Consider the following 288,358-nt stretch of genomic DNA (forward strand, 5'->3'; position numbering starts at 1 on the left):
CAATGTCCATAACCCCACCCCCCTTCTCCCAACCCCCCTCCCCCCAGCAACCCTCAGTTTGTTTTGTGAGATTAAGAGTCACTTATGGTTTGTCTCCCTCCCAGTCCCATCTTGTTTCATTTATTCTTCTCCTACTCCCTTAAACCCCCATGTTGCATCACCACTTCCTCATATCAGGTAGATCATATGGTAGTTGTCTTTCTCCGCTTGACTTATTTCGCTAAGCATGATATGCTCTAGTTCCATCCATGTTGTCGCAAATGGCAAGGTTTCATTTCTTTTGATGGCTGCATAGTATTCCATTGTGTATATATACCACCTCTTCTTTATCCATTCATCTGTTGATGGACATCTAGGTTCTTTCCGTAGTTTGGCTATTGTGGACATTGCTGCTATAAACATTCGGGTGCACGTGCCCCTTTGATCACTACGTTTGTATCTTTAGGGTAAATACCCAGTAGTGCAATTGCTGGGTCATAGGGTAGTTCTATTTTCAACATTTTGAGGAACCTCCATGCTGTTTTCCAGAGTGGTTGCACCAGCTTGCATTTCCACCAACAGTGTAGGAGGGTTCCCCTTTCTCCACATCCTCGCCAGCATCTGTCATTTCCTGACTTGTTGATTTTAGCCATTCTGACTGGTGTGAGGTGATATCTCATTGTGGTTTTGATTTGTATTTCCCTGATGCCGAGTGATATGGAGCACTTTTACATGTGTCTGTTGGCCATCTGGATGTCTTCTTTGCAGAAATGTCTGTTCATATCTTCTGTCCATTTCTTGATTGGATTATTTGTTCTTTGGGTGTTGAGTATGCTAAGTTCTTTATAGATTTTGGACACTAGTCCTTTATCTGATATGTCGTTTGCAAATATCTTCTCCCATTCTGTCAGTTGTCTTTTGGTTTTGTTCACTGTTTCCTTTGCTGTGCAAAAGCTTTTGATCTTGATGAAATCCCAATAGTTCATTTTTGCCCTTGTTTCCCTTGCCTTTGGCGATGTTCCTAGGAAGATACTGCTGCAGCTGAGGTCGAAGAGGTTGCTGCCCGTGTTCTCCTCAAGGATTTTGATGGATTCCTTTCTCACATTGAGGTCCTTCATCCATTTGGAGTCTATCTTTGTGTGTGGTGTAAGGAAATGGTCCAATTTCATTTTTCTGCATGTGGCTGTCCAATTTTCCCAAAACCATTTATTGAAGAGGCTCTCTTTTTTCCATTGGACATTCTTTCCTGCTTTGTCGAAGATTAGTTGACCATAGAGTTGAGGGTCTGTTTCTGGGCTCTCTATTCTGTTCCATTGATCTATGTGTCTGTTTTTGTGCCAGTACCATGCTGTCTTGATGATGACAGCTTTGTAATAGAGCTTGAAGTCCGGAATTGTGATGCCACCAACTTTGGGTTTCTTTTTCAATATTTCTTTGGCTATTCGAGGTCTTTTCTGGTTCCATATAAATTTTAGAATTATTTGTTCCATTTCTTTGAAAAAGATGGATGGTACTTTGATAGGAATTGCATTAAATGTGTAGATTGCTTTAGGTAGCATAGACATTTTCACAATGTTTATTCTTCCAATCCAGGAGCATGGAACATTTTTCCATTTCTTTGTGTCTTCCTCAATTTCTTTCATGAGTACTTTATAGTTTTCTGAGTATAGATTCTTAGCCTCTTTGGTTAGGTTTATTCCTAAGTATCTTATGGTTTGGGGTGCAATTGTAAATTGTAAATTAAGGGATTGACTCCTTAATTTCTCTTTCTTCTGTCTTGTTGTTGGTGTAGAGAAATGCAACTGATTTCTGTGCATTGATTGTATATCCTGACACTTTACTGAATTCCTGTACAAGTTCTAGCAGTTTTGGAGTGGAGTCTTTTGGGTTTTCCGCATATAGTATCATATCATCTGCAAAGAGTGATAGTTTGACTTCTTCTTTGCAGATTTGGATGCCTTTCATTTCCTTTTGTTGTCTGATTGCTGAGGCTAGGACTTCTAGTACTATGTTGAATAACAGTGGTGATAATGGACATCCCTGCCGTGTTCCTGACCTTAGCGGAAAACCTTTCAGTTTTTCTCCATTGAGAATGATATTTGTGGTGGGTTTTTCATAGATGGCTTTGATGATATTGAGGTATGCGCCCTCTATCCATATACTTTGAAGAGTTTTGATCAGGAAGGGATGCTGTACTTTGTCAAATTTTTTTTTAGCATCTATTGAGAGTATCATATGGTTCTTGTTCTTTCTTTTATTGATGTGTTGTATCACATTGACTGATTTGTGGATGATGAACCAACCTTGCAGGCCTGGAATACATCCCACTTGGTTGTGGTGAATAATCCTTTTAATGTACTGTTGAATCCTATTGGCTAGTATTTTGGTGAGATATTTCGCATCTGTGTTCATCAAGGATATTGGTCTATAGCTCTCTTTTTTGATGGGATCCTTGTCTGGTTTTGGGATCAAGGTGATGCTGGCCTCATAAAATGAGTTTGGAAGTTTTCCTTCCATTTCTATTTTTTGGAACAGTTTCAGGAGAATAGGAATTAGTTCTTCTTTAAATGTTTGGTAGAATTCCCCTGGGAAGCCGTCTGGCCCTAGGCTTTTGTTTGTTTGGAGATTTTTAATGACTGTTTCAATCTCCTTACTGGTTATGGGTCTGTTCAGGCTTTCTATTTCTTCCTGGTTCAGTTGTGGTAGTTTATATGTTTCTAGGAATGCATCCATTTCTTCCAGATTCTCAAATTTGTTGGCGTAGAGTTGCTCATAGTATGTTCTTATAATAGTTTGTATTTCTTTGGTGTTAGTTGTGATCTCTCCTCTTTCATTCGTGATTTTATTTATTTGGGTCCTTTCTCTTTTCTTTTTGATAAGTCTGGCCAGGGGTTTATCAATTTTGTTAATTCTTTCAAAGAACCAGCTCCTACTTTCATTGATTTGTCTCTTGTTTTTTTTGGTTTCTATTTCATTGATTATGGCTCTGATCTTTATGATTTCTCTTCTCCTGCTGGGTTTAGTGTTTCTTTCTTGTTCTTTCTCCAGCTCCTTTAGGTGCAGGGTTAGCTTGTGTACCCAAGACCTTTCTTGTTTCTTGAGAAAAGCTTGTACCGCTATATATTTTCCTCTCAGGACTGCCTTTGTTGTGTCCCACAGATTTTGAACCGTTGTATTTTCATTATCATTTGTTTCCATGATTTTTTTCAATTCTTCTTTAATTTCCCGGTTGACCCATTCATTCTTTAGTAGGATGCTGTTTAGTCTCCATGTATTTGGGTTCTTTCCAAACTTCCTCTTGTGGTTGAGTTCTAGCTTTAGAGCTTTGTGGTCTGAAAATATGCAGGGAATGATCCCAATCTTTTGATACCGGTTGAGTCCTGATTTAGGACCGAGGATGTGATCTATTCTGGAGAATGTTCCATGTGCACTAGAGAAGAATGTGTATTCTGTTGCTTTGGGATGAAATGTTCTGAATATATCTGTGATGTCCATCTGGTCCAGTGTGTCGTTTAAGGCCTTTATTTCCTTGCTGATCTTTTGCTTGGATGATCTGTCCATTTCAGTGAGGGGAGTGTTAAAGTCCCCTACTATTATTGTATTATTGTTGATGTGTTTCTTTGATTTTGTTATTAATTGGTTTATATAGTTGGCTGCTCCCATGTTGGGGGCATAGATATTTAAAATTGTTAGATCTTCTTGTTGGACAGACCTTTTGAGTATGATATAGTGTCCTTCCTCATCTCTTATTATAGTCTTTGACTTAAAATCTAATTGATCTGATATAAGGATTGCCATTCCTGCTTTCTTCTGATGTCCATTAGCATGGTAAATTCTTTTCCACCCCCTCACTTTAAATCTGGAGGTGTCTGCAGGCTTAAAATGAGTTTCTTGGAGGCAACATATAGATGGGTTTTGTTTTTTTATCCATTCTGATACCCTGTGTCTTTTGATTGTGGCATTTAGCCCATTAACATTCAGGGTAACTACTGAGAGATATGAATTTAGTGCCATTATATTGCCTGTAAGGTGACTGATACTGTATATTGTCTCTGTTCCTTACTGATCTACCACTTGTAGGCTCTCTCTTTGCTTAGAGGACCCCTTTCAGTATTTCCTGTATTGCTGGTTTGGTGTTTTCAAATTCTTTCAGTTTTTGTTTGTCCTGGAAGCTTTAATCTCTCCTTCTATTTTCAATGATAGCCTAGCTGGATATAGTATTCTTGGTGGCATGTTTTTCTCGTTTAGTGCTCTGAAAATATCATGCCAGTTCTTTCTGGCCTGTCAGGTCTCTGTGGATAAGTCAGCCGCCAATCTAATACTTTTACCATTGTATGTTACAGACTTCTTTTCCCAGGCTGCTTTCAGGATTTTCTCTTTGTCACTAAGGCTTGTAAATTTTACTATTAAGTGAGGGGGTGTGGGCCTATTCTTATTGATTTTGAGGGGCGTTCTCTGCACCTCCTGAATTTTGATGCTCATTCCCTTTGCCATATTGGGGAAATTCTCTCCAATAATTCTCTCCAGTATACCGTCTGCTCCCCTCTCTCTTTCTTCTTCTTCGGAATCCCAATTATTCTAATGTTGTTTCGTCTTATGGTGTCACTTATCTCTCAAATTTCCCTTGTGGTCCAGTAGCTGTTTGCCCCTCTTTTGCTCAGCTTCTTTATTCTCTGTCATTTGGTCTTCTGTATCGCTAATTCTTTCTTCTGCCTCATTTATCCTAGCAGTGAGAGCCTCCATTTTTTATTGCACCTCATTAATAGCTTTTTTTTATTTCAACTTGGTTAGATTTTAGTTCTTTTATTTCTCCAGATAGGGCTTTTATATCTCCAGAGAGGGTTTCTCTAATATCTTCCATGCCTTTTTCAAGCCCGGCTAGAACCTTGAGAATTGTCATTCTGAACTCTAGATCTCACATATTACCAATGTCTGTATTGATTAGGTCCCTAGCCTTCGGTACTGCCTCTTGTTCTTTTTTTTGTGGTGAATTTTTCTGCCTTGTCATTTTGTCCAGATAAGAGTATATGAAGGAGCAAGTAAAATACTAAAAGGGTGGCAACAACCCCAGGAAAATATGCTTTAACCAAATCAGAAGAGATCCCAAATCGTGACGGGGGAGAAAGGGGATAAAAAGAGGTTCAAAAAGAAAGAAAGAAAAAAAAGAAAAAGGAAGAAAAGAAAAGAATTTAAAAAAAGAAAATGAATAAAGAAAAATATAAAAAAGAAAAAATATATATATTAGATAAACTAGTTAAAACACGTTAAAAAAGAAAAGCTTAAATTTTTTTAAAAATTTAGCAGAAGAAGAGAAAAAAATTAAATTAACTGCAAGACTAAAAAAATCACAGGGAGAAAGCCAAGAGTTCCGTGCTTTGCTTTCTCCTCCTCTGGAATTCTGCTGCTCTCCTTGGTATTGAAACCGCACTCCTTTGTAGGTAAACTTGGTCTTGCCTGGATTTCTTGTTGATCTTCTGGGGGAGGGGCCTGGTATAGTGATTCTCAAGTGTCTTTGCCCCAGGCGGAATTGCACCGCCCTTAACAGGGGCCGGGCTGAGTAATCTGCTCAGGTTTGCTTTCAGGAGCTTTTGTTCCCTGAGCGCTTTCTGTAGAGTTCTGGAGGACGGGAATACAAATGGCGGCCTCCTGGTCTCCGGTCCGGAGGAGCCAAGAGCCCGGGGCCCCACTCCTCAGTGCGCTCTCAGAGAAGAGCGCCCGGTAACTCCCGTCTGCCTGACCTCCGTCCACGCTCTGAGCTCACCGAGCCTGCGACCGGTTCAAGGTAACCCCGAGCTGCGAGCTTACTGTTGGCTCTGTCTCTGTAGCTGGCTTTCCTGTGCCAGTATCCGCAAGCACTCACTCAGACACCCACGATCCTTCTGTGACCCTGTGGGACCTGAGGCCATGCTGACCCCGCTTGGGCTTCACCCCGGTTTAGCCTCTGGAGCGATGTCCCTCAGCGGAACAGACTTTTAAAAGTCCTGATTTTGTGCTCCGTTGCTCCGCCACTTGCTGGGAGCAGCCCCTCCCCCCAGGGTCTATCTTCCCCTCGCTTTGGATTCACTTCTCCTTCAGTCCTCCCTTTCAGAAAGTGGTTGTTTTTCTGCTTCCAGAATTGCTGTTCTTCTCTTCGATCTGCCGATGGATTTGCAGGTGTTTGTAATCTTTAGATAAGCTATCTAGCTGATCTCCTGCTAGCTGAAGTAGTCTCAGACTGCTACTTCTCTGCCATCTTGACTCCTCCCCCCTCAATATATTTTAAAAAAAAAAAAGATATTTTCCTTTTACCCTCCAGTTCTTATTCCATACCATACCACTGGCTTTTCTATAGTCAGGAGAAAGCCCTGCTGCTTTGAGACTCATGACACCAACTGCCTGGTCTGGTGCCTCCTTGTCACCTTATTATTCTTTACCCACCACCTGACTACCATCTTTGGTACCTGATATGCTACTCTTCTACTCTTCTTGAGTCCATGTTGTACTCCCAGTCCTCTGGGTGCTGCAGACCTTCTGAGCCATAGTGAGAGCACAGGGAGCCATTTAAGTGTTGGAGATGCATCGACTGTCTGGACAGGCAAAGGTGAGATCTGTGGAGCTTTACTTTCTAAAGCTGCGGCAAATTTCAGCAGGGTATAAACTGGCCCTGGGGTTAACTGACAGGCTTCTGGGAAGCTTGGGAGAGTGGGCCACCATGAAGGTGAGTTGTCATTTCATCAAGGGCTGTCGAGACTTCCAAGCCAAGACCATAAGGAATCACAGCCAGATTTCAGTTGTGCAAGAGGCTGCATTCCTCCCGGAATCAAGATCCTGAGTCCACTCTTTGCATCTGCAAAAGCCAGAGGACCAGCAGTATCCATGTGGACCAGGACTTCCATAGCCCAAGGAGGTTGGAGAGCATGATCTTCCTGCTTGATGCTTCCTTCACTTTCCATCTCACCTCACATCTCTCAGTTCAAACCTGCCAAAGAGGAAAGAGCAAGCTGGCAACAGGGCTTCTTTCCTCTATCTCTTGTTTCTCTCTCACCTAACCTAGAACTGGAAAGTATCAGCGGTCCTGTATCATAGCTTCTGACTTCCATAGAGCACAAGCCTTAGTGTGGGCATCACCTGGAGCGCTTGTTAAAACACAGATTGCTGGTCTACTTTCCCAGAATTTCTAGTTCAGTTGTTCTTAGGTGGGGGGGGGGGCTGAGGTTTTGCATTTTTACCAAGTTCCTAGGTGATGGCATTAATGAGGACCACACTTTGGGCATCTTAATCATAGAGCAGGATCTCAGCCTGTCTCAACACTGTTACTCTTTTGGGCCAGATAAGTCTGTGTGGCAGGGGCTGCCTGAATATTTCAGGATGTTGAACAGCATCTCTGTTCTCTATGCACTACATGCTGGTAGCACAACCCTCTTAGTTACGACAACCAAAATGTGTGCAGATATTAACCAGATTTCCTCTAGAGGCAAAAATCCCTCCAGGAGAGAAACACTCCTATAGAGCATACCAGGTTCTCCTAGTCAGAAGTGATGCTTTCCCTTCCTCACAGGAAAGAGCTAGAAGTTGGGAGCCTTGGGGATTAAACTTTTGTAAATAAAAGGCAACGATGACAGAATCTGGGAAATCTTCCTTCAAGATAATAGTCTATGACTCTGTTTTTCTTCTGCATAATCCTAGTTCTGAATGACAGAAACAGCTTATTCTTTCTTTTTTGTACTACTTTTGAAAGAAATTCTAATATCCTCACAGATTAATGGATTCCTAGTGTAAACTGGGGTTAAAGTCCTAGAGGGGATAAACTGAAAAGAAAAATCACATGACATTTTTACAAATATTATCCCTTTACCTCTATAAATAAGCACAATATGGTGTGTTGCTATAAGAGGCACAGCGCATTACTGGTGTCTGGTCTTCATGATTCCTTAAGATCTCAGGTAATATAGACAACACTTAGGACAGTCAAATATTCTTACCTAGTCTATGCTATCTTACTGGAAGAAGCTTTAACGGTGATTTAATGTTATTTTTCCCCCCAGATAACCAGAAGTTAGTGCCTTGGGTGAAATACCAGGTTAATTGGGGCACCTGGGTGGCTCAGTGGGTTAAAGCCTCTGCCTTCAGCTCAGGTCATGATCCCAGGGTCCTGGGATCGAGCCCCACATCGGACTCTCTGCTTAGCGGGGAGCCTGCTTCCTCTCTCTCTCTCTGCCTGCCTCTCTGCCTACCTGTGATCTCTGTCTGTCAAATAAATAAATAAAATCTTTAAAAAAAAAAAGAAATACCAGGTTAATTAATAGCCTAAATGCAATTTCTCTATCCAAGTGAGTTGCTGTGTGAATATTTGTCCTTCTTTAATTGTTGTATCTTTAGGGTCCATCAGTGTTAAACACGGAGATACTCAAGCAAAATTTAGTGACACTGAATATTTTCATCTAGATTCTGTCAAAAAGCTCAAACAGGAAGACTAAGTGCCTGTTCTGTTCTTCTAGGGGCAGGTTGAAGAGGCTGAGGACTGACGGAGAAGTCTGTCCTCTCCTATATAATACAGATGTCTTTGTATAGTAGGCAATATTTCTGTCCATAAGCTTCCTACACGTCTAGCCTTAGGAACACAAATCTGTCTGGGAAGAAAATGGAGCACCTGAAACCGTTCTGTAATCTGCTAAACACTTAGCTGGTTTCTAGATGTCCTTTCTCTCTCTCTTTCTCTCAGCAACCTAAATTTATGCAGGAATACAAGCTCTGCTCAGTTTTTGACAAATCCGTGGAAGGAGAGAAAGTTAATCAACACGGGGCCTGGAAGGCCTTTATGCTTGTTACCCTCTGTAAACTTGCTGTCCCTCAGGCAATAGTTCTCCATTGCTATGCCAGTGTAACATCATCAAGATCACAGCCATCTGCAGCCAGGCCCAGCCTCTCCCTGACACCTGAAATCTAGCTGATAACAGACTCCCATCCCTGGCTTACTAACATTTGGATGAGCAAAGGTATCATGGGTTTGACAAACCAGGAGAAATCCTGAGTGACAGTCATCCAAATTCTGAAGATACAACAAAACCAACCCAAAAGAGAACTTCGTATTCTGGAGACAGGTGTGGTAGATTCATTTGTCACCTAACCATCAGAGCACCATCCTCTGAGTTCACTTTAGTAGCTCTTGCCCCTAGACTTGGCGACAGACCCTCCATGACTGTGCAGCACAGACTGGAAGGGAGGCTCCTCAGGGAGACAGGACAAGCAGCAGTACCTGCAGGAGCTGGGGTGCATTTCTGCTTGATTACACCACTTGCAGTAAGAGTCCTTTCAGTCAAAGCAGGGCATTTCCTATTGATATTTTGCTTACTGAAACCCATGAAAAGGAAGAGTGAACCCACATCTTCTGGAAAGAAGACATTACGTCAAATAACAGGCCCAGGATCCAAATAGAGTTAAGAAAGGGGCCTAATGCTCTTGACCTGTATGATAGTGGTTCTTCACTCTTGGTGTGTATCAGCTCACCTGGAGAACTAATAAAAAATATAGTGACCCAGGCTTACTGAAGTAGCAAGAAGCCTACAACTTGTAATCTTACCAAGTTCCCCAGGTGATGTTGATAAACACCAAAACTTGAAACATTGCTCTAGGACGCTAGTTCTAAACTTGTCTATACATTGGAATCATCTGGGGAAGTTTATAAAAATAATGTTTAGGTTCCACCTCCAAAGGATTTGATTTGATAAGTATGGAATATAGTGTAGTTATCAAGTTTTTATTTATTTATTAATTCACTTAAAAATAAATTCAATAAACTCATTTTTTATTAAAAAAATTTTAAAGTATACTTTAAAAGTTCAGTGAGAAATATATCATTGTTTTGCATTTTGGCAAATGTCTTTAGGCTAAATAGATGGATTTAGGCTAAATACCTGGATTCTCATATGTGCTTCTAGATTTAATCCACTGCATTATGTTGTTTTTGTTGAAGCATATGAAGAAAATCCAGCTTAACACAGATACGTAACTGGAAAAAGGAGAAGTATTTTAACAGTCTTCACAGGAAATTATTTTGGATAGTCTTTGGTGTTACACCAAAATGTTACAAGAAGCAGTTTCTTAAAGATTAGTAGAGATGTGGAATCTAAAATCTTATAAACGTCTTGAACTCAGTTACATTAAAACCTATTGTCTGACTTGGCATGGATCTTTCACTCAGGCATGATCTGGTAACACATTGAAGTGGTACTTCAATGTAGTTTTTATTTGTACTTCCCTAATGATATGATGATAATGAATGACAATGTGGAGCATTTTTCATGGTTATTGGCCATTTGTTTACATGCTTTGGAGGAATGTCTATTCAAATCTTTTGACATACCCTTAATCTTTTTTAAAATTTGGTTTATTTTTTAATTGACGCATTATGAGTTTGTATATTTTAGATACAAGTCCTTTTTCAGATATATGATTTACAAATATTTACTCTTATTCTGGGGGTTTCTTTCATTTTCTTTTCTTTCTTTCTTCTTCTTCTTTTAAAAAAGATTTTATTTATTTACCTGACAAAGATCACAAGTAGTCAGAGATGCAGGCAGAGAGAGATAGGGGGAAGCAGGTTCCCTGATGAGCAGATAACCCAATGTGGGGCTCGAACCCAGGACCCTGGGATCATGACCTGAGCCAAAGGCAGAGGCTTATCCCACTGAGCCACCCAGGTGCCCCCTTTCTTCTTCTTTAAAAAAGATTTATTTATTTATTTTGGACAGAGAGAGTGTGCATACTTGTGCACCTGGGGAGGGAGGTGGAAGGAAGAGGGAAAGAATCCCAAGGAGACTCAGTGCATAGCATGAGTTCAATGTAGGACTTGATCTCGCGACTCGTAAGATTATGACCTGAGCTGAAACCAAGAGTCAGACATTCAACTGACTGAGCCAACTAGGTGCTCTTTTATTTTCTTGATAGTATCATCTGAAGCACCACATGTTTTAAGTTTAATAGAGCCCAACATATCTATTTTTTCTTTTGTTGTTCATGCTTAATGTCATTTATATCTAAGAAACTACTGCCTGACTCAAGGTTATAAAGAATTTAATTTTATTTTTTCTAAGAGTTTTGTAGTTTGAACTCTTAAATTTAGGTCTCTAATAAATTTTGAATTAATTTTGGGGGTCCAATTTTATTATTTCACACAAGAATATCCATGTGTCTTGGATTTGTTGAAGTGACTCACCATTTGTTGAAATGACTGTTTTTCATCAAATTGTCTTGTAACCTTTGCCAAAAATTAATTGTCCATGAATGTATGAATTTATTGCTGGACTGTCAATTCTATTCCATTCACTTTTGTGTCTATCTTTAGGCCAATACTGCACTATCTTGATCACTGTAGTTTTCTGTTAAGTTTTTAAAATCAGGAAACTTGAGCCTTCTAATTTTGTTATTTTTCCAAACTTGTTTTAGATATTCTGGTGGACACAAGAGTTTTTTAAATGCTTTCTAGATGATTCCATTTTACAGCTAGGTTTGAGAATCATTGTTTCTAGTAGACACAAATTGCCTAGATATCTGTGCCACCTTCCTAAAACTCCTCACTTGTAAGTTTGTCAATTGTTCTTTAAATGTTTTATCTGCAAATTCTGATGGTTTCTGTCTACTTTTTAACATCTTAATCTTATTTTCCTTTTTTTTTTGGTATTATTTATTGGTTTGGCTATAATGACAGCAAAATTATTGTCTATCCAATAGTCTCTTCCTTTTCTTCCTTGCTAACAGAACATGATTTAGTTGGAAGGCAAAGGGCCTCAGGTCATCAGACTTAACTTTCATCAGGTTGACAATCAATGTTATCTATAAATCTTCTACCAAATATCTTATGGAGAAATAGCCACATTAAATTCTGGAGAAATATCGGAGCTCCACTATTACCATTTATCAACATTCTGTTGGCAGTCCTAGCCAACAAGACAACAATGACAAAAATAATACATAGAAAAAAGCACTGAAATATAAAATGCTGAACTGTAACTGATCTTTATATAAAACTCGAGAGACTCCATTGACAAACTCTTAGAAATTAATAAGTTACTAGACTCAAGGTTGAAATATAAGAACTAATCAAGAGCCCATGTTCCAGCAAGCACCAATTATAGCATGTTATTAAAAAAAAAGATACTGTTCATGTAAGGGCTTACTTAGCCAGAGCGATTTCATCTTGGTTAAACAGTGATTTTGTTGTTTACGCGGTAAAACTTAAACTGACCTTGCCCCCCACACCCAAGGGGAGCTTACTTAAAAGCAAGTCTGGAAAACCAGTAAAATATGGTCGGCCAGTCCCTGATAACAGAGTCCAAATACAAGGGTGGGTCAGGTCAGGTGGAGATAATGGGCCGAATGCAAGGATGAGTCGGGCCAGGTGGAGACATCCAATCAGTGGAGTGCGCATATGTCTCCCTAGCTACCAAGAAGCGTGGGCCCTGCCTTTTGGGCGCCTTTTGGGCGCCAATTCTGACCAAGGTGATAGGTTAGTTTGAATAGCTACTATGGGGTGAATTGTAATTCAATTGGCCACCCGTGTGTGACCTAGCATGACTGTGCAGCTTTCTCAATGCGTTACAACCTCACTGGCCACTTGTGTGTGGCCAGGCTCAACCACATGGCCTTTGCTCTATAAAAGTTAGTCTGTGAGGCTGGGGGTGGTTGCCCTCTCTGTAAGAGGTGGCCCCGACCAATCCGTTTGATTCTCGATGCTTGGCGTGAAATAAAGCTTTGCTTGACCTTTGCTTTGTATCAGTCTTGCTCCTTTGATCATGGATCTAACATTCATGATAGCAACAAAAACTATAAACTTTCTGGAAATAACCCTAACATAATGTGCAAGACTATTATAAAGAAAAATACAAACTTCAATTGAAATACATAAAAGAAGACCTTAATGAATAGAAATATATACCATGTTTTTAGATTGGAAGACTTAATATTATTAAAATTTAATTAATGTACACTCTAATGTAATTCCAACTAAAATCTCAAGAATTCATGGCATTTATCAGAGTAATTCTAAAATTCATGTGGTCCAGTAAGAAATCAAGTTTCATTCTGGCACTTATTAAAATACATAGCAATAATTGCAAATGTTTGTACAATGTTCATTAAATGCTAGGTACTGTCCTAAGAGCTTTATACTTAGGACATTCACTAATAGGATCAGTCCCCAGAAATGGACCTATGTTGTAAGCGTGTTAATCCCTAACAGAACTCATGTCCAAAAGCTTTGAATGAGTCCCAGAGCAAGAGAAGGCTGCATGGCACCTGGGAGGTTAACAATCTGCATCAGAAAAATAGTGGCTGACTCAGTGCAACCCTGGAACATCAAGGGACCACCATATTAAACTGCTATTATAAAATGCTACATTTGAAACATTTTCTCCTAAAATTAATTTGTGAAAAACAGCTCCCACTGTTTTCTTAACTCCAGAGTTTCAAAAATGTGGCAATAAGCTGGAGCAGTAAGGGAAAAAGGAATCCCCAGGTAAATGTTCTCCTCTGCCCCACTCACCACTCCATCCTTAAAGGCTGATACTTGCCTTTCTATCACTGATCCACTGTTTCCTTCCACACCAGGCCAGCTAACTTGGTCATTACATCTGCATATTTTTGGGCTGGGCTGGAAGACTTGCTAGTCTAGATCTTACCAGGAAACAGGAGTCAGGAACTGCCATATTTTTCTTTATTTTAATAATTTTTAAAAATAAGATGCACAAAAAGTAGAATTTTTTATTTCAAAGTTTAATGCATATGCAAAAGACATTGCAATTAATGATTCTGTATACATGTGTGAAAAACAAATATTAGGAGAGAGAAGAGTGTGGGGTTGTTGCAATTCCAAAATAAGTACTTAATTGTATTTAGCTCCTTGTAAATATGTAATCAGGGTCTCCTATTTCTGGCCAAGACACAACATAAGAGATTCCCAGGAAGGGGAAGGAACAGAACATCTCACAGACATATTGATGGTGACAAAAGTTATGCTAGAGTTCTAACTTTTATTATGCTAAGGAGAAATTTTGTTTACAAAGAATCCTAGAGAGACAGCAAATACTGAAAAACCCCAAGCCCCACAAACGCAAGAGAGTTCTCACCTGGCATATGCTTCCATTTGGACTAAAGTTTCTGGTGTTCCATTACTTTAAAAAGCTATGTAGGGCGGGCATCAGGAAACCCCTAGCATAATTTAAAATGTAGAAAGTGAAGGGAAAGAGAACCTTCTTTAAGTGGTTCAGATTTTGAGTGAGCTGTTATTTTAGTCTTAAAATGGAAATGCATCCTGGGGCACCTGGGTGGCTCAGTGGGTTAAGCTGCTGCCTTCAGCTCAGGTCATGATCCCAGAGTCCTAGGATTGAGCCCCGCATCAGACTCTCTGCTCAGCAGGGAGCCTGCTTCCTCCTCTCTCTCTGCCTGCCTCTATACCTACTTGTGATCTCTCTTCCTGTGTCAAATAAATAAATAAAATGGAAATGCATCCCTTTTGCTTTAAGAACTCTGAGCACAGAGGCATTCAAGCCTGTCATAGGAGCTTAAAATGTGGAACAAATGCTACCCAAGTATTAAAGATTATGCAAAACTGGTCTGAGCAGGCTCAGGCAGACTTGTTTTCCCATATATCCCACAACCTGTCCCAGTGCACTCTGTGCCTTAAAGCTGCAACATCCTGACCTAATGACTGATGTCCACTGGGTGACATTTCTCAAAACAGATAATCAGAGAGCAAAGAAAAGGAAGCTGCACTGTAGGCGAGTATACGTACAGGCCAGTAAGATAAATGAATGGAGTGTCTTTTGGATTTGCCCATTTGGGGCAGTGGCCATTGAGGGAGTGGGGGAACAAAGATAGGCTTTCTATTTCTGGTCCTTAAGAAAGCATACTTCAGAGGAACCTGGGTGGCTCAGAAGGTTAAGCTTCTGCCTTCAGTTCAGCTCATGATCTCAGGGTCCTAAAATCGAGCCCCGCATCAGGCTCTCTGCTCAGTGGGGAGCCTGTTTCCTTCTCTCTCTCTGCCTGCTTCTCTACCTACTTGTGATCTCTCTCTCTGTGTCAAATAAATAAAATCTTAAAAAAAAAAGAAAGCATTCTTCATTTTCACATTCCACAAACATTACATGGCACCCAAGCACAGCTGATTGAGAAAGAATGGGGATTGAATGAAGACAAAATCCAAGACCCAACTTCTTAAGCAATCATCCTAGGTAAAATCTTTGGGCTGTAGCCTGAAGAAAAATTCTACACCCAATTAAAGATAAAAGATTAGGGACACCTGGGTGGCTCAGCGGGTTAAAGCCTCTGCCTTTGGCCCAGGTCATGATCCCAGGGTCCTGGAATCGAGCCCCGCATTGGGCTCTCTGCTCAGTGCAGAGCCTGCTTCTCTCTCTCTCTCTCTCTCTCTCTGCCTGCCTTTCTGCCTACTTTTGTTCTCTGTCAAATAAATAATTAAAATCTTTAAAAAAAAAGATAAAAGATTAAAGTGGTCCTTTAGCTACTAACTACAGAGGAGAAAGCCTAGCACTTGATTGGTCTCTTTGAAAAATTCTAGACAATACATCTCACATTAGGGAATTTCCTTAATGGAACTATCATCAGTCACTAGACAGATGGCCAAATTTCACTGGGACTCCCTACAGCCAAGAGCCTTTTAAGTAATCTGGGAGAGAGTAATCCAACCCTGCCCCAGATCGCCTATCTCTCCACAGAATTAGTATTTGTGGCCACTTCAGAGCCAATTGGAACATTCGAAATAAGGCTCCACTGGCATCATCAGTCTCTATGCTTTGGGGTTTGAGAACTTCCTCCTTTTTCTAAGAAGCTATGGAAGACAGATTGCCTCATAGAACAGTCATGACTAACTGACCCAGCATTTTCATCTAGAAATTGGTCCTCTCATGGGGCACATGGGTGACTTAATCAGTTAAGCGCCTGCCTTTGTCTCAGGTCACAGTTCCAGTGTCCAGGGATGAAGTCCCAGGTCAGGCTCCCTGCTCAGTTGGGAGTCTGCTTCTCCCTCTGTCTCTGCCCCTCCCCCTACTTGTGTTCTCTTTCTCCCTCTCAAATAGATAAATAAAATCTTTTAAAAAAAGAAAATGGTCCTCTCATCACTAGATTTCCTTTTTTAAAAAATTGAATTCAATTAGCCATCATATAGTACAACATTAGTTTCAGATGTAGTGTTCAATAATCCATCAATTTTATATTTAATCAATATTTATATCAATTTTATATATTTATATCAATTTTATATAATCTCAGTGTTCATCACATCATGTACCCTCTTTAATGCTTATCACCTAGTTGCCCCATCCTACCACCCATCTCCCCTTAAGCAACCCTCAGTTTGTTTCCCAGAGTCAAGATTCTCTCATGGTTTGTCTCCCTCTCTGATTTCTACCCATTCAGTTTTCCTTCCTTTCCCCTATGATCCTCTGCACTATTTCTTATATTCCACACATGAATGAAACCATATGATAACTGTCTTCCTGTGATTGACATATTTTTCTTAGCATAATATCCTCCAGTTCCATCCATGTCGATATCAATGGTAAGTATTATCCTTTCTGCTGGCTAAGTAATATTACATCGTGTATATAAACCGCATCTTCTGTATTCACTCATCTGTTACAGGACATCTCGGCTCCCTCCACAGTTTGGCTATTCCACAAACATTGCTGCTATGAACATTGGAGTGCAGATGCCCCTTCATTTCCCTACATCTGTACCTTTGGGGTAAATACCCAGTAGTCAATTGCTGGATCATAGGGTATCTCTATTTTTAACTTACTGAGGAACCTCTATAGTGTTTTCCAGAGTGGCTGTATCACTGTTGCATTCCCACCAACAGTGTAGGTGGGAATGCAACACTTCCTGCATTTCCTGTATCCTTGCCAACATCTGTTGTTTCCTGTCTTGTTAATTTTAGCCATTCTGACTGGTATGAAGTGGTATCTCATTGAGGTTTTGGTTTGTATTTGATTTGTATTTCCCTGATGACAAGTGATGTGGAGCTTGTTTTTCATGTCTGTTGGTCATTTGTATGTCTCTTTGGAGATATGGCTGTTCATGTCTTCTGCCCATTTCTTCACTGGATTGTTTTGTTTTCTGGGTGTTGAATTTGATAAGTTCTTTATAGATCTTAGATACTAGCCCTTTATCTATTATGTCATTTGCAAATATCTTCTTCCATTGCATAGGTTACCGTTTAATTTTGTTGACTGTTTCCTTTGCTGTGCAGAAGCTTTTTATTGTGATGAAGTCCCAAGAGTTCAGTTTTTATTTTGTTTCCTTTGTCTTTGGAGACATGTCTAGCAAGAAGTTGAAGAGGTCGAAGAGGTTGCTGTCTACGTTCTCTTCTAGGATTTTGATGGATTCCTGTCTCTCATTTCAGACTTTCATACACTTTGAATTTATCTTTGTGTGTGGTGTTAGAAAATGATCCAGTTTCATTCTTCGGCATGTGGCTGCCCAATTTTCCCAAGCACCATTTATTGAAGAGACTGTCATTTATCCATTGGATAGTTATTCCTGCTTTGACAAAGATTAGCTGACCATAAAGTTTAAGGGCCATTTGGGGTTCTCTATTCTGCTTCACTGAGCTATATGTCTGTTTTTGTGCCAGTACCATGCTGTCTTGATGATCATACCTTTATAATGTAGCTTGAAGTCAGGCATTCTGATGCCCCCTAATTTGGTTTTCTTTTTCAACATTCCTCTGCCTATTCAGGGTCTTTTCTGGTTCCAGCCCTGTGAAAAATGTCCATGGTATTTTGATAGGGATTGCATTGAATGTGTAGATTGCTGGGTAACACATACATTTTAACAATACTTATTCTTCCAATCCATGAGCATGGAATGTTTTTCCATCTCTTTGTGTCTTCCTCAATCTCTTTCCTAAGTGATCTGTAGGTTTTAGAGTACAGATTCTTTACTCTTTGGTTAGGTTTATTCCTAGGTATCTTATAATTTTTTTGGTACAATTATAGATGGGATCGATTTCTTAATTTCTCTTTCTTTAGTCACATTGTTGTGTATAGACATGCAAGTGATTTCTGTGCATTGATTTTTATATCCTGCCACTTTGCTGAATTGTTGTATGAGTTCTAACAATTTGGGGGCGCAGTCTTCTGGATTTTCCGCATAAAGTGTCATGTCATCTGCGAAGAGTGAGAGTTTGACTTTTTTGCCAAAATGAATGCATTTTATTTCTTTTTGTTGTTTGATTGTTGAGGCTAGGACTTCTAGTAATATACTGAACAACAGTGGTGAGAATGGGCATCCCTGTCATGTTCCTGACTTTAGGGGAAAAGCTCTCAGTTTTTCACCCCTGAGAATGATATTCACTGTGGGCTTCTCTATATTAAGGTATGCTCCCTACACTTTGAAGAGTTTTAATCAAGGAAGGATGCTGTATTTTGTCAAATGCTTTCTCTGCATCAATTGAGAGATCATACAGTTCTTGTACTTTCTTTTATTAAGGTGATCTATCATGTTGATTGCTTTGTGAATGTTAAACCACCCTTGCAGCCCAGGAATAAATCTCACTTGGTTGTGGTGAATGATCCTTTTAATGTACTGTTGGATCCTATTGCCTAGTATTTTGGTGAGTATTTTGGAATCCATGTTCATCAGGAACATTGGTCTGTAATTCTCCTTTTTAATGGGGTCTTTGTCTGGTTTTGAGATCAAGGTAATGCTGGCCTTACAGAATGGGTTTGGAAGTTTTCTCTACCCTATTTTTTGAAACATCATCAGTAGAATAGGTATTATTTATTCCTTAAATGTTTGGTAGAATTCCCCTGGGAAGCCATCTAGCCCTGGGCTCTTGTGTTTTGAAAATTTTTTGATTACTGCTTCCTCGCTGTATTTATAATTTACTTGATGGTTATTGGTCTGTTCAGATTTTCTATTTCTTCTAGTTTCAGTTTTGGTAGTTCATACTTCTCCAGAATGCATTCATTTCTTCCAGATCGCTTGATTTCTTGGTATATAGTTGTTCATAATATGTTCTTAAAATTGTATTTCCTCGGTGTTGGTCAGGAACTCTCCCCTTTCATTCATGATTTTGTTAATTCAAGACCTTTCTCTTTTTGACAAGTCTGGCTAAAGGTTTATTGATCTTATTAATACTTTCAAAGAACCAGTTTCTAGTTTTGTTGATCTGTTTTACTATTCTTCTGGTTTCTACTTCATTGGTTTCTGCTCTAATCTTTATTATTTCTCTTCTCCTGCTTGGTTTAGGCTTTATTTGCTGTTGTTTCCCTGGATCCCTTAGGTGCAAGGTTAGCTTGTGTTATTTGAGATTTTTCTAATTTTTGGAGAGAGGCTTGTATTGCAATGACTTCCTTACAGCAAAGGCTGTATCCCAAAGGTTTTGAATGGATCTGTTTTCACTTTCATTAGTTTCCATGAATTTTAAAACTCTTTGATTTCCTGGTTGACCCATTTAGTGGGATGTTCTTTAACTTTCAAGTGTTTGCGTTCCTTCCAAATTTCTTCTTGTGATCGAGAAGCACTGTGGTCTAAATATATGCAGGGAATAATCCCAGTCTTTTGGTATCTGTTGATACCTGATTTGTGACCCATTATGTGATCTATCCTGGAGAAAATTTTATGTGCACTCAAGAAGAATTAGTGTTCTGTTGCTTTAGGATGAAATGTTCTGTATCTATCTGTGAAGGCCATCTGGTCTAGTGTGTCATTCAAAACCCTTGTTTCTTTGTTGATTGTTGCTTAGATTATATGTCCATTGTAGTGAGTAGTAGTTCCATACTATTAATGTATTATTATCAATGTGTTTCTTTACTTTGGTTATTAATTGGTTTATATAATTGGCTGCTCCTGTGTTGGGGGCATATATATTTACAATTGTTAGATTTTCTTATTGGATAGACCCTGTAAGTATGATATAGTGTCCCTCTTCATTCTTTTTTTTTTTAAGATTTTATTTATTTGACAAAGAGAGATCACAAGTAGGCTGAGAGGTAAGCAGAGAGAGAGAGAGAGAGAGGAGGAAGCAGGCTCCCCGCTGAGCAGAGAGCCTGATGCGGGACTCTATCCCAGGACCCTGAGATCATGACCTGAGCTGAAGGCAGAGGCCTAACCCACTGAGCCACCCAGGCACCCCCCTCTTCATTCTTATTACAGTGGTTGTTTAAAATCTAATTTGTCTGATAATAAGATTTCTTTTGAGGTCCATTAACATGGTAAATGGTTCTCCACCCCATCACTTTCAGTCTGGAGGTGTCATTAGGTCTAAAATTAGTCTCTTCTAGACAGCATATGCTTTAGCATTCTACCAGCTCAGGCATCTCTGTTAGTTCTGACTCCTGAGGTCCTGAGACCATGCTGACTAACCTAGAGTTCTGTGCATTTCATCTCCTGAGCCTCCTTCACTGAGGCAGATTTCTAAGAGTACTGATTTTGTTCTCCGGGGTTACATCACTTTCTGGTAGCCAGCTTATGGAGGATCTCTCCCACACCCTTCACCTTCTGATACCTCCCCTCATATTCACTTCTTTGCCCTTCCTACCTAGCAAAAAAGCAGTTGCTTTTCTACTTGTAGAGTCTAGATATTTTGTTCTTACATCTCAGGCTGATTTCATGGGTGTTCGGAATGGTTTGATAGTTATCTAGCTAAATTCAAGGGACCAGATGAATTGAGGTTCCCTACTCTTCCACCATCCTACCTCCTCCTCATAACTAAATTTCTATCTGGTAAAAAAAAAAAATTCCAAAAAGTTCCATTGTGATATGAAATTGAAACATCTTATTATGAGCTACACTTGGCCCCAATGACCAGTATCACCTTTATATACAGCTCTTCTCCTCACCCCAAGTTACCCTTGCTAATTATATTACTGGATCAGGGCCTTGTCTATAAGATTTAATACCTGGAAAGACAGCCTGGTTCACAGGTGAAATAGTTTGTCCCTAGGTGGAAATATCCAATATAATTTGCAGCCATCTAACCTAGAGGTGATGAATTGCTAATAGCCTCATTGCACTGAATGCTTTCACAGTAGGCTGAATTTCAAATGGTATTCTTGGCTATAGAGCAAAGACTAAATACCTTTACACAGACTGGTGGATCAATAATAATGCCTTAGGACTAGATTATGAAATACCTCTCTATGGAAACAGATACAATTTACTAGGTACTGGCTTTATGTTACATGTGCATACAACAATGCACATGTGCATGAAGCAACTCCATCTAAAGAAAGGCATCTTGTGATTCAAAGGGGCACATGCACCCCAATGTTTATAGAAGCAATGTCCACAATGGCCGAAACATGTAAAGATTTCCATCAACAGATGAATGGATAAAGGAGATGTGCTGTATGTACACAATGGAATATTACACAGCCATCAAAATAAGGAAGAAATCCTGACATTTGCAACCATGTGGATGAAGCTAGAGGGTATTATGCTAAGGAAAATAAGTCAGAGAAAGACAAATACCATACAACTTCACTCATATGTGGAATTTAAGAAACAAAACAGATGAGCATAGGGGAAGGGAAGTAAAAATAAAATAAGATAAAAATTGAGAGGGTAGAAAACTGTAAGAGACACTGAACTCTAGGAAACAAACTGAGGGTTGCTGGAGGTGAGGTGAGAGTGAGTAAGAGATAATTGGGTAATGGACACTAAAGAGGTCATTTGATGTAATGTGCACTGGGTGTTATATGCAACTGATGGGTCACTAAATTTTACCTTTGAAACTAATAAAAAAAGAAAGAATGTTATCTGGATTGAAAAAAACAATCAAACATGTAAAATCATCATCTCAATGAATGAAACCACTACAGAAGACTGGGATCCCCCAAAACAGGTCTTTTAACATGTATGGGAGCGACCATTCTCTCCAAAGACAGTCTCCATGGAATCAGCTCACGTGGCTCTTATGAGTCATTTATGTGTCCCACACAGCCATATCTTTTTATTCTTGGCTCAGCAACTAGGTACCCAGAACCCATGAGCTGGGGAAATAGGAGAATTTGAGGAGGAACAGAACATTTCTTTCCCTTTTTTTATGGCATAATACCACCTCTTTTTTTTTTTTTTCCTTGTGTCTATTCGGTCTCAACAGACAGATACAGATCACACTGTGCTTTCTTTGAATTCAGTGGATGGTCTCACAGTTCACATTGGTCAGAACTAAGACCAACTTTGAAAAACTTGAACTTGGACATTGACTGCCCCAGGTGCCTCTCACCACCTCCTTTGGCTTCTTTGGTCACTTGTAATAACAGCATGGCAAGAGTGGAACTCATTGCTCTGGGGGGAAAAATTAGCTTATTTTTAAGAGGGGATAGTAAGCTTTAATTGGTTGTGCTTATGTAAATCAGAACTTGAACAGTGGGATGGGACAAAGTGGAGTAGAAATCTCTTTTTCCCTATTACAGAAATGGACTAAGAGCCCCAAGTAGCCTTCATTACTGTTCTAGGCAATAACTCATCATGAGAACACTTCATGTGTTTGTTCATCTGTCCCGGACCATGGGATGTTATTGGCGTCTCATTCTGTTTTTTTTTTTAAGATTTTATTTATTTATTTGAGAGACAGAGACCATAAGTAGGCAGAGAGAGAGGAGGAAGCAGGCTCCCCGCTGAGCAGAGAGCCTGATGCGGGGCTGGGTCCCAGAACCCCAGGATCATGACCTGAGCCGAAGGCAGAGGCTTTAACCCCTGAGCCACCCAGGTGCCCCTGACGTCTCATTCTTAGACAGACTTGTGGAAACCACTATCAATGAGAAATGGTAGTGATAGAGATAGAAACTATATTTAATGAGCCCTCAACGACATGGCAGTGGATTTATAGGTGATAAATCTGAATGGCCCAGGAGTTTCCTGTTCTTCTAATGTGTCATTAGGTTAGCAGAAATCTGGCTTAACAAGTCTGAGTTAGTTCAACAGAAGGCTGATACGAGCTGATATCAGCCAGAGGTTTTTCTTTTTAAGATCACTTCTTCAAGCAGAGAACCTCCATTATTGTGTAAACATGTAGATGTTTCCTGCCCCCTGACCTATATATAAATATGGAGGACATTATAGGTTGGGGCCATGATGCACAGCGGCCACTTGGCTTAAGCACTGGGATGATTGGAGCTGAGGGGAGGGAGAAATTTATGTACTCTACTACTTCACTGCTTGTACGTTTGTCCCCAATAATGCTTCTTGTGCATATGTATCCTGTGGTGGTAATAGTGTGTGTTTGGGATTCCTTTGTACAACATTTCTTTTTTTTTTTTTTTAGATATATATTTTATTAATTTATTTGACTGAGAGAGAGAAATCACAAGCAGGCAGAGAGGCAGGCAGAGAGAGGGGGAAGCAGGCTCCCCGCTGAGCAGAGTGCTTGATGTGGGGCTCCATCCCAGGACCCTGAGATCATGACCTGAGCCGAAGGCAGAGGCTTAACCCACTGAGCCACCCAGGCACCCCTGTACAACATTTCTGAATATCCATTCTTCCTGGTATACAAAACTTAAGCTTTGCTGTGGGATCTATACCTTGGTAAGGATAATCCTAATTGCTGGTAGAGCTCAATTCTAATGATCAAAGCCTGGTAATCCTGTTGCGTTTATCAGTGATTGGTTTGGAGGTGGGCCTATGCTCCTATAATGAATCATGAGACATAAGGGAAGTCTTCTGGAAAACTTCATCACTTTTAAAAGAGATATACAAATAGGGGCACCTGGGTGGCTTAGTTGGTTGATCATCTGCCTTCAGCTCAGGTCATGATCCCAGGGTCCTGGGATCGAGCCTCACATCGGACTCCCTGGTCAGCCTGCTTTTCCCTCTCCTTCTGCCTGCCACTCCCCCTGCTTGTGCTCTTTTTCTGTCAAATAAATGAATAAAATATTAAACAAATAGAAATAAGAAGAGATATACAAATAGATGTCAACACTGATGTGTCTGAGTCTGCATTCGATGCCTGAAGCCATTGCAGTACTGGCCACTATCTGGCCGGCATCTGGGCAGTTTGGGTCTCAAAGGGCAGCAGGAAAGATGAGAAAAGGTGAGATGAGTGTGTCCCTGAAATAACAGACCCTAGAGTCATTCTCATACAGAATTCTTGTTTGGAGAAAAAACAAAATATTATTGTAAGATAGTTGAATAAAAACTTTCTGTACTGATGCAGTACCTTTTATGTAAAAAATTGCCACTCCTAGTTTTCTGAAACTATTATTTTTAATTTTATTTGTGTGTTGAGTGCTTTTCTGCATCCATTGAGATGATTAAATGGCATTTTTCTTTTGCTCTCTTAATTGGTAAGTAACACAGATTTGTTCCCCCATGTTGGAAATGAGCAGTTACTTTGCTCAGATAAACCCAACTTTATTATTATTGTTTTGGCTTGGATTTCCTATATGTACTTAGAATTTTTATATCTATTTTTATTAGTCATTTAATATTATCTCACTTTATTATTATTCATTATTATTTTACTATATTATTTACTATGATTTTCTTTCTTTTCCTACATTCCCCTTGTTTAGCTGGTTTATTGCATAAAATGGACTTAGTAGATTTCTTTTTCTATTATCTGGAGTGACTTGTATATAGTTCATTTATTTTTGTAAACATCTCCTATAATCTTGTTTGGGCTTGTAGTCTTGCTGCCTCTGAGACAAGACACCGGCGGTGTGTTGGGCATTTATCAGGAGTGCTTGGGATCAATGCCTGCCCTCACTCATGCACAGGCAGCAGTGGAAAACTGCAGGACTTCTGTCCTCCCAGAATGCAGAGAAAAGCAGGGAATATTCACTTCCCATGTGTGGTCTGGCTCCATAAAGCTCCAAATGTTGATGTGTAGCACACCCAATTTCATTCAGTTCTACATATTTAAAAATATGTATTCTAATTTCTTTTTTTAATCCATGGATTATTTTACTGTATGATTTTCATTTCCAAATGCATGGTTCTTAAATATTTTTTGGAATACAAATAAAAGTTTATTGTACAAAATTGAGGCTTGTAGTTTACTTAGTTCACTAAGGCTAGCCAAAGACCTGGTGTTTTTTCTTTAATAATTCATAAAAATTTCTTTCTTTCCCCTCCAACTATTAAAATGGCCTGACCAAATGTTATCAAAACAAACATTAAACATGACACCAAGCCCTTTAAAGACACCTATCCCATAGGCTGTATCTTGGCATAGGTGATCTTCATGGCATGGGATGTGTGATTTTAAATTCCTGTAAAGCATCCCTAGCAGTTCCGGCCTTTCCATCATTTTCAAATTCAACGAAAGCAATGTCATGACTTGCAGATACCAAATACTGCACCATATGGCCAAACTGAGAAAACAGGGCATTAGGGATCTCTTCAATTCTTCTTTTTTAACTTTGTCATTTATATTGTTGATATAAACTGTACGATTTTGCCTGACGTCCATGTTTTGGGTTGAACTGTTCAAATAGCCTGAGTCCTACACTGGTCTGGTATGTTATTTGTTTGTTTCTTTGTTTATTTCAAGTTTTTATTTAAATTCAAGTTTGTTAACATCTAGCGTAGTATTGGTTTCAGAATAATTTAGTGACTCATTATTTACATATAATACCCAGTGCTCCATGATGTGATGAGCCCTGGGCGTTATATGCAACTGAAGAATCGTTGAACACTACGTCTGACACTAACGATGTACCATATGTTGGCTAATCAAATTTAAATTAAAAGAAATAAAATGAAACAAGATGGGATCCATAGGGGGGTAAACCATAAGAGACTCTTAATCTCACAAAACAATCTGAGGGTTGCTGGGAGGTGGGGGAGTAGGGAAAGGGTCACGGACATTGGGACAAAGGGTGATGGACATTGGGAAGAGTATGTGCTATGGTGTGTGCTGTAAGTTGTGTGAGCCTGATGATTCACAGACCAGTACCCCTGGGGCAAATAATACATTATATGTTAATAAAAATAATTTTAAAAAATAAATTAATTAAAAGGAATACCCAGTGCTCAATGCAATGAGTGGCTTCCTTATTGCCATCATGAATTAGCCCATACCACCATCTACCTCCCCTCCAACAACCCTCAGTTTGTTTTCAATAGCTAAGAGTCTCTTATGGTTTGCCTCCCTCCCTGTCTTCTATTTTATTACATTTTTCCTTCCTTTCCCCTATGTTCATCTGTTTTATTTCTTAAATTCCACATATGCCTGAAATCATATGGTATTTGTCTTTCTCTGACTGACTTATTTCACTGAGCATTATACACTGTAGTTCCATGCTGTTTGCAGATGGCAAGATTTCATTCTTTTTGATGGCTGAAAATATTCCATTGTATATATACATCTTCTTTATTCATTCATCTGTTGATGGACACGTGGGATCTTTCCATAATTTGCCTTTTGTTGATAGCGTTGCTATAAACATATGGGTGCACATACCCCTTCAAATCAGGATTTTTGTATCCTGTGGATAAACACCTAGGACTGCATTTGCTGGGTTGTAGGGTAGCTCCATTTTTAACTTTTGGGGACCCTCCATACTGTTTTCCAGAGTGGCTGCACCAGTCTGTATTCCCACCAACAGTGTAAGCCCCTTTCTCCACATCCTCACCAACATGTTATTTCCTGAGTTGGTAGTCTGTTTTGTTTTTTTTTTTTAATCTTTTTGATCCTGATTTCCAATTTGGTGTTTATTTATTTTTTTAATGTTTTTGTTTATTTGTTTGTTTTTGTTTTTTAAAGATTTTGTTTATTTGACAGACAGAGATCTCAAGTAGGCAGAGAGAGGGGAAGGGAAGCAGGCTCCCTGCTGAGCAGGGACTCCATTCCAGGGGCTCCATCCCAGGATCCTGGGATCGAGATCTGAGCTGAAGCAGAGGCTTAACCCACTGAGCCACCCAAGTGCCCCCAATTTGGTGTTTATGTATGGAAAATACTTTTCATAAAATGTCAATTACTCAAAATTTTCTGACACATTGTTGGAAACTAATATATAGTCAAATGTGGAAAAAAATTGTATGTGTTTGTTGTACTTATAAGAGACTCTATATACCCCTTGGCTTAAGCTTATTAAAAACATTATTCAATGAATTAATTTTTGTCTGATTGAGCTAAGGGTTTTGTCTGATTGACTTAAGGGTTTTCTGTATGTATGTATGACACATACATACATACACTCAGTATGTATGTATGATAAAGTCCCCTATTTAACATTGAATTTGTCAGTTTCTCTTTGTAATTATGTTACTTTCTACTTTATGTATTTTGAGGTTACATTGTTAAATTTATATGTGATCAGGATTGCTAGGTTTTCTATGCAGATTCCATTTTCCTCACTTAAGTACTATCATTCCTTAATGTTATTAAATCTGTTTGCCTTAAATGCTATTTTGTCATTTATTAAGTGTTACTCTACCCATTATCATCTGCATCTATCTCTTTAAAAATTTTTACCTGAGATCAAATCCTTTTAGTGAATTCTGTCTGTTCTAATTTTATATTTTTGTCCCTCTTAGCCTGGCTTAACACCCTTAGAACCAAATCCCATATGTGATCCCTAGACTCCTGTTGATACCAGCTGATAAATTCCTGACACACTTAAATCTATAGACCATTTTCTCCTGGACCAGGGCTTGTACTCTGCTAGTGGGCCATGGTGGGATGGGGGATGGCTGATTTAAGGGAAGGTTGGAAGGATTTGTTCTCAGCTCCATTTGTGTCTGCTGGTGCCATGACTGAGTCCACTCAGACTGTGCCAAACTCCATCAAAGGCTTTCTTATTTTCTTCCCTTTCCCTGAATTGGAAATTGAGAGCTTTTAAGTTGTCTTTTCTCCACTTTCCTGGGCTGTGCCTACATCCTGTGTACTTCACAGTCTTTGTTGCCATGGGAAGCAGTGCCCAGCCCCTTGATCTCCTAGTGCCCGCTTTCCACCTGCACTCTATCCCATGCCTGTCATAGTGACAATTTGAGTAATCATGCCACCAACCAACACCAAAGACATCTCATTTCCCTCCACCAAGAAAGTTACCTATGGGTTTACTAAACATCTTTGTAACCTCATTTTAAGGGTTTATTATCTGAGGCTACTTCTGCTATCAATTACTCTACCAGTTAGGTTTCCAGCAGGGAAGAAGGGTACATTCAGAAGGGGTATGACTGATGTAAGCTTTGTTAGGGGTGAATTTAAAGAAAACCCCCTTCTTTTGTGGGGACAAGTCCTCATCATTGCCATTCTAAGTGGCTATCCTCTCTTACATAATCCTATTTGCTTTCTGTTTTTATGGGATTCCAGTTTTCTGAAATCCCTTGCTTTCGAATTTAGTTATATTTGCTTATTTGAAAATTTAAGTCTGTCTTCTTGATCATTTCCACCATTTGGTACAAGGGAGGAAGATTGCAGATATGTCCACTTAGCTAACTTGAAACTAGAACTCTATGTACATTGCAATAATAATATTAAAATTTTCAACTTTATAATCCCTTATCCGTAATTCTGTCATTTACAGAATTTTGTGAAACCTTGCAAACCACAAGGGTTGGGATTACACACATACTGATGAAAGGGCAGGGAAAGTTATGATCATTCATGAGGAAAGATGGAACATATGCATTGAACAAACACGTAGGTAACATATTGTGTGTTCACTGTGGGGTGGAGATTTAACACTAAAATTAGACAGATTTGGCCGCTGACATCAGAAGGTCTTCAGGACAAGGAGAGGAGTTGTGTGTGAGCTCAGAGAGCTGATATAAACTGGATCGGGTCTTGGGTTCCCTATCTCTGGTAGGGTATGCAGGGCCTTGCATGTTCACAGGCTGGAATCATATCAGTGACCTTCAGTAGTGTCAGCTCAGGCCTCTGAGCTCAGGAGACAGCTAGTGCATTTGTTGTTGGGCCATTTTTATACATCCTCCTTCAGGAACCATGACATGGGGTGTTAAAAGATAACCTTAGCCATATTAAATTTTTTTTAAGTTTATTGGAGCAAAACTTCGAGTTGGGCAGCATCCAGTCTTGCAGAGAGAAAGAAACTCTGAGGAGCCATACAAAATGAAAGACTTTTAATAGGTTGAAAGGAGGGGGTTTAAGGAAATTATACTGGCATAAGAGTGGGTTGCTTTATGCAAAGTTACTTTCCTTTAGAGGATGGCAGGGGTGTATTATGCAGCTTATCTCACTAGTGCTGATCAGGTAATTGACTGGTTTAAGATTTTACTTCTGGAGGCACCTGGCTGGCTCAGTGGGTTAAAGCCTCTGTCTTTGGCTCAGGTCATGATCTCAGGGTCCAAGGATGAGCTCCTTATTGGGCTCTCTCCTCCGCAGGGAGCCTGCTTCCCCCTCTCTCTCTGCCTGCCTCTCTGTCTACTTGTGATCTCTATCTGCCAAATAAATAAAATCTTAAAAAAAAAAAAAAGATTCTATTTCTGGGAGAGCTGAAAGTATAATTCTCAGTTTAGTGACATGAGGCTTCACTTACGTGACTCCATTTTGGGCCTGTTGTCTTGTTTGATATCTTTTATTTTCAAAGAATATGCAAATTTGCATTTTTCTTTCATTCCCTTGTCGATTTGGGGTTATTTCCAAGAGGATAAGGGGAAACTACAGCCTTTGCTTTACCATTTAAACAATGGAAATTCTCTTTATTCGTTCATCCAATACTTGCAATTGTTCTTTTCTTTTGGCATTTAGATTGACTTACGCATTCGGTAGGTTCTTGGGAAAGACAATGAGAAACCTCTTTCTAAACAATTTCATTCACAAAAATGAGCATCTTTTTAGTGTTACCAGACAGGAGCACTTGGATATCCAAATTCGCTGTTTACTGCCCTAAGTTTTATTTTAAGTGAATTCTTCATTTAAGGAGCACAGATTCTGGAAGGGGAAATGATAAAAGGCAGATTTTGAACATGTTTTCTGCCTTCAAAGGCTTACAATTTAATAGGGAAATTATAAGACGTTCAGCTACAATGTTAATTCATGATTCATCCATGTTAGAGGGAGAAAGCATTTCAGACTAGAAGGATTTGAAAAGAAAGGATTCAAGAGGGGGACATAGAATTCATAGACATAAGTCTCTGAATACGCAGAATGTCTGAAGTGAATGGGCACAGTGGATCCCAGCTGGAACAGGGGTGGGAAGACGGTGGGAGGACAGCTGCAATGTGTATTTGAGGAGGCTGCTTCTTTTTCAGCTTATGGTGGTCTAGGGAGAGTATGGGTAGGAAAGTCCAATAAAATTGGAAAGGTATACTGAGCTTGAATTTAGAGGGTCATACACATCAGGTAAAGAAGTTTGAATTTTACTTGATCAGCAAAATACACAAGATATTTTTAATCAGGAGAAATGTTGAGGGTAATGCCTTTAAAGGAGAGTTTGAAGAATGGCTATGAATGGGGGTGGGTAAAGTGTGAACTAGACTAACCCAATCAGGAGGTGATGGTCATAGTCAAATGTGTAGTAATTGAGTTTCAATATGACTGCAAGTGAGAAAGGGCAGATGTGAGGGACAAGGGGGCTGGTGTTGAAAATGTCTTGCAGTGTGACTACCTTTGGGGGTTCATATGCTGAGAGGTCTTACACAGAACTAAGGGACTCACTAGATGTTATATTTTCTCTTTTATGGATTCTCTCTTCTTTAAGGACATTTGGTGAAATTATAGCATTATTAAATGGACATTTGTCACAATCACTCTCAATTTTGTTTTCTGAGAAAGTTCCCAAATGGGGTCTATACCTGGCAAGGATGCAATGCTTACTGCAGAACACCAGAAAGCTTTGAGCTATTGTCTGGCATTTTTCAGTTAACAGAAACAAAAAAATAAAATGCTCGTCAATAAACCTTTATTGAAGAACATCTTCTGTGTGACTAGAGCCATACTAAGTGCTGGGGGCACACACGAAAGACTAGAAGACAAACCTTACCCTTTGCAGGCTCATTGTTCTAGGAGGGTGGGCAGACACACCTGGAGTGTAACTATAATAACTATCTTAACATCCTTTTCTGCTAGTTCCTTCACTTGTGAATATGTTTCTACTGATTAATTTTTCTCCTGGTTAAGCACCACACTTTCCCTGGTAATTTTTTAAAAGATTTATTTATTTATTTGAGAGAGAGAGCGAGAGAGAGCATGAGCAGAGAGAGGGATAGAGAGAATCCTCAAGCCCACTCCCCACTGAGCACAGAGCCTGTTGCAGGGCTCTATCCCAGGCCCCTGAGATCATGACCTGAGCTGAAATCAAGAGTTGGCCACTCAGCTGACTGAGCCAGCCAGGTGCCCCTAGCTGGTAATTTTTGATTATATGCTGGGCATTTTAAATTTTATGTTGTTTGATGGATTTGCTGTAATTCTTTATGTATTTCAGAACGGGATGTCACTATGTCACTTGAAATTAATTTGATCATTTGAAGGATTATTTATAAACTTTGTTAGAAAAAGAATATATTCCAAATCATTATTAGGACTCTACTGGGTTCTCCACACATTAAGAGATCACCTTCCCACTCTGGGTGGTGAGATGTGAACAATTCCCAACCCTGTGCAAGCCCTGAGGATTTTTTTCTGCTTAATCCTTTTTAGTCATTCCCCCCCACCCCCGCCCACCCTGGCCTTGGTAGTTTTCTCACATGCATGCCAGGTTCAGAACTCAGACAAAGATTCATGGGAACCTCTCTGCAGAGCTCCAGAGCTCCCTGTGCAGATTTCTTTTGGGCACTTTGTTCTACAAAGTAGCTATCTTGATACAATTTAGCTATCTTGGTCCCCCTGCATTTGGATCTCTTATTTGGATTCCTTTGCTGTGCTATACCCTGGAAGCTGCATGCAAGCACTAAGCTCATGCAATCATAGGACTTACCTCGTTGGCATCCCTTATTTCAAGAATCACAGTCCTGTGCTGCCTTCTGTCCATGTCTGGAAAACATTGTTTTAAATATTTCTGTATGGTCTGGTTTTCTAGCTGTTTAAGACAAGAGAGTAAATCTGTTCTGTGTTTAATGTTACATATTACACCTTGGTTGGATCAAGTTCTCTCCCTAGATTTTAGGATTATGGAAACTGCTCTAATTTTCATCTTATTTAAATGCCTACATTTAATGAATGGTAAATGTGAGAAGCTGAGTAATATATGTATACTTTGTTATAGTAGGGATAATTAATAATGAGTGTTGGATTAATTTATAAGAAAGTTTCAGAAATTGGAAAAAATATATAAATATGAAAACCAGGTAAGAACCCTTAAGTTTTTTAGAAAATTAAGTAGTAACTTATAAGTTATATGATCAACATAATCAATAAAACTTATCTAATGTACTATAATATAAGTTCTTAGCTATGATTTTGATATTTCACATAGTAATGTATTTTTACCCACAAAAAAAGATTCCTTATTATATTTAATTTTTTTCCCTTGAGGTATTAGAAGCAAGTGAGAGAACTATGTCCTAGATCAATATATTTATTGTGTTTTAATATCTTTCCACTAATACAAAAGCATTTGGCACATTTTCTATTACAGATTATTTTAATCTGTATTTCTTAAGGTCATTATAGCATTTTCTTCCTTCCATCTAACTTTTACACCTGAATACAATCCAAATAAGCTAAAAATCTCCTTCGTTTTTACAACCAAATACATGAATTTCAATTTTGAGGTATTCCAGATGATATGACCTATTTGAACCATTATGGCTTTAAATATTTTTATTATCCTTGTTCATATCTTAGTGTAAGTACTTTTTAATTTCTATGTGTAGGACAGTTCTTCTAAGCTGAAAGTGTGACAGATTGTGTACACATTTCTTTTAGGCTTAGGTTTCAGTACTAATACTTCAAAAAAATACCAGGTTGTCATTTAGAATATGGACTTCCTTTCCCCAGGCAGTGACATCAAGGCAGGCACAACAGGAAGAGCTTCCAGCAATAGCAGGGGACACTCTGGGGAGTCTCTCTGTCTTTGCAATCCTGAGACACTCCTCTGGTGTCTAAAGACACCAGGGTAGTCAGGGACATAATCACAGCGGGGAATAGAGGGAAAGATCCAAGAACTTGAGAATTATAGGATTCCCAATCTGAACAACAGAGAGCAAATAGGTTAAATCATCACCATCATCATCACCATCATCACCATCGGAAATTCAGGACCTTGTGGGAAAGTAACAAATAATAAAACACATCTAACATTTATATTATTGGAGTCTGATAAGAAGAGGAAAAAGAAAGTTGGGATGAAGTAATTTTTGAAGCAATAATGGTTACCCACCGCAAGGAAGATACCCCACAGGTTAAGGGCTCAATCTCACATGACTGTCTCCTAACCCCATTTGATGCCAGTTGCAGGATGTCACGTGTATTTCTGATTGGCTACAAATCAATTTTTCATAACTCCCTCTGCATGTTTGATATTTGCTAGAACTGCTCACAGAACTTTGGGAACACTTAGGTTTACCAATTGATTATAATATTATAAAGGATGCAATTCAAAGGAGCCAGGTGGGAGAGATGCATAGAGCCAGATATGAGGAAGGAGCATGGAGCTTCCATATCTTCTGGGACTTACCACCCTCCCAGCACCTCATCACATGTCCATCAATGTGGAAGCTCTCTGAACCGCTTCAGTTAGGGTTTTCATGGAGGCTTCATTATATGGGTACAATTGATTAAATCACTGGCCATTGGTAATTAACTTGACCTTTGGCCCCTCTCCTGTCCCCAGAGGTCAGAGTTGGGGAGGGAGGAGCAGATGCTGAAAGTTTCAACTCTCTAATCACATGGTTCAGTCCCCTCGAAACCAGTTCCTCCTCATCCTGAGGGGCTTTCCAAAAGTTACCTCATTAATATAAATTCAGACAAGCTTGAAAAAGGCTTGTTATGAATAACAAAAAATGCTCTTCTGCTCTCTTTCACTCTGGAAATTCAAAATATTTTAGGAGCTGTGTAGCAGGAACTGGGAATGAAGACCAAATATATATTTCTCATTATATCACATAATATTACATACCTGCAAATTCTGTATCTGGCAAAAATATGTTTCAGGAAGAAAATTAGGATAGTAATGCTATAAAAAATGAAGACAGGATCCAAGTATTCGACAAAATTCAACACCATTCATAATAAAAACTCTCAGCAAATTAGGAATAGAGAAAACTACTTCAACTTGATAAACAAGATATACACAAGCCCCACACATAACATCATACTTAATGGTGAAAGACTGAACATTTTTTTATCTAAGTCTAGGAACAAAGTAAGGATGTGAGCTCTTACCACTCTTACTCAACATAGTACCAGAAATTCTAGCTGCCACAATTAGATAACAGAAAGAAATAAAACTGTATTTGTAGATGACATGATTGCCTCTGTAGAAAATCCCAAGGAATTGGATTTTTAATTCCTAAAACAACTGCCTAGAATTAATCAGTGAGTTTACCACGGTCACAGAATCCAACATCAATACAAGAAACCTAATGGCATTTCTAGATGCTAAGACTGAACATACTGAAACCAAACTTAAAGAAAAAGAAAAATCACAAAATTCTGATTTAAAAAAGTGGAAGAAGACCAAAAGAAATAAAAACACATAGCATGTTCATGGATTTGAAGAGTGAACATTGTAAAGATGTCAAGTCTCCACAATTGGATCTGTAGGTCGATTGCAATTCCTATACAAATTTGAGCATGGCTTTCTGTAGAAAGAGACAAGCTTATCCTACATTTTATATGGAAAGGCACCAGCCGTAGAATAGTTTTTAAAATCTTGGCAAAGAAGAATAAAGGTTTGTAGCTGTTAAAACCAAATTTATAAAATGGTATATTCAAAGAAGAAAAATATGCTTCTGTGTAACATGTATAAAGACCCAATAGTCCATTGCTTCCAACCTAAGAATGAGAAAAAAGATGGATAATCTACAGAGTTTCTAATATATATATATATAATACTTCAAAAAAATATATATATATATCTGTATATATAGATATATATATATATATCTGTAATGGTTGAGACCAGAGAAGAAAACTCATCATATTTTCTGAAAACTATAGTCCTAATTTCAACCTGATGCCACAGGCTTTGTTCACTCAAATGGGAGAGAAAAAGCAACGGCTTCAAAGAGAAAAATCAGGAGACTTCTCTTCATTAGAGACTTCAAACCCAGCACATTCCAAGATGGGTTCATCAGTGTTCTGTCTATTCAAACCTCTGTCACTTTCTGTGTTTCTCATCTCAATAAATGTCACCACCATCTACCCCAGTCATTTAGGCTGAAACACAGTGTCGTCCCAGACTCCTCTCTCTGTATTGCCTGCCTCATCCAATCACTTATCAAAAGCTACCAGTTTTACCTCCCCAAATTTTCTTAAATCAACTCTGTCCTCTTGCTTAATATTAAACACCATGAGAACAATTCCAGCCCTTATCCTGGGATCACCAGGTCTATTGGGATGACTTGTCTGTCTCCCATCTAGCCTACACCTTACAGGCTCCTCATCTCCAGAAAATTACTAACTTAGTTTCTGCTTGAAATCTCTGGAAAGAGGCTGAACTAAAGCAGTTCATTGCCTCCACAGCCCTCCCTGGCCTGCCTCCTCCTGATCTGATCTCTCCAGCCCCATCTCTTGCTAGTTTGTAACCAAAGAATTCCAAACTGTACTTCTTGCATATCATATGTGAATACTTTCAAACTGTTTCACTGATAGGAACAGCACTCCCTTCTTTGCTCTGGTAATTCTCTTAATTTACAGACTCGGTTTGGTTAAACTATACTCCTCCAGGGTAGCCTGTGTCCCTCATCTGCACCTCTGTTACGCCTTGTAAAACCTTTATTTTGGCATTTACCCATTTACCCATTCAAAACACTCCGTCCATTGGTTTGAACGCGCTGTCTGCAGCCAGAGGGGCACTCAGCACAGTTGCCGAGCCCGCGGAACACGCTTAGACCAAGTTGCCTTTTTTTACTCCCACTTATCGCAGCTTTTCCCTCCCAGCTGGCTGGTGCCACAACAGTATAGGAACACCAAGGTCATGGCCAATAGCTCAAGACCCTCCCACATTACTCGCCCCAGTTGAAAGTCATCTGCGCATCAGGCAGTTCCGACTGGGTCTGGTGCGGTGCTCTGCCTTTCCCGCCCCCGAAGAGCCCGAGACCTCCTTGGCACTATTTGGCAGGTTCCCCCACTCCGGTGTTCAGCGTCTGGGTCTGCGGAGAGGCGGCGGGAGCAGCGCGGGCGGCGCGTGATGGGCCCCCCTCCGCGCTTCAGGTGACCTTGCCCCCACAGCGCAGCCGGCAGCGAGCCCGCCGTTCCACGCTCCCCGCGACCCTCGCGCCTAGCGCGGCTGCTGGGTAACCTCCCGGCAGAGGGCCTGCTAGACCTCTCTCCCTGTTCTCTTATTCTCTTAGCCATCCGGTTTTCTACACGAGTTTATTGGCTGGGCCCCGGGGCCATTACGTGGAGCAAGGGCCCCTTTGGACTGGGACTGCCCCTGGGTCCTCCTATCTGCGGGAGCCGCTCCTTATTTACTCGCCTTTCGAGCGTTCGCTCCTCCAGCTCTTCTGCCCACACCTTAGATACACCCGAGCTCTGCGGAGAGTCTGTCCATTATCCCCGAGAGAAGATCAGCGTGTAGACGCTGACAAAATGCTTCAGGGACCGGACACTGCAGCCTTTCTGAACCCGGAGGATGGAGTGCTCCCACCTCTCATGGAGCCCCTTATCCCTCCTCTACCTTTCCCCAGGACCCCCTTTTCCCAGCGCCCACGCCTGTCCTGTTCCGTTCCGTTCCTGGCTGGGGGCTTCTAGGGCTGAGTCTATCCTCAGTTTTCTGTCGGGACTGAGGTGGGCTGTGCTGCAGCCACAGGGGACTGTGGTACAGGGGACCTCCGTGGATCCAAGTAAAGCCACAGTCTCTCAGGGCGTTAGGCTAGCCTGGAGGACCTACCTAGATGTGAGCCTCTTATAATGCTGAAGTCGCATTTTAATTCTTACAGTTTGACGAGTCCAGTGCCTTCCCCCCACTGGTCATTGCTTTTTCTTTCTCCTTTCAGCCGGTGTCTCTCCTGGAAAAGAATCCTGTGCATCTTTTCCCTGCCACTTATCTTAGCAAGTTTTGCTCCCCGAGTGAAAGATAAAGAGGGTCTTATATATGCAAATGCACAGCTACACCCAGCCGGGTAAATGTTTGCCTGAGTGGGGGAAGGGGAGGGTTCTCTTGGAGAAGATAATAGCAGCGGGATGCTTAGAGCTTGTCCTGCCGCCAGAACTTCTTTTCTACTAAGGCTATGGCGGCCTGTCCTCTCTCTCTCTCTCTCTCAGCACGTTTAATTGGTCTCACCTGACCCCCCTCACGCTGAAGGACCGATCTGTGGGACTTGAGACTGTGAGCAGAGTCGGAAGGAAGCCATACTTCACCCTGGGGGGTCACAAGTTCCTGATTTTTGGGGGCTCCATCCACTATTTCCGCGTGCCCAGGGAGTACTGGAGGGACCGCTTGCTGAAGCTGAAGGCCTGTGGCTTCAACACCCTTACCACGTGAGTGCTGGCTCTCTACTCCTCTGTGAACTTGCTACCTACAGGGACTCCTAACCCCTGCACCCAGGTGCAGGACCTCTGGATTTGGGATCCCTAATCTTTTCTAGCATGTGCCTGATAAACTTAAGGGTCACACCTCACTCTTAGTTGGCTGTGGTCACAGCCTTGGATAGGTTAATGAGAGAAAGACAGAAGCCCTAAGGGATAGCTGTAGTAATCTCTCTAATGAGCGGGTCATTGGGTCCCTTAGGAGCTCTCAGTTTAATGACAAAGGCTCAAAGTATACTTACAAATAAATAAATACATAAGGCGAGTGTGTGTGTGCGCCCGCACCCATGTGTTTTAAAGATTTTATTAATTTGACAGAGAGACACAGCAAGAGAGGGAACGGAAGCAGGGGGAGTGGGAGAGGGAGAAGCAGGCTTCCTGCCCAGCAGGGATGTGGGGCTAGATCCCAGGACACTGGGATCATGACCTGAGCCAAAGGGAGATGCTTAATGACGGAGCCCCCAGGCACCCCCATAAGGTGTGTGTGTGTGTGTGTGTGTGTGTTTAAGATTTTATTTATTTGACAGAGAGATCACAAGTAGGCAGAGAGGCAGGCAGAGAGAGAAGGGGAAGCAGGCTCCCTGCTGAGCAGAGAGCCTGAGGCGGGGCTTGATCCAGGACTCTGAGATCCTGACCTGAGTTGAAGGCAGAGACTTTAACCCACTGAGCCACCCAGGTGCCCATATAGGTGTAAATAAATGATTTTACTTATTTAAGAGAGAGAGCGTGAGCACGCACAAGCGGGGGGTGGGGGGCGGGGAGGGACAGAGGGAGAAGCAGACTCCCTGCTGAGCAGGGAGCCTAACATGGGGCTCCATCTAATCCCAGGACACTGAATCATGACCTGAGCCAAAGGCAGACACTTAACTATGACACCCAGGCGCCCCAGTACATGGTGTTTTAAAAACAATTATTTGTGTATATGGAGGTGAGCTTGAAAAGGAATAGTAGTGTCAAAAAAATGAACACATCAAAGGAAATACCAGTATCACTGAAGTTAAATTTAATGGCATTAAGGGAATGAATACTGTAGCTTAATGATTAAGAACATAGGGTTGCAGACTCAGACAGACCTGTCTTGGGTCCCAGCTTTGCCTCCAAACATCACATCCCAGGGCCCTGGTGTCCTCATCTATAAATGTGGCAAAATAAAAATTGCTTCATAAGTTTGTATTGATTAAATGAGAAAAAACCTTTGCCTTGTTTATGTGAAAAATGCCCATCCCAATGTATGGACGTATATACACTCAATTATTATTATTATTTTTTAAAGATTTTATTTATTTATTTGACAGATAGAGATCACAAGTAGGCAGAGAGGCAGACAGAGAGAGAGAGAGGGAAGCAGGCTCCCCGCTGAGCAGAGAGCCCGATGCGGGACTCGATCCCAGGACCCCGAGACCATGACCCTAGCCCAAGGCAGCGGCTTAATCCACTGAGCCACCCAGGCGCCCCTATACACTCAATTATGATGGCAAAAAAAGAAATGCAAACCTATTATACTAAATGATAAGAACTTAAATATAAATGTAACATGATTAAATATGCATTTAACATGATAAATTTAGCATGATCTTTAACATGATTAGGTGTATACTGACAAAGGTAATGTGTATTTAGGGTCTACTGATGGCTGTGCATTTTGTAATCATCTTCACAGAATCACTTAATCTTTACAACTAGCTGTCCTGTGAGATGGCTAGTGTAATTCTCACTATGCAGGGGGAAAGTAACAGAAGCATAGAGGGCTTAACTAGCTTGCTCATTTCATCCACCATCTTCTCAGTGTATGACCATGAAGTTGTGAGTGAGGGTGCTGCCAAGGTCACGTACAGGTATGGGCTCCTGTCTGTGCACAGATGACCAGCTGGAAGCAAAAATCACGTTTGAATTAGGAACAGTGGAGATTCCCTCGTAACAAATCAATTTCTAAAAAAGTCCTGAAACTGAAAAAATTGGGAGTTAATAAAAATGGGTTATAGGGTAAGCCTAAAGAAACTATTCCATGGAAGGCAGCACTGTAACAGGTGCACATGAAATGATGTGAAGTTAACTTCATGGGAATGTGTTTTTGGAGCTGGAGAAAAGGCAGGGGAGCCCACCCTTAATATAACAATGCTGCCATTGACAGGACATGGAGATCCCAGTCTACATACATCTACACTGTAAGGTAAGACAACCAGTTTTAGTTATTCAGTTAACATGTCTCTAGCACTTACACTCAGCCAGGCATGTTCTAAACCCTGGAAAATATTAATTCACATTGTCACTATATCAATAGTATGTGGAGAGTAGTGTGATCACTGTCTTTTGTAGGTGAGAAAACTCAGGTGGGGAGAGGTGAAGGCAATTGCTTGAAGTCTATGTAGTATTAGCAGAGCTGTGCTTGAAATTCAGTCAGGCACTTGGTGCAGCTCAACTGCCTTTCAATTGTGGACTTCACTTAGAGATTGAAGATGACATTCAGAGCATTTTGCAACCCCGTTTTTGAAGTCTTGTAAACTTAAGTCCCCTCTGCAGGGCATTTTATCATTTTATGAAGCCCAACTAATTTTTCTGTTTCTTGATGAAATGTTTGTCACCAGCAGTCAGAAGGTCTGACTGCTTCATGGTCAAGCTGTGGGATTTTATTAGTAATATCAGGAAAAGGTAAAGGCAGTTCTGAGCACCTTAAACTTACAATATAGAAGGGGAAGGAGCAGAAAAATGTTAGCAAAACTCACATTTAATGTAATGTTTAACATCTGTAACTATATTAATTATGTTAATTCAAAAAATAGTTGAGTTCCCTTGCCTTTCTGGGGTAATACTACATTGGTTGTTACGGATTATACTTACAATGCTTTCATTATTTAAAAAAACAAAGAACCTCCAGATGTCCTCACCCACTTACACCACAGACAAGACCTAGCAGGACCATAGAAATGCAAAACCCGCATTGGAATCCAAAGTGAAGCCCCTTTCCTCCTGCATGTCTCTCCACTACCCTCTTGTGGCAAGGCTAAGCACGGGACTCACTACAAAGGACAAAATGCTTGTAGGGCTGGCCCCATCCACTCCTGCAGAGCTGATATAAAGGCTACATTTGAAGCTGGGAAGCTGTAAATTGATAATTGGCTCATTTAATATATAAAGAACTTAATCATAAATAACTGTTGAGTTTTAATGAGAGGCTTTTATACATCTATTGAAAAGTTATATAGTTTTTCTTCACTCTATTAAAGTAGTAAATTATATGAACAAATTTTCTGATATTCAACCAATCCACAGCTCTGGATAAATTCTGTTTGATTATGAGACATGCACATGTGAATGCGCGTGTGGGCACGCGCGCACACACACACACACATACACTGCTAGACTTCATTTATTCGTGTTTTATTTCAGATATATATGTTTATGATTATAATTGAAATTGATTTAAAATTGTATTTCTCCTAGTATCTTGTTCAGTTTTGATATGAGTCGTAATAAACTCTTCAAGTGACTATATGTTTTTTCTCTTCTCTCAAACTATCTTGAAAAAGAATTCTCTTTATCCTGAATGTTTCTTAAATTTCACCTGTAAAACCTCTGTGACTAATATCTTTTGTGGTTGTGAGGGAAGATTCAACTTTATTGAAAGGCTACTGCTTTTTCTGCTAGAGTATACACTATTTTTATCCTGTAGATCTTTTTTCCTTTTCTTTCTTCTTTTGGATTCACTAGGACTTTTAAAAATTCTCCTTTCTTCGTAGTTGTACATCATATTGTGTATTTGGGACTTTTTTTTTTCCTTGTCTATTCTTTTCAAGGAACTAGCTTGGCTTTATTAATATGCTCTGTATCTTTTTGTTTTCTAGTTTATAATTTCTGAGTTATGTATAATTTCCTTTCTTCTACCTTATTTGATTTAGTACTTTCCTCCCTCTCCTCTTCTCTTCCCCTACTTTCTGCTCTACCTCCCCTTCCCCATTTCCCACTCCACTTGCTTCTTTACTCTTTGTCTTTTGAGTTGAATATTTAGCTCATTTTCTTTCCAGGATTTTGCATTTTCTAATATATTTATTCAGGGATATGAGTGTACCTCTAATTATTACTTTGGTTACATATCCCATAAATTTTGCTGTGTAATACTTTGAATGTCATTTGGTTTTAAGCATTTCAGCTATTTGGGAATATGCTTTCTGTTTTATTTATTTATTTTACTTTTTATGCTTTTAAAGCATAATTTTCTAATGTAGTTGCCTTTGTCTTGGGATCATGGACTACGTGATGTAAGTTTTTGAGATTTGTTGAGATTTATCTTGTATTTTATGACTGCTGCATGTGTTTTTAAGAATGTATGTGCTCCACCTTTGGGTACCGAGTTCTCTGTGTAGTTCTTAGATCCCCAGTCTTTCATTTGTGTTCTAGTTTTTGCTGTTATTTTCCTTGTTTCTCGAGGAAGTATTTTAAATCTTCCCACTGTGACTGGATTTCTCCCTTTCTTCTCTGGTTTCGTAAATTCCTCCTTTATTTGAAACTATGGTTATAGAGAGCATGTGGTAATGATTACCATATTTTCTTTTTTTTTTTTTAAAGATTTTATTTATTCACTTGACAGAGAGAGATCACAAGTAGGCAGAGAGGCAGGCAGAGAGAGAGAGGAGGAAGCAGGCTCCCTGCTGAGCAGAGAGCCTGATGCGGGACTCGATCCCAGGACCCCGAGATCATGACCTGAGCCGAAGGCAGCGGCTTAACCCACTGAGCCACCCAGGCGCCCTGATTACCATATTTTCTTGATGGATCATTTCCTTTCTTATAATTTGATGCCTTTCAACATCTATTTGTGAGGGATTTTTTTTTTTTTTGGCCTTAAAATTCAGTTTGCCTGCTATTTAAGATTGTTAGAATAATTCTGCCTCATCTATATAATTTTCCATCTTTTTGTTTTCAACTTTTTCCAGCAGTATCCTTTAAAAAGTAAGTCACTTATAAGCATCATTTAGCAAATTTTTTCCCTTTTGTTCTCTTAGTGCATACCTATCAACTTTATCATGCATATTTAAGTCTCTAGCAAACCAACGCTTCATTCCTCCTCACAAGGAAAGATATTAAATACAGTCAGTTCTACCACAATGCAACATATGGATTTTAAAAGTTTACATTGTACAAAATTGTGTAATAAGAACTACAGAGCTGATGAGAAACATGAAGTTAGAGGCACAACACTCAAGAACTTTGTTGGTGACACACACAAAAAAGACAGTCACCTATTAAAAATAGCACCTAATAAAAATTTTACACATATCCTGGCAGCTTTCTTTACTACATTTCCTTTATTCTCCTAGGAATTCCTCCTCCATTCCTATTTTGATTAATTCTTAGCAAAAATTTCTTGGGCATTTGAGGGTTTTATCCTTTTCATTATATGTTTAATGGGTATTACATAGAATGGGGTGGTGAGTGGGATAATTTATATATAAATTCAAGGAATGTAGGGTGCCTGGGTGGTTCAGTGGGTTAAGCCGCTGCCTTCGGCTCAGGTCATGATCTCAGGGTCCTGGGATCAAGGCCCACATCGGGCTCTCTGCTCGGCGGGGAGCCTGCTTCCTCCTCTGTCTCTGCCTGCCTCTCTGCCTGCTTGTGATCTCTGTCTGTCAAATAAATAAAAAAATTCAAAAAAAAATTCAAGGAATGTAGAATCATAGGATTATTGCAGCTTGGACCAAGGCTGGGTAATAAAGAAAGGAACTATTGACAATTATCATTGTTCATGTAATACAGATTTAATTGCCATTGAAACTCTTACTTATTCCAAAATAGAACTATCCCAGGTGTTGGCATGGATTTGGGGATGACCTACAAATTTAGAGGAAAGAAATCAGAAGATGTTTATTGTACTTCTCCCTTCCCTATTACAGCTATGTACCATGGAACCTCCATGAGCCAGAAAGAGGCAAATTTGACTTCTCTGGAAACCTGGACCTGGAGTAAGTGCTGTTGCTGCTTCTATGGCATGGCTTGGGGTGAGGAGGCAGAGAGATGGCTCCTTGGGGTTGATTAGGAACCATGAGGCCATCTTAGTTGGGCACTATGTTCTCAGGACCCACATGCTGTCCATGAACCTGTTACTCCAAGGGGTCTGGGTCTGCTTCCTCTGAGCCCAGACCTCTTCACTGCAGCCCAGAGGTACCAAATCCCCAGTGTCTGCCCTGCTTTGCAGTGTGGTCCAGCCACCTGGGCTGGGACAGGGTTTGCCCCTCTATGGTAGCAAGGCCATTGGTTCACTCTTAGGACTCCCCTATACCCTGTCTAATGCCTTTGATCCTCATGTCCCCAGTGGGGCTATGCAGAAGGTCGTGGGCTGGGAGCAGGTAAGAACCCAGCTCCCAGGGCCTCTGCAGGGTGGGAGAGGGGGGACTGGATAGCTCCACCACCTTGGGATGCTGCTGGTGGAGCTATCCACCACACCCTCCTCTCTGTGTCTTGAGAGTTGCTGACACTGACCTCCCTAGGGCCTTTGTGATGATGGCTGCGGAGACAGGATTGTGGGTGATTCTGCGTCCAGGACCCTATATCTGCAGTGAGATTGACCTTGGGGGCTTGCCCAGGTGAGCAGGGTTATGAGTCCAGAGTTGGGGTTGTAGTAAAGTTGTTGGCTTTACTAAACATAAAACTTCAGTCTAATAATGAATGAGCACATCCTCTGTGTCTTGCACTGTTACTGTTGCTTTATATACATCGTCTCAGGTAATGGTTGCAGTAATATGGTGAGGTGTATGTGTCTTTGTCATCCCCCTTTTATAGATGACACTTCATCCTGGTGCCCTGGGTGTGTGACTAAGTGTGCAGAGGGAAAAGCATCAGGATGATCATAGCCTTCTTTCCCCACTGGAGGGAGCTATGCCCAACTCTGTCCTGTGATGGGAAGAATGGGAAGGGAAGTTTAGACAGTGAAGAATGGGCTAGTTCTGACAATGTCTGATTTTTCTCTTATTTTATCAATGGAAGATCAAATTCTCTGTACTAAGAGCCCTCGGATCCCCTGCCTTCCCTCTCATTTTTCTTTGCCTGTTCTCTCATCTGTGATGATTGTCGTCAATGCAAATAACTAAGGTTCAGGGTGAGAATTCAAGAATGCTCTTCTGTTACTGTCACAAGCTGACAGGACTGGCCGTTTAGTCCATGGCTCTGCTCCAGGTGAGCTTTTACTTCCCTTTGTCAGGTAAAAGCATTGTTTTTCTCCAAGATGAGCACCTTCTCCCATCCCAGCTCAGGAGCAGAAAATGCATGACCTTGAAGGAAGAGGGTACTTCAGAGAAGTAGCAATTCATGGTTAGCTGGAACCCTGTCCAGTACTTTACAGATGATCTGGAGGTGTGCTTCCTGGTTTATGTGCTCCTGCTCTGTGTTGGTTGTCTTAGCTCTTAGAGGAAATGCAACCCTCTGCCTAAGGTGTATACACTGTGCTCAAGAAAAATGTTTTTAATGAATGGAAGAAGAATAGAGGAGAGTATTCAATGAAAGGTTAAACTACCTCTTGTTAAGATGTGGGAGTACAAGTTTTGATAGTAGCTTGTATAGTGTCATGTGGATGGAGTTGGTATCTTTTCTTCTAAATCTGTGAGAATGGTGCAAAAAGTTGACATGGACATATCCCTTCAGGACCCCTGAGTGCTCCAGGACCATGGATATGAGCTCAAAGGTTGTAAAACTGCCAAAGCCCCACTCCACTTACCCTCACCTCTACCTTCCCACCTCAGACACTGAGCTTGTCTCCTTTTGCCCCCAGCTGGCTGCTGCAAGATCCCAATATGATATTGAGAACAACCTACAAGGGCTTTGTTGGAGCAGTTGATAAGTATTTTGACCACCTGATTTCCAGAGTTGTTCCTCTCCAGGTAAAGCAAATTTTCTGTTCCTTTCCTATCTTTGCTTTAGGAAAATTGTTTTTCTGGCATGTTCACAGAATAGACCATGCCCAGTCTCTATGAGAACTGAAGCCGACATTCTTGCAATTTTCAATTCTAGACCCTCGTCTTAAGTACACCCTTTACTCCAAGGTTTCTAGAAAGTCACACATCATACAAGGGACTGACAAAGGGTGTTCATTTGTGGTTGTCATTGTTCTGAATGTAATTGATATTCATTAAGCTCTCTGATCTTCATACTGCTTATTTTTACTCTTAAATTATCTTTGTTGTTTTAAATAGTTAATATAGGCCCTTGGTGACAAAACTCAAGAGTATGAAAGAGTTTTTGGTGAAATAATTCTTCCCTCTTACCTTGAGCCAAAGCCATTCAATTAATTGTCTTTTCAGAAGATAATCAATTTTGCCAGATTTTTTTGTGTCTTTCCAGAGATTCTGTACACATATAGAAGCAAATTATTTATATATAAACACTTATACTTATATATGTGCATTTATGCATACCTTTGCATAAAAAAATACACAATTCCCACTGGACTTTTTTTATTAAAAATATATTTTGAAACTCTTTCTTTTTAGTATCTGCATAGTACCCCACAATTTGAATATATCATAATTTATTTAACTAGTACCTTATCATGGAAATTTGATTTTTCAAGTTTATGCTGTAATGCATAACTTGGTTCAGTCCTTTTGTACCTGTATGAGTATTTTACTCTTGCTTACATTTCAGTTTGTTTTCATTTCATAAATGTACAGAGCACAGACACCATGCATTTTCCTTTCTTCATGGAGTCTCCAGATCTATGCAAGGTAACCATAGCATGCAGACCAGTCTGGGATTAAAAAAAAAAAATTATATCCTGCAGTCTACAAGGCAACAATTATTCGGTTATTATGTTTGATTTTTAAAATACAACTCTCTTCCAAACAAGAGAAGACACATGGTTGTTATTTAAATAAAAATAAATTTTGTTTTGAGAGCATATATCTTGATAAAACTTGAGCAAGGATAAAAACCAGTTATTAGGTAGTAGACCAATAGCTTATTATCTTTTTTGGTGGGGGGGAAATATGATGCAGATCTAACTCTTTGTAACTAATTCTCAATTGTGAATTATGAATTACTCTTAGAATAATTTTAGAGAAAAGAAACTGCAGATTAGGAGTGAAAATAAAGGGAAAGACAGATTAGGAAAAATGTCTCTGCCATACAGCTTTAGGAGAGATGAGCAGTGCTGTGGGGAAGAAGACATCATCATTAGGATTAAACTCTGGGTCTCTTAGGCGGAGTTGAGGTACGTCTTTCACTAGAAGGGCTGAAAACCCTATGTTTCTGGCTGCATTTCTGCCATATAGGTGGTATAAGATGCAGGGGCAAAAATCTCTAAGCCTTAAAACTAGAAAGATTTTGAATGTTTGCCTGGAAGTTTAGGCAAAAGTACAAATGCCACATACCATCAGTACAGATGCAGCAAGCAAAGCGAATTTACAGATTCCCCGCCGGAATCATGAGGTAGGAGATCCTAGGAAATTTTTAAGAAGCAAGAAATTTCAAGTGCAAATGAAATTGATGGGACTTATTATTACTAAATTGTTAGTATCTTAAGGTTTTCTATCTGGTTGTCTTCATTGTTTTAAGTATTATATTTAAATAATTTTTAGAGTATCTTTCCTATTTCACTTGGGATTTTTATTCTTCTAACACTGTTTTATAAGGTCAACTGTGAATTTATGATGCAGTTTTTAGGAATCTCACCCTTCAGGTTGGGGAGAAGATATGGTTCAATAATACAAACAATTTTTCTTAATTCATCAGTGTGGAATACTTTTGTTCACTCAGCAAGGAATTATAGGCAGCTGCTATGTGCCAGGTGCTGTGTAGGAGCTAAGCTTTCAGTGATGAGAAGGACAGACATGGTTCCTGCCCCATGGAGACAAATGGTCACTTCCAATATGAGGAGAAATTGCTGCAGTAGGAGAAGTGCAGGGCACCCCTCATAGGGTAGAAAGAGGAGAGGAAGGGAGGTTCAGGGTATGACTTTCCAGATAAAGTAACTTAAACAGTGACCTGAGGCATGGGCAGGCATTAGCAATGGTCAGGAGTCTCCAGCATGGGTAAAGACCAGAGAGCAAGGAATGGAATGAGGAGTTTGAAGACCTGGAAGAAGTTCAGCTGGTGTGGGGCATAGAAAGTGAGGTAGGAAAGTGGGAAAAGGTGAGGCTGTAGAGGAAATCCCACCACACACCCTCATTCTCTCCTGTCCCATTGTCCAAAAGGGAATACCTCGCTCTGCAATTGGCGGTTACCCTGTAGGCAATAGGGCGGATGAAGGGTGAGGGACGAAGTGGTCAGGCTGTGAAGAGCTCCCCCTGCCTTCAGTATGGAGACACTTCTTTCTGCAGTTGAGTGTGGAAGGACGTTGAAAGATTAAGTTAAACATTAAAAACTTACAATTTCAGTATAATTTCAGCTAGGTTACTGTTGATGACAGGGGGCATAATAGCATGGGAAGAATTAACATGGTGGTTTGGGGGGCAGAGTCAAAGTGAGAAAGCAAAGCAACAAACGAAACCAAACAGAACAATGCATGAATGCAGAGAAAAGTGAGTGTAGATAACCGGTAACTCTTTGAAGACACAGGGCTCTTAAGAAGGAGAGAGCAAGACTCTCTGCCTACTTGTGATCTCTGTCAAATATATTAAAAAAAAAAAAAAAGGAGAGAGCAAGAGAACTTTGGGTGGAGAAACAGTCCTGGGGTGCATGAGCTCTCCCTCTCTGCTATGAGGGTTCCAAATAAGTTTCCATGATACTGGAGGTCAGTTGGTTTGAAAGGAAAGGTTGAAGGTTGAAGGTAGAGGGAACAGGGCAGAGAGCAGGCAGTAGGAGGCAGGGGGACTCCGCTCACAAGTGGTGGCATTATCCTAAGGCAGGGGGACGAAGGGTGTTCCTTCTTTGATTCGTTGGGGAAAGTGAATAGGGTAGGCATGCGAGCAGAGGAGTTTGTAGGTTTGAGATTCATATTTAAGCAGATAATTAGTATGAGAAATAGAGGGAAAACTGTGGGAGTTCCTTATCTCCAAAGACTAGGGAAGGCAGGCCTCTGTGCATAGATGAGTGCCTGGAGGTGACTGACTCCAGGACCCGGGGGTGGAGAGGGAGCACCAAAGGAACACGAGGTAACAACTTGGATCAAAGCTCGCCCACGAGGTGTGTGATCTTAGCAGGAAACTCGGAGACTGCAGGCTTTTTCCACCAGTCACTTCACATTCCCCTTGATCTCCTTGTCTCTCAGTACCATAAGGGAGGTCCCATCATTGCAGTGCAGGTGGAGAATGAATATGGTTCATTTGCCAAGGATAAAGATTACATGCTTTATGTTCGAAAGGTAAGAGACACTTGGTTTGTTCTCATATTTGCTCCTTCCTTCCTCACTCTGTCACCTTTATAGGCATGCATTTTTGAGGCCCTGCTGTATGGGTGACCCTGTAGTAGGTGCTATGGATGATGAGAATATGTGAAATCAAGTTCAGAGTCTCCGTGAGTCGGCAATGTTGTCAGGATGTACTCAAATAACTTTCTTAGGAGATAAAACATGATGTGGAAAGATTATTCCTTTCTGTTCCTATCTCTGTGACCCATAATTCTCCTTAAATCTGGGGGCTGGTAAATTTACATCCATAACAAATAATGCTTCATGAATTTAATGATGATGGCTCTCATCCTGCAGCTTTCTGACCTGTAGTGTTAACATTCTTTCTTCTATTGTCTTTGCTCCTCCATGGGGGGAATGTCTCAGGCCAGGAAATGACTGGAGTCTTGTCTGGTTGCCTTTCTGATGGGTCAGACCCCTTCCTGTCCCTAATTTCCCACAGTGAAGAAGCTGATGAGTTTTGATTGTAACCTGGACCTCCTCCTTAGGTTGCTGAGCAGAATGTGGGGTTGCATGTTAGTTGTGTCCACATAGAGACCCTTGGGTGGGCTGACCTGGAAAGCAGTGGGGAAGAGTGGGGAGGAGCTGCCAGCTGGGCAAGGAAGAGTGAGTAGGTGACAAAAGGGGAAGGAGGGCAGGGCCGGGCTCCCTGGACATCCTGGCTCCTTCCATACAGCTATGGCCTCTAGGGCTGGACAAGATCTATGAGGGATTCCCCCTTCTAACTTTTCTCAGGGGCATCATGTTAGACCCCCATCAACTCAATCTCATTCTGTTAGCATTGTGTTTTCTTGATTTCCAGATTTACTACTTGACTACCTTGCCAGGCCTAAACATGGCTCAGTGAACATGTAAAATGCACAGATAGAGTCCTCCTGCCCTCTGGCCATCTGTCTGCTCCTCAGCCCTTAGTAAATACAATTTGCAAATTAGATTCCCCCTATTCCCTGAAGCCATGACAGACTTCCTTGCTTCCTTTGAGTATCCAGTTAGGATCCAAGTTTTATAAAGTTTATCTGTGGTCCCCACAGCCTTGGCCTCTTCCCTTCATGCACAAAATGCTTCATTTCTCTCTCTTTTGAATTTAGAGCCTCCCTCAAGTGCTTCCTCATAAACATCAACCTTGTGTTTGTTCTCTTGAGGCAATGTCCATGGCTGGCAGAGCCCATAACTCAGCTACCTTTGTGGTCATCCTTGGGAACAACATAGGCTGGGACAGAGACCAAGGTTCCCATAATTTACTGAATTGCAGATGGTCAGACTCAAAATTCAAACCTTTCTTTCTAGCTCACACATTGCCCAAATGAGCCCAAGCTATATTTTTTCCCTAATTTCCTTATGTTTCCTTCTTCTTATGGGAGTAAGGGAAGTAGGTTCATTTTGTCCAGTTTTCTCCACAGGCCCTGCTGAAAAGAGGGATTGTGGAACTGCTCATGACCTCGGATGAAGCAGAAAATCTGCTAAAAGGCCGCATAAAAGGAGGTACAAATTTAGACTTATTTTAAGGAAGAACTGAAGCTCTTCACCAGCCAGCTTGAATCTTGAACCAGGTATATCTCGGATGTCTCTTTTTCCCATGTACATTGAAGAGAACTCCAGAAACTTGATACCGAAGAGGACTCAAGGTCCAAGTGAAGAGCTCACAAAAACCGCATCTCTTTCCCTCATTCATGTTGTCTTTAAACAGAGCTGTAATCAAGATCTTATGGCCGCAGTACCCTTTTCATAATCTTTCCATGGGCCAAGAATCTGGATTAGTGCTGAGCCTGGCTTAGAATCCAGGTCTTCTAAGAGAAAACTCATCCAATGGAGAGCTACATGGAGATTCAGAAGATAACACATGTGTCAGGAAGCTGGCATAGGCCAAGTTCTAGTCCTGGAATCTTATAGCTGGAGGTCACTGTGGTCTCTGAGTGGAGTTCATCCTAGAGAGTGAGGTAACAGAACAGTTCAGACCAGAATCATAAGGTAACAATAGTGAGGAAAACGACCAAGGTATTATCAGCAGTCATTTGAATCCAGGGGCATATCTGTTAGGCAGTCCTTATTTCAGACCTGTTACTTCCATATATATTGCTGTTTTCCCTTTCTCTTTGGTGGCTCTTCCCCCTCGTTATGATGGTATGGTGAGAAGTATGCTGAATTTGGATCAGGAAACTTGTATTCTGTTCCTAGGTCTAATCAAGTTGTATGATCTTGGCCTATTCTACTTCTCTACACAAAATGTGATTAATTTTAACTGCCCTTCTTATCTTGCATTGTCCTTACAAATGTCCAGTGATGTGAGGACATAGATGGCAGCACTTTGTACTTTGCAAAATGGACTATGAGTAGAGTCCCATTATCCTTCCAACTTAGCACATCTTCCTTCTGTGTGCAGGGTGTGGGCCTGCAACCTTCCCCTGCTGGCACTGGCACTGGCACGGTACCTCATGCAGCACCTGTCTCTTCTCTCTATAGTTCTGGCCACCATCAATATGAACAAATTTGAGAAGAGTGCTTTTGAGCAGCTTTCCCACCTGCAGGTAAGGATGTCTTAGAGATGAAGAGTCTTTCCTCCTTTGCCTGCCCAAACCTCCTTAGCCTGTGCAGCTGGTGTTCAATAAGAACAGGCCTGGAAAGGAAACCCCTGCTTCCCTGCAACCCCCAGAGCCTCAGCTGGGTTCCAAAGCAATTTGGGGAATTCATGCCTTTTGTCACGGGGAATGAGGAGCAAGTTCTGCTTCTATCACCATTGTTAGTGAAGCAACTCATGGAGATGACTAGAGTGAAGGTGAGGGATTTATATGGGGTAAATCAAAGGGAGATGATGTTCTTTTTCCCCTGCAAGGACAGAGTTCAGAAATGGGCTATACACATTGCTGAGAGAGGACTCATACCTACTTTTGTTGGAGTCAGCCTATTTTAGCCAGACTGCAAACTATGGGAGCAATAATGGATGTACATGAATTCACTAACAGCCATGGATTGAGTAGCTCCTATTTCCTCTCAGTGGGTTGTCCCTTGTGATAGTTTCAAAGATGGAAAAATCATAGACTATGACTTTGGGGATTATATCTTTTCTTCACAAACAGCTGGATCAAGCTCTTAAAGACCAAATTGATTATGGTTTCCTCTGCTTAACACACTTTCCTGAGTCTCCTTTGTGCCCAGGTTAATATCCAACCTGCTGCCAGGAACAGCCCGCACTGTTCTTCTCCCTTAGGCAGGAAGGCCTTCTTCAGTACTGCAAAGTATGGGGCGAACTGCTCACTTAGCCAGAACATCCCAAGGTGCTTCCTCAAGTGCCTTACACCCGTCTACACAAGTTGTAATTAACGAAGAATTAATCTTATTTCCTCTTCTCACTGATTTCTACACATCTGACCTAATAAATGGAAGGGGCTCTGCCAGGGCTGGATCCATGGCTATCTAGTTCTTAATGGCTGTAATAAGTCTCTTTTTTGTTGTTGTTGGTTCTTTTTCTCTTGTCACTATTTAAAAATTTTTACATTATTATTATCATTACTATTTTATGTAAATTCAGTTGGCCAACATACAGTACATCATTAGTTTTTGATGTAGTGTTCAATGATTCATTAGTTGCATGTAACACACAGTGCTCATCATGTGCCCTCCTTAATGCCCATCTCCTGGTTACCCCATTCCCCCACCCACGTGACCTTTTGCAACCTGAGGAAGTTTGTTTTCTTGAGTCCAGAGTCTCTCATGGTTTGCTCCCTCTCTGTTTTCTTCCCATTCAGTTTTCCCTCCCTTCCCTCATGATTCTCTGCACTGTTTCTTACATTCCACATTTGAGTGAAACCATATGATAATTGTCTTTCTCTGATTGTCACTTTTTTTAAAGCAACTTTGTTGAAATATAATTTATACACCATTATATCTACCTATTTTAAGTATACAATCCAAGATGTAGAGTTTTACAACCACTACCACAATCTAAAGAGTTTCCTCACTTTCATTTGTGCTAAATCCCCTGCTCCCATCTCCAGCCTAAGGCAAATGCTTATCTGCTTTCCATCTCTATAAATTTGTTTTTTTTCTGGACATTTTATATAAATGGAATCATACATGATCTAGTATTTTGTATCTGGTTTCTTTCATGCAGCTTGATTTTTTTTTTTAAAGATTTTATTTATTTATTTGACAGAAAGAGATAACCAGTAGGCAGAGAGGCAGACAGAGAGAGAGGAGAAAGCAGGCTCCCTGCTGAGCAGAGAGCCCGATGCGGGGCTCGATCCCAGGACCCTGGGATCATGACCTGAGCCGAAGGCAGCGGCTTTAACCCACTGAGCCACCCAGGCGCCCCCAGCTTGATGTTTTTGAAGTTCCTCTGTACTATAGCATAAATCAGTACTTCATTCCTTTTGATGGCCAAGAGGATCACGTTCTTATATCCTATGTCTAAGGTCATAAACAAAGTCCTTCTTCTTTCATATACTAATATGGTTAAACATGGGTCTTAAAAATTGATCCAGTCTTGTATTCCTGGGACTAATCCTCCTCGATTGTGATGTATTATATTCCAGTGGATTCAATTTGTGCATGTCTTACTAAGAAGTTTTCTTCCACCTCCATAGGGGCATTGGTCTTTGGTTTCCTTTCCTTGTGATGTCTTTATTTTAGAATCAGGGCAATGCTGGCCTCATAAAGTGAGTTTGGAAATATTCCCTCCTTTTCTATTTTCTGGAAGAGGTTGTATAGAATCCATAGCATTTCTTATTTAATATTTGGTAAAATTCACCAGTGAAACCATCTGGACCTGAAGTTTTCTTTTTAAAAAGACTTTTAACTAGAAATTTAATTTCTCTAATAGATGTAGCATAATTTAGATTATTTCTTCTTGAGAAAATTTGGTAATTTGTGTCTTTTAAGGATTTATTCTGTTCTGTTTCATCTAAGTTTATGACTTCATGGGCACAGAGTTGTCTGTAATATTTTGTTGATATCCTTCTAATCTTAGTTGTCAGTGGTGGTGGCTCTTCTTTCATTCCTGATATTGGTATATTTGTGTCTCCTTTCCTTTTATTTTTTCTTTTTAAAGATTTTATTTATTTGACAGAGAGAGATCACAAGCAGGCAGAGAGGCAGGCAGAGAGAGAGGGAGAGGGAAGCAGGCTCCCTGCGGAGCAGAGAGCCCGATGCGGGGCTCGATCCCAGGACCCTGCGATCATGACCTGAGCCAAAGGCAGAGGCTCAACCCACTGAGCCACCAGGTGCCCTGTCTCCTCTCTTTCTATCTCAGTCATTGTGACTGAAAGTTTATCAGTTTTATTGATCTTTTCAGAGAACTAGCTTTTGGCCTTATTTATTTATTTATTTATTTGCTTTATTTTCTTCCTGTTTTCTATTTCAGTGATTTCTTCTCTGCTCTTTGACATTTTTCTATTTTGCTTCCTTTGGACTGAATCAGATCTCCTTTTTCTAGATTGTTTTTTTTGTTTGTTTGTTTGTTTGTTTGGTGGAAGCTGAGATTACTTACTTGAGAATTTTTTCTTTTCTAATATGAGCATTTATGGCTACAAATTTTCCTGAATGCACTGTTTGATATGTTGTATTTTTATTTTCAAAAATGCTCAAAACATTTTAAAATTTCCCTTGAGACTTCATCTTTATTTATGTGTCAGTAGTATGTTGCTTAATTTTTGAATCCTTGGAGATTTTCCAGGTATTATTCTGTTATTGATTTCTAGTTTAATACTGTTAAAATCCAAGAGCATACTTTGTATGATTTCTGTGCTTTTACATTTGTTAAGGTTTGTTTTATGACTCATAATATCGTCAGTTTAGTAAATGTTCCATGTACACTTGCGAAGATGTTTGTTTTGCATATGTTTATATATTTCCATTAGCTTAAGTTGATTGATGGTACTGTTTAGGCAATCTCTATTCTTACTGATTTTCTATTTACTTACTGTATCAATTATTAAGAGAAGAGTTTTGATATCTTTATATATAACTGTGGATTTATTCATTTGTCCTTTCAGATCTATCCATTTTTGTCTTGTGTATTTTGAAGCTCTGTTTTTAGTTATATATACATTTAGAATTGTTATATTTTCTTGGAAAATTCACCCCTTTCTCATTATGTAATGACCATCTTCCTTGTTTTGAAGTCTACTTTATATAACTACAGCTATTCCAGCTTTCTTTTGGTTAGTGGTTTGCATGATGTATTTTTCTTTATCCTTCTACTTTTTATCTTTTTTTGAAAGATTTCATTTATTTATTTGAGAGACAGAGCACAAATGGGCCAAAGGGGCAGAGGAAGAGGGAGAAGCTGGCTTCTCACTGAGCAGGGAGCCTGACTTGGGGCTTAATCCCAGGACCCTGGGATCCTGACCTGAGCTGTTAACTGACTGAGCCACCAAGGTGCACTACTTTTTACCTTTCTTTAAGTATTTGTATATAAAGTGGATTTTTATGTAGAGTGGATATATATGTAGACAACATATAATTATGTATTAACTTTTAAAAATATTTAATTTGATAGTTTTTGCCTCTTAACTGATATAGTTAGATGATTCACATCTAAAGTGATTATTGATTTAGTTGGATTAAAATCTAGCATCTTGCTAATTCTTTTTCTGTTTTGAAAAGCACTTATTATGTTTCTTTTTTCCCTTTTCTTGAGTTAATTGAGCATTTTTTATGATTACATTTTGTCTCCTCTATGGACTAATTACTTTTCTCAGGTTTTAAAGTTTTAGCTGTTGCCCAAGGATTTAAAATACATGTTAAATTAATCTGAAAGTACTTTCAAATACTGAACTGCTTCATATGTATTATTAATATCTTATAATAATATATTCCTAAATCCTCATTTTAAAATGCCGTTCTATTTTGTTGATTTTCATTTTGCTTTGTCTTGTTTTGGCTTTCATGGTTTCTGATAAGAAGTCTGTAGTAATTCTTATCTATGGCTTTTGTAGGTGATTTTTTTTTCTGACTGCCATTAGAATTTTCTCATTCTCTTTGGTTTTCAGAAGCTTGAGTATAATATACTTAGGTGTGGTTTGTTTCTTAGAGTTTATCCTGCTTGATGTTCTCACAGATTGGATCTGTAGTTCGCTGTCTTTAATTACTTTAGAAAATTCTCAGCTGGGACGCCTGAATGTCTCAGTGGGTTAAGCCTCTGCTTTTGGCTCAGGTCATGATTTCAGGGTCCTGGGATCGAGCCCCAAATCGGGCTCTCTGCTCAGCAGGGAGCCTGCTTCCCCCTCTCTCTCTCTGCCTGCCTCTCTGCCTACTTGTGATCTCTCTCTGTCAAATAAATAAATAAAATCTTAAAATGACAAAAGAACATTTCAGCCATTACTTATTCACGTATTTCCTTTCTTCTCTCTCTCTTCTTCTGCAGGCCCAATTACATGTACATAAGATCATCTGATATTGTCTCACACTGCTTAGGTGCTGGGGTTTTTTTCCTATTCTTTTTCTCTTTATTTTTTAGTTCAGTTTTGGTTAACTTCTATTCTATTCATATCTTCTTTATCCATTCATCCATCGATGGACACTTGGTTTGTCTTTATACATTGGCTATTGTATAATGCTGTAATGAACATGGGAGTGTATAAATCTTTCTGGGTTAATGCTTTAATTTTTTTCAGATAAATACCCAGATTTGGAATTGCTGGATCATACTGTATTTCTGTATTAATGTTTTGAGGAAACTCTGTACTGTTCTCCATAGTGATTCCACAAATTTACATTTACAGAATTTTATGAATTTTACACAAATTTACACAATTTACAACACTGGATTCCTTTTTCTTTAGATCCTCACTAACACTTGTTATTTCTTTCTTTTTTTTTTCTAAGAAGTAATTTATTTTGTTAGAAAAGTATGAAATGAAACTATAGAAATGTAAAGAATCAAGGGGGAAAAGGACTAGAAATACTTGCTGGTTCATACACTGTAAAATAGAAAATAATGCTCCAAAATAATTAAATGAATGCTTTACTTTTTTTTTTCCAAATGAAGTTAAAATAAATATGAATTCAAGATTTGGAGTTATTGCCTATCTTAAGCATTATTGTTAAATGAGTTATATAAAATATCAACTAGTAAAACACATTTTCCCCTTGATTCTTTTTTTTTTAATTTATTTTTTATTTTCAGCATCACAGTATTCATTATTTTTGCACCACACCCAGTGCTCCATGCAATCCGTGCCCTCTAAAATACCCACCACCTGGTACCCCGACCTCCCACCCCCCGCCCCTTCAAAGCCCTCAGATTGTTTTTCAGAGTCCATAGTCTCTCATGGTTCACTACCCCTTCCAAATTCCCTGAACTCCCTTCTCCTCTCTAACTCCCCATGTCCTCCATGCTATTTGTTATGCTCCACAAATAAGGGAAACTATATGATAATTGACTCTCTCTGCTTGACTTATTTCACTCAGCATAATCTCTTCCACTCCCGTCCATGTTGCTACAAAAGTTGGGTATTCGTCCTTTCTGATGGAGGCACAATACTCCATAGTGTATATGTACCACATCTTCCTTATCCATTCGTCCGTTGAAGGGCATCTTGGTTCTTTCCACAGTTTGGCGACTGTGGCCATTGCTGCTATAAACATTGGGGTACATATGGCCCTTCTTTTCACTACATCTGTATCTTTGGGGTAAATACCCAGTAGTGCAATGGCAGGGTCATAGGGAAGTTCTATTTTTAATTTCTTGAGGAATCTCCACACTGTTCTCCAAACAGGCTGCACCAACTTGCATTCCCACCAACAGTGGAAGAGGGTTCCCCTTTCTCCACATCCTCTCCAACACATTTGGTTCCTGTCTTGCTAATTTTGGCCATTCTGAATGGTGTAAGGTGATAGTTTTAATTTGTAGTTTTAGTGTAGTTTTAATTTGAATCTCCCTGATGGCTAGTGATGATGAACCGTTTTTCATGTGTCTGATAGCCATTTGTATGTCTTTAATGGAGAAGTGTCTGTCCATATCTTCTGCCCACTTTTTGATATGATTGTCTGTTTTGTGTGTGTTGAGTTTGAGGAGTTCATTATAGATCCTGGATATCAACCTTTTGTCTGTACTGTCATTTGCAAATATCTTCTCCCATTCCGTGGGTTGCCTCTTTGTTTTCTTGACTGTTTCCTTTGCTGTGCAGAAGCTTTTGATTTTGATGAAGTCCCAAAAGTTCATCTTCGCTTTTGTTTCCTTTGCCTTTGGAGACATATCTTGAAAGAAGTTGCTGTGGCTGATATTGAAGAGATTACTGCCTGTGTTCTCCTCTAGGATTCTGATGGATCCCTGTCTCACATTGAGTTCCTTTATCCATTTTGGGTTTATCTTTGTGTACAGTGTAAGAGAATGGTCGAGTTTCATTCTTCTACATATAGCTGCCCAGTTTTCCCAGCACCATTTACTGAAGAGACTTTTTTCCACTGTATATTTTTTCCTGTTTTGTCAAAGGTTATTTGACCATAGATTGAGGATCCATATCTGGGCTCTCTACTCTGTTCCACTGGTCTGTGTGTCTGTTTTTATGCCAGTACCATGCTGTCTTGGTGATCATAGCTTTGTAGTAAAGCTTGAAATCAGGTAACGTGATGCCCCCAGTTTTATTTTTGTTTTTCAACATTTCCTTAGTGATTCGGGGTCTCTTCTGATTCCATACAAATTTTAGGGTTATTTGCTCCAGCTCTTTGAAGAATACTGGTGGAATTTTGATCGGAATAGCATTAAAAGTATAGATTGCTCTAGGCAGTAGAGACATTTTAACAATGTTTATTCTTCTGATCCAAGAGCATGGAATGGTCTTCCATCTTTTTGTGTCTTCTTCAATTTCTTTCATGAGTGTTCTGTAGTTCCTCGAGTACAGATCCTTTACCTCATTGGTTAGGTTTATTCCCAGGTATCTTATGGTTCTTGGTGCTATAGTAAATGGAATCGATTCTCTAATTTCCCTTTCTGTATTTTCATTATTAGTGTATAAGAAAGCCACTGATTTCTGCACATTGACTTTGTATCCTGCCACGCTGCTGAATTGTTGTATGAGTTCTAGTAGTTTGGGGGTGGAGTCTTTTGGGTTTTCTATTAAAGAATCATGTCATCTGCAAAGAGAGAGAGTTTGACTTCTTCATTACCAATTTGGATACCTTTTATTTCTCTTTGTTGTCTGATTGCTATTGCTAGGACTTCTAATACTATGTTGAACAAGAGTGGTGAGAGTGGGCATCCTTGTTGTGTTCCTGATCTCAACAGGAAGGCTGCAAGCTTTTTCCCATTGAGGCTGATATTTGCTGTGGGTCTTTCATAGATAGATTTGATGAAGTTCAGGAATGTTCCCTCTATCCCTATACTTTGAAGCGTTTTAATCAGGAACAGATGCTGGATTTTGTCAAATGCTTTTTCTGCATCAATTGAGAGGACCATGTGGTTCTTCTCTCTCTTCTTATTAATTTGTTGTATCACATTGATTGATTTGTGAATGTTGAACCATCCTTGTAGCCCAGGGATGAATCCCACCTGGTCATGGTGGATAATCTTTTTAATGTGCTGTTGGATCCTGTTGGCTAGGATCTTGTTGAGAATCTTAGCATCCATATTCATCAGTGATATTGGTCTGAAATTCTCCTTTTTGGTAGGGTCCTTGCCTGGTTTGAGGATCAGGGTAATGCTGGCTTCATAGAAAGTCTGGAAGTTTTCCTTCTGCTTCAATTTTTTAAAACAGCTTCAGGAGAAGCTGAGAAGTAATTTATTTTGTTAGAAAAGTATGAAATGAAACTATAGAAATGTTTGGTAGAATTCCCCAGGGAATCCATCAGGTCCTGGGCTCTTGTTTTTTGGGAGGTTTTTGATCACTGCTTCAATCTCGTTACTAGATATTGTTCTATTCAGGTTGTCAATTTCTTCCTGGTTCGATTTTGGGAGTTTATAGTTTTCCAGGAATGCATCCATTTCATCTAGGTTGCTTAGCTTATTGGCATATAACTGTTGATAATAACTTCTGATGGTTGTTTCTACTTCCATGGTGTTCATTGTGATCTCTCCCTTTTCATTCATAATTTTATGTATTTGAGCTTTCTCTCTTTTCTTTTGGAGTAGTGTTGCCAATGGTTTATCGATCTTATTGATTCTTTCAAAAAACCACGTTCTAGTTTCGTTGATACATTCTACTGTATCTCTGGTTTCTACCTCATCGATCTCAGGTCTAATCTTGATTATTTCCCTTCTTATGTGAGGGGTTGGTTTGATTTGTTGTTGATTCTCCAGTTCTTTAAGGTGTAGAGACAGCTGCTCTGTTCTGGATTTTTAAATTTTTTTGAGGGAGGCTTGGATGGCTATGTATTTCCCCCTTAGGACCGCCTTTGCTGTATCCCATAAGTTTTGGATTGAAGTGTCTTCATTCTCATTGGTTTCCATGAATTGTTTAAGTTCTTCTTTGATTTCCTGGTTGATCCAAGCATTCTTAAACAAGGTGGTCTTTAGCTTCCAGGTGTTTGAGTTTCTTCTGTACTTTTCCTTGTGATTGAGCTCCAGTTTCAAAGCATTGTGATCTGAGAATACGCAGGGAATAATCTCAGTCTTTTGGTATCGGTTGAGTCCTAATTTGTAACCTAGTATGTGGTCTATTCTTGAGAAGGTTACATGTGCACTTGAGAAGAATGAGTATTCTGTTGTTTTAGGGTGGAATGTTCTGTATATATCGATGAGGTCCATCTGATCCAATGTGTCATTCAATACTCTTGTTTCTTTATTGATTTTCTGCTTCGATGATCTGTCTGTTTCTGAGAGAGGCATGTTAAGATCTCCAATGATTAGTGTATTCATATCAATATGACTCTTTATCTTGATTAACAGTTTTCTTATGTAATTGGCTGCTCCCATATTGGGGGCATAGATATTTACAATTGTTAGATCATCTTGGTGGATAGTCCCTTTAAGAATGATGTAGTGTCCTTCTGTATCTCTGACTACAGTCTTTAGTTTAAAATCTAATATTTCTGATATGAGAATTGCTACCCCAGCCTTTCTTTGAGGCCCATTGGCATGAAAGATGCTTCTCCATCCCTTCACTTTCAGTCTGGGTGTATCTGGGTGTTCAAAATGGGTCTCTTGTAGACAACATATGGATGGGTCCTGTCGTTTTATCCAGTCTGCAACCCTGTGCCGTTTTATGGGCGCATTTAGGCCATTCACATTGAGGGTGATTATTGATAGATACGTTTTTATTGACATTGTGTTACCTTTGAAGTATTTCTTTCTGTAGATTGTCTCTATATTTCTGTTCAATGCTATTCTTGGGCTTTTTCCTCCTTTAAAGAAGTCCCCTTAATATTTCCTGCAGTATCGACTTGGTGGTTGCATAGTCTTTTAAGCCTTGCCGGTCTTGGAAACTCTATCTCTCCATCCGTTTTGAATGTCAGTCTTGCTGGATAAAGTATTCTTGGCTGCATGTTCTTCTCATTCAGTGCCCTGAATATATCTTGCTAGCCCTTTCTGGCTTGCCAGGTCTCTGTGGACAGGTCTGACGTTATTCTGATGGGCTTTCCTCTGTACATAAGGATCTTCTTTGTCCTAGCTACTTTCCTCTTGAAAGTACCTCTTGTTCTGCCTACAATTATAATTCTTCATTCTTACTATTAGGTGTCTCAAGGACTTTCGAGAATCTATAATCTTGGGGGGAAACCTTTTGGCCTCTAGATCATGAACACTGGTTCCATTCACGAGATTTGGTAAATTTTAATGAAGAACTTGTTCCACTCTATCTTCTAGACTTCTTTCTTTCTCCTCCCCTTCAGGGATTCCAACAATTCTGACGTCGGAACGTTTTATGGCATCATTTTTTTTCCCTGATTCTGTTTTCGTAGCTTCTAAGCTGTTTGTTCCAGGCTTCCTCCTGATCCTTCCTCTCTATCTGTTTGTCCTCCAGATCACTAATTCTATCTTCTGTCTCAGTTACTCTAGTGTTGAGAGAATTTAGATTAGATTGGAACTCATTGAGAGCATTGTGAAGCTCATCCCTGGTAGCTTTCAGCTCTTCCCTAATATTGAAAACATGATCTCTGGTCATTTTCAGTTCGGCCCTAATCAATTCCGTTTGGTCACCCAGGGCTTTCTCCAACCTAGCTATTGCTTGGATAATTGTTAGACTGAATTCTCTTTCCGACATATTGTCTATGTTGATAGCTGTTAGCTCTGTTGCAGATGGTCCATCCTCTGTATTTTTCTTCTGTTGGGCATTCCTCCTCCTAGTCATTTTGGTGAGAGATGGCTGAATGGGTGTAGCTGGGTTTATCGACTGTGGTGCAGTCAAGGTGCACCCTGGAATGCTTCTGAGCAGTCAGGGTTCCCCACCCAAATGAGAGGAAAAAGAAAAGGAAAAGAAAAAAAGAGAGAGGGAGAGAGACAGGAACGAAAGGTGAGATAAAAGAGAAGGTTTAGCCCAAATGGGCCCCAAGGTAAGATTTATGAAGTATACAAACAGACAAGAGACAAAAAGACTGATAAAAGTATATGACAAGAGAAAAAAAATATATATATATTATTTGCATATATATATATATGCAAATAAAGGAAGAACCTCGTCAAAAAGAACCCCGAGAGTAAGATTTATATACTATGGGGACAAACACAAAAACACAGAAATACTGGTGGAAGAAAAAGACGGGAGAGTGGTTGTAAATTCTCAGTGTGGGCGAGGAAGGTTGTTTTGATTCTTCCTGGATGTATCTTGATATCTTTGTTAAAGGACTCAACTTTCCTAAGATAAGGGGGCATTAGGAATTGGTTTACCTATAGGGATGGCATTGATTGGGGAAAGGGGATTACCTTGAAGTTTAACTCTATATGAATATTAGAAAATAAAAATTAAAAAAAGGAATAAACTAGACTAAACTAAACTAAAATTTAAAAAAAATTTTAAAAATAGAAATGCAAAAGGAAAACAGGTGAATGTATCAAAAAGTTTAGGTTAGAAGGTTATTATGGAATTTGATGTACTGGACAGCTCACTGTGATGGTAAATAGGCTAAAAATTATCTATATAATAATAAAAAATAACTATATAAAAAAATGATCCAGAATAGTGGGATCAAATTAATAATAAAAATTGTCCTATGAAGTAGTGGTGGTTGTTCTCTTGTCATCTTTTTTTTTTTCCTTTCCTGGTTGGTTTTCTGGGGGAGGGGCCTGCCACGTGGGTTTTCAGTCAATGATGTTCTCTCAGTTAAGTCCTCCCGCCCCCCTCAAGGGGGTGGGCTCTGAGGAAACTGTTTTTTTCAGGTTTTTGTTCTCTGGAGGTTTTTATATTTGTTCACTTCTGTTTTTCTCTCTCGCCTTGACCACTTTTGATGGTTTTTGTAGGTTTAGAGGAAAGCAAACTGCACCCTGACCTCCCTCTCAGAGAGAAGCCTCAGTCTGGCTGCAGAGCCCAAATAAATACCCCCTTGGCCGCGGCAGAGCAGGTTCCCAGTCGCAGTCCCTGGGGACTCAGGATTTTTTGCTTGTACCCCAAACCACGGCAGCGGCGGCTGTCTGGCAGTTCCAGACGCCAGAGAAGTTCCAAGCAGCGATTGCACACTGAGATTTTCCCACTGGCCCAGGCTGAGAGTGCCTGGTCTTTACGGTCTGAGAGCACCTGGCTGGAGTTTGTGTGCACCTCTCTCAGGGGAGGGCGCGGGGTACGACTCGGACTCTGATGGCACAGCAGGGCACTCATGTGGGGACTACAAAAAGGCTGTGCTTCTGTTGGCTGGTGAGGCTCCCAGCCCCTCACGGGAGCCGGGCTCCACGCACTCTCAGGCGCGCTGGTGGTTCAGGGACCCAGACCTGGTTTCTCTGCTGCACTCTCTCTGGCTCTGCGCCAGGGGTGGCTGTCCTGGGTCTGGGGACTTAAGCCCGGACCCTAACACCCCGATTCCCGCAATTCCCCCCCACCCTTGATCCTTTGCTCTTTTTGAGTGGTTTCTACCAGACTCCTGAGTTAATGCTGGTCCCCAGGTGCAGGGCACTCTCATATTGGGATATTACTTTCCAACGGGTCGCCTCTGGTGGCTCCCTCCCCCTTTTGTTTATCTTCCGATATCAGTCAGACATTCCCACTCCGATTTACCTGTCCACTGGCATCTTCTGCTCCAGTAGAGATCCAGACGTGTATAATTCTGATCTCAGGCTGATTTCGTGGGTGATCAGAGTTCTTTGGAAGGTAATCAGCTCACTTTAGGGTACAGGTTGAAAGGGCGCCTCCTCCTACTTCTCCACCATCTTGTCTCCAACAATTGTTCTTTCTTTTTTTTTTTTTTTAAGCTGGAGAACTTTACTTTTTATTCTTGCAGTTTTATACTAGGAAGTCAACATTTAATTTAATAATCCATTGTTCACAACTGATTTATAAAAAAATTTAATCCTTAAATTGTACATCAATAACCTTTGACTCCAAATTTTATCACTCTCCTTAAATCTGAAGAAAATGATTAAGTTCCACAGACAGCACAGTCCCACTGACATGACATTTAGTCTAAAGTCCTACACTCATGAGAATTAAGAATAGCCAGTATCAAACTGGCCTGAAACCTGTTTGTGTTCCTGGCTCAGGATACCTGTAGTAAATTTGTAAATCCACACTAAGACACAAAAATAAACTAGAGAAAAGAGATGGCGACTATTCTTAGTAAGATGCCGAAACCAAAACCTCCTCCAAACAGTGAAGGAGAGCAGGGTTCAAATGGAAGTCAGAACTCTAGCTACAGCCAATCTTAAAACATTCCGAAGAATTCCGTAGTGGACCAGTTGGAAATAAACCATTGGACAGATTTCAGTTATGTCTTCAATGGAACACAAATGAAAATGAATAGCTTGTTTCTGTCGAGCATATTGGGAAGTGATTTTATTTTTGCAAATAAGTTTTTCCTTACCTAATTTGATTCTAGCACATAATTGATTAAAATCTCTTGATTATAAAAGCATGAAAGGTTCTAAGGAGACCTACAAACAGACTTACATAGACATTTCAAAATTAATAGCTTTTGATTAGTATAATTTTTCTTAATTTGGATAATAGAAATTGTAGCTTTTTATTAAGCCACGAAACATGAAGCATAATCTGTTTCAAATTCCCTTTGGTCATTGAAGGACCAAAAAAGGACATTAAAAAGCGAAATATTTGAGGGTTTTTTTCCCTCCTTAAGTTAAACTTTAAAACTGTATTTAAGGGGGCGCCTGGGTGGCTCAGTGGGTTAAGACGCTGCCTTCGGCTCAGGTCACGATCTCAGGGTTCTGGGATCGAGTCCCAAATCGGGCTCTCTGCTCAGCAGGGGGCCTGCTTCCCTTCCTCTCCCTCTGTGATCTCTTCCCTTCCTCTCTCCTACTGTGATCTCTCTCTGTCAAATAAATAAATAAAATCTTTAAAAAAAACTGTATTTAAGGAATCAAATCTTAGAAAATCCTGGAAGATTTTGATAATGATGTTGATAATTTCAGGGAAATGAATCAAGTACCTATTGATTTAAAAGTGTGTTTTATTCAATAGTTTTAGTATCTTGCCATGGAAGATACTAGCCCAGCCTAGCAGAAAAGTGCAATATGTATAGTATACTTTGACATTTTAAAAGTTTTATTAATTCCGTAACCATTTTGAAATGCTGGGCAAACTTTTAAAAAAAGAATCCTACATGATGTTAATTGTATTTGATTCACAGTTAATCAGGCATTCTGAAAGCTAATTGGATAAAACATGATAATATGGTTGAAATTTGGTAGCATTTTAAAGTTAATTTTAACTCTACTGTGAAAAGTTTTTATATGACATACACACCGCACACTTGTTATTTCTTATCTTTTTGAAAAGAGTCATTGTTACAGGTGTGAGATGATATATCATTGTGTTTTTGATTCACATTTCTCTGAATTATTAGTGATGTTGAGCATCTTTTCATGTACTTGTTGGGTATCTATAGTTCTTTGATAAATATCTATTCATATCTTCTGCCCATTTTAAAATCAGGTTATTTGGTTTTTTGCTATTGAGTTGTATGGGTTCTTTACGTATTTTGGATATTAACTGGTTATCAGATACATGGTTTGGAAATATTTTCTCACATTCAATAGGTTGCTGTTTCATTTTGTTGATGGTTTCCCGTGCTGAACAAAAGCTTTTTAGTTTGATGTAGTCTCCATTGTATTTTTGCATTTGTTGCCTTTGCTTTTGATGTCAGATCCAAAAATCATTTCCAAGACCAACATCAAGGAGCTTATTGCCTATGTTTTCTTTTAGGGATTCTATGGTTTCAGGTCTTACATTCAAGTATTTAATTTATTTTGAGTTAATCCTTATGTAAGGTATAAGATAGGAGTTCAATTTCATTGTTTCATGTGGCTGTCCCTATTTTCCTAACACCATTTATTGAAGAGACTAAACTTTCCCCATTTTGTATTCTTGGCTTCTTTGTTGTAAATTAATTGACCATATATGTGTGGGTTTATTTCTGGGCTCTCAGTTCTGTTCTTCATTGTTTGATTTGTGGATGTTAAACCATTCTTGCATTGCAGAGATAAATCCCACTTATTCATGGTGAATGATTTTTTTAATGTACTGTTGAACTTAGTTTGCTAATATTTTATTGAAGATTTTTGCATATATGTTCATCAAGTATATTGGCTTCATATTTTCTATTCTTTCAGCGTGCTGGTCTGGTTTTGGTATCAGGGTAATGCTGTCTTTGGAAAATGAGGTTAGAAATACTTCCTCCTTCTATTTTTTGGAAGAGTTTGGAAAAGATTGGCATTAGTTCTACTTTAAATGTTTGACAGAATTCACCAGTTAATCCATCTGGTTTGGGACCTTTGTTTATTAGGATGTTTTTGATTCTCTGTAGTTTCATGATTCAGTCTTGGTAGGTTGTATGTTTCTAGAAATTTATGTATTTCATCTTGGTTGTCCAATATTTTAGCATATTCATTGCATGTTCATTGCAGTCTCTTACCTTCCTTATATATATTTTTTCCAATTTATTTATTTTCAGAAAAACAGTATTCATTATTTTTTCACCACACCCAGTGCTCCATGCAAGCTGTGCCCTCTATAATACCCACCACCTGGTACCCCAACCTCCCACCCCCCTCTTACCTTCCTTATATTAATGTGGTATCAATTATAACATGTCCTCTTTTATTTCTGATTTTATTTATGTGAATCCTCTGTCTTTTTCTTGGTAAGTTTAGCCAATAGTTTGTTTATTTTCTTATCTTTTTTTAAAAAAACAGCACTTAGTTTTATTGATTTTTTTTTAGATTTTATTTATTTATTTGACAGACAGAGATCACAAGCAGGCAGAGAGGCAGCAGAGAGAGAGGGGGAAGCAGGTTACCTGCTGAGCAGAAAGCCCAATGTGGGGCTCAATCCCAGGACCCTGGGGTCATGACCTGAGCCTAAGGCAGAGGCTTAACTCACTGAGCCACCCAGGCGCCCCTTGTTGATATTTTCTATTGTGTTTTTATTCTCTCATTTATTTCTATTGTGTTCTTTATTATTTCCTTTCTTCTATTAGCTTTGGGCTTCATTTGTTCTTTTTTTAGTTCCTTGAGGTGTCAAGTTAGGTTGTTTATTTGAGATCTTGCTTTTTAATGTAGGCATTAACATACAAATTTATCTTTTAGACAGCTTTTGCTGCATCCCTTAAGGTTTTTTTTTTTAATTTTTTATTTTTTATAAACATATATTTTTATCCCCAGGGGTACAGGTCTGTGAATCGCCAGGTTTACACACTTCCCAGCACTCACCAAAGCACATACCCTCCCAAATGTCCATAACCCCACCCCTCTTCTCCCAACCCCCCTCCCCCTAGCAACCCACAGTTTGTTTTGTGAGATTAAGAGTCACTTATGCTTTTTCTCCCTCCCAGTCCCATCTTGTTTCATTTATTCTTCTCCTACCCACTTAAGCCCCCATGTTGCATCACCACTTCCTCATATCAGGGAGATCATATGGTAGTTGTCTTTCTCCGCTTGACTTATTTCGCTCAGCATGATATGCTCTAGTTCCATCCATGTTGTCGCAAATGGCAAGATTTCATTTCTTTTTATGGCTGCATAGTATTCCATTGTGTATATATACCACCTCTTCTTTATCCATTCATCTGTTGATGGACATCTAGGTTCTTTCTGTAGTTTGGCTATTGTGGACATTACTGCTATAAACATTCGGGTGCATGTGCCCCTTCAGATCACTACGTTTGTATCTTTAGGGTAAATACCCAGTAGTGCAATTGCTGGGTCATAGGGTAGTTCTATTTTCAACATTTTGAGGAACCTCCATGCTGTTTTCCAGAGTGGTTGCACCAGCTTGCATTCCCACCAACAGTGTAGGAGGGTTCCCCTTTCTCCACATCCTCGCCAGCATCTGTCATTTCCTGACTTGTTGATTTTAGCCATTCTGACTGGTGTGAGGTGATATCTCATTGTGGTTTTGATTTGTATTTCCCTGATGCCGAGTGATATGGAGCACTTTTACATGTGTCTGTTGGCCATCTGGATGTCTTCTTTGCAGAAATGTCTGTTCATGTCCTCTGCTCATTTCTTGATTGGATTATTTGTTCTTTGGGTGTTGAGTTTGCTAGTTCTTTATAGACTTTGGACACTACTCCTTTATCTGATATGTCGTTTGCAAATATCTTCTCCCATTCAGTCAGTTGTCTTTTGATTTTGTTAACTGTTTTCTTTGCTGTGCAAAAGCTTTTGATCTTGATGAAATCCCAATAGTTCATTTTTGCCCTTGTTTCCATTGACTTTGGCAATGTTCCTAGGAAGATGTTGCTGCGGCTGAGGTCGAAGAGGTTGCTGCCTGTGTTCTCCTCAAGGATTCTGATGGATTCCTTTCTCACATTGAGGTCCTTCATCCATTTTGAGTCTATCTTTGTGTGTGGTGTAAGGAAATGGTCCAATTTCATTTTTCTGCATGTGGCTGTCCAATTTTCCAAACACCATTTATTGAAGAGGCTGTGTTTTTTCCATTGGACATTCTTTCCTGCTTTGTCGAAGATTAGTTGACCATAGAGTTGAGGGTCTATTTCTGGGCTCTCTATTCTGTTCCATTGATCTATGTGTCTGTTTTTGTGCCAGTACCATGCTGTCTTGATGATGACAGCTTTGTAATAGAGCTTTAAGCCGGAATTGTGATGCCACCAACTTTGGCTTTCTTTTTCAATATCCCTTTGGCTATTCGAGGTCTTTTCTGGTTCCATATAAATTTTAGAATTATTTGTTCCATTTCTTTGAAAAAGATGGATGGTACTTTGATAGGAATTGCATTAAATGTGTAGATTGCTTTAGGTAGCATAGACATTTTCACAATATTTATTCTTCCAATCCAGGAGCATGGAACATTTTTCCATTTCTTTGTGTCTTCCTCAATTTCTTTCATGAGTACTTTATAGTTTTCTGAGTATAGATTCTTAGCCTCTTTGGTTAGGTTTATTCCTAGGTATCTTATGGTTTGGGGTGCAATTGTAAATGGGACTGACTCCTTAATTTCTCTTTCTTCTGTCTTGTTGTTGGTGTAGAGAAATGCAACTGATTTCTGTGCATTGATTGTATATCCTGACACTTTACTGAATTCCTGTACAAGTTCTAGCAGTTTTGGAGTGGAGTCTTTTGGGTTTTCACATATAGTATCATATCATCTGTAAAGAGTGATAGTTTGACTTCTTTGCTAATTTGGATGCCTTTCATTTCCTTTTGTTGTTTGATTGCTGAGGCTAGGACTTCAAGTACTATGTTGAATAGCAGTGGTGATAATGGACATCCCTGCCGTGTTCCTGACCTTAGCAGAAAAGCTTTCAGTTTTTCTCCATTGAGAATGATATTTGCGGTGGGATTTTCATAGATGGCTTTGATGATATTGAGGTATGCGCCCTCTATTCCTACACTTTGAAGAGTTTTGATCAGGAAGGGATGCCGTACTTTGTCAAATGCTTTTTCAGCATCTATTGAGAGTATCATATGGTTCTTGTTCTTTCTTTTATTGATGTGTTGTATCACATTGACTGATTTGCGGATGTTGAACCAACCTTGCAGCCCTGGGGTAAATCCCACTTGGTCGTGGTGAATAATCCTTTTAATGTACTGTTGAATCCCATTGGCTAGTATTTTGGTGAGAATTTTCGCATCTGTGTTCATCAAGGATATTGGTCTATAGGTCTCTTTTTTGATGGGATCCTTGTCTGGTTTTGGGATCAAGGTGATGCTGGCCTCATAAAATGAGTTTGGAAGTTTTCCTTCCATTTCTATTTTTTGGAACAGTTTCAGGAGAATAGGAATTAGTTCTTTTTTAAATGTTTGGTAGAATTCCCCTGGGAAGCCGTCTGGCCCTGGGCTTTTGTTTGTTTGGAGATTTTTAATGACTGTTCCAATCTCCTTACTGGTTATGGGTCTGTTCATGCTTTCTATTTCTTCCTGGTTCAGTTGTGGTAGTTTATATGTTTCTAGGAATGCATCCATTTCTTCCAGATTGTCAAATTTGTTGGCGTAGAGTTGCTCATAGTATGTTCTTATAATAGTTTGTATTTCTTTGGTGTTAGTTGTGATCTCTCCTGTTTCATTCATGATTTTATTTATTTGGGTCCTTTCTCTTTTCTTTTTGATAAGTCTGGCCAGGGGATTATCAGTTTTATTAATTCTTTCAAAGAACCAGCTCCTAGTTTCGTTGATTTGCTCTATTGGTTTTTTGGTTTCTATTTCATTGATTTCTGCTTTGATCTTTATGATTTCTCTTCTCCTGCTGGACTTAGGGTTTCTTTCTTGTTCTTTCTCCAGCTCCTTTAGGTGTAGGGTTAGGTTGTGTACCTGAGACCTTTCTTCTTTCTTGAGAAAAGCTTGTACTGCTATATATTTTCCTCTCAGGACTGCCTTTGTTGTGTCCCACAGATTTTGAATTGTTGTATTTTCATTATCATTTGTTTCCATGATTTTTTTCAATTCTTCTTTAATTTCCCGGTTGACCCATTCATTCTTTAGTAGGATGCTGTTTAGTCTCCATGTATTTGGGTTCTTTCCAAACTTCCTCTTGTGGTTGAGTTCTAGCTTTAGAGCTTTGTGGTCTGAAAATATGCAGGGAATGATCCCAATCTTTTGATACCTGTTGAGTCCTGATTTAGGACCGAGGATGTGATCTATTCTGGAGAATGTTCCATGTGCACTAGAGAAGAATGTGTATTCTGTTGCTTTGGGATGAAATGTTCTGAATATATCTGTGATGTCCATCTGGTCCAGTGTGTCGTTTAAGGCCTTTATTTCCTTGCTGATCTTTTGCTTGGATGATCTGTCCATTTCAGTGAGGGGAGTGTTAAAGTCCCCTACTATTATTGTATTATTGTTGATGTGTTTCTTTGATTTTGTTATTAATTGGTTTATATATTTGGCTGCTCCCATGTTGGGGGCATAGATATTTAAAATTGTTAGATCTTCTTGTTGGACAGACCCTTTGAGTATGATATAGTGTCCTTCCTCATCTCTTATTATAGTCTTTGGCTTAAAATCTAATTGATCTGATATAAGGATTGCCACTCCTGCTTTCTTCTGATGTCCATTAGCACGGTAAATTCTTTTCCACCCTCTCACTTTAAATCTGGGGGTGTCTTCGGGCTTAAAATGAGTTTCTTGGAGGCAACATATAGATGGGTTTTGTTTTTTTATCTATTCTGATACCCTGTGTCTTTTGATTGGGGCATTTAGCCCATTAACTTTCAGGGTAACTATTGAGAGATATGAATTTAGTGCCATTGTATTGCCTGTAAGGCGACTGTTACTGTATATTGTCTCTGTTCCTTACTGATCTACCACTTGTAGGCTCTCTCTTTGCTTAGAGGACCCCTTTCAATATTTCCTGTAGAGCTGGTTTGGCGTTCGCAAATTCTGTCAGTTTTTGTTTGTCCTGGAAGCTTTTAATCTCTCCTTCTATTTTCAATGATAGCCTAGCTGGATATAGTATTCTTGGCGGCATGTTTTTCTTGTTTAGTGCTCTGAAAATATCATGCCAGCTCTTTCTGGCCTGCCAGGTCTCTGTGGATAAGTCAGCTGCCAATATAATATTTTTACCATTGTATGTTACAGACTTCTTTTCCCGGGCTGCTTTCAGGATTTTCTCTTTGTCACTAAGACTTGTAAATTTTACTATTAGGTGACGGGGTGTGGGCCTATTCTTATTGATTTTGAGGGGCGTTCTCTGAACCTCCTGAATTTTGATGCTCGTTCCCTTTGCCATATTGGGGAAATTCTCCCCAATAATTCTCTCCAGTATACCTTCTGCTCCCCTCTCTCTCTCTTCTTCTTCTGGAATACCAATTATTATAATGTTGTTTCGTCTTATGGTGTCACTTATCTCTCGAATCTCCCCTCGTGGTCCAGTAGCTGTTTGTCCCTCTTTTGTTCAGCTTCTTTATTCTCTGTCATTTGGTCTTCTATATCGCTAATTCTTTCTTCTGCCTCGTTTATCCTAGCAGTGAGAGCCTCTATTTTTGATTGCACCTCATTAATAGCTTTTTTTATTTCATCTTGGTTAGATTTTAGTTCTTTTATTTCTCCAGATAGGGCTTTTATATCTCCAGAGAGGGTTTCTCTAATATCTTCCATGCCTTTTTCGAGCCCGGCTAGAACCTTGAGAATTTTCATTCTGAATTCTAGATCTGACAATTACCAATGTCCAAATTGATTAGGTCCCTAGCCTTTGGTACTGCCTCTCGTCCTTTTTTTTGTGGTGAATTTTTCCGCCTTGTCATTTTGTCCAACTAAGAGTATATGAAGGAGCAAGTAAAATACTAAAAGGGTGGCAACAAACCCAGGAAAATATGCTTTAACCAAATCAGAAGAGATCCCAAATCATGAGGGGGGAGAAAGGGGATAAAAAGAGGTTCCAAAAGAAAGAAAGAAAAAGAAAAAAAAAGAAAAGAAGAGAATTTAAAAAAAGAAAACGAATAAAGAAAAATATAAAAAAAGAAAAAATATATATATTAGATAAACTAGTTAAAAAACGTTAAAAAAGAAAGGGGTAAAAGTTAAAAAAAATTAGCAGAAGAAGAGAAAAAAATGAATAAGAAAAAAATTCAATTAAGTGCAAAACTAAAGAAATCACAGGGAGAAAGCCATGAGTTCTGTGCTTTGCTTTCTCCTCCTCTGGAATTCTGCTGCTCTCCTTGGTATTGAAACCGCAGTCCTTGGTAGGTGAACTTGGTCTTGCCTGGATTTCTTGTTGATCTTCTGGGGGAGGGGTCTGGTGTAGTGATTCTCAAGTTTCTTTGCCCCAGGCAGAATTGCACCGCCCTTACCAGGAGCTGGGCTGAGTAATCCGCTCTGGTTTGCTTTCAGGAGCTTTTGTTCCCTGAGCGCTGTTGGTAGATTTCCGGAGGACAGGAATACAAATGGCGGCCTCCTGGTCTCCTGCCCGAAGGAGCCGAGAGCCCGGGGCCCCACTCCTCAGTGCGCCCTCAGAGAAGAGCGCCCAGTTACTCCCATCTGCCTGACCCCAGCCGCACTCCAAGCTCACCGAGCCTGCGGCGGGTTCAAGGTAACCCCGAGCTGCGAGCTCACTGTCGGCTCTATCTCTGCAGCCGGCTTTCCCGTTCCAATACCCGCAAGCTCTGCGACACTCAGACACCCCAGATCCTTCTGTGACCCTACGGGACCTGAGGCCATGCTGACCCTGCGTGGGCTTCGCCCGGTTTAGCCTCTGGAGCAGACTTTTAAAAGTCCTGATTTTGTGCTCTGTTGCTCCGCCGCTTGCTGGAAGCCGGCCCCTCCCCCTGGGGTCTGTCTTCCCGTCGCTTTGGATTCACTTCTCCGCCAGTCCTACCTTTCAGAAAGTGGTTGTTTTTCTGTTTCCAGAATTGCTGTTCTTCTTCTCTTCGATCTGCCGATGGATTTGCAGGTGTTTGCAATCCTTAGATAAGCTCTCTAGCTGATCTCCTGCTAGCTGAAGTAGTTTCAGCCTGCTACTTCTCTGCCATCTTGACTCCTGAGCATCCCTTAAGTTTTGATATGTAGTTCTGTTTTCATTTGCCTCAAGATTTCTTGATTTTTTTTTGACCCATTGATTGTTCAGTAGCATGTTTAATCTTTATATACTTTTGAATTTTCCAGTTTTCTTCTTGTAATTTATTTCTAGTTTTATACTATTATGTTTAGAAAAGAGCTTGATAGGATTATCTTATATTTATTAACCTTATTAAGTAAATATTTTCAAATGTTATATCCTCTTATTGGATTGACCTCTTTATATTGCTCCCCTATATAATGACCTTCTTTATCACTTATTACAGTGTTTGTCTTAAAGTTTATTTTGTGTGATATGAGTATAGCTATCCCAGTTTTCTTTTGGTTTCCATTTGTAGGGAGTATCTTTTCCATCTCTTGCTTTCAATATATGTATGTCCTTAAATGTTCAGTAAGTCTTCTGTAGGCAACATATAAATGGGTCTTATTTTTTTTTTTTACTCATTGCACTATTCTATGTCTTTTGATTAGAAAATTTAGTCCATTTACTTTTATTTATTTTATTTATTTTTAATTTTTAAAGATTTTATTTATTTATTTTTCAGAGAGAGAGATAGGGAGAGAGAGAAAGAGAAAGAACAGCACTGGGAGCAGCAGGCAGAGGGAGAGGCAGGCTCCCTGCTGAACAAGGAACCTGATGCAGGACTTGATTCCAGAACCCTGTGATCATGACCTGAGCCAAAGGCAGATGCTTAACTGACTGAGCCACCCTGGCATCCCTATTTTATTTTATTTTTTTAAAGATTTTACCTATTTATTTGAGAGAGAGAGAGAGAGAACAAGAACAGGGGAGAGGGACAGAAGGAGAGGGAGAAGCAGACTCCCCGATGAGCAGAGAGCCCAACACCGGACTTGGTCTCAGGACCCTGGGATCATGGCCTGAGCTGAAGGCAGATGCTTAACCAACCAAGCCACCCAGGTGCTACTCCATTTACATTTAAAGTAACTATTGACAGTTAATGTACTTATTGCCATTTTGTTCATTGTTTGATGGCTGTTTTATAATTCCTTTGTTTCTTCTTTTCTTGCTCCCTTCTTTTGTGATTTGATGATTTTCTCTAAAGGTATGCTCAGATTCCCTTCTCTTTATCCTTCATATATCTACCACACATTTTGCTTTTTGATTACCATGAGGCTTGCATAGAACAACTTAAATTTATATCAGTCTATTTTAAGTTGGTAACAACTTAGTTCAAACACATTCTAAAATTACATTTTTATTACCCTCCCCCATGTTTTGTGTTCTTAATGTCAGAATTTATCCCTGATTATGCAATAATTATTTTATTTCAAGCTTCTGATACCTTGTATTATGCAAAATGTACTCCTTTTACCAGCTTGTGAACCCCATTCTGTAATTACAAATAAGAAATTGTCAATATACTAAAGGTATGCTTTCTACTTGGAAGAAATTTGTGCTGGTACTCTGTGCTGGTACTAAAATCTTCAACAAAAAGCACTTTCTTTCTACATTTGTTCAACACCTGATAGAACTTCAGGGTTTGGCAGTCTTTTTTTTTTTTTTTTTAATATATGCTTTGAAGTTTCAGATGTCCATTGGATTCATAGAAGATGTTGTTTGTGTTTCTATTTCTCATTTTTCATTGTGATTTTGAGGATTTCCAAGAGGAGTATGTCAAGTGCACCAGTAGCACAGTAGCTTTTTAATACCAGAAATCAGTCTCCCCTGTTTAATGCAAATGGTATTTATTTAATAAAAGTTTCTAGTGAAAAATAATAACTACCAAAAAAGAAAAAAATGGAAGCCAGGAAGTATACACTTAATTCAGGAAATAGAATATAACATCAAAAATGCTTATTAATATGTATAAAGATATGAACAAGATTATTTATGTGTGAAAGAAGAATAAGATATTAAGGAAAAGGACCAGAGGACCAAAAAGAATCTTTGACATTAAAATCTAATATTAAAAGTTAAATATGGGGGCACCTGGGTAGCTCAGTGGTTTAAGCCTCTGCCTTTGGCTCAGGTCATGATCTCAGCATCCTGGGATCGAGTCCTGCATTGGGCTCTCTGCTCAGCAGGGAGCCTGCTTCCTCCTCTCTCTCTGCCTGCCTCTCTGCCTACTTGTGATTTCTCTCTCTGTGTGTCAAATAAAGAAAAAAAAATTAAAAAAAAAGTTAAATATGAGTTAGAGGTAAAGTTGAGGAAATTTCCTAGAAATAGTACAAGTCAGTAGGATATAAAATATGAGAGAACGTAAATGTCTCATAAGATCAATTTAGAAGGCCCAACACCTTACTAATAGTAGTTATCAAAAGAGGACAAAGAACACAGAGTAAAGGAAATTACAAGTAACTAATGTAAGAAAACTTCCTTTAACTGAAGGATATGTATCTCTAAATTGAAAATACTCCTCAAATCGTCCACACAATAAATGATTAAAAAAAGACCTATATTGTAAAATTAACATTATTCAGAAAGAATATAGGCTTACTATATACCAAACAATGAGAATCAGGATTTTTAAGTATTGACATTGGATAATGCAAAGCAGTGAAATATACTTTTAAAATTCTGAGGATAAGTGAGTTTCAACTTAGAATTTTATATTCAGTCTAAATATGAAGAAACTGTATTGCAGAATACAGGTATTTAAGGGCTCAGATTACTTATTTCCTATACACCCTTTTTATGTAAATGTTTGGAGGATGGAGAAATAAGGGATTAAGCCACGATAGAAGAATGCATAGAATCCAGAAAACATCGTATTCCAACTCCAGGGATCAGCTTAGAAAAGGCCTTGGAGGACAGGTCTTCAGGCTTACAGTATGATCTTTTTTTAAAATTTTTTCCAATTTTCAGTATGATTATTTTTGATCATGGGAAGATGCTGGAGGACTCCAGGAGTAAAACTGAGAATGCACAATATGAATGCCTGACATATTCCCCAAGAGAAGCCCACCATAATTTTCCATTGTAATGTCCATGGGATATTAACTGCCTCTCCTGCTGTGCAGAGGATGTCAACTTTTTAAAAAAGAACGTGTATATTATTCTGGAGCATTGAAAATGTTGGGCTAGACGTGGAATGCAGGTATCAGACTGAAAGCCTATGGTGTCTGACAGTTTAGGTTACCAGTAACATGAATTTTAAAAGAGATGCCTATGTTTTAAGGTAAGAGTTAGTTTAGAAGTTTTGAGAAGTGGAATTGCTTTGATATATTCTCCTCTACTTTTAGGTAATAAGTCATTTACATTCCAGATGCAATAGGGTGTATTGGTTAGGAGTGTGGAGTCAAGCTAGTCTGGCTGAATTCAATTCCCAGTTCTAGTACTTCCTAGCTGAGTGAACTTGGATGGGTTATCGAACCGTATTTTTTTCATTTGCAAAATAAAGACTCATAATATCTACTTTATAGTTTGTCACACAGAATGAAGTAAGTGAAGTACTTCAAGCAGTACTCAGTAAAATATGATCATTAGTCATTTTAATATGATAATAATTGCTTTATATAAATAAAAAGTATAGTCCATAAAGACATAATAACACTTATGAATTGTTATATATCAAAATATTTATTAGCAAATATATACAAAATAAGAATTTTTAGAAATAAAAAATAATTACAGTGGATCAATACAGATGAGGTAGAATAAAATTTAATTATGGAGAATAAAATTTAAATATGCAGAAAATGAATGAAATACCTCATAGGTAGTATAATTTAGTACCTGATAGTTCAGCTTAGACTTGGATTTGAATTGTAGCTCTGCACTTGCCAGCAATGTGACTTCTGAGACTATTTTTTTTTCTTTTTTCAAATTTTTGTTTAAATTCTAGTTAATGTATAATGTAATATTGGTTTCAGGGGTAGAATTAAATGATTCATCACTTACATACAATACCCAGTGCTCATCATAACAAGTGCCCTCCTTAATACCCATCACCTATTTTGCCCATCCCCCACCCCTTCCCTCCATCAGCCCTTAGTTTGTTCTCTAATATTGAGTCTCTTATGATCTGCTTCCCTCTCTCTCTCTTTTTCCCCCTCCCATATATTCATCTGTTTTGTTTCTTAAATTCCATATATGACTGAAATCATATGTTATTTGTCTTTCTCTGACTGACTTATTTTGCTTAGCATAATATACTTTAGCTCAATCCACATTGTTGCAAACGACAAGGTGCCATTCTTTTCTATGGCTGGGTAGTATTCCATTGTATATATATATATATATACCACACCTTCTTATCCATCAGTCGTTGGAGATTTGGGCTCTTTCCATAATTTGGTATTCTTGACCATTCTGCTAGAAGTAGCAGGGTGCATGTACCCCTTTGAATCTGGATTTTTTTTTTTAATCTTTTGGGTAAATACCTCGTAATGCAATTGCTGGATTATAGGGTAATTCTGTTTTTAACTTTCTGAAGAACCTCCATACTGTTTTCCAGAGTAGCTGTAACAGCTTGCATTCCCAATAACAGTATAAGAGGGTTCCCCTTTCTTTGCATCCTTGCTAACATCGGTCGTCTCCTGACTTGTTAATTTTAGCTATTCTGACAGGTGTGGGGTGATATCTCATTGTGGTTTTGATTTGTATTTCCCTGATGACAAGTGATGTGGAGCATTTTTTCATGTGTCTATTGGCCATCTGCGTGTCTTCTTTGGAAAAATGCCTATTCATTTCTTCTGCCCATTTCTTAATTGGATTATTTGTTTTTGGAGGGGGTGTTGCGTTTGATACGTTCTTTATAGATTTTAGATACTAACCCTTTATCAGATATTTGAAAATATCTTCTCCCATCCTGTAGGCTGCCTTTTAGTTTTGTTGGTTGTTTCCTTTTCTATGCAGAAGCTTTTTATCTTGATGAAGTCCCAATAGTTCATTTTTGCTTTTGTTTCCCTTGCCTCTGGCAACATGTTTAGTAAGAAGTTGCTACAGCCAAGGTCAAAGAGGTTGCTACCTGTATTCTCTAGGATTTTGATGGATTCCTGTCTCACATCTAGGTTGTTCATATATTTTGAATTTATTTTTGTATATGGTGTAAGACAGTGGTCCACTTTCATTCTTCTGCATGTCACTGTCCAGTTTTCCCATCACCATCTATTGAAGAGACTGTCTTTTTTCCATTGGCTCTTCTTTCCAGCTTTGTCAAAGATTAGTTGACCGTAGAGTTGTGGGCTCCATTTCTGGGTTTTCCCTTCTGTTCCATTGATCTATGTGTCTGTTTTTGTGCCAGCACCATACTGCCTTGTTGACTACAGCATTGTAATATAGCTTGAAGTCTGGAATGGTGATGTATCCTGCTTTACTTTTTCAAGACTGCTTTGGCTCTTCAGGGTCATTTGTAGTTCTATACAAATCTTAGGATTGTTTGTTGTAGCTTCGTGAAAAATGCTGGTCGTATTTTGATAGGGATTTCATTGAATTTATAGATTGTTTTGGGTAGTATAGATTTTTTTTAAAATTTTGTTTATTTTTTTAATTTTTAATTTTTTATTAACATATTGAAAGATCCCCCGGGGCTCCAAGCACCCCGGAATGGACCCCTTCTCAGGAGGAGACCCCCGGACCCAAAAACCAAGCCGAGTCCACTGATCAGATGCAAACAGCACGAGGTTTATTGAGTTGACACAGGTACCTGCGGGCGATCAAGTCTTAGGAAGACTCGCACGCCAGCCCTTTGTTCAGGGCCTTTTTATGGGGTTCGGGGAAGCGAGCGCATACGTACAGAAGCAGAAACATAGTTACAAGGTTCTTATTGGCTGGTTTGAATGTAAGGCATACTCGGTGTTTGTAGATTGGCTTTGAAGGACCCCGGCGCACGAAGAGAAAGGTGGGGAGGGGGAGTGAGGAGGGGGAGTTGGACCTTATTACTCAGCAGAGAAACATCCTGCCTACGTGACTAGGCCCACGTACCTAGGCGACCCCCCTTGCCTACATGACTATGCACATAAGGTACCCTGTTTAAACAGGAGACCAGTATCACCCCCTAAAAGCCAAGCGGTTACAGAAAGGCAAGAGAGCGGTTAAACAATTAACTGGGGGAAGGGTCTAACAGGGGAAGGGCGAAGCCAAACGATTACAGAAAAGCCAAGAAGCAGTTAGTTAATCAATGGCTGGGGGGGGTGTCTATATGCGGAGTCTTTCAATGAGAGTAAATATCCCTGTCTTATTCCTGACCATGGAGGAAAATCTCTCTGTTTTTCCCCATTGAGGATAACATTAGCTGTGGGCCTTTGGTATATGTGAGCCTCAATATTTGTATCAGGAATTGCAGTCAGGTCCTTGTTTATCCAAAGCCAATTTTTTTAAAACCAGCCTCACATATGACAAGGTTGGAATCAGAGATGATGCTATCCAGGTACAGCAGTGAGGCATATAAAGTTTATATATTTTAGTAGTATGGGGAATGTTTAGGAGAGGTGGAGAAACCAAAGCTATGGATGATGGGAAAGGGGTGATGGGAAAAAAGGGAGAATGAAGTGCTGAACTTGGAAAAAGTGAAGAGCATGAGTTCCTTAAATTTTTGTGTGTTGTGCTTAGCTTTTCTGATTTTCTTTTTACATTTTCTCAGACTTGGTATTTGATTTGGTTTGTTTCTAGAGCAATAAGCCCATTATGATCATGGAATTCTGGGTTGGCTGGTTTGACACATGGGGAAGTGAACATTCAGTTGCTAATGCTGAGGGTAAGTGTTTTTCAGTGTTTGACCCCAAGTAGAGGTGGTTCTGAGTCATGGATCATTCATACATTTCTTTGCTAATGAATTAGCTCATTCAGCCCAAACTATTCATTCAACACTTAGGTGTACAAGGACTTGGTTACGCTTGAGGGTGAACTGGTGAATAAAAATGACCTGGTCCCTTCCCCCAGGGAGCTTGTTATTTAGTAGCGTTGCCAGATAATTAAGAAGTAAATCAGGGGTTCCACATCTGACAAGAGCTTTGAAGCAAACAGGTGTAGTGATAGAAAAGAGAGGGACAAGCCTGCAGAGGTAAGGCAAGGTGGTCATGGAAGGGGTCTTGGAAAGGCAACATCTCTGAAGAAGGGGATGCATTTGCTAAAAGTCTTAATAATCTCTGGTAAACCGCAGGCCATTGCTGTGTTGATGTCAACTAAGTGGTAGTCATTGTCAGGAAATAACATGCAATGATGGTTGAAAGCATGGGTCCTGCAGCCAAAGAGATCAAGATTTCAGCCTCAGCACTGCTAGTCGGCGTGACTAGCTGCATGATCCAAGGCAGCTTTCCTTGTCTGCTAAACCTCAGTGTCCTCACTGAAAATGGGAATTATCATGTACCCTACCTCATAGGGTTGTTGTGGGGGTTAAGTGCAACAACTCGGAACAGTGCCTGGCTGATGTTGACTTAGTAAAAATATTTTGCTGCTAAAGATATTTTGCTGTCGATGTTATGAAAATAAGCTCATTTATACCAGAAGTAACGTAAACCAATGAAAAATGCCAGGTAACTGAGGAAAGCCTGCTTGGCCTGAAACAAAAGAAGACCCACCCCAACAAACAAGTTTTCTGATTGCTTTCATGTCAGGCACTATGGTGTGTTTCTTACCTGATTCTTTCATCAGTACTATGAGATAGTAGAAATTAGGACTTTCATTTAAAAGATAAAGAAACAGAGGCTCTAAGAGAAATATAAGTTGTCCAAGTTAATACAAGTAGTAAAGAGCACAGCCAGAATTGAATCCCATATCTGACTAACTTTTAACCAATTCCCTATGATGGCCAGTGGAAGGTTGATCATATCTCTTAAAGTCATGATGAAAAAATAAGAGTTTGTGCGGCTAAAGATTGGGAACAGCTACTTGTGGACTACTGCAGTGGTTTTATGTTACTCTAGAAGGGAGTAATGAGATTATACTAATTATTTGTATAATTTCAGAAAATTTAATGAACATTAGATATTTAAGTGACATTAAGTTTTTTGGCTACTATTTAATAGATATAAGATTGAGCTAAATTATGTCTATACTCTGAGGAAAACAATTTTTAAAAAGGCTCTTGGTATTGATAAGACTTGGTTTCCTGGAATAGTTTTGGCCAGTTCCACCTATTTTCTCCTTAGAATCTTAGTGGAGATTGAAACACAAAACAACTAAGTTGATCTGGGGTGGGGTTGAGAATAAGATTTCACCAGACTGCTGCCTTAATTTTTAATTTTCCCTGTGTTCTTGTTTTCCTCCTCTACAGATGTTAAGGAAACTGTGTCCAAATTTATCACATCTGAGATCTCCTTCAATGTATATATGTTCCATGGTGGAACCAACTTTGGTTTCATGAATGGGGCCACATATGTTGGGATACACAAAGCTGTTGTCACTAGCTATGGCAAGTGCTTGCTGGTATGGTCACCTCCCAGCATAAGTGGTACTGGAGTTTTACAGAGAAGGTTCCAAAAGCATCTTCTGAGCATCATTGAATTCTTGACTTATAATCTATGTTGAGCATTCAGGATATTCCTGTTTATTTTCCTTTCTTCTGTGATGTTCATAATGCCCCCTGCAGATTGTCATTGCAGTAGATGGGGTGCCTCAGACCTAGAGCCCTGCTTCACTCATCATATATATTATCCCTTGACTTGAACCTTCTAAGACACACAGAATACAAATGGTGATTGCTGGTACTGACAGACACACCTGGGCAATCCAGATTGAGGGAAGAAAAGGGTATCCATTAGAAAACAGAAGGATGAGTCCAATGTCTTTGCAGTCTCAGATCCCCAGAAAGGGTTGTGGGGAATATTCCCAGAGTGACATAACACGCCCTCGCCCCTGCCCACACACACACATCCCAGCCTGGGATGGACTGGTCCAGGCCATGGGGAAGATGTATCTTCTCTCTCCCTCTGGTAGCCCTGGCCCATCTCATGCCAGCAGTGCTGAAAGAGGGTCTGTTGTGGAAGATTGCCTGGCCAGTGACTCTGATGTCTTGCAGACTATGATGCTGTCCTGACAGAGGCTGGGGATTACACAGAAAAATATTTCAAGCTTCAAGGACTCCTTAGCTCTGTCTTAGGTACTCAGCAATCACTTTTAATTTGAGGGATGGCTTTCCTCATGAAGCCCCATGGGCAAAAGTTTGGAGCCTTAAGGGCAAGGACAACCTTAAGTTCAAATCCTGATTTTCCCGCTTAAAAGATGAGGGGCTTTTCATGAGTGTTTCAAGACCCCGATGCCTGTTTCCTCACTAAAATATGAAAAAGTGATATCCATCTCCTATAATGACTGTGAAGATTAAATAATTTACTAGATAATAATAATTTGTAGATTTCTTGGTATGATGGCATGGTACCCTTACACACGATAGCAAAAATAAATACAGTTAATAATCTTCTATGTCCTAGAAAGTGAGCACTGGCATTGCCAGAAGGTGCAAGGTAGATTTCTTGCTCCCTGAGAGCCCTCTGTCCCTATGACCAACATTACCTTATAGAGGTCTATAGCTATCAGTTACCATGCACATAAAACTCGCTCCAATTTCGTTATTTCCAGTTTCTCATCACTCTTGGAGAAGTATACACATATGCTAGGATAGGACCCATTTCTCCTGTTGGCCCTGGGATATGAGAGTTCATGGGTAGGGATGGGGAAATTGGAGAAAGCAGTAGTTATTTCAGGCCCTTCTTGCCCCATGGCTTATTTTCATTTCAGCAATGCCTCTTCCACCTTTGCCCAAGCTCACCCCCAAGGCTGAGTATCCTTCTGTGAAACCATCCCTTTACTTGCCACTGTGGGATGTTCTACAGTACTTACATGAGGTGAGTACTACCTGGCCGTGGAATGGGGGGTTGGCTACTGGGGACCTGTGGGAGAGAGCTTTAGGCCACAGAGTAGAGATTCTTTCAAGGACTTTATGGGAAGGGTGAAAATAAATCTTTTAGATTTTGTCCAAACTTAGAACTATGGGGTAAGAACCATCAAATTTTTCTCTGGGTAGACTGTAAAGGGGTTTGAACTTGAAGAATGAGTGGGGGTGGGGGAAAGCAGGATATTAGAGGATCCTGTTTCCCAGCTCAGAGGAACCATTTGCTAGATATTCTTAGGTGGGACTGCATGATCCATATAGGAAACATTGAGAGCCAGGAACCCGTAAAACTGAGTTTCTGACTCTTCTTCACCACCCAATAGGCCAAATCACTGAACTTTTATGTGTCCATTCTCTCCCTTTAAAATTAGACTACCTGTCTTATTTTGAAGAAAAGGTGAAAATTGCTTGAAAAATATTAACTCGTGAATTCATATTAGTTTTACTTCTGCTATCGCTGTTTTAGATAAATGCAGTTATTGGCACATAATGTAGATGCTACCTAAATGTTTGCTTTAGTGCATAATTCTTATTCGACTTCAGTTATGTTAAACAGTTTATTCACTTCAAAAATTCTCATGATTACAGCAATTGTTCCCTCTATGATGCTCCTACTATCCCCTGAGTTTCCTGGTCAGTGGAGATGATGAAAATCATCAAATAGCATGGGTTTAATATTTCTTACCCAAAGAACTGTTGGGGACCATTAGGATGTACAACAAAAAATGACAAGGGCCTAAGGAAGAAGGATCCTAACTTTTCATCACCCTGGCCCCTGTTTCTGCTATATCTCTCTCTTAGCCAGTTATATCTCATACACCAGTCAACATGGAGAACCTCCCTATAAACAGTGGGAATGGCCAGTCCTATGGATTCGTGCTTTATGAAACTTCCATTTGCTCTGGAGGTTCTCTCCATGCTAATGTTCATGATACAGCACAGGTAGGTATCAACAGACTGTAAATGGAGGTAAGCAGAACCGGACTCTGTTATTGGGGTGGGTAGTCACTGGTCAGCTTTACTATTAGATGGTATTTTCAAGCATCTATTATTCGTGAGGCATTGGGAATATAGAGTCAAGCCAAAGAGATTTGTTTTTGGCTTTGTCACAACTTAAGCCTGTGAAGTCCTCCTGTTCAGCTTCTAGCCATCTGTGATCACCAATGCTAGTCTTTTCCTTCAAAATGACCTGCTTCCTAAACCAGAGCCTCTCTTCTTTCTTCAGGTGGGCCAGTAAGTCTGATGCTGGCTCTTCTTTTGCAGGTGTTTTTGAATGAGATAAATATAGGACTTCTGGATGATCATACTAAGACGTTGATTATTCCTAAAATCAGGGTATGTGATTCAAGAGTCTTGGTGTTGCCCTAGACATCTGACTCAAAAGCAAGCATAGCCTGGTCCTGAGATAGAATACCACCTTTCTCTGCCACTGCCCTTTGGTATTGCTTCTCACTTAGGGTTCCATCAACAAGTGCTTAGGGCTATAAGCATAACTGCATCTCCCAGGTCTAGGTGTATCAGTGTTGTTACATACATGCAAAGGCTTAAATGGAACTTCCCCGTTAGGCCCTGAGTCAGTCATTAGCTGCTGGTTGGGTCTCTGATCAAAAGCACACAGCTGAGCCTCTCTGCCTTTCTTAAGGCAGATCAGCAGATGAAAGGGAAGATTGAGTTTGGAACAGGAACCCAAAGGGTCCTCATGAGAGAGAAGGACTGCTGTGCTCTGAAGACCCCTTTTCTCCCATTTGCTTGTCTTTCTATTTGGGACTCAGAGAAAAGAATGCATCGGAGAGTAAAAACTCTGCGAGGACATGTAGTCTCTGTAAAATGGTCTATCCCAAGCAGGAATGCCAACTTCCTTCTTATTTTTTCTTTTTCTTTTTAGGAATGTCAACTTCTAAGGATCCTGGTAGAAAATCGAGGACGAGTCAATTTTTCGTGGAAAATTCAAGATCAGCGGAAAGGTGGGAAACAGGCTGTAATCTCTCTTTGTAGTTACTTGGATTCTCAGATTGGAACGATGTTGCTGTTGGGAGGAGAAAATGAGTCCCTTGATCAGTGGGATGACTAGGTCCCTGGACCAAAGGCTCCCTCTCCATTGTCCTGCCTTCTCCAGTTCTCCTGGGTGAAAAGCAGAACAGTTGGATAGGGCCCTGGCCTATTATAGAGCCTGGACCCAGTCTGCCATTGGGAATTTCAGAGAAAGTACTGATACTAAGTGGGAAACTTTCTTTGTAATATGGAGCCATGTAACAGGAAACTTTTGGTAATAGCAGGTTAGACAAATCTTTGCTCTCCTGGCTGATTCTTTGTCATAGGCATATACAGTCTGAATTTCTTTATCCCAGACACTGGAGAATGTCCAATCCCTGTATTTTTTCTTACTCTCACCTACAGGACTAACTGAATCAGTTACCATCAATAAGTTTCCCCTGAATGGTTTTGCTATCTATTCTCTGGAAATGACAATGAACTTCTTTGAAAGGTATGTTCCTCCTTATGCCTAAACCTTTGGAGGGATCAAGGGGCTTATAGACGTCAAACTCTTTGCAGATGAAGAGCTAAAATCCAGACAACTGATTTACCCAGGATTATAGAGTGCTTTAGGGTCAGGACTAGAACCCTAGAACAAGTCTCCCGACTCTTGATTTTAATGCTTCTAGTCTAACACATCTCCTCGTCCCTGGGTGGGGAAATCTAGGGTCAGTGTTTGCACTAGAGTGCAGAAGGGTCTTTTCTCTTCTTCAAGGCTCTGCTCTTCCTCCAGACTCCGCTCTGCCACCTGGAGGCCTGTCCCAAAGAACTATTTCGGCCCTGCCTTCTACCTTGGTACCTTGAAGGTTGACTCTTCACCCAAGGACACCTTCCTGAGTCTACTGGTAGGTGAGCTGCCCTCATCTGTTCTGGTGTCCCAACCACCTCTTCTTGTCAAAAGAGTTTTAAAACAAAGCTGTAGTGTTCCTGGTGGGAATGCCTCCCCATTTTCCTTGTTTTTCTGTTCTTCACTTCTAACAAGATTTCCAACATTTCTCAAACTTCCTAATTATCATTATTTTAAAAATAATAAATCAAAACACAACAGAAAACCTGAAATAATAAGATGGAGAGAGCAAAGGATGGAATTTCTCCTTTCAACCCACCTTCCATTCCAATTACTTTCTACTTTTCAGAACTAAACACTACCTGTGTCACTGGACCAAAGTGGGCTGCTCCTCAGTGAGTTATAGACAGACTACACCAAATGGAGTTGTATCACAAGTCATTTGTTTATGCAAATAAGGAGATTGTGGGGAATAATTTCCAAAGTCCTATCTCCCTGAAGATGGGAAAGCAGACTCTTATTAGGGCTTGGGATGAATATTCAGAAGGGGATTTTAATACCATGAGGCTGAGGTCACGTCTGGCACTTTCTGGTTCATCTGCACAGGTGTGGCCCTCAAATGTTTCTTTTTCTATTCTAGCAGTCTGTTAGTTTCTTTCTAAAAGGTAAAATTGACAGCTCAGCAGAAGCCTCTAGGAATTAGTTCCTAAAAGATAACATTGACAGGCAGAAGCTTCTACTAGAAATTTCCTGAATTCAGGGGTTAGGCTGACAGTTTGTGGTTAGGCTAACAGTTTGTAGAATTTCATATATAACTTAGCCTAAACATATACACAATTACTTTTTACATTAATGGGTTCAATCCCTAAGTTATATTCTGCAACTTGCTTTTTAAAAATACTATACCTCCTATAGCTTTTTATGTATAAATGCACATAATAAATGCACAGTTCAATAAATTATCACAAAGTGAACACCATGTACTTCTTTTGAGATAAAAAAGTAAAATATTGTCAGCACCCTTCCCAATCACTATCTCTCCTTGTCCCTTAAAATGAACCATTATCTAGGGGTGTCTGGGTGTCTTAGTTGTTAAGCAGCTGGCTTCATCTCAGAACATGATCCTGGTGTCCTGGGATTGAGCCCCGTGTTGGGCTTCCTGCTTGGAGGGGAGTTTACTTCTCCCTCTCCAGCTGCCCCCTATTTCTCCCTCTCCAGCCTCCCCACCCCTGCTTGTTTCCTTTCTCACTGTCTTTTTCTGTCAAATAAATAAATAAAATCTTTTAAAAAAAACATACTAGGGGCACATGGGTGGCTCAGTGGGTTAAAGCCTCTGCCTTCAGCTCACGTCATGATCCCAGGTTCCTGGGATCGAGTCCCACATCAGGCTTTCTGCTCTGTGGGGAGCCTGTTTCCCCGGCTCTCTCTCTGCCTGCTTCTCTGCCTACTTGTGATCTGTCAAATAAGTAAATAAAATCTTAAAAAAAAAAAACAGATTAAAAAAAGGTGAACCATTATCTTGATTTCTAACACTCCAATTCAGTGCTTTCCCTTGTACTTTGTGTAAATTGAATTGCATAGCATGCCTTCTTTATTTGTGTGCCTGGTTTTTTGCTAAGATTCAGCATTAAGTGATGTTGTGGTGACTTATTCATTTTCAGTATTGTATGGGGTTCCATTTCATAAAATACCATACTTTATTTAACCATCCTACTGTTGATAGACATTTGTATTATTTCCAGTGTTTGGCTATTATAAATATTAAGACTTCTTTTGCGTTAATGTTTGCTATTGAGACATCTTTGTCATGTCTTGGTACCAAGTTTTAAGACCACCATAAATGATTTGGGAAGTAGAGTCTCTGTAAGCCTGGTATTACTTCTTACATGTTTGGTAGATTTTACTAGTGGAAGCAATTAGGGCCAACATTTTCTTTGTGGGGAAGTTTGTAAGCATGGATTAAATTCCGTCAAGATTGAAGTACTAGTCAGATTTTGCTTCTTTAAAAGTGAGTTTTCATAAAATTTATTTTTCTGGGAATTTTTCCATTTCCTCTGAATTTTCAATGTATTATGTTTAAATTGATTTTTAATATCTTGACCATCTGTAGTAACGTCTCTTTTTGTCTTGGTAAATTTCATCAGAATATTACCAAATTATTAATCTTTCAAAGAATCAATGGTTGGCTGTGACTTTTACCATATTGTATAGTTCTTTTCTGTTTCATTTCTGCTGTTTTCTTTATTATTATTATTATTTTGTTCTTTTGTGAAATCCCGCATTATCTTTGCAAAATTTTTATAGATCTGAAATTATTTTAAAATAAAAATATATTAAACATTTTAGTGTGTTTCAAATATGTATTATTTTAATTGTTAAACTTTTTAAAAAAAGATTTTATTTATTTATTTGAGAGAGAGATAAAGCACGAGTGGGGTGGAGGGGCAGAGGAGATAAAGAAGCAGACTCTACTGATCTGGGAGCCCGACACAGGGCTCAAACCCAGGACCCCGAGATCATGACCTGAGCCAAAGGCAGATGCTAACTGACTGAGCCACCCAGATGCCCCACAACTTTCAAATACTAATTATTTCCCTTATCACCTAGTCCTATTATTTTGCATTTTAAAGTTTTTAATTCAGGTATAATTAATATCCAGTGTTACATTAGTTTCTGGTGTACAATATAGTGATTCAGCAATTGTATTCATTTCTTGGTGCTGATCAAGAAAAGACTACTCATAATCTCCTTTATCTATTTCATCCATTCCTCCACCCATCTCCCCTCTGGCAATCACTGGTTTGTTCTCTGTATGTAAGGGTCTGTTTATTCACTTGTCTCTTTTTTCATTTGTTTCTTAAATTCCACATATGAGTGAAATCATATGGTATTTGTCTTTCTCTGTCTGACTTATTTCACATAGCATTATACCCTCCAGGTCCATCCATATTGTTGCAAATGGCAAGATTTTGTTCTTTTTATTTGTGGCTGAGTAATATTCTATTGTCTACACATACACACACACACACACATATTTATCCATTCATCTTTCTATGGACACTTGGATTCTTCCATATTTGCTAATGTAAATAATACCATAATAAACATAGAGGTACATATATCTTTTTGAATTAATGTTTTTGTTTTCTTTAGTTAAATACCCAATACAGAATTATTGGATCATATGGTGATCCTATTTTAAATTTTTTGAGGAACCTCCGTACTGTTTTCCACAGTGCCTATGCCAGTTTGTGTTCCCACCAACAAGGCATAAGGGTTCCATTTTCTCCACATTCTTGCTAACACTTGCTATATCTTATTTATTCATTTACTTATTTGATACTAGCCATTCTGAAGGTATAAAGTGTTTTGTTCATTCTACTTTTTATCTTAGGAGTTATCTTCTTTCTTTTTATAATTTCTTGAGATGGGTGCTTAGATAACTGACTTTTAGTCTTTATTCTTTTAGGCAATTTTTCATTTAAGTATGAATTCAGTTGTATCCCATAAGCTTAACATTTATTGAGGTGAAATTTACATTAACATAAAATTAATCATTTTAAAGTGAACAATCCAGAGGCATTTGGAACATTTACAATGAATGCAACTCTTCTTCTATCTAGTTCCAAACAGTTTTATAACTCTAACAGGAGAGCTTGTACTCATTAAGCACTTTCTTCCCCTCCCCTTAACCCCTGACAAACAATAATTTTCTCCCTGTGTCTATGGAATTGCCTATTCTGGATATATACTCCATAAGTTTTTATATGTTTTATTTTCATCACCACTCAATTCAAATATATTTTAACTTTCCTCATGATTTTTGCTTTGGCCTCTGCGTTATTTAGAAGTGTACATGTTTCTTGGGCACCTGGGTGGCTCAGTGGGTTAAGGCTCTGTCATCGGCTCAGGTCAGATCTCAGGGTCCTGGGATCAAGCCCTGCATCGGGCTCTCTGCTCAGCAAGGAGCCTGCTTCCCCCTCTTTCTCTGCCTGCCTCTCTGCCTACTTGTGATATCTCTTTTCATCAAATAAATAAACAAAATCTTTTAAAAAAGATGTGTACATGTTTCTTAATTTCCAAATATTTGGATACTTTATAGTAGTTTTTTAATTATCAATTTCTTGTTTAACTGTACCGTGGTCTGAGAATTTTAAAATACAATACTTGTTTAGTCCAATATAGGGTCAAAGTTATAAAGATTATTGTGTATATTTGAAAGAATAGGTATATTCTGCATGTATTAGATCAATGTTCTATATATGTCAATTAGTTCAACTTTGTTAATTACCTTATTTTAAATGTTTTATGTCTTTATTGATTCTTGTTTTCTTTATCTATTAGCTATTGAAACATTGTTTGAAAAATTTCCATTATGGTTATGAATTTTATTTCACCTGTTATTTCATCAGTTTTGCTTAGATATTCTGAATCTATCCTTTTAGCTTTTATATATATCATTATCACTTAGATTAAAAATTTTATTATTGAGAGATGTTACTTTTTATCTCTAGTTGTGCTTCTTGCCTAAATGTCAAATTTTTCTGATACTAGGGGTGCCTGGGTGGTTCAGTCATTAAGCAGCTGTCTTCAGCTCAGGTCATGATCCCAGTGTCCTGTGATAGAGCCCTTCATCAGGCTCCTTGCTCAGCAGGAGGCCTGCTTCTTCCTCTTCTACTCCCCCTGCTTGTGTTCCCTTTCTCGCTGTCAAATAAAAAAAAAATCTTTGAAAAATTTTTTCTGATATTAATGAAGCTATAGTAACTTCTTTTACTTAAGGTTTATCTATTTTATCTTTTTCTGTTATTCTTTTATTTTTATAATTCCTTTATATTTTAGATGGTTTTCTTATGAATATCATATAACTGCTTTATTTAATGTCTAGCAATCTTTCTTTTTACCTGGAGCATTCCAGAGCCTCCAATTTTATAGGTTAGAACCAGTTTGTTATATCTCCTTTTGTCTCTTCCTGTCTTGTATGTTTCTCACTCTTCTTTCCTCTAAGCTTAATTTTGGAAACTTTCTTTCCTATTATTCAGTTTACTGAGTCTATATTTAGCTATATTCTCTATTTAGCTGTATCAAATCTGTTATTCGAAATATCTGTTAAATTCTTGTTTCTAATTATTACATTTTTTAATTTTAGAATTTTCATTCTATAACTTTAGACTTTTTTTAATAGTTTCCACTTCTCTGTCAAAATTCTAGCTTTTATCTTTCATCCCTATGAGCAAACTAATTTAATAAGCATAATTCTTTTATTTATTTATTTTTTAAAAAAAGATTTTATTTATTTATTTGACAGATAGAGATCACAAGTAAGCAGATACGTAGGCAGAGAGAGGGGAGGAAGCAGGCTCCCCTGCTGAGCAGAGAGCCCGATGTGGGGCTCCATCCCAGAACCCTGAGATCATGACCTGAGCCAAAGGCAGAAGCTTAACCCACTGAGCCACCCAGGTGCCTCAGCATAATTCTTTTAAAGCCTGGTACTTATAAATCCATTATCTGCATCACCTGTGCATCTGTTTTTATTGCCTATTGTTCTGTGTGGTATTTTTTATTATATTGTCTTCCCCAACCCCATCTGCTTGATTTTTTTGAGTTCCAGAAATTACATATGAAAACTGCTAGAAATAACTTAAAGCCTAAGATGCTATCAGGAATTTACATCCACCTCTGGAGTTGATTAAGTGCATTAGTAAACACCTTAGTACAATTATGAGGACAGAAATGATTTGAATCAAGGCTTTCATACAATGGCCAGACTATTTCTAGTTCACTCTTCTCCTTGGGTTTAGGCAGGTGCTCAGGATCACAACTCAGAGTGTAAATTATTTAATAAGGTTCCTTGGTATCTAGTTTTTGTTCCCTAAACTTGTGAGGCTATAGAAGTTTCTGCTAAGCTTCTCAGTCACCTCTTCCTGAATAAGCAGATGCTGCTATTGGAAAAACTGTCTCAATGTCTTCTTGTCTCTCAGTTTTCTTTGCCGAGATCTTGGTCCTATCACTCATCATGGTATTGTGAGCAGGTTTTTAAAAATGTATAACTTTTATAACTTCTTAGCTTTAGCATTCATCTTTATTATCTAATACTTATCTCTGGAAACAGAACAACTCCTTTAAAAAAAAAAACAAACCATACCATTATATATCATGGGTCAGGAACAACAGTAGCATTAGCATTAAAGGTTTGATTCATGTTTTTCTCTTTCACCCCTAAATCAGCTACATCTTAGTAGAGTTTCTCGAACATACCATTCTAAACTCACTGCCACTTCCATCGCCACAAAGCATTGAGTCTTGCTCTCACTCCCAAAGTGCCTTAGGTTTTACCTTGCCAGTGTGAATCTGTTCCTATGTCTCAAGACTCCATTCCTTCCAGACCTGGAATTCTGGATTTGCATTCATCAATGGACGTAACCTTGGGCGATATTCAATTATTGGACCTCAGAAAACACTTTACCTTCCTGGTGTTTGGCTTCATCCAGAAGACAATGAGGTGAGTCACCCCTACCCCTGCTTTTATGTTTCATGAATGTTGAGATCTGCCTTCATCCCCAGAATACAGTTCAGTGTCTTTCTCATTCTGTACTGAATAGGCTTACCCTTTCTTACTGTTAGCCTTTCTTTTCTCCCTAGATCATCCTGTTTGAGAAAAGGAAGAGTGGGTCATACATCCAAACTACAAATGAACCCATCCTGTAAGACTGTATTATAATACATTTCTAGGATTGTTAGAATTCACCTACAAGCATTTAAGTAGGAAGATTTATGTCGAGAATATCAGTATTGCCTACAATAGCAAAAATGTAAAAATAAGCTAAAAAATAAAGAAGGAAATTGTTATGAATATTATAGTATATCCATGTGATGCCTATTTTTAGGCTTCAAAAAGTCTTCAAAATCTTTAATGACTGATTTACCTAGTTAAATGCCTAATCCTTAGCATATTCTTATTCTCTAATCAAATGTGCCTTTAGGAAGATATGAATAAAATAATACCAGATTTTATTTCTGACTCATTTGGAAGGAAGAAAAGAGTCTCTGGCTTAAGAGAGAGTAAGGATTAGTGTTCTCTCTATGCCAAAGAAAGTACTGTATATGCTGAATGGCAAATTTCTGGTGTGTGTATGTGAGAGAGAGAGTGTGTGTGTGTGTGTATGTGTGTTGTAGGAAGCGGGGGAATACAAGGTGCCATGCACAACGTCTTCAGGCATTTTCCTACAGCCTGTGTGTCTCCAAGGTGACCTTGTGGGTCATATCCAGTCAGAGAAGATATAACAATTTGGTTGCTTGATTCTGACAGGTATGACAGCAAAGCCTGCCATGGAGCATTCTGTGTCGTCTTATTTCTCAGCTATCTGGGTATAGGCAAGTTTCTTACTGATAGTGGACAAATATTAGTCAAATGGATTTCATCAAATGACACCTTTGGCAATGAATCACATTTTTATAATCAAATTATAGCACTTGACCTAAATTTGAACCATTGCACTACAACAAAATCTTATTACCTAGGCACCTAGATACGGTGCCTAGGAGCTTCAACAAATTTAGCAAATAATCTGGTGTCAAAAGGGAAGAAGGAACCTTCCCGGCTGGGATGAGAACTAAGGAGTCAGATGATCTTTTCTCCCACTAGTCTGAATGTCTGGCTCACTGAAAGAGAATTTCATCATGCATCCACAAAATTTCTACATAAAACTTTATTCTCTGAGGCTATAGACTCAAACCCATAAAATCTAAGGATAATCTATAGACCAAGGGAAAAAAACAAATAATAACCCTGAAAATCATATGTATGTATTATATTTCAGGTAATATATATGTTATTTTTAATCTTAGCAACCATGCAGGTTTTCCACTTTGTAGATGGAGAAACCAAGGTTTAAGAGATGTTTGAATACATGTATCTCTGATTTATACCTCTTCTTCTATTATACCTCAACTCCATACCTATGTCATTTTTTATGAATGCAGATATGAATGCAACAATACTATCCAGAAGATATAATGTTTTCAGTGTGCTTAGAGAAGAGGGCTCACAGCTTAAAACTCTTTACCTAGCAACACGGTCCTTCAAGAAAAACAAAGCAAAAGAAAACAAAATACAGACCTTACAGACAAACAAGGGCCAAAAGATTTTATATCATCAAAAGATCCATGTGCTAAAGGGAACTCTGAGGCAGCCTTTCTTAACTGGGGTTCCATAAGATAACACCTTACAGGAAATATTTTCAGTGATTAGTTCCTTATTGTAATTTATAGAAGCATACCAGGAAAGCTAATTCATTACAGACCATGGATGCTTAGGGCATTACACCTTAAGTCTCTCAGTAAACCTCAGTGGAGAAAACATATCTTTTTTTTTTTTTTTTTTAAGATTTTATTTATTTATTTGTCAGAGACAGAGGGAGAGAGAGTGAGCGAGCACAGGCAGGCAAAGAGGCAGGCAGAGGCAGAGGGAGAAGCAGGCTCCCTGCCGAGCAAGGAGCCCGATGTGGGACTCGATCCCAGGACCCCGGGATCATGACCTGAGCTGAAGGCAGCTGCTTAATCAACTGAGCCACCCAGGCGTCCCGAGAAAACATATCTTAAAGAACATATGTCAACAGAAAGAAAATGACCCCAGTGGTAAGGTCTGAGATTCAAGAAAAAATGTGAAACAAAGGAAGGATGTTGACAAATATGCAAATACAGGTCAACAAACATTAATTCAATAAAAAATATATTAATGTCTAATTTGAGGGCAAAATCTGTATAAAATTCTAAGACTAGGAGAAAATATCTATGGTGGAAGAGCTGTGATTAGCAAAAACAAGGGAGATCTAAGCTTTTCGTAATGCTAAGATATTAACTTTGAATTTGTTGAATATGTATGTTAAATTTAGCTTAACTGTTTAATACTTCTAACTTTCAAAAAAAAAAAACAAAAAAACAAAAAAACAACCTGAAGGGGGCAAATAGAATGAGGAAAAAAAAGGCAACTAAAAAACTTAACCAATAAAAGGTAAAAAGGAGTAGACAATAATGTAAAAAATAAGTACAAGTAGAAAACAAATATTAAGATAGTAGAAATAAATACAAATATATTAGCAACCATAGTAAATTTTGTAAATGTAGTAAACCCTCCAAAGGTAAAAGTTGTCAGACACACAAAAAAGAAATATATAAGTTTTACAAGAAATACACCTTTAACATAGTATACAACATGATAGAAAAGTTAAGATTAAAAAATCATACCACACAGGATGCCAGGGTGGCACAGTCAGTTAAGCATCTGCCTTCGGCTCAGGTCATGATCCCAGGATCTTGGGATCTAGTGTCCTCAGGTTCTCTGCTCAGAGGGAGTCTGCTTCTCCCTCTACCTGCCCAACCCCTCTGCTTCTGCACGCTCTGTCTTAACTTGCTCTTGCTCTTGTTCACTCTCTGGCAAGTAAATAATAAAATCTTTTTTAAAAATACCATGCATGAATTAGCAGAAAGAAAAATTAAAATTATCCCATGAACAACTCTTCAAAAAGAATAAAATACCAAGAATAAATTTAACTAAGGAAGTTAAATACCTATACTTTGAAAATTCTGAGATATTGATGAAAGAAATGGAAGACAACACAAATAAATGGACAAATATACCATGCTCATGAATTGGAAGAACTAATATTATCAAATGTCCATAGTACCCAAAGCAATATACAAATTCAATGTAATCCCTATCAAATACCAATAGCATTTTTCACAGAACTAGAACAAAGAATCCTAAAATTTGTATGGAACCACAAAAGACCCCAACTAGCTGAAAGAAGAACAAAGAGGTATTACAATTCAAGATTTCAAAGCTGTAGTAATCCAGTATGGAACTGTCACAAAAATATACACATAGATCAACAGAACAAAATAGCCCAGAAATGAACTCACACCTCTATGGTCAATTAGTTTACAACTAAGGTAACAAGAATAAAACAGTCTCTTTAATAAATGGTGTTGGAAAAACTGGACAACTACATGGAAAATATTGAAACTGGACCACTTTCTTACACCACATACCAAAGTAAACTTGAAATGGATTAACTACCTAAATGTCAGACCTGAAATCATGAAACACCAAAAAGAAAACATAGATTGTAAACTCTTGAAAATCAGCCTTAGCATTATTTTTCTAGATGTCTCCCCAGGTGGGGGAAATAAAAGAAAACATAAACAACTGGGACTATACCAAATTAAAAACTTTTGCACAACAGAGGAAACCACCAAAAAATGAAAAGGCAACCTACTGAATGGGAAAAGGTATTTGCAAATGATACAGCCGATAAGGAGTTAATTTCCAAAATATAAAAAGGACTCATACAACTTAACACCAAAAAACCAAATAATCTGATTTAAAATAAAACCATGAATAGACGTTTTTCCGAAGAAGACAGACAGATGGCTAACAGACACATGAAAAGATGCTCAGTGTCACTAATCATAAGGGAAATGCAAATCAAAACCACAATGAGATATCACTTTACATCAGTGAGATTGGCTAGTATAAAAAAAGCAAGATAACAAATGTCAGTGGGGATGTGGAGAAAAATGAACCTTTATGCATTATTGGTGGGAAGGTAAATTTCTTGCAGCCACTATGGAAATCAGTATGGAAATTCTTAAAAAATGTAAAATACAGGGGCTCCTGGGTGGCTCAGTGGGTTAAAGCCTCTGCCTTCGGCTCAGGTCATGATCCGAGGGTCCTGGGATCGAGCGCCGCATCAGGCTCTCTGCTCGGCCGGGAGCCTGCTTCTCCCTCTCTCTCTGCCTGCCTCTCTGCCTACTTGTGATCTCTGTCTGTGAAATAAATAAATAAAATCTTTAAAAAATGGAAAATAGAAATATCATATGATCCAGTAGTTTCACTACTTGGTACTTACATGAAGGATCAAAAATACTAATTCAAAAAAAGTACACCTTTGTGCTTATTGTAGCATTACTTAAAATAGCCAAGATATAGAAGCAGTCCAAATATCCATGGATAGATGAATTGATAAAGAAGTTCTGGTATATATATTTCATACATACACACACACATCCATATACATACATATATATATATATATATATATATATACATAGGCATACACATACACACAAGGGAATATTACTCAGCCATGAAAAGATTGAAATCTTGCCATTCATGACAACATGGATAGGCCTAGAGGGTGTTATGCTAAGTGAAATAAGTCAGAGAGAAAGACAAACACCATATGCTTTCACTTATATGTGGAATCTAAAAAACAAATGCACAAACAGAAATAGACTCATAAATACAAAGAACAAACTGGTGGTTGCTAGAGGGGAGGTGGAGTGAGGGTATGGGGTGAAATAGGTAAAGGGGATTAAGAGTTTTAAACTTCCAGTTACAAAATAAATCATAGGGATGAAAAACACAGCATAGGGAATATAGTCAATAATCTTGTAGTAACTTTGTATAGTGACGGATGGTAACTACACTTCTTACAGTGAGCATTTTGTAATGTATATAATTGTTGAATTACTGTGTTGTCTACCTGAAACTAATATAAAATGTGTCAACTATACCTCAATTAAAAATATAAATATACATATACCATGCAAATTCATATTAAAAAATCTGGAGTAACCATATTAATATCAGGCAAGTAGACTGAATGATAATAGTCATTACTAGATATAGAGAATTACTGATAATGGTAAAAGATTGAACTCATGAAAAGATATAATTCTAGAGTTGTAAATTCTAGAGTTCCTAAACATTTAGCCTCAATATATAAAGCAAATATTTCTAGTTCCATACATAGAAAAAGGACAAATAGAAGTACTTTATATTTGAGAGAAGTTTTTGAAATTGAGATATGGTTCATATATGAGAAAACCCATCCTTTTATTTTTTTTAATATTTTATTTATTTAACAGACAGAGATCACAAGTAGGCAGAGAAGCAGGCAGAGAGGTAGGAGGAAGCAGGCTCCCTGCTGAGCGGAGAGCCCGATGTGGGGCTCGATCCCAGGACCCTGAAATCATGACCTGAGCCGAAGGCAGAGGCTTTAACCCACTGAGCCACCCAGGCGCCCCCCCATCCTTTTAAATTTTACAGTTCAGTAGTTTTTACTGTCATATATTCATAAGGTTGTTTTAACCATTGTCTAAATCCAGAACATTTTTATCACTCTGGAAAGAAATCCTGTACCCATTAACAGTCACTCCCCTCTGCCCCTCCCCAGCTCCTAGCAACATTAATCTACTTTCCATCTCCATGTATTCACCTATTCTGAACATTCCATGTACATGGAATCATACAATATGTGGCCCTTTGTGACTGGCTTCTTTCACTTGGCATAATGTTTGTAAGATTCATTTATGAAGCATATATCAGTACTTCATTCCTTTTTAAGGACAAATTAAATTCTGTTATACGGATACAACATTTTGTTTATCCATTCATCAATGAGTGGATATTTGAGTTCTTTCTGCTTTTTGGCTATTGTGAATAATGCTGCTATGAACATTCACACTCAAGTTTATGTGCGAACATATCTTTTCAGTTCTCCTGGGTAAATACCTAGGAGTGGAATTGCTGGGACACGTGTTTAATTTTTTGAGGCAACACCAGATTGTTTTCCTAAGTGGCTATACCACTTCACAATCCCACCAACCATGAACGAGGGTTCTAATTTCTCCACATCTCCTCACTACACTTGCTTTAATCTTTTTTTTTTTTAACCAGTATAGCCATCCTAGTGGGTGTGAAATGCTGCCTTATTGTAGCATTGATTTGCATTCCCCCAAACATATATCCTTTTAAATACTGAATATAAAAATCTAACAATGGAGTCATGTAACTGTACTTCAAGATAACAAAAAATAATCTCAAACTTCATCTGCATTTCAGCTTTCATTTTCACAGAGTACTAGTATTCCTCAGCAAGTGTCATGTTACAATAACTTTTCATCTCAAAGCATATCAATGTGCTGCTTTTTCAGCAGGTTCAAGAAAATAAATCATTTGTTGTTTGTATGGCCTTCTATGTTGCTATTATTTTCTGTAAAGTTAGACTTTGGCTTTGTATGCTTTCTTTTGCTAAAGCTTAAGTTTTTTCTTTATTTCTTTTTATTTCTTTATTTTTTTTCTTAACTTTAATTTTCTTTGCTAAAGCTTAATTTTTTAAAAAAAAAACATGTATTAGCTGCTATTCAATCTTTCTAAACATCTTGCATAAAGTAAAGGGACAAGAGAGTTTCAAAATATCTTGTATGTTATGAAATTTGTTTCTGGTTGAATAATGCTTACTTTATACCACGCTGAAATTACTTTCTAAATAAGGAGCTGAAGGTCATAAATGATATTTGTAATTCCTTTAACCATGTATGTCCTCTGCTAATGACAAATACATAGCATCTGTATTTCCTAATTTTTCATTTTATAAATATTTCTTAGTTTGCTGTGCTAAACTAAGATATCATTGTAACAAAGTAAAGGAGAAGCATAGTTAAACTCATCACTAATTTATTATGATGTCAAACTTTAAGAAAATTTCTCTTTGTTCCTATATATCCAGATACCTGATAGATAAAATATGGATATTTCATATCACTAACTGGTGCATAGCAAAATATAATTTGGGGAAAATGTTTTCAGTGATATGTCTTATAGAAGGAAATTCACACCTGGGAATCATAAGTTGGGCAGATTTTTAAAAATCTTTTGGCGTTTAGAAATGATGGAAAATAGCAAGATAGAGCAATTATTCTGAGACTTTTTATTTAGCCTCCATAGACTCAAATAATAAGAAATTGTCTTCTTAAAATTTTATAAGTCTGTCCTTTTGAAGTTTGGTAGTGAGAGTAAAAGTGTGTTTAATTTTTGGTTAATGTTTTCATCCTTTCTTCACATGTTCATTCTTTGTCCTATCTGGATTGAATGTGATTTATCATAGATGTAGCTGCATATCATGTTGCAGATTTTCCTCCTCATGAAATTTCAAGAAGGCAAGAATTCCCAAAGAATACTTTTTTCCAAGACTCAAGGCTGCAATGAAATTATGTAATAATTAAATTCAGCTTATAAAAATTATGTTATTTATTGTTATGAATGGTAGACATCAAATAGTTCTAAAGTTGTAAAATTGTGATATAACAATACTGATAGCTCTTAATTATTATTTATATTTTTACTTTGTATGCTATGTAAATAGATGTCTATCTTCTTTATTTTCTTTAAGATGTATTTCTTTATTTTAGAGAGAGAGATGAAGAGAGAGTGTATGTAGGGTGAGGGAAAAGGAAGAGGAAGAGAGGGAATGTTAAGCAGACTCTCCACTGAATGTGGAGCCCAATGCAGGGCTTGATCTCATAACCCCGAGATCATGGCCTGAGCTGAAACCAAGAGTCTGATGAGCCACCCAGGTGCCCCATCTTCTTTATTTTCTAAAGACCATTTATTTACATACATTTGTTGGCTCGGAGAAGATAGGATATTCTTCTTTAGAACTTGTAACACTAATGTACTCTCTCAATATTGTTACTGGCTATTAATGTACTTCTCTATGTGCTTAAGTATTTGAAAGTTCTTAATAATTCTGTACATTATGGTAATGTTTCCATAATAATCATTAATTATTACTTTATTTTGCTTAAACTTATCAATAAAATTTCAATGTTTTACTTCATGTCACATCTCAAATGTATACCTACATTTGAAAGTTAATAATCAGATATTAACAACAAATTCAAATGATGAGTCCATTTCTCATTTCCGACAATGTTGTACTGTCTGTATTTGAAATTAACCTAAGTGATCATTCTATCACAGAGAATGCAGTGAAGTTAACCTAAGTGATCATTCTATCATAGAGAATGCAGTGAGACCTTGAACGGTCCTATGTATGCTGATGTATGCTGACTCGGTCACCAGCGCTAGCCACTTCACCTACTCAAGGACATTGCTCCAGAGATTCTGTAAGGGCTCTGCTGCTTCACAGTTTTCATCTCTTTTGGTCACGATCACTATCAGCGTACAAGTATGTGGTAGTTTCTATCCAAAATAGAAATGAAGATAGAATACTACCCCTGACTCCAAGTTGAGAACCACCAGCTACTCTTCAAATTACTGATTCCCCTTTCACTCTTAGATTCTTCATCCTTTCTAAACCTACTCCAGGGATGCCTGGGTGGCTCAGTTGGTTAAGCGGCTACCTTCAGCTCAGGTCATGCTTCTGGGATTGAGTCCCACATCGGGCTCCCTGCTCAGTAGAGAGCCTCCTTCTCTTTCTCCTGCTGCCTGCCGCTCTGCTTACTTGTGCTATCTCTCTGCCAAATGAATAAATAAAATCTTAAAAAATAATAAACCTACTCCAGTCAGCTTCCCTGCCCCTAACCCCCACCTACACCTAAGCTGCCTGCATCCTAGTCACCAAAATCCTCCATGTACTGAATCCATTGATTCATTATCAGTCTTAACTTGACCTGTCAGCATCATGTAATGTAGGCCATTACTGCTTCCTCCTTGGTAACTTCTCTCTCGGCAATCAGGATGCCATCTTTTCTGAGTGTTCTTCCTACATTACTGGCCGCTCCTTTTAGTTCAACTTCACTGGTTTCTCCTGAGTGTCAGGTGCCCCAGGGCTCATCCTTGTCCTCTCTTTCTTTGTCTGCACTTCCTTCATTGGTGAGCTCACTCAAACTCTTGCCTTTAAATACCAACTCTGTGTCAGTGTCTAAATTTATATCTCCATGACAGATCTCTCTTGGGAACTTCAGGCTTGTGCATTCCATAGCTTATGTGATATCTCTGCTAGCACATTCACAGGTATCTCAAACTCAACCAGCCCAATTTGTGCTTCTGATAATGTTGGAGTCATTCTTGAATCCGCCTTATTTCTCTCACCTCACAAATGATCCTAGAGTCACAACAGTCCTCGAGTTTCTGCTTTCAAACTATTTCCAGAAATCCAACACTTCCCACCTCCTCTATTCCTACCACCCTTGTGTGAGCCAGCGTCATCTTTCACTGGGATTGCAGCCTCAAAGCTGGTCTTCTTTCTTCTGCTCTTACCCACTCCTGGTGAGCCAGAGGAGTCTTTCAAAGCATAACTGATGTCCAAAGCCTACAGTGGCTCCCATTTCATTTCAGAGTCCTCTGAAAGACCTTCCATCGTTAGGCCCCTGTACTTTTCTGTCCTCACGGCCTGTAGTTTTCCCCCTCCCTTTCACTTCCCACACGGACCATGCAGTTCCCAGAACACTCTGTTATGCTCCTGCCTGAGAGCCTTTGCACTGTGGGTTCTCTCTGCTTGCCTAGCCCTTCCTCCAGTTATTTGCATGCATGGTAAACTCTCACCTCTTTCAGATCTTTGCTCGGTTAACATGGTTTCAGTAAGGCCTTCTCTGTGCATTCCCTTCCCCCCGCCCCGCCACACACACTCACAATCTCCTTCCTTTATCTACTTTCTTTTTGCCATGCAATTTATTATCTCTGGACATACTCTATAATTTACTTATTAATTTGTTAATTTTTGTTTTCTTTCTTCCTCAGCTAAAATATAAATTTCAAAGGGAAATTTATATTTTATCCTCATCTTTTTTTTCCACTGATGTACTGCAAGCACCTAAACAGTGTTCAGCCCACAGTAGTCATTAAACATTTGCTGCTTACTTCTCAATGAATTCAGTCTTTGGCCTTTCTGCCTTTCAAAGGCTGAGGCTGAAAAGTGATATTTTTGGACTTCAAAGGCCAATGATGAAGTTCAGTGCATCCCTCCCCAGTGCATACATGTCCCTTCCAGTCCCACTGACATATCTCTTGGGGTGAGAGGACTTATTTATCTTAACTTGGGTTTGCTTTCTTTCTCTTTTTCCAAGGCCTAAATCACCTTCTTGGGACTTTCTATTTTCTATCTACGGTTGAAATTGTCCTCATTCATTCCCAGAAATTCCTCCATGTTCTTAATTTATTTGCTCAAGAATCTTCGGCAACTTGGCATCATAACTAGTTTTGTCATGTAACCTGGAGCAAAAGAGCTGGAGTGAGTGGGTGAGGAGGGCTGGTGCAAGTGTCTATCTTTAAGGAGGAGGGTGAAGAAGAGCTGATTGTACCACGGTCCAGGGGCCCAAGGACCTGCTCTATCACAGAAGCCACATTTTGCATCTTGTTCTCATGACTTTAAGAAAGATTTCATCAAATGTTTTTCTAAAATTCAGATACATAACTCTTAAAGCATTAGCACAGTGCACTAAAAAATAAGACACAATTGATCTATAAACCTGTTTGTTACCTGTTAAAAACGACAATAAGGTTAGTTTGATATGATTATTTTTCTTGAGAGCCTCCACTGTACTGATTCTGAATGACCATAGCTTTTATTCCCCTCTGGAGTTCTTTGTATACTATGTGGGATAGGTGACTTCTCAAAGAAGGAGCTGAGCTCTCTGGGTCTGCTGGAGCTCTAACTTAAAGTCGTGGGCTGAGGATGACAACAGGATTTCATTAAAAAAAAAAAAAATTTTTTTTGTATATTTTCTAAACCAATGACGCCAGAAAGGTAGCCTGTGAATAGTGATTCCTGAACATCAGGGATTTGTTTTCATCTCACACACTTTGCCAGAGCACAGTTTTTACATCTCTACCAGGCCTGCTCATTTAACTGTAGCTTCTGTTCCCAGGATTTGAGTATGTCATTGTCTACTTTGGGTTAAATTCATTACATATTTTGGAAAGGAGTATTTTGAAGGAGTATCTTGCTAATGTTTTAAAAACCAAAAGTCTCAACTCCTCAGCAAAACATCTCTCAGACTAGTGCTATCTTTGTAACACTCTCTGTGGTATCATTAAAGCCAGATAAAGTGAAATTGTTCCTAAATTGTGGGTAGCTGTATCTATGGTTCTGAGCTTCCCAAAAAGTTAAGGGCTAATGACTTTTTTTTTTTAAAGATTTTATTTATTTGATGGAGATCACAAGTAGACAGAGAGGCAGGTAGAGAGAGAGAGGAAGGGAAGCAGGCTCCCCGCTGAGCGGAGAGCCCAATACGGGGCTCGATCCCAGGACCCTGAGATCATGACCTGAGCTTTAATCCACTGAGCCACCCAGGCGCCCCTAATGACTTTTTTTTTTAAGATTTTATTTATTAATTTGATAGGCAGAGATCTCAAGTAGACGGACAGAGAGAGAGAGAGGAGGAAGCAGGCTTCCCGCTGAGCAGAGAGCCTGATGCAAGGCTCTATCCCAGGACCCTGAGATCATGACCTGAGCCAGAGGCAGAGGCTTCAACCCACTGAGCCACCCAGGCGCCCCCTAATGACTTTTTTTTTTTTTAAAGAGCTTAGTTATTTTTATTTTCTTTCATAAATAAAAATGAGGGGTACAGGGATGGCCCAAGAATTTCAGAGGTTTTATAGCTCATATTATCAGGTTTTTACTAATATCTGAAGAAAATATGGAGATGCTGATATTATTTTTTTAATAAATGTTTTGTTTTTTTTAATTAACATATAATGTATTATTAGCCCCATGGTATTGATTATTAACTTCAGGATACCCTGATGTGTGATTGATTGTACTACTGCCCAGCAATATCACAAGGAGAGAAGGGTGAATGTTGGGTATGTGCCAGGTCTCCAAAGGTAAAAAGGGGGCTAATCTTTGACACTTTCTCCGTATCTCATGGGCTAGCGTTTCTCTCAGTTATAGCAGAATATTTTCACCATAGTCCTAATAACTATCATGTCTTTAAAAAAATGGAGAAAAGTACTGATTTTATAAAGTGTGAAAGGAGAGCTACTTCTCTAAGTGTCTCCAAGAATGTTTCTGGCCCTGCTATCTCTCCCCCTACCCCTACCCTTGTTTGGTTGTTTTTTCCTCTCCTTGGTTTAACTTTCTCTCTAGTAAATATTTGCCTAATGCTTGTAAAAGGATCCTTCACACCAAACTCTGCAACTTGAACTTGTTCTGAGAAGTAAAATATCATTTTGTCCCTATCAGCTTTACAAGTTCAAAACTATGTACATGTGTAGGAAATGGTTTTGAAACATGGAACAGGGACACCTAGGTGGTCAGTCCGTTAGAGGGCTGCCTGGCTGCCTTCAGCTGGGGTTGTAATCCCAGGGTCCTGGGATCCAGTCCTGGCATTGGGCTCCTTGCTCTGCAGGGAGCCTGCTTCTCCCTCTGCCTGCTGCTCCCCCTGCTTGTGCATACTCTCTCTCTGACAAATGAATTTAAAACAAATCTTTGAAACACACCACAGGGGATATTTTCTAGAACCTCGGGTGCTCTGAAATAACATTAGCCTTCCTAGAAAATGTTTCAGATTTTCTTTCAGTAAAATCTGAATTTTGTTCTTGGGATGAATTGGGTGTGTGATTGTTAGAAAGCATAAATTTGTCCAAATATTACACAATATCCTTTGTGACATAATTCTGTACCCATAAGAATTGTATTTGTCCTTTCATAAAATGTGAAGATTTTAGCTGGACTTTTTTAAGATGAAAAACCGAAATTACTGGAAGTCAGGACCAGAACAAGACTTGTGGAAACTAAAGGCAAAAAATATTTTGGGGAAAATATTTTTCCCTTCCTCTTCACCTCACCACGCCCCACGCTGTTCAAACGTGAACCACACTGTCTAAAACATGTCTAAAGGAAATTTCACAATGTTCTGACTTTTCATATGGTAGTTCACTACTTCAAAATGTTTTTCTTCAAAATCTGAATTGTTCTAAAACATTGTGTCGGCTTTGCAGGCACCGCCTTCAATACATGCTTGCTAATGTAGAGCGCTGGTGGGTGTGCTCTACGATCCACAAGGACTGGGCAACGGGAGCCCAGTATCTTTGCACCTGTTTGCATACCACGTGAAGGAACATAGAAACAACCAGCGCCTCCCTGACACGGGGGGAGGTGACGGAGGAGACCCGGAAAGCCTCCCGGGAACCTTCTCGGAGCTGGAAACTGCTTGGGGAGGCCGCGCGCCCCGCCTTCCTCAGGCTCCGCCCCCGCCTACGCTTAACTTGAAGCGCGGGGGGGCGCGGCCGAAGGGCTCAGCCAATGAGCGCCTTGGGGGCCGGGGGCGGGAGGACGCGGTCCGGTCGCCCGGGCGACCAGAGTGCGGCCCCGCCCCCCCCCCCCACCGGCCCCGAGCCTCCCGCGCGCGGCCGAGCTCTGGCTACAGTGCTAGCTGAGGTCTCTGCGCGCCGCGGGAACGCGCGATGGGCAAGTGGAGCATCGGGCGAAAGCCGGGCCGCGCACTCGGACTCCTGCTGCTGGTGATCGTGGGTTTCCTGGTGCTCCGCAGGTGAGAGAGCCCCGCCCGACACCTGCCGGACTCCGGACATCTCAGCCTTCCACACCCACAGTTTTCGCTTCCCTTCTCACCTGAGGGAGGCAGCCCCAGGAGTCCGCGTCCCGCGAATCGCGAGACCCCACTGGAAAGGCGTATTCGGCCTCTTTTTTGCTGGGTCTCCATCACTAGGCACTCTGCTCTTACCTCGAGATCCAGATTTCCCGGGTGACACGAGGCGTTGTGCTCTCAGTCCCCAGGCTTCTGTGCCCTAGAACTTCCCCACTTTCTCGAAGCTTGTGATGCCCGGGCTCTGCTTTTCTCGTGGATACTCCCAGCTCTCTGGGAAGAGCAGCAGAGCTAGCCTTCAGGACTCTGTCAGATGTCCCCCAATCACTGCTCTTTCTCTAGTCCTCCTTGGGGAGCCCACTTCTGCTGTTCTCCCGGGTCCCCACATTTCCTGCCAAGCCTGCTGGGATTCTTCTCTATTCATCAGAAGCCCGAGCTCCAAGGCTCACAGATGTGGTTGATATCGCCTGCTCAGCGCAGTCATGAGATTGCTGTCCCATGGGTCCTTCAAGGTCCTCAATTCTGGGTTTATTAGCCCCACTTTAAGACTGATATGTCTTCTCTCTCCGCTTTCGTCAGTCATCAGCTCACTTCTTCCCAACCCCCTTTTACAAAGTGTTATTTGTGGCAAGTGGTTGTGTTAATGGCAAAAGAACTTACCAACAGCCAGTGGGTGCCGTGGCCCAGAACTTTCATAAACTGTATCTATTTATAGGATTCTACTGTCCTGACCATGTTTTTCAGGTCGATGGTTGGCACTTTTCATATTCAAAACGTCCAGTGTTTCTGGGAAGGCAGACCAGGAGTATCAAATGCTTTGGCACTGCAAGTTAACTTTGAAGCAGGTGATGGGGCAGACACACCACCCCTTCAGCTTTATCTTTTGTTTCTTCTAACCCCCTTTGTTAGTTTCTCTAAATTTCCTCTGGAAAATAGGGAAGTTTTTGATGGAGATTAATATCTGAATGTTTTTGCTGGCACAGAACACATTCAGTGACTCTTCTTCCACCTTTTTCAGACTTATGTGTCTTTGTTTTACCTCTTCTTGGCTTTGGAATTGATGAGGATGTCATAATATTGTTTGAGAGAAAGAAATGGTGCTCTTCTCACTTGGGGGTCCAGAAAACTTAAAGAGGCATTTTGTTTCCTGAATTGTTCCCAAGACTTTTTTCCATCTTGTCAGTGATCTCTAATCCATTCCCCTTTGAAGACTGCTCCTGGCTCTTGTAGGATGTTCAGCATTCCTCCTGATGCAAGGCTGATGCAAAGCCCAGGAGGATTACTTAATACAGCAGGGTATCAAGAAGCCCACATCCCAGAGAGAAAGACCAGAATTGTACAAGTAGCATGTGGTTTGTCCATTGTTGGAGGTCAAGGATATGGCAGTCTATGCGGGGGCATTGAGGGGCAGCTCTGGGCTTGAGTTGGGCCAGGTAGTGCACCCTAATATTCCACAGGAAAAGGTATAAGAAGGAAGCTGGGTGTTTGCTGGTGTCTGGCAGGAAAGAAGATGAGGTGTCAGGGAACTGACTGGCTGTGAAGCCTGAGATTCTCATAACTGAGTTAACCATGTCCCTGCCTGGGTTAGAGTGGCCGTAACAGGAGTCACTCCGGGTCTATGGAGGTGCCTGGGAACAGCTATAACTCAAGCCTGAGGAAATAGTTTGAGATACTTAGTAAAATTGTTATTCCTGATATCTCTCATTTCTCAGCAGGTAAGATAGAGGCCAGAGAAGCTCTGACCCCTATTCAAGGCCATCTCTTAGGGTCCTTCAGAATATGTGTCTTTTGGGCATCTTTTAAAATTTATCACCTTCATGGTATTGGGCTTTTTGCCTAATTCCTCCTGTTTGCGATGGGCTGGAAACCAAGGATCATCTCTGGAGGGCAGAGAAGAACTCACTCTTTGTTACTTCCTCTTCTTGCCTTGCTCTAGTTTTGACCATCATTAACTGAAAGGGAAGTGGGGACCCCTCCCAACCTTTGCTGGAAATGTGGATATGGCCAGGGGAATATAGGTCACATGGGAATTTGCTACTCAGCGGCAGGTTTGTGGAGCTGAGCTGCCAGGATCAGTCTTTTCCAGAAGGCAGGTATTTGGTTGGGGGAGGGGCCTTCTGGGCTCCATTTTTTTTTTCCCCCATGAACTTTACCTTGGGCTGGTTCACGGTCAATCAAAGCTGTTTGATTATATCTTATCTGAGAAATAGGAAGACCAAGATGACTTTTGAGGATGATTTCAACCTTTGCTATTTTTTAGCTTGAACAGTAGTCTGAAATTACCTTTATTGCAGTATAATTGTCATGCAATAAGCTGTTCATGTTTAGCTTATACAGTTTGATAAGTTTTGGTTTATATATCCATTTGTGACAATACCACCATAATTAAGAGAGTGAAAATATCTATCAGCCCTAGAAATTCTCTTTTGCCCCATGCATCTCTCTCTCCAGCCCTTCTCTGCTCCCCAACTCCTAAGCACACTGATCTGTTGCTTTCACCATATATTATAAGTTTGCATTTTCTAGAGTTTTATAGAAATGTAATCCTAAAGTATGTACTCTGTTTTGATTTGGCTTCTTTTACTCCATATATTATTTGGAGATCTTTGATGCATATCAGTAGGAACCATGTCTAATCTGGTTGCCTTTCCTTGTCTTTCCTCCTCCCACTGCATGGACGCAAGAATGCCTGCTTGATATGATCAAGGCATGGTTGTGATTCTTTTACTTAATATAAACGCATCACTGAGCAATATTTCAATTAACTTTGCATCTCTTATACCTGATATTTTAGCTGGCAAAAGTCAGGAGAGGAAAGTGGCAAGGTAGGCACCCTGCATCATGCCTTCTCAAAGGTAAGTTCATCTGTTTGTCCAGCTCTACCTCACTCAGTGCTCCTATACAAATTCAAATTCAAATGAATATTCAAATATTCATTATTTGAATTCTAGACCCCACACTCTTCCTGAAGGAAAAAAGAGGAGAGCCTATAAACATCTTATCTCTAGAGAAGGTGGACAGCTTAGCAACATGACCTGGTCACCTTTGATCCAAATCATGGCCAGTCCTGCCTTCCAAGATGTGTGGGCAAATTGTGTCTCTCTACCTGTACTTCTGTGAGGTCACTGATTTTATGAGCTTTACCTGTTCTAGGACTCTACCCTGCTTGAGGCCTGAGTCATATTCCCTGGAATGTTCAAACTCTTTGAACACTGTTCCTTTCATCTTCTAGTAGTGAAGTTTTCAGCATCTGGGAAGTGTCTTTCAGCAGGTAGTCATTTCTCTGACAGAACTGGAGAAACATGGCTACCTGGGCAGTGGCTTAGTCAGAGAAAGAGAGAGGTAGGATGTCTGAGCCACCCTGTGCTGGGAAGATAGAGTTGGCATTGGGATTCTTTTCACTGCCATACTAGCCAACCAAAGGGGACCAGAGTGTCTTAGAGCAAGAGCATGGGCATTATTGCTGTATTTCTGATTAAAGGGACTGGGATACCCAGGAGATTCAGGGCAAAAGCTACATAGCCTTGGCAGCAGAAGTATCAGAAGGTTGGCCAAAGAGTTATCTGTACCTTGGGTCAAGGAAGTAGCAAGTGAAATAAAAGCACTTAATCTTTGATGAAATGACTGAGTTCCATTGTATCACCTCGAATGCTCTTCTAATAAAGATTCAGGAGATGCTGGAGTTTAGAGAGGTCTTTTCAGAGCATTTTGCACCTGAAACAGACTCTGGAGGCCAGCCCCCCTCTTCCTCGTCCCTCCCCCATCATCCAGCACAGTTCTGCTGCTGCTTCCTCCCCACTAAGTTTTATTTCTTGCTTAAATCTATTGCTCTGGATATTAAAGGTCATGTTGAAAAAGAGTTCCTGTTGTGTGAGACTTCTCCTGGGAAAGAAGGGCAGGGGTATTTTTAGAGGCTAATGGTAATGAAACAAATAACTCTTCACTGGGATCTACTAAGTAGGGACCCTTAGTTGATGCGATTCACTGCTTTCATACTCCCACAGATAGATAGTGGCATTTTTGCTTTCAAGAACATGCTGTGTTTTCCTGCAAAGTTTATTTTGTGAGTAGGTAATCTATGTAAAGGATTAAATATTCAAATAACATAAGGAGAAAAATAAAACCCCCACTCCTGGCCCTTAGGCACCCTTCTCCACCCGACCAGAGGTGATTACTAATAATGGCTTCTCTCAGGGGTATTCTGTGCATATATAAGAAGGCAGCTATATTTATTACCCCATTGTCCATTAGGGATATAATTTATTCAAACAGTTCCTTATTGATGGGCATCGACTATTTGCAATCTTTTAGCTACTGCAAAGTTGCAATGTATGTTAACTACACTGGAATTGAAACAAAATAACGTAAAGTAAAAACAACAAAAAAAACCCAAAGTTGCAATGAATATCTGTTGGGTATATTTCTGTTCCTAGAATTGCTGACCATATGAGATATTCACTTTAAATCCTGACAGACGTTTAAAATAACTAAGTAAAAATAAGTTAAAATAAGTAAAGTAGCACATTCTATTTTTGTGGATCAATGTGAGGGAGATTCTCAGCTCTGTCATCTGAAGGGGAGATACTGTTTAATCTGCATGTATATGGGTTCTTCGTATCTTTAAGAACTAGTCCATCTCTTCTGTATCTATGTACATAAGTATCATTGGTGGATTTTAAAAAATATTGAACATATTTATGTTTCCCCTGTTTCATGAAATAATTTTATTCTGATACCACAAGCATCTCAAGAGCAGAGTCTTGCTATCAGTAGAGTCCTTTGGGTTATCTAGCAGAATTTTCACCCCTTTCTAGGTTGAGATATAACCCTTTTTTTATTGATGATGCCACAATGGAAATTTTTCCCCAAATGAAAAATTTCTGTCACATAACATCAGGATACTTTTTATTACTAAAATGTGGTTGATTACTATTATTAATTCGTGGTTGGGCAGTTTTGTTGCTTCACCCATGCGTCTCAAGGTTTTGGTCTAATTAGTGTTTATTCACATATAAACTTCCTATAGTATTTAAATGGTCCAGAGCATGTCCCTGTATTATGTAGGCAGCCACTTGGCCTGACTTGCTGGAGCCTGGGTGCTATGCCATTTCCTGGCTTACCAAGAAGCCTTTTCAGAGGGAAGGACAGAGGTATGAAGGTTGCAGTAGTGCCATTGACCTGCAAAATGCTGCAAAATGACCTCACATCTCTGCAAAATGAGTATACTAGCTTTTGGAATGGAAGGTTCAAGCCCTTTGGAAGTATTTCATGCTGTCCCAGCAAAGCAGGAGCCTAAAGCATTGGGCCCCAAGCCAAGGATCACAATTAGGAAGCTGGATCAGCTACAAGGACAGAGTTCTGTTTTGCTGGAGCTGAAGTTTTTGGGGTTCCAGGATTGATCCAAGAGCCATTATTCTGTATTAGAGGCATTAAGAGTACTGGTCTGGGCCAAAGAAGGGACTGCTCCTTCCTTGGGCCCTCAAGTTCCCCTGCTGAGGGAGGAGTGTACAGCTTAAAGACTGTTAAGGCTGAAACATCCCCAAGGGAGCAGTTGAAGGGAATGGAATGCCCAAGAAAATGGGACCTCATGGGAACATGTAACCATATCAGAGTCTTGGACTGATGACTAGAAAATTTGTATTTTAGATCCAAGTGAGGAGATTTCTATGTATGATGATGTCTTTTGGGCAATTTAACATAACTGCCATCTAAATAATAGTCTCTGGCATGACCACCTGGATGAACGAAAATGTTAGTGTTTTTTGATCAGTATCTTTAATATGATGCATTGGACTCAGATGAAGGTGAACCTCTGCATAGGGCGGCCCTAATAGGGTCACAGTGCACCTGGAAATTGGATTTGTAAGTTATCTCTCAATTATACATTATGTATAGTGACAAAAGAACCAATCTTTAGGATCAATGAAGACTTATGCTCTGTAAATTGAAGAACTATATCTGCAGATTCCTACCTCATGTACTGAGCTTGTCCATATCCTTGGCCAGTTTAAAATTGCATGGGCATTGCCTGATCTCTGCTGGAGGGCAGTATGCCTCAGTTAATGATGGTGTCTCTACCACATCTGTTTGAGTGGATACTGGCTTGTCTGAATCTGGTCACATTGTGTGCATGATAGAAAGCTGAAGGAGATGGCTGTGACTCCAAGTGAAGCCTCCCAATCCTACTATGGCCCCCATTACTAAGCAGTATTTGCAGGTACAGGTGACACAGGGATGCCTTCTGGCATGGCAAGGGCCATTTCAGACCCACCTTGATGAGCGCACTCTGTTCAAGGAGATCATTCAAGTAGGTGACTGATCTGGCTCTTCTCCCACCCCACCTGAAAGACTGTCTCTGAGAGCTGAGAATCAGTTCGGGGGCCCATTTCACATGAAAGAAGCTGTAAGCTTGTCACCAGCTTATCTGCCTTTTTCCATTCAAGCAGATTAACCCAGGACTTTTGATCATGTCAGGTGCCATCCGGCCTGTGTGGAACCTGCACTGTGTCCTTTGTCATCATGATCCACGAAAGAGATAAAGCATAGGAAGGATTGGTCCCTCTGCCCCCAACAACCTCCTAGTCACTGCGTAATGTCAATTCCTCACCATGGGGAACTCAGGCCCCAGGTCCTCTGCCTAGTTTCTGCTGTAACCTGTTAAGTTTATAGCTTGCACAACCTTTACCACCTGCCAAAAGGGATGGTAGCAATCAGAATGTGGAGGTCTTGTTACATGGTGTGAGGCCTTGTCAGAAATTGTGACACATGTGGCTTCTTCTAGGAAGAAGTTTATTCTCAGACTGAGAATTTACTTAGCCTACAATGAAGCAAAGATATAAAGGCAACAAAATTTCCAGGAAAAAGTAATATATGCTTCAGCTAGAAAGAAGGCAGATTCCCTGGTTTCATCAAAAAAAGTTTCAACAAGGAGCACCTTGGCTGGCCCAGTTGGTGGAGCATGTGACTCTTGATCTCTGGGTTTTGAGTTCGAGCCTCATATTGGGCAGAGATTACTTAAAAAAAAAACAAACCCAAAAAACAAAAAACAAAACTTCCCATAATCTAAATAAATAAATAAAAGCTTTCTAATAAAAGCTTTCTACAATCCAAAGAAAAAAAGTTTCAACATGAATTACTTGCTCACTGGGAAAAGCAACAGAAATAAGTGTTTCTTAAAGATTTGATTACCTCCTTGGTAACAGGCCTAATTTAGAAGGAAAGTCTCTCTGACCTGATGTAACCAAACAGTTTCCACTTTCTTTATTTTGTTATTACTGAGTTAGTAACTCAGGAAGCATGGGGGTTATTATTAATTTATGATCTCTAGTACTAATGACTGTTATCAGTATTAATAACTATTTGCATGGTGCTTTCTCGTTTATGAAGTTATAATGTGTATTATCTCATTTCCTCACAGTGAATTCCTTGGAGAAACCCCACATTTATCATCCTCATTTTCTTGGTGAATTCATCCTTTTCATTAATATATTAAAAACTCATTTAGTAACCTACCAGAAGATTTTCAGAAAGGAAACAGTTAAATTCTCCAGAATTTGGAATTTGATATGAGCTAGCTTTAGTTGTTTGCAGTGTTAGCTTCATGCCTCTTAAGAAGCACTGAGAGGAAATTTTTTTTTTAAAAAATATCTAGAAAATGATAGCACATAAAGACAGTAGCAAATAGAAACTCTATCCAGGAAGGGATGATAAATACATATATCAAGGACAAGATAAGGATTAGTGCTTCTCAAACTTTACCTTGGGGTCTGGTTGAAATGCAGATTCTGATTCAGGTCTCAGTTAAGGTCTGAGTTTCTGCATATGTAGCAAATTCCAGATGAAGATACTCTGCAGGAGCAGACCACATCTGGAGACAACACCCCCCTGCCCAAAGGAGATTTCCTAATGATTAGCTAGGGGACAGATTAGGAAGAGTGTGTTACTAGCAGAGATTATGTTGGAACAAGGGGTCACAGAGAGCACTTCCAGCCCTGTATATACCTCTGTACTGAGTGGGTAGGGAAAGGGAGGCTCTCACAGCATTTGGGAGACACCTTAAAGATAAGGTCAGTGATATGAGCTTGGTGAGTTGGAGACTGTTCCTTTGAAGTTCTGGCCAGTGAATAAGGAGTGCTGCCCAGTGGAGCGATTGCTAAGTTGTATCTTCACTGTCTTTAAAAATAATGAAATTTTGTGTGTGCATGTGTGTATTTTCACCACTTGGACTGTCAGTATACTCCCTGAGTTTAAGAAGAGAATCTGTCCACCAGTTCTTCCTCATTCTAGCCTGGGGCCAGCCTGGAGGGTGGGGTGCCTGAGGGGATGCCTGGGGCTGTCAGGAGGGGAGAGTACATAAAGCTTAGTGAGTACATGAGGCAAGAAGGCAGAGTGTGTGCTTTGGAGCAGATGTGATGAAAACTAAGGGACACCAAACTCTCCTGTGCGTGTGGTATGAGAAACCTCAGACACAGCCAGAACACCAGGAGCTTGTGGCCAAAGGAAAGAGGGGAGTGGAGGGTGGAGGGGTTGGGAAGAGCCAGAGCAAGGAGGTGGCTAGGAGGTCCAGATTGTGGTCATAGGGGACCTCAAGCCCCATTTGAGTATCCTAGGCCTCATACTTTAGGGTTGGGTTGGCAAAGTTTCCTGTAAATGTGTTCAGCTTTGCACACTGTACAATGTTTTTATCATAGCAACGTCACTGTGGCCCAAAGTAGCCACAGTCAGGACTGGAAAGACTGGGCATGGTGGGGTGTCAGTAAAACTATTTATGGACATTGAAATGTGAAATGTGAAGTTGATATAATTTTTTGTGTCCCCAAATCTTGTTTTTTTTAGTTTCTTTCAAACCACTTAAAAATGTGAAAGACATTCGTAGCTTGCAGGCTGCACAAAGACAGGAAGCAGGGTGGCTTTGGCCCACACCTGGGGTTTGCTGACACTGGTCGGAGGCTGGGTTGGTTTGACAGGGTCCTGGTGGATAGAACTTTTCGTTGTAACATTTTAGAAATTGTAATATGATGGCACAAAATCTTCCATATAAAATGTGATTAGACAGTAAATTAAATGGTTAAGGATGGAAAGATTGGGATTATTCCACATTAAGGACATAAAAAAACCTCACTGAGTCTATTCTCTAATATGCAAAGCATGCAAAAATAAACTTATTTCAAATGGTGACAAACTCTGTTATAACACATTACAGAGTATTCCATTTATATCTGACCTTCACAGCAGTTAGGACAGGCATTCACCCCATTTCACAGAGGAAGAAACTCATTCCCACATGGCTCATGTCACTGACCCAAGAAGGCCGTGCTACAAGGGTAGGGCCAGGATTCGTGTCCAGATCCTCCTCTACAGATATTGTTCTTGTTTTTGTTTCCCCATATAGGTGGTCCCTTGGAAAAACTGTATTATTATTATTATTATTATTTAAGTGGGTGCCATGCCCAGTGTGGAGCCCAACATGGGGCTTGAACTCATGACCCGAGATCTTGATCTCAGGGCCTAATGGACTGAGCCACTCAGGTGTCCCTAGAACTGTATTCTGAAATATCCTTTCTAAGTCACTTGGAAAGTGGAACTTTTCTCTTTAGAGAAAATAGTAACGAGGTCCCCAGGTTACACACAAATGACGTTTGAACTGTAGTATAACACAACGGCAGTCCTGTGGAGCAGTAAGAGCTCTGGGTCCTGGGGGCTGTGGGAAGTAGAAAGGCGGGGGTGAAATTAATTTTCTTTGCCCATGAGTGGCTGTCGACAAAATTTCCAAGTAGTCAGTGATATCTATGGCACTTCCTGTTCTCCCATCTCTGGCCATTGGGGCCCCTGATTTGCCCTAAGCCCTCCTGTAAAACCCTCCAGGGGCTCAGCCTCATGAGGTCTGTGGAGGAGCTTGTAAATACCACCAATCCCTGAGCTCCACCTCCACCGTCATTAATTGGTCAGGGGTGGGGCCTGCACATTCCTTAGTTTTTTTTCTTTTTTAAAATTTCTTTTCAGCATAACAGAATTCATTGTTTATGCACCACACCCAGTGCTCCATGCAATACGTGCCCTCCATAATTCCCACCACCAGGCTCACCCCACCTCCCACCCTCCGCCCCTTCAAAACCCTCAGATTGTTTTTCAGAGTCCGTAGTCTCTCATGGTTCATCTCCCCTTCCAATTTCCATCAACTCCCTTCTCCTCTCCATTTCCCTATGTCCTCCATGTTATTCCTTATGCTCCACAAATAAGTGATATCATAAATATCACAAATATCATAACCATATGATAATTGACTCTCTCTGCTTGACTTATTTCACTCAGCATAATCTCTTCCAGTCCCGTCCATGTTGCTACAAAAGTTGGGTATTCATCCTTTCTGATGGAGGCACAATACTCCATAGTGTATATGGTCCACATCTTCCTTATCCATTTGTCTGATGAAGGGCATCCTGGTTCTTTCCACAGTTTGGTGACTGCAATTGCATTACTGGGTATTTACCCCAAAGATACAGATGTAATGAAAAGAAGGGCCATCTGTACCCCAATGTTTATAGCATTCCTTAGTTTTAAACTTCCCAGGTGATTCAGATATGGGGCCAGCTGTGAAAACAGCTGTGGCTAAACCCGAACCTCCCTTCTTGTCCTACTGGCCAACCTCAGTCAAGTGCTAGGAAGGGTGCTGAGGAAGCGATTTCACACCGTTTTGATCTCATGCGTCCTGCATCCATTTGGTTACTAAGCCTGTTAAACCCAGTGGGTCAATATGTTTGTTCTCTCAGCTCTGATCACAACTGCCCAAAGACAGACTGTTGTTTCTGGTCTCAAGCAGTACTTCTCAATCTCTCTGTGCTGCAGCATCATTTTCCTTTTCTTCTTTAAAAGTCTCCCCTCCCCCCGATGTTACTTTATCGAATACATTGAAAACAGGTACTAGAAAAAGGAAATGAAAAGATTCACAAAGTACATGCCCCAGTCTTTTTTTTTTTTTTTTTTTAAAGATTTTATTTATTTATTTGACAGAGAGAGATCACAAGTAGGCAGAGAGGCAGGCAGAGAGAGAGAGGAGGAAGCAGGCTCCCTGCTGAGCAGAGAGCCCGATGCGGGACTCGATCCCAGGACCCTGAGATCATGACCTGAGCCGAAGGCAGCGGCTTAACACACTGAGTCACCCAGGCGCCCCCATGCCCCAGTCTTTTATGATGAGCTTCAACAGACACAAAAGGACATGTATTGTTCTAAAAGTATGTTTCTTTCTTTCTTTCTTTTTAGACTTCATTTATTTATTTGAGAGAAAATGAGAGAGGGGGAGAGAGAGAGAGGACATGGAGAGAGGGGAGGGCCAGAGAGAGAAGCAGACTCCCCACTGAGAAGGTAGCTGGATGCATGAGGGACTCAATCCTGGGATTCCTGGATCATGACCCGAGGTGAAGGCAGTTGCTTAACCACCTGAGCCACCCAGGCACCCCAATATCTCAGTTTCTGTACCGGTCACAGTCTAGTAGCTGGCGGTTGGGACTGGTGTGTGCTAGGCCAGGCCCGTGTTGCCGAGGGGCCCCAGGCTATCCACATGCTCCTCCTCACCTGTCTGCTTGCTAGTCCTTGAGTAGATATGCTCTCACTTTTTAATGCTTTTGCCCCTAGTTCCCTCTGCTTTCTCATATTGTCTGCCTTCAAACTTGTGATAGTGTCATCTTGGACAAAGCTTTCTCTGACTGTACCTGGATAATTTAGATAATTTCTGCTCTCTCATATTGTCTGTCTTCCAACCTGTGACAGTGTCATCTTCTGGACGAAGCTTTCTCTGTCTCTACCTGGATAATTTAGATAATTTCTTCATTTGACAATTACATATGTGTGTGTGTGTATATATGTATATTTATTTCAGCTACTGTCCTCTGCCCTTGCTAGGCCAGACTACCTAATTTGTAGAGCCTGGTACACAATGAAAATGTAGGGCCTTTGTCTAAAAAACATTGAGAATTTCAGGATGGAGATAGTGTCTGAAACCATGTATACAGTGTGTGCTCTCATACATTTATATATTGTAATGTGATTGCCACTCTAACAATATTTATCACATGACATATTTATAGTACAATATGGTCTATATTCACTATACTGTGCATTAGATCTCTATGGCTTATTTAACTACTTTTTGCAAGAGAGCCTTCTAAGCATAGGGACCTGGAGGATTCCATGGGTCATATGCCCCAGAAGCCAGCCTTGGGCTTATCTCTGTGCTTGCCTTACAACAGCACTCTGACACCAACTTGTAATTATCTGAGTGTGCACTGAGGTGTAGAAAGACTGTGTGTGTCAGAATGCCGTATAGGACCGAGAGGTCTGTGCTTGGAGAAGCTTTGTTAGGATGGGAGCCAGCTTCCTGAGAAGCATGCACACCTGTACTGGATTTTCACTAAATGACATTAACATTTTTTTCCCCCCATCAATCACAGGGCTCTGGCTGTTTTGCAGTGTAGCGTATGCAAGTTTATGTTCAGAGCTGAAGCACTTGGCATTGTAGGCAGAGGAGAAGCTGGCTGGTATGTAGGGAAAGGACGTAGGAAAAGGACAGAGCTGTGGCAGAGATGGAGAGTGGAAGGGATGGCTCATCCCATGATCACACTGGGAGAGTCATCTATGGATATGCAACATGCATGTGCCCTGTGCCCCGTGACCTGCACTGCTGGTCCCCAGAGAGACCAAAGCTCTGTGAAGGAGCTGCCCCTTTGAAGGACACAGAAAATTGTTGAATCCAGAATCAAGATGGAAACTCTCAGCCTAATTTTTGTTCATGCATCTCTGTTTCTTCTAAGAGATGACAGTCTCCAGTCAGTGATTATCAATATTGATTGAGTGGAGCAATTTGGGCCTTAAACAGAGCATGTCTCTCAGTGGCACAGTTGTAGCCAGTGTTACAAAATGAATGGAAAGACAGTTTAGGGAGCTTTTTTAACGCAGAAGAGCCCTGCGGGGGCAATATGCCCTCTAGTGTCAGGAACTGTAATGAAAAGTGGGTGTAGAAAAGGCAGATCCCCGGAAATTTGCCTTCCTCTCAGACTCACACTGGACTTTCCTGTCCTCAAACTCCTCAGTTTCTGGTCTCCCGCAGCATCTCTTGCTGGGTTTCTTCCATGGCCGTAAGAGACTGGGGATAAGAGAGGGAGGGAATTCTAATCATGAGAATTAGTTTGAGGGGACTCCCCTCGGTCAAGACCTGATTTTTTAGGGACTAACACTTTTCAACCGCCCTCCCAGATGGGGCTCTCTGTTGTGCTGGATTATCTCTTGAACTTAATCTTTAGATAATAATTAAGACTTGGAAAGTTGGTCAATGAACAGATGCTGTTTCTAACCTCCTTCTAGGTATTTACACCTCAAGCCGGGCAGCTGTGACCGTGGGGTGGCTCAGAGGTACCATTTGAAGTAGCTGCTGCTTTGATGTTAAGTCGAATGGCCTAGAAGAGCTGGCCATTGTGGGAACCTGCGTGCCACACTTGTCCTGGGTACCCTGTACTCCCCTGCGAATACCCTTTCCATGCTGTGTGCCCCCACCACGTCCTCTCTCCTGTTAGCACATAGTTTCCTTGATGACCTTTGTGTTTGTCTTGTTCCTGACAATGGCCTCAGCTTGCTCTTCCCTTGCAGTGGGGTGCAGATGACTCCTTCTAACGTTTGACTAAATCAAAGGGTAGGGAGCCTTTTCTGAAGGCCTCGGAAGCAGGACCTCTTAGAAACAAGGAGGGCCTGTGGAGGAGGAGAAAAAGCCTCTCTCCTAAGACTCTGTACCCCTGCTCACTGTTGAGAAGGAGCCAAGTCTCAGCTGCTTTTTCTCTTTGCAGGTCGGATTGGTATAATCTGATCCCTGCATGGCTAAGACACCGGCAGTCAGGGCTTCAGGCCAACGGCCAATACTTCATGCTGGAGGACTCCACTTTCTGGATCTTTGGGGGCTCCATGCACTATTTCCGGGTGCCCAAGGAATACTGGAGGGACCGCTTGCTGAAGATGAAAGCCTGTGGCTTGAATACCCTCACCACGTGAGTGCTGCCCCACCCCACCACCAAGCATGGGCATCTGTGGCATCTGTGTCTTGGGCTTCTTTAAGGCAGCCCAGACTGTGGGTCTCCATCTGGCAGGATCAGCCCTGCCAGATCCTGAATGTGAGCTGTCCCTGAAGAGAATCTTTGGGCTGAATTTTGTGAGGAAAAATATAGGAGGAGCCCAGTCCTCTGCACAGGACTGCCAGGTACAATGACTGCCTTCCTTCACCTGCACAGCGCTCCCCGTTTGTGTGGATGAGAAGACAGTTTGGATGTATAAGCTTTAGAGGAATAGAAACAGCAATGGCATACAAAGGTATACAGTGAAGGAGGTGAGTGTAGGTGTAGGAGGTGATTAAATTATTGAATATATATACATCTATATCTATATACATTGATATATCTATATATCTATATCTAGCTACCTAGATAGATAGATATAGATATATTTAGATATATTAGATATATTTAGATATAGATATTTAGCTACCTAGGTAGCTAGATAGATAGATATAGATATATTTAAACAAGCACACCACTCCTCAGTTTATTCAGCAAATGAGTAAGATCTTTTTCAAAATAGCTTCCTTGGGAAAGCATTTTCAGGCAGAAATATGTGATTATAGATTTTCTTGAACAGTTTATGAGGTAGCTTTGTAGACAATTTCTAAAATGAATTACAGGAATGTTCTGGGCCATCACAACATAGCTGCAACAAATGTATATAATTTTACAGAAAGATTACTTAAAAGGATACATTTATTTGCATATGTAAATTCTGGTCCTATGGGTACATTCACGCATCACAGGACTCCTCAATCTTGTGGGAATATGGCAAGCTAAGCATTCTATGTTATTAAAGCTAGGTAATCTGTATTTTCTCAAACACAGAACTCCTGAGTCTGAATTGGAAGCAAGCAAACCTCCTCTCCCTATACCTGAGCACATTCTTTGCAACTGAAGAGGGTTCCATTGGAAGCTGGGATGGGTGGGGATCCAGGAGAGGACCAGCTGTTACTGGTTACTGATGTGTGTTACTGTCATACATCACCCCATATCTCTGCCTCTTGAGTTGGGCCCTTTAAAGAACTTATTTTATTTCCTTATCTTCTAAAGAGAATACAAGGAAAGAATTCTTTGGAATTTTGGTTGCTTCAGTAAAAATAGGACTGACCACTGAGGTTTCCTTTTATTTTACTTTTAACTCTTTTTCTTAATAAATTACTTTTTTTTCCTCTGATGAAGGAAAAATGAGTGAGGTGGGGAGGGAGGAGGAAGTAGGGGGAGTGGAGTGCATGCTCAAGCTGACCAGTGGTCCCATCTTAGGCTTTACCAAAATCTTACTGGCCTTCTCTCGCTTCTCCTAAGGAGATGACATATTAGCCCCTACACCCCATCCAGGGACTGGCCCTGGATTCTCTAAGGTCCCTAGATCTCTTCACTTAGTTCTTGGTTAAAATCCTGACACCATTACAACAATGTACCTAATATATCTTCAGACATTTTAGGGATAAAGGAGGTAATCTAGATGACAAAGTAGAATAAATGAAAAGCTCAATCCTGTAATTACCTTTTATTACAGCTATGTTCCATGGAACCTCCATGAACCAGAAAGAGGCAAATTTGACTTCTCTGGGAACCTGGACCTGGAGTAAGTGCTGTTGCTGCTTCTGTGGCCTGGCCTGGGGTTGGGAGGCAGAGAGGTGACCCCTTGGGGTTGATTAGGAACAATGGGACAATCTCGGTTCTGCTTTGAGAACCAGAGAAAGGCAGGTCAGGAGCCTTATTCTCGGGACCCACATGCTGTCTTGAGACGAACCTGTTACTCCTGGGGATCTGGGTCTGCCTACTCTGAGTCCAAACCTCTTCACTATAGCCCATCAGTGCCTAAACCCCAGTGTCTGTCCTGCTTTGCAGTGTGGTCCAACCACCTGGGCTGGGACAGGGGTTGCCCCTCTATGGTAGCAAGGTGGTTGGGGTCAGGTTCACTGTTAGGACCTCCGTACCCTGTCTAATACCCTTCATCCTTATGCCCCCAGTGGGGCTGTGCAGAAGGTCCTAGTCTGGGACCTTCCCAGGGCCTCTGAAGGCAGGGAGGAGAGGAGCTGGGCAGCTCCACCACCTTGGGATGCTGGGCTTGTCTCCACCCTCCTCCTCTGGGTCTGAGAGTTGCTGACACTGACCTCCCTAGGGCCTTTGTGCTGATGGCTGCGGAGATCGGGTTGTGGGTGATTCTGCGTCCAGGCCCTTATATCTGCAGTGAGATTGACCTCGGGGGCTTGCCCAGGTGAGTGTGTCTATGGGGCTCCAGCTGTGGCTTGAACTGTCCTCTGTGCTTGTGCAAAATAGTGATCACAAATGTAGGTTTAATTTTGCTACAAAAGTATATTTTTCATTTTGTACTGAAATTCTTTTTCAGAATAAGTGGTACCAAAGGAGGCCATTTTAAATGATGTCACTTATTTGATAATGTATAAGAGAAACAAATTAATGTTTTTGTTTTATCTTCAAATTTCAGGCTTCAATGAATTATGTTAGGATGTATAGTCTCCACTAAGGTCAGTAGAGTTCTCTGGGGTTGGAGTAGAAATCTGGACAGTAATCACCTGGTACCACATTCATTCCTTGTCCTCATTATTACTGCCATTAACTTTCAACAAAAAAGACTTTCTTGTTAATAGATATAATCTTTCCCATCTTTAGGGTGTTCCAGATGGTTAGATTCACTTTCTCCCTACCCCATGCTGCCCCAAGAGGGAGGAAGACTGGTCCTGTTTGCCTTGTGGTCTCCTTCGGGAATGGCCTCTCCCCACTGCACAGCCACCAGCCCAGGCCTTGTTTTCTCTTTCGTCTCCAGCGCAACACAGCCCTACCCTAGGGATCCAAGCAGCCTCTATCTCCATTTCCTTTGATCCCTACGATCACCTCCCTGTCTCTGTGCCCTTGACAAGGCTGTGCACACAGCCAGAGTGCCCTCCCCCTGCACCTAGGGATTAGAAATCTCTGTGTCAGCGATGTCCTCAGGTTCAGCCGGAGCTGCCAGGAGGACAGAATTTAAGTGTTAGCTCAGAAGCAATGGGAGTTCCAGCACTTAGCCCTCCTCCTGGGCAGCACTGTCCATTCCTATCCTGGCATATGGACACACCCTAGGGAGGCCCAAATAAGCAGAGACCCAGTGTTGATGAGAAGCTAGACCCTTCTAGGTGAGATGGAGGGTGGAGGTATCCATCTCGAGGAAGCTGCTCTTTCCTCAGGCATTTTTACCTAACCTAAATTGATCATTTTCTGACCTGTTCAGGGCTTCCAATTTAGGAGAACCCTCAGAGCCTTTATAAGAAAATATAAGTGTTTTTTCAGAAATTTCAAGTGAGAAGGAAAACTTTCTGACTCCAGCTCTGGAAGGAATGATATGATCTGGGGAATGCAATCACAATGGACAAGTTGTGGAAAACATTCCCCTTCTTCCTCACCCGCAACTCCCCTGAGCTGAGGTCTGAAGAGCTAAGGAGGCTGATGCTAATGTGCCCCCTCCCCTGCCAGCCAGGACAGCAGTGGGGAGAAGTCGGATTAGCCTCTGATGGCCTCTGTGTCAGGACCAGTTTTCTGGGTGACACTGGAAGGTTGCATCTGGCCCCAGTGATTCCTTAACTCCTTTGGCTTCACTCATTTGTAGTGAGGTTTTAGAGTAAATGCTTCAACGCCGGGCCTTGCGTTCAATGAAAAGCTTTTCTCACACTGCCTGGCAGCCAGACCTATCTATGTAGCCATAAAGCTGGAAATAAAATCTCTAGCTGTGCTGGTTGTCTTTTTGTAGGGAAGCAGTGCAGAGTGCAGGGCTGGAGCTGTGGCAGTTTCTCTCTGGATCTGTTTGTACAATCTGCCTTCCTGGCTGAGTGGGGTGGGAATGGTCTCACTCCCCAGGACTCTGAAGCTGCTTTTCTCCCCCACCATCATCCTATCCAAAATAAACCCACAGACAGTGAAACTAATTCTCCCCCCACCTTTATTCAAGCTGGTTACTCCAAGACTCTGGCATGAGGCTGAGAACAACTTACAAGGGCTTCACGGAAGCAGTGGACCTTTATTTTGATCACCTGATGTCCAGGGTGGTGCCACTCCAGGTAAAAGCAAGGAGCCTCCTCTTTGATTGTCAGCTGTCTCCTACTGGGAGTAAATAGTCCTAGGTGACCTCTCAGACTAGGGGCTCACAGTTCCTTTCAACAGAGGAATGCTTTCTTTTCCACTGCCTGAGATCTGTAATTGGAGGGGTTTGTAAAAGTTGTTTTCTAAAAGATATATTTCAGTGTTGTCTTAGGTGGCAAAGTGCTGAAGGGATAGACAGGCACAAGGACTGACATTTATCCTCCCAGTGTCAGAGCTGCCACATGTGATGTCTTGGTAACTGAAAAACCCACCAATTGGTGTCCCAGTACCAGTACCAGTGGCGTACTTACTGGCTCAGTCCTACATGGAGAGGAGCGTAAATGGATGGGCCCTTACCTGTAAGACAGCAGGACTTTTTGTGGTTATAAAATTACAGTTGATGACTTTTCAAGGTACATCGTTTGGCTACCTACCAAAAAAAGTGCTGTGTGGTACACATTTTATTCAAAACATAGGTGATAAAAAATCAGTGTTGGGGAGAAAGTATCTTATCCTTGCATGTAATATTTGGAGGCAATAAAAAGGCAGGAATGGGAATAATTAATCCAATAGTATATTAAAATTAGAAGAATCATGCTGAGAAATTAGTATATTTATTTAAAAAATTAATACATCTACAAAAGTTGCTGTTGAGTTGGGGCACCTGGGTGGCTCAGTTGGTTAAATGGCTGCCTTCAGCTCAGGGCATGATCCCAGGGTCCTACATCGGGCTCCTTGCTAAGCAGGGAGCCTGCTTCATCTACCTACTGCTCCCCTGGCTGTGCTCTCTCTCACTCTCTGACAAATAAATAAAATCTTTAAAAAACCATGCTTTTGAGTCAATCGTTTGGAATGTTCAGAGCACACATAGACCAAAGGAATTCCTTGACCATTTATAGGGTAGGCAAATAAAACACAAGGTGCTCAGTTAAATTTGAATTTCAGCTAAACAAGGAGTATATTTTTTAATATAAATATGTCCTTAATGTTGCATGGGATGTACCTACATTATAATATTCATAATTTACATAAAATGTATTCATTGTAAATCAAGTTTAGCTGACTATCTTGTACTTTTTAACTTCTTAATTAAACCTAGAAACCCTAATCAGAAAAGAAGTAAGAAGCCAGGAAATTATTAGCCTAGATTTTTGCAAGGAAGATGGGATTACTGAGATGATTCAGCAGGTTGTAGTAGACTGGGTGCTGGAGGTAGAGGCAGGGGTTGTAGGGAAGGTCATCCAGGAATATGGCTCAGAAGCATTCTTAAATATGGAAGTAGTATACCAGAAATTTAAAAAAAATTCTGGGTATAACATAATTATTTTATTTTTTGTTGTGGCAAAATATACATAACAGAAAATTTACTACTCTTACCATTTTAAAGTGTAGAGTTCACATACATTTACATCGTTGTGCAAACAGTACTACCATCCATTTCCTGACCTTTCCCTCTTCCGAAACTGAAACTTTCCATTAAACATTAACGTCCCACCTCCCCTCTCCATAACCTCCGGCAGCCACCATTCTACTTTCTGTTGCTATGAAGTTGACCACTCTAGGTACTTCATATAAGTAAAATCATACAGTGTTTGTCCTGTTATGACTAGCTTCTTTTACTTAGCATGTCTTCAAGGTTCATTCGTGTTGTAGCACATGTAGCAGGTGTCAGAATTTCCTTCCTTTTTAAGACAGAATCATAATTTTTTGTATGTCTGTATCACATTTTATCCATTCATTCATGAATGGACACCTACGTTGCTTCTGCCTATTGTGAATAATGTTGCTATGCTAGTTAGTCTTACTAAAGTTTTATCAATTTTGTTAATCTTTCCAAAGAACCAACTCTTGGTTTTGTTGGTTTTTTTTCTTTTTCTTTTTTTAATTACCTGTTATTGTCACTATTCTAATATTTATTATTTCCTTCTGTCTGCTACCTTTGAGTTTAGTTTGTTTCTTTTTTCTAGTTCCTTAAAGTGAAAAGTTAGATGTTGACCTAGAAAGGAAGACCTTTCTTCCTTTTTAATGTGTTTACTGGTATAAATTTCCCTCTTAGCACCACTTTTGCTGCATCTTGTAAGTTTATGTTGAATTTTTATTTTCATTTGTCTCAAGATATTTCCTAATTTCCTTGAATCATTGGTTGTTTTTAAGAGTGTGTTGTTTTATTCCCACATATTTCTGGGAATTTGAGGTGTGAATTTTTCATTGTTCTTTTTGCTGTTGGTTTCTAGTTTCATTCTGTTGTGATCGGAAAAGATACATTATATGACTTCAGTCTTTTAAAATGATTAAAACTTGTGTTGTGGCCTAACATATGATCTGTCTTGGAGAATGTTCCATTTGTATACATTAGAGAAAAATGTGTATTTTGGATGGACTGTTCTCTATGTATTTGTTAGGTTCATTTGATCTATAGCATGTTTGAGTCGAAATCTAGGTCTTTTCATTAGGGAATTTAATCCATTTACATTTAAAGGAATTATTGCTAAGGAAGAATTTGCTTTGGTCATTTTTAATTTGTTTTCTCTATGTTTTATAGCTTTGCTCTCCTGTATTTCCTCCATTACTAATTTCCTTTGTATTTAGTTGATTTTTTAGAATTACAAGTTTTAATTCCCTTTTCACTTCTTTTGTGTATGTTCTATAGTATTTTCATTGTGGTTACCATGGAGATTACAGATACTGTCCTAAAGTTATGACATTCTATTTTTATATCAGTGCCAACTAAACTTCAGTTACACACAAAAACTACTCCTTTACACCTCTACCTCCCTGTATGGTATTTGTCTTTCTCTGACTGACTTATTTTGTTCAGCATAATACCCTCTAGTTATATGCACATTGTTGCAAATGGCAAGGTTTCATTCTTTTTGACATTCACCTCTGTTGGAGAACTTTGTATTTTCCTGTGGCTTCAAGTCACTGTCTAGCATCTTTTCATTCAACTTGAGGGAGTCTGTGTAGCATTTCTCATAAGTCGATTCTAGTGTTATCAAACTCCCTCAACTTTTATTTGAGAACATCTTAATTTCTCCCTCATTTTTTGAAGGACAGTTATGCTGGATGTAGAATTCTTGGTTGATAGGGTTCCCCCCCACCTTTCCCTTCAGCCCTTTGATTGTGTCATCCTTCTGTCACTGCCCTGCAAGATTTCTGATGAGATATTCACTGATAGTCTTATTGGGGATAATTCATACATGCTTTTCTCTTGCTCCTGTCAAGAATCTCTTTTTGTCTTTGGCTCTGACAGTTTGATTGTAATATGTCTTGGTTTGGTCTTTTTGTTAATGCTACCTGGAGTTAACTGAAGATTCTCGGATTTGTATATCTATGTCTCCTCAAATTTGAGAGGTTTCCAGACATTAATTCTTCAAATAATCTCACTGCCCTGTTTCTTTCTTCTTTTTGGAATTTCTACAATGTGTATATTTATCTGCTTACTGATGTTGTGTATGTCCCTCAGGGTCTGTTCACTTTTCCCCATTCTGTCACTTTTTGCTCTACAGATGAAATAATTTAAAATGACTTGTCTTCAAGTTTTCCTATTCTTCCTGTTTGAATCCATTGTTGAACTTCTATGGTGAATTTTTCTATTCAAATTCTGTATTTTTCAGCTCCAGAAATTTTATTTTTTTAATATATTCTCTTTATTGATATTTTCACCTTGCTGATATAGCTTCTTCCTGATGACTTTGTCTAGGTTTTCTTTGAAAAAAAAATATGTGTGTACATATGTGTGTGTGTTTTAAAATCTTTGTCTAGTAAGTCCAGTGTGTGTTCTTTAAAGACTGTTTCTAGAGATATACTTTATCCTTTTGAATGAGCTATGTTATGCTGTTTCTTTGCCTGTGTTTGTTGTTGTTGTTGTTGAAAATTGGTGGGATCCTAAGCATTAAGATCACAGTGGGGTGATGGCTTTAGATCTTCTCAGATGTTTTCTGGGCATGTGTCTAGTCTGGCCTGTGTGTGTGCCACCTTTTTTTCCTCCTAATTTTCCTTGACTGCTTTTTCGCTTTTTCATGTCTTAATTTCCCGAAGAGTCTCACCTCAGTTTTTCTTTTCTTTCTTTCTTTCTTTTTTTTTTTGTGGCCTTAGGTGTTCTATCATATTCCTCTACCTATAACCCCTTGCACCTGGCATACATGGGCCTTTAGACCCCCCCATGAAATTTTCACATGTTGTGATCTTCATTGCCTTGTATAGCTTCCAACCTGAGGTCCAAGCTATGCCATTTCCTGTATGAGCTCCAAGTCAGATGAGACAGAAACTAGTCTACTGGGAAGCCTATAGACAGTCCAGAATCTTGCAAACAAGTTCCATTTTTCTCCTTCTGTCTTCAGGGAGGGAACTGGGGATTGGGTTGCTTTTTTCTGACTATGCCATGCTATGCCAGTGAGGAGGTGGGGCAAGGGTGAAGAAAAACACCAGGAGATTTCTTATGCTTTTAAACATGCGTTTTTCTTGATTTGCTTAAACATTTAACGGGTTTCCAGAGCTCTTAAAAAGTTATTTTAGTTGGCCTGTAATTGTTTATTTGATGTTCCCATAAAGGGAATGAGGACCCGGAACTCCCTACCTACTCTGTGTCTTACTGACATCATTCTCAATTACTCAATTATATTACCAAATCTTTTGAGACTTTTGCTTTCAAATGCAATATTTTGCTGGTAATTGGTGATAAGTGTGGTGAAATTAGTACAGTTTCCACTACAAACTCAGCTTTTGATTATTTCTCTTTTTCCAGTATAAGCATGGAGGTCCCATCATTGCTGTGCAGGTGGAGAATGAATATGGTTCCTATAACAAAGACCCTGCCTATATGCCTTACATCAAGAAAGTAAGAGTCAGTTTGGTTTATTTCTTCATATTCCTTCCTCTGAAATGTAGTATGGGCTATGATGTGATGTTGGTTTAATTCTTTTCTCATATTAATACTACATTTCCTAGCACCATTTGTTAATTTCCTAGCACCATTTATTAATTAGTGAATCCTTTCACCATACTTTTATTTCAGTGGTGTCATCACTTTTATCACCATTTATCAATTGAGTCTAATTGTGGGTTGTAGTACATATATGGTATCGCAGTGGCTGAAAATAAAGGGATGGGTTTCATTGAGTGTGATGACAAGTGAAGTCTCTCTGCAGAGGCTTCTCTCATTCTAGCATCTAATGCAAGGGTTCCCAGCTTCATGTGAACATTAAACATCACTTTAAACATGTGAACATCACTTTAAAAATCCCCGTGCCCAGGCCATGTACTGTACCGATTAAATAAGAATCTCTGGGTTCTTATTCCAATGTGTGGGTTATTTTGAGAACCACTGATTTAATGTGTGGCAGATGAGGGTAGGGCAGGGCTTAAACTTAAAACACTTAAACAACAGGGATATACTCTGCTCTGGTTTCTATCCATTTGTAGCTAAAGCCTTGAGTAAATGCCTTAATTTTTCTAAACCTCCATTTTCTCTTCTTTGAAGTGGGACTAATGAGAGAATTTGCCTCTCTGAATTGTGCATGTGTGTGAGATCACTTGGCTCAGGACTATTCTAGCCATATAGTAAGTAGTCAGTAAATAAGACTTTGATAGATTATTGGCAGTGGTTTTATAGTACTTAGAAGGACGGGCCATGGTGTGGGTTGAGGAAATGGTAAGTGGTCTTAGGGAATCCACCTAATTAAAGCTGCTTTAGCTTTGGCCCTTGATGTCAGCATCTCTTCTGCTGTCATAGGCAGATTCATTTTCCACGTGGAAATTACTTCAGTCCCTGCACACAGGCTCAAGTGCTCCAGCTTATATGCTCTCATGTAGTCTTGCCCCCTTCTTATTACCTGCAGAAAGCCCTGTCTCTAGGGAGCAAGCCTGTCTCCAGGAAGAGGCATTTCCAAAGCTGGGAAGGGGAGCTCCAGAATTAGCTTCCATTCTGATAGTCAAGCCCAACGGCAGCCTGTTTAGATCACACTTCCAGCTTCCTCTTTGCCTTTGAATTAACTAGAAAGATCTCAGCCAGGCCTCAGGATAGGAGGGCTTCTCCCACTGTAACTCCTTTCCTTGGACTGTCTCTCAAATGCTGGGGTTTCTCCAGAAGGTGTTTACTGAGTCCTGAGCTGTAGAGAAGGAGAGCTCTGCTGATGGGTGGAGAGGAGAGTGCAATCCTTCAGGGGCTTCTCCAGTTCAACTTCCTTGGTGTCTGGGGAAGATATCCACATGTGAGACAGGTGGACAAAGAGAAGCTGCAGCATCTGTCATCCTCCGTCATCCTGAGCTCTTGGGAGGATCCCCTCCTAGAGTTGCCATGCAGCTTTTCCTGGATATTGCAGATATACAGACACCATCAGCATAGGATGACCTTGGGTCAAACACCTGACCTTTTTGAGCCTTAGCTTCATCATGTGCTCAGTGGAGTCAAGAATGCCTTTCTCTAAGGCTGCGCTGGGAATGAAGTGAGATGACAGACACAAGACCCCTAACTCGGTTTGACAGTTCGCTGGTGCTCAGGAAATAGTAATTACCCCTTATGGTATGCAGTCAATAAATTAATGCCTGTGAAAAGTCAAGTGTAAATAGTACAGCTGTAAAAGAAGGTTACACCCTTCCAACCAACACGATGCTGTATGTGTAAAGTAGGAACTGAGGCAAAGCCCGTTATATATTAGCAAATGACTGGGTTGAGAGTTGTGAGATGCTGAGTCCAGATTTTAATAAAAATCTCACCCTACTTAATGAATTGAACTTCTTCAGCTTCTGTTGTTTCTGAGAATTAGGGCCCCCCTCTGCCCTTACTGCCCTTACTGGCCCCCCTCTGCCCTTACTGGTTTTGGACATGAACATTATGTACCTACTGGATTATCTCTGTCTCACCTATTTCCCAAAGAATTTGGTTAAAATAAGCAGTCTTGTCAAAATATCTGCAGGGAAAATTAGAGGACAGTTCCCCTTCTGGGATTTCTGATCCAGAAGAGCCCACAGCCCGAGAGCAGAGCCTTCCAAGGTGAACAGACTTTGGATTCAGGTCCATACTATCTTATTTGCTCTGTATCCCTTAACACTTTGTCCAACCTGAGACTCTTTGTCTGTACAGTTATTGCGAAGAGTGAATAGGACAGTCTATGTAAAGTATTTAGCAGAAGGCCTGCCATGATTGTAAGTGGTTCATAAATGTAGCAGTTACTCTGAGTAGTAAAATGGTTACTGCCTTTCAGCGCAGTGTGTGCTCCTTCTACTTCTTCATTTGATTGACAACTTTCGAGGAGATCTTCCTGTTCTACTGGGCACATGCAGCATGTCTTGGGCATGTGACTGTGTTGAACAGAGCCCACCCTGGTCCGGTGTGGGGGAGGGATGGGCTGCTTCTTTCTGATGTGGGGTAGCTGGAGGGTCAGGAGGTCCTGACCTGCTCATGGACCCCCTGCAAGCTGGCCTCTGTGTAGGCCTGTCTAGGAATAGCACATTAGTCAGAACTGGCCCCTCACCAGATCTGTGGCAGCCAAGGGATGCCACAGTCTGACAGCCCTGCCCCTGCCTCAGCTGGACTTCAGCTGATAGGAGCTTTTTGAACATGTTGAACATAAACAGGATAGGTTTCTGTCTACTTTTTGTGGTGAAGTAAATGCTTTATTTTGAAACTTTCCTTCTTTCCTTTCTAACTGTCCATTCCCAACTCTGAGGAACGACATATTGACTTGTTTTCTTTTCCCCCACAGGCCTTGGAGGACCGAGGTATTGTGGAGTTGCTCTTGACTTCAGACAACAAGGATGGCCTGCAAAAGGGAGTCATGGATGGAGGTGCCTGCCTGGAAGCTGTGCGGTGGGAGGGTGGGAAGCAGCACCCTGGCCTCACTCTGTATTCTTCCCCAAATGGCCTGGGCCACCAGTGGAGTTTCCCTGATGTCTGAGCTTCTCCCATTTGCATGGCATCGGGCCCGAAGCTCTGGGCCTCAGAGGGCTGGAGGATCTGTGGCAGACAGATCTCTGGTCTCCCACTTCTGCTGAGCACTCTCTCAGGACACTAATAGTGCTCTGCAAACTCCAAGACGGGAATGGTGAGTTGGTCATTCTAAAGGAAGGTCTTTTTTAATGTCCGCAGAGAAGGCAGAGCAGATGAATCAGGATGGGGTGTCCTGTTAGGGTGGCTTAGTCAAACCCTGCCAAAATCATGGCGATGGCTGACCACTGTCCAGGGGGTATGTAGCCCCTGTGGTTTTGGCAGCTGGCGGGCAGTAAGTATACAGTAGTACAGGGCATCTGTTCCCCTTACTCTGAGTCTCTTCCTATTACTGTAGAGGCACTGGCCCAGCTTCACCCTTGTGCACTAAGCCCCTTGTCCCTGAGCTACTCAAGGACATTGCTCCAGCAACTCCTGCTTTTGCCCTGGGTCATCAGATTTTCTCTCTCTACTGGGTCATTCCCATCAGCATATAAACATGTTGCTATTTCTCTCTTCTAAAACAACTCTCTTGACTCATTTCCCTATCCAGAGGCTGCTGTGTTTCTCTGCTCTCCTTTCAAGAGATCTCTCCATGCCCATGCGCAATGGCTGCCCCAGTCTGTTTCCTTTCCATCTCTCTTAAACCGTGGGGGTCATGTAACCACCCTTGACATTTCACTGCCACTGTTCTTTTCAGGGTTGCCAGGGACTTCCATGTTTCAAATTTAAATGCTTGTCCTTGTTGCCGCTGACCTCTCTGATTTTCAGCAACCGTCAGTCTCTTTCCCTTGAAGTGTTTTCCTTCCTTGGTGTCTGAGACCCAATTTCTTGGTTTTTCTCTGACCTCACAGGCTGTTCCCACCTGATATCTCCCACCGGTCACTTCTCTGTCCCTGAGTTCTGATATTTAAATTCTTTACCTCTCACTCCTTGGAATGAGTGTTCCTCCTTTCCTTACATTCACCACCTTGGTGATATGATCTAGGTATCTTTAAGTCTGACATGTGTGCTGTTGAGTGTAAGATGCATGTCACCATGAGTGACCTTCCTGAACTCCTGCCTCACATGTACATCTGCCTATTGCATACAGCACCCCAGAAAGTCTGCTGGTATCGTGGAACCTGCTGGGAACTGAACTGTCTCCCTCCCAGGGCCTGCCCCACTTTCAGTCTTTTTCTCAGTAAATTGCAATTCCATTTCCCCCATTTGCCCAGGCCCTAAACTTTGTAGGCACTCTCAGGCCTCTGCTTGTGTATGCGTGACACACAGCTAATCCTTTTTATCTTTAGTTTTATCTTCAAATTTATCCAGATCCAAGTAAGTTTTACCACTTCTGCTATAACCATCATTTTCATGTGCATTGTTGCAACAGCACTGAACTGATCTTCTTGACTGTTGACACCTGCACAACTTTTTCTCAACATGACAGCATTTGCGAATGTCATTTGGATCCCCTCAGGCCTCACCTTAACTGAAGGTTTACCTTGCCTTCCTCAGACTGAAGCACAAGTTATGAGAAAGTCCTCAAAGGCCCTCCTTTGGCCTTTGACCTCTGTGACCTGTCTAGGTGTCTCCTGGTCCACTTCCCCCTGCCATCCTGTTCCACTGTCCTCCTGGCTTCCTATCTGTTTCTGGAACATACTGGACACCCCCAGCCTTCCTGCAGAGCTATTTATGGCTGTTCCCTATCCTCCCACTTTTCTGCCTGGTCACCTCATAGTGAGGCTTCCCCTGAGCACCCATTTGAAATACAGCTGCTTCTGGAGCTCACCCAGCCCCTCGGCCCTGCTTTATTTTTGCCTTCTAATATTCTAGATAGTTTGTTTTATTTACCTGTTTGCGGCTGTAAATTCCGCCAGGGCCGGATTCCCTCTTGTTTGGCTGTGCCCCTGTGCCTGGACATGATTCATGCTCGTAAGGACGGTGGTGGTGGAAGGGCCTCCTATCAGCTGCCTGATGCTTCCTGAGGGCTCCCACCAGCTTACTCCATGGCCCGACGCCGCGCTTCCGGTTCCTTCGGCGTCGCCCTCTCCTCTACTAGACTGAACAGATAGGGCCTTTCATCTCTGCAGCCCTAGGCCAGCGCCGGCCTGCGGGGGGCACTCAGGGTGTGACTTGGATGAACCGGCAAGAGAAGTCAGTCCCTTTCCCCAAACCCACTGGGTTTCTCAAGGACCAGCAGCGATTCCCGCCACTTCCACGCGATGGCACTGTCCCCTTCTGGCCGCTTGCAGAACCTCCGCCGGCCCAGTCCTTCGGGGGACCTGGGAGAGGCTGCGGCCAGGGCCGGCAGGCAAGACCCTTTTGGAGGCTGCTGCACAGGTTTAGCGCGTCAGCATGGTCCGGAGCAAGGCCTCCGCGGCATAAAGGGAGTCAGCGAGGCCGGCCGCGGGACTCCAGGCCCTCCTCCAAGGCCCGCCCTCGCCGTGCCCCACTCCCCGCTCCCGCCCCCCACCCGCTTCCCCACTGCCACACCCCTCTCCCCCCCGCCACGCCTCCCCGCCTCCCCGCCCCTCCGCCTCCGCACCCCTCCCTTCCCGCCCCCCACGCGTCTCCTCGCCCCCTACCGATCTCCTCGCCCTCTACCGGTCTCCACGCACCCATCCATCTCCTCGCCCCCTACCTGTCTCCTCGCCTCCGCGCCTCCCCGCCTCTGTCCTGTCGGTGCCGCCTCCCTCCACCCCTCCACGCCGCGCCTCCGCCCCTGCCTTGCCTGTCTCCCTGCCTCCGCCCTCTCGGTGCGCCTTCCTCCCCGACGCCCCGCCCCGCTCGCCCCTTCATCTCCTCTCCCCCCCGCGTCGGCGCCCCCCTCTTGCCCTTCCCTCCCGGTGCCCTGCATCCCAGTCCTGACCTCCTGAGCTCTGCCTGCTGTCCGCAGAACTTTACTCAATTACTTAAAAATGTAATTCAAGTAAAGTGTAAAGATACCAGAAATGCTGCCGCCGCCGCCGCCTCCTCCCCCTCCCTTCCCCCCCTCTTCTCCCTCCCCCTCCCCCCTCCTCCCCCTCTCCCCTCTCCTCCTCCTACTCCCCCACCCGCCTCGCCGCGACCCTGGCTGGTGCCTTCCGGCTCTTCTGAGCCGGTGCTGCGGTGCGCGCGGTGCGGGCGGTGCGGGCGGTGTTCCGGGCAGTATTTGTGAAGTGACTCGCTTTCGGTGGGGTTAGTTTTCGGTTAACACATGTTAACACAGCTGACACATGTTACATTAATTTTAGGTGTTCCCTACACCTTCTCTTTAAAACAAACCCTTTAGGGTGCCTGGGTGGTTCAGTGGATTAAGCCGCTGCCTTCAGCACAGGTCATGATCTCAGGGTTCTGGGATCAAGTCCCGCATCGGGCTCTCTGCTCAGCAGGAAGCCTGCTTCTCTCTCTCTCTGCCTGCTTGTAATCTCTCTCTAATAAATAAATCTTTTTTTTTAAAAATAAAATAAACCCTTTACCAAAGATTTCCCAAACTCCTGTCACACGTGTTCCAAATACCTGTATATATCGGATTCTGTGTCCAGTCCGGTGGGTCTGAGACCCCACCACCCCCTGACCTGATGGAAGCCCACTACCTGGCTTCACCAGAGGGAGGCTGAGCTCTGGTCTCCTGCCCCATCCCTTCTCTGCACTGTGCCCAGATTTTCTAGCACCCGTAGTCACTGCTGAAGTACAAGGACATTCTGGTTCCTGATCCTTTCATATGTTGTTGTTGTTGTTGTTGTTGTTGTTGGTGGTGGTGGTGGTGGTGGTCGTGGTGGTGTGTGTGTGTGTGTGTGTGTGTGTGTTTCCTTCCCATTCTAGAAAATAACAGGATTTTCTCTTTATCCTCGGTATCCTGGTATTTCACAATGATGCTCTTTGGTATGGGATTTTTTTTTTCTTCTGTGGAACTTTTGTGCGTTATTTGAATTGACACAGTTCTGGTACTTGTCAGTGGGATATTCAGTTAGTGCATTTTTTTGGTATGCTTTCCTTTCTTTTTTCTATCTTTTGATCACTCCTGTTATTTGTAGATTGGACTGTCATATCTATTCTCTAAGTTGCTTATCTTTTTGATGTATCTCTGCCCTTTAGTTCCACTTTTTGGGTGACTTCCTCAAGTTCTTTCATGTAATCCTTCTCTTATTTCCTGGGTCTTGTTTTCTTGAATATATTTCTTTTCTCATGGCATACTTTTTAAATGGACACTATCTTCCTTACTTTGCTTAGAGGATATATAGATATTTATTTATTTATTTATTTATTTACCAGTTCTGCTCAGTCTTCCATGTGAGGGGATTTTCTCAATTGTCTGGCTCTTGATTGAGCAGTTTAAAGAGGAGGCACTAAATGGCCAGTTGGAAGCTGAGTGCCAGAAGGGGCTGGGGAAGGCATGCTTCCCAGTGGGGTGATTGGACTGGGGTGTGCTCTTTCCAGGAGGGAAGGCCAAATGTTGGGGGTTGGAGATACTGTCTTTAGCTCTATTAAGTGTTTGCAGAGACAAATCCTTTGGTCTGTTGCTATAGATATCCTGGGAGCCAGCAGAAGATACGGACAGGAATACTTTGGCTGATATGGCCCTTATTGATCCGCAGCACATCCCTTATTTCACACTTTGCTGTGCCAATCCCAACCTGGAGACACCTGGGCTCAGCTTTCCCAGAGAATGTGGTCCCCTGGGGTAGGGCTCCAGTGGGGAAGAGGTTTGAGGAGTGTGTGAAGCAGGGGAGGGAAGTGTGCTCCTGGCTGCACAGAGCCTGGGATGTGAGACCAGGACCGCAGCTGGAGGTGGGGAGCTGGTTGAAGCTTCTTCCACTCTCCTGGGCCATTCACTGACCCACTGCTCTTTGCAGCCTCCTGAGATTTTCTTGAAACTTCCTCTCTGCTTTGTCTCCTCTCTAGATGTTGTTCTTTATGGCCTTCCACCTTTGGATTCCTTTATTTTTATATTAGTGAGGATTCAGGAAGACTAGGAATAGATGCCATATCATTAGCCATGCTAATCCTGTTCACTTCTGAGATTTCTGCTTGCTTATTTTCAGACAGGCCTCCTGTCTCTGAGGTTCCTCCTTTAGGTGAGGAGGGGTCTGAATGTAGGGTCTTATCCAGTGGCTTGCTGGAGGATGGTGCTATCGCGGGACAATGGGTCAGTGTCCGATGGACCTGGGTTGCAGCCCTACTCTGTTGCTTACCAGTTGTGTGATCTTGAGGCAAGTTATTTAACCTCCTGGAGTCTCAGGTATTGTTTGTTTTTAGTCACTGGTAATCAGTAGCTTATGTCCAATAGGAGAGTATCAGGGTAGCCAGCTTGGCAGGCTTGCTCAGTCTCTTTCATGCATTCCCAGAGTTGCTGGAGCTCAGGCCAAACCCACTTCATGTGAGGGCTGCTGTCCAAGCAGACAACAGGCAGGCAAGGAGCCTCAGAAGCCAAGTTCTACAGCTGGGCCAAACGTAGCATATCCTTCTTGGGCATATCTTTCACTGATGCCATTTAAAATATAACTTTAAACTAAAAAATGGACACATTGTGGGATGGAATAGAAAATTAGCCCTCATTTAAGAAATAAAAGGGGAGTATTCATTTAGGTCATTACTTTGCACTAGATGCTTGAGGTGCAAAACGAAGATCAGACTCTAGGCTCCTATGAAAGAATAATTACCAGAAATGTACCCTCTGCTTGTAAAAATTACATTAGTCAAGAACAGATGCCTAGTGAATGATTGCCCTGTAAGCTCTGTGCTGAGTGGTGGAGTTTCTGAGAGAAACAAGATGAATCTCTTGACATCCGAGGAACTAAACTCTAACTGGAGGTGCAAGGTTAATTTATTTTGCCGGTAAATTGGGAAAGGTCTGGCTTAGTTCAGAAAGTCTCCTTGCCTTTAAGACATGCTTTGTTTCTCTTTCTTCTTCCCATTCACAGTGCTGGCCACCATCAACTTGCAGTCACACCATGAGATGCAATTATTAACCAACTTTCTCTTAAGTGTGCAGGTAAGTCTGGCCCATGGGCAGCTGTTTGCTCTGCTTGGCGTGTGTGTAGAAAGTCCTAGAGCTAAGTGGAGCCACTGTCAGCACTGTACAGTGCTGTGAGGTACCTTCAGCTATACCCAGGGCTCTGGGAGAGAAGGACTCTGGGCTCACTCAGACTTTCACCTCACAGCCAACCTTCTGCACTGTGACGCTCAACCCCTGTGGCCCCTGTGTTGCCATGCCCTCAGGTAGGGAAGCGCTGTAGGAGTGTAAGTGTTTCTCCAAGGTGGTGGTGTATAGACTGACGCATGGATGTGGTTTCTTGCCTCTTGAGAAAGGGGCCCTTTTTGGAGGCCTAGGCTTGGTGTGTTCACAGAGGCTCTGGACTGAGAGCCCCAGATATGCTCATTTTGGGATTGAGGAGAGAAACTTTCCTGACCTATATTGTGTGTGTCTGACCTTAACCCGTAAGACCCCCCCTGGGCCTAGAAAGATCATTGTCATCAGCAAGATGGGAGGCCTGGGCCCTTCCAGGTCACAGGAGAGAGGAATTTCTGAGTATAAGGTTCACATCCTTCAGGTTGATGGGAATTTACAGTTAAATCCTATTCTGATTGATTTCTGTTCTCTTGAGTTCACATGTCTCTCCTTAGGAGGCCAATGGGATCTGGCCATGGTAGTGGCAGCCCATTCACAGAGCTGGGGCCCCATTTCTCACCGTGTCTTACTGAAGGGTGTGAGTGCCCCAAACTGTCACCGCCTATTAGGTGTAGGCATTGATTCCCCGGGCCTACTGTGGAGCTGTTGGAACATGAGAATCCCCCATAAATGCAGAGATGCTGGGGCTGTTCTCCATTCTACCTGTTCATTTCTTGGAGCAGAAGTAGGCCCAAAGGCACATTCATATGAAATTACCAGGGGAGTGTGAAGCTGTGGAGCATGAGGGCCACCTGTGTGTATGATGTGGCTACTACCTGAGTTTAGGAGGATAAGTGGAATGTGCAAGGACGGTGACCAGGAAGAGAAGAGACAGGATGGGACCTGATGCCAGGCAGACTTTGTTAGGCCAGTGAAGGGGGAGACAGTTTCTCCCAGAGGGCCCAGGTCTAGCCACTTTGTCCTTTCTTTCCTTCCTCCAGTGTTGACTGAGTGCCAGCTCTGTGTGTGGAATGTGGCTAGGCCCTGTTACCTTGTGGTGACTAAGATGGCAGGTCTTTGCCCTTATGGGGTTTGTGACTATCTGGGGAGATAAACAAAAAGAAACAATTGCCCAGAAACTAATTAGGATCGTACTTGAGTGCTGTCTAAGGATACTGTGAGCAGTCTCTGCCCACTGGATAGAGAGTGTCACCTCTCTGTGCTTCTCTTTCCTCTTCTGTGAAGTGGGGATGATGATAGTACCTACTCATGGGGTTCAGGATCAAATGAAGTAATATTTGGAAAGCACCCAGGAAAGCAAGGTTTCATGTTTTTTCCTTTATGGTCATCCTTAGATAGGGGCCCCAGGCCCCTATGTACCCAGGCCGGGTCATCCTGCTGACAGACAGGCTTCATTAAATGGCCTTTCTGTCTGCAGTTCAGTGATGTCTGTTTTCGTCAAGGAAGGGGACTTCGATCAGAGTCTGCTTTGGATGATCAAACAGGACAGGCGCAGCTCTGCTAAACTTCAGGATGTCCAACAGCACCCCACTGCGCCCTCCTGTGCATGTCCGGTGATGGAGATAATTAACATGAGTGTTTCTTGAGTACTTTCCAAGTGCTAGGCACCATGTGCTAAAGGGGTTATGTGCATTATTTCATGTAATTCTCCCAGGAACCAGATCAGCTGGTTGTGTAGTTAAGGAGACAGATTTGATAACAAAAAGAGCACCCAGTAAGTGGCACGTGAGGAGGCAGAGCACAGTCTGACTGAGGCAGAACTTCAGCTCTTAACCACAACATGCAAGGCAGTGACCTGGGCCACTGGTGGGAGCCGCAGTACTTGACCCTGGCACCATCAAGTCAGGGAGCCCCCTCCTAGCTGTGGAGACTATTGACATGTGGCACAGAGAATCTACTTCTCCCTTAGGGACTTAAACGTTGTACAGTGTGTCCCCTTCTTGGGAGGTAGACAGCCACCAACCTTGCTAAAAAAATTACTGTGACTACTTTGGCTTTTCCTCTGGCATGGCTGGTATCTCCTACTCAGCAGATAATAAATCTACCCCATGAGTCTGGACCAGATTTTGTTGCTCTGTATGTGTTGCCTTCTAAATGTCAGGCCATCACTAACGGAGAAAGTACTTGATGAATGAGGACAGCTCTCTGGTGTGGAACCTGAAACACCAGTATGTTAGTCCTTATATCTCCCCCCTGATGCTCCGGTGCTCCTGCAAACACAGCACAGTAACAGTACAGTAGAGCATGGTTCTGGAAATTGTTTCTGCATCCCTGGGGCAACCCCGCACCAAAGGCAGTATTCTGAAGTAATATTAAGGACTTAATTGTTATCAAACATCCTAGCCAAGGTATGAAGCCAGATACTGAGGCTGCAGGGCCTGTACTATGACTCACTGTGCTAAATAACTCCCTGATTTTCCTGTCCAGTTTTGTAAACTTGTGTTTAAGCTAGACCTCAGAGAGGGGCCCACTCTACAGCCCTCTGACTATTCCAGCTAAAAGGAAATAGCAGCTGAGGGGTCTGCATCTCTGGGGTGCTTGTCAGAAATGGAATTATCCTGTTAGAACATTCTCTTTCCCTGAGAGAGGATAGGCAAAGTGTGGCTTGACCCCGAAAGCCATGTAGGAAAAGTCTCCCAGAGTACATGCTGCATTCTGATGCAGGTTTACATCCCTGTGTTCTCTTGCCAGCTCCGTATGTAAGCCACATTTAGACCTCAGGGTCTCCTGCACCAGCTTTGGTAGTTCATTCCACTTTCTACGTGCAGTGTGGAGGCCACATGTGGAAGATAAGCTGGTGCAGATGCCTTTGGTCCTCACCTGTGCACTGCTTTTGATGGCTCTTACAGCAAGGAGTATGTCGTCAGGGAAGATTTGGGAGGGTAGAAGGGCTGGGATTTCCCTGAAGGAAGAACTCCCCATTTGCCTCTTTTGGCCAGCTAACTTCTCATTTTGTGGTGCTCAGAGGGTTCAGCCCAAGATGGTGATGGAGTACTGGACAGGGTGGTTTGACTCGTGGGGAGGCCCACACAACATCCTGGATTCTTCTGGTGAGTGCTTTGCGATACCTAAATCCAGCATGTGTATTGACCTATGAAATAAAAATCAGTTCCAAATAACCTACTAATTGATGTAAATGAGCTGTAGGGTACAAGGCTCCTAGATTATCTGCATGTCATAATCAGCTGTTGATATTCCAGAGTCCTGTGTCCTGACATTTGTCGTGAATGGTAGGACCCTTAACACGGCTTTATCATGTTTTTATAATTACATAAGCAGTGCACGCCTACTGCAAACACCCAGCAAATACAGAAAATGTAGGAAGAATAAATAAAAAGCCCAGAGCCCAGAGAAAACACATACAGTTGACTTTTGAACAATGCGGCAGGTATTGCACACTTGAAGTCTGGGTATAACTTTGACTCCTCCCAAACTTAACAACTAATAGCCTATTATTGACCAGAAACCTACTGATAGCATGTAATTGATTAACACACATTCTGTATGTTATCTGTGTCATATACTTATTATTATGATAAAGCCAGCTAGAGAAAAGACAGGGTTATGAAGAAGATCATAAGAAAGAAAAAATACAGCACCGTACTATAAGAAATCATGCATAAGTGGAGCCGTGCAGCTCAAACCCATGTCGTTTGAGGGTCAGCTGTATACTGTGCAGGCAGTTCTGTGTGGCTGTCTGCAGCCCTATATGCACACACAGAGATATGGACACTTGCAGTCCTATCTGCTCTTTGTTACTTGCTTGTACCCTGATGGACACAAATGAACAGCCTTCTATGAGAGATTCCATCACCGTTTTAAAGAACAGAAAGAACCCTATAGTATTGTGATTAAACCACAATTTATTTAGCCATTTTCTTATTGATGAACATTTAGGTTGTTTCCAGTGGTTTTTGTTAATTGAATGCCATTGCAGCGACCATGCTTGAACATCCAGTTTTGCATACCTGGCATATTAGTGCCCTAGGATAACCAATAGAATTCCCTAACCAGTGGAATGCTGCATTAATTCAATTTTGATATATATGTACTAAACTGCTCTTTCAGAAGATTACAGCAATTCTTACTATTATTAAATGAGAATATGTATTTCCCACAGATTTATCAACACTGGTTATTAAAATAATTTTTAATATTTGTCAACCTGATTGCTTGTGTGTGTATGTATGTTAATACCGTATATTTCTCCTTTGATGTTATCTTTCACATCTTTGGTTAATTCTATAATAGAGGCGGGATTGGGGAGGTGGTCAGAAATTACAGCTGCAATTAGGAATCCAGTCTTTTGCACCTTACCAAGTGTGAGTAATTGTTGAGAAGTGTGGAGGTAGAAGGCTGCCATTGTTCAGACCATAGTCATTGGAGACTTGGCCATGGTGGAACAAACAACTAGAAGGCTTCAGCTCGGGGGCTGTGGTGCTTGATGGCCCTTTTCTCTTCATACCCTTCATCTTCTGTGATTGTAGCTCTAGTGGAAGCTGAAGGGAAGAGCTAGGGAGTTGAATTTGATGGGGTTGGGGGGACATCAGGAAAGCTGAGATGTCAACAGGACTTGTGGCTCGTCCTAAACTTTGACTCACTCTGCACATCCCCTTTCTCCCCTCCTCCTGCAGAAGTTCTAAAAACAGTGTCTGCCATCCTCGATGCTGGCTCCTCCATCAACCTCTACATGTTCCATGGAGGTACCAACTTTGGCTTCATAAATGGAGCCATGCACTTTCATGAATATAAATCTGATGTCACCAGCTATGGCAAGTATTCCCCAACACTGGCCCTTCGTGGAACACCCCACATTTGCATGTTTGGAGATTTTTATGCAGACTTCTTTAGGGGCAGTGTCTGGCACCTTTAATGCATTTGGTTCTACAGTGCCTGAGGAAGGGATGTATTTGCTCAGATTATCAGTTTTAAATTTCTAGAGCATTAGGAGGTACTGAAGCCCACTGACATGCCTATGAACCTTTGGAAGTCACTGGAGGAAGTGAGAGGTACAGCCAGGGTGAGGGAAGGTCCTTTGATGAAGGCAGCCTCTTTTCCCTACTCAGGCCCTTGAAATGTGTGACCTCTGAACCCTTTAGGTTGACAGTCCCCTGAAGTCAGGCAAGATGCAGGAAATTGTGGGTCACGCCATGGCCATGGCACTGTTGGTGGTATTTCATAGTGTTTAGTACTTATTGTATTTGGACTGATGGCTCACACCAAAAGTGTTGTGCCTCCCAGATTGCTGGGGTGAGGACCCTGCTGCCGTACCCAGCTTCTCCTTTCTCTTTTCGCTGCTGTGGACACTGATCTGTGACACAGGTGACCAGTGACAGCATTCTGGTGTCTTGCAGACTATGATGCAGTGCTGACAGAGGCTGGGGATTACACAGCCAAGTACTTCAAGCTCCGAGGTTTCTTTGGCTCTCTCTCAGGTACCTGGAAGACAGAAGACTCAAGCACCAACTTGGGCCCTTTTTGCTCTGAGACTCCCTAAAGAGTTACTTCTTCACTACCCTACCTCAACCCCAGTTGACTTGTATGCAAGAATGTCCCTAGACAAGGACAGGCAAATTTGAGAGACTATCTTCTTTATCGTGGTCCGTGTGTCACCAGCTTCACCTTCCAATGGGCGTTAAGACTCCTGAGGATATGAGGAAGTCAAGTTCCCGGCACCCCCCCACCCCTGTGTTGCTTTCCTAAGTCTAAGGCCAAGCAGTCTAAGAATGTTTCCCTCTTGGCTCTAGGATAAAGGAGCACATTGGACTGCGGAGAGGAGCCAAGGCCTGGGGAGGTTGGAGGTGGCAGTGATTTTGGGTCCTCTTGGGATGACCCTATTGTCTGTGTTGCAGGTGTCCCTCTTCCTCCCCAACCTGACCTTCTTCCCAAGACTGCATATGAGCCCTTGAGACCAGATTTATACCTGTCGCTGTGGGACGCCCTGAAGTACATGGAGGAGGTGAGTGCCGTGGGGCAGGGAAGCTGGGACTGTTGCTAGGTGGGCTAGTGGGACTGTGGAGAGAGAAAATGAGTACTTGATAGCTTTAAGGTCCACTTTGACTTTAGAACTCAGAGGAAAGAGAGTAAACTTGTGTTAGAGTATGGAGTGGAAAGGAACCAAAAGAACTTGAAGAAAAACTGGGTAATACAGTAGGTAGTAGTCTCTCTCCAGCCTTGGTGGACAGGGAGGAGGGTAAAGAGGCATGTGAATGGGCTGTATCCCCTCTGAGAAGAGGGTGCACCCCTGGAGCTGACCCAATGGAGTGTAGTGATGCAGAAACGAAGGCAGGTTGAAAGGCTACAGGTCTGGTACATTTCCAGGCTTCATTCTATTTTATCACACATCTGCCATCCCTTTGACCCTGGACAGCGATAGGGCTAATGAGATGAGAAGTCAAAAATCAGAATTTTGGAGCTTGGAGAGCCTATCAACTGGATTGGCTCTCCATGTTTGTATAGTGAGAGGTCAAACTAGAAGAAAAGGTTAGAAGTCCTCTTCCCCCAACCCTCTAGTCCCAGGTGGGGATCTGTCTGCTACCCTGCACTCCCCCAGAAGTCTCAAGGTGAGGTTGCTGTCTCTTTTCTCCTCTGCCTAGCCTTATCTCCCCATATTCTCCTCTATGCAGCCAGTCAATTCTGAAAAACCAGTCAATATGGAAAACCTGCCAGTAAATAATGGAAATGGACAGTCCTTTGGGTACATTCTGTATGAGACCACCATTGCTTCATCGGGCATCCTTAGTGGTCTTGTGCGTGACCGGGGACAGGTAGGGGTGATTTCTCTCTTTTTTTTTTTTTAAATTTAAATTCAAATTAATTAATATACACTGCATTATTAGTTTCAGAGGTAAAATTTAGCGATTCATCAGTTGCATGTAACACCCAATGCTCATATATTCAAGTGCCCTCCTTAATGTCCACCACGCAGTTACCCTATCCTTCTGCCCACCTTCCTCCATCAACCCTCTGTTTGTTTCCTATAGTTCAGAGTGTCTTATGGCTTGTCTCCCTCTCTGTTTTCATTTTACTTTATTTTTCTTTCCTTTCCCTTATGTTCATCTGTTTTGTTTCTTAATTCCACATGAAGGAAATCATATGGTATTTGTCTTTCTCTGACTGACTTATGTTGCTTAGCATAGTACACTCTAGCTCCATCCACATCGATGCAAATGGCAAGATTTCATTCTTTTTGATGGCTGAGTCATACATATATATATATCACATCTTCTTTATCCACTCATCTGTCAGTGGACAACTGGGCTCTTTCCATAGTTTGGCTATTGTGGACATTGCTGCTATAAACATTGGAGTGCATGTGCCCCTTCAAATCATTATGTTTATATCGTTTGGATAAATACTTAGTAGTACAATTGCTGGGTCATAGGGTAGCTCTATTTTTAACTTTTTGAGGATCCTCCATACTGTTTTCCAGAGAGGCTGCAGTTTACATCCTCCCGTTCTCCGCATCCTCACCAACATCTGCTGTTTCCTGACTTGTTAATTTTAGCCATTCTGGCCACTGTAAGGTGGTGTCTCATTGTGGTTATATGTATTTCTCTGATGTTGAACATTTTTTCATGTGTCTGTTGGCCATTTGTGTGTCTTCTTTGGAGAAATGTCTGTTCATGTCTTCTGCCCATTTCTTGACCAGATTTTTTTGTTTATTTGGGTGTTGAATTTTTTTTTAATTTTTATTTATTTTTTAAATTGCTTTTCAGTGTTCCATAACTTTATTGCTTATGCACCACACCCAGTGCTCCATGCAATACGTGCCCTCCATAATACTGACTACCAGGATCACCCAACCTCCCATCCCCCGCCCCTCCACAACCCTCAGAGTTTTGTGCAGAGTCCACAGTTTCTCATGGTTCATCTCTCATGGTTCATCTCCAATTTCCCCCAACTCCCTTCTCCTCTCCATCTCTTGGGTGTTGAATTTGATAACTTCTTTATAGATTTTGGATACTAGCCCTTTATCTGATAAGACATTTGCAAATATCTTCTCCCATTCCATAGTTACCTTTTAGTTTGTTGACTGTTTGCTGTGCAAAAGCTTTTTATCTTGATAAAGTCTCAATAGTTCATTTTTGCTTTTGTTTCTCTTGCTTTTGGAGATGTGTCTAGCAAGAAGTTGCTGTGGCCACGGTCAAGAGATTGTTGCCTGTGTTTTCCTCTAGGATTTTGATGGATTCTTGTCTTATATTAGGTCTTTCATCCATTTTGAATTTATTTTTGTGTATGCTATAAGAAAGTGGTCAGTTTCATTCTGTATCTGGCTGTTGAATTTTCCCAACCCTGCTTACTGAAGAGACTGTCTTTTTTCTGTTGGATATTCTTTTCTGCTTTGTCAAAGATTAGTAGACCATAGAGTTGAGGGTCCAATTCTGGGTTCTCTATTCTGTTCCGTTGATCTATGTGTCTTTTTTTGTGCCAGTACCATACTGTCTTGATGATTATAGCTTTGTAATAAAGCTTGAAGTCTGGAATTGTGATGCCCCAGCTTTGATTTTCTTTTTCAACATTACTTTGGCTATTTGGGATTGTTTCTGATTCCATACAAGTTTTAGGATTGTTTGTTCTAGCTCTGTGAAAAATGTTGATGGTGTTTTGATAGGGATTATATTGCTTTAAGTAGCATGTACATTTTAAGAATATTTGTTCTTCCAAGCCATGAGCATTGAATGTTTTTCCATTTCTTTGTGTCTTCCTCCATTTCTTTCATAAGTGTTCTATAGTTTTAAGAGTATAGATCTTTTATCTTTTTAGTTAGGTTTATTCCTAGATATCTTCTTGGTTTTGGTGCTATTGTAAATGGGATAAATTCCTTAATTTCTCTTTCTTCTGCCTCACTGTTAGTGTACAGAAATGCAACTGAACTCTGTGTATTTATTTTATATCTTGCCACTTTGCTGAATTCCTTTATCAGTTCCAGCAATTTTGGGGTAGAGTCTTTTGTGTTCTCTACATAGAGTATCATGTCATCTGTGAAGAGTGAAAGTTTGACTTCTTTGCTGATTTGGATGCCTTTTATTTCTTTTTGTTCTTTGATTGCTGAGGCTAGAACTTCTAGTACTATGTTGAGGAACAGTAGTGAGAGTGGACATGCCTGTCATGTTCCTTACCTTAGGGGAAGAGCTCTCAGTTTTTCCCCATTGAGAATGATATTCACTATGGGTTTTTCATATATGGCTTTTATGCATGTATGTTCCCTCTATCCCTACAGTGTGGAGAGTTTTAATTAAGAAAGGATGCTGTGGGGCGCCTGGGTGGCTCAGTGGGTTAAAGCCTCTGCCTTCGGCTCAGGTCATGATCCCAGGGTCCTGGGATCGAGCCCCACATCGAGCTCTCTGCTCAGCAGAAAGCCTGCTTCCCCCTCTCTGCCTGCCTCTCTGCCTGCCTCTCTGCCTACTTGTGATCTCTCTGTCAAATAAATAAAATATTTAAAAAAAAAAAAAAGAAAGGATGCTGTGTTTTATCAGATGCTTTTTCTGAATCAGTTGAGAGGATCATATGGTTGTTGTCCTTTCTTTCATTAATATGATGTTTCACATTGATTGATTTGTGGATGTTGAACCATCCTTGAAGCCCAGGAATAAATCCCACTTGGTTGTGGTGAATAATCCTTTGAATGTACTGTTGGATCCTATTAGCTAGTATCTTGGTGAGAATTTTTTTATTCATGTTCATCATTGGTCTGTAATTTTCCTTTTTGGTGGGATCTTTTTTGGTTTTGGAATCAAGGTAAGGCTGACCTCATAGAATGAGTTCAGAAAGTTTCCTTCCATTTCTATTTTTGAAACAGTTTCAGAAGAATAGGTATTAATTGGTATTAATTCTTCTTTAAATATTTGGTAGAATTCCACTGGGAAGCTATCTGGCCGTGGACTCTTGTTTATTGGGAGATATTTGATTACTGATTCAATTTTTTGCTGGTTATGGGTCTGTTTAGGCTTTTTACTTCTTCCTGGTTCACTTCCTAGGTCACTAGGAACGCATCCGTTTCGTCCAGATTGTCTAATTTGTTGGCATATAGTTGCTCATAATATGTTCTTAAATTTGTTTGTATTTCTTTGGTGTTGGTTGTGATAGACCCTCTTTAATTCACAATTTTATTTATTTGGGTCCTTTCTCTTTTATTTTTGATAAATCTCATTAGGGATTGATTGGTCTTACTGATTCTTTCAACAAACCAGCTCCTAGTTTCCTTGGTCTATTCTACTATTTTTTTAAATTTCCATATCATTAAAGTCTCCTCTAATCTTGGGGCATCTTCTCTTATTTCCTGTGACTTTGTAGTCATCAAGCCCTACCAAATGCATCTGACTCGCTCTCCTCAACGCTCACATATCTGCTTGTTACTAGTGTGTAGAAATGGCCCATCACCATCAGCTCTGCCGTCCTTTTCAGCTATAATCATGGGCATTCATTTTTCTTCTGTGCTTGGCTAACCCCTGTTTCCACTGCACACACATAGTGTTACCCCTTTCCTTGCTTATCAGAGATCCCTCATATGCCTCCCTTCTATTGACATATGAATGCTTTCTGTCTGTTCATTTGCAGGTATTTGTGAACACAGTGTCTGTAGGATTCTTGGACTATGAAAGGAAGAAGATTGTTATTCCCTTGATCCAGGTTTGTTATCCTGGGGAGCTGGGTGATGGCTAGCACCAGCTGCTTCCTGAGCAGGTTTGGTGGGAGTCAAAGAGGAAGACTTGGAAGACAGGAGGCTCCTTAACCACAGAGCTGCTGATGGAAAGAGGGGCAAAACATTGCTTTCTGATCAGTGGGTAATCTTTCATCCCCAGAGTTCAGGGAAGAGCTGGGGTTCCACAAAGAAACTCCGAGGTGCAGCTGTGATCTTATGGTTGGGTAATCAGGTGGTCATTATCGACCACTATGTTCCTGGCAGGGTTACACCAGGCTGAGGATCTTGGTGGAGAATCGCGGGCGAGTCAACTACGGGAATAACATTGATGACCAGCGCAAAGGTGGGTCATAGCATGTACTGAGAAAAGAGCTTCTAGTCCTCAGCAATGCCTCAATATCTATTCTTCAAACCAGTGCACCAGCTAATGATGGAGCTGACTGTAGTGAGGTGGAGTCATGGTGGCCCATTGGAGGGAACTGGGTTGTAGAAACCCATTGAGGGGAGGTGGGTCATGGAGACCCACTGGAGGAGATTTGTGGAGGCCCATTGGAGGGGGGCAGATAATGGAAACCCACTGGAGGGGGTGGGTTATGGAGACCCACTGGAGAGAGGTAGGTTGCAGAGGCCCATTGGAGGGAGCTAACTCATTGAAGCTCATCGGATGGAGTTAACTCATGGAAGCCCACTGGAGAGAGGTGGAAGTGGGCCTTCTTAAAAGACCCATGTGCGTTCTGACCTTTTCCTTATGCATGTTGTTCACATGTCCATGGTGAACACACAGGGAGCACTGAAAAAACCTCTCCAGACCTCCCTGGGTTGTAGTCTGCTTTAGCAGAGAACTATCTGCTGGGGCTGGGCTAGAGGTGGTGAAGCTTAAGCAAGGGGATTCCCAGGAAGCCAAAAATGGCATAAGACCCCTGCCTTCTTGGGTCTCCATACTGAGATTTTTTCCTTTTTTTTTTTTTTTTGAGTTTTTATGTATTTATTTTAGAGGGAGAGAGAGAGAAAGAACATTCACACGTGTGAGTGGGAGGAGGGAGGGAAAGGGAGAGAATCTCAAGCAGACTCTGTGCTGAGCATGGAGCCTGACACGGGGCTTTATCTCACAACCCTGAGAATATGACACGAGCTAAAACCAACAGCTGGACGCTTAACTGACTGAGCCACTCAGGTGCCCCAGAATTTCTTTTCTTGACCCACTGTGGAAACCCACTGATGATCTCATTTGTGGTGGGGAGGAGGTGGTAGTACATAGAGTAAACAAAATGCTCTTGATAGAGTGCTCTCCTAGGAATATTCCAACTCATTTTATTTTTCCTGACCTTCTAAACCTTCTCTGCTTAAGTTTGCCTCTTTCTTTTCATCTGTCAAAATGTAGGTGGTTTCATGTAAGTTATAACATAAGAATTCAGACAAATAAATACTACTATGGTAAGAGATGCTGGTGGCCTCCCAGCTCTCTCACAGGTGTTTGCCTTTGTAATGAGGAAACTTGTGCATCCCTTCCTTTCCTGCCTGGGAAGCACTGTGGCCCCAGCCACTGGGGTTTTCTTGGGTCCTGGGGTTTGGCTCTCTCCAGATAGGTTTCATGGTAGCTTCTAACACTGTCCAGGCTTACCCTCCTTTTTCCCTAAACAATCCCCGAGTGTTCCTCTCTGGATCTTCGCTTCTTCTCCTAAGGAGCTCCATCTTCAGGCCTATCTTCACTTCCTTCACTCTTCTGTCTGTGGGAAGGGATTGCCAGCCTCACCCTGCCCTAAGTCTTTGCCTCACCATGTTCCTGAATAAGATATGCTCTGGACTCTCACTGTGGAATACTTATCCCTTGGAACAGTTCAGTGTTTATAAGTTACACACCCCACATCACCCATACCTGTACCTGCAACTTAAGATTCTTCAGGTTCCATGAGACCTGTTTGCACTCCCCAGCCCATTCAAATTACCTCTCAAAAAACTCAACAGCTCATGATTGTGAGTACCATGGGAGATGCTCCAGGACTAATATTGCTGGCCCCTTCCCCAGGCCACTAGCTAATCACTATGCAAGTGTGTGTGTGGATCCTTAGACTCAGATACCCAAGTCATGTTGCTATCTGTTCACAATATAAATATTTAATTTATCTTCAATCCCAGGTCATGTAGAAGATTTTTGGCTGAGTTATTAGGTCTGTTTAATCTGGGACCCTTCTGAATCTGACCTTGAAGCTAAGTTAGAACTGTTGTGACCTCTTGATTATCTGCCCTTTGGGCCTCATTTTATTGTGTTGGAATTCTTATCCCCAAAAGGGAGCTTCCCCTTCAGAGAGAGACTAGAGATTGTTTTCACCCAGCGATGGTCTCTGCTCTCACTACCCTCAGAATTATTCTTCTGTGCAAATCCTTGGGAGGTCCTGGAAAACACTGCTTTTTACTCATTCTTTTCTCCTTTGGGATTCCTAGAGAAGGTTTTATGCCATAAGAAGAGCTCTGTAGGGAGTATATACTTCTGGAGGAATCCTAACTAGAACTTTTCAGAAATTCTCCATGTATGTGCAGGGCCTTAGCTGGGTCAGTTGTGCCCCTGCCTTTGACCTCATTCATGTTTCCTTGCCTCCTTCCCACAGGTTTAATTGGAAATATCTATCTGAATGATTCTCCCCTGAAGAAATTCAGAATCTACAGCCTGGATATGAAAAAGAGCTTCTTTCAGAGGTGAGTCCCCACTCCATGAAGTGTGTGAAGCCATGGATAATGTGCAGTAAGAGCCAGGAAGGCCTGGAGAACTGCTCTGCCCTAGACCCTCCCACTCAAGTATAAACAGATCCAGAGCCCAGAGCAACTTGCCCAAGGTAGGGGCAGTACCAGCGCTAGAGACTAGGAAATTTCTGTGATACCTTAATTAATTAATAGGTTGGGGGTGGGGTTTGGAATGCCTTTATAATTGATTTGGGACAGAGTCCAAATTTGAGAAAGTGTCCTCTTTTCTTTCTTGTCTTCCATTCTATTCATAGGTTCAGCGTTGACAAGTGGAGCCCTATCCCTGAAGTACCTACATTCCCTGCTTTCTTTTTGGGTGCCTTGTCAATTTCCCTTTCCCCTTTTGACACCTTTATGAAGCTGGAGGTTTGTATCTCCTTCCTGCCTGGGTTCTCCAGTCTTTCCTCAGAGAGCTCTGAACCCAAGCCCTCTACCTGTTCTTGCTGGAGCCCTCTATACCACCTGCACCCAGAAATTCTCTGTCTTGGCCTCTCTGAAGGGCCTCTAGGGCCTTCCTTGGGTGGGGGAGTGGACTCAGAGCAGAAGAACCACCGGGTGGTACTTCTCAAGGTCCAGGTGTGCATTTGGGTACCTTGCTGAGGAGGCTCAGAGCTAGTGGATGCAGGAGATAGAATACCCATGTGTTAACCTCATGGATGTTGAAATATTCATTCACACTGATATCTTAGAAGCTGAGAGAAGCGCATGGCATGTGTCCGTCTCTGTCTTCTCATGTGACTTTATATTTGGTGGCTTTTGTGGTCAACTAATCCTTTCCCCATTCTGCTTAAAGGGCTGGGAGAAGGGGGTTGTATTCATCAATGGCCAAAACCTTGGACGCTACTGGAACATTGGACCCCAGGAGACCCTCTACCTCCCAGGTGCCTGGTTGGACCAAGGCAGCAACCAGGTGGGAGCACTTGCAACTTCTTCCCTTGTCTCAGCCCTCCCCAGTACCACAGTGTTTTCCCAGGGAGGCCCAGATCACAGTCTATTTAGGCTTGTTAGGGTGGGAGAGGGGACAGAAGGTTTAGCCAGCCCCTTCTGCATCCCTCCTTGGTGCCAATGAGTTGTGGGTCCCTGTTCCTTCCAGCGTGGTTCTCAGTCCCTTCCCCTAAGGCACTGTCATAGGGCTCCAAGACAAACCTCTGCTGCTGTCATATATCAGCACTTCTCTCCCCTCCAGGTTATTGTTTTCGAGGAGAAGATGGCAGGCCCTGTGATACAGTTCACTGAAACACCCCACCTAGGCAGGAGCCAGTACCTTGAGTGAGCAGCACTGCCCCGCGCCCCCTGGTGGTGGGAAGCAGGAGAGCACCACCATCCTCTCAGCTGACCAGAGAGCCTGGTGCTCTGCTGCCTCACAACCCACCCATGCAGGAGAGTTTCCTGAAGTAGTGTCCTCAGGCAGCCACATGTTCAGCAGGGTCCACTAGCTCAGTTCAAGACCTTAAACTTGGAAGAACTGAAGAAGAAAAGTGGGATAGGAAGGAGGGACCTACTTCTTACCTAAGTGGCTTCTTGACTGGGCTTTGTTGATGGGACGTTCCCTACTTCCCTTCTCTTCTGAGAGAGGACAGAGGGATGCCTCTCTAGAGAGGAATGTCTAATCAGATGTCCACTGATGACACCTGGGGCCCTCTGTTGGACATGACTTCTAGACACAGATTTGCTCCTATGATGTTCTCACCTGTGTTTAGCCACACCCCTCCTGGCCCTTTTCATCTGAAAGAGAAGATTTGTCACCATTTGCAGAGGATAGGGAAGCAGGTGGATGTCTCGCCTGAATCAACTTTGTTCTTCTCAACCCTCCAAGTCTTCTCTGGGATTCTGGAAGAAACTTCGTTTGAGAGACACACACATTTTCTCCTTCTCATTTCTACTCTAATTGCATCTGACAGGATGACAAGCCAAACTTAGGAGAAATAGAAATACTCAGCTACTTACCTTCCTGAAATAGAAGGTCTTTCCAGTTTTACTCAGTGAGAAGAAGCATCACCTGAGGAGGGAATGCAGAGCCTAGTAGGAACCACACCCTGATCTAAAGGCCCAGATCCAGGGGCATGGGCAGGTAGTCTCCCTGGAATGTTGCTGTAGCCACGGGGCCTGCAGGCCTAACCCAGATCTTGCTTCCAGCTCAGTCTCGCTCCCTCTACTTCCTGTAACTTAAGCAGGAGGAGAGGCAGCCTTCCTTTGCAATTGTCTGTCCAAATTTGAGGCACTTGTTCTAGGGATTGAATCCATTGGGTTAGCTCAGGTTCACTGTTCTGAATTGCAATAAAGCAGAATTCAATCAAACCCCTTTTGGTGATACTTTTTTGATCCTGTCTGTGCCCCTGTTCATCACCGGCAAAGGCCTTGTAGGGTCAGGCACCTATTTATCTCAACTGGCACTCAGAGTCTTGACACTGACTTACCCAGTTAGTGGATGATCCAGTCCCTGGTTCCTTACCACCTCCCTTCTGACCTTCATTCTGCCTGAAGTGTCACTGTGGATTGGAAGTGCCATTGGGGAGGAGAAGTCATTGGCCAGAAGCCATTCTGGTGCTGGTGGGCAGGTGGTAAGAATCTGCTGGACAGCCAAGAGCTCTCCATTAGTGGGTGAGTTAACAGTGATTTTCCTCACACATCACATCTGTATTGTCCTGCCACTGGATTATCTTCAATAGTAATCAAAGTTAGAAAGCCAACACCTCCTTGGGATGGTGCCTGTGCCAGGAGCCCATAAAGACCTTTGGAGACTAGGAGGCCATGAGGTTCCCAGCAGCCCCATGGCTCGCATCTTGGGCTTGGCTAAGGAAGGGGACATTTGTGGTGCATAGCCACTGGTAAAGTCCCCAGTCTTGTGCCACAAACTCATCTGCTATTCCTGAATTGCCTTGGAACGGAAAGCACAAAGCGAACACGTGGATAAGACCAGGGCTTGGGCATGGCCAACACTGGGGAGCAGTGTCATTGTGCCTTACCTTACACCTGAGCATGATTTTACAAAGGTGTATGTAAAAGTTGGCTTCTCTTGGAAAATGTTATAGGGAACTGGTATTTAAATGAAACTTACTGTGATCCTCCTTTTGTAAAGTGAAGAATCCCCTTGAATTGCTTTTATCCAAATCTGTGCAGGGCTGCCTTGCTCCTCTTGCACCAGCTTACTGTTCTCGATCTTCTTATCTGTCAGCTAGCCCTGCAACTTCTATCAGAGCCCCTTGGCAGAGCTCATCTTTCAGCATTTATTCATGGTCTGTCCAGGCCTTCCCTACTGGATGGCCTCATCCTAGGGTCTTTAGAAGACTCTTCATAACCCCTACCTCTAAATGCTGAAGGTCTCCAGGCCTGCTCCTTGGGTCTTTACTTCCTTCTGTCCACACTCACTGTGGATGGCCTCACTGACTGGTGGTTTGTAAACAGCCTCAACATTCATGCTCTCTGATGTTTACCTCCAGGCTCACTCAGTGTCCACTCACCTTCTTTCCTGCGTGTGACACCAAACTCCCATGACTCTTCTGGGATTCCTCCTGCACTCTGCCCGGTAGCAGGAATTGGGCAGTTCTATACTCTGTCTCAGATTAGTTTTGGCTCCTCTCTTTCATATGGCACAGGCACACCATCAGCTGCTTCTCCTGGCTGTACCTCAAACAGGTCCAGAACCTGACCACTTCTCAGTGCCGCAAGGTTTGCTCTTCTGACTCACCATCACCTCCTGCCTGGGTCACAGCATTGGCCGCCTCCCCTAGCCTGCCCTGCCCTCTGTGATTTCTTTACAGGTCAGTTAGATCATGTTGGCCCTTTGCTCCAAACCTTCCCATGGCTCCAGTTACCTTTTCACTCGGGAGAGAAGCCAAAAGCTTTGCCCTGGTTCCCAGAGCCAACATCTTCTGCACCCTCCATCAACTGCATCCATCCCACCTCCCATCCTACCCCTTCCCACCTTGCCAGTCAGTTGCAGGCACACTGGCCTTTTTGCTGATCTTCAAACATGCTAAGTACTCTCCTCATGGGAACAAGTTCTATTTTCCAGAAAGCTCTGACCCAGGTAAGTGCCTGTCTGCACACTGCAGCTCTGCTCTGTCCCCTTATCAGGGAGGCTCTTCTGATGGCCCTGGAGAGGAGATCACCTCCTCAGCTACACTCTGACACCCCCATCTGGCCTCATACTTCTCCTTAGACCAGATCACATCTGAAATACTGTCAGTTTGCCTAGTGTCCATCTGTCTTGTTTCCCAAGGAGGGAAGCACCATGAAGACAAGTGCTCTGGTTTTTCACTGCTCTGTACTAAATCCTAGAATAATGCCCGCCAAATAAATAACTTGTTGGATAGTTAAGACAGTTTCTGAGAATAAAGTAAGGCAGGGCTGCAGAAGATTAGGGCTGTTAAAAACCATGTTTGACTTTTAATTTTGGAAACAAATTAAATACAGTTAAATTAAAACAGACCAGATGGTGCAGCTGCATGGGCTCTGCCCTCCCCCACAGGCTCTGTTCTCGGGGCTCTGAGCCCCCAGCCTCACTCCTTTGTGGTGGGGAACAGGAACAGACTGGGTCTGGGAAACAAATTGTTGTAATGGACCCAGCTCTGATTTGGAAAAAACTCATTCCCAACAAAGATGAAAGCTGCAGTCCACCAGGATTATAATTATAAATAAATATACATGCAGCTAAGAGAGAGGCTATTAGGTGGAAACAACAGAAATAGCATCTGCCAAAAAAACAAAAACAAAAACAGAGAGAGGATATCCCATTTTGTTGTTCATTATCAATTTCCTGAAAAATGAGCCCTGGGTTTTTGGCTAAGAAGGTGGCCTAAGACCAGCCAGGCTGACCTGAGCATTCAGGGCTGGTTTTGGTGAGTGAGGCAGTGCCATGCCTGGGCATAAATTCACCCGTTTGGTGGGTGCCCTGTGCACATCTCCTCCCTTCCCTCCCGCACCACCCCACTTGGCTCCGAGGGGTTGATTCCAGAGCCGCCATCGAAAGTGTAAGAGTCTGGGGAACGTCTCGCAAGGTGTCTCAGGGTTCTCACAGACAGGATCCCACTGGACGGTTTCACGAATGCTGTGGGAAGTTAAATCCATTTCAAAATCGGCAGCCAAGGCTATTTTTTGAATGTTAGGTTGCTGGACTGACTCCTACCCACCCACCCAGGAGTGGGTTCTCAGCAGTCCTCAGACTGGTCCTGTGAGTTTAAACGGGGGGTGGGGGGGCTGTTAGCATTAAAAAATAAACACCTCTTCAGTAGGCTCAGGCCTTTCCCTTTCCTCCACTTGGGAGGAAAATTGTGCTTCCAACTTTCAGGAGCATGAGTGAGAGAATCAGAAGAGGCCTGTCCCTGTCAGGGGCCTCTCCTGGTACAGGGGGCAACACATGCACACTGTTCTTTCTCTTGGGGGTGGGTAACTGGGGAGAGAGGAGGACAAGCAGCAGGCTTATTCCTCATGCTCTCAACTTAGGGACAAGGGAGGTTTTCGTTCCCATTATGTGTTTAAAATAGAATGATTTTCCAAAGTAGTGTGTGCTCAGGTTTCCTTTCCCCTCAGGGTCCAGATGATCTCTGCCCCTTTTCCACAAATCCTTCTGTTAACCCAAGGCCCTTACCCCTCCCCCCCACCCCTCCCAACCAGAGGCAGGAAGGAATATGGAACTGCCCCTACCTCCCTCTTCTTTCCACCTTGTCCACCCCTGGCTCACGTTAGCCCCTGAGGTCTGTGGTTCTCAAGAGCTCCAGAAAGAGGGCTCCTCACCTCTCCAGTCCCAGCCCAGGCGAGGGGCCCTGGAGCCCAGCGGACAGTGGGGAGGCAGTGTCTAGACAGGGGCCTGCATGGTCTTAGTCCAGGTCAGTCCATGACCTGTGCTGGCTCAAGGGCCCACCTCCTTCTCTGTACTGGAAGGAGCAGGCTTGGGGATGTGGGGCCAGAGTAAGGGGCTCCACTCCTACCACAGCCTGAGGTATGGGGGAGCCTGACGGCAGGCTCAGGTTCCCCTCATGCAGGGTGGTCACCAGTTGGGATCAAAGACAGACTTATGCTCTGGAAATGAGAACCAGAGGAAAGCCAGAGAGGTATGTCTACTTGAAAGCAGCTCTCTGAGGAGGGGAGGGGGTGTTCCTGATGCCTGGGCAGGGGGCTGCTCTCCAGTCTTCAGAATTCCCTGGCCGGATGGCCTGTGCGGTCATGCTGGGCCCCAGGAGCAGGGAGCCAGGGAAGGCCACACTGCACTTGACAGCCGGGGTCTTTTCACCTCTCTCCCAGCCTGGCCTCACTCCAGGGCTTCAGTGCCCGTTGCGTCTGCTCCCGCAGGCCCCGTCAGTGCAGGAAGCTCTGGGGAGGCATGCTGGGGCACTGGTTCGCTGGCTGGCATGGCTTGGCTAGCAGCTGGGCCCCTGGTCATGCTAGATGGAAGAGAACAACAGGTCTGGGATTTCTGTGCTTTAGGTTCTCCGTCCTTTGTCCTGGCATCAAGCTGGGCTCTCTCTGAAGCTCCCAGAATAGAAAGTAGAATGATGGTGATTCCTTAGGAGTTTGCCCCGGAGGGACCATCAGCCATGGGGAGAGGATGGAAGGCCAGGCACAGGATCTGAGAAGGAGGCTCCTGTGAAGAGGAGAGGAGGAATATGGGTGAGGCACGATGTGGGGAGGCAGGTGAGGGGCAGCCGTTCTGGCCAAACTGCCTAATCCTGAGCCCCCATCAGAGTTCACCCAGGAGCTCTGCAAAGCCCAACCCTCAGGGTCCTTTGTGGATCCCTTATTGAGAGGCAGGTGGGTTCTTCTGGTGACCAGGTGAGGAGGCAGGGAACAGGGCTCTGGACTGATGCATTTTCAGCCACACTGGTCAAGCTGATTTTTTGGTTCAGGGCACAAAGCAGGCAGACTGTCACCCTGTGGTCTCCTGTGGGCAGGGCAGTTGTGAACATGATAGGAAAGCTGAAGCTTAACTCTGGGGCCAGAGGACAGAGGTGTATCCCGCTGTCTGAGCTCTCACCTCTGTAATGACATAGAAAAGCCCACAGAAACTTCGTGATTTGGACAATCAGCTGGCACAATTCACTTCATATAGCTTTTCTGAACACCGTTTCTTATCCTCTAAAATATAGATAGATCCTGCGATCTACTTCCATAGATAGAAAGTTTTAAAGAATCAAATAAAAATAGCAATACCTATATAAGACTCCTTGGGTACGAAAGATTGTTTCTGGTGCTCCCCAAAACCCATTTTACAGATCAGAAAACAGACTGAGAGAAAGTATATGTGCTGCCGAAGCGAGCACAACAGACTGAGAGAAAGTAAGTTAAGTCAAAGGGTGAAAAGTGGTAGGCCTCGAGGCTGAACTAGGCTCTAGGGTCCCTGCTTTCAGCCCAGCACTACACGGTTACTACTAGGAAACACATGGATGTGCTTGATGAGGTGGAGGCAGGGAGCGAGGGGTCCCTGTCACAGAAGCATGGCTGAAGACCACAGGGGAAGACAGAGCCTTGGAGAAAGAGTCTACATAGCACCACCCTGCAATGGGACTGGAGTCGTGGCCAAGATAATAGCAGTAACGACAGGAGGCTGTCATGAGGCCATGTCTAGAAGGTGAGGCCTTCCAAGGAGCTGGTGGCAGATGGACCCAGCCGTGTGACGGAAGTTGGTTCTTGTTAACTTCCAGGTGGCACAGTGGGACGAGGACTTCAGCTATGCCCCTTACGCTCTTGCCCTCTTTTGCCCTGTCCTCCCACAATTAAAAATGAGAGGAAAAGCCTCTGCAGATTTATTCTGCATCCATACTTGATGTGCATCGAGTGTGTGGTTTACCCTCGTCCCTGCCATACCTGTATCCTGGGGCTCAGATCTCCACAGCAGGGTCAGTGAAGCCTTTTTTCCCCTCATTCACCAGCACTGGCTTCTCTGTCCGTGTGTGCCAGACCAGGATCTGTGTGTCCAGAGACATGAAACAACATGGGGCAGGCCCCCCTGACCTCAGCCCACCACCTCTCTGCTCACTCCTACGGTTTGCGAGTACTTTTCCTGCCCCTCCTGTTCTGACCTCGTTCCATCAAGATTTTCTCTATTGTTATTCCCACCTACCTCCCCCACCCCCACATTCTTGCTGTTTGTACATATGATGCATTCAAAATATCTGTTGGAAACAAAAGGTGTATAGCTACAGAAAATAGATCAGTTCCAAAACCTCTTGCTTTTTGTCTTCCCCTGTATTTCTTCATAGGTCTCTCCAGAGAGGGAAGAATTTCTTCAGGAGGCTTCGGATCAAACTAGTGAGAGTTTAGGCCCTAGCTGGAGAATTCCAAACCAGAAGTGGTGTGTGCCTGTCCACATGCATGCATGCGTGTGTGCGCCCATGCATGTGTGTGCATCTACCCAGGCAGGCACGTGTTCGTAAATATGTGCACACACGTCTGGCAGGGCGGTTGCGGAGCTTTGCCGTGTGGAGGTTTGGGGGGAAAGGTAACCCTTGGCCCTGCTCACTGACCCTCTCTATTTCCCTGCTTGACTTTAGTGTGACAGCCTTGGATGGGATAAACTACCTTCCTAGGAGGGTGTTCTAGGAAGGCACGGCTCTAGACTGGTCCTTTGCAGGGCTGTTTTGAGGTCTTTATTTCCTTCCCTCTGATCTAAAGGAGGGTTTGGATGGGCTGGAAAAAGCTTGCATTATAGGTGTCAGTTCTGGGAGGGTTTACCTTGGTGCAGTTGGCTGCCTTGGGCTCCAGGTCATTGAGGGTAACAAGTTCTCGGAGGAGGCTGCTTTCTTGGTAGCCTCCTTTCACACCACGCAGCTTGAAGTAGGCCTGGCTACGCTGTAGAATGAGCCTCAGGTTGACGGCAAATCCAGCCATGTCTATTGCAAATGGTCGGTGTGGGTCGAACACTGTCTTCCAGCCGACCACCTTCCCTGCCCCGTTGACCCGTGGGGCCTCGTACCGAAGGCCACCAACGAAGGCAACGGGCCACACAGACACCCTCCTGGTGCTGCGCATCTACAAGAGGGGATCCAGAGTCAGGGCGGGTGGCACTGCTGATGGGGAATGGAACCTGTCCCCAGAGAAGGGGAACTCGATTAACTCTATGCAGACAGGCCATCTGAAGCCGTCCCAGGGGATCCAGCCCAGCCCTGTCTCCAGATGCATTCTCCATGGGGGCACCTCTAGGGAAACCTGCCTCACTGCGAACAAGGCCTGACCTCTCACCCAGCGGACATGCTTCTTCTCTGCAAGACTTGCAGCCCAGCGTCCTCTCCTGCAAAACCTCCATCTTTCCAATTTAGAGTCTGGAATGACTCCTTCCCCTGCCCCAGACTCATGACTCACAAACACCAAGGACAAGCTGTTCCACATAGAATGACCCCACTCGAGGCCTTGACTGAGACAATGCTTCTAAGGCCAAGACTTTGGTCTAAGAACTTCACCACCACCAACTTTCTTCCCTTTAACTAGTGGTGACAAATGAGACTTGCGAGTTTTCTTCATCCCTTCCCTGGTTACCCGCAGTCTACACGGACCCCAATTGGCACTGGCACCCGCATCCTCCCCCCACCCCCACCCCCACCAAACCCCAAGTTTTCTCTATGTGCCCATTCCAAAGGGCCCCTCAGGAAGAGACCCGGGGCCCCACACCAGAGGCCCTGAGCCGGCATCCTCCCCCGACTTCCCCGCCTTCTGCCCCGTCCCACACCTCCTCAAAGAGCTCCAGACTGTAGGTGTTGTCGTCGTCGGCGAAGTAGACCACGCCCGGCTGGCTGGAGTTGCGCGGGAAAGTCTCACGCAGCCAGCGCAGGGCCAGGTTGCGCTGCATGGTACCCCGCGGGATGCGCGGGTCGCGGGCGTCGCCGCGCAGCTTGTAGTTGCGGGGCGTCTCCACGTGCAGATGCGTGTAGTTGAGGCCGGTGTCGCGCAGCAGGCGTGCGGTGAGCGGCGTCCGGCGCGGCGCGTCCTCCACCACCAGCCAGTGCAGGTTGGGCACGTGCAGCAGCGTGTTGGCCATGCGTGTCAGCTCAGCCTTCTGCACCGGGCGGCTGTAGGTGGGCGTCACCACGTGGATGGTGGGCAGTGTGTCCGACCACGGCGGGGGCCGTGTATACACGTACTCCGTGCGCACTACCTCCACGATGCCACGGTCCGACATGCAGTATTCCCGGGGGTCAGCGCCCGGGGGCGCGTCGCGCCGGGGGTCACTGCCGTCATCTGTGGGGTTGGGAGAACACGGTGTGGGGACGGACCGCGCAGGCCTGGCTCGGGCCTCAGGTACTGGACAGGAGGCCACCCGTTCCGCTAAGACAAACCTCTTCCTCCACTCCTGCAGGATTGTCATCCGAAATCTGCCTGGGACTCTAGCTTTTAAGCTAAGAGAGAAAGCTGCATCCTTGGAATTCTCTCGGGCATTTTCCTAGTTCTGACTCCTGAAAGGGCACAGAAATAACCTCTTCCTCCTTCTCACATTTGACAGCTCTGTAGCTATTTGAGCGTGGCTGGCCAAATTCCAAGACTGCCTTCCCACTTCTGAAATGTTTTGGGTTTTATATGACACAGTGTTGGGATGCTGCCTACTCTAGTGCTTTGCCCTCCCCATCTGGCCAGAGCTGCCTGCGCTTGCCCCCTGCACTGGTGTAGCTGCCACAGAGCCCCAGCCCAGCCTTAGGATTTTTCTAGCCACATCACACTGTGGACTCGACGAGCCTGACTTTGGCTCAGCCCGATTTTTCACAAATTTCTACCTAAGCGGGGCCACCCCCTTCCTGGTCTTATGAAACCTGGTGTAGAATTTCATCCTTAAGTATCACATTTCCTTCCAGGGTTATGCCTGTGGTTGTCAGGATAATTGTGAATACTGAACTCGTTGTTTGTACTTTTAGATATTCTTAAATTTTGGCCTACACCAAAAGACAGAGTGGAAACCTAGGTTTAGGTCTTCTGCTGCTTCCATGTCAATCTCCCGATCTGTACATTCTGGACTCATTCAACCATCTGGGAGATTAGCTGTACCACTGACCCCAGCTGTGCTAACATCCTTCTAGTGTATAAGCGTTACTCCCTGAGACACCACGAGGGACAGTGTGTGGAATCTTGCAGAGCCCTGGCCTCTGGTGAAACACTCACAGCCACGGGGAACCCATTCCTTCTTGAAGGCAGCCTGTTCTGGCTGGGGCAGCTCTAAACCAACATTTTTCTAGATCCTGGACATTTTCCTCATTACTAATGCTAGTAGTTCTATCAAGAGGGGAAATCAGGGCCATTGGTATTCTTGCTTTTAATGAGCCCCTCCTCTACAAGTTACGTCTTTTTGTTTGAACAAGTGTGTGGCCCTCACTGCTCTCCCAGCGTCTCAGCAGGAGGTGGTAAAAGTCAAAGGACATACTTCGGAATCTGAATGCTGGGCTCAGACCCTGTTCAGTTCTATCATTAACTACTGCCTTGGGCAGATTCCTCAGCTTCTGATGCCTCAATGTTAGCAACTGTAGCATGGAGCTAATAACAACATCGTCTTTACTGAGTTACTCTAGGACTAAGTCAATATACGTAAAAGACTCAGAACACTGCTAGGCATGTTCTCTTTCCTCGTGTATAGAGGGAGAACAGTTACCAGCCCTGTGTCTGCATGGCTTCACGCAGCCAGAGAAGGGACGAAAGAAGCATTCTCACCATGGGGTAGAGGTATGGTCCCAGAGAGGATGCTGGGAGTCAGTCATTGTCACCTCTCCTCTTTCCCATCGCTGTCAGCAGATGGGGTGTGTATGGTGCTTGTATGAGGTGTGCCGCTGGGCTCTGGGAGGTGGTACCAGCTCTGGGCTCTTAGGGAGTTCACACAGGTCAACAGTACAATAAGACATACAGTGATGGAACCTGCAACTGGGGCAGGAGACACCATGCCCCCAAGCGTGTGAATGCACACGTCAGGAGGCTGGCTCAGCCTCTGTTGATCAAAGTCGACTTTTTGGAAGGGTTTTGGGGTCAAATTGGAAAAACAACAAAGTTGAGGTAACGAGAGATGGGTGTTGGGGATTCTGATCAAGATATATAAGGGTTTATTTATTCTGCAGTCAGTGAAACTGAGGCCTGGGAAGAAAGATTCAAAGCCATCTTCCCCACTTTTTCTTCCATTTAAGTCCTCCCAAACAGGTGGGTCTGGGCCCTGGGAAAGTTCTCTATGCCTTCTGACCTGGCCACAGTGTGATCTTAGCCCTTTGTGCTGTCTTCAGGGCTTCTGCAATGTCTGAGTCACAAAGACCTCCCAGCCACCCTGACATGATTTCAAAGGCTTTCGTTCAGCCCCTCTTGGTATACTCAGGAGACAGAATGCCAGCTCCACAACCCCAGGCAGCAGCATTGGTGCTTAGCAAAACATTCAGACACCTCTGACCCTAGAGCTCTGCCAAGAATGGAATCCACATGATATTATGTCACTTGCATATGGTAGCTTTCACCTTTCTGGAATGATGTGGTTGTGGGATAACAATTCCAAAATGAAGAGCACCAAAGACAGATGGTGGAGGATAAATGTCAGGAGAGGCTCTAAGTGCTCAGCATTGGGCAGTGAGAATTCCTTGATCTTCAGCCTGGAAAGTCTTCCTCATGGAAGCTTCAGGAACTTCTGGGGCTGAGCAGGACCCACTGCATACCTGTGAAGCAGCCTGGCTTCTGACTAGGATTTTTGACTACTGAAGGCATCCAAATCACTTGGGCTTATGAGCTCCATGTTAGATCTGCAGGCCCTACCCTGGATCCAACGGCTCTTTGGGATGGGCCTGGGTGCTTTTTTATTTTATCCTGTAATGTGATGTACGTTTCAATAGGATAATTGCTGCCTTAGAGGATTGAGGCTGTGTGTGCATGGAGTACACTGGAGGGTAGAAGAGTGTGAGATGAGAGACCAAGGAATGAGGGGGCAGGCTAGATGAAGGGCACATGGAAGGGGCCGGGTACAGGGAGCCCAGTGTGAGAAGGAAAGGCAGCCTGTGGAGGGGAGATCTCTGGACTCAGAGCCAAGAGAACCTCGTTCCAGCCTGTTCATTCACGAGTGCTTTGTGGGACTTTTTCTCTATCCAGGCCTATTTTCACTAGGTAGGACTGACTAGGTCAGGATTGCCTAAGCAGGAAAAAGAACCAAACATTATGCTCTCCCTGAAGAGTTTTAAAACACAGGCCAGAAATCCTGTCCATTCATCCTTCGCTACCCACAGCTGAGAGCATCCAATTCTTACATGTCCTGAGACTGGATGCAGAGTTGTGCGTGGGGTCTCTGCATATGTGTGTCTCTGTACATGTCTCTGTGCATGTGTGTGTGTTTCTGGGCATACATATGTGTGGGGACATTCTTCACATTCCCAAAGGGACCAAGACATCCCTAAAGGTAAGGTCACTGACCTCCCAGCTGCCTAATAAATGAAAACATGAGCTCCATCGTTGTTGGTTGTGGTCATTCTTAAAACAGAAGCCTGGTTGGGACTTGGGGCCAGAGGTTGGGGGGCTCACCCTTGTGCGTGGTGAGCAGAGGCGCGATGGTGCTCTGGTGCCACACGGTGACAAGTAGTGTCCAGGGCAATACGATGAGGACAATCGCAAGGATGTCCCGTCTTTTCGGCATCTCCAAGGCTGGCTGGGCCCACAGCTCCTCGTTACCTGAGCGGTGGCAAGGTCAGGAGAAGGGTGGCCCCAGGGGCGACGGCAGCAGACAGTGGTGAGCACAGGGGAGAAAAGAATAGGAATGGGCCGGACAGGCCAGGCACAGGGAGAGCAGAGAAGCCGAATGTTGGCTAGCAGGTCTTACCAGCACTCACAACCCACCCATTGCGGAAGCAGGTTTGCGGAGTCTGGCCAGACCAGAGACTGAGAAGGGGTGGCTGTCCAAGAGCACGATCAGGAACCCTGTGAAGTGGACACCTGCAAGAGAGAGCAGAACAGGATGGCCAGAGACCTGGGGCCTTGCTGTGGGGCTCACAGCATTGGGGTTTTCCCAGTAGAGCGTGGATTGCCATCTCCCTGAGGACTGCCCCAGTTTGCCTGCCTGAATGAAATGAGCTTCTGTCCCCCACAGGCATGGGGACATGGTGGTGCCCAGTTACATGATTCAGCAGGGCCCAGAAGTTACGGGCATGACCTTGAGACACACGTGCCTTGTTTTAAATCCCAACTCTGCCACCAACAAGTCATATGCTCTTTACCAAGTTATGGGTGCTGTCTGTGCCTCTCTGTTTTCTCATCTGTGAAATGGGGTATGATCACTACCTATTTCACAAGGTTTTGAGAATTAAATTAGTTCATACCCACAAAGGCCACAGAATGGCGTCTGGTACCTTGAGTGAGTAACTCAAGACCTGTTAGCTACTCTGATGTCCACATGTGTCCAGATGGTTTCTTTCATAGCCTAGATAAAGGGGTCAACTTTGGGGTGAGGGCCAACAAAAGATGTTTTTGGGGATAGGCCCCAGAAGGAAATGCAACAAGTGCCTTCCCTTTGTCAACATCTCGTTGGGAATTTTTGTGAATTTCACATGGCTTGGATATCAGCAAGGTGAAGAGGGTCCCTTAGTAAGTGCTGAGGAGACAGCACTTACAATGCAAACAACGGGGTTCCAGGAGAGATTCCCTTTCTGTAAGTAGGATGAGCCCGGTAGCCTCAGTTCTGCAGAGAGAGTGTCTGTCAGCAGCATCCTTCTCTGGGCCTTGTCTTGTGTGACAAGGACAGTAGGCACAGAGCCCTCATGACCACTGTGGAGACTGTCACACCTTATTCTCTGCCTTCCTTTCTCCTTCTGTGCTGAGCCCTGTGCAAGATGCAGGATCCAGGCAGCCCTTGGCTGGTTCTGGCATGCCCACTGCCTCTAGTGCCCAGCCCTGGGCAGTGATATGCCTTGGAAATGGAAGCTGCCCAGTCCAGCCCCGGTAGCACATGTTCTCCCCCTCTGGCAGTGTCAAGAGCCAAGGTCAAGGAGAACCTCTGTCCGACCCCCACCCACCCAGCTTGGGAAACAGTGTGTTTTCCTCTCCTTGTCTGGTCCTCTCTCCAAATAGGTTTGTCACCTTGTGGAAGAAGTATGTTTTCCAGTGAAGAGCACGGCTGTTTCAGCCAGCACGTCCCCGCCAGCCACCTACCTATGAGAGGCCTGCTCTGCCTCCACCATCTCCTTGTAGGCAGGTGGTAAACAGGCGGCCCCACCTTCCTCAGGGAAATGGAAAGTCCCCCAGGCTGAAATGTTACAGGCAGGGACAAACGATGTGGACACAGAGCAGGGAGAATAATTCTAAAACTCCTCTTTCATGGCCCCCATCAGGTGACAGAACACAATGTCCTACCCCAGGAGGCTTATCTGGTTCTTGTGTGCTCAATAGGACGAAGTGGAGTGACCTCTTGCCACCCCCAGCCTGTGCCCCCGACTCCAAGGCCATGGACAAGGCTACAAAGAGCTGAGTCAAGGCCTCAGTTTGGCTGGGTGATCTCAGGCCACATTTGATGGAGGACAGGGGAGCTCCCAGGAGGCCTGGTTGGGAGAGTTCCTTCGGATTCTTAGTGATTAAAAAAGAAGCCTTTCCAAATGTCTTTCATCTTGGGGAGGGTTAAGTCCAGGGTGGAGAAAGCACCAGAGAGGCAAGCTCTGGGCCAATCTACTGAATGCAAATTCAGCCTGCTCAGTGCCTGCACTTGCCTGCTTTTACATTTTCCCCCTCGGGCAGCCCCTTATCCCAAGCCTCCTACCTCTGGCACTTGCTCAACCTCCCCAAGATTGTCTGCTTGGGCTGTCGTTAGTAATAACAAGCTGTTAGGCAGCACTTGGTGATGTTCAGAAATGACGCTCAACACATCACACTCAATCCTCATGGCACCTCTGGCCACAGGTACCGTTGTAACCCCATTTCACGAGGAAGTCATTGAGGCCAGAGAAGATCAGTGCTTGTCCAAGGCTGTAATCAGGTCACGGTAAAGCCAGACCTAAGTGCTGATCCTTTGCCTCCATGCTGTCAGTGGGACTATAGGAAGAGAGGTTCCAGGTCCCAGAGCCTCAAAGCCGGCTCAGTGCAGGGTGAGCACAGGTCTACACAAAGACCCTGGCCTAGAGCTGCTTCAGAGCCAACCTTCTTTGCAAAAGCTGCCTCCACCGTGGGGCCCAAGAATTTCCCTGGAGGTGGGAGCAGGAAGCAGGTTCTGGGGGGAAGGATGTAGGCAAGGGTGTAAGGGGGCTCTGGAGATAATTTTGATCCCATCTAGTCTTTTTGGTCAAAACATTTATGAAAGGAAAGGGAGGAGGGAATGAGGGAGAAAAGCTCTAAAAATAAACTTAGCCATAAACCCAGTTGTGCATTAATTACTCTGGAAGCCATTACGGCTTGAAAACCCCATAACTTTAATGGAGGCTATTATAAGCATAGTAGCAAAATTGTGGAGCTAATTACCAGGCAGTTATTAAGCCGCACAGAGCCCTCAGCCTTGGAGAAAGTTGGCTGGCCAGCAGGGGGCAGGTTTGTGGAAAATGGGACCTGGGGCAGGGGAGGGTCCTGGGAGTTGCACCTACTCCTACCCCAGACCTGGGCTTGGGTGGGACATGGGAGTGCAAGGATGACCACCTCGCCAGCCACAGCCTGCTCCTCTGTTTGTGCCTTGCGAGGAGGGCAGTAGCTTGCCTGTGGTTGCAGGCTCAGACCTCAGAATTCCTTTGGGCCCTCACTGGCTAGGGCAGAAGAATCAATACAAAGATGGAACAGGTGCTTGGCCACACCCAGAGGCCAGCAGAGGGGAGGAGGCAAGGTCAGGAAGAGTGGGTTGCCTGAGGAAGCATCGAGTGGAGGCTGTGAGGGGTGGCTGATGGGAAACTGCAGGGGCCTTGCTGGGGCCGTGACTCTCCATCGGACACTGGTCACCCCTGTCTGTGACCAGCTTCAACCTGAGGTTCAGACCTTTAGGCCTCTGTGACAAAGAAGAAATGCCTTATGTGGGAAAAGTGGGGTCAGGTGGGCATTCAAGGCAGGAAGCCAAACTAACAACTTTGTATGGAACGTAGTCATGATTTAATAGCTATGGAGAGTGTCCATGTCTGGGAAGACCTATTTATAAGAAGTTGTCTCTGGGGTGAAGGGTGTCATGGTCTGTGTATGAGAACCAGGGGGCATCTGGGATCCTGAAGGAAGTGCCCAAGAATGGGACAGAGACAGTCAGGCGGAGCAGGAGATGCTGGGCCTGGGGAGGCAGAGCTGGAGGCCAGGTTGGCTTCAAGGCTGAATGATTCCAAGTGGATAGAAAGGCTTCCTCCTGAGCCTACAGGTGTTCAAACGAAAACCACATCAATGCCCCTAGTCCCTGAAGAGGAGCGTTATTTAATTACATTCAACAAATATTAACTCAGCATCTGTAGTGGGCAGGCACTGCGTCAGGTTCTATCGGCAAAGCAAAGCAGCAGCATGGGAGAGGGAGGTAGGGGCTTCCTTCCAGGATCTCCCAGCCCAGAGAGAGGGAGGTAGGGACTTTACACAGGTGTCTTCGAGGCTCCCTTAACAACACTCAGGGTGACCTGTGATGAGTACTCACGTTGCAGAGTGCATGTGTGCGCACGTGTGTGTGTGTGTGTGTGTGTGTGTGTGCGTGTCTGATGGAGTTTAGTTACAAACAAGCTCAGAAACAATCCAAGCCACTTGTCTCTGGAGGACGTTAAAGCCATGTCACCCAATAAGACTGGGAACAGTAATTGGCTAGTCAAAGGAATCCATTAAAGTGAAGAGTCCTTCAAAATACGCACATATGATGTATGTTTCAACTTAAGTAACTTCTAAAGTGCCAAGAGCTCAATAGTTGATGTTTTCTCAGGACTTCCCTGTATGTGGTCACTTTCCCCAAATCCAAACCACTCAGCACTGGCGAGCTTGTTTTGACACAGGGCCTTAGCCTTTCCTAGAGCCAGGAGACAGCTGGGCTGAGTTCCATGTTGTCTTTCTGACATCCTCCTCACCACCACGCACTGCCTGCGCTCTCTAGTGCTGATGTCTTTGAAGTGGTCCAGGACCTGAAGAATACCTGGTGAGCAATTCAAGTACTGTACCCTCTAAGATTTTTTATGACACACATCTTCACCTAATTTGGAGAACTTTCCCCCTAGAGTCATCTTATGGAGTCTTTTGAGAGCATTCAACTTAGTTTTCATAAGGACAACACATTTTATTTCTTTGCAATATTTGGTTCCTATAATACCCTATGATGGTGACAGCAAGCATGACCATTGTAAACAGGCTGGGAGCAATCATTATGGCCTCTCCGTAAGCATGCGGCTCAGCTGGTACAAGCGGGAGTGGGCTGCCAGAGGGGAGGTCCAGCATCATGCTTCCAAAGGCAGCCACTCCTGTGCTTTACAGATGGGGCGGAGAACATCAGTTATGTGCGCAGTCAGTCGAGGAAAGGCTTGTTAAGAGAGCTTCTGCTGCATGTGTGAGGGGAAAAAGCTGTCCTCTGTCATCTGGGAGCCTGAGACACTGGGGCTGAGAGGCAGATGCTGAGGCCTCCCCACGCAGAAGCACAGCCAGCCTGACTGGTCTGGACCCAGAAGGAGGGGGTGGGTGGGTGGAGAGAGCTAGGGCAGCCAGAGTGACTAGGGAAGGCACCAGGCCTTTGAGCATGGGAGCAGGGCTGTGGCAACAGGAGGCAGAGAGAGGGGAAATTTTAAAAGAAGATAGTGGGAGGGATGCTGGTCAAGACTCTATCTAGCATTACCCTTTAGCCCCAGACAGCGCGCCTCTCAAAGAGAGGCACAGACTTTGTCCCTGAGACCCGCAGGAGCCCCTAATGGGATCAAGGGATTAGTATTGATTCTGCTGCCACTGCTCAGGAAAAGCCCAATGCCAGAGCTAATCAGCGCCTGGCCAGTCAATCCATACTTCATTAACCCAGCCCCAGTCTTCTGCCTCAACACCCGGTCCCGGCTACCCCCACTCTCCATCCCCCAACCTGGCCCTGGCTTCCAGCCACCAGCTCCTGCTGGGGAAGGGGCAGCACACAGGCATTGGACACTCGTCGGGGGAGTTCCAAGGAGCTGCAGTGAGCAGGCTTCCTGCTCCTCTTCTTCCTTTCTTGTCCCCATGACCTCAGAAAAAGTGAAGTGAGGTCCTGTGGGACACCTGGTTGGGACTGTAAGCCTTCCCTGTAACAGCCTAATGCTGGGCCAACAGGATTCATCTTCCTTTGATCTTCCCAACAGCCCTGTGAGGAAGGCAGGAAAACTGTATCCCCATTTTATCTTCAAGGGAACGGAGGCTTACATGGGCTATGGGACTGGCCCAGGGCTGATCGGCTGCTGGCAGAGCTCCCGCTCAGGCCCTGGACTCTGAATCAGCGTGCCCCTCCAGGTCCATGCAGCTCGCCTCACTTCAGACCTGGTGCTTGCCTCCTGCCTTCTCCACCCATCACTTCGGCCCCAGGGACGGCTTCCTGAGCTTGCTGGGGCCCACCACTGGCCTGCCGTCCTGGTGGTCAGGCCCAGGGCCTCAGGGAGGAGCTCCGTCATCCTGCCTTCATGGTGCATCCCTGAGGAGAGGATGATCCAGGCCCTGGGGAGGTCTGTGTCCTGCCTTGGGGCCCAGCCACTGCTGGCTTCCGCTCCTGGGTACTTCTGAAAGGATGGAAGGCATGGCTTCCAGATCTTCCCCCATCTTGTCCCTTTCTAGCTAGGAAAACCAATCCACGCGCTTGGGCAGAAAGAAGAGTTCGTTCATTTCAGGCTTGGCATAAGGCATACTCTTACGCTTTGGTTTTCTTCCAGCCCAGCAGTGTCAGAAAATGCAACTTATGGTTTGTTTCTTTTAGGTAACTCCTTTGTTTTTCTTTTTGGTTTTTCTGAAATAGCCTTTGGATTCAGTAAGAAATAAAAATTGGGGTTTGGTTTCACGTGGTACTTTGCAAGGCCAAGTCCATTCTGGTTCATTGCATAATAAGAGATGGTCCCCAGCGGGTTTCACTGAAGTTCCTTGAATTGTGTAGCTTGTGGGCTTCCGGCAGGGAGGCGTCCACACATCCCAGAGCCTCCTCCAGGCCGGAGGCCCTTAGAGAAAAAAAAAATGCTTTATTTTGTGGGGACATTGGTTGCTACTCTCAGTTGCGGCCTGCAGAGGCTGGGGCCAAGCACACAGATGACCAGCTCGTTCCCTCAAGAGTGGGGACAGCAGGGAGTGCACAGTGGCCTGGGAGACAGCCTGTTGAAGGACACAGGCCTGATGGAGGGTTGTGGAGAGTTGGGCAGTGGCCCAAGGCCCGTGGGGCACCCCCGTTCAGAGCTAGCCTACGGCAGGATGTGAGGGCTAAAAGCGGAGGGCTGGGTGGGCAAGACGGTCAGCAGGGATGCCCTGGTCACCCGCAGGACAGTGGAGAGTCCCAGTCTGGCAAACAGCAGCACCTGGCCGCCCGGCCCTTGCCTGCAGGCTGGGGGAGAGCCGAGAGGGTCATGCCTAGCTCTGGAGTTTGTGGGACAGGGAAGCAGTCCCTGCAAAGTGCCGTGCAGCCCAGTTTCTGGCACGGCATTTGGCTGGGGCCTTGGGGCCAGGAGAGGGCTCTGGGCCTGCAAAGTGCCAACGCCCTCACCTCCTTTGCCCTCCTTGCTTGTTCTCTTTCCATATTCATCCCAGGCCCATTCCGGCAACCATGCCAACTTTTTGAAAGGAAGGTCACTGCTCCTGAGTGCCTTCATTTTCTTCCGCTATCTAACTAGTTATCATACACTCAGCCGCTTAAAGTGACCCTCATCTACTCTCTTCAGTTTCTGTGACTCAGAAGCCCAGGCCGCACAGCCCAGGGGCCCCCAAGCCTGCACTGTGCTGGCTGGGCTGCATTATTCTCTGGAGGGCTCACCTGGGAGGAACCTATTTCCAAGCACAGGCTGTTGGCAGAGTCCTCTACCTTTCAGGCATGGGAACGAGTGTCACTCTTCCTGCTCCTAGAGGCTGCCCTCGGCTCCTAGAGACTGCTCCAAGTTTCTTGCCATACAGGTTTCTCCAATATAGTCACTTGCTCCATTGAACCAGCAAGGGGAGGATCTAGAGCCACTGAACTAACAAGACAGAGTCCTACACACTTATGGGAGGGATAGCCCTCCACTGCTGCCACGTTCTACTGCGAGAGGCTGGTCACAGGTGTCATACACAACAAAAGGGGAGGAGGTTATCCAAAGGCAAGAACAACAGGAGTCAGGAGTCATCGGGGGACACCTCAGAGTCTGTCTATCAAAACAAGGAGGTCAGATCCCCATCTGACCTTCAGCTCCTGTCTGGCCCCCATGGCTGCTGAGGTGACAGCAGGGTCTAACCACAGTCACAGTCTTCTGTTGCCTCCCTTCCATCTTCCTTTGCTCTCCTCTGCTCAGCAAAGTGGCACACAGATGGGTATTGAAGCAGTGGGGAGCCTACGCCCAGACCCCGAGAGCCCTGGGCACAATTCTAGAGGCCTTCCTCCTCCTGTGTGACTTAGACAAGGTGACCTCTCTGGGTCTTGGTTTTTCCAACTATAAAACAGGAATAAAAACAGTATTTCCCTCACTAGGGTTTTTAGGGTGATGAGGCAAAATCTGTATAAACTATCTGACACAGGGTTGGTGCCAATAAGAGAAGCAGTTACAACTGCCAACCTTGTAGCCCTGGAAAGGGCCTGAGATGGGTCTGCTTGGCCTTGCTTCCCTCCAACTCCCTCCAGCTGAACTTCTGGCTGCTGGAAGGCAGGGTGGAAACCACAGGCCCTGAAAGCCCTGTATTATCCCCAAAGGAGGAGACAGTGGGGACAGGTGGCTGGGCTAGGCAGAAGGGACATCTCCCTGTCTCAAGGGCTGACCTTGGTCTTCTATAGTATGGGGCCATTAAGAAGTACCTTTGATTTCTCCAGCCTCAGGTTCCTCATCTCCAGTGTGGAACTGTTGTCTCTTTTATTGTCTGGCATAGTGCACTGTGACCTCAAATACAACATGACTAAGATTCGAGTATCATCTTTCCTCCTAGAGTAGTTCCCCATCCCTTCCTTCTTTCATTCATATTCAGCCAGTCCCAGGAATGCCCTAGATCCTCCCCCTCTTTGCATCAGCTGGGGCTTCTCACCTTTGGCCTGGCCTGCCCCTAGGCCTTGGGGCACATCCCTCTGATGCAGGTCCAGATCATATCTTTGCTCCCCTAGCCACCTACTGTGATCTTTCTTCAGATACCAGCTCACTGCCTGGGCCCTCCCCCCTAACTGACTTGCTCACACTCAAAACTTTTCGTCTTTCCTGCTAACTGCAACTTACTTAGCTTGGCATTCAAGGCTCTTTACCATGTGGCCCAGTCTAACTGAAACAAAAACAGAAACACAAACTCTTCTGTTTCCTATCTATCTCCTACCCAGGGCAGTCTCTGACTTCTACCATCCAGAGCATTCTCCTCTCCCTGCAGCAAACTTGGGAAAGCTCTGGAAGTAGATAAAACTTCTTGGTTCATTTAGATGGTAACTGCTCTTTCCTAACTAGGGCCAGCATCTGGGCCAGCCCCAGGGACAGAGATCTTGATTTAGAGTCAAGATGTCCTGAGAGCAAGCCAGGCCTGGCCCTCACAAACTAGCATCCCTCCTATTTCCTTCCATCTGCAACCATGCTTCTTCACCTTGGCCTCTGACCCTTGTTGTCCCTCTTGCTAGAACCTCTGCCATCATCCCATATGGTAGGAGAGGGTCCTACACAGGTCCTTGCCTTGTGAAAGTCTGAGTACCAGTTCGGTGTTTGGGGCCCTCTTGACTCTTACTCACCACTGTCTCTATGCTACATGACTGGGAAAGGTGACTGAGGCCTCCTGCTCTACATCCTCCTGGCTGTGGAAAATTTGTCATTTCACTAAGGAGAATAGCCAGGCTGAGTCTCCCATTCGAATAAGTCATCAAGGCTGTGCCAGCAAACTCTGAAGCCCCCTTCAGAGTGATTTCACGGGGCAGCAGCTCACTTCACGCACAGGTGCACACAGTTCGGCGCTCACAGCCAGCACCCCATCTGAATGAGTGCACGTGTGTTCATGGGCACACGCGAGCACACCCTCGGCTGGGTTTGGTTGTTGCTTCTGAGCCCTGTTGGAGAATCCCATGATTGGGTCTCTGCTCAACTAAAGGATTACCTCATGTGCCCTTGGTCTCCAATGGCCTCAGATCCCAGAACACAGATATAGACAGGCCAATTCCCTTTCTCTGTGGGGCTGTGGGTAGGGGCAGCCTCCCCTAGAAACTACTGGGAACACAACTCAGTACTGATTTGCAACTTCCCAAATGATTTCACATTGGTCATCTCATTTAATCAATAAATCCTTGTAATTCCAAAGCTTTATTGATGCTTTGCAGATGAAGAAATTGAGGCACAGGGAGTTGAATGTCCAGGCATCCTGGGTCCAGTCTGACAGCAGCCCAGCCTCACCCCTGCCTGAGACCTGCTCCCTGGGCGGCAGTAGCCCTCTTCTCTGCTCTTCTCTCTCCTGGTCCAAGCTCCCTGCAGGCTGCCTCTGGGGGGCACTCTCCCACCTCTGTGCTGGGCTGGGTGGAAACTAGGGCTCATCCTCCTGGTCTTTGAGCCCATGCTGGGCATCTGTGCTTCAGTCCTGCCCCTTGGCCCTGTCCATCAGAATAAGTGGGGCCAAATTTTTTTTTTTCTCAATTTATTTATTTTCAGAAAAGCATTATTCATTATTTTTTCACCACACCCAGTGCTCCATGCAAGCCGTGCCCTCTATAATATATTTTACTACCAAACCCAGACCTTCCAGACTGTGATGATGAGTCAGTGCATCAACAATAGGCACGCTCAGGGACTGGCCTGGGCACACTGGGTAACGGTCCCCTAACTGGAGCCCACTGTCACCCACTGTGTGGCACCCAGTCATGGGAATGAATGCCAGGTGTACAGAGTCCTTCTCCCCTCTGCCTACTCCCCAAATCGGTCTTTACCCCTGCAAAGGATCAACACACTTGGTTTGTGCCGTGAGCAAATCCAGAATGGCTCTTCCGCCCTCTGCATTATAAGCTCTGGGAGCACTGGGGTTCTCACTGCTGCTGGGAACACCTCCCCATATCCTCTGCCTACCCTGGCCTCGCCTCACCCCCTTGGAGACAGGGGAGCAGAACTGGCAATGTGTGTTACCCTAGCACAGGTCAAGGCCACACGAGGATACAGTAGTCATGCCTTGAATCCCACGTTTATAGCAAAATCATCTTCAGCCTTTCAGCTCAGCTGCTGCAACACTTGCTCTGTGAAAGGTATGGGGCAGTTTGGGACACAAGGTGGGGTCTTGCCTCAATGTGGCACATACCCATGGGGTCAAGACACCACAAACACCTGGTTGGCTGAGAGGGAGTGAGGGGAGTAGGAGTGGAGGACTGAGCAGATTCTGATGTAAGACGAACAGCAGGGGCCAGTGGGGGAGGACACGCAAACCGACAGTTGCTAGTGGAACAATGGTATCAAGGGCCATGCAGGCTGCTGTATGACCCTCCTTTTCTTCCAGGCTGCCTGAGCAGTAGGGGGTGGCCTGCTACCTGCTGAGGCTGAGGTTAGGGTACAGTCCAGAACCCAGAAAAACTATAGAATCCTAGCCTGGGGTCTGTTTGCTGGGAGGACACAGCCCTCATCTCATCAGCACTTGACTACAGGAGGCCCAGGGAGGATAAGACAAGCCCAGTGCTGGGATAGGTAGGTGCCAAGCACTGGCTCCATGGAGGGCCCATAGGATGGAGCAGGGACCAGGTCATAATGACTGAATTGGCACCCACCAGACCCTTGCAGACTGGTGGGCAGGGCATGTGACCAGGGCCTGGGAGACTGGAACGAAGCAGGCCAGGTAACCCGGTGGGTCTGGCCCAGGGACTGAGGGTCCATGACAAGGGTGAGCTGGGATAGCCATACAGAGCCTCCTGGACTGTGGGTGAGGGTGGGATTCAGACATCTTGTGGAGAAGGTGTGAGCAGCCAGTGTTAATCTGTCCCCACAGTACTGTCCTTCCTGCCCTCATACTGTCCAGGCTGCTCTCTGCCTCAGTTTCCTTTGGTGCTGATGTTGTGCAGTTCTGGGTGAGGGTGCTGACTAGGTGAGGCCATTCTGAGCCCTATGCCCTCAGCCTGCCTTTTCTGCTTTGAAGCCTTTCCTGGCCATGCTCTTTCCCAGGCCTGAGCACTCCATGTCCATGAAAGCAAGGTCCAGCTCCGGAACCTTCTGTGTGCTTGTTGGTTTTCATGTTTGTCTCCAGCTCCTGGGCCATGGGTTCCTCTGGGGGCACCAAGCCTTACTTACCTCTGGATCCCTTCATAGGGTCCAGGCCCTGACACAAAGCAAAAATTGCACTGATATCCTTGTGACTCAATTTCCTTATCTGTAACTCTTACTGACCTATTTTTTGGATCAAGTGAGGGAACCATGGAAAACATCCAGCTTGAGGCCTACAAACGATGAGTACTAAAAATGTTAGATAATGTAATGTAAAATAGTAATTACAACTTGTTTTAAGATTCAGCTAAATCCAAGTGCCTAAAAGAGAAGGGAAGAGAGAGGGGGCATCTCAGTTCCTTCCTCTCTGGTCAGCACAATCGGCCTCTGGGACAGTGTTTCTAGCAGATTCCTCCCTCTAAGGATGAGGCTGTGCTGAGAATGGCCCCCACAGAAAGCAGGCACATGGGCACACAGCAGGATGATAAAGAGAGGTGCCTGCCTGCTGTGGCCCGGAGGAGGCAGACTGGCCCTGGGAAGAGGCCATGCCTAGGAAACCCAGCACTCGGGCCCTGTTCTGACCCCTCTTGCAGGCTCTTCGTAGTTTACCAAGCTCTTTCATATACAGCTGCCCAGCATCGTCTCTCAGTACAGCTCCCTTGGGAAGGCAGTGCTTTCTTTGTTCCTTTTTTACATATTCAGAAGCCGAGCACAGAATTGAAAGGCTGTGCCAGGAGTAGACAGCCGGGCCTGCCCTGGTGTTGGGACACTTCCCTGTGTTGCCCTCCTCCCCCCACGACGTCAGCCCAGGTTTCTGCCCGACTCTCTGAGACACACGCTCAGGGAAGGACTGGGGATTTCAGGTCAGATGCCCCTTCTTCTCTTCTGTCTCCAGAGATGTCAAGACATGGAGACTCTAGCAGCCTTGGGGCTGAGAGCTGACCATCAGCAAGGGGCTGGTGCTATTGACCCTTGAGGCCTGTCATCACTGCCCTTTCTCCCCTGGAAGCAGGCCAGGTTCCTGGAAAGCTTCATCTCCCCCCTTGGAGGCTGCCCAATTTCCTCTGTTACTTCTGCCATATCCCTTCGATCCCTCCTGGCATTAGCTCACCCTTTTGCCCTGGGTGGAGACTAGTTAAGGGAAGGCACTGAAGGTGGAGGGGGGAGTGTGGCGAGCCCAGCCTCAGCAGGCCTGTGAGTCTAGTGTGGGCAGTGTGTGCCCTCCCCACCATTGGCAGGCTGGCATGAGTGTGATGAATGGAGGATCCCTAAATCTCAGTCCCCCAGACGGTAGATTATGCTGACACTATCTCTGTGTTTTACAGGCTGTGTGTTATACAGCTAGCAGCTGGGGGGCTACAGATCACCAAGAAGGAGCCTGCACAGTGCAAAGGCAGGTGGTAAGGCAGGCTTGCCACATACACAGGGGCTCTCTGGGATCACCAAGGGCTCCTTCCCCCAGGGAAGAGCTCTGGGGAGCACGGGACAGATTTCTTTCTCAGGGTCCTGAGAAGGTGGCAGGTAGGGAGGGGTGTGGGACAGGGTGTTGGCCTTACCTCCCTGGAAGGTACCTCTGCCTGGAATGTTTTTCTCCATACTGTTCCTCAAGGAACAGTTCCCCACTTGACCTTCCAGGACTGGGCCAGGTACATTTCTCCTGGGGAATGCCTCACAGAGGCTGGGCACTGAGGACGCTCCGTCAGCACTGGGCAGTGAAGGGAGCAACCAGAGGTCCAAAAAATACACCCTTCTCTTCAAATAAAATGGGTCTCTCTCCTCTCTGTGCTCCTATTATGCTTGTCATGTAGGTTAAGTCAGAGCACAGAGGTCTCTGCTGGGCCCTTATACCGAGACACCCACTGAATGGGAAGGTCAAGTGGGGAGAACCACCACTATCAAGCACTTCTTGCTCCATGGCCTGGCACCAAAGAACTGGTCAATTGTCTGACCAGATAAACAAAATGCAGTGTACATGTGCAATGGCGTAGTACTCCGCCTGAGAAAGGAAGGGATCCTGAGCGACACTGCAACATGGATGAGCCTAGAGGACACTAGGCTAAATGAAAGACGCCAATCACAGAAGAACAGATACTGTACGACGCCATTTACCTGAGTTATTGGAAGGAGTCAACTCAGAAACAGAAGGTAGAACAGTGCTTACCGGGGCTGAGGGAAGGAGAAGTGGAGAACTGCTGTTTAACAAATATACTTTCCAATTTGCAAGATGAAAAAGTTATGGAGATAGACGGCTGCATGTCAATATGAATGTACTTGATACCGCTGAACACGGAGAAATGGCTCAGCTGGTAATTTTCACGTTATTTTCATGTGTTTCTTGTTTTACTGCTCACACCAAAAAGAACTGGTTGTCCAGAAGGTCTGGTTAGATCTGCCAACAATGACACATCCCTTAGGGCCTGCACACTAGGCAGGGAGAGGGGATGGTGGGTCAGAGGGCTTTCCTGGCAGCAGGGCTGGAGTGGGCCCCCTCCTTTTAGTCCCAAGTGGGGCTGCTAGGTGCACCTGCCTGGTGGCTGTCACGGGGGAGTGCTGCTGTGAGGAAACATGCACAGAGAGCCCTACAGAGGTTCCCGAGGTGCTGCTACGACCGAGTGAGGTGTGGTGGAGGAGTGTGTGCACACATGAAAGCATACACACATGCACACGTGCACGCACTCACACATAGAGCAGCCTGCTGTGTTGCCCAGTCACGGGGCCTGGGGAGGGACAGAGAAGCTGGGACATTTGTTTCCAGAGAGACAGAGAGAGATTTATGAGTGGGAGAAGAAGTTGGTATCGACAAGTGATGGAGTTAGGCTAGGAACATAGTAACACTCCAGCTTAAGTTCAGAAACTTTGATGGAAAAAGAAAATAAGGCGCCCAGAGGCTTTACATTCACTTAAGCAGGCTGGGGTGGGAGAAAGCTGCTGCCCTGGAGTAAGGATTCGGCAGCCCCTGGGGGAGTGCTGGCCAGCCATTGCCATTGCACCTAGGAGGGTCCTTCCTGGTCTGTGTTCTGTGCATGAAGCGGGTAGAGGAGAAGAGAGCATGAAGTAGTGAGTGGGAGAAATAAATATGTGCCCAGGATGGCCACAGAGAAGAGGCGTCTCCTTGAAAAGCCTCATGTGGTCTGCTCCCCCTGGCTGTATAATCCGATTAACTACACCTTCCCGGGGACAGGGTGCTAACATCTCCAGAAGTCAGCACTTGTCTATCTCTAAGGGCATCAGGATGCTGGTGATGGGGAGGTGGGCTGAGAAAGATGCCTGGATATCCTTAGGCTTCAGAATACATCCCATAGGACACCCCCAATCAGCCAATAGGGACCCAGAAGCTTCGGGTCTGGGTTGAGCTGGAGCCAGGTGGCCCCAGAACCTCAGTGTCAAGCCACGGAGGGCCCCTGATGGCTCTCTCAGACTGATGATTTCCAGGCTGAACTTATTCCTTTGGTCAGAGTGTACATGGACATATAGTAGCAGGTTAATGATTCACTGATTTAATTAAAGTTTTCTATGTATTTTTAACACATTGCCAGTGGGCGAAAGGATCTGACCTTCCCTGGGGTCCTGTCAGAGATAGTTTAAGTTCGTCTTCTTGGGCCAGTTGTCAGAGAAGGGGAGAGAAGACTTGTCCCAGATTGGATGAAAGGAGCCCTGGGGTTCAAGTGTCAGCCTCTTACCCCATGCCCCGGGTGAGGCAACTCCTGATTCCCTGTTGTGCATCTCTCTCTTGCCAAAAGGACAGGCAGCCTAACAGAGAGGGAAAAGTAGGGAGGTGGGAGACTGAGGTCACAGTCTAGGAAAAGGCACGATGGTGCTGTGTGATCTGAGATAGGCCTGGAACCTCTCTGGGCATTGGTTTTCTTACCTATAAAAAGAAGGAATCGACAAGTGATGGAGTTAGTTACAGATGGACTCTGTAACCCAGAGTCACAGAATCCAAATTCTGTGTAAAGCCTTATAGCCCAGATAGTCTTCAGTGTTCATCCAATAGCTTGTGTCTACACATGGCAAATTCTTGCTTCTCAGACACATTTCCTTTACCAAGGTAAGTGGTATAATTCAGGTGGGGCAATGTTCACATGGTTCACACTCCTCATATTTTAGATGAGTAATATGAGGCTCTACAAGATTCTGTCACACAGTGAGCTGCTAACAGAGCTGTGGCGAGTCACTGGGTCAGCCAGCTGATTTTTAAATCCTGTCCAGCCAAGGGCCTTGCTCCCTCCTGGCCTCTTTCCACTGTTGAGCCAGCCCAGGGCAGCGGCCTCCTGGCTTTCCTTCCCTCCAGACCAGGGAGGGGGTGAGCCCAGGCAAGAGCCACCCCCCACCCCCACCGCCAGTAGGTTCTTTCCCCACTCAACAAGATGCTGGTTCTTTCCCCACTCAACAAGATGCATTTGCCCCTTTTATTTCGAACTTATGGAGGCTTAGGAAATGCTTTTTTTTTTTTTTTTTTGTGAGAGTGGTTCCAATAAAAAGAGAACTTAAGTTGTATCCACTTCCAGAAATGTTAGCCCTGCTTATCCAGAAGTATCGTGGGCAAAGGAAGACATTACTCATCTCAGTGCATCTCATCGGGGCAGTGGTGAGGGGTTACTATCTGGCACATTCCCATCACAGGTGAGGAAACTGAGGTTCAGGGAACAAGGTCACAGGCTGATGACTGACAGCCCCAGCACCTGGCATCACGCTGGCATAAAGTGTGTAGTTCATTAAGTGTTTGTTAAGTGAATTGTTAAATTAATGAATAATAGAAATTGCTAAGCAAAGCACTTAGTATTGCATTCTCCGAGTGATTATCATGATTAACCGTAATGACTCATTCTCTCCTCATAAACACCCTGGGATTATCCCCATTTTAGAGATGAGAAATCTGAGGCACCAAGAGGATAAGTAATGTCCCAAGACTACACGGTTATTAAGTAGCAAAGCCATATTTGAGTTTAGCCAGTCAGGTTCTAGAACCCCATTCTCTTAGCCACCTTGCTAAACCATCCATATCGAGTCTAGAATGGCACTTTCAGTGGAACTTTTTGTGATGCTCAGAATGTTCTGTATCTGTGCTGTCCAATATGGTTGCCATTGGCTCTCAAAATATGGCTGGTGTGAATAGAAGACTGTCCACCATGGGAGGGAAAGCAGCTCACCCCACATCTAGCGTTGGACTATAAAGGTTTTTGAATGATGGTCAGATGAATAGCCCAGGATCTTGAGTCTAAAGAGACTCATGGCCTCAGAGGCCCAATTGCCTAACTGCCTCATAAGGAAAAAAGCAAGATGGAGAGAAGCAGAAGGAGGGAGAAAGGATGAGCTCAGCCACACCTACCCAGTCAGGGAGGACTGGCTGAACCAGGCTCCCAACCTCAGGTCTGGTCCTATATTTCCACTCCAAATAATCCAGGCCATGCTGTTTTATCTCTGCTCCTTCCAGGCTTCTTCCCGTCATAAAGAGATAAGAACAGCTACAGTTCACACATACAAGAAGAAGCCCTGCCCATGCCTCTAATACTTTGTGAGATATGTAGCCCCGTGGGCAAGGTTTATCCCTAAATCCAGTCAACTCTTGGTGATCCAGACTGAAACTCTCCACTTTTGGGCTTATTGGTGGCAAAGCCCTAATCCCTGCCAGCCACTTGGCTGGGAGGCTGCCTGCCCTGCTGTCAGCTGGTGTGCGCAGGGAGCGCAGACTCATTTTAATATTGGCTGGAGCTGAACCTCATTAGAAAAGTAAATTTGCTGTAGCTGCAAAAAAAAAAAAAAAAAAAAAAATCAACCCACATAACCCTTCCAAAAGCTAAATAAAAACTCCTGATTTTGGATTATTTGATGCCTTATGTTCCCAGCACTGGCCCAGGGCCTAGAACACAGTAGGTGCTCAGTCAACATCTATGGGAAGTGAAAGGAATTTTGAGTGACATCTGTCCACCTTGCCATTTTTCAGCATGGATAATAAGAGGTCACAGAGCTAGAGTTCTTCTAAGTTGCATCAATTGTTTTATGAAATCACTAGCTGATGAACTGGAACAATTACACTGACCACTAATTAGACATGAAAACACTGCAGTTGCTGTTGTTTCAAGAAGACATGAGAGTGTCCAAGCAACAGAGGCACATCCCAGGTGGGCCTGGGGAAGGCCTAGAGTCTGGAGGAGTGGCAAAGCAGATGGGGTGGAGTGGCGTGGGAGATGGAGAGACTATAACCATCCCAGCGTAATTGGTTCCATGGTTGGCCCGAGAATTGCTACTCCAAATTCTGTAGCCATCCAAATCCTGGAAGAATGTGGGGGAGGGTATATAAAATAAGTACATAAATTAACATTTATCTGGCACTTCACCTAAAAACAGCCTGGTGGGATGAGGCTTCCTCAGGTTAGGTTTTTAGGAAACCAGGGCTTAGAGGGCTCAGTTTTTCCCAAAGTCCACTAAACTGGTCAAGGAGGGCCCCCCAGAACTGGCTGAGAGCCTGTGCCCTGCACTGCACTACTTCCATACCCCACCCCTCCAGCCCCCAATGCTCTTCTGCAGGGTCTCCAAATGTCTTGTCTGGAGGCCTGGGGCATCATGAAAGAGGCTTTTCTTTTCCTTCTTCCCAGAGCCAGTCTCTCCAGAGTCCACACCCTTCCCCACTCCATGCATCCCAGTATGAGGAGGGGTAGTGGGGCAGGGGCCAGGAGATGGGGGAAGCCCTCAGCACTGGGTGGTGAGCCTGGGCAAGAAAGTCTTCCTGAAGACACTGATCCAACAGCCAGCCCTCTTCTGCCTTTAAGCATCCCTCTGAACCTTCCCTCGCATTCATCGGAGGCCTGGAAAGGGCCTTCCTCAGGAGACTGCCCGACAGCTCCTCTGAGGACCCCTCCACTCTGCCCTGGTGGATGACTGCTGGTACTGTGGAGCTAGGGAGGGCCCTGGACTGGCCCCAACAGCACCACTGGGCAAGCCACAGCTCTGCCTCTGGGCCCCCACCCCATCGTTCTGTGAGCACGCCTCTGTGTCTTTGTCTGTTGTCTCAGGCTGGCTCCACTGCCTGCCTCAGACTCTCGGATTCCTTCTCTTCCTGAGCCCTGCCTAGCTTCTCTTCCAGTGTCAGCAGACAGGAGCTCTCGGGCATCTCTAGGCCTGCTCATTCCTCTTTTCTAGCCAAATTGAACCAACGATCTCCCCTATCTTTGAGCCCAACTCCCAATCAGCTCATCCTCCTGCACTTCTCACACTTGCAAAGCTCCTGTTCTACCTCCTCACCTTATGCTTCACAACAAGAAGTACAGCTGACTTGTTCCCCTCACCCCTCAAACTACTGTGGGTAAATCCAGGTCTATCCAGATGCCAGAGACAAGGAACTGAGCTACCCCCTCCTCCCCCCATGCTCCTCTGGAGCCCCTGGTCTCTGCTGCAGGCTCCAATCCTGTCATTGGAGCTGTCCCACCTCAGTGATTTACCTGCCCCACGCTTCAGGTGGACCAGTTAGTGCCTGCTCACCCGGAAACCTATATGCATATATTCAATCCAGCAGATACGAACTTCCAACGTGCCTGAAAACAGAGTGATTTCCAAGCATCTAGGATCAGGTAGAGAAAAGGGCACAGCAAACCACATGGTTCCTGGGCTGAATGAGGCACAAATTCATTTACCCTCCCTATTCCATTAACCTTGGCAAGCTTTCTTGTTCCCACCAAAAGGGGCAGAGGGAAATGGCATGCAACTCCAGAACCTTTGGGTGTGCTGGACACAGACTTGGCAGAGTGGACAGTTTCTTTGAGGGTCTCATGGGAAGGGTCTTTATTCCATATAAACGGGGAACTTGTTGTTTGGTCCAGTAATAATGGTCACCAGTTAATCAAGTTCTGGGAGGAAATGTCTCAATCTCTGTGGCGGCTATTGGCAGAGGTAGAGTGACATGGGGCACAGAAGACAAATCTTAGAAAACACTAGAGCATCAGTCCTGTGAAGCCACACACCCCCATAACCCCCAACTTAAGAAGCTGTGTGCTTCCCATTTCCACACAAACACATAATAACTTCACAGTGCTATTACTCACTAGGACATTCACACCCAATCCTTTTACAGTGCAAGCCACAGAACCCAACTGGGTCCCAATGCTTCCTCTATCCAGATAGAGCTGCCCCACCAGCATAGGGCTAGCAACTGTCAGCAGAGGTCCCCTTCAGAGTCCTGTGAATTGGAAATCCCTGGAATCCTTTAGCTCCAGCGTCTACAAGAATTCATCAGAATAGTTCATGGCTGATGGTAGGCCTGGCTGGGTGGAGGTAGGGGAAGGGGAGGCTAGTCAAGATTGTTTATGTATTCATATGTGTGTGGGGGAAGGGGTGTCTCTTGACCTAATCTGCCTGGTACCAGGCTGTCACCTCCTTTCTCTGGCACTGTGAGATCCTATGGCTTTCTCCTTTCTTCTATCCTGCCTCACCTCTCAGCTTCCTTTTCTAAAGTTTAACGCTCTGACTTCAGAGCAATCAGGATGTCAGCTGCACCGGGGTGGATGGTGAACTTGGTCATGCCTCCTTCCTGGCTACACCGATGGGCCCAAGAGCCCTTTGCCACACTTACCACCTTCTAGCCCCTCAGACTCCCTAGTAGAGTGGCAGAGGCTGGGTTCCCCGAAGAGAGTTAACTTGCCAATACCTGCGGCTATAGAGCGACTGGGAATGGCTGCTGGGGAGCAGGGGTGCGGCGGTTGTGCTACCCCTGACTCCTCCGCGAGACAAGGAACCACCTGCTGAGATGGAAAGGGGCGCAAGAGCTCAGAGCCTGGGCCAGTTGTTGGAAGCTGCCGAGAACCAGCTCTCTCTCCCCTTAAGGCCGGCGGGAGGAGGGCAGGCACCAACGGGGTTTTGTTTCGCAGCCCCTCGGCGGCTGCGCCTCCCGGCCCCGGCCGGGTTCCCGGCCCCTTTCCAGCTGCCCCCGCTGCGCGCGCGCGCGCACACACAGACACAGACACACACACACACACACACACACACAGACACAGACACACACACACACACACACACGCGCGCGCACGGGAGGACATGGCGTGGGTACTGATGGGGACGCATAATGGGACTCTTTGCGCTGTGGCAGCGCGCGGGGGGCGCGGGGGCACTGACCTGCGGTGGCGAGTCCGGATCGTCCCCGGCGCGGTCCATGGCGGGCGGCGGCCCCTATGCGCCGGCCCCGGCGCCCCTCGGCTGCTGCCCTGGGCCGCGCGCACCTCCCTCCCCGGGGACTCTCGGGCTCCGGGCCCCTGGGGGCCACTTCATAGCCGCGGGGTCCGCGCGCCCGCCCGCCCGCCGCCCCGGCCCGGCTCCTGGGCTCAGAGAGGCTGCTGCCGGAGCCTGGGAGCGCGCGGGAGGGCTCAGGCTGGGAGACCGGGGGTGGGGGAGTAGGGACGGGGGAGGCACAGGGGACGGGGTGGGGGAAGCAAGGGGGGCAGGCACGGGGGGCGGCGAGGAGGGAGGCGCGGTGCGGCCGGAGCCGAGCCGACCGGGCGGGCGCGGAGTCCCCTCGGCGGCAGCAGATGCGCCGGTGCAGCCGCGGCTCTGACAGCGCCTGCCGCCCCGCCCCCACCCCTCGCTCCCCGCCCCCACTCTCCCCGCCCTCGCCCCCGAGCGCGCACTGGCAGCCGGCGGGACCCGCGCCGCTAATGGGCGGTACCAACCTCGCCAGCCGAGGCGGGGGGCGCGAGGAGGAGGTGTCGCCCCCCCCCGTGATTGGTATCGACCCCCCGTCCTGCACACAAGCCCTCCCCAGACTAGGCGGCTCGGATTTGAGGCGCTAGAGCAGGGGCTGCGAGGGCGGGGTTGTGGGGGGTGGCGAGCCACACCGGGCCTCGACTCTCTAGAGTTAAAGCTCTCCCGGCCCGTTGCCTGCACCCCCATCCCACCCCGCCTCCATCCTGGCTGTTCCTGGCGCCCAGCTTGGCAGCCTTTCTCAAAGGGTGATTGTTTCCGGGCTGGGCAGTTGGGGGGCGGTTCTCTGGGACCGGGTGGCAGAGCTGGGGAGTGGGGAGGGTGCGGCTCCCTGCTCGGCTTCAGGCACCCAGGAGTAGGAGATAGCTAGTGGGGGTGGGTGTTACCTGCCTGGATACAGGGCTGTGTGTGGTAGAGATGGGGGTCCTCAGGCACCAGCCAACAGAATGGCCCCATCTGTCGGCACTGCTGCCTTGTCGAAGAGCATGTCCAGCTGCTGAGGGTTAGCCTCCACTCCCCCTCCCACAGTGCCCTGGACATTCCAAACAGACAGCAGGGAGGCAATGCGTGGGGTAGAGAGGGAGCTGGGAAGGAAGGAGCAGAGATGGAGAGAAGGGGGCTAGTAGGCTATCCAGTAATTTCCCAGGGCTCCCTGGGCAAAGATGCCCCTGCATGTTTCCTGCCTGTGTGTGTTGGGTGGGCTGGGGGTGTGTGTAACCAGGGAGTCCTTGCGTAGGCACATGTGTGTGCATGTATGTATGGGGTACAGATATAGCCATGGCAGGTAGCTAGTTATGGAGATACTTCCAAGTGCTCTTGTGTCAAGTTGCCAGAGACTTAGAAGCTATCCTCATAAATGTTTTAAAGGTTTTGTACACCCAGGCTTGTCGTCTTCCTGGACACTTGTAGTCAGGGCCACCCTGTTTTCTCTTCACAGCCCCAGCAGAGGCCAGTTCCTGTAGCTGGGGTTCTAGTCACAGCAGGGCCAGAGGATGTCAGTGTTTTTTAGGAACTCTAACTCTCCCACAAGGTCTGATGCCTTCTTCCTTCCACCAACCCTAGACCCACTGTCAGGCATTGCTGAGTGAAAGTAGTACCACCGGGCAGTTTTTCTATGTACGCTGGGCTGATTCTGAGAAGCAGAATCCCTTCCCTTTCCCCCACCACCTTCCTGACCCTCGTCACTACCCAGCCAGGCCCTGCTCTGCTCCTTACCTGAGTATGTGTGGTAGGTGGAGGATGGGATAGGGACAAGGGCTTCAGAATTAGCTACTTTGGTTAAGATCTTGAGATGAGGAAGGGGGCCTCATCATCCATACCATCTCACAGATATTTGAAAATGTAATTACTGTCTCTGAGGACAGCTGTCCCACTCTCTTATTCCCTCCTATTCTTTCTTCTTTAACTGTTTAACAGCTCTCCTTGCTGTCAAGGAAGTTCTTCCACATCTAATCTGAGTACCTTCTGCTATAACACAGGATCATTTCTTCATTCTCTTAATGATGTATGAATTACAGCAACCCCTACTCTATTTTCTCTTTCCCCTATTTTAATAACCTTTGCACCTTAGACTCTGCTAAGAGAAACTTTTTAGAGATCAAGTTTTCCTTGTCCTCAAACATTCTACTTCCCCACCGCACCAACTGGAGCAGGAAAGGGAAGACCAAGAGAGTGCAGAGGAGGGACGGGGCCATGAGTTTGCATGGAGTACAAACTGCCCATCTCCCCAGTTAAAGCCGCTGGTCCTGGATATACAATCACCAAATAGTAGGGTAGAAATGCCCTTTTAGAGTTGCTGGTTCTAGCCCCATCATTTTATAAATAAGGGGACTGAAGCCCACAGAAGATACCAGGATCAGCAGTGTGTGGACTGTGTGATGATGACATTTTTGCCATCAATTACCCCAGAACAGGGCACATTTTTGTGATCCATTTTTGATTTTGATCCATTTTTGCCATCAATTCCCCCAGAACAGGGCACAGCTCAGGCAATGAAGAGCTTCAGGTTGACTGTGAAGACACTACCTGGGTGACTGGGTAGTCAGTCCTTCACAGCCATTCTTTTCAGTAATAAAACCAGGTGTTAGAGTAAATGGTCATCAGTCCCGTCTGGTCCTGACGGGCTGTGGCCAGTTGGACACTGTCTGCAGGTGTTCTCGGCTGCTCTCCCTTTCACTAAGGGGAAGCTAACCAGATGGAACAGGATGAGTGGTGAGCTTCATGAACCTCACTATTGTTATAAGAACAATAGTGATAATAAAACCCCTTTCTAGGGACCTGTCTTGCAATTTAGCCCCAGGCTCTGTTTACAGAATTTTTTAATATTAATTTTTAGAGCCAACTTAAAACAATAATGTGGGATTAAAATTAGCATGATAAGCCTCAGTGAAGAGAAAACAGCCTGCCATTAGTTTCAGTGGGAAGTTTTGGCAATACCCCAAGTGCGTGAACACATATAAATACACAAACAGCTATATAGATACAAAATGTTCACAGAGGCAGATACACATGCAGACATACACAACTCTTCTATTCCTGGAGTGCCTTTATGCATGCATGCAGATGGGCATACAGATAGATATATATGTGTGCGCACACACACACACACACACACACACACACTCCAGATTCCACAGGCTGGTTGGGGCTGTAATGATTGTCTTCTACTCTCATCCCTGTTCTCCTGCTTGGCCTCTGCAGATCTGTGGAAACCCTTCCCTTCCACATCTGGATTTAGTGCAACCCATGATTTAAGCCCTTGTTCCAAACATCTGGAGCAGCCCCTGAATCTCCCTGAATGATTGATCTTCCTCTTCCCCCTCTTCCTTGCCAGGAGTAAGTGAGCCCCTCTTCTTAGAGGCCCCCAAAGCCTACCACCAAAATGTTTAGTATGCAGAGTCTGAGTCTGTCCTCTGGGACAAGCTGTTATGTTTTTATTGTGTAGTTAAACAGGATGGGAGCCCTGTCCCTGCTCTGTTCCTGGCCCAGCTCCTGTAATCTGACTCCCAGAAGAATTCCATAAAACCATCATCTGCAATGCAAAACCCCCAAAACATCTGGGAGGGTCTGTAGGCTTTCTCCAAATCACCTGTGCCCTATTTACTATGAATAGCAATTAGTTTACTCTTATCAGTTAATTGTTCCCCTTGTGGGTTCCCTCTGCCTCTGCAGGCCTCTCTTTCAGCAGGAGTTTTGGCCTTCCCCTGGTTTATAATGGTACTTCCTTTTCTGACCACCCTTCCTCCTCAGCTCACCAACCACCCCAGAGAGAGGTAACAGAAAGCAGCTGAGCTGCTCTCTGCCTATCTGGGATCCAGGGCTGGGCTTCGTTGTCTAGTTGTTGAGGCCCCCCTTTTGATGTGGAAGTCCTGGTCCAGGAAGACTCTCCTCACCTGCCACACGCTGCGTGTGCTCACGTGTTATTGCAGCCCCTCCCTCACCAGAGTGGGGCAGTTGAGAGGATAGAGCAGTTGGGGTGAATTCCCCAGGGCCCCAGAACCTCTGACAGGCACACATGACTTGTTCCTGCAATGGCTTTCACTGGATGGGTGTGCGTGTGTTGTTTTGGGTGGTTGAGCTCATGGTCCAGAGAGAGAAAGGAGAGGAAACCTTTAAGCTCTTCTCCTTTATCAGGAGGCCTCTGGTCAGCTTTGGATTTTGAACATTCTCATTTCCCCATAACAAACTGGACAAGGTCCTTTGGTCTCCAGGACTCTTAGCCCTCCCCCTCTCCCTTCTCCCTCCCTTCCTTTCCAGCACAGACATCGTTCTTCTTGAACTACAGTGAAAAGGCTGACCCTGGCCTTCTCAAAACCCTGCATCTATGGGGAAGTTTCAGTTGTATGGCTTTAGACACCTAAAGGGATCTGTTTTTTAAATTCCAGTATAGTTAGCATACAGTTTTGTATTAGTTTCAGGTGTACAATACAGTATTCACCAATTCTGTTCATTACTCAGTGCTCATCATGATAAGTGTACTCTTTTTTTCCCAAAGATTTTATCTATTCATTTGAGACAGAGAGAGAGAGAGAGAGAGACAGAGAAAGAGAGAGAGGGACACAGAGAGAGAATGAGCAGGGGGGGGGAGAGGAAGACTCCCTGAAGAGCCAGGAGCCCATCCCAGGATGTGGGGCTCCATTCCAGGACTTGGTGATCATGACCTGAGCCAAAGGCAGATGCTTAACCATCTGGGGTGCCCAGGAGCCCCTGGATAAGTGTACATTTAGTCCCCTTCTCTTACTTCATCCATACCTGCTCCACTTCCCCTCTGGTAACCATGTTCTGTATAGTTAAGAGTCTGTTTTTTCGTTTATCTCTTTTTTCTTTGTTGGTTTTCTTAAATTCCACATATTAGTGAAATCATATGGTGTTTGTCTCTTTCTGACTTTTTTTAAAAAAGATTATTTATTCATTTATTTGACAGACAGAGATCACAAGTAGGCAGAGAGGCAGGCAGAGAGAGAGGAGGAAGCAGGCTCCCTGCTGAGCAGAGAGCCGGATGCAGGGCTCGATCCCAGGACCCTGGGATCATGACCTGAGCCGAAAGCAGAGGCTTTCACCCACTGAGCCACCCAGGGGCCCCTGACTGACTTTTTTTTTTTTTTTAACTTGTTATTTTACTCTCTAGATTCATCCATGTTGTTGCAAATGGGAAGATTTCTTTTTCTTTTTTCTTTTCTTTCTTTCTTTGTTTTCACAACTGAGTAATATTCCATTGAATATATATACCACATCCTTATCCACTCACCTATCAATGGACACTTGGGCTGCTTCCATAATTTGGCTATTGTAAATAATGCTGCATTAAATTAAGGATGCATATTTCCTTTAGAATTAGTGTTTTTATATTCTTTGGGTAAATATCTAATAGTACAATTACTGGACGATAGGGAAGTTCTATTTTTAACTTTTGGAGGAAAGTTCACACTGTTTTCCACTGCATTAGTTTGCCTTCCCACGAACAGTGCACGAGGGTTCCTTTTTCTCTACATCTTCACCAACATATAGTGATCTCTCCCACTACTCCCTAACTATTCCCCAGAATCCATTCCTCCCAAGTCCTTCTAGAACTCCTTATGACTGGGCCTGGGTCAGTCACAGTGAGACCTAAGGACTCCCTCAGTTCCTCCAAGAGTCTGCTCTGGTCCTGCTGTCCTCATCCTGCAGCTTCTCCTGCCTAAGCCTCCTAAGGAAGTAAGCTGCCTTTCTCTCAGTGCCATCACATCTTTTCCAGGCTTCTGTGGAGGTTCTTATTCATGCATGCATGCTTTCATTTGTTCAGCAGATATTCTGAGTCTATTCTAAGCTCCTCTTATGCCACACTCTGTGCTAGGCACTAGGATAGAGATAAAGGATGTTGCAGTAAATAACAGCAATGAGAAAAGTTAACTTTCACTGGGCTCCTTATTTGTATGAGGCAATATTTGAATTCTTCGTGTGCATTAACAAATTTCATGACATTTGTTTATGAGGCACTGTTAACAATAAGGTTCTATTATAAATTGCATTTTATAGGTCAGGAATCCAGGGCATAGTATTTAGGTAGTTTAATCAAGGTCACATGTTCAGTGAGTGACAAAGTTGGCATTTGGTACAGGCAGTCTAATTCTAGAACTCATACTGTTCATCATCCCAGTATACCTCAGGGGCTTATATGATAGGGATATAATAGACAGGCCAATATGCTAAATAAACACAGATGTTGAATAAGATATAAGAAGGAAATCACACGACAAAGAGCTAGGGAGAATCTTGAGAGGGGCTTTCTACATTGGAGGATCAGGGAAAGCCTCTGTCAAAAGGTCACATTTGAGCTATAACTTGCAGGGTGGTAGGGCCACTAGCAAGCTGGAGACCTGAGGCTCAGTCCTAGAGAACAGCAACAGGCAAAGTCAGGAGGTAGGAAAAGACTCAGTATGCTTGAGAAACGAAACCAAGGCAAGTGAAGCTGGAGTGCGGAGAGTAAGCAGAGAGCAATGTAAAGTGAGAAGAACATTCCCTTTCAGAGTTTGAGGATTTGTGTGCATGACTGACCTCCCTTACAAGTGTCTTGTAGAGAGGAGTTGTTCAATAAATATGATGGATGTAGTTGCTTAATTTCCTGCCTAGACTCCCCTCCACAGCCAGGTTGATGGGCTGACATCTTAGACCTTCAGTGTTAGCAGAGCTTTTGCAGAAGTGACTTCCTCCTCCTGAGCTGCTCTCACCTTCTTTTGAAATTTGAAAAACATAAAGAAGGACTTAGAGTCTATCCTTATGGATGCTTTGATTTCATTCATTCATTCATTTATTCATTCATTCATCTCAGTTTCTGGGAGGCTGCTCTGTCCCAGGACCTCAAGTAGGTGCTGAAAAATAGAGAAATAAAAGATTTGGCTCCTGTTTCAGTCTGGCAGTCCTCTCAAACCTGGGGTTTCTGTGTTTTGATTTTTCTGCTTTTCCCCATGTGCCCTACCACTGGATTCTTCTGAAAGAAAGAAGAGGAATGGGTTGTCTGGAGGGCAGGCTGAGACCTGGGCAAGGCTGCTGACCAGGACAAAATGTAGGAGGGACAGAGAGGAGAAGAACTGGGCAATGACCTCCAAAATTTTTCTTATTGTCCATGATGCTTGGTATCATGACTTCTTTTGGATAAGAGAGGAAGAAAAGGAGTCTGTAACACTTGTAGGTGAAATTCAGACTTCAAGTAATGATTTTTGATCAGGTATACTCTGAAAGAAAAGTTTGGGATTAAAAGGTTTGAGAAATCCTTTTTTGTGCTCAGTGTATCGGACACACAACTCTCTCCTCCCTCTCCAGATTCCTTAGGCCCTTCCCTTCCCTTCCTTTTCTTTCCCTTTCCTTTCTTTTTTCCCCTTTATTTTCTTCTTTTTAATTTCTCCAACCTCCTCTCTCTTCTGTTCTTTCCTGGAGCCATGTGAGGAGGGGATACTCAGAATCAGTGGGCACTAATGCTTGTTGCCCAATGTGGGCATGTGGCCTGATCTATGTGTTATGGAAGATGGGAAAAGAGGGAAGTCACACTAAACACTCTCTGACAGCCTCGTTGATCATGGGAAGCTGAGGGACTGAGGAATACATCCCTTCTGGTTTTGTCAAACAAGCAAAAATTCTGTCAGGATTTCTGGGCAGCAAAGAGAAGGTATGGACATATGAGTGGAAAGGGTGCTGAATGTTGAGTGTCAAGCTTTTCCTCAGACTTTGGTAAGAAATGGTGGAGGCAAGGCCACTTGAAAGCCTGAGCATTACTCAGCAGCAGGCTGTTCAGTGAGATCCCCAAGATGCCAGTCTTGAACCTCCTGCTCTGATGATTAGCCCTCAGGACACTTTGGCTGCTCACCAGGTATCCCACCCACAGATGCCTGCTCCCAGGCATGTAACTGGGAAAACTGCCTTTCACCTGATGACTAGTTCCTGGCTGCATGCATTCAGTGTCTCTGTAGGGGAACTGGTGATCTGTCCTCACATAGCCTATTGATGGATAGGGGGCTAAGGAGTTAGGGAGAGTTCTAATAGGACCCTCTGGGTTAGAGCACACATCTGATAGTTCCAATTCTCCAGCTCTGATTTTCTGCAAATGGATGGTCATTTTGGGCTTTCTGGTCTCTAATCCCTCATTCAGCAAAGCAAACACCCTAAATCCTCAATAACGTAGGTTTTACTGTCTCATATACACAGATCTATGTTTCAGCACCGAGGCCAGCGCCACTCATGAGCGGCATATGTTCTCGCATCTGGACGTAAGCAATATTAGGACTCTGGAAGCCCAACTTGTGCTTGGCAGGATGGCATCACATTGTGGGAGCCAGGCTGACATCCACATAAAACCCAGTTTCCAGGCCCTGTAGCTATGTTTCTTTGAAAAAGACAGATTCTTTTTTAAAATGACTGCTAGATAAGGCATAGAGTGGAAACAACATATTTGGGGACTGACTGGAAAAGGTTAAGAGGGCCCATGTTCCAAATGAGGGGGCTGACCTAGATCAGGGATGGCAAATCAATTTTATTTTGCATGTCAATTTCATTGAATTTGGTTGTGGATGTGTGAAGTGTTATGTGAAGTGTTCTGAAACTACATCTGTGGTAAGCAGGACAGTGTGCTATGATTTTGCCTTGAGTGGGTGGCGGGATATAGGGAAGGCCATTTCTGCTAAGTAGGTGTTATCTAAAATCTTTTTGACTTCTAGAATTATATGTCTTTAAAAATCAGTTTCTATGTGTTCTTTTCTTCTAGTTCTTCCTTAAAAAAAATCCACTCTTTCATTCACCCATTTAACTAACATTTACTGAGGGCCTGCTAGGTGCTTGTCTTGGGCAGTACATGTTACTTACCTTCAGTGAGCTTGCAGTCTAATAAGGAAAAGGGACAACTAAGGAGATACAATGTAGTGGATAAAGACAAATTCTATGTAACTGATGCCACGTTTTTGGTGTAGTGAAGTGGTAATGAAGTCCTGCACAAAGGGTGTCCAAAATCAAAATACACTCCTTTCAACACACTGTTGGCCCAACTGGCAGAATTTGAAAGCAGGCTTCCCATGACTTAACTCTGAGGTTGAGAAAAGAGGTCCCAAACTGTGGGTCATCAGTTTGTTGGTAAACCCACCTTGTTAAGTGACACTAGCCTATTGATGTAGTGAACGCAATCGCAGAGTCCTCTCCTAGGCCTAGCCTAGCTATGGTCACCCACAGACCACCTAGTAGAACTCCACAGTTGCTATACAAGGAGGCTCAGCATATTTCCAATTTGAAACCACCTTTAAGAATCCTAAATTTGGGGAGGAAGGAGGACACTGGAGTGTCTTTATTAAGGATTAAAGGGAAGGATGAGAGTGTCTTCTCAGTGAAAGAAATTAGGAAGACCACCAGAGATGCTGGGATAGGCCATTTCTAATGAACTTGTTCTTTGTTCTCTGGTAAACTACTATCATTTTTGTGAGTTTCAGTAGATTCATTTGTAATAAATCAGGCTTAAGAAAACTTAAACAATGGGAAAGTGTACATCATAGTTTTACGACTAGGCACACTGAGGCCATGCATGGCAGCAATCCTCCTGCGTGCTCAGACTCTCAGCAGGCCTGAAGAACCAGGACGTTACAATGGTCAGGGGCCCCCCTGAGACTGAAAGCTAAATCCCAATCCAGTCATCTCAGTGGTGAATGGTGAATCTTTCTACCTCTCTTGAAGATCCCACAATTAAACAGGCAAAGAAATGTATTTCATAAAATATGTATATTGTTTGCTTTGTATAAAAGCATTTTTAATCTCTCTTAGCTCATAGCCAAGATGAGCAATGGAAGAAACAATCTTTCACTGTACATTACAATCAGACACTGGCTAGCAGTATCTTCTGGGGTGAATACCTAATCATCATTGTCATCATCATTTTCATCACCAGCATCCCTACTATTTATTAGGTAACTGTATAATTTCACATGAGTTCCATGGAAGTTCAGACTGTGACTTATTCATTAAATCAGCTCTTTTAACTAGCAGTGTTCGGTACCTGTCTAATGAATATCAGATGTCATAAATCTTTATTAAAAACAAATGAATGAGTAAATGAGGTTTCATATAAACTATATTGTTTGTTCCTAAGTGTAATTCCATGAGGTGGGTAGAGTAGGTCTCATTACCCACCAATTAGGTATAAGAATACTGAGGCACAGATGGGTGCCTTGTCTTCTTTACCTGGCCCTGTCTTAGGATCTGAGCTCATAGAGGTAATTGTCCTGCTGTGCTCAGGTTTTTTTCCTTGGGTAGAATCTGATCACTAACCTCCCTTCTTGGCCCTGGTTGGGAGCCTCTGTTAGGGGAAGAAGGCAGCCCTTAACCCATTTGGCTCCTGTGTTCTGTCAGACTAACCTTACAGATAATGGTTCACTGTCAGCCCTAGAGCCTGAGGATCAAATTCTTCATTATCCGATGGAGCTGCCATGCAAGAACAAGTGGACTAAATTGATTGTATTTTCCAAATCATCACCCAGCTTCTAATTCTATCTATGAGATGGGCTAATTTGAACAAGAATTAGATTCTAAATTAGGAGCCCAGATCCTTGACCAGGAAGGGAGAAAAGGGTCTTATGTATTTTAGGCAATAAAAGGGTTTTTAGGCCTAGTAGCTTTCCAAGAAAGGGTCTCTGGGAGGGAAGGAAATAATGTACAATCAGGATGGGCCTCTGTCACTTTCCTCTGCCCCATTCTGCTATCTTCTACCACTACATCTGTATTTAGTAATGGTATCTCAAAACCAGCTAAGTAGAGTAGTGAGCTTATATTCTGGCTCTACTCCTGATAGAACAAAGGCAATGTGCAGAGGTTACACTTAAAATCCTTATACCTCAGAGTTAGAAGAAATCACAGGCCATCCATCTAAACTACCGTAGGATACTCCATTCCCCTGTACAACACCCCAGAGAGGTGTCTTTCCTGCTTCTGTGTTAACCCAATGCTAGAGGCCCCATTACCCTTTAAGACATTCCATTCCATCTTCAGTCTGTCTCCAAATTAGAAAGTTCTTCCTATTGAAACAGAAATCTGCCTTTTTAAAAGTTCTTTGGCCATGTCCTTTAGAGCAGTGCTTCTCAGACTTTAAAGTATGTAGGAATTTCCTGATTCTGATTGGAATCTGATTAAAATACAGATTCTGATTCAGATACTGATACTTATGCCATGGGTCCACTAAGTTCACTTTGAGTGGTGAAGTCTCTGTCATGGGTACAAGCCAGGATAAAAGTTTGAAGGCTGTGATAATATCCATATTTTTATTTCTTTTCACCAATATAAAAGTCCTACATTCCATTAAATTCATAGTAAACACATTTTATAAACTCATAGAATGTCAAGTTTAGAAGACACTGTCTCATCCAATAGAGTTCTTGACTAATTTTTTTATTTTACAAATAAGGACATTGAGGTCTAGAAACTTGCATAAAATCATAATGCTGGCAGAGCCAGAAATAGCTAGATTTAAGTTTTTCTTTTTTTTAAATTTAATTTTATTTTTCCAGTGTTCCAAGATTCATTGTTTATGCACCACACCCATGCTCCATGCAATACCTGCCCTCCTTAATACCCACCACCAGGCTCATCTATCCCCTCACCCCCCTCCCTTCCAAAACTCTCAGTGTGTTTCTCAGAGTCCACAGTCTCTCACGGTTCATGTCCCCTCTGATTTGTCCCAATTCACTTTTCCTTTCATTCTCCTAATATCCTCCATGTTATTCCTTATGCTCCACAAGTAAGTGAAACTATATGATAATTAACTCTCTCTACTTGACTTATTTCACTCTGCATAATCTCCTCCACACCCGTCCATGTTGACACAAAAGTTGGGTATTCGTTCTTTCTGATAGAGGTGTAATATTCCATTGTATTTATGAACCATATCTTCTTTATCCATTCATCTATTGAAAGGCATCTTGGCTCTTTCCATTGCTCTTGGCGATTGTGGCCATTGCTGCTATGAACATTGGGGTACAGATGGCCCTTTCTTTCACTACATCCGTATCTTTGGGGTAAATACTCAGTAGTGCAATTGCAGGGTCATAGGGTAGCTCTATTTTTAATTTCTTAAGGAATCTCCACATTATTTTCCAAAGTGGCTGCACCAACTTGCATTCCCACCAACAGTGTAAGAGGGTTCCTCTTTCTCCACATCCTTTCCAACACTTATTGTTTCTTGTCTTGTTAATTTTGGCCATTCCAACTGGTGTAAGGTGGTATCTCAATGTGGTTTTGATTTGAATCTCCCTGATGGCTAATGATGAGGAACATTTTTTCATGTGTCTATGAACCATTTGTATGTCTTCTTTGGAGAAGTGTCTGTTCATGTCTTCTGCCCATTTTTTTAACATGATTATCTGTTTTGTGTGTGCTGAGTTTGAGGAGTTCTTTATAGATCTTGAATATCAGCCCTTTGTCTGTACTGTCATTTGCGAATATCTTCTCCCATTCCATGGTTTGTCTCTTTGTTTTATTGATTGTTTCCTTTGCTGTGCAGAAGCTTTTGATCTTGATGGAGTCCCCAAAGTTAATTTTCACTTTTGTTTCGTTTGCCTTTGGAGACATATCTTGAAAGAAGTTGCTGTGGCCAATGTCGAAGAGATTACTGCCAATGTTCTCCTCTAGGATTTTGATAGATTAATGCCTCATGTTGAGGTCTTTTATCCTTTTCAAGTTTTAGATTTAAGTTTTTCTGAGCCAAGATCTTTTTCTCTTAAGCTGAGCTACCTTCAGATAGTAGAAATAAGAGTAGCAGATAAGAGAAGGTGATAAAATGTGTTCCCTGAGCTGCTGTGAAAGGCAAAAGCACAGAAGAGGTGGTCTTCTCAGTGATGCTCCATGAGGGTAAGGATAGTTGGTATCATTAGCTTTCACCAGGGAAAAGAGGCTGCAATAGAAGAGATATATGAGAGGAAGAAGTTAACAGTCAAAAGAGGTGGGGGAAATACATCATGGAGATTAGAGACAGAAAGAACGCAAGGCTCTTAGGGACTCCTATTGAATAGGAAGAAATGTTAAAGGTAAAGGGAAGAAATAAAGGATTGGATTCCTTAACATATATCAGAAAATGGGTATCCTTTCTTCTCATTCCCACAGCACTTGTCCTTTATCTCTATATAGAATTTAGCCCTCTGTACATATTTCCTCTTTACATGTACATTTTGCCCACCTATATACAATAAGTATGTTGGAGGTAAGGACTATGATTGGTTCGCTATTCACTTTCCAAGCACCTAACCCAGGCTTGGCATATAGTTGGTGTTAAATATTTACATATATTTAACCAGGCCTGGGATATATATATATATATATATATATATATATATATATACTGGAATAAAGAACTAGAAGCAGGAAGTAAAAATCTAGGACTGTATATCCTAAAAAGAAAATCTGACTACTGTAGACATATGAAACAATATCTTGATAGGATGATGTGGTAATTAGACCTAGGGTAACCAAGAAGACTTGATAGGTTTTGGAAATGCATGATGAGGGAAGTGGAGAGGTTAAAGCTCTTGAATCAAAGAACAAGAGGGCAGGAAATCGGATTTCTTAGGAAACACCCAGAGTTCTGTTTTGGTCATTAAGTTTGAGATGAATATTAAGTACTTCAGGGAAGATTTTGAGTAGTCAGTTAGATAGAGCTAGTCTGCTTGGATCCAGAGAAGCTGCTGGAAGTTCTAGGGATGCTCAGAGTCCCTCCCCACCCCTGAAGCTGCAAGTATTACTCCATCTGCCACAGGGATTGAAGGAGACAGCCTTCCTTCAGAATCTTGATGGAGGACTGAGAGCTTACCCCTGGGACTCACAGGAATCCTGGCTTGTCACTACCCAAGAAACCTCAGTGGCTTAGCAAAACCCACAAGGTAAATGTGGGGGTAGCAATGGAAAACTGAAGCACACTGAAGGGGGCCCTTCAGCATGAGAGAGAACAATCAGAATGCCCAGAGCAGGTGGCTGTACTAGAGAACACAGGGGAAATCTAACCTTAATAACTACAAAACCAGGGTAACAAGTGAGATTAAAACTAATGTAATGGAAACTTTCTGTGACTAAAACTCATGTTTTCCTAGTTGAAAAATTCAGTAGCTAAATTAAAGAAGAAGGAAGCAACTTCTGAGAGATAGATTAGTGGTTTAGAAATCAAAGGGAAGAAAAGCCTCAAATATGAAGCAAAATATAAAGAGCTGGAAAATATGAGGAGAAAAGAAAGAAGAAAAAATTTGAAGGACAAATTCTGGACACTTCACATGTAAATAGCAAGAGTGCCAGAGAAGAAATCCAAACAGATGGAGAAGCAATAAATTAAGAAATAATACAGAAAAATTGTCTTGGTTTGTCAAAAAACTTGAGTCTGAAGAATTGAAACAGCTCAATGAGTTCTAGGTAAGACTGACAAAAATCTCCCACCTAGGCATCTACTGGAGAAAGGAAAAATGTATGTCTTCATTTTCACCACATCTTTCTCAGTTGTAGGGAGATGAGTATCTCTAAGCACACTGGCATCCTTAATATCCACCCTGAGAGGAGCTTTGGGAGGGATTCATTGGGTCTCATCATTCCTCATTCCTGTGAAGGGATGAGGGGGAAATGGAGTGGCTTTAGGCTACATTCCTTCTGTGATATTCACGAATTCATGGACATGCATAAGAAGGAGGCTCAGTGAGTTGAGCCGCTGCCTTCGGCTCGGGTCGTGATCCTTCGGTCGGGTCCTGGAATCGAGTCCCGCGTCGGGCTCTCTGCTCGACAGGGAGCCTGCTTCCCTCTCTCTCTCTCTCTGCCTGCCTCTCCGTCTACTTGTGATTTCTCTCTGTCAAATAAATAAATAAAATCTTTAAAAAAAAAAAAAGAAGGAGGCAAATCCTAGATGCAGGCTGAAGAAAGTGGTCTAAAAGCTAGTGTCTCCTCCTCTCCCTCCCCTTCCCCTGTCGCTCCTCCTCCCTCTCCCTCTCCATCTCCTTCCTCTTCCTCTTCCTCTTCTTCTTTACCTTTACCATGGCTGTGAGATGAGTTTCTGCCCCCTTGGCCTGGCCCTGGAATAACTACATGTGGAACCCCCCACTTGCGGACCTATAACTCGAAGCTGAGTTGCCCCTGTTGGCCTGCTCATCTGTGAGGACAAATGACTTGTTTTACGCCATTGAGGCTTTGTGGGTCTCTTTTCCCTATGTAGAATTATTATACCAATAGTTAACTGATGCTCCTGGACAATATGTCACTTAGTACACCTTCAACCTTTGTGTACCAAAGAAACACTGAGGTTCCTGTGCAAACAGACTCATAGAACCCTAGGAGATTCTGATTTACTAATTTGGGAGGAGGCCCAGGAATCTGCCTTTTCACTTGGTGCTTCATGGTTCTGTGACAGGCTGTTTGCCTCATACACATTGAGTGGGAAGAGTTTGTCTCAGTTCACCAGGGGCGGGGGTGGGGGGTAGGAGTGTGGGAGTGCATTTTCAGGACCAGGACTGCTGGCTCTCAGACTCCAAATACCTCCTCTTCTAGCCCAGTCAGGGCAGGGAGAATGTGTGTGCGTGTGTGTGGTGGGGGCTTTACAGCGAGTACATTAGTATTGCAACCCAGGACCCTACTCTGTGTGCTATGAATGCTATAGTTCTAATCTAGCAAATTGTTCCAGGAACTTGGTTAATGCTGTGCTCTGAACTGCTCACAGCTGCAGCTTCTTGAAGAGAGCTGCCCCTCCCTACACATACACATACACACACGCGCGCGCGCAAACACATGCAAGATGGCACTTTTCTTTCTGCAAAGATCAAATTGGCCTCCTTGTAGCAGGCTCAAAGCAGCTGTTTATTTGTTGTCTTCATGTTTTCAACTGTTGTGATGAGGTTTGCTTCCTTCTCCTTTAACTGAATTACGTGTCATTTAGCTTTTGAGTGCAAGCTGCAGACTGAGCCGGATCCTTCTGCATGTGGGGCTTCAAATTCCTTCCCTGTCTTACAACCCACTTAGACTGACACAGCCATCAGGCCCGGGGAGTCTGGGGCCCCTCACACACACACAAAAGACCAGAAGTATAAGCTATTCCTTTGGTGAAGTTTGATGTTCTTCCTCTTCTTACCTCCCTGGGAGTGCAGCTCTGGATCAGGGACCAAGTGGAAAGTGGGGATCACCCAGAGGAGTGAATTCTCTCTCTTGCACTTGTCCTGATGCCCACAGTCCATGGGCATCCAGGAATGCAGGAACCCAGATTTCATTTACCTTTGTTTATGGGTTCATTGGGTACATTTCTTTGGCCCATGTTAGCTGAGTTGAGTACAAGGGAAAGAGAATGGAAACCAATTGCTTGCAAGAGAGCCTGTGTGCACACTGAGATGAGAGCCTGTGTGCACACTGAGATGACTGGAGGCACAGACGTGGACCAAGTGTTTTTCAGAACCTTCCTTTTATCTCTTAGGACCCAAGTTCTATCAACACTGACCTTGAAGGGGCCAGAGAAGCACATCATTAGCCAAATGTCATTTCCATTTTCCTGCTGTTGAGCCCTGGTCTCCACAACTGCCATTTAGTCCTGCTCCTGTCTCCAAGCAGGAGATACCTAACCCATCTCCATCACACTGCAGGGTCCAGAGGAATTGTTATTACCTTTATAAGTGATTGGCTTGCTGTGTGACTGCTAGCACTTATCCCTCCTTCAGTCTTTTTAACCCTGAAATGGGGTGGTTGGTCTAGATGAGCTGGGTCTAAGAATCTTCTTAATTCTAAATGTCTTTGATTGCATGTATGGCTGTGTCTAAACTGATTACTTCTTAGTAATTCTGCAGCGAATTAGTCTGACATAGTCAGTTTAGCATCACAGTGATAAAGAACCTTGATCCTCAGGTAAATGAGGCATGATGATGGGCTTGACAATATTCAAAAGGAACTGGGCAGATTCTAGAGCCAAGGTCTCCAGGACCTGAGGCTTTTTCTTGGCAGCAAGTACATCTGGGGATGGTGAGGTCGAGAGATGGGGCAGTGCAGGGCAGCCAGTAAGGCAGGTTTTTGCAGCAAAGAAACCAGCCAGGTGGTTCACAAAGGCTATGCAAAGCCGAGGTAGGCTAAAAGGCTGGCAGGTAGGGGAGCTTGGCACAGAGGAACCCAGGAGAAGGTCAGGCTATCAGACACTGATACAGAAAGGTCTCGTGGCTGCAGAAAGACACCTTCTGTATGGACTGAAGTTTCTAGTCTGTCCAAGGGTTTGGGTAAATTGTAGGGGTACCAGCTCTAGAGGAACAGCTCTAGAGGAAAGCAATTGCTGAGCAGGGAACAGACAGGGATGCTTCTAGGAGGCTGAGGGTTGAATTGCTGTTGAGCATACAATGCACAGGGCTTATAGGTACTAACACACCCCTATCCAAGCCTGCTTTTTGGGTGTTAAGTATCTTTAGCTGAAGGACCTCACACACTCCAAGTGAGGGGAGGACCCAGCTCACCTTCCCTTTGGTGAATGTCTATCAGGGTGGGGTCATACTACTCCCTGCCCTCCCCTGCACCTGGCATATTAGTAGGGACAGTGGAGTGCCCAGCTAGAAGCCAGGAGCCTGGAGGGTTTATAAACCAATGATGGCTTTGTTCTGGAGGACTCACTGTTTCTCAGCCCCTCCTAAGTAAATTGCAGCTCTTCACAGCAGGATTAACTGATGCTTTTAATAATAATGCAAGAAGATTATATATTTTTTCTTCCCAATTAAGCCTCTTTAAAGAAAAACACCAAAAACAGAGTTCTGAACAAAGGAATGCTATTTCTTAGAGGCAGCAAGCCAGTGTTCTTTCCTTCTAGTAGGAGAGGAAGGAGATCTGCCCCCAGGAAGGCTCTCCCATGTGCTTCCATGTATCAGACTGACCTTTCAGGGAAGCATTTTCTTGTTAGTTAACAGATGAGGAAACCAAATGTCAGGGAAGCTAAAGCACTTGCTCAAGTGCACATAACTATAGCAGGAGGGCGATAGGCCCCAAGTCTTTCTGGTTGAAGCTATTTGACTCTGTGGGGAAAGCGTTAACTCACATCCTGGTCATTTCATTCTACCTCCTACTGCAAGGATGTCTCCTTGTATCCTGGGGCTGCCCAGGATACTGACTTTAGCCAGGCTCTCTCTGTTCTCCAGGTCCACTGAGGATACCAGAGGAACAGGAGCCAGAAAGATTCTTAGAGATATTCCAGTCCAATGGTGTACATACTTGATTTTTCCAAACAAAATTGTATGAAATGCTCCAGTATTTAAAACGGGTAAAAAATACCCTTCAACAGACGAATGGATAAAGAAGATGTGGTCCATATATACAATGGAATATTACTCAGCCATCAGAAAGGATGAATACCTACCATTTCATTGAGATGGATAGAACTGGTGGGGGGGATTATGCTGAGTGAAATAAGTCAAGTAGAGAAACACAATTATCATGTTTTCACTCACATGTGGAACATAAGGAAAAGCGTGGAGGACCACAGGGGAAGGGAGGGAAAACTGGGAACAAATCAGAGAGGGAGACAACTATGAGACTCTGAACATGGGGCAACAAACTGAGGGTTACAAAAGAGAGGGGCCATGGTGCGGATGAGGTAACTAGGTGAAGGGTATTTAGGAGGGCACGTGTTGTGGATGAGCACTGGGTGTTACATGTAACTAATGAATTGTTGAACACTACAACAAAAACTTATGGGTACTATATGCTGGCTAACTGAACATAATAATAACAAAAAATAAAAAAATAAAAATAAAGAAAACAGTAATAAAAATAATAAAATAATAACTGAACATAATGATAATATGTATATCCCCCAAAACATTAGCTGTTAAAAATAATTTCCAAAAGCCTTCTTTCTCATCATAAACCTTCTGTGATTTCTCAACCTTATAGAATTAAAAGTTCAGATTGTTTAAAAAAAAAAAAAGAATACCAGAATTGAAAAAAAAAAAAAAGGTAAAAGAGTTGCTGTTTCTGCTTCAGGGAAGCCACGTGAGCTGGGGGTGAGATGGGGTGGGGTGGGTGAAGGGCTTGCAGAACCTCCACAGTGTTCCAAGTACCTCAGGAGAGCTCCAGACAGTGTTAGAAACCACTGACTGATCTCACCCACCCATTTTCTAGACTTGGAAACTGAGGCTTTAAGTGATTTGCCCAAGACAACAGACTGAGAGCTTCGAATAGTACCCAGGTTTCTTGATCCTTCAGTTGGTCAAATTAATATGTCTGGCCACCTGAGATGGGATCTGAGGTTATTTCTTCTCTCTGCAGTTATATTTCTTCTCCTTGGGCATTAGGAAGGTGAATCTATAGTCCTTTATGACTTCTGCTTCAGGGTTGCCTGGGAGCCCAAATCAGTATTTTATGAGTTTTGCTTAGGATGGGTTTGTCACAGCCCAACCCAAAGCATAATGAAGTTAATTCATCCCCTCCCCTAAGAGGATAGTTTTGGGTACTGGGTTTTGTAACTGCTGACTTCAATTGATTATATTCACTTCAGTAATTGGATTCCTTAAATGGGTCACCATATGCTACTTAATTTTTATCTTAATTTTTTAGATTTTGGTTTAGAAAATATGGTCATTATAGGTAGAACTCCCAATTTAGGGATCTCTTTGCAAAAGCAGGCCCTCTGCTCCCACTGTGGGATGGTATTTCTGGGTCATCGTGAAAGCATCCAATTTCCTGGCAGTCCCTCTCCTCCTTAGTGTCCATAACTTCCCTCCTGCCCACTGCCCCTGCCCCCTGAAGTTAACTGTTAGGCAGCTCTAGGTCCTTGGTGCATAGACTTTTGGTGGAGTTCAGGTCCGTTTAAATTTGTCTTTTGCTGAATGTCTATTATGAGCCATTCAGTGGAGACACAAACATCAATAAGGTGTAGTCTTCCCTGGAGAAGCTTACACTCCTAGGAATGAGAACAGGTAAACAGTATGAAAAGAGATAAACAGAATATATGTAGTAGGTTCTGGACCCTTCAAACTGGGACTTGAAGGGGAATGGGGAGTCCTAGGGGAGAGGGACTGGGAGAAGGCATTCCACACATGGGGAGTTGCAGATGCCCAGTGACCTGAGGGACATGCCATCTACATTAATTTTTCTCAGAGAGTCGGGGAGTGTATCTGAATCCTCTGATCCTATTTTCTTCGACAATAACGTTGCAGTGAAGGAAAACTACTGTAGGAGAGTCCTGTGGTTCCAGCCCAGAGGCAGCTGTCCAGCTGTGAGAGCAAAGCCAAGCCAGAAAATAGCTCATCTTCTGGCTGCCCGGCAAAGGAGAACACCCCTGGGGAAGGTTAACACAGCAACATCATCATTAGCTTCAGCAGGCAGAAGGCTCCTCTCAGAGACGCAGGCTGCCTGCTGGATCTGTCTAATGATGGGAATTGGGCACTAATTACCATGAAGTGACCCCACATGCAGCCATACATCAACTGCATGCCCCATGGGGTCATCAGAGAGGTGCTCTTCTCCATTCTTTAAAAACCAGAGTCTCCCTTACCTTCTCAAGGCACTTTTTTGGTAAGGAACATTCACATCTCTCTACTGATCTCCCGTCTTCTGTGCGCATCATTGTTCTCATTTCACTGGTGAGGAAGGGAAGGTTGAGCAGAGGGTCCAATTTACATGGTTAAGATGTGGGGAGATGGTATGTGAAATGTTTTTGACCACATTTCTTTCTAATTTATTTTTGCTTCTGGTTTGAGAAAGAGCAAAGGAAGAAAGTTACATTTATTGATTACCTCTTCTTTGTAGGCACTTTGCCAGTACCAACTCATTGAATGACTAAACCCACTTTATAGGTGAAGAGACAGAGGCTCAAAGAAGTTAAACAATATACCCAATGCTGCACAGCTGCTGAGTGGTTAGCTGGGATTAAGCTTCACATCCAACTTCACCATATCATGCTTCTTTGAAAGGTGTCCCCAGATACTTCTGGCCCTGGAATAGGACTATGGTCCTTATCAATTGCCCCTTGGTTGATTCAGGCACTACACATACTGTGGGTTCAGGCATTGGGAGCTCACTTAGGTCTATGCAATAGAGCTTTGTAGAGGAGTAGGCTATTTTATCTATTTACTTATTTTAGTCAGGCTTTACTTGGAGGGCCTCTGCAAAGCCTTGTTTGTTTGTGTTGATGGATGTTTCAGAATTAGAACTGACCTCTGCAGCAGCGAGGACCTGGGGAATGAGTCCTTCCTCTAGAAGTCACTAGAAGTCACTGGGGATCTGACTGTAGCCTTTGTAGGAGTATGGAGACTTACCCTGAAGACCTTGAGCCCACTACAGTGTCCTTGGCACTCAGTAATTTCTGCATACTACTGTCCTGTAGTAATAAGCTGTCCCCTGTGCCTGCTCCTCTCAGAACCTCCCAAGCTCTGTCACTTTGGCTGTGGCCCCCATGCTGGTCCCATTTCATTGGCCATGGAGGAAAGGAGATTGGCCAGATCACTGTTATCCAGTCATAATCCTCTGACTCGTATCCCCATGCCTTGACTCAGCATGTGGGCAAACACTCAAGGAATCCAGTCCAATGTCTTGTAGGTGTCTTAGGTTTGACTGTAAAGATCACAGATAATAATGCTGAAGTTAAACTGTGTTTTGTGTAACTGGAGTTAGGGACCAATGAATGAGATCTTCCAAATTTTTCTAACCAGTAAGAAATGTAGCCACAATAGTTTGCTAGTTGGCTGGTAGAAATTCGGAGAAGAAATCCCAAAAGTTTATTTTCATCAAAACCAAAGCTTCTGCACAGCAAAGGAAACAGTCAAGAAAACAAAGAGGCAACCCACGGAATGGGAGAAGATATTTGCAAATGACAACACAGACAAAAGGTTGGTATCCAGGATCTATAAAGAACTCCTCAAACTCAACACACACAAAACAGACAATCATATCAAAAAATGGGCAGAAGATATGAACAGATACTTCTCCAATGAAGACATACAAATGGCTATCAGACATGAAAAAATGTTCATCATCACTAGCCATCAGGGAGATTCAAATTAAAACCACATTGAGATATCACCTTACACCAGTTAGAATGGCCAAAATTAGCAAGACAGGAAACAACATGTGTTGGAGGGGATGTGGAGAAAGGGGAACCCTCTTACACTGTTGGTAGGAATGCAAGTTGGTGCAGCCACTTTGGAGAACAGTGTGGAGATTCCTCAAAAATAGAGCTTCCCTATGTCTCTGCAATTGCACTCTGGGTATTTACCCCAAAGATACAGATGTAGGGAAAGGAAGGGCCATCTGTACCCCAATGTTTATAGTAGCAATGGCCACGGTCGCCAAACTGTGGAAAGAACGGACAAATGGATGAGGAAAATGTGGTCCATATACACTATGGAGTATTATGCCTCCATCAGAAAGGATGAATACCCAACTTTTGTAGCAACATGGACGGGACTGGAAGAGATTATGCTGAGTGAAATAAGTCAAGCAGAGAGTGTCAATTATCATACGGTTTCACTTATTTGTGGAGCATAACAAATAACATGGAGGACAAGGAGAGTTAGAGAGGAGAAGGGAGCTGGGGAAAATTGGAAGGGGAGGTGAATCATGAGAGACTATGGACTCTGAAAAACAATCTGAGGGGTTTGAAGTGGTGGGGGGGTGGGAGGTTGGGAGAACCAGGTGGTGGGTATTAGAGAGGGCACGGATTGCATGGAGCACTGGGTGTGGTGCAAAAAGAAGGAATACTGTTATGCTGAAAATAAAAAAAAAAAAAGAAATTCAGAGAAGAAAAAGAATTTCAACATTATCTAATCCAACCTATTCACTTCACAGATGCAAAAACCAAGGCCCAGAGAGGGGAAGTGATGTCTCTGGTTATGCAGCTGGTAGGCAGAAGAGCTAAGAATAGGATTCATGTTTACGAGTGCTTTTAAAAAAAATTTTTTTTTTGTAATTATGCCATGATGTTGCTACTTTCTGCATCCTATTTCTCATCTTCATTTTGGTCCAAATTACCAAATTATTTCAGATCAAAATGTTCATTTGGGCTGTAAATTAGCTGAATAATTGGTATATGGAGCTCATACCGACACACCAGGATGGGCATAGCTCGGCCCTGTGCTCTCTGCCTCCAGGGGAGGGAATCCTGTCAAGAAGCCTGGGTGCTCCCTAGAGTCGTAACACAACCCACTGCCTGCCCTCATGCCCTACCTAAATAGAACAGAGCATATTCAGGAAGAACCTGAGTAAGAAAGGAAAATGGGAAGACTGGATATCATAAATATATCAATTCTTCTCATATTAACTCATAGGTTTAATTTTTCCTCAAACTCCAGTTTTTTTCATGGGGTGGAGAAGTCTTGACAAAAATAAATTTTAAGTTCATTTGAAAAAATACACGGTGCAAATAGCTAAGAATTATGACAGAGAAGTTGAATGAGAGATTTGTTTTACCACACATTAGAACATATTGTAAATCATCACTGAGACTGTGTAATAGTTAAGGAGGAGGAGAGAGATTTATAGCATAGGATAACCCAGGTAAGGGCCTTTATATAATATAGGTGGTATGGCATCTCAGTATGGGAAGGGGTGAGTGATTGAACACTGTTGGAAAAAATGGTTTTTTCTTTGGGAAAACTAAGCAGCTAAAAATTTCACTTTATACTGTATATCAAAAGAGATCTATGTTAATAGGAAAAAAAATCAAACCATATTGAAATTAGAAGAAAATTTAAGCCATACTTGCCTTTAAATGAAAAAGGGTACTCTAGGCATAAAAGTGATGAGATAAATAACAATGGATTTGGTTACATTTTAAAAACTCCATGCATCAAAAATATTTGGCAATGAAAAGGCAAATATAATGGGAAAAGTTAAAGCTATCAAAGACAAAGAATAAATGATCTGAAGAACTCATGCCTATATTAGTAAGAAAAATACTAAGACCTCTGTAGGAAGATGGGCAAAAATCATACATGGGTGGGTCCCAATAACAATGCCTGAGAAACCTTTAAAAAATGTTAACTCTTCCTTGGAGTGAAATAAATGCAAACTGACATAAATGACATACTGTTTCACCAACTACATTTACAGACACTTAAAAGGTAGAGTTTGGATTTCCTGCAATGAGTTGAGGACATATAATCTCTTATGCTGGCTGCTGATAGGAGCATAGTGGGTGCTGCCTTTACCTAAAATAGTGCGGACACACATATTAAATGCCTTATATATGTCCAAGCAATTTAAGTAAACACTTCTCCTTTGTGTTTGGGATCCATCCACAAGGATATTTTCTCACTGTTGTTTAGTACAATTGCAACCCAAATGTTCATTTCTTTTTAAAATAATTTATTCAATAAATTTCAAGACTGGTAATATTCTAAATCCTATATTTGATGTTGGAGACATGTTGGTGAATAGAATGGACATAGCTCCCGTGCTTTGTGAACTTAACCATTTAGTGGGGGAGGCAAGAAGCAAAATGAGACAGTTGAGCCTGTTCATCATCACAAGGAAAAACATTGTAACATGTGAGGTGATGGATATTGTCTAAACTTACTGTGGCAATCACTTCACAATATACCCATACACCAAATCACTAGGTGGTAATCTTAAAACTAGTACAATTTATATGTCAATTATGTCTTAATAAAACCACAAGAAAAAAGAAAAAAGAAAAACAGAACTGTTTAACAAGTATGGTATAATTATATAATATCCTTACAATAAAATATTATGTGACCATTAAATATAAAGAATGGCATCCACCCATCCATCCAACAAATATTTATTAAATGCCTAATATGTATTAGGAACTATGCGAGGCATGAACTATTAAAACAGTCATATTTCTTGTCATCATGGCCCTCACATAACAAGGAAATTCTTACACTGTTGGTAAGGCCTCTGGCAAAAGAAATCAGGACTGAGGTAGCCCACAAGAGAGATCATTACCTGAGGTGAGAGTGGTCGGAGAAGTCTTCCTGGAAGAAATGCCATTTAAGCTGGAATTCCAAGAGTGAGCCAGTCAAGAGATCTGCAGACGATTGTGTTACAAAGAGACATTGGGAAGTGCTTAAGAAAATGAATATACAACTGTACGTATAACATAACATTGGCAGTATAAAATCTGTAAAAATATGCTAGGAGGAAATCTGTTAAACTGTTAGCCGTGGCTGGAAGGATTATATATGGTCTTCATTTCCTGCCTTATTCCTCTCTTTGGAAGTCAGGCTGCAGAGTTTTAAACTCTGCTTTCTCCTCCCAGGTTCCCCCAGTAACTGCTGGTGAGTCCTCAGGCTTGGCCACTGGGCAGCCAGCTGCCGTAGCACCAACAAGAGGCAGCTATCTGGGCTCCCAGGGCTTCAGGAGAAATGGTGTATCTTGTGAAGACAGTGCCCAGAGCAATAAGGGAAGAAGAAGGGAATCCTTACTCATAGAGACAAAGTGGAAAATTGTATTTTCAAGATAAACTGTGTTCAAGAGACCTTGATGTTTCCATTTTGCTTTTGATAGAAAAACCTCTTTCTGGATCAAGAGCAGCAAACGCTCCACATGGTATAAGTGATGTTGGAAGAAGGGTGCTTGCTTTCTCAGTGGCTGAAGGGTAAGGGGCACACTTCCAGGAGCTGGCTGAGCAGAACTTGGTGGTTGGCCTGCCTTCTCCATGCCTATCCGAAATTGCCAGGCATCCCAGGGCTGTATCTCTAGGATCTTCTACTTCTGAATGGGGAAAATGCTCCTCTCCTCAAGCCACTCCCTTGGATTTCACATTTCACCCCTGCTACATCCATGAGCAAACTCCTGCCTTGGTGGTCATGGGTTCCAGATGTCCTGATATCTGGCCCTCATTAACCATTAACCTTACCCTCTGTCTGGAATGTGCTCACTTTTCTCTAGCTGCTAGAGCAAAGCCTGCTTGTTTTGTAAGATCCTGTTAAAAACTTTATTCCCTTTATTGTCTTTCCTTACCACCCCAATTCAAATGGGCATTTTTCTCTAACTCGTCTGGCATTTACTGTCAGAAACACTCATTTGACATTTATCACATTCTGCCCTTTATTGCCCGTTATTAGTTACTGCGTTTGCAACTCCCCTCTCCAATGTGTAATGTTATTCTCTTTACTTAGAAGATGACCATTCTCTTTCCCATCTGCAGAACTCCTACTAAATGGCTCCCAGGCCCAGCTCAAAAGTCCTGGGCTTCCTCTCTGCTTTTTTTGTGAGTCAAAATTCCTTTTTATCCACCAGAGTGTATTCCTGGTAGATCTAGAAAGTGTATCTGACTTATCCTGGCATTTCCCAAGGTGCCCAGTTGTGTGCTGGGGCCTCATGGGTGATGCAATTAAATGCTGAGTCAGTGAGTGAATGAATGAATGGAAATGAGTGAGTGCTTTTTGAGGATGTTTTAGTGTGTTAAAGGTTATGGGTTCGCTGTTGTCTGCTCTTGTTTTTATGCACAGGAAGTACTGTGCATGTAACAGGTGCTTAATGAATGTGAAATGTTTATTAATTCCAATATATGTATTAATACCTTTAGTATTAACATCAATATTACCACCCCTGGGACGCCTGGGTGGCTCAGTTGGTTGGACGACTGCCTTCGGCTCAGGGCGTGATCCTGGAGTCCCGGGATCGAGTCCCACATCAGGCTCCCAGCTCCATGGGGAGTCTGCTTCGCTCTCTGACCTTCTCCTCGCTCATGCTCTCTCTCACTGTCTCTCTCTCTCTCTCAAATAAATAAATGAAATCTTTAAAAAAAAATATTACCACCCCTGATAGAAGTCTGTCAGAATGAGGTAGATGCTTGATCCCTTTCCCTCTCATGAAAGAAGACTTCTTTCTGGAGCTGTTCCTGTTTATAGAGGAAGACCCTTGTGATCTGCAAAGAGGACAGCCAGATTTAAATCCAACCCTTGTCTGTATCTGGAGGAGGGTCTTCTGACTAGTGTCGAGCTGCTGTCCCCAGGCGACCTGCTCTTACAGAGCTTCCCCACAGGAAATATGACTTCCACCCAGGTCCATCATGCTCTATGAGGGCCGCAGGTGGCAGGAGCAGATGTCTGGGTCTACTTCCCCTTTGCCTGCCTGCCTATATGACACATTCAGCTGTGGACAGGACTAGAATTGGGATCAAAATGCCTGAATGAATCTAGAAGGCTGGAAATCCCCACTTACTACTCTAACTTGCCCCTTAAGACAGGGGTCCAAGCTCTGGACCTGCTATCAGCCTAGGTGGCTAATTCAGACCCTTTTCAGAGTCCTTAGCTCTTCCCTCCCTTTTCCTGAGGAACATCTTAGTGAGAGGAGGTGTCTGTGCTCCACAGTAGTCTCATGAAGCGTTTTAGCAAAGAGAAAAGAAAAATAAAACAAAACCCCCCATGAAAAAATAATGAATACTGTTTTTCTGAAAATAAATAAATTGGAAAAAAAACAAAAACAAAAACAAAAACAAAAACCCAAACTCTAGCTCAGCAGAGTCATGCTGTCTGACTGGCTGTATTTATCATGACATTTTCTGTCTCTTGTCCACCCGTGCCCCCCACCTCAACTAGACTTGTTCTTTTGGTATTAGCAGCTCTCAGAAAGAAGCATGCACAGAGATAATTACTTTTTAAAGTTGCTGAGGCATCATAGCCATTGGAGAGCCTGCCTCTGTGAGAAAGCAGATCCTGCAGGGAGAGAGTCTCTCAGACTTTCCCCTCCATCCTTGGTGTGAGGGGCGTTGGCTGGTTGCCAGGTCTTAGGCACAGGTGCTTCTGGAGTGGTCCCAGCCCCCAGGCTACTGTTCAGACCCCAGCCAGCCCTGGCTCATAGGAAGAGCCCTGATGCCATGGGTTTGGGTCATGTTGTTCTGGCAGAAATCTTTGCTGGGTGACTGAGTTGTAGAAGGACCTGGAGGTAGATCCAGGCCACTCAGAGAAGGAGATAGGGCACAGGGATGAGGAGAGAGCCAGCACCCAGTAGATGGATGGGAACATGCAGAAGAGAGACAGATGGCAGTGCTTCAGACTCCTTAAGGAAGCAAAGCCAGGTGGGTTGGGAATAGAAATTTGGTTTCTCAACCCACGCAGTTCCTGCTCCTTTCAAATTTACCCCTGTGGAGAAAGAAATGGATGGCATAATGTCCATTTGGGGTCAGGTAAAATTCTGGGGAGTCCAGATAGAACACAGACCCCCATTCTTTTTTGGGTATGCCAGGCTGATTCCTGAGCCAGGTTTATTGGTAAGGGGGCTGACGCCGCCTCATCCCTTCCAGAGACCTGCTAGAAAGACCACCCTGGGGTGGACAGAAGTCTTCAGGTTGTATCATACTTCTGAGGCAGTGCTAACTTTTCTGGATCCCATTGGCTGAGGGACCCCTCTCTTTATTCCTGAAGCCATCCCCTCCCCACAAAGTCACACAGATCTGAGTCAGAACATGGGCTTGCCCCTTATTTCCTGGGCCATTCACTTAAACCTCTCTGAGCTTGTTTCATTACCCATGAAATGAAAGTAGTTGGAGAGTCTAGTCAGGTAATTTGGATGAAAGCCTTTGCAGTCTCTGTCCCTTGTGGTCATTCTTCCCAGAGTGGTGCAGAGTGTCCTCCTACAGCACTGAGGTCACTGTCTGTCTCACCCCTGTTGTCCAGCTAGTGGGTCTTGTCATCCCACTGGTTCTGGGGAAGCCATTGTGCCATTTGGAGTGGCATGACATTTCTATCTCCTACATTCTGAACTAGCTCTGTGATTCTGGGCAGACACAGAATATAGAACTGTACCTTTGGTGACTGGAACTAGATGGGTTCTGGGCTGTGAGCCTGAATAAGGAACAGTATCTCCAAAGTCACAACTCAGGGTCAGGGGACTTCCCAGATGCTTTTGGGTTGGGAGGCCCAGATTCTTCGGTCACAGAAATTTAAAGTTTTGACTATGTGAGAGCCGGTGCTCTGGGTAACACTAGCTTCTTAAACCACCCAGAGATAAGAAAGCCTTCATCTAATTTCCGCATTTTCCCTGAGGCTTTTGCTGCTCTTGGCTGAAGCACCAAAGCAGCATTAGTGAGAACCAGAGTTCCTTTACAATGGTCAGTGATTTGGAGGTCTGCTCTCTGCTGGAGCGTCCTATTTTGGGGATTGTGGGTGGAAGGGGCATATTGGAAGCTTTAGGAAAAATTCCTGATAAGACTGTGTGTTTCTGGCCTCTACACTCTAATCATCAGATTAGACAACTCATATTCATAACCCAAGAACTAAAAGATGCAGTTTTGTGGATAGTTCTTAATGGTGGTGGCCTTTCTGTCCCCCAAGTCCTCATAAACCTGGGTGAACCTCAAGATGCAGCTTGTGAGGCACATTGAGGAAATATTTAGCCCCCACCATCTGGAAATGAGTGACCACCCACCGGCTTCACCTCCAGCTGGTTTTGGGCAGAGTGGCCCTTCCATGGCTCCCAGCACCCTTCCCAGCTCTGTGGTTTGCCACAGGGATTACTCTTGTTTCTCTTTCTAAGTGGGGAGGGGGGATGATGGTGGATTCATTTACCCTAAAGATGAATTTAAGGAAAGAATGAGAAAGAAGCAAGTGCAAGAAATAGACCTTGTAGGCAGACCCCAGCACAATCCACAGAAGGAAAGAAGACCTAGGGTCTGAGAACAGGTGATAGAGTTGCCCAGAGAGAGGACAAGCACCAGCCTTCTTCTGGTTTCTGGGTGGCCTATGGGCCCACCATTGATCTTCTCACTCTTGTGCAGAGAATGGACCATCATTAAAAGTATCATTTCTGTCAGTACATCACCTGGAAGGGTCACCTCTGCAGAGCTGGTGGTGGACCATCCCCCAGCAGTGGTAGACTGGGCTGGTTTTGTCCTTTTTGGGCAGCCTGTGCCAGCTGGAACTTGCAGCACACAGCGATTCTTGGTTCACTTATTACTCCCCTAATAGGTCTTCCTTTGGCTCCCTACCTGCTGGGGTGGGGAGCCTGGAGGACTTCTCCTCATTACCCTTCTTTTTTCTGTGCATATTCCCACAGGGGTCATCCCCTTCCCTGCAATTTCAAAACCTCCTTTCCAGAGCACAAAGTCTCAGGCAGGCACAGAGTATGCCCGTGGGAATGAGGGGTGAACTCCCCCTTCAAACTCTCCCTTCAAACTTAAGGGAGACACAGTCTCTTCCTTCTTTCCCAAGTTTCAGGCTGGCCTGTAGCTGCAGCTCATCACAATCAAAATAAAACCTCTTTCCTGGTCACTTCTCAAACCCAAGTCATCAGTGAACCCCACTGCCCCTCACCCTTGTTCATCCAGTATCTGAGACCTGTTGATTCTTCCTTCTTGCTTCCTGCCCACCTCCTTCCTGCCAGATCCACAGCCCTGACTCAGGCCTCTGGCCACACCTCCCAGCCCTGGGCAATAATCTCTGCCTGGGCTCCCTGCAGACTGCAGGCAGATTAATCGTCCCAAGGCTCTCCTTTGATGATATCATTTTTATAGACACATAAAAAGAAGCATTTAGGCAGTCAGTCATGTTAAATCTTAACCATCTTTACAGATTTTTTTTAGTGCAGCCCATCAAAATTGTCACCAGCCCCGAAGGTCCCACATTTACAGTGTCCACGATAGTCCCTCCTATGGCAGGAGAGAGCAGGCACCTGGAGATGTAGGGCACTGAGCTGCCACTGCGGAAGATGTTCTCTCCTGGGTCTGACCTCACATGGCTGCTGCTGGCTCTGACTTACATCTAGGCCCATTTCCTCCTGGGTACCACCTGGAGCCTGCTTATTGTACTCAAGAGGGATAAGTAATCACTCCCTCTGGACACCATCAGCACTTGTCTGCAAAAGGCAATATATCACAGTAGTTAAAAATATGTCAGGTATTAATCTTCCGGTTGCTGGAGGGGGGACGCCTAGAGGTCCTAAGAAGGTGCTAAGAGTGGGCAGAGGGGAAAGCCAGTATGAGGGCAAATATGTCACTCAGTGAAAGGGAAGAGAAGAAAACAAGAAACAGGACAGTTTTGACTTGTGGAGTTGGACAATGGATAATTGTTTTCTGTTAAAGTTGATACTGCTACAACATAGAGTAATGATTAAAAAGACCCTACTTCTGAATAAATAAAGGCACTGGGAATAAAAACAACTTGGTGGATTCTGGGGCCAGATTTAATATCTAGCTCCCACACTTATTGGCTGTATGACTTTGGCTCGGTTACTTGCCCTCTCTGGGCCTCAGTTTTCTTGTTTGTAAATGGGTATGAAATGGTATCTAGTACATGAGGTTGGTTTGAATAAGTGCCTTAGGACCTGAAAAGTGCTTAGATAGTGCTTGGATACAGTGAATGTTCCAGACTGGTATGTTGTTAGTGGCATGGTGGTATTGTGGGCATACCGATGTTGGAGATGGTTTGGGTTAGAATGCTAACCAAGTGAACCTCTGGTTTGCCTTGTAAACTTGCCTCCTGCACTTTGCTGGCATAAGTCTGCTGTCCTAGGCAGAGGGGTCTGTGGGTTGTCCTCCTGACATGGCACATTTGTGCCTTGCCTGTGCACATGGCATGAATCTCTTCCACCCACTGGAGTGCCTTGACAAGTCCTGATTATTACCAAGCCCAACTTCATGTCCTCAGGAAGCCATTCTCTGACTGCTTCACCGTGGCCTCTGCATTTTTTGGGTCCCAAGGATTTACTCTTCCAACTGTCTACTTGCCACTTCCTATGTGCCTCCTAGAGTTGTATATGTATCCAAGTGAGCAGGACTTGTTATCCCAACTACTTTGACTGTGTAATCTTCAGTACACAGATTCTATTTAAAGTCTAAGTGTGTAATCCTAAATGATCCTAAGTACTCCAGGAATTCTGTCTAACTAGGGCTAATTCACTTCTGAAGTCTTGTGCTTGCTACCTGGTGGCCAGTGGGGACTATGGGACCAAGAACGCACTGGTCCATGTGGGGCATTGGTCACAATCTTAATATTGGCTCTGCCTTTTTATCTCACTAATGTCCTTCAAAGCAATCTTTCTTTTGGTAGGATCAGAAAGAGCAGAGTCCAGCAGGCTCTTCTGCCCCTCACCTTCCTGGGAAGAAAGAAGAAGGATCCCCAAGAAGTCCATTTAGTGGGAGAAATGTGAGCAGTTGGTTCAGATGACAGGCTTCCTTGGCTGTACAGGGGAACGCTCCAGGTTTGGACTTAGCCTCTGGCCTTCCAAAGGTAATGGCAACCCAATCTGGAGTGTCCTTACTTTGAGGGGTCATTGAGAGACCCCCTCCCAATGGGGCCTCTCACATGTGTGCACCGCACCCTCTGTTGTGCACTGTACAACTTGCTTTCTATGCTATTAAATAATTAAGTTGGTACTACAAAAATGCTTCAGTATTAGGAAAAGACCTCAATTAATTGCTTTCATTTTAGCTGTGTATTGTATCTCCAAGAGGAGATAAGAAAGAGAAATGTGGGTCTTGAAGCCAAAAGGAGAGGTGCCCTCATAAAAAATGACAAATGTCCTTCTCATATATTTGGGTCTACTCAATTACACAAGTACAGGGGCTGGGAGCCACCCAGGCTCTGGCTGTCTTCCATGGCTCCTGGTGAGCTGGGGCAGGAGGTGTGGGGATCTAGCTTCTCGCTGATGGGTGGCCTTGTGACTGACGGCCTCTGATGGGCTGACCCAGTTCCGTGACAGGCGGCAGCAGCGATATTGGGTTGCTTTATGGTACTCCTGTTGGAAAAACCTTCTGAGTCATCACATATCTTCTATCTGGGCCTTGTGAAGGAGGCCAGCTATTTACTGCAGGTGGCTGTTAAGGCTGAGGACATGCATGGTGTCTTGTGATGTTAGCACATACACGAGATGATGAAGTGAGGAATAATCTCATGATATTTTATACTTCCTGAATTAGTGTCTGCCTCATTATGTTGCTGTTATTTGATTTTGTATCAACCTCCCCCACTAAATGTCCTATTCTGTGAGGGCAGAGGCCTTCCTTCATGTCTGTTTCCTGCCTGGAACACAAAGCCCAGGGGCTTCTCCCACCAGATGGACTAGTCCATGGGTCATCATGTAGACGATGCCTCCTGGAGTTGTATGATCCAGTGGCCCTGACAGTACGTGCTTAAGAGATTATTTTGAATGAATAATGAGACTCCACAGATGTTTATTGAGTGTCCACTGGTTTTGGGGACAATTGGATGCCTCTAGGGTTATGGTTAGACCAAGAGAGACAAAAACTCCCTCATGGAGCTCATTAATGAGGGAAGATGGACTGTAAACAAGTGAGAAAGGGAAATATATAGCATCCTGGAAGGTGATAAGGGTGAAGAAGGACAATGCACAGGGAGATAGCAAATGCCACGGCAGCACTGAGGAGGGAGGGAGTGACAATGTTAAAAAGAGTGGTGAGAGAAGTTGTCACTGAGGTGATACTGAGCCAAATAGTTGAAGGAGAAGGTATTACCATGTGCATGTGTGAGAGAAGGGCTTTCCACACAGAGGTCCTGAGGTAAGCACAGACCTGGCATACTTAAGGAATCCTGGTGAGGCTCATGTGGTTGGAACCAAGTGAGCAAGGGAGAATAGTAGATATTGACATTAAAGAGGTAACTGGGAACTTGATTGTGTAGGTCTTGTCAGGGCATTAATTTCTTTAAAATAGGAGGCCATTGAGTAATTTTGAGCCTCCAGAGCCACATAATGGTAGGGAACAGTGGCCCCCAATGATGTTCACATTCTAATTCCTTGGCCCTTAGGATGTGTGCAGTTGACCAAACTAAGGATCTTGAGATAGGGAGATAATCTCAGATTATCTGGATGGGCCCAGTGTGATCATAAGGATCCTTGTAAGAGAAGGCAGGACAGTCAGAGATAGAGGAGATACAATTACAGAAGTAGGGTCAGAGAGTCACAGAGAGATCTGAAGATGGAGGATGGAGCCACCAGTCAAGAAGTGAGGGCACCTCTAAACACTGAAAACAGCTCCACTGACCTGCTTTGGACTCCTGACCTCCTGAATATTTATTATATATGTGGCTTTAAGCCACTAATTTTGTGATGATTTGGTCCCACAGCAACAGGGAGCAAATACAGCAGTCAGGAATGGCATTCCATAACTTGTAGGCAATCCTCTGAATGATTCAGGTGTGTGATGCCATCAGACAGAACAGAGTTGGAGGTTGGGAAGCCTGGGCTCCTCAGGACTTAGAAGTGGGTTATAGAGAGGGTGAGGTTGCCAGGTGAACAGCAAAGGATAAGGGACATTGTGTTTTGGTGAGTGACCCAGGGTCAGGAGTCCAGCAGGAGAAGACAGGTAAGCAAAGCAGACATGATTGGAACATCTGGAGGGAATCACCTCTCCCCTCCATGAAAGTGGAAGTACCTGGGCAGTAGTGGGTGATGCCACTCCAAGAAGAACACCTTCATAAGGACCTTGTTTAGGCCAGTCATTTGAGGTCTTTGCATTTCCCAGACCAGCCCTGGTGACAATACAGAAGCCCCTAAGAGTTGGGCAGATATTCGCTGCTGTAGGCAAAACACAGGATGGGGGAACCTCTAATGGGGCATTCTGTGCTGACTTTAGAAGATGGAAGCGTTTTCCGCTAGGGAGGGTGGAAGGAGGCAGGTACCTTTTGGGCATTACCATTCTTTTTTTTTTTTTTTAAAGATTTTAATTATTTATTTGACAGAGAGAGATCACAAGTAGGCAGAGAGGCAGGCAGAGAGAGAGAGGAGGAAGCAGGCTCCCTGCTGAGCAGAGAGCCCGATGCGGGACTCGATCCCAGGACCCTGAGATCACGACCTGAGCTGAAGGCAGTGGCTTAACCCACTGAGCCACCCAGGCACCCTACCATTCTTATGAGGACTCAGAGGAGGGCCAAGGGCTAGAAAGTTGTGGCCAGTGTTTAAATTCAGACTGGACTGTTCAACTTGAAGTACTGGTTCTCCTTATTGCCTCCTCCACCCATCAGTGAGGCCTGAACTTCAACTCAGCCTTTAATGACTTCTTCAAAGCAGGCCATATGTTCTTTTCCACTGTCCAGCAGAGTTTCATCCTCCTAACTGGGTTTTAAATCTTCCTTCCTTCTAGAAATCTTCTAAAATTGGTCTCGGAATTCTGATGGATATGTCTTCCTATAACCCCCCACTTTCGGTACATTTTTTTCCCAATGTGGTTCTGATGTTAAATATGCCACTATCAAGGTACTTTAGTCCACAATGGACTGACTCCCTATGCCCTACTGATTTTTTTTTTCAAATGAATGAACTTTACAGTATCTTAACAGGACTCCGACATGAACATATCCCTAGAAAACATATCCATCCATCCATCCATCCATCCACCCATCTACCCAGTACTTACTGTGTCCCTACTGTATGCCCAGATTGATTCTCAGCACCAGAGATCTAGCTGGGAATAGTGCAGGAATATAGCTCCCGTCAAGGGGGTTGCATCGTGACATTTCTAACCGGGTGGTATAAATCAATATTTAAATCTTTTGGATATTGGTTACCTCAGAAATGGACAATGTCAAGCCTGGAAAGGACCTTAAAGATCATATAGTAAAACCTTTTCACAAATGAGGAATATGAGGACGGGAAAGAAATGCAGGAGGCCAGAGGTCCCTAAGCTGATCAGTGGCCCAAACAGACCTGAACTCAAGTCTGTGTCCAGCATTTCCCACTGCATGGTGCAGCAAAACCTCATGCTGTGATTTTTCCAGGCTTAGACTTGGTGTCCGTGAGTGGATAATTTACAAGGTCTATGTGGCACATTGTAGTCACAGTTGGAACAGGGAATACAGTGACATTTCAGATGATTGAAATCCAGGGTGAGAAGAAACACTTTAAAAATGGAAAAGCTTCATGTCTGTGTGATGCATGGTAATGTCTCAAGGAGGGATGCTTCCGGGACATCCCTAGAAAGACTTGTTCACCTGGATTGGATTTGAACCCCCAATACAGTCTCCCCAGTAGGGTGAACAACCCTGCAATGCTGCCTGCAATTGCTTCTTGAACCTCCTTCTGGGTCCTCCATGTGATTCCCTCCTGGGGGTTCGCTCTTCAGAAATTGGCTTTGCTGGGAAGATAGTTGGATTGTGGCTCGAGTGGCCCACTGCATATATATCATCTTTTATTCATTTCTCCTTGATTTTTTTCACAATGCTTCCTGACCTTGCTTCTTTTTCATGTCATGGTATACACAGAAAATAATATTTGAATGGTGCACTGGAGCAACAGAGGCATTTGGTGGTATCTATATATGTGGTGAAATATTCATTACATTCCTTTTATACTAAAGTTGATGAGAAATTAAAAATGTAAAATTCTTTTTCAACAGAACTGTATATTTTTAATTTCTCATCAACTTTAATATAAAAAGAATGCAATGAATATGTTGAAAAAGAAAAACAAAACTGGGGGGTGGTGTATCACGTTGCCTGATTTCAAGCTTTACTACAAAGCTGTGATCATCAAGACAACATGGTACTGGCACAAAAACAGACACATAGACCAGTGGAACAGAGTAGAGAGCCCAGATATGGACCCTCAACTTTATGGTCAAATAATCTTTGACAAAGCAGGAAAAATTATTCAGTGGAAAAAAGACACTCTCTTCAATAAATGGTCCTGGGAAAATTGGACAGCTATGTGTAGAAGAATGAGATTTGACCATTCTCTTACACCATACACAAAGAGTAACTCAAAATTGATAAAAGACCTCAGCGTGAGGCAGGAATCCATCAAAATCCTAGAGGATACACAGGCAGTACCTTCTTCAACATTGGCCACAGCAACTTCTTTCAAGATATGTCTCCAAAGACAAGGGAAACAACAGCGAAAATGAACTTTGGGGACTTCGTCAAGATGAAAAGCTTCTGCACGGCAAAGGAAACAGTCAACAAAACAGAGGCAACCCATGGAATGGGAGAAGATATTCACAAATGACAGTACAGACAAAGGGCTGATATCAAATATCTATAGAGAACTCCTCAAACTCAACACACACAAAACAGATAATCACGTCAAAAAATAGGCAGAAGACAAGAACAGACACTTCTCCAATGAAGACATACAAATGGCTATCAGACACATGAAAAAATGTTCATCATCCCTAGACATAAGGAAGATTCAAATCAAAACCACATTGAGATACCACCTTATACCAGTTAGAATGGCCAAAATTAACAAGACAGCAAACAATGTGTTGTAAAGAGGATGTGGAGAAAGGGGAAATTTCTTACACTGTTGGTGGGAATGCAAGTTGGTGCAGCCACTTTGGGGAACAGTGTGGAGATTCCTTATGAAATTAAAAATAGAGCTTCTCTGTGACCTAGCAATTGTACTACTGGGTATTTACCCCAAAGATACAGATGTAGTGAAAGGAAAGGCCATCTGTACCCAATGTTCATAGCAGCGATAGCCACAATCGCTAAGAGCCATGGAAAGAGCCAAGAAGCCCTTTAACAGATGAGTGGATAAAGACGATATGGTCCATATATACAATGGAGTATATGCCTCCATCAGAAAGGATGAATACCCAACTTTTGTATCAACATGGATGGGACTGGAAGAGATTATGTTGAATGAAATAAGTCAGGCAGAGAGAGAGGCAAGTATCATATAATTTCACTTACTTGTGGAGCATAAGGAATAACACGGAGGACATTGGGAGATGGAGAGGAGAAGTGAGATGGGGAAATCAGAGGAGGAGACAAAAAATGAGAGACTGTGAACTGTGAGAACAAAACTGAGGGTTTTTGAGGGGAGGGGGTTGGGGGATTGAGTGAGACTGGTGGTGGGTATTATGGAGGGCACATATTGCATGGAGCACTGGTGTGGTGCATAAACAATGAATTTTGGAACATGAAAAAAAATAAAATAAAATGGAAAAAACATACAATTCTAAGAAATAAATTAAATAATAAATTTGTTTAAGAATTCTAGATATCCATGAAAATTTTTAAGTGAGAAAGTTGAACTGGTTTCCATGAACATAACTTTTTTTATGTATCTGTTTTGGTGCTTAAAATAGCTGCAGTGCAATTGATGTCTCAGACTTGGTGATAATTTTTTCCAATTCTTGATAGGTACCAATGACTGGAAATTGTTCATACAAGTAGGTGATAAAAGTTTTAAAACCATTTTTTTATAACCACTCAAAAATTTACAACATTTTAAATTATATTTAAAGGATCAAACAGTTCTTCCTTTTCTTTCACTGACAAAAGTGATGTTGGAATTTCTTGTAATATTTTAAATAGATTTCTTATCTTTTTCATATCAAGTATTCCAAAATAAAGAATGTGCGTGCACTGTTAGAACATCCAGTTCATCTACTGTTGAAGGGCGTATCAGCTGCAATGCTATGTGGACATATACATACAGACCCTTTGACTACATATGCACCTGCCACAGGCCCCTGCTGAGCCTCTCATGCCCCCATCACAACTGGCTGCACCTTGGCTGCAGTTGGAACCCTTGGGTGACAGGAGAACAGATACTTCTATGGGCCCTTTTGTTGACCAGTAGCACGAGTTGCTGGAGAAGATGTGCATGTGACCCAGCCCCTCCTCAGACATACTCTGAGCATACCAATGTGTAGTGTGTGCCCCATGTCCTGTGATTATTGGAACCACTCTTCTGAGAATCTCCTCTGCACTACTTGGGGCTGCAAGGGCCAACCTGGCCCTCTGTCCTCAGGGCTGGTGCTCACAGACTTATGGCACATGGCCCTGCTTTGGTCCCCCCTGGCTGGGAAGCTCTGCTTAGCATATTGCTTCCAGAGGCTGTTCTACATCTTCTCCACGTTACTTAACCCTCTAGCGCTTCTTCCATCTGTCTCATTTTGAGCAGATGACATTTTTCTCTGATTGTACTGAGAAAGTTGAGATATTCAGTGGAAATTTCCATTTCCCTTCTTTTGTATTTCAAATTCTCCATTCCTCATCTCTGTCTCTTTCTGGCCTCCTAATTTTTTGCAGATATTTGGTCATTGCCCAGCTTATGCTGGACACACTGTTAGGTGATGGGGGTGTATAGTGTGGGTGAAGAAGAAGAAGACAGCTCTCTTCTACCTGGAGACTGCTGGACCTGGCAGGAGGTAAGCAGGGACTCAGCTGACTCTCTCCATGTAGGCCCTCTGTCCCCCAGATCTTCTACATTTCTCTCTCCTCCTGGCTTTGTCTCTTTAGCCCCTCTTCTCTATAAAACCTCTGCCATATACCCTTACACCTGGTTGTTATTCCCTCTCACTCACTGCCTGGTTTATCTGATTTTGGTGCTCCCTCTGGCCCTCCCATCCTTCTTGGTCTCCACCTTCACACCCTCTGGGCCCTGTTTTCTTAAAGGTCACCAAAGACTGAAAAGCTGGATCAGTGGCATTTCCTCAGCCCTCCCCTCCCTCAGCCTCCTGCATGATCAGACGATGATAATCGCTTTTTATTCTGGCAACTCCTCTTCCTGTCTCGTGTGTCTATGACACCACATTCTCCTGCTCCCTTCTACCACCCGGGGGTTCCTTTTTATCACTGTTGGAGAAGCCTGTCTGGGGAATGAAAAGTAGTAGGAAAGTGGGATTGAGCCTGAGTGGAAAAGCCAGGGAACCAAGTCTTCTATGTATTTAGATTCAAGAGCTTCTATTTAGCTACCTTTAAATCTTTGGATTTTTCCCCTTTGTTTTTATCTCTTTGCATTATGGGTAGGGAACATCCTCAGTAGCAGAAATGTGCTTTGTGTTTTTTTTTTTTAAGATTTTTATTTATTTGTTAGAGAGAGAGAGAAAGAGAGAGAGAGAGAGAGATACAGAGCGCAAGCACAGGCAGACAGAGTGGCAGGCTAGAGTCAGAGGGAGAAGCAGGCTCCCTGCCGAGCAAGGAGCCGGATGTGGGACTCGATCCCAGGACGCTGGGATCATGACCTGAGCCGAAGGCAGCTGCTTAACCAACTGAGCCACCCAGGCGTCCCTGCTTTGTGCTTTTTAAAGAAACAATAGGGAACAGGTTAGTGAACAGACCCTGTTTTCTAGATCAGCTATTTGGATGAAATGCAAATATCCAGGAAAGCCAGACTGCCTGGGCTGTCCCTCAAGCCTCCTAGGCAGAAAAGCATCTCGAAGGCTGTCTAACATCCAAAAGCTCCAGCATCTCTCTTGGGAGGTCTATTCTCTACATTGTCAGGACCAGCCAGTCCTTTCCTTTTTAGTCCTGTAAATAGGATTTCTCCCAAAAGTTTGTGTAGAGCCTGCATCTTCTGCTCCTTTTTCTCTGACAACTCACCTATTCCAATGACATAAGCCTTCTCTTCTCTGCAGTTGGAGTCCAAATTCATGACACTATAGTCCTTGTCTTGTCCAGGTTTTCCCTGAAATCAGGGCCTGAGAAAAGGTCTTGGATACAGACCATTTGTTTGGATAGTGATACCAAGGAACCAGGGTGAGACGCTGGGACAAATGAAACAGGCAAGGAGGAGAGCTTTTCCAAGGATGCATTCCTGAGCTAGCCATCACTTCCATGCCAGGAGTTGGACCAGCATAGTTGTCATGCTGGATTGTTCTAGATCTCGTGATGGAAAGTGGAAACTGGAGCTCTGTGATTCTGAGGTTCAACTTTTTCCAGCACATCTGAATTCTATGATGCTTAATCCCATCACAAAGAGTTTAGCTCCTGTATACCCTCAGGGTCAAACCCTTATCTCCTCAAAGGTAGAAGCTCTCTGCTTGTGTTCTGCCTAGCTTTGTCCCAATTACATGGGAACCTAATAAATTCTGTTGAATGAGTCCTTAGGTCAAGAACCCAGAAGGCCTTATTTCAGCCATCAGATGTGACTTCCATAGGAAAAAAAATGACAGTATTGATGTTACCATCATTCAATGACAATGGTGATAGTGGTGGTAATCCACGTCTACATAATGAGAATAACCCTGGTGATAGTAATTCATGTCTTTATAAACAATTGTTAATATAGATATTCTTGGGGCACCTGGGTGGCTCAGTTGGTTAAGCATCTTACTTGATTTCAGCTTAGGTCATGTTCTTAGGGTCATGAGATTGAGCCACGCATTGGGCTCTGCACTGAGTGTGGCGTCTGCTTAAGATTCTTTCTCTCCCTTTCCTTCTGCTCTTCCCCGCTGCTCCTGCTCTCTCTTTAAAGCATGCCTGCACGTGTGTGCACGCACGCGCGCACGCACACATACGATGTTCTCCAAACCATCATGGGGATAAGGCAAAGGGCTAATCTAATTATTCTGACTTTACAAATGAGGGAGTTGAAGCTCTGAGAAACTAAAGAGCCCTGCCCAAGATCCCCTTTCCAGACATCCAATCCAGGTCTTCTGTGTCTTATTTTGAATCATTTAGGAATAGGCAGGAGGGAGAGAGGTGTTGGTGATGTTGTTGGTGGGTGGGGTGGTCCTTGCTCTGGACCAGCAGAAACCCAGAAGGGATAAGACCACAGTTGCAAATTTACAAGTTCCCTTGTAATGGAAAGACAAAAGCTGTGACATTTGCAGAGGAAAGGGAGGTGGGCCAAGCCCTTGATTGATATCATCTGGTAAAGCTGTGGCACTTTATCAGCTGATATGGTCTGTGCATTGGTGAAGAAAGAAGAAAGGAGGGGCCATCCCAGCACGCATTCCCAGAAGAGGTCCATACTGGATTAGAGTCCCCTGCCAAACAAAGGACCATATGAGAGATTCTGATAAATATACAAAGTATTTTACATTGAGGGAGAGCTGGAGACCAAAACCACAGTGTTTCTTTATAGCTTCTGTATGTAACCCTATAGAATCAACTCTTACCTATTTCTCATTATACAATGTGGGCTAGAGCATTCTCAGTAAATGCTTTTGCTATCTTCCTTAGGTCCCGAGTAAACAAGCCCTCTAGAAATTATTTTACATAGATATCGGGGCTGCAGACTTCACCCGATTTCGAGTAAATGGCCAGGGGCAAACCATACTCAGGATTTTAAAGTAAAACTTTGTCTTTGTGAGAACTGCATTTGAAGAAGGGGAAGGGACATGCTCACCAGCCCGATGCTGGGGACCATTACACACATATGGTCACTACAGGCTTTTGTTCATATAGACCTTTAATCTGAGACCCCACTACGCATTCCCTTGGGGTCATTCATATCACAGAGAGATGCTCTTGTGATATCTAGCAGGCGAGAGGAAGATAAACTCTGCATCATCAGAGAGCAAATTTCCATTTTTCAAAAGATACATTTGTCCAGTTAACATATTTAACATCAATGAGGATTTCATAGTGTTTACCCAGGGAAATAAAACATTAATTATCTTTTGGTTATTTGAACCCTGATTTCCTTTCTCTACTACTGACCTGAAGTATTCTCTTGTTTGAGGTGGGAGCTAATCTCCTCACCCAAGGGCTCAGGTAGGGTGAATCAGAGATGTAATCCCCAGAACTCTGTGAATGGGACGTTAACTTGTCCAGAGTGGAGCACTGTGTCACACAGCACTCTTTCCCTTGCATCTCACCTAGCCCTGTAACGACTCTGGGGTGGGTAGTAATGTGCAGGCCTGGCCCAGATCCTACAGGCGGAAATACCAGTGTAGTGCTGGGGGTGTCCATGCCCTCAAATCCAGCCCTTCCCTTGTAAGGTTCTACTGTTCTTGAGCTCTGTTTCCCCCAGCAGTTTAGTGGGATCATCCAAACTCCCTACAGAGAAGAGCCCTCTAAGTGCTGGCAGATCACTACCATCTCCTCTGAGAGGCATGCTGAGAGCAAACACTGTTCTTGTCAGACAGACCTACTGCCCACTTTCTTCACTGATGCACTGTAAACCGGGGCAAGTTGCTTAATTTCTCTGATCCTTGGTTATGTCACCTGTAAGATGGGGGGTGGCAGTGCCATCTTGACATCGTTGCTGTGTGGACCACATGGAGCAAGGTGTGGGCTCATGGGCCAGTGACAGCCACATCGCAAGAGCCCTGCAATTACTTAATGTGAATGTGTCATTGATATGGAAGGCATATTTGCCCCCGGATTTCAGCACCTCTGCTGTAGGAATGCATCGTAACTTCTCACAGTGTCTTCAGCTAGGTGACTTATGACACCGGGCTCGTTGCCTGCACATGTACAAAGGTCCAAAGCCTCAGCCTCCAAACTTACAGACTGGTGTCAGTGGCCTAGAAAACCACCCAGGGGACAGTATAGATGTACTTTTCTAATCTGCAGGGGCCAAACTGTTGGGCATGGTGAATCAGGCCTGTGTTAGCAAACTTCCCAAAGCAAGAGTCAAAGTTGGTTAGTCTACATAGTTGCAAAACCCGTAAGAGCTCTCAAACCTTTTTTTTTTTTTAGTTCTCATATACTTTCCTTTAAAAATGTTGTACCAGCCAAGCTTGTGATGGCACAGATGGTATCATGGGGAAAAACCTGAACATCACCGGCTCTGAAATCAAAAGTGATTCAAGAGAGTTAAATTCTGAATAGAAAGGAGGTTTAAGAATATTTTACTCAGTTTATCTGCTATTTTTCTTTCTACACATGTAAAAGAGTAACATATAATAAAATAAATAGCTAAAATAAGCCTAACCAGCTCTTTGAACAAATCTGAAACAAAAATTATGTCATAAGAATGCATTGTATCCAGATTTAGTTGGCAGTCTCTTCTTTCTTAAGAAATAGTACATAAAATAAAAAGAAAATACAATTGTTAATGTGTTACATTCAGTGAAGTGTAGTATTTAGGTCATCCATAAAGAAGTAATTTTCCTATGATATGGTCATGTAGTTCTGTTTCCTCTTCTTTGGATGAGCTATGTTGATTGACAATGTTTCTTTGTGATGGGTAATTATTTGGTGTCAACTTGGTTAGGCTATGGTGTCAAGTGGTTTAGTAAAATGTTAGTCTAGATGTTGCTGTGGAAATATTTTGTAGATTTACTTAACATTTATAATCAGTTGTCAGGAAGAGAGTGAAACGGTGAAACCGTGTCCTATTGATTTTGGACTGGCTGGCCCCTAAAATCACATGAACCAATTCCTTTAAAGAAATCCCTCTTTCTTCCCTATTGGTTCTCTTTCTCTGCAGAACCCAGAGTAATACGATCTTTTAACATGTATTGGATAGAGTTGAACAGTATGACTAATGTGAAACAGGAGGAGGAAGGTAGTCTTTTGGAGTTATATGTGGAGAGAACTTTTTTTTACTGCAGACGATTTTTGCACAGCTTGTTGAATGCCAGGTTGACTCTACTTAGTGATTCTCGTTGTAAACCCCACACCTTCTCACTACCATGTACAGACCCCTATATCCATCCCAAATAATTTCCATTTCATTGACTGTGCCCTCTGCTTCAGGCTCTGGGCCTCCTTTATAACTCAGTGGGCCATCATGTGATGCTACCCTCATATCTGCAGGACCCAAAAGTCCTGGAAGCAGTGACTTCTGCCTGTTCAAGCGTGATGGTGCTGATGTCCTTCTCACTGTCAGGCATGGAGTGGCCATCTCGTTGTAGCTCAATGTCTCCAGAGTCAGTTGCTCTGGGCTCAGGCTGCACATGGGCAGAAGTGAATGAGCTGTATTAATAGTTTCCTCAGCATAATCCATCATCCCCTCAACAATGTATTTCTGACAGTTAATTAGAATCCACACACTGGAATAACGAACATCGTGTTTAGAATTACAATCTATTGCTAAACAACAGATCAGACAGCCTGTTGTCTCCTGTCACCCTGGATGTCTTAAGTGTTCAGCTTCCGATGCCTGTTTAGCACTCTTTAGCCAATAATTCTGCCAAATGGTTTCAGATGGCTTAATCACATTGAGGGGGTGGGAACTGTACCTGTCCATGGGCATAGGTCCAAGGAGGGAGAGGAGGAAAGCTGCCAGTGCCTAAAGCAGCAATGGATTCTTCCCCTGGGCCTTGTCTCCTGAGCCTGATGATAGGAGTACAGGAAGTAGGAGGAATCTGAGCAACAAAATGTGAGTTAGAAGGGAACTCAGGGATATTCAGTTCAATCCTTTCTACATCCAGAAGCTTCCCTGGGATGTACACATGGCCTCCTAACTCCTAGCATAGTGTGCTTTCTTCTGCTCCCTTACCCAGGTCAGGGCTGTTGCTGCTTTTTGGGCTTAGATACTCATCAACTTCTCAGCTGGCTAAGGGAGGATGCTGGAGTCAACATTAGAGCAGCCAAAGTCTTCCAGTCTGGCTGCCCCCACAAGTCTCTGGCCCCACTAAAGAGGCAGCTACCCCTTGAGAAGTGCACCTGGCTCTACCTGGTGAAGTTTGACTCTCATTCTGTTGTCGCCTTATGGGTGGCCTGTCCCACACCAGAGACCAAGAGGAGTGCACTTGTGGGGCCAGGACCATGAGGACCCAGCTCTGGGAGACTCATTGTTATTCAACAACTTGGTGTCAGTGACCCCCAAAACAGTGTTCTGCTATATTCTTGTTTGGGGGTATGGTGAGGCCCCTGCAGTGGTTCCCAGGGAGCTCCTGAGGTTAGAACCTATCACCACAGTGTTGGATGATCCTACATTTAGCTATGGAACTAGATCTGTTCTAGATCAGGGCTCTCTGAGATTCAGTTTCCTCATCTAAACAATAGTAGGCACAAAAGTCTTTATTTATTAAATTCTTTAAAAAAAAAGGAATATTGTAATCAGTTGAAGTGCTCAGTAAATATGTGGTCTGTGTGTGAGAGAGAGAAAGAGAAAGAGAGAGAGAGAGTTCACTTTTGTGAGTTCCCCCAACATGGGCAGGAAGTTGCATCCTTGGGGAAGATGACATCTTCTCTTCATGCCTTGGGTGGATGGGTGGCCTTGTTTTTAGATCACATCTGACTTAACAGAGCACTTCGCTGGCCTAAGGATATGAAGGGTCAGAATCAGTTTAAGGCTAGGTTAGAGACAACCAGGGTTCACTTTATTCCAGCCACTAAGACTTGGAGGTGTGGTACTGTGCTGATGAGTGTTTATCACCTAGCTGGGGGTGGGGGAGCCTTGGTAGGTTGTGTGAGCTGGTTTCAGTGGAGTAAATACTCTTGCCCTGGCTGATTTTGAGCTTCCAGTGTGGTCGCTCATGTTGGAGTTGGAAGAGATGAGCATGACTGGCTCTCACGAGTGGGTCTGAGTGGGCTCTGGCACCCCTGGGGAGCTGTAGATGACTTCTAAGTGGGGTTTAAGCTCCCTGGTCGTTCAGTATCCCCTTAATAGCCACTGCAATCCCACCCTAAGCTGTCAGGCTGTGCTGAAAGTGGGGATACTCGAGCTACTTCTGGAGTACCTTGCTCCAGGGCTGGAGCCCGCGGTGGCACTGGTTGGTTCAGTGGCCCCATGCCCCAGCCCCTGGATCTCTGAGCTCCCGCATGGAATAGCTTTCCTGCTGTCCTCTGCTGGGTGGCATTTACCACCTTTGTAACTGCATTCCCCACCCTCCCACCCTTTTCTGGTCCATAGCCAGGCATGCTGTAGGCGTTTTATGAATGTCTGTTCAATGACAGGCGTTTTCAATCACGAGTTACCCGTGGGCACAGGAGAGGAAAATTAAAGAACCTTGGAAGGTTTCCTTTACCCAAGCCCTGGAAAAGCCTGTAAGGGCCTTTGTCTTTCCTGTCAGCATTGTACGCTCTCATTCAGGAGCTTACTTTTTCCTCTTCTGTATTTAGTGGTAACAGACCACTCAGTCCCTCTGTGCTCATGGCAAGCTGGCTGTAAAGTGATTCTGCCCCACCCCACACTCCCCTACTGGGGGCTGGATTCAAAACTCCTTCCAAATCTTCTAGACTAGGGCCTGATCCAGAGAAGCCTGCTGAGTGGACAGGGCTCCGCTCCCCAGTTCCTGGCTCTAGAGGCAGGAGGAAGACACACTTGAAGGATTCACAGTTGCAATGCCTTGCTATGGCTTTATGAATAAATTGGGTGCCTTGCAGAAAGATCACTGTATCTCCGATGCAAATGCCCACAAGACAATAAATATAGATTCCTTTGTTGTAATCACAGCAGCGTCTTGATCTGCCTGTGGTGATTAAAGTGTAACCAAACTGCCATTTAATTTCATTCCAGGCCATTTCCAAATTGTGTTGTGTAAAGACATCTTGATACAGAAGTACTCCCTGCAGCTTAGACCCTGTTGGGAGGAACTGAATTCGGAAAAATCAGGCTTCTTCTGGGGAATGAGCTCCGATTTGGCCATGTAGGGTGCCTGTGCACACTGCCACCCGTGCCTCCCCGTCTTTGCCTCTCTCTGCAGAGACTGCTCCTGTTCTATACTCTGGAAGCCTCTTCCAACCTCCCATCTACAGATGAAGAAGCCCAAACTGCATCTTAGAGAGGAGGAGTCCTTTGCCATATCCGCTTAATGAAGGCCTGGAAAAGAACTGTTTTGGGAAAGTTCCACCCACCCATTCCCTTTAGGGGGCAATGCACTTTACCCTTGATAGCTGCTCCTGTGAAGACAGCTCCTACTGGAGGTGCAGCTGCCCTGTCTGCAGAGCTCTCCTAAGCACCACAGGTCTTAGCTAAGCCAGAGGGAGAAAGGCAGGAGGACTCATGTCAGCAGAGATGTTTGGGGGTCTGAACTAGGAGAGATGAAGAAGGCAAGGCATGGGAGGAGGCCAAAGGAGCAGCCTAGGGGGAACCAGGGATTTAGTCCAGCCAAATTGGCGGGGCTAGCCCCTGTGAGCATGCGGTAGCTGCTATGGCGGCCAAGCAGCATGAGTCATCTGCTTTCCCTGTAGCAGTTCATCCAAAGGCTTGAGAGCCCATCTGCAGAGTAGCTTTCAGGCCAGCACTGTGCCTTCAGTGGAATTGGGAAGGGTCCCTGTTAACAGGTTGTAAGGCTGATTCAACATAATCAGTGGAGAGCTCCCAGGAACACCTTTCCATCCTTTTGGCCCTGGGAGGAGAAAGAACCATGGATATGGTCTACAGGTTGGAAGAATGCACTGGCCCCTGAGAGACAAAGGAAGTGGGGGCAGAGGTGGGGGTGGGCTTGTTATCAGCTCCTGTTGTCTACCTGTGGATGAGAGGTTGCTTTAGGTTACGTAAGGTCCTTACAAATCTGGGATCTTGAAGATTCCAATATAGGGAACAAGGAAAAAGGGTGCTGAGTAAACAAGAAACTTATCTGTTGAAGTAGCCATCAGTTTCAGAGGAGAAGCTGTGTACTTGCTGTGGTGTGTGTGTGTGTGTGTACATGGTATGAGCTCTTGAACTGTTGGGATGAACAGAGCAGGGGAAGAGAGTCTGGTTGTCTGGTACTAAGGAACCTGGAGGTCCCCATTCTAGAACTGTTACCTATATCCCAGACTGAAGGGAGGGTTTGGGGGAAATTTCTGAACATATTAATCACAAAGCTGCAGACACCTCTTTTCTTTCGCACTGCCTAATCTCAGGACATACTAATAAGACACGGAAGCTCATAGAGCAAGCTAGCCTGAAGGTCCAGGGAATGGTCTAGGGTAGTTGGGATACATAGCAGAGATGGCCAGCTGAGGTCAGCTTGGAAGGTGAATGTCAAATCCCTGGGCTGTGTTTTCTGCAAGCCTGAGGACTCCAAGAGGGGTTGTATCTTCTCTTCATGTGACCAGCACAGGCCCCTGCTCCCAGGTGCTGTTCAGTACATGCCGACTCAGTGCACAGAGGTCAAACCACAGGTCAGACAAATAGCAAGTTGGAACCCAAACTGTCCCCCCAAACCTACTCGTCCAAACCTGTTCCTCCTGGTGTACGGCCCTGCTTGATACCTGTTCCCCAAGGGCACATGTCACTGCTATCCCTACTGTAACACATCAAGCTCCAGTTTGAGGGCAGATTTTATTTCCCTCATGCCTAAGCTCTTTTCTTCAGCCCTGGTATCACCACTCTGGTTCCACCAACATTTCTCATCTATCTGTAGCAGCAGAATCCTCACAGACCCCTGAGCTCTTGTTAAGTTTGTGAATCTATGCCCATTATCGCTCTGCTCTAATCCTTCAAAGACTTCCCACTGCCTGCAGGATAAGGTCCCATGCAACCTTCTGGGCCTTCATGATCCACTCACTGCTCCAATATCATTCCCCTCTACCTTGCTGCCCAGGCTTCCAGACAAATGAAACTTCCCCTAAAGCACTGCACTCTCTTTTCCTTGGATGTTTGCATCTTCGGTTCCCTTTTCCTGTAATCTTCTCATCCCCTTGTCTTGGCCAACTCCTTGAGTCCAAGCTTGGCTTAGACATGACCTTCCATGGATACAACAGAGGAGACCCATCTGGGTGCTCCTGAAGGGCCCTCTGAGTATCTCCATTCCGGCGCCTTCTACACAGCTCTCAGATGACGTGCCAGTGCACCTGTCCCTTCATAGCCCTAGCAGTCTCTTGAGGTTAAGAACCATGGCTGGTCCTGGTGCCTCACACAGTGCCTGGTCCAGAGTCAATCCTCAAATACTGTACTGTATTCTCTTGGTTCTAAGGAAATTCCCGAAGGTTAAAAACATGCCGTCTGCTTGCCTTGTAGGAGAACATGGAAGTGCCACATTACTTGTCTGCCCAATTATTTTTTGACTAATGAAATGGTATGCAGTCCTCTAAGCCACTGTATGTGTTCTTCAGGAAGGACTGGGATTAATGCTTGTGTCTTCCTTCATTACATTTGGAAGGGACTGTGTTGATGGTTCTGCAGAGCCTTGTGATGGCCACTGTGTTCCTCGGGGCATGCTTGATGCAGACCCCTAGAACACTTTAAGACTGCCAATGTAATTTCAAGAATATTGAAAAATACCATTATTTCCTCTGCTTTTGCTATTTGATTGAACTCAGTTTTTCTTTTTCTTTCTCCCCACCCCCCATGTTATCTTATGTATTGCTGGAAATAAAACAGCCTGTCTCAGAAGTGAGTCTAATACTTTTGACAGATGCTGTTCTGCTCCTGAGTGATGTTCCCTCAAGACAAGTTCTGTGGTCCCATCCGATCCCAGCTTTGAGGGCACTGCAGTCTAGGCTCGAGGCTGGGGAGCTTCAGGTGCCTGTCATTACACCACAGGTAAATGAATGGCTATGTCCAGGATGCGTGATTACTTTTCCTTCCAATGTTCTGCCATTGGGTTGTCTTTCGGAAGATATTATTGGTGAAAATTATGAATTCACATAAAAGAGAAAACTCTACTTATGTGATACTGAAGACCAAAAGACACAGCCAATTGAAACTTCTGTTGGACGGCTACTTTGTATTCTTTTTATTCTTCTTACAAACACATGTAAAAACCCCTTTGTTCAGACTTAGCTCTCTATTTGCTCTCTGGCAAGTTTCTCTGGATCTTAAGTTGCGTAAGATAAATGTGTAAGACACATTGGATTTCATAAATGTTTATCAGTGTAACCTGAGAGGGGTGGGTCATGGTAAATGAAGCCCAAATAACCTTGCCTCCTTTTCCTCAAGCTTGGCGGTGTCTACTAGACCTCTGAATGGTATTTAATTGTCTCTGTGAGTGTGATGTTTCCTCTCACGTCCACATCCCCGTATAGACAAGGGAATCCCCAGGGCTGGGGTGGTGACTTCCCCCTGTACTCTAGCTCCTATTCCGCTATGTTCCCAGAGGTTTCTGGGAAGAGCAGGTGTCCCCAGCCCAGAAGCAGAGGAGGAAGATGCCCCACCTAAGGAAAGACTTCTGTTGTCTTTATGGTGAAGAGAGGCACTGCGAGGTCTGGTTTTCTTAGCCTGTCTCCATCAGTTCCAGCCTCCAGCGTAACTGCTTCACCTCATGTCAGGAATTTTCTTTACAACTTTGATGAGTTCAAGCTCTACTTGTCCTGTCTTCTCCATTTTCTCATATGGTCCCTCCTTTTTCAGTAGCCGTTTATATAAGGTAGAGGGGCTTTGAAAGACAATGCCAGCAGGTAGGAAGGCTGGGGATGGAGAGCCCTTCTGTGGGGATTTGTGGGGGAAAAGCAGGCTTCCCTGTGGGCTGTGACACCTGCATCATGTCCTATAAGCCTCTTCTCTCCCCAAGCAGAGTCATGGGTGGAGCCTATGCCTCAATGTGTCTCTTCTTTCGTTTTCTAACCTATTTTCCAGGCATCCCTGTACATGGAGGAGGCCTCAGTGAGTGGTAAGATCCAGGAAGAGATGGTGACCGCACGGAATAACAATTATTAAGGCTTGGAACACCAAAACCACACCACTGCATCAGTGAGACGGAACACCGGGCTTTCCCGTGACTTCTTTCCCCCGAAGGCCTCCGTAACTGTGCCTTCACACCATCCTTGCTGCCAGAGAACACAGAGAGGGAGGAACACTGTAATGACACCTTCAGGAATCATCCACTTTGAATAATTATTTCCAAACTGCAAAGCACTCTTGTTCAGTATATCACGACTGCTTCTCACATTAACACTGTGACATTCATTGTAGTCCTCTTTTCACAGAAGTGGGCAAGGTAGGTTTATTCATTCATTTATGTATGTATTTATTCATCCACTCAAGAAGCGTTTGCTGAATATATAATACGTACATATCTCTGAGCTGCATTGTGTAAGGAATGCCCTCGGAGAGCACATAATCCAATGGGCAAAATACAATACGGCAATATAAAAACATAAAATATGAAAAAGTAAAATGCAAGAATAACATAAGAAGCCCTGAGGTAAAAATTGCTGTGGGATCCCACGTGAAAGGGGCAACTCAATCTGATGGGAATTTTGAGTATTATTCCCTGGGAATGGCAAGTGGTCTGCTGTGGTTGGTATATAGGGGACAGAGAGGGCTGGATGGGCAATGAGGCTAAAATTCCTTTTGGGAACTGAGAGAGGCTGAAGGTTTTGAAATGCCAGCCTAGGAAAATTGTACTTTGAGAGCAATGAGGATCCTTGGAAGACATTTGAGCAGGGAGTGGGGGTTGTGACCCTCTCTGGCTGGAATGGAAGAAACAAGGAATCAAAAGGAGGGGCTAATGTGCAAGGGGAGCATTTCCTGAAGCCCCGAAGGGGTTAGACGGTAGTGGGGTGAGTACTGAAACCCCCAATCCTTGGTTCTTTCGTTGCCTTCTTCTTGAAAAGTGTCCCATATTATGAGTGGGGAGTGGAAGCAGGGAGAAGTGGGGGACGGCAAGCCAGTCACCCTGGGGTTAACACCAGGGAAGGGTGGCTGGCTGGCTAATGGGCCCATGACTTGTTCACTCTTTTGTTTTTAGTACCCAGACCAGTGCTGACAAGCAGCAAAGTGTCAGCAGAGATGAGCACGGATTGTCCCAGGGCCTCCTTATTCAGGAGGCTGTGCTGCTCTGGATGTGACAGCTCAGCCAAGTGTTCTCCCCATCTCCCCTTAGAGCACACATTCACAGAGGGCCTGGAGCATGGAAGCTTAAACAAAAGGCTTTCTCTTGCTCCAGGCCCTCACAGCCTGGTCCAGGACATGAAGCAGGCAAAGTCCAGCAGGTGTGACCCCTGCACAGGTGTGTGAGCAGGGAGGAAGGTGACATCAGTCTGCTGAGGGAAGGGACCCCTGCAAGAGCTTAGCTTTGGAGCACTCACTCGTGCAGAGAGCTGCTATTGTCATCTCTGTCAGATCTGAATTCTCAGAGGTGACAGCTTTGACTTCAGATCTGCTGCTTTAATTGAGTCTTTGTCACTCCATTGATGGTAATTTGCACATCCAATAACTAGAGCTAGTGTGGATTGAGGCATGGGTGATGGGACTGGAGCTGGGCTGCAGATGCCAAAACCTTGTGGGGGAGCCGTCTCCCTACAGCTGGGGCCCTAAGCTGGGGTTTCTGGATGCCCTGCTGCCTGAGGCTTAGGGTGGGGAGCCCCCAGGGTTCCCTTGTCATTTGCTGAACATCATCTGAGCTTCAAGTGAGCTAAAGAGGGTGGGGATATAACAGTGCATAATAATGACCCTTGTCTTCTAAGAGTTTCTAGTCTGATGAGAGAAACAACTAGACTTTGAGATCGCACGTGAGGTCCTCATAGAGTGCTTCTGTGCTATGGGACCAGGGAGCCAAACAATCCCCTTTGATTCATCTGTATCCCATTTAATCCAACCACCAGTGCCGAGCACCTGTTTCCGGGAAAAACAGTGTGGAGCCATGGGCTGGATGTGGGCAAGCAGAGACTGCAAAGACTGTGGTGTTATGTATCAACAGGGCTAGCTGCTCTTTCATCCTTTCTCCCTCTCTCCCTCTCCCTCTTTTTCTCTCCCTGTCCCACCCTCTCCCCTCCTTCCTCCTACCCCTTCGCTCACCCCTCCCCCGCTCCTGGCTCAGGCTCTCTCTCGCTCCCCCTCCCTCTCTTTCCCTTTCTCCTCTCATCCTTTTCCATTCAGTCGAGCAACAAATATTGGTTGTGCTCTGACTCTACTCAGACTCCCTGTTTCAGATCTGGGTAAGAATGGTGAGCTCAGATTCCATCTTGATCTCATGGAATTTACCCAAGTGTGTGGGAGACATAACCATTAATCAAATAAGCACCCAAGTGTGTAATTAGGAACTGTGCTGGGAAGGGTGCAGGGAGCTGTAAGAGTGACTCGTGGGCTGATCTCATTGATGCGCCCCAGGGTGGTGGGCACATACTTCAGCAACTAGAGCACTCAAGACATTTTATTCTGTATTGTTGGTAAACTAATGTTATATTCTATATTCGTAATGCCATATACACTTACATTTTATAATACTGTATATATTAAGTAATATACATTATATTATGTATACACATACATATGTATATTTTAAATTGCGATCCATAGCGTATGATTTCTGGCAATAAAAATGAGTCTGTTTAGAAAGGTGAACATTGACAGAAAATGTAAATTCACTCTCAAAGATTTAACGTATTAAGAGACTCGGGAAATACTAGAAGAAAACACAAGTGAATGTATAATCTTTGGGCAGATAAGGTCTTTCAAAACATGAAGGGAACGATTCATAATTCTGGTCACCTGAAATTTTAGAGCTTTAGTAAACCACCAAGGAAGCTGAGTGACAAGTGAAAGACCAGCCGACTCCTGCCTCACAGGTGGCGGGCTGCTGCTGGAGTCCTGCCCACAGGGGCTGGGCAACTGAACAGCGCCATGCATGGTACTGCCCGTCTTCCGCACCAGCTGGTAAAGAACTGCTTCCCTGAACCTCTGACGGACATATGCCCCGTCTCTGGCTCCTTTCGGACCAGCCCCACTCCCAACATCCAGGAATTTGAAGATTAATGCTTCTAGAATCCTGCTCCAATGCAACAGCTGATTTTGCCCTAATTTGTTGATGATGTCCATGCTATACGATTGTCAAAATCTTTAGAATTTACCCTACTCTTCACATCACATTATGGAATGCTTATTACGTGCTAGGCACTGTCCGATCTATGTTAGACTCTCTAACTCATATAATCTTCACAACAGCTTTGGGAAGAGGATATTAATACTATGCCAGGTTGCAGATAAATGGAGATATGGAGAAGGCAACTACTCAAGTGCCAAGGTTAGATAGTTTGAGAAAGGTGGAGTGAGGTTGAACTGAGGAAGTCTGGCTTTGGACCTGATTTTTTTTTTTTTTTGGAAAATCCTGAATGAACTAAGACACTAAGTCAATAAGTCAAAAATATAGAACAGCTAAAATTACAGAAAAATTTCATAAATACAATGAAAAGACTAAAGCAGAGATATTGCCCCCAATCTTTTCTTTTTTTTTTACATTTTTATTATTGACATATAATTGACATACAATGTTGTATTAGTTTCAGGTACACAGCATAGTGATTTGACAGCTCTACACATTATGCAGTATAGAGCCGATACTCTTAGCCATGGAGCATTACTGCCTTTTCCAAATCAGCAAGAACAAGAACAACCCAACAGAAGAATGGACGAAGGGTTTGAACAGGTAATTTGCGTGCACACAGACACAAAAGAGATATATAAGCAAATAAACCTATGCCAAGGTTTTCACCTCCACTAAAAATTAGATAAATGCAAATAGGAGCAATAATTAGATATTTTTCTTTTATCATATTAGAAAAAAATTTAGAGTTGGACAACACCCAGTGTTAGAGATGTTGTGAGCATTTGGACAATCTGGTTAGTAAGGGTTATTGTAATATTTTGGGGGTAATTTGGTGATATGCATCAAATTTATGTGTTTACCTTATGAAACAAATCAACTTTCAGATTTACTGTAAGTAGAGAATTACCACAGTGCAGAAGGATATGTACTCAAGGATATTCATAAAAGTATTATTTATTATCACAAAACATTGGAAATAACCAGAATGCCCACCAATACTGAGTTAATAGAACAAATAATGGCAACTTATAACAAAACATTGTCACTCTCAGAAATCACGATCAAACTGAAAATGCCTGAATGACATTTTACATGAAATAAGAGCACAGAACGATGTGTATAGTAGACCACTTGTGGAAAATTAGATGCAGGGACGCCTGGGTGGCGCAGTTGGTTAAACGACTGCCTCCAGCTCAGGGCGTGATCCTGGAGTCCCGGGATCGAGTCCCACATCAGGCTCCCAGCTCCATGGGGAGTCTGCTTCTCCCTCTGACCTTCTCCTCGCTCATGCTCTCTCTCACTGTCTCCCTCTCTCAAATAAATAAAATAAAATCATTAAAAAAAAAAAAAGAAAATTAGATGCATATCAGCGCATGTATATGCACAGGGATCATCTGGAGGGAATGCCACTGAAGAGTACGTGGTGGGAGTCTCCAGGTGTGGAAGATCTTTTTCTCTCCTATTCTGGGGGCAAAATTCATATCATTTGGATTTTTAATTAAAACACTAAATACATTTAATTGAAAGAACTATCAGTAAGATATTGGCTACAACTTCTGATCGAGACTTCTGGAAGGCATTGTTCTTCTTTTAGAAAAGGTTTTTCAAATTGCAGGTTAAAAACCATACTCATTCTAAAATCAACATGTAGGTTACAGACAACATTTAAAAATGAAACAAAAACAAACACACAAAGTTGAGTGTTATTTTTTGAAATAATAAAAATTTAGTAAGTGTGTTGTGCTTTGTGAGTTAAAATGTTATCTCTAGAGTCAAACACACTGCTTTGGGGTGTGCCAAAGATATGCCTCTGGTCAGCCAGAGTCCCGGGATTCAGACACTGAGGAGGATCTCCCCCACCCCTTACCTCCAACTCTTGAACAAAGAAAATAAAGGGCCCAAAGAGAAGAGAAGAGGACTGGCTTTTTTTTTTTCCTGGTCCATGGAACCCAAAGCTCTCTTTCTCCTTTCTTTTACCCAAGACACTAAATGTACTATGGGTTTGTTGAAAGTATGTTTCTTACTAGCAGCATCAGGTAATATGGAGATGTAGTTTTTCCAAACAGAACCAATAGCTCACTGAGGGTAGGGCTGCTTTCATAGCAGAACTGCATGCTTTTACCTCAGTCTTGGAACATGAGAACCCCAGGATTGGTGAGATGCAGAGCCACCTTGTGAGGTTTGTGTAGAGAATACCTACAGGTTTCCCCTTGACCACGTAAAGCATTATGTTAGTAATGAGCCCAAAAGAAGCTTATAGATAGAAAGACTGTGCACAGCAAAAATAATGCCAATAATATTGCTTATAAAATATTTTGGGTGCCTGGGTGGCTCAGTGGGTTAAGCCTCTGCCTTCAACTCAGGTCATGGTCTCAGGGTCCTGGGATTGAGCCCTGCCTTGGGCTCTCTGCTCAGAAGGGAGCCTGCTTCCCTGTTTTTCTCTGCCTGCCTCTCTCTCTACATGTGATTTCTCTGTCAAATAAATAAATAAATAAATAAATCTAAAAAAAATACTGAGTATACAGTATTTTATAATCCAAAAGCAAATATAACCTAATAACAGCAATTCATTGCTAAGGGTTATGTTAATCATATTGTTGGTTGTTGTTTTTTTTTTCCCCTGTATTTTGCTTTGACATCTTGGAGCCTTGTGACTAGTAAGGGGAGGGATGGCCCTAACTAATAACTATTTTCTAGAGATAGCAAACAACTTGCCTGAGTGCATGTCTTTGATAGTCAACCAACAAATCCAGAGCCCATACTCCTAACTGCCTGCTATTTATTATCAGGCTCTTGCAGTCTGAGATACTATCCCCTGCCCTGAATCACCCCAGGGCCAGGTACTGGACTAGAAGTGACCACCTCTATAACCTAGAGCCTGCCCAAATCCTCAAACTATCCAATCCCCAGCCTGCTCAGATGTATACCCTGCTTCACCCATGACTTCCCCCAACAACCACAATAAAGCTTTGTTCATGTTGTTTTCCTCTTGCCCCTTCTGACTCCTGACAGATTCTAGTGCATCCCTGTGTGGCCTTGTGTGGTATGGCATATGCCTTTCTCTTAGGAACTGTAAGTATCAACTGTCTTTTCAGTGGCAACAATTTCCCGATTTGGTAGCCTTACCATGCCTGATTATAACAAATCCTGGGTACACTTTCAGACAAGTGTCGATCAATGCAAAATAATATAGGCACTCAAAATTCCAGATTATTCAGAATTATTAATAGTAGGCTCAAGCCAATTGAAGACTTACATCCTCACTTTGCTAATAGATTTAATACCACAGAAAACTTATTCTGTGAGAAGGGGAGCCGTTTGGAAGGTAAATGGTGTTTAAACTCTATCAGAATGAAATCCAGAGACTGGTACATCCATGATCCTAATGATTCTTCTAAGAGTTGGCTCAAGAGATCTAGATTGAGAAGATTTTCAGTGTGGAACACTAGCAAGAGCATTCATTGGTGGCCCCAACAGCAAGGTGGGAATCAACTCTGTCTGACAATGGGAAACAATAGTTTCAAACCTTTTCTCAGAGATCTTTTGCTGCAAGTGTTAAGCTGCCTTGCCCTTTCATATAACAGTGAGTTTATGCCTGGAGCAAGGTTGTGAATGAGTAGTAGCTCTCTCTCACAGAAAAGCTTCTCATCATCCTTGCAAAAGGATGGCGTTAAAAGCTTTCAGGCCAATTCACACCAGGGAGATTCTAGTTGGAAGCATTCATGCTATTAGAGCAACTTGACAACAAGAAATTGTCAACTGATTTCTTAAGCTCCTGGGAGTTTACCAGTGGAGTCAGGGATCATTTCTTCTGGATTTGAAAACTGTACCAGTTTACTTATGAAAGAGAAATGTTCTAAGAGAACAAGAAGGAAAGCATCTAAACATCAAATTGAACAAGGCTGGTTCAAAGCTTTTTTCACATGTCTGGGATATAATCCTAGCAGCTCCTGATAGGGGTCAATGATAGAGATCAGAAGTGCTCTGTGGGGGTTCTTCTGTTTCCCAACCTTGCTGTCAGTCCTGCTGGACATGCTTGGACAGAAGGGGAGGTTGGGATGGATGGTGAGAAAAGTTGTAGTAGAAGACACTGTATATGCTTATGTCTAGAAATAACATTTTCATAGACCCTGATTTCCTGGATTTGGAGAGAAGGAGCCTTATCTCAATGATGTATTGATGATGGGTGAAATAAGGAGCTTATAGTGGAAGAATTCATGCTCCGCAATAGTAGGACTTCATTCTCTGTGCACTGTCTTTGCTCACATGTGCTTGGGGCTTATCAGTTTCAATTTTCTCACATTCATTTCCTCTTTAATCCTTTTAACAATTGTGTGATATTATTGTTACATCTATGGCTATGGAGCCTGAGACTCAAAGGGTTAACAGACAGTGAGGTCAGGGTATGGATTTAAGTAACAGACAGTGAAGGTCAGGGTATGGATTTAAGCCATGATTTTGCCGTCATTAACCCAATCCACACGGCACCAGTGGGATCCATACCAGGCCAAAATTCATCACGTGTCTGTTCCAGAAGATAAGAGGAGGGTCGGCCTTTCTTTTCTCTTTGTTTCTCTCTCTCTCTCTTTTAAAGATTTTATTTATGAGAAAGAGTGTGAGAGAATACATGAGCGAGGAGAGGGAGAAGCAGACTCCTTGCTGAGCTGGGAGCCCAACGGAGGCCTCGATCCCAGGACCCTGAGATCATGACCTGAGCCAAAGGCAGATGCTTAACCTACTGAGCCACCCAGGTGCCCGGAGGGTCAATTTTCCTGAAGTAATTCCTCTCCAGTCATGCTTTCCTTACCCAAAGGCAAGCATTACTCACCACTCCACACACTTAAGAGGCTCCCTGGGGCGTTTTCAGGGAGTCAAGCAGTTGTCTTCTGAGTCTGTGTGACTGTGAAGAGCCCAAAGCAGTTTCTTAACCAAATGCTTCAATCTAAAGTGCAGGCTGGGGAGGTGGTGGTTTTGGGGGTGGGGGTGGGAGCTGGGCTTGGCCACAGGTGGCCTGTGGCTTTGAGGCCCCTTGGGCTTGCTGATCCCTCAGAGGGATCATGTTACATTTGTGGAGAAGATTAGGAGCTCCTTCTATGAATCTGTACTTGATCCTTTTTGGGGAAGACTTGCTTTTCCTTCATTATACAGTCTGCACTAACTGCTGTGTCTTTGGTGTGCAGGGAACTCTTATTCCCAGGTAGTGCCCAGTTGCAGGAACGCTGTCCACAGAAGGATTTGGGGAGGGTGGGGCTGAGGGCCACAGAGACCCAGCATGGGGTAGACTGGAGTCAGGTGCTTTCCAACTTTCCTGCCTTCCTGGGACTCAGTTTCTTCATTCTAATCTCAAAGGATTGTTGTAAAACTTAAATGAGATTAAACAGGTAAAGCCTTTAATGTGCTTCACACATGCTGGGCTCTCAATAAATGCTACTTATTACCACATTCCATTCCTCATCCCTCCCTGCCTTCCCCTTCCTTTCTTCCTTATTCCTTCCCTCTTTCCTTCTTTCCTTCCTCCCTCCCTTCTATTTTCCATTTCTATTTTCCCTCCCCTTACTTCACTCTCTAAGGCTCAGCTTCCAGAACCAAATGGTGTCTGGTGGGTTAGGGCAAGATGAGACAATGCTGACCCCCTTGGGCTGCACAAATGTGGCAAAAGCCTTGGGCACAGCTCACTGATCACTACAGGCAAGACCAAGGCACAATTACATCTGTGCTTTCTAATGGTGCATCTGGGGTGGAAGAATGGAGGTTGAGGGGCAAGACACAAAGAGGGCTATTTGATTTTTCTCTCTTTCCTCCTCTAGATAAAAATGAGATTCCTGTACTGGAGAACAAAATACTCCCTCACAAAAAGAAGACAGTTAAAATTTACTTCTGCTGCAATGTAATAAAGGGGAAAATAACCCTCAACATCAGGAAATGACTACATGCTTTCCCCCTTTATATTTGAAACTAGAGGTCTTTACTGCTGGCTTACTCATCCCAAGCATTAATTTTCTATTATGAATAAAATTAATGAGTTTAGCCAATTTCTGGTGCTCGTAAAGTTGTGCTTTTCATCACCAAGGTTAACAGCCTGCTGAAGACACCTCCTTTTGGCAGGGTTCCCACAGAGCTGGGACTGACTGATGCTTCCCTCTGGGGCTCAGAGAAAACCCACACCCCATCCCGGTCCTCAGACACCAGATGCCTGCTTTTTCTTCCTTAAACCCACAATCTCCCCTATTTACTAGTCCTCCAGCTTAAAATTTAGCTCCCCAGGACCCTTCCCTGATTGATCCCAAGCATTATGATCACCCTATGATGTCATATTATTTTTTCAAGATTTTATTTATTATATAGTCAGAGATCACAAGTAGGCGGAGAGGCAGGCAGAGAGCAAGGAGGAAGCAGGCTCCCCGCTGAGCAGGGAGTCCGATGTGGGGCTCAATCCCAGGACCCTGGGATCATGACCTGAGCTGAAGGCAGAGGCTTTTAACCCGCTGAGCCACCCAGGCACCCAATGTCATATTCTTTTAACCCTTACACAGAGTTTGTCACAGATATTAACTATGATGGGGGAGACAGCCAGTCTGATGGGTTCATGCTCGGGAATCACCAGCCAAATCTTCTCACCCAGGGTAAGGTCAGGAAGGTTTGCAAAAAGATGTGCTGTTGAAGTGTGTAGCAGGACATATGGTTATGGAGGTAGGGATTACTCTGGGTCTGCTTCGTGTCTCTTATTATAGTGCAGCTCTGTAGACCAGAGGTTGGCCATTTACAGTCCGCTGGCCAAATCCAGACCATTTTTCGGAAATAAAATTTTATTGAAATACAGCCATGGTCATTCATTTACATGCTGCTTGTGACCGCTCCTCACTATGACTGCCACACTGAGCAGCTGTGGCATAGATGGTGAGCCCACATGATATATTTGCTGTCTGGGTCTTTATAGAATAAGTTTGCACACTCAACTCCAAGCTCATTCTGCTGTTTGCAGTAAACCTTCCTGCTGCTTGATCTCAATCAAAATATTCCTGTCCTCTGTACTGGGGAATTAAGTCTCATTATAGCTAAAGTTAAAATGTTAAGAACTAATACAGTTATAAAATGTGAACCCAAGGGTTTGGTTGTCCAAACTGTGTTTGGATCCTTGGTCAGGCTAATCACTAATGACTGTATAATAATGATAGTAAAGGCAATAATGGTTTCTATTTGCTGAGCAACTATTAAATGACAGGTTTTGGGTTGGGCTTTCAAAATACATTATTTCATTTAAGTTCTCTTTCTCTCTCTCTCACACACAGACACACACAATCTCAAATGTAGGTGTTTTTTATCCGCATTTTACAGATGCTGAAACTAAGGCTCAGAATTAGTGGCGAACTTGACTCAAAAATCATGTTCACCTTTTAGGAAAAGAAGAATATATACAAAACCAGTAGCTTAAACACAACTGAATGCTTCCCCCACCCTATTCCCACAGTAGAAATCTGGAGATGAGCAAACATGGCAGATGATGTGGAAACTTCATCGATGTTCTGCATTCTTATCACATCATTTTCCAGTTTTTAGTTCTCCTCATGGACTGAAACTCCTGTGGAGTGCCACTCATCATCTTTATATTCTAGTTAGGAATGATGAAGAAAAGAGAAGAAAGCAAAAAAGGCATTTCCCTACAAAGAAGACACAGAATCTTCTGTTTGCAGCTCATTGGTTAGACTTCAGTCACATGGCCATAACTACCTGCAAGGAACATGTAGGTTTTTGGCTGACACAGCGCTGCCCTGAATAAAATAGGGAGATTGTCTAGCTGAGGAGTAGAAGATTATTGGAAATGCTTGAAATACATGCTCCATTTGCCACTTTGGCTCCCCAACTTCGGTGGCATAGCTCTTCTCACACAGAGAATGCATGCCCCTATTCCTAAGTCATTCCCACCCCTAAATCTTGTCCAGTTACTGCGTCCAGCTTAAAGGTCCTGAGCCTTTCAATGTTGTGCTATGGGAAGTCCTCTCCATCAGTCCAGATGTGGCTTCTTATAGACTGGTGATCATAAAAAAATGTCAGGCTATTTGTTCCTAGGCTACCTAATACATCATTGTGGAGAAACATAAAACAGCCACAATTAAAAGAAAACCAGCCTTCCATACAGGAAAGGGGGGAAGATTTGCAGAGATGACTGGTCCACAGGGATGGTTAAATTCTGCTGGACAGGGATGGTAGGGCTTGCTTTGGCCAGTGGACTGAATGGCTTCCTTGGCCAGCAGATGTGGCTGTTCTTCTCCAGCTCGTGGGAGTGGCTTGGGTAATGCGGTGTGTGGCTCTGCTTCAGAGAGAGTCCTCCCTCTCGATCATCCTCCTACCTCCTTGGAATTGGGCATGGGAGAGCTGGTCCTTTCTAAGGATGCATGGTTTTAACACCCTGCGGCATAGGGTGCAGGATTAGGGAAGGGAACTGTTTTAGGGCTTTTGCAGTTTCAATTTGTTGTAGACTGTGCTTGAGGTTGCTTTAGAAATGTTCTCTCAGAACCCAGATTGGTTTCTGGCCTATTTGCTTCTGAGCATTGCAATGTGAAAATAGCCATAGCTACATTTCTTAGTGTCTAGATACCATTTTTTAAGCTGGAATAGTCATGCATTTTATTCCCTGGTCTTTGTAGGCCCATTTTCTAAGCTTGTAAATTAATGGTGACCATGATAACACACTTAATCTGGGTTTGTGGGGCATAGACCCCCATCTTCTGCAGAGAACTTACTAAAAGGGCTTGGGGTCATAGTTTTATCTTCCATTAGAATTCCTACTTCATAGTCCCCCTTAACCATTTCCCTTTGCGGTAGAGCAGAATTTCAGTATTTTTTAGCTTCATGAAAAATCTTACTCAACTTATACAGGGCGTGGACACACAATGCAGCATTCCCTTTCCATTCTGCTCATACACCAGCTAGCTCTAGCAGAAGTCCAACTCTCTTTTGCAGGACTTTGTTGAAAGTGACAAGAGTGAGTCAAATCACACCAGCCTCCATTTTATTTTTCCCACTTGCCCTTGCTCTGACTTCAGAAGGCATGTGGTCTAAGTTCCTGTGGAGCAGCAGGCAGCGTGGACCAGACATTTTCTCACTATTTATAAGGTTTGCCAGCTTACCAGGGAGTGTCTTCACCCTGTGTGCCCGACTCCCTTCACAGAGCTCATGGTACCTTCTACCTTCAGGTTCTATTACAGGTAGCACCCCTTGTCTGATAGCAAACACTCTATCAGGGAGGAATTACATCTAGCTCTTAATAGAGTCCTAACTTTGTGGTTTAAAAACCTAAGGATTTAACTGGTGTAGTGCTGGTGTAGGCTTATCCCAAGATTAAGTAGTAGAGGCAGCATGGAAGACCAGGCTTCTCTGACTCCCAATATAGTGTGGCTCTGGACTGTGTTGCCAAAGCAAACTTGACTGAGCTTTAGTTCCTCTACCTGTAAAAGGGGCATAATCATTCTACTTCTTCATGGAGCTGTTTTGAGAATGAAGTGAGATATGGTGTAAAGTGTTATAAATATTTGGCATTATCGTTAATGTGTTTTCCCTTCTGGGAAACGGATTTGTATTTTAAGCAGAACTTTCAATGTCCAATCTCAAAGGAATAATGATTAACATTATTAGGGAAAATTTCAGGCACCACACTGGCCAGTATTAGAAATGTTGTAGAACATAAGCAGCAACTTTCATCCCCTTTCCCATCATCTTTTATAATTTCCTCCTTATTATTTCCTTCCCTGCCAAAATCCTTTCTTCAGCCTCTGCCCTTTCTCCCCACTGTGATGCTGAGCAGGCAGCTAGCCTGCTATGTTAGGAGGTTCCTATGTAAAGCACCATTTTGATATGAGCCAGAAAGTCAGGAAGGAATCAACAGTCTCTCTGTCCCTGGGACAAGGAACATGGGCACTCCCTCCTCTCCCCCACTCCCCACAACAGAGAAGCACTATGGCTGACCAGAGCTGCCTCTGTAGTCTACAGAACAGACAGTGCATGGGTGTCTGAGCACAGACATCCTCTCTGCCTGAGCCCTAACTCACCTAAACATGCCGTACAGGGGATACTGTGAGAATGTCATTAGCAGGGTTGGAAGGTTGGAATTCTGGTTGTGGGAAGGATGGAAGGGGGGAGTCATGTTAAGTTGTGGGTGGCAGCTAAGTGGGAGGAAAACCCCCATCTCCCTGGGCATCTCCTATCTATTTGGAATCTGTCCTCAGGCAGGATGGTGTAGGAGCCATTATTAAAACAAGGAACCTCATGCCTAGACCTGGGAAAGCATTTCCTCTGTATGGGAATTAAAACCAACCTACAGTATTTAGGGAGAACATTGTGCCATTTTCTATATAAATTAGTTCTTTTTCCTAGTGATTATATAATAAAATAAAATACCAAAAGGTATAAATAAAATTCACTGAATCTTATTACTGAGAGATAATCACTATTGCCATTGATGTCTGTGGCCTTTCTGACCTTTCTCCACAGATATGTATACAGAGAGAGAAGTAAATCAGTTCCATAGTCATGGAGTCATACTCCTTAGAGGGCAAACCTGCTTTCCTCCCTCCTTAGTTTTTTGTTGGGGCTGTCTGTCTTTGTCAGCTAATACACCTATGTGGAGCTTTAGCTTTAGAATCTCCTACTTTTGTAAACAGAGTTAGTTTGCAGGGGGAGTAGATTTGTTAAGCTGTGTGAGAAAGCCCGAGTTCAGTCTCTACTAGGGCATCCTTTATCTAGCTGGGAGGCACCCTGAGGGCTCCTGGACCCACACCTGTGAGTGTCCTGTTTGCCAACCCAAGTGGCCTGCTGTGTAGGAGAGTGAGTATAGGCTCCCAGTGGAAGGGTTGAGGGGGGTGGGAGCAGAGTTGATGCTGTTTATCCATTCAGGCACATCCCTGTTGATGGCTCAGAGGAAGTGTATGTGAAATAGCACTGTGGAAGCTCTGGGACAGCACCCTGAGTGAGTGAGCCCCTGTACCGGCTCCGTCTGGACAATCTTACTGGGTGAGAAGTTTGCTTCCCTCCTCTGGCATATGGTTACCCACAGTCACCCACATTTCATGGGGCCAAAGCCTATGGACATCGGGCTGGAAGCCAGAAGTCTGATTCTTTTTTTCCTTTGGCATTCACTGCCCCAGTGCATCCTGATGTCTTGGCCCACATACCCAACAATTTACCCTTCTATTGCCAAAATAATTAAGCTAAAATGCAGACTGAACTTGGTCACTTCTTTGCTTAAAAGCCTTCAATAGTCCCCCATCCCCTAACCATAGTTCTTATTCTGCAGGGAGGTTTGTGAGGCCCTTGTAGCCAGGCTCCATGGTCTCCTGCCACCCACGACCCCTAGGGAACCGTCGGCTGCCAAGAGGGACTTTCCCAATCCGGATTGCTTCTGACCTTCATGCCTTTCTTCTGCTTAGGATGTCCTCTCGGCCTCTTCTGGTCAACTCCTAGCCATCCTTGAAGACTTGGCTCTGGCATCCTACTCCAGGGAGCCTTTCCAGCCCATTTCTTCCCCCTCCACCCCAGACGCAAAGCCCCGTGTTCAGGTCTCTACAGAAAGTCTGCACCCACCCCGACACCGCACGTGGCTGGGTGTGTCTGTCTCCTGTGATGTCTGGGTCTCTTGACTTTGTGTCTCTGGACTTGGCATTGTGCTGTCTAAGAGTTGGTACCTAGTGCATTTCTGTTGGATCAGGGATCAATGGGATTATCATTTTCTCCAACCTTTGGCTTGGATGTTGAATCAATGCACTCAGGGAGGAAAGCTGAGGGAACGGGAACAAGTCTAGTGACCAAGGGGTGCTGGGTCTGGCTGTACTTGTCTGACACTTTCCAGATGGTGGCTTCTTCCAGGTCAGTGGCTTTGGAGCCCTGGGAAGTCAAAACCACTGTTAAGCCTGGCTGCACTTGGTAGCAATTGGTGCACTGCCTAAAGATCTACCACACAGCCCAGATTCAAACTCTCGCTCTGGCTTCCCACGCAGCTGTTGTATGTGACCTTGGGTGAATCACTTTGCTTTTCTGGGGCTTGGGTTTCCCATATCTAAAATTAGCAGTGAAGTGATTGGACCTTGGTAATGGCACAAAAACTTCCTTGCTGTCTAAGGATCAGACCCAATGTTGATTACACCAGTTAGTTTAGGAGTTTTTGCTGCCCTCCACCCCCAGGAAAATGCCTCAATTTGTTCAAGTGCTAGAACATGTCCTACACATTAAGAAAAAATCACGTTCCTTTGACATTCTCCCAGCTCTGATATTCTGTGGCTCTGAGCTCACTCTGCTTGGAGAATTGCCTAAAAAGCAGAAGCTTGGGGAAAAGAGAGAAGAACGAAGTAAGGAAGGTAGTTCATCTGCTCCACTAAACTGCAGAGGAACAAGGACCTTTGAGTCACAAGCAATGGCCTCCCTCAAAAGCTCCTAAGGAAAGTCAAAGTGACAATTTCACAAGCCAAGGCAAGGTTCTTTTGCTTTCTCTGTAACAGGCACTTACCTGGAGGGAACACAGTTAGGAAGTCAGGCTCCATACTTCAGAACCTTGTCCCCCCCATTTTCCCCCTGCCTCCTCTACCCTCCTACCCCACAGCTAAGCGTGCTGGGTTAAGGGATGAAGCCTCCTTGGTGGACCTTCACTTGGAATTTCTAGACCTTGTCAAGACATTTATAGCCATGAGAATTCTGGAATATCTTGTCACTATTTCACAAAGTCTAATAAAAATTGAACTTAGATCTGTGTTAAGGCTGTAAAGGTTAACTGAAATGCCAAAGACTTTAATTCTGGCTTGAATTGTAGCAACTTGGTGTGCTTATTCCAAACCTAATGGCAACCCTAATGAGCACTTATAACATCCATTGAGTTGTTTAAAAAAAAAAAAAAAAAAAGGGAGACAAAGCAATAAAGATAATCCAGTAAACAATTCTTTACATTATCAGGCAGACATAATAAAAGATAAAAGGTTTGGAATAATTGGGAGGAAAGACCCAGAAGCCACAGGCTCATCCCTCATCTGAGAAATGAGGAACCTGCACATAGAATGGGTCACCCCAGACAAGATGGGGTAGGTGGGACCCTTGCCTTTGTGGTTTTTCCTTGACAGTATAGGATGTGTTGTATTGCTTGAACACATTGAGGCATTTGCTTTTTGGGGTACAAAGATTCCATTGAGCAGCGCAATCAATGTTGGGTCTGATTCTTAGGCAGGAAGGACATTTTTATGCCATTACCAAGGTCTAATCACTTCCCAGGTAGATGAAAAAAGGCTCCAGTGTCTTTTTGTGGAGGGTGCTGATGAAAACATCATTTTGTGAGAGTGCTCCATTCTGCTAATGCCCTAAGTTCTCTCTGCAAAGGTTGTAGAGTGTGGTTTTCACAAGTTGGGTGTGAGGGCAGGACTGGTAGCCTGAACCCTGTTAAGAATGGAAAAAAAAAAAAAAAGAAAAAAAACCTGCTAACAAATGTATGAATGTCCCAGGATGGCAGTAGGAACTGACTGGAGTAAAGTGTATTCTATCTACTTACTAAACACCTGCTGTATGATGGGGTCTGTGCCGAGTGATGAGAGTATAGAGATGAACAAGAATGCCAGATGCCATTCGGCACTGCAAAGATATGTGCACAACTAAAACCATGACAGGCACAGAGGCGCCTGGGTGGCTCAGTTGGTTAAGCATCTGCCTTTGGTTCTGATGGTGATTTCAGGGTCCTCCTCGGTTCCCTGCTTAGCATGGAGCCTGCTTCTCTCTCTGCCCCCTCCCATTCCCTCTCTCGCTCTTTCCCTCTCTCAAATAAATAATTAAAATAAAAAAAATAAAATCATAAGAGGCACAAAAATCATAAGAGGCACACAGTAAAGACTCAGGAAACATTTTTGGATGAGTCGAGAAGTAAAGACAATGAGTGTTACACTTGCTGTGTAGAGAGCAGTATTAGCATGTTCTGGAAGGTGCTGTCACTGCTCATTTGGGAATCAGAGAAGATCCAGGAAGTTGTGAATTAAAAATCTCAGTGAGTAGTGAACTTGAGAAGGCACTCCAGGCTGAGGGCACAGCCTGGGCAGAGAGATAGGGGAGGGTGTGGGATGTATGGTCTGTTTTATCAGGCTCAGAGTCTGTGTGTATATGAGGCAGGTGGGGGCAGATGTGGAGGAGGAGGATATGTTGAAGGCTAAGGCTGCACTGTAGCAGGCCCTGACTGCCAGGGAAAGACGTTCCATCCCTATTGTGAGGGACCTGGAGTCCCTAGAAAGGCCCACTCAGATCTCTGCCTAACTCTGTTTGGTGTTAAGTTTGAGGACATATGGGGCCGGATTGTCTAGGCCGCATGTTCTCTGGCTTTTGAGTCCCTCCCCTGACTGCCCAAGTGTAATCTCAGGAGAATCAGGGAGAACTTGGGTCCTGGCTGGGAGCCCCCTCCTCAGCCTCAAAGAGGGAGGAATCTCTGGGTGTGAGGATATTGAAGTGCCAACAACCTACCCTTAGCTTGGTTCTGTTAGGTCAAGGAAGTCAATCAGAAGGTTCTTCTCAGGGACCAATTTACTGTGACCTGCAGAAGCGTGGAGCCTGTGCTTGCCACCTGGGAAATAGCCACAGGACAGAAGCATCCTCAGCTGAAAGGAAGGAGGAGACTAGTGCTTGTTGAATGCCTACTTGCAGCCAGCGGCTAAGCTCAGCCGGTTGAAGTACGCTATATTATTTTAATGGTTATAACAAACTCTGTGTGGTTTGCTCTTGTTTTGCAGATATGGCAACTGAGGCTCAGAGAGGTTAAGCATCTTGTCCTGAATCATGTTGTTAATAAGTAAAGGTATGGGGATTTGAGCATAGTTACATACCTGTAGGTTCAGTGTACTTCCTGCTCTGTTCCCTTCCCCTCCTTACTGAGTATATTGGCCTGAGATGTGAATAGAGTCCCACTTTGAACCATGTATAACCTTGGGAGATTTGCCCAGAGCATGAGGAGTGCTCTGCTCCTTCTCTCTAGGCCCTATCTCCACAGCTGTATCCCTTTAAGAAGACGGCTACTTCTCAGGTCGTCTACAAGTTGAGGTCACTGTTATTGTTCTTTTCTTTCCCCTTTCATCCACAACACCAACAGGGCAATACCCCTCTTGACCTGTATGAAGTTTGCTGGTACTTTGCTCAGCCCTGGTGAGTGGCTGTTGGTAAAATTTAAGTGCACAGAAGACTCCAGGACTCAAGAGGCAGAGAGGAAAGAGAATCACAAGTCTGAGCTTGGGATCTGGGAGCTTCATTTTCTTTATGGATTCAGCTTTGGAACTAGATCTTGCTGTTCTCTGGACTCCCTGATGAGACATTCCTCCTGCTGAGGTGGAATTCTTCCTCCCAGTGCCTAAGTGGGGGTTTGCACAGACATTTCCAGGGAGCAGAACAGCAGCTGGAATGGTGCCCTGGAGTGACTATCCAAATGGTGACCTGAAGCTGGGTGAGGAGGCGAGGTTGTAGGTGCCTCCACCCTGCTGGCGGTTCCTTGCTGAGATAAGTACGGTCTGCAGCCCCTCAGCTGCCCATGGAAGGAGCTTAATGCATTCCCATGATTGCAGAGGGCTTCCTTGCCAAAGAGATGTTATTCCCCATGAATTGAAGTCTCTCGGTGTCTTAGTGCTCAGGGAATTATGGGCAGCAATCTCCATCTCAGTTCACTGGAGAAGGAAGCAGTGGGCACTTCAGTACCATTAACTCTGTGCTGTGATTAAGTGGATCCCAATGAAATTCTTCCCTGCAGGACAGCTGCCAAGGGCTGGAATCACATACTGATTTATTCTTGTGGCTAAGTATCTGCCTTTATTACAACTCAGCTTACTGAGAAGGAGCTGCTAGGAGCTGTTCACTTGCAGTAATATACTTACTGAGGATGAAGATACCTTCTTTTTACTAGGTGCCCATGAGCTAGGATGGAAGGGTGTGGAGGACAGGACAAAGCTGAGGCAAGGAAGCCCACTATAGCAGGATGCAGCAAGAGAGAGCATCCTGAGGGCAGAGACTGGTGTGTGCTGACATCAGTACCAACTAACCAACTTCTATGTCATCTTTTAGCTACTTTGAGCCTCAGCTTCCTCACCTATAAATAGTGGATTCTGAATATTTATAGATTTTATCAGTTCTAACATTATGGTTTCTGGTAGCCTTTCGAGAAAAGACATCTTGTCTTCATTATTTTATCATATTTGATCTTTGATCTTCTTTGGTTGGGAGAGACTATAGATAGTGAAGAACCAGTTCAGTGAACAAGTTGAAAGCCTAGTGGAAAAGTAAGTTAAATTGATCCTCTGTGATTCCAGGGACCCAGGGAGACTTTTATTTCAGTGTTCTGATTGTATATATCTCCTTTCAGAGTAAAGATGTACAATGACTGTGCATTTGTAAGGGATTCTGCCCAATGATGAAATTGGCAAGAGGGGTAGGGAACTGTCCAGCAGAGAAACCTGAAGTCATGAGGGACAATTCCATTTCAGATGATTCGGTTCTCACATTACGCTCCACAATGTGCCAGATGCCAAGGAGGGAGACCAGAGGACACTGACCTTGTCCTTAAGGAGCTTACACACAAGGAAGGATATTACGCACACACACTGAAACATCTAACACTTTGCTACCAAAAAAAGAAGATCAGTAGTGCGGGGTGGGGGAGGGGGGCGGTTCAGAGGACAGGGAGGAAGTGAGCTGTAAGAACCTGAGAGAGATTTTCAGTGCGCTTTAATCACAATTGGATACAATTTAGTGGCATTTTGGAGGGATTTCAAGCAGAAGGGATAGCATGAACAAAAAGAGATTTATAATCTTTGCAAAGAGGTGGGGGAGGGAGTGGTGAGGGGGAAGGATGGGGAGGAGGAAAGATGGAGGAGAATACTGGAAAGGATAAGGGGGGAAGGGAGAAAAAGAAATCAGTATGGAAGGAGACTTTGAAGACAAGCCAGTGTGCAGGCCCATGTGTTTCTCAGGCACCCCTCCAAGTTGTGGGCTTGGAATTTAAACTGTGAGGAGAGCTGAATATGGAGAAGAGAGGGATACAAAGAGGAGAAAAGAAGAAGGTGTTTCACACAGAAAAGGCGGGGGCAGTCCCTAATAAAGCAAATGCTCCCAAGAGGTCCCTGGTCCCTTCTGCACTCAGGAGGAATTACCCCCACAAACATCGATGAGTCCAAGACTTAGGAGCCTGAGCCATTAGGAGCCACTGAAAATGTGCTAAGCCTCCCTTTTCCTCTTCCCTGCTGAATCCATCCTCCCTAGGCTGCCTTCCTCATCTGCTGGATCACTTTTCACTTGGTGTAAACTTCATGGTCCATGACTTGAAAATTGAAAGTTGAACAAAGGGTGTGTTTGCCCTGCTATTGGAGTGTCAGCTGCCTCCAGGAGAATGTCTGCTCTTCAGGGAGGCACAAGGGCACCTGCACTACTGTATTGCTTCTTCAGTATCCAGGGACATGGGGCTGGCCTCCTGCTCTCTCTTTCCCCTCTAAGGGGAAGCTCCTTGGAGCCTACCTGTTCCAACATTCTTATTACCTAAGGTCCCATTCCAGCAGCATCTTTACTCAGAGCTTAACTATTTAATTTTTCACTTAATTGTTTAGACTTGGTTTGTTTTCTTTTTCCTTAGCCCCTTTAAATGGGCAGGCATCTATACCTGGACAGAGCTTTCTTTCACCCTTAAGCTGGTCTGAGAGGAGGGTTTTGTGCTAGAATGAGATTTTGTTTAATATCTCCAGCAACAAAATTTCTGTGGTGGAGTTTCCCTTCCCCACAATGATCTCCTTATTCCCCTCCCACCTAGAAATTGAGGGAAGCAATGGGGTGGGAGCTAGAGCTTTTAGAAAGATACTCTTTAGATAAGACAAAGGCCTTTTATAGCAAGGGGTAGATATTGGAATTGTTTCCTTTTGTTATTTATTGCTGGGGATTTCACATAGGAGTTCATCCCACACTGTCAAGTCTTTAGTATCAAGTAACAGTTGGGACCAACTCCTTCCTGCTGAAATGCAAGAATAATAATCTTTCATAGTGAGACAGATTTGGGTTGCATTCTGTGAGAAATTCCATAGTGTCAAGAATTGATTTCCACTGGTGCATTTTATTGGGGAAAGGGCTCCCCAAAGACTCCAGATAGAGAAGGAAGGTTCATCTATATTGAATACATTAAAATGAGTACAGGTTGAAAGTACTGGTGGCCTAGACCAAATGACCCCTAAATCTCTGATTTTATGACATTTCCATCTCTGGCTGAATACAAGTTATCACTCCTCCCTCCATGCTACCCTGGAGAGCTGGACTATTTTCTCCTTTCTAAAAGAGAAGGGAAACATCCATTATGAAAACCAGTTGATATAATTTGAACCTGCATGCAATTAAAAACTAAATTAAGCAGGTTCATAAAATCTAACCTCCTGGTTTTACAAAACTTGATTCCAGAAGCGGTTGCTCCAACTCTTGGTGGGGGTGGTGGTGGGGCAGGGGAGAGGCACAGGTGTCAGAAGAGGAAGTCCTGTCATTCTCTGCCACTTCTGTCCAAATGAGTTTTGTGGATATCTGACAGGGTTGCTGAGTTCCCTGCAGTGTGGTTGTGGGGCAAGTCACTGCAGGTCACACAGGTCACTGTGGGCTCACCTGATAGATGCCCCATATCTGAAGTCTGTGCCTGGTTGGGAGAGGTGCTGGGCCACACCTATAACAGACCTAATGGTGGTGTTCACAGCCAAGTCCTGGTGCTCCTGCCCCACTTCCAATCCTTCATCATTGCCCACTGTTGACTGGGTACCACACCAGGTAATGATAGCACACACAATGCAATTATAGGCTGTGATCTTCTGCGTTTCATCTGTGTATCTGGGGGGAAAAATTCAAAAGTAGAAAACCCTACCTTGACTCTAGAGGGAGTTGAGTGGAACTGAGGGATAGTAAACATCAGAATGTATATATTTTTGGTTATATACACTTACCTCATTTCAAAAAGATTTGATGAAGTTGGCAGAATGGAAATTAGAGAAGACAGCCCTCACCTGTGAGGAGAGTTGTCATTCCAGTGTTTATGACCAAGCAAATCCCAAGCCACAGAAGAAGAGATGGAGAAACTGGCAATCCTGCCTCTTTAATTAGGGTAAAAGGAAACCAGCCCTGAGGAAGTTGATGAAAATTTGGCTGAGTTAGGAGACAGACACTGCAGCATGGACAAGCCAAAGGAAATGTAGGCCAATAAAGATCCAAGACAAATTATAAAGGAGGGCTCTTGCATTCCTGTAAATAGACATTGGTTGATTTACCACAAGGGCAAAAGTTGGAAATTGGTATGATTTTTATCTAAATGTACTTATATGTTTATGCTCTTTTAAATAATTCTTTAAACTATATGTCTGGTATTAGTGTAGCTTTCTTTAATTGTATTTAATTAAGTTAACTGTCTCAATTTAGTTTTGGAAATAAATAACATACATCTGAAATAGTATCCTTTCACATTTTTGCTTGGTTGTAAGGAAATGTGCTTTTATACGGCAACTGTATTCCATTAGAAGAGCATGCTGGCTGCTGGGGGCTTGAACCAAGGCGTCTCAACCATTGGAGGCCTCGCAGTTCATATTATGAAGTGACAACCCAGACATTAATGTTAAACAGTTAACATTGAATGCCTCATGAAATGCAGTGCCTCACCTGCTGCAGCCCATGGCTAGTTCTCTACTCAGTCCCATTACCCATTCTTTCTGTTTTGGGACTATGTAGTCCTATGCTTCAGGGTAGCTGAGCTTACACATGGGGCAAGTCAGTCAGGGTCCCATTTGCCTAGTAAATCTTTGGCTTACAAAGGGGTAAGAGCATGAGACACTATCTTGGCTAATGAGATAAAAGGGGAGGTTGAGAAGCACCTGAGAAAGATTCCTTGAAAAGAGACACAAGGCAGAGCACGTCCCTTGTTCCTCTGGGTGCATCCTGTTCCAGTTGTGATGGTAGGACAGTGGCAGCTGTGACCACAGGTGGGGGGCCCTCGAATGAAGATGGAGTCAACACAATGAGGTGCAAAGTGAAAAGTTGGAAAGAACTGAGGTTCTTGATGAGATTGCTGAGTCATTCACTTAAAAGCTGTGGAATTTTTCTCCATGTAACTGTTTTGTGGGCTAATAAATTGCCTTACTTGGGGTGGGCTTGTTAGTTGGGATATTTTGTACCCATAGGTATAAATAGATCATGCATCTATTTCTTAACAATCTTATAAAATAAGTATTACTATTATATTCATTTTCAATATATTATATTCATTTTGTATTGTATTTCAATATATTATATTCATTTTGTATCTATATATTCAATATATTATATTCATTTTGTCAGTGAGTAAACTGACTTGGTTCAGAGTGGCCAAGATGCTTGTCCAGGGCCACACAGACAGAAAGTGCTAGAGGTGAGCTCAGGTCACTCCAGAGCTATTGCTCCTGGCCGTTACATTAACCAATAAACCTGTCTAGTCACTTGTCTAAGGGGGCCCTTCAAACGCTAGCTGGACAAACGGGAGCCTACTGGAGGTGGGTGTCCTCCTATGGTGGCCAGACATTGTCCTCTTGTCCTCTTCCTCTGGCCAGATAGTAACTGCGGCAGCAACAGCATTTCTTATTGCAAAGGCTGACAATTTATATCTTTCATTTCATCACACCCTCTATCAGTGGGTAGTCAGACTCTAAAAATCAATCCCACACTGACTTAGTCCCCCCAGAGATGCATTTGACAATGGGAACTATGTCCAAACCATAGGCTGAACAAGGGCAGTGACTTTGCAGAGAGCCTGTGGGTGTTTATTCAGTTATTTATTTTGAGAATCAGCCAAATTTCTTTCTGCCCCCCATCTGGCGAATCCCTGCCCTTTTGCCTTGGTTTGGGGGAGGTGTGAGCTGATGACATAGTTCTGCTTGTTCCCGTAGCCTCCAGGTGGCCTCGCGCCCCAAAGTGGACCACACGGTCACACTGGTTGTTTGATCCCATCTGGATCCAGCACTGATCAGGACACAGCCGGTTTATGGGTCACTTTGTCAAAATGTTCCAACCTCTGGTGTCCCCTTCCCTGCAGCCAGAAGAACATTGCTACGGAAAGTGCCAGGGGCATCCAGCGGGCATTGGCAGCTTCCAGGATTTGGGAATAGAACCAAGGGGAGGAGTCACAGCAAAGATGGGAACAGAAGGCAGAGAGGACAGATGGAAGGGAACATTTGAGAAAGACAGTCAGGGAATGAAAAAGATAGCTCAATAATAATAATAATGACAATAGTTTTATATCCATATTTTCAGTATTTTCAGAACACTAATTGGAACCTCACAAAACCCTATATGTGCTGAGTCAATACAATAATGAACATGTGAGAGCAATGACAATAGCTCTATTGCTTTTAAACATTATTTTGTGCCTTCGCTTTACTAATTACTTACATTATCACATTTGAACAACCTGTGAAGTGAAAACTATTATGGTTACCCTTTTATAGATGAGGAAATCGAGACCTAGAGGGGTTAAGTGAGTTTTGCGAGGTCGTGTAGCTAGTAGGCATTGAGAACATGGGACAGAACACATACTGGCTCCAAATTTAATGAGCTCCCAGCTAACCCTGAGAGATTGCCCAGGACCTGATCCCTGGACTGGGTATCAAGATGAATTTGCCTCTCACACCCAGAAGCTGTTAGAAATGCCAGAGAATTGCACCTTTCATTAGGAGACAGAGAGCTGAGTCCTCTACTAGGAGGACTGGCTTGTGGAACTGTTTATGAACTTTCTGGGCATTTTGCTGACAGTGCAATTTGCAGAGCTGTTAATAGCAATGAAACCCTGGTGAGTGTCAAGACATACAGGAAGATGAGAAGTGAGAGGAGGCTGCCAGCCATTCCAGTTGCCCTTTCCTAGGATTAATGAAGGCTTTGTGCTCTCCTGATGTTGACAGTCACCAAAAATGTCAGGTGCCACCTGGACTGTCTTGTGATGTTGTCAAACTCCCTTCTGCTCTCCTCCCTTTCTGTCAATACCAGTCACTGGGGGAGACACTGGCACAAACTTAAGTCTCCTCTTTCCTTCTACGCTTGAGTTTGGGGCTCTGCTGGTCATTCAGACACATTTTATAATTCTGGAATCAGCTCTGAATTCAGTTCCTAGACTTTTAAATACTGTGCTTTCCTGGCCCCCGTTACTTTTTACAGTAAATGTGGAGAACAGCTCAACTCCATAATGAGGACAAATTTTATTCTAGTAACTGAATCTCAGTTAAAGCCACCACAAGCTATTTATTGATGTTTTTAAAAGAGAAACCTGAAAGAACATGCACCAACAGAGACAGCTTGAGCTGAACCACCAAGCCTCACGCAACCTGGCTCTTAGGAGTGTGGGTTTTGAAGACAGATTGAGCTGGGGGACCTCTCTTTCCTTGGCAGAGGGCGGTGAAGCCAGCGTCAGAGTTGAGGAAAGGAAGCAGGAGCTGAAGGAGACTTTGTCCATTCTTAGCTCCAAGAGGGCAGGTCTGGAGGGTCCAACTGCTCTTCTCAGTTTGGGGAAAGAAAGTGACGTTTAGGATACAGGACCTGATATCCAAGAGCTCCTTCTGGTGGCAGAGGCCGACACATAAATAAATTCATTTCAGGAGGAAAGGGCTGTGATGGAGCCTTGGTGAGAATGTTTTGCCAGGAAAGGGAGGAGTGTTTGCTAAAGCCTTCCCGGAGGGTGCTGCTTGGGTGGACAGTCGTGGGAGTGGGATTCTCCTGTGGAGGGGTAGGGAAAGGGTAGCACGATGTACTGGGAAGCAGACAGTTTAAATCTTGTTCTGATAGTTTCTTATGATGAGACCTTGGACATACTAATTAATTGTCTAAGCCTTAGTCTTCTCATCTGTGAAATAAGGATAATGATGCCCATTTTACATAACTGTGGTCAGGACATAATATGAATGAGGAATTAATCCTCATGAGGTTATTTCTGTGGATGTTGGTTTCTCCTTTAAATTCCTGGGGCTTGGAATTTTCAGAGAAGAGCAAGCCATATTTGGAAAAGGCCACAGAATATTTCTGTCTGGAAAGGGTGTGTACTGAGAATGGTCAAAGACTTTGGGTCTGGGGGTAGTTATTTCTGGCCAGTTTCCCCAGATCAGACTGCTTCTCACCCATGCACTTGCACAGGGTGTTATATTTTGTACTTGCCTGGTATATATGGAGGACCTTAAAACTGAAGTGATAGCAGAAAAATTAAGATTCTGCAGATATGGCAAAGTGCAGAATCTAAAAATACTTCAGGAAGGCAAATGTTCAAAGTTTAACACATAACACAGTAGCAGGTTCCCGGGACCCTGGCTTTCTTGGTATAAAATGCTTTGTGAATCAGGCAGGAACCAGGCACCAGCTGACTCTTGGACCCCATTCCATGAGTAGGTAAAGAGGTCTGAGTAGGGCCCAGGAATCTGCATTCAAACAGGAGTGCCAGGCTGATTCTGTTGTACAGAATTTCTGTGCCCAGGTAAGTGCCACCTGTAATGCACCACCCATTTGTGATCCTGCCACCTCTCCCCAGTCAAGTCCCTGCGCCAAAGCCTCAAAACAAAATGGAGAAATAAAGTGCTGGGAAAAGCTTGGTCCTGAGGCCATCTGGCCAACAGGACATATGCCAGTGCTCTGGCCTTGGGGACTCTGGGTTGTCTAGCTGGTGGAACATCTGTGGGGCTGGTCTGGAGTCTGCTGCTTTGTGGGCAACTATCCACAGCAAATGTCTAAAGCATCCTTCCCCAAAGGGCCAGCTCTCAGGTAAGCAGTGGTACCCATACAAGGCAGGATTCAGGGGAGCCTGGGAGCTCTTATTCCCAGAAAGTCTCCCTCTCTGGCCTGAAGATCTTTCTAACGTACATGGGTAAAAGTCCTTCAAGTCCCTGCTAATATGCAGATGTGTTGTCCCAAGGGAGGCACCCACAGACCTGTTAGCACACAATGGGCATCCCTGAAGAGCAGTGAGTTGGTTGCTGAAACCACAGACCAGGACACTGAGGGAGTGACAAATTGATTCAGCCTGAGTTAAGAAGAAAATTGTCCAGATGGGCATGGGAGTTGAATCAAGTTGATGAATTCAGCCCGCTATTTATTCACATCTGAAATTGGTTCTGTTCCTACTCACAGCACCTAATTAATGATAAATAAGAGAATGAAATACAGAATAGAGACATTCTGAGGAGGATGGTTAAAGATAAGGATGAGACACCTGGATAAGATCTTGAAGGATGGGCAGGATTTCCACCAGCAGGGGTGAGGTTTGCTTAACCATGTGCGTGCGTGTGTGTGCGTGCATGTGTGTGTGGCATATTTCTAGAAGAAGCAGTGCCCTAAGCAGGTTCAGTTTGACTGAAGGCTTCATATAGGAGGAGGCTATGGTCAGAGTCTCACCTGGGAGTCTGAAGTCCTGAGGGTCCACTGAGGGATTCTGAACAGGGGACTGGTGGGTGCTTTGAAAAGCTGGTCTGGTGGTGTAAGGTTGCAGCAGGCTGATGAGGGAGCACAGATAACTGTCATAGGGCCAGCCACAATGAAGTCTTGCACCCATAGGTGGCCTTTGGAATAGAAATACTCTTAGATAGCACTTGCTGAGTGCCACTGCATGGAGGAATTTTAGGTTAGTAATTAATTTTAGCAATTGGCAGGTAAGATGAAGGTGATTCTATCATTCATTCTTTCAGCGAATATGCATCAAGGGCTCCTACTTGTTGTAGGAGAACACAATCTCTGTTCTTCAGAGATCTTACCTGCTAATATATATATATATATATAAATATATTAATAATATTATATATATAATTTATTTATTTTTTCTGCTTATATATTTTTTATTGCTTCTTTTTCAGAGGAGAAAGCTGAGATACAGAGAAACTTAGCAACTTGCCCCAAACCCACCAGCTAACAAATGGCAGAGTGTGGATTCAAACCCAAGTCCTGCTAGCTACAAATGACATGGGAACATCTGCTGACATTTCCTGATCACTAAAGAGAGGCTTTATATGGGTTCTCATTTATACACGACAATGTTGATCTTAGCCAAGCCCCTTTGAGGGAGCTATTATTAACCCATTTTTTAGAAGAAGAAAATTAGATTGCAGAGAGACAAAGTTGTCCAAGTCACATGGTGAGAGAAGAGCCAAAACTGGGTGTTTGTATCCAGGTAATCTGAGCTATAGGCCTTACTCTTAAGCATCACACCGTCCAAAGACTGATCTCTTGCTCTCTCTCTCTCTCCATCTCTTTTATCCTTCTGGTCCTATTTCCAAAAAGAATTCCATGTGGTTTTGGCCACTCTTTGCAGGGTGTGTTGGGTGGCTGGTGCGAATTTGCACCGGAAGTGTCTAGGTGCGGTGTCAGCTGTGTATTCCTTACCTCCATCCTCCCTGAATCTGTTGCAGCTCCTCATCCTTGTGGCTCCCTCCACCCCTGTCCTCTCTGGCCTCCTGGCCAGGGCTGGAATCCACCTCATGCACTGAAGGTCCTGAGCCCATCCTGTTCCTCTCAAAAGGTTCTTCCAAAACTGAGCTCCTGGTTTTTAGCTGCAGGTCTGCCCCTCCACAGTCTTCCCCCTCTAGGAAACGGTCATTCCATACTTCCAGTTGCGCTTGCCAAAACCACAGAAGCTAGCCTTGATTCCTTTCCCTCTCAAGCCACATCAAAGAATCCTGTTAGTGCCACCTTTATAATACTTCCAGTACCCAAGTTTTACCCATCCACTGCTGTAAGCCCAGTCTCAACCTCTGCAGCTTCTCCCCTAGATGTTTCCTAAACATTTCCTGGCTGCTACCTTTGTCCTTCACCATCTCTCCTGCAGTCAGAGGGATCTTTTCAAAATACATCAGATGCCATGTCTCTGCTCAAAACGCTCCAGTGGCTTCCCTGTCACTGGGAGTTAAGATCCTGCAGTAGCCCCCACAGCCTCAGAGCTTGTCTCTTGCCCTCTGCCCCTTACCCACTCCCTTCCAGCCATATGGCCTTTTTATTTTCCTTGAACATGCTGAGCATGCTTCTGCCCCAGGGCCTTTGCACTTGGCCCTTCTGCCTGGAAAACTCTTCTCCTGTTTCTGCATGAAGGATCCTTCACTTGCATTAGGTCTATACCAGTCAGGATGGGCTGATATATGCTGCAGTACCAAACACCCCCATTTACTTAAAGGTAATGAGGTTATTTCTCCCTTATACAACGTGTCCCTTTCAGGCCAGCTAGAGTCTCTGCTCCATGAAATCTTGTCCTGGAAACCAGGCTGACCAGGTCAGCCTCTGGGACACTGTAGCTGACTCTGGCCTTTTCACTGGCCAGTGTATGTTACATAGCCACCTCTAATGGCACCTGGGTGGGAAAGAGCAATCCTGCCAAGATGGAGTGAGGACAGGGAGATATGTGAGCTGGCCCTGTTACAGGCCACCCATTGCCCCTTTGCCCGAAGAATTTTCTTTCTTCCTCTTCCCTCCAATGGTGTTCTCTGGAGCACTCACCACTTTCCAAAATTCAGTATTTAGTTGACTGCCTCTCCCTGATCAGAATGTGATTTCTAGGGGGGGGGGGTAAGATCTTTGTTTATTTTGTGTACTATATGTCTTGGTGCCTAGAACCATGAGCACCAGATAGCAGATACTATATATAATAATATATAAATATTATTTATATATTTATAAATATAAATAAATATTTACTGAGTATATGTTATAGAATGAATTGTGTTTCCTCAAAATCTGTATGTTGAAACCCTAACCCCCCATGTGACTACATTTGGAGAAAGGACTTTTAGGAAGGTAATTAAAGCCCAATGAGCTCATAAGGGTGGGGCCCTGATCCAATAGGACTGGTGTCTCTTTATCCAAAGAGGAAAAGACAACAGCAATCTTTCATTCTCCACACACACAGTGAGGAAAGGTCATGTGAGAACATAACAGAAAGATGGCCAGCTGTGAACCAGGAGGAGAACCCTCACTAAGAAATGACCCTGACAGCACCTTGATCTTGGTCTTCCAGCCTCCAGAACTGTGGGAAATAATATTCGCTGTTTAAGTCACCCGGTTTGTTGTTATTTTGTTATGGTGGCTCAAGCTCAGTAGACAGATAAAAGAATGAAAAATCGGCCTGTGCTTGGCTACCTCACAAAGGCATCCTGGGGAGGGTTTGGAGTGGGCCATGTAAGCTGAGCCCTACCTGCCAAGGAATGTTAGGGAAATTAATGTTAGGGAAAAAATGTTAGCCTGGGAATGTTAGGGAAAGGGCAGCTGGTGCAGAGGCCCTAGTGAAGGTGAGCTTGGACAAGGAGCAGATGGAAGACTGTGCAGCCGTTGTGTGGTGTGGTGGGCAATGGGACAATTGTGAGCAGGTGCCAAACTTTTAGGGCCTTCCACCAGGAGAAGGAATTTGGATTTTATTGGGAAGCTACAGGTTCCATACTTTCAGTTTTAAAAAGTTGCTTTGGGGGGTGCCTTGGTGGCTCAGTGGGTTAAAGCCTCTGCCTTCTGCTTGGTTGACGAACCCAAGGCCCTGGGGTTCAAGCCCCGCATCAGGCTCTCTGCTCAGCGGGGAGCCTGCTCCCCCAACCCCCTCCTGCCTCTCTGCCTACTTGTGATATCTGTCTGTCAAATAAATAAATAAAATCTTTTTTAAAAAAAGTTGCTTTGGTTCATGTGTGGAGAATAGGTTTCAGGGGACAAATCTGTAATGTCCTTGAGTTCAGAGACAGGATGACAGATGCATTGCAACTCCCAGCCTTTTGCATGGGCCTGTCACCATGTGGGCGTGTGTGTGTGTGTGTGTGTGTGTGTGTGTGAATTAACTGAAATGAACTGGGGGCTGAGTGGTGTCTGCTTTAGCTCTCCATATTTCTGATGGCAGAGAGCTTATCCCTTCCAGTGCTCTACACTTTACCTCATTTTTGCTGTGTCTTGCAAATGTGGGCTTATTCCATCCTCTGCATTTAGCTGGGAGAGAGCTAGGTTATTTGGGGAGGGGGTCGTAGTCCTAGGGGAAGTGAGGGCTGTCAGTGTCAGCTCCCAGGGAAGATACAATGGCCAGAGTTGCCTCAGCACTCACAGATCTGTGCCGCAGACCTGAACCACACCCCCTGTGCACCCAGACGAGAACTCTGATGAAGCTGTGGACTCTCTGCTGTGCCAGGGCGCTGACTAAAGACCACTCATACTGGATCTCTGGCCAAGCAGAAGCGTGGGCCGTTGGCTGGTGCTGCCTCCCAGCTCATCCTCCAGCAGCTGGGTGCCTGCCAGTGGTAGAGGAGGGGAAAAGCACCTGTGAGGCTTTGCTCTGTCTCTGCTTCCTGGGTTAAGCGCTGGGCCCTGGCTGTTTAAAGCCACCATGGACTCCAATCCAAGGGCATTTGTGTTCAGGTCTCCCTCACTGGAAGGCTTGGGGGCCTCTGGAGATCTCCACAGACCCTGGAGCTTGGCGCTGGCCAGCTGAGGCCAGGCCCACAGCCAGATCCGATTCTGTTATTGCTGTCCTTTGACTGCCATCTGGGACCCAGTTGTCACTCTTCAGCTGGCTCTCAGTGCCCCACAGATTATCTCCATAGCTCACCTGAGGCAGCAGATACGGAAAAATAGCAGGCCCATGGGGACCTGCTCTCTGAGTAACCTGGCTTCCCGGGGGCTCCAGAGGCGCCTCACCTCATCCCTGACCGGTGAGCCCGGAGAGCATAGGAGAGTCCGTGGCCACCTCTGCTGTGTTCCTTCCTGCGCAGTAAGGGTATTTGCAGGCGTGTGACAGTGTGCATGACTGTGTGTGTGCCCATGTATCTGCTCACACACATATCTATCTACTCACTGAGCAAGTGCTTATTGAAGACCTACTATGTACCAGGCACTGCTGGGGATAGATCACCAGGGGATAGATCAGATGTCTCTTTTGCTCCTATGGCCCTTTCAGTCTAGTAAGGGAGACAAATGTGAACTGAGCAACCCAAGATTCTGTGTAAGAGTATAAATGTCAGGCATGAGTTCTCATGTATTGTGAATGTGCACTCGTGAAATGAACTGGGGGCTGAGTGGTGTCGTCTGTACTTCTGGCAGAGAACTCACAATAGCTTGTGTACCTACCCCTGTGATGCCAGCACTGGCAGGCACCTTGTCTTCATGAGAGGGCTACAGAAAGGAAGTCAGACGCGCACACCTAAGGAAGTAGGACGAGAGTAGTGTCTGAGGATGTCCCAGAAATTATTGACAGGTCTCAAGGGACAGAGATATCCACTGGGCTCCCAGGTCACCCTAAAGAGCCAAAGATAAGGTGTGTGACCTGGTGGGATAGCGTGGGGCCTGGGAGTCACCCTCAATTTGTCCCTGACCAGGTTATTCCTATCCTCCTCTGGACATGGGTTTCTCATTTGTAAAATCAAGATCACAGACTAGATAGTGCCTGAAGTCCCATTCAGCCCTGGCGTTCCATGAGTCTAGATATGATCCCTGCTCTTAGGGAGCATACACGAAGGATAGGGTTCAGGGAGATACCTAAATATACAGCTAGACACACGTATGCACATGTGGATGGACATGGCCATGTCGAAGGTTGGGTCAGGAGAGTCCCAGACCAATTAAAGCAATCAGGAGGTCTCTGGGAGGACTTAAATGAAAAATTAAGAAAATTGGTTTTGGTGGGGAAGAGAGGGGAAGCAGCACAAGGAGAAGAAATAGGGGGCTGACAGTGCGTGTGGTGGGGACCAGACCTCGAGCTGGGCAGGGGGGCCTGCATGGGGCAGGAACTTCACTCTTCTGTTCTTATGGCAGACTAGAGGGGTGCTCGTCAGTTCCAGGTGTTGGAGAAAAGTACCACAGCAAGGGGGCTTCACCCACAGAAATATATTCTCTCACTGTTCTAGAGGCTGGAAGTCTGAGATCAAGGTGTTGGCAGGGTTGGTTTCTCCTGAGGCCTCTCTCCTTGGCCTATAGATCATCTTGATGATCTACTCTTATGGCCCTTCCTCTGTGTGTGTTCTGTCCAATCCCCTCTTTTTATGACATCAGTAATATGGGATTATAGCACTCCACCCTAATGACCTCATTTACCTTAATTAATTCTTGAAGACCTCATCTCCAAATACAGTCACATTCTGAGGCCCTGGGGATTGGGACTTCAACATATGCATTTTGGGGGATATAATTTAGCTCCTAACAGGAAGGATGGCAGAAGTTTCTCTCAACAAGACAAGACACAGTAGGAAGAACCAGACATGGACATTGATTGTGTTTCTTCTAAGTAGGGATGTAGAGTGCAGTGGAGGAAAGGCACAGGTGGCCCCAGTAGAAGACCCTGGTCAAGGACAAGATACTGAATCTTCTGGAGTCTCTGTAAAATGAGGATGATCTAATAAAGTTTCGAGTGTTAGGTAAAAGATGAAGATAGCAACAGGAATAACAGGAGTGATTGACTGAGTGCCAAGCATATGCCAGGCTGCACTAAGGGTGTTGCCTGAGCCCCAGGATGGATTTGTGCTTTCCTCCATTCTTCCATGGAGCTCGGGAACATGAGGCTACTGTAATGGGCGTGGGAATGCAATTCCAGGCCCAGAAGGATCCCAGTATTCTTTTAACATACTAATATGTACCCATAAGCAAAGCGCAGGGAACCAAAGCTGTTCACCCAGATTCACACAGCTAGTTCCTGCCTGTGCTGATGAGTTGTGTTTCTCTGGATTTCATGTGGGCTGTGCTGGCTTTTATGTCAGAGATATTTGTGAGATGCATTTATTCTCTAGTTGTTAGGTCATTTTGCTTTTCCAAGCAGATGGAAGACAGTGCAGAGAGGATCTTGGTGTGTGCCAGCTGGGGGCTGGAAGAGAATGTAGCAATGGCAGTTTCCTTTGGTTCCGATGCATTTGTGCAGAAACATATCCTCAGTGGGATAGATGATGGGATAGACATTCTTTCAGATTGAGAGGACAATTTTCTGGGGCCCTGGAAATGTACCACCCATGGGCTCACCTTTCCACAAATGACAATGCATGCTGGACAGAACAATGTCCCTAACTTTAGCCTAACATTCCTGTTCTGCCCTAGAGCATGAGCCCACAGCCTACCTCGGGGAAGAAGCTGTGCATTGTGACTTCCAAGTGAATTGCTTACCTTTGTCTCTTATTCCTCCCGCAGACCTGGAAGCCTTCAGCTAACCTCATCTAGCCAGTAGGGCTGTTGCCTTCCTGCCTATAAATATGAAAAGCTGATTTTTCCAGTAGAGTAAGGCTTTAATGTAGAGCTGTTTTAAGCTCCCTGCGCAGCGTGTCTTAACAGCTTGTTGCATGAAATCACTCACTTCAGCAGCTTTCAATCCAGGCCAATTCCTCTTCCCATGCCTCTCAGCCATCTGCCTTCCCACTCCCAAACCCAGTGTCTAATGGGAGTGGGCCAGGCTCTGGGGCAGACTTACTCCAGTAGGGGATGGAGGGAGGGAGCTGTGTGGGGCGGGGTGGGTGGCAGAGGCACCATAGGACAGACAGGGAGATGCACTGCCTGATGGAAGTCAGACCCTAGAACAAAATCATAGATTTGAAGCTGGGCAGATTTTCAGCAGGTCATCTTTTCAGCATTGTGTGATGGTTAAGAGAGTATTTTAAACCCAAGTACACCTGCATTCCAAACTTGGCTATGTTGCTAATTAAATGTATAACCCTATACAAATTGCTTTCCCTGTCTGTGGCCTCATTTTTTTCATATCTGTAAAATGGGGATAATATTAGTACCTACCTTAGAGGATTGTCATGAAGATTAAATGGACAACACATGCACAGGGCCCAAAGAATAGTGTCTGACACATAATACATGCAGGGACCTAGTAGCTCTTGTTTTGTATCTGCTTGTTTGTGTGTGTGGCTGGAGGGCAGTGTCTGCGGAGCACAGTGGGGTTCATTCCAGGTAACCAGGTGTGAAAGGTAGGTTCAGTCCCTTGGTCCCTTGCTTCCATCTAACTGGTAAGGTGTTCCTTTCCCCTTTTCCCCCAATTCTTTTTTTTTTTTTTTAAATCCCATGCTGGTTCTCTGTTTCTGCCAGTTGGACCACCCAACCACTCTGGCCCAACCCCATGGCCCATCTTGTCCTCTGGTTCTAGTTGGTGGTGGTGTGCTTGGGGGCCCCTTATGCCCCACTCTGAATGCTGACCCTATGGTCTCCCTGAGTTCATCCTGAAACCCTAAGACCAGCTCCAAGCATTCTTTTCAGACTGAAAAACAACCCCCTCCCCTGCTGCGCCTCCCAAGACTCTCCTCAAAGGAAACAACTTTAGGGAAAAATGAAGCTGTTTTAAATATAAATGGCTGGGGCACAGTAGGACCTTATTAAAATACAGAGAGATTAACAAGGTCTCATTCCCATCAATTATTAACAATGTACTTGTTCTTCAGAAAAGTACCCATGAAAATTTAAAACAGATGAAAATGGTTGTTCACTTAAAACTGCTCAGTTAATCTGTGAGTAATGTTTTATTCAGTGCATTAAATGAATGTGTGAGGTTGGACACCTGCTGGCCCCTCACCCCAGGGCACCAACAGACACATGGATGGAGAGAGACACAGAAGGCAAGGGACAGTTGAGGGCCAAAGCGGGGAGGGATCTTCTTCTCAATTTATTGTCCAGTCCCACATTAATGGGAGTCCAGGAAGTTGCATGCCAGCTTTCTGATGGCCAGCACAGTGTCAGGAAGCACCTGGGTGGGCAGCAGAGGGGCACCAGTGTGGGGAAGAGATGGGAAGCCTGGCCCTGGCTGTTCATGTGACCGCTGGTATCCTCCTCACCCAACAGTACCACCCTCACTTTCACCATAGCTCACTCCTGACATCCCCGTTATTGTGTCAGAGAGTAAGGAGTGTTCATTCTGGGCTCAAGCAGTGCAAAGGAAGGGGAAATGGTCAGCTGCTTTGGACCTTCTGGAGGGCAGAGGAAAAGGGCCCACCCTGCAGTGGGATTGTAGCCAGACACAAGTAGGGTCAGGCTCTATGGCCTGATGGCTCTTGTGTCTGGGATGAAACACTGGCTGGGGATGCATGGGGTGGCTATACTTTTTGGTGCTTGATGCTTGGTTATTCTCTTTCCCTCACTTGGCCTGAACCTGACTACCATAGGTAGTAGAGAAATATCCTTTGAATGAATTTGATAAATGAATAAATAAATGAACAGTGAAGGTAGGGAATGTGCACATGCCTTCCCAGTGATTCCCACAGAGGTCTTAGCCTCCCTGCCTTTGAGGGAATGAGCTGTGACTCTGGGACCTCGCAGTCTCAGAAAACTGAACAGTTACCTCTGTGGGCCCCACAGGCTTCCCTCCTTGGAGTGGGAGCAGCTCTGCCTGGATCCTGGGATCTGGCCCCCTGGACATCATGGACTCCAGTTCCCATCCATTGGCTTCAAACAGCATCTATGGGCCTCCCTCAGTGGAGGCAACTTCGAACATAGAAGACAGCTTTGTTTTCTGTAAGGCAGCATTCTCGTAAGCCTGTGTCATTTTTCTCCGAATATCCTTGGAAGCTGAGCTCAAGGATGAATCTGGAAGGCTAGGTTTGCAGAGCCTGGACTGAGCTTGGGGAGGTATTGGCACACTGAGCAGTCTGTGTCAGCTGGAGAACCTCGTCTCCGCAGCTCAGCATTGGACTGTGTGCACATGAGTGTGCTGCTGAGTGGTGTTGGGGTGGGAGGTGAGGATGTCATGATCAAGGGCTGGGGAAGGAGCCAGGGCATCTCTTTCAATGGCTAGGGAGGCCATAACTGTGAGAGGAGGAAATGGGTAAGGGAGAGGAAGGACTCCTTGATGAGCTATCCTTAGGAAGGATGGCAATAAAATCCTGCGGATTTTATTCAGAGCCACAGAACTCTACAGTTGGCAGAGACAGTAAAGCTTATTGAGGCCTACTCAGTCTTTCATGCTTTCAGTAATACTTGCCATAGATGAGCTCACATATTGGTGGGGAAGAGACACAATGACAGGTGAGTCAAAGGATATAATCTTAGTAAGTGATAAGATTTAGGTGGAAAAACTAAAGCAAAGTAGGAATCAAGAGTGGCTGCTGAGATAGCCTCTTGGAGATGACATTTGTGTTGAAAGCTAGATAAAGTGAACACGTAGCACATGGGCACATATTTGCCCAGAAGGAAGAAAGAGGAGCAGGTGCATGGACCTAAGGAGGATCTGGTCGGGGTATTTGAGAGAAGTATGGAAGCCCCGGGCTTTGATGTTTGAGCTGAAGTCACAGAGGGAGGAAGGCCGGCTCAGAAAAGGCTGGGGGAGGACTTGGAATTTCTTCTGAATGTGTAGGAAATTCACTGGGTGATTTTGAGCACCTGATAAAAGTGACCTTACTTATTTTTTGAAAAAGACAAAATGAAACAAACCAGGACACTCTCTGAAGAAGGGACTGTAGGAGTCCAAAAGCAGACACAGATTCAGTGAAGACTTAATGGTACAGCCTCGAGCCCCGTTGTGAGAAATGGTCAGGTTAGGACATGGTGGAGCCACAGACTGCAGGTTAGTATAAGGCATGAGAAAACCAGCAGTCAAAGAGGTTCCCAAGGTTTGTTTTTCCCCAAAGTAACTCCATGAGTAAAAGTACCATTTAATGAAATGACGAAGACTCTACATGTAGTTCTTTTGTTTTATTCTAAGAGGAAACACGTAAGTGTGGAGTTCAGGAGAGCAGATGGGCTGGATACATATGTTCAGGGTTATTAATGTGTACTTTATGTAGTAAAATTCACCCTTTTAGGTGTACAGGTATACGAATTTTGCCAGATGTAGCCAGTGATGTAACCACCACCATCAATCATGATAGAGAAGATTAACCAGTCAAGATATAAAATATTTCCATCAATCCAACACGTTCTCTCATGTCCCTTTATACACATTTCCTCACGCTAACCCCTGGAAATTAATGTCTCTATAGTTTTACCTTTTCCAGAAGTGGAGGTGGAATCAGATAGATGAAATCATGTGATATGTTGTCTTCTGTGTGTAGCTTTTTGCATTCAGCGCATGCATTTGATATCTAGCCATGTCATGCACATCGATAGCTCATTCCTTTTTATTGCTGAATAGTGTTTCACTGTAGGGATATACCTCAATTTGTTTTTCCTTTCACCTATAGATGTACACTTGAAAATTTTTCCCCACATGTTTGGCCATTACAAGTAAAAGCTGAAATAAATAGTCACACGCAATTTTTATGTATACACATGTCTTCATTTCTGTTGAGTAGATAACCAGAGTGGGATTTCTGAGCCAGAAGGCAGGTGTGTATTTCACTTTATGAGAAACTGAAAAGCTGCTTCCATAGTGGTCCTACCACTTTGCGTTCTCAGCAGAGTGTATCAGAGTTCCAGCAGTTGTGCATCCTCTCCAGCACTTGGCAGAGCCAGCCTGAGCAATTTTAGCCATTCTAATAGGTATGCAGTTCTACTGTTTGCATTGGGAGGCATCCTGCACTTAATGCACATGGGACTACATATACTCCGTAGGGAGCCAGTATGCACAGCAAAGAGAAGAGGTCTGGACAGAGGAGAGCAAGAGGGGCAGCTGGCTAAGGAGAAGGAAATTAAGGGGTGTGGTCCGTGGCTAAACCACAGAAGTATTTTAAAAAAGTACATTAAAAAGAGGGCTGAGTGTTGTTGAACATCTGCAGAAGATGAACACTGAAAACTGGTCATTGGATTTGGAAAGATGGCAGTTGTTGACCTTGATAAGAGCAGTTTTAATGTTGTGATGTGGTGACACCCACAAGAAGGTGAGTGGGGAGGTGATGGACTTGAACAAGAGAACAGGCTCTTCAAGTTCAAGGACAAGGTGGCAGAGTCTGTGGGCTGCTTCTCCAGTTTTCTCCTCTATTCTTATTGATAGGAATTTAATTTTACTTGGGATGGCAGTGTGTTTAAGTTGAAAAGATTGCATTTTCTAGCTCTCTGGAAAAACTACACTGTACATGGGCTAGTGATGCTTGTTCGGTGGATGTCCAAGAAAACGCCTTCAAAGGGGAGTAGGCATAGTTTGTCTGAAGCCCCAGCTGCCACCCTGCAGTCTCTCGTGAGGCTGACCTTGAGGATGGAAGCCAGCATCAGGAGAGCTAGAGAAGGAAGACAGAAGGAATTTAGATTCAGGTAGCTCTATGGAGCTGGCAGATTAGCTCCGTCTGCCGCCTCCAGATTGCTTCTCCTTGAACCTGGATGTGTAAGCCAATACCTTTAAGTCAGTTAGCAGTTGAATATATTTCCTAAATCATATAGATTGTAAGCCTCAAAATGAACATACGTTTTCCCTAATTAATCTATAAATTTGGTGCCCAAATGAATAGCAAAATAATTTGTTTTAGAATTAGATAAGCTGATGTTAAAATTCACCTAGAAAAAGAAAAAAGCAAAAGTAGCTCAGAAAATTCCAAAGCAGATGTGCATCCGTGGAGACAAGTGCTATAGGTATATTTTAAAACTATAATAAATAAAACCATGTGGTACTGGTGCATGAATAATTCATCTGATCAATGAAACAGAAAGTAGAGCCCAAAAATAAAACCAGATACATAAGAAAATCTAGAGTAATCTGAAAAGGCTTCCTCAGATATTTTTAAATTTGTGGGGAAAAAAGGTGGGCCATTCAACAGTCTTGAACAGTAAAGTAGACCCTGAGAAAATTACTGTTGAGTCCAAAAGTGGGATATTAGTAGGCATCTTAAATTAGAGTATATTCCAAATGGGTCAAAAATGTAAAGGTGGAAAAAATGATCTGTATAGTAACTGGGAAAATGAAAATATGGGAGAATTATTTATAATCTCAGAGTGGGAAAGGCCTTTCTAACTATGACAGGAAAAAAACACACACACACCAAGAAATCCTGAAATAAAACTTTGGTAAGCTGGACTACATAAAAAAATTTTAAAAATTTATATGGCATAACCTACCATAAGTAAAGTCAAACAACAATAAACCGGAGGAAATGTTTGCAACTCTGACCTCAGACTAAGGCCAATTTCTCTTAACTATAAAGAGCTCCTACAAAATAAGACCAAAAACTCAAAAGAAAAATGGGTTGACCCTGTGAAGAAGCAATTCACAGGAAGGGAAATACAAATATCTCTTCAATGTGAATAGAATTTCATCTTTACTGAATTTAAGAGAAATGCAGACTAAGTCTTCCCTGCGATCCTACTTTCCACTAGTGGGTAGTTGAGGAGCAGAGGTCAGGAGACCCACTGCTGGCAAGGGTTTGTGCAGACAGGACTCCTTATCTTCGCTTTGGAGAGCTGAGCTGGGTGGAACCACATGAACCCCTTTACCAGAAGCTCTCTTTCATGTCTGAGCATCCCTCTGCATTGTGCCCACAGCATTTGTACTGATTGATTATTTATTTGATCCCACATTTGTGCTGAGAGACAAGGGATTCCATCTTTATTTTCCAGATAAGGAAATAAAAGCCCAGAGAACTGGAGGCAGTTATCAGGTGACAAGCCAGAAATGAATTCAGGCCTTGCTACGCACAAGCAAGTGCTCCCTCCCCTCAGCCCATCTTCCTCTTTCCCTCCCTCTCTGCCTTCCTTCCCTCCTTCCTGCTTCCCTTCTGGAAATAGGGACTGAGCCCCTGATCTGTGTACAGTAAAGCATAAATTAGCTCCCGCCCTCAGGTTTATAAGCGATTTCACACCTATCTGAAAACCCGAGGGCCCAGGCCAGTGCAGAAGGTGGGTGCCTCTGACCAGGGGTGGGGAGAAGATTGCAGAGGTGTTTGCAACTGCTCTTTCCTTGGGAATCTGAGACCCAGGCTGTCCCTCCTCCCCCACCAAAGGGAAAAGTTGCACAGAGAAACAGAGCCATGAACAGATGAGTCCAGAAGGCTCTAGAACTTGAGGAGTTCAGTCTGGGAAAAGCTTGATACTGAAACCATGGTCCTAGTCCCAGTCGGCTGTTACTGAGATGTTAGAGGCCCATTCTGGTGCCCTGTGTTCTGGGGGAAGTTCTCCTCCAAAGAAGAGTGAGGCTGAATAAATTGTTTGTGGGGAGACAGTAGAGCTTGACAACCAGCGAACAGAGAGCCTCTCATTGGAAGGAGGTCCTGGAGGGTGAAGGGATAGGGAATGGGAAAAATGAGACCTGCCAGGCCTACATAGGAGCCAGAAACAGACACAGCTATCACTCCAGGGTGAGAAGAAGCTGCCAGAGAGGTGAGAGATGGGAGAACTCACAGGCAAGATGTGTGTGTGTGGGGTGTATGTGTGTGTGTGTGTGGTGATGCATGTGTATGTGTGGAGTATGTGCATGGGGTGTGTTTGGGGGTATATCTGTGTGTTATGTGTATGGGATATGCATGGTGCGTGTGTGGTGGGATGGTGTGTGTGGTATGTGGGTTGTATGTGTGTGGTATGTGTGGTATGTGTAGAATGTGTAGTGTGTATGTGGGGTTTGTGTGTGGTGTGTGTTGTTGGGAGTGAAGACCTATGAGGATAATTTTCATTCAGCCAGCACTTATCCATCACTCTGTAGGTGTTGAGTCCTGTATCAGACACTTTCTTATCTTCTACTGAGTAAAACCTCAGCTTCCTTCAGTTAGTTATCCTATTCTCAGAAATATATATGGTCTTAAATCCATGCTTTCCATAATTCAGATTTGGGGTCTCACTTCAACAAGCAGGGTCACTGGCCAGATTTCAAGGGCTTAGACCTCCTACTCTCTCACTTTGAAAAATAGTTTCTAAGGAAAGTATTGATTTATTGTTTACTTGTTATTACATTAACATGTGTGAAGTTGTGTGTGTGTGTGTATGTGCCTATAAGCGGGTTTCGTCAGGGTGAGTGGGAGTGAATGGGTAAAAGATGGATTTGGCTCTTGAGGAACTCACAGTCTGGTTTGAGAGGTCAGAACTTTGCAAATATAATTATCATCCAAGGCAGCAAACAGTAAGCCCCAAAGGCCTGTGAGGCTGGGAGGGGCACTGGAGGGCCCTTCCATCATTGTCTTAACTGCCCATAATGGAGGCCACCCAAGCTATAGACCTCTCAAGGGTCAAGAATTACCCTTGACTGGAGATACTTCTGCATTTTACATCTGGGTTCTTACCTGGAGTCTCCCCAAGCTGGAGGCTGGTGATGCGAGTGTCCCTCAGCCCACTGGCCTGTTACCTGTGCTGGCCTTTTCCTGCCCTCACCTCTGAGCACCTCACCACTCACCAGACCTGTTGCTCCCGGCTGGTATGAGGATGCCGCAGATGCCCCAGCATTGTCCCAGTGTTGCGTGGCTTATATCTTTTTTTTTTTTTTAAGTGGCTTGTATGTTGCACAGCACACATGCTCAGGTGTTTTGCTACCACCTGCTAATCATCTTTTTATGGGCTTGTCACCTCTCTCTGCTTTCTTATATACTCCCTGCTGGGATATCACTTGATGGTTCTCCATAAATGCTTCCTGGATGACCGGCCAGAAGTGAGGTAAGAAACCCCAAGACCCAGAGTGTGTGGAACTCAGCTCAGAGTGAAAGGGACCCTCCTGGTGGTTCAGAGCAAGCTAGCCCTGATGCAGACATCCCTTCACACCTTCTGCCCCTGGGTCGTCATACCTAATTGGTGCCTGAACACTTGAGTGACAGATTCTTCAGTTTCCAGGGGAAGCAGATTCTAATTTCAATTTGAGAATGTGCCTCTTTTCAGTGAGTCAATATCTGTCTTCCTGAATCTACCAGTAGTTGGCTCTTGTTCTGTACTCTGGAGTCTCACAGAAAAACAAACAAACAAACAAACAAAAAACCCAAAAAACCCAAAAAACAAAAACAAAAAAACAAAACCAAATAACAAAAAACCACTACCACCCCCACCCCCACCAAAGCATCTAGTGGAGGAACTTCCAAAGCAAGAAACACTCAATTCTCAGGGCTGACTCCTATTTCCTCTCTCGACTGACAGCAGGACTCACACCCTGTCTATTCTGACCCCATCTCTGTCCAGGAGCTTTCTCTAACCCCAACAGGTGGAGTCACACCAGCCCCACGCCCCAATCTGCTTCTTCCCTTGGGAGTAGCTGGCAGTGGGGACAGATGGCTGAGAAGACTTCGGTATTTTAGGGCCTACACAGGAAGATTTTTGGCTCACTTTGCCCTCTGACTGATGAACAGACATGAATCTCATTCTGCAGGTTCTCTGAGAAACGAGCATTCTCAGGAAAGCAGTCGTTGACAACGAGGCGAGCCAGAAGCCCGTGCCAAGCATATGGCACCTCCCCCATCCCTTCTGGCATCACAACCCTCTGGCGGCTGGAAAGAGATTGGCCCCCGGATCTGCTGTCTGCAACCTGCCTACTTCCATCTTCCAAGGAACCCAGTGCCCCACAGGCAGCGGGAGTGAGCAGGGACTCAAGGACATGGGGAAGGACAAAGAAAGCTCTTCTCTGCTCTTCCCTTTCAGCATGAGGTACAGGCTGCCTCTCTGCATGTGGGTGTTGGGAGGAAGGGGAGCATATTGGTCAAGTGCATGGAGATGCTCAGCAGGGAGGGAGATCCAAGATAGTAAGATGCTGCCAGAAATCCTCAACATCTTCCCACACAAGCCCCCTCTTCTCCTCTGAGCTGACAGCCAGGACCCTGTCTTACCCTCTCCTCATTCCCACCTTCAATGCCCACCCCCTCTCTGTAGACCAGAAAAGATGTTGCAGGGCTGGATGAATATTCATATTGGAATGAATGCCATAGCAACCCAAAGACAATGGAAACATTTTCATGACCGAGGTGGTGGGAAGCATACCATCTTGAGAGTGCGTGAGCCTCAGGGCCTCACTGGGCCCAGGGCAGGAACCTACAGGGCCCAGAGCAGGAACCTGGTAAGACATGCTTGCTGTGGTGCTCCAACTAGTGTAAAACTAAAGGTGTTAGAACTAACAGTATTAGCAGGTTTGAGTCTTCCATTCCATTCTTGCTTCTGAACTGTTGTGTACTCTTAGAAATGTCCCCTGTTCTCTGAGGTGGAAGACGAGGAGGGTAGTAGAATTTAGATGTAAGATGGACAGTGCTTTGCCTCTCTAAGGGCAATGCTGGGAACCTTAGGTAGTGTCAACTCCAATGCTGGCTTTGGCATTTGAGGCAGGCATCCTGCTTGGTATTCACTAGTGAACAGAAACCTGGCTTAGGAGTCTAGAGACCTGGGCTTCTGACCTGACTTGCCTCTGAAGTCAGACAGCTTGGGTTTGCACCTGCTACTGTGACTTCCCATATGGCCTCTATTAATCCCTCTGGGCTATCAGTGATATGTAGGATAAGAGCTTCTGCCTTAGAAGGCTGGACAGGGCACAAGGGATAAGGATCCAATCAAGACCCCATCATTTACTGCTGGCGTGACTTTGGGCAAATACCTTGTTCTCTGTGGTTTGGTTCCTGTTCTTAAACATAGGGACAACAGTAGGACCTCACTGAGCAGTGTGAGGATAAATGAGATAATACAAATAAAGGGCTTAGGACAGCACCAGGTCTATTGGAGGTGTTTGATCAATGTTAGCCATGAAGAGTGACTTCAAGGGCTGTGTGAAGGTTCAGTGCACATAGGAAGCATTCAATGATTAATAGTTATTAGTAACAGTGTAGCGACAGAACATTGTACCTACGGTAGCAGCCTAGGTACGAGTGTAGTATAGAACTTGGGAGAAGCCTCTTGGGCCTTCAATTCCCCATCTATAACATGGGAACTGTGTCTCCTATCCCTCTTTTTCTCTCAGGCACAAATTAAATGTATATCCATCCATAAATGTGCACATGCTTTTGGGAACACGATCCCAGAAATACAAGACATTTCCACAAATATGCATCTGCCCTCTACGCAAATTAACAGTGAGTCTCTCAAACCTATTTAAATACGAATTTTTATTCTGCCTCTTACAGAGGAATGCAAAAAAGAAGGGAGAGTGAGACAGTTCTCATCATGCTAAGAGCTCCTCACCATCTGGAAGGAATCAAGAGTTAATTAAGAACAAGGAAGGAACGGCTGAAGGGAGAGCGAGGGTCCAAGTGGAGAATACACACAAGGCTTCTGTGCTTTGGGAGTGTCCAGGCCATGAAGTCTTCTTCTCTCCAGAAATTCTCTGTCCACATGCCAGAGCGGTTCCTGGGGTGATGGGGTCTCTCAGTGTCCTGTGACCTCCCCAAAGCTGTGCCTGGCAGCTTCACTGAGCAGCAGTATCAGCACCATCTGGGTGCCTGTGAGACATGCATATTCTCTTGCCCCTTTTCTAGATCTACTGAAGACAAGACTCTTGGGGTGGGGCCCACAAGCCTTCCAGAACATTCTGGTGCACCGCTGAAGTTTGAGAACTTTTTTTAGTTTTGTTTTTTTTTTTTATTTGACAGAAAGAGAGAGAGATCACAAGTAGGCAGAGAGGCAGGCAGAGAGAGAGGGGTAAGTAGGCTCCCTGCTGAGCAGAGAGCCCCATGTGGGGCTTGATCCCAGGACCCTGAGACCATGACCTGAACCAAAGGCAGAAGCTTAACCCACTGAGCCACCAGGCACCCAAGTTTGAGAACTTTTGGCCTATATCAAGAAATGCTCATGAAAGTGTTCAGAATTGTAAAATGGGACAACACTACCATCTAATCTCCAATGTATGAAAGCTTGAGTTTTGGTGTTTTGGGTAAGTAAGACCTATCCTGAGAGTCATTGTAAGGATTAGAAGTGACACATATGATGTGCTTGGCCAATGGTGGCTTCTTTTAAATAGAAAGCAGATGATGAATCCCTACTCCATGCTTATCTTTTCACTCCATTTTGCCCCCAGAATTTGATTAACGCTGTGGACTGAACGTTTGTGTCCCCTACATTCACATACTGCAGTCCTAACCCCCAGGATGATGGTATTTGATGGGTTATAAGGGTGGGGCCCCAGGGTGGAATTAACACTGTGTAAAAGGAGACACAAGGGATGAACTCCATCTCTGCCATGTGAGGACACAGCAAGGAGAAGGCTGTCTGCAAACCTCACTGACCCTTGACAGGCAGCCTGATCTCAGACCTGCAACCTCCAGAACAGTGAGAAATGAAGGTCTATTGTTTAAACCACCCAGACAGTGGTCCTAAGCTAAGATAATTAATATATAAATAAAATTAATTGGAAACATTTTTAGCACTTGTCATCTGCAGCTCTTTCCAATGGGATGGTCCTTCCCCACTATCTTCAGTAGACACTGAACACAGTGGTAAGTCAAGGGGGTGTAGAGAACATACCATTGAAAAAATGAAAATTTAGAACAACTTTTAAGGCATTACAGCTTTCCTGCTCCATTTTGTTTCCATATCCTCATACAGATGTGTCCTGAAACAACTCACAGCTCTCTGAAATACACCCTTAAGGTTTCTTCCAATTTGACAGCCAATCCCTACTCTGAAAAACCCAAAGCAAAGTAAACCCACAAACAAAAATGAGCCTTATACATCACACAGAAGGAAATGGCCATCCTTGCCCAGGATCAGTGGCAGGTGTACACCACCTCCCAGCCCCTAGGCTTCGGGACAGTGGTCTGGCTTGGCTCCGTGAGACTGGGAGCACAGTGCTCAGAGGGGCTGCTCCCACTTCTTCTAGAGAGAAGAAAGCCCTCTAGGTGGTTTGCTGCCCTGATGTGGGGGAATGAGCTCTAGACCCCTGCCCTGCACAGAAGCCTGAGGACTGTAGGAAGAGCCGAGGGCATTTACATGCCTGCTTTTAGCTTCACATTGGGAGCAAAACACCAAGTGGACAAAAGACTATCAATATATGCCAAGCTGTGAGGGAAGGTGCAGCTCACTTAGCTGCCTCAACATCGATTTTCACCTGCTTTTGTTGATGAAGCTGCATTCGTAAGTAGTGATAAATCCATTAGACAAACATGGCACTCCATTATTCACAGTGTCTACAGTGGCCACGCACGGGCCCTGGATATGGGGTTGATGCGATAAGGCTTTGTCTGGTGCAGGTGAACCTCAATGAGCTGATGGGTGGACAAGTGGACAGGGCCTGCCCGAGACTGGCTGGTGAGGGGGGAGGAGAAGGACCTCCGGGCCCCTGGTGACACCACGTTGCACTTACCTGGTTGGGGGCAGGTAGGTCCTGATTTGTATCTCACTTCTACTTACCTTCAGGACCTTGGACAAGCCTTTTGAGCTTCTGCCCTCACCTGTCTTTGAGGCTTAAGGACTAGGGAGTGCAGAGCAGATTGTCTTTTGCACTACCCTGTCCCCCCCACAGCCACCCTGGGAGGTTTGTAGGATGGCAAGCCATCCAATTTTTATAGACAGGGAATTCACATTTTGGTCTCACCAAAGCAGCAGAGCCGGGCGGGACCTGAGCACAAGGACACAGACTTTCTCCTTCCAGCTCCAGGGTTGAGCCCTCACAGCATGGTGCCTTTCTGCTCCTTGTATTGCGAAAATAACATTGCCATTTTGTCATTAGTTGAAATAGGGAGTTGGCTAACAAGCTTGAGCCACAGGGAATGCGAAAGAGAGTTTGGGGCTGGTCAGAGACACAGATGCAGTGCACAGAATTCCACATCCCTGGAGAGGGGTGCAGAGGCTAGGGGGCTCAATGACACAGTGACCACCAACTCAGCACAAATCTCCAGGGAGACGATGCTGGGTTCTCAGTGAGGAAAGTATGACAGGGTGACTGGCCACCTACATGTCTGGGAAGAGGGCCTGGGGACTGAGCGTTGGTCCTGGACCAGAATGAGGGAACAGCAGTGAGAAAGCTCCTGCGTGTAGGTGCCAGGCACTGTGGGCACCTCTGTCATCTCAGTGATACCCCACCTTTCTGTATGAGAACCTGAGTTCAGGTGTGTCAGGAGGCATCTAGAGTCCACATAGCTGTCCAGGGGCTGGGGCTGGGGCTCAGCACTCTTCACTCCCTGCTTTAGGGCAAAGGGAACAAGGAACGAGTGGTCCCAACTCCCAGCCCAGACAGGGGATTCTATGCTGCTTCTGCTGGGTCCATGGAGGAAGGCTCCAGATTGCTGAACAGGCTGGCACCCTGCTACCTTTAAGGCTCAGAAGTGAGGGCAGCAGCTGGGTAGGAGTGAGGGCGCATCACTGGACCAGTGAGTGAGGCTCCAGGAAGGAAGGCTCAGATCCTGGGAAATCCTGGTTGCTCTGTGGGGGGACATGCCTCCAGGAAGCACTAGCTGGTTCCTATCCTGGCCCTGATTGCTCCATGTCCCTGAGTCACATTGGGGCATATATTGCATGACACAAACATTTAAATTTTCTTTGCATTTTCTGCTCAGTTAGAGTTAGGTTAGCACTTGGGGCAGAGATTGCCTTATCTCTCCCCTGTCTCTGCCCAGCATGAGCCTCCTTAAATGCTGATGACTGATTTTCCCGCCTCAAAGGCATTTTAGCCCCAACTCTAATAGGAACTGCAAATAGGAACTTGATACAATGGGGAAAACAGTAGCAGGGAGAATATCACCGTCTAGTGACTTATGGACCATTCTCTCTAGACTTTTCACAAATTCTTAGTGACGATGATAGTCTAGCTATGATGAACATCTGGGATTCACCTATGTCTGGTTCCCTTTCCTTTCCTGAGCTGTAGGAGACCACCTTCCCAGCCTCCTTGCAGATGGACAGGACCTCATGGCTAGCTCTGACCAGTAGGAAGTCAGCGGAAGTAAGCCTTGTCTCTCTGGCCTGCCGCTCTGCTCTGGTCTCTGTCTCTCCTGGCACCTGCGGAGCGTATGTGAGAAAGGCAGGACTGCTCTCACCGAATGAAGCATGGATTGCTGAGCCACTGAAAGAGGAGTATGGTCCTCTTTTCCTAGGTGGGGGGCAGCTGCCCTGGGAGCTGCTTAGACTCACAGTGGCTCTGATATGAGCGAGAAACATACATTTGTTTTCAGTAAGCTTCTGAGAATTTGAGTCATTTGTAATGGCAGCATTACCTAGCCCATCCTGACTAATACAATGGATAGGCTGTTGATTTCAAAGCAAAGAAAATGGAGACTCGTTGAGGTTAAGGGACTTGTCCCAGTTCATAGAGCTCGCAGCCAGGCCATTTTTGATACAGAATAGCTGGGCCGATTGGTGAGTATCTGACAAGGCCCCCAGGGTCTCCCAGACCTTCAAGCAGATGTTGCAAGTCACAGAGTATGTGCCAGGTGGGAACTCCTTAGCCCACCCTGAACCCTGAGTCCACAAAGAGCCTTGCAGACAGAAGATGCCATAGAACTGGTCCTACCTGTACACCAGGTGAGGGCCTGGTAAGAGTGTGCCAATGCCCCTGCCTCCCATGTACCCAGAAATTAGGCCGAGGTTTACCTGGTCAGGTCCTAATTGGCACATGGTAATTATGCCCTGAGAAGCCCGCGTGCTAATTGTTTTTGCTATTTCTGGACTCTGCCCCCTCCTGATCTGTCCTCCTGCAAGAGACAGAAATAACCTGACACTTGGAGGGTAATTATCACGGAGCACTTCCAGCGTCAGCAGAGCTCTGCAGCAAGATTCAGGTCTCTGACTCAGCATGTGGGTTCCAGCCCAGGAACCATGGGGAAGTGCCTGACCACAGCTGGGGAGCCCCCTGTTTCCCCTTTTCTCCTATAGTGAATTTGACTCACTGAAGCCCATACTCTCTCTGTTCTATTGGTCTCACTTACATTTCATCCTCCTTTATCATGTCCCCAGCCTATGGGAAGTGGCCCACAAAGATCGTTTCTAGGTCTAGGTTCCTCAAGCTACTGGCCCCCAACTTTGTCTCTCTTTTTTCTATGAGCCCCCACCACCTTTGCAGAGGCAATAGGAAAAGCCAAGATATTGTGGTTAATATCTGCACTTCCAAGGTTAGGACTGAATGAATGATTGTGATCATGACCAGGCAGTGAGAACTTGGTGTTTAGAGAAAGGTAAGAGCATCATGACTTTGTGTTCTTTGAACACAAATAGGAGCTCAGTTCAAAGACAAACAACTAAAACAAAGCCGACGTCTGGGCCTGTCTGGAAACTGTCCCCGCCTTCAGGAAATCTAGTGGGGACCCAATTGTTATTCTGGTCTTTCCCCAAGTCTGCTCTGATGAATCCTGAGGCAAAAGTCAGAGGCCAGGTAAGAACAGAGAGCATGCAAGGTTACCTCCAGCATGTGTCCTCGAAAATAAATATCATCTGTCTGTCTCTTAGCTTTCATCTGAATCGGAGAGCTCACTGGAAAGACATTAGTGTATGGCCAGTCCCCTCACTTATTTAAAAGGCCAGATAAAGCCAGTCTATCATTTAAAACTGAGGGTCCTCTTTTCCTCTGGTGGGTCATTTTACCCTTTGGAAATGGCAGGTACTGCCTCCCAAAACTGCTTGAATCAGGCCCTCTGTGGGAACAGAGCTGGGAGAGGATTGGAAGTTTTTCTTCCTAGGAAGACAGTAATTGCGATTTTTGTCACCAGAGATGACATGTGGTAAGCAATTAATTCTGGGGGACTCCCTGCCTGTTACCATGCATGACTCCTACCCTGAACAGCCCCTCTTCTTAGAAGGCTCATGTCCTCCCTTTCAGAAGACAAGCTAATTTATTGTACACCTAGTTCCCTGGGGGCAGTGGAAGCTCTTAAAGG

At 43.7% G+C, this 288,358-nt stretch overlaps 3 protein-coding genes across 7 annotated transcripts; 2 read left to right on the forward strand and 1 right to left on the reverse strand.

Moving 5' to 3' along the window:
* Positions 1 to 36,176: 36,176 nt before the first annotated feature.
* Positions 36,177 to 100,681, forward strand: LOC122912455 (beta-galactosidase-1-like protein 3). Its single transcript, XM_044258242.1, has 21 exons — positions 36,177 to 36,199; positions 36,985 to 37,110; positions 37,253 to 37,468; positions 43,402 to 43,470; positions 43,996 to 44,091; positions 45,273 to 45,381; positions 48,708 to 48,800; positions 50,246 to 50,327; positions 51,306 to 51,370; positions 80,420 to 80,504; positions 82,023 to 82,160; positions 82,767 to 82,847; positions 83,483 to 83,589; positions 84,438 to 84,578; positions 84,900 to 84,971; positions 85,522 to 85,600; positions 86,034 to 86,121; positions 86,404 to 86,515; positions 92,840 to 92,956; positions 93,097 to 93,158; positions 100,407 to 100,681. Exons 1-21 carry the CDS (start codon positions 36,177 to 36,179, stop codon positions 100,444 to 100,446), a joined length of 2,001 nt encoding a protein of 666 aa, XP_044114177.1. The 3' UTR covers positions 100,447 to 100,681.
* Positions 100,682 to 106,653: 5,972 nt separating this feature from the next.
* LOC122912456 (beta-galactosidase-1-like protein 2) lies at positions 106,654 to 160,845 on the forward strand. Of its 3 annotated transcripts, none has more exons than XM_044258245.1 (19): positions 106,654 to 106,755; positions 120,642 to 120,839; positions 122,425 to 122,493; positions 123,034 to 123,129; positions 124,855 to 124,963; positions 129,733 to 129,825; positions 132,692 to 132,773; positions 138,801 to 138,871; positions 141,975 to 142,059; positions 143,644 to 143,781; positions 144,364 to 144,444; positions 144,862 to 144,968; positions 145,636 to 145,776; positions 149,570 to 149,641; positions 149,919 to 149,997; positions 152,261 to 152,348; positions 152,648 to 152,759; positions 153,187 to 153,303; positions 160,592 to 160,845. In XM_044258245.1, exons 1-19 carry the CDS (start codon positions 106,670 to 106,672, stop codon positions 160,763 to 160,765), a joined length of 1,998 nt encoding a protein of 665 aa, XP_044114180.1. In that variant the 5' UTR covers positions 106,654 to 106,669; the 3' UTR covers positions 160,766 to 160,845. The 3 variants fall into 3 exon arrangements, with proteins under 3 accessions (XP_044114180.1, XP_044114182.1, XP_044114181.1); XM_044258247.1 differs by lacking the exon at positions 160,592 to 160,845 and adding an exon at positions 153,580 to 154,718; XM_044258246.1 differs by lacking the exons at positions 153,187 to 153,303; positions 160,592 to 160,845 and having other exon boundaries at positions 152,648 to 153,158.
* Positions 156,754 to 186,708, reverse strand: B3GAT1 (beta-1,3-glucuronyltransferase 1). 3 transcript variants are annotated; one of them, XM_044258250.1, is made up of 7 exons: positions 186,641 to 186,708; positions 166,144 to 166,256; positions 165,849 to 165,995; positions 162,055 to 162,563; positions 161,064 to 161,360; positions 160,197 to 160,297; positions 156,754 to 158,976 (listed from the first exon to the last, which is right to left on the reverse strand). In XM_044258250.1, exons 3-6 carry the CDS (start codon positions 165,958 to 165,960, stop codon positions 160,211 to 160,213), a joined length of 1,005 nt encoding a protein of 334 aa, XP_044114185.1. In that variant the 5' UTR covers positions 165,961 to 165,995; positions 166,144 to 166,256; positions 186,641 to 186,708; the 3' UTR covers positions 156,754 to 158,976; positions 160,197 to 160,210. The 3 variants fall into 3 exon arrangements, with proteins under 3 accessions (XP_044114185.1, XP_044114183.1, XP_044114184.1); XM_044258248.1 differs by lacking the exon at positions 186,641 to 186,708 and having other exon boundaries at positions 166,144 to 167,357; XM_044258249.1 differs by lacking the exon at positions 186,641 to 186,708 and having other exon boundaries at positions 166,161 to 166,246.
* Between the last annotated feature and the right edge of the window lie 101,650 nt (positions 186,709 to 288,358).

The sequence above is a fragment of the Neovison vison genome, chromosome 7, assembly GCF_020171115.1.
Source record: "Neovison vison isolate M4711 chromosome 7, ASM_NN_V1, whole genome shotgun sequence".
In the NCBI taxonomy this organism is placed as follows: domain Eukaryota; kingdom Metazoa; phylum Chordata; class Mammalia; order Carnivora; family Mustelidae; genus Neogale; species Neogale vison.

Coding starts and splice junctions, on each gene's coding strand:
- LOC122912455 (XM_044258242.1), top strand. CDS start 36,177: ATGGGCCCCCCTCCGCGCTTCAG. Junction 37,469..43,401: donor GGCTTCAACACCCTTACCAC/GTGAGTGCTGGC, acceptor TCCCTATTACAG/CTATGTACCATGGAACCTCC. Junction 44,092..45,272: donor GACCTTGGGGGCTTGCCCAG/GTGAGCAGGGTT, acceptor TTTTGCCCCCAG/CTGGCTGCTGCAAGATCCCA.
- LOC122912456 (XM_044258245.1), top strand. CDS start 106,670: ATGGGCAAGTGGAGCATCGGGCGAAAGCCGGGCCGCGCACTCGGACTC. Junction 123,130..124,854: donor GACCTCGGGGGCTTGCCCAG/GTGAGTGTGTCT, acceptor CCTTTATTCAAG/CTGGTTACTCCAAGACTCTG. Junction 144,969..145,635: donor CCCTGAAGTACATGGAGGAG/GTGAGTGCCGTG, acceptor TCCTCTATGCAG/CCAGTCAATTCTGAAAAACC.
- B3GAT1 (XM_044258248.1), bottom strand. CDS start 166,414: ATGCCTGTGGGGGACAGAAGCTCATTTCATTCAGGCAGGCAAACTGGG. Junction 162,564..165,848: donor TCTGCTCACCACGCACAAGG/GTGAGCCCCCCA, acceptor CCAACCCCACAG/ATGACGGCAGTGACCCCCGG. Junction 161,361..162,054: donor GTCTGGAGCTCTTTGAGGAG/GTGTGGGACGGG, acceptor CCCCTCTTGTAG/ATGCGCAGCACCAGGAGGGT.